This window comes from Arvicola amphibius, chromosome 1 (assembly GCF_903992535.2).
Source record: "Arvicola amphibius chromosome 1, mArvAmp1.2, whole genome shotgun sequence".
Lineage (NCBI taxonomy): Eukaryota > Metazoa > Chordata > Mammalia > Rodentia > Cricetidae > Arvicola > Arvicola amphibius.
The window spans coordinates 185,066,829-185,271,670 of NC_052047.1; the positions used below are offsets into that span (position 1 = coordinate 185,066,829).

Below are 204,842 nucleotides of genomic sequence, written 5' to 3' on the forward strand. Positions count from 1 at the left end.
TACACAGACCAAGCTGACCTCAAATTCACCGAGATCTCTCTGCCTCTGCATTAAATTTAATCTCTGGATTAAAGGCAGGGTACCTGGGATGGAACCCAGAACATGGTCTATGTTAGATAAGTGCTGTATCATGGCTTAGCAGATTTTATCTTAGGAAGGTTTTGGTTTTGTTTCAGAATTATTTGAGGAGTGTTTATCTTTTTTTTAATCCACTGTGTATTCCACACAAAGGAGATATACAAGTCTATTACTTTTATTTAGTTAATGTTTGGGGGGCGGGGATATATGCATGCTAGGGTATCCTGTGGTGCTCAGAGGACAACTTTGGGAAGTCAGTTCTCTCCTTCTACCATTTGGGTCTCTGGGATGGAACTCTGGGTCATCAGACTTAGGGGGAAGTGTCTTTATCACTGAGCCATCTTGCTGACCTTGGGCCTTTCTCTCTATCTCTCTCCCTCCCTCTGTCTCTTTCTCTTTTGTGGCTAAAAGTTTGGGGTTTCTTCTGGCTCCTGTTTTTGAGCCTTTGTTTGCACAGTCTTCCCTATCCAACTACCAGACCTTATCTACACTCAAACCAGTGACCTATAGAAATTCCCCTTTTGAGGCTCAGTGGTTAAGAGTACTGGCTACTCTTCCAGAGGTTATGAGTTCAATTCCCAGCACCCACATGATGGCTTCCAACCATCTATAATGAGATCTGATGCCCTCTTCTGGCATGTAGACACACATGCAGGCAGGACTCTATTATTTATAATATACAAACACACAAATAAATAAGAAACCTCCCCTTTGCCCTTTAGAATGCATTCCCCATGGTCTCCCACCCCTCTTTGGACCTTGAAGCCAGATGGATGGTACCAAAAGCTTTCTCTGGTCCTCTGCTTTTCATTTGTGTTTGACCAACAAAAAAAATGAGATTAAAACACAAGAGACGCAGGGCAGTGGTGGTGCATGCCTTTGATTCCAGCACTGGGGAGGGAGAGGCAAGTGGGTCTGTGAGTTCAAGGCCACCCTGGTCTACAGAGTGAATTCCAAGACAGCCAAGGTTACACAGAGAAACCCTGTCTTGAAAAACAATAAATAAATAAACTGGAGAAAGATGCTGAGATATGACTCCTCCAGATATTTCCCAACTGGGTTGCCCATCCTTCCATTTGGAAGGCTGTGGCTTGTCAAGGTGTCTTGTTCTTTCACCTGCTTTCTTAGAGTCTTCATAACTAATCATTCTCTCCCATCCCTTGACTTTTTGAGCAAGTTGCTAGCGGTATTCTTTGATGACATTCCTAAATCCTGCCCAGACCTTTAAAATATGATTCATTTATATTTGTTTGTTTGAGACACGGTCTCATGTAGTCTAGGCTGGCCTCAAATCCACTATACAGCTGAGGATACTCTTGGACTCCCTTGCTGCTACCTACAGAGTGTTGGAATTACAAGTATGCGCCATCATGGTCACTCCCAGTTTATACATTGCTGTGCAAGCTGGGCAAGCAGTCTACCCACTGAGCTACATTTCCAGCCTAGGCTCTTAATCTGCAAATGAATCAAGTCTACATGTGCCAGTACTGAGAGGGATATAGGCCCCACTGATGCCAGAAAGCCCCGTTAGTATATATCTTATGTTGTTCTTGCTCTAATGCCGTTCCTCATGTTGTGGCGACCCCAACCATAAAATTATTTCATTGCTGCTTCATAAATGTAATTTGGCTACCGTTATGAACCATAATATAAATGATTTTGGAATCAGAGGTTTGACAAAGGGGTTCCAACGCACAGGTTGAGAACCGCTGCTCTAGAAAATGAAAGACTCCTTGAAAGGATAGTTTGTTTTCTTTGTCGTTGTTTTGTTTTGGTGGTTGTTGTTGAGACAGGATTTCTCTGGGGTGGCCAGGCTGGCCTTGAATTCAGAGATCTGCCTGCCCCTGCCTCCTAGTGCTGGGGTTAAAGGAGTGCATCAGCACCAGCTGGCTCAGACAGTTTGTTTCCTATCCATCTACAGACTGATAGACACTAAGTGAAAGTTTAATACCTCTAATAGAACTAATCCTAGCCTCGATCACCTCCTTCTCAAATAGCACTTTGGGGAGGCAGAAGGGATGAAAGATAGAAAGAAAGAAAGAAAGAAAGAAAGAAAGAAAGAAAGAAAGAAAGAAAGCAAGCTTCCAACAATATAAATGTCTGAGAACGATAGCAGTCAGATAAAGAGAATCATGACCATGAAGGTATAGAAGTGCTGAGGTCTGACATAGTCCAGATAAACGGAAAACAGCCAGCACAAACAGAGCTAAGTCTGCAGACTAAGCTGTGATGGATACTGTTTGTCAAACAGTCAAACGGATTGAGGCACAGAAATCTGGAGAAAGATAGCTATGTCAGCACAAACAGCTGAGTGCTGGTTAATCTTTCAAGCCAGGAAAAACATAGCAAATAAAGTGTATGAACATGTTTGTATGTATGTATATATATATATATATATGTATATATATATACACACACGCATATATATATACGTATACACACACACACAATATTTTTATAACAGAAGTGAGCACTTTTCGTTTGTTTCGGCTTTGGATACTACTGTTAATAAATAAGAGGCACTGTCACTGCAGTTAAGCTCTGGGGTTAGGCTAATTGTAATGTCTGGTTCCATAAGAGTCAGGAGGCCTGGGAAGATGGTAAAGAACTTGCTTTATAAGCATGGGGCCTGAGTTCAGATCCCCAGCACCCATGTACAAAGCCAGATATGGTGGCATGGTACTTCCAGTCCCAGTTTGGGGACAGAGTTACATGAGGATCTCTGAGGCTCGCTGACCTCACAGCCAGCATCCCCTAATCTGTGCGCTCCAGGCCAATCACTGAGAGACTCTGTGTCTCAGATAAACAAGGTGGGCAACTGGAGCCCTGCAGAAATTCACAAGGCAAGGAATTTACAGATGCTTCCTACCAAGACGTCAAATTGAAAGGTATGAGACTGAGTTATCTTTTTCTGTTTGTTTGCTTTTTTAAACAAAATTAATTTTTTTTGAAAATTTTATACACGTAAACAATGGGTTACGATCCTATTCACCTTTCCTGAGGGTCTCTTATCCTCCGCCCCCATACCCCCATTCCTGCCGGTTCCCTTACCCTTCCAACTAGTCCCCTTCTCCTCTCTCTTTTTGTGCAGGTCTTAAGCAGGTAGTCACAGATGCTGTTTATTTGATTGTCAAGGTCGTGTTACTTTTCAGCTTTTTGAGACAGGATCTCATTCTGCAGTCTAGGCTGGCCTCAAAAGCAATCCTTCTGCTTCAGGCTTCCAAGTGCTGAGATGACAAGTACCAGACAGGGCTCACCACACCTAGCTAGCCTAGCTAGGTTTTTTGTTTTGTTTTGTTTGTCTGTTTCTTTTGGGTTTTGGTCTTTGAAGACAGGGTTTCTCTGTGTAGCCTTGGAGCCTGTCCTGGAACTAATTCACTCTGTAGAGCCTGTCCTCTAACTCACGGAAATCTGCCTGCTTGCCTGGGCCTCCTGAGCACTGGAATTAAAGGTCTGAGCCACCACAGCCAGGCACTAGTTTGTTTTTGAGACCTGTTTGCACCGTAAATTGAAAACTGACCTTGAAGCGGGGCAGTGGTTCTGTACACCTTTAATCCTAGTAGGCAGAGGCAGAGGCAGAGGCAGGATCTCTGTGAGTTTGAGGCCATTCCGGTTTACGGGGTGAGTTCCAGGACAGCCAGAGCTACAGAGAGGAACCCTATCTCTGGAGAAGAAAGGAAAAATGAAAGGGGAGGGCAGAAAGAGAGAGGGAGAGAGAGAGAGAGAGAGAGAGAGACAGAGACAGAGAGACAGAGACAGACAGACGGAGGGAGGGAGGGAGGGAGGGAGGAAAGAAGGAAAGAAGGAAGGGAAAAAAGAGAAAGAAAGACAGAGACAGACAGACAGACAGACAGAGAGACAGACAGACAGACAATCAGAAAGCTGACCTTGAATTCTCTGTGTCCCAGCTTTCTAAATGCCGGGATGTGAACCAGAGCTGCCACTACTATCAACTGAGCACTGAGAAAGCAAGCCCAGTCAAGCCTTCAGACTATTCAGCTCCAATTTAACATTGACTACAAACCTCAGCAAAGCTGGCTTTGAATTTCTGACACAGATGAGATGAACGTTTATTATTGTTTTAAGCAGTTGTTTGGGGTGGTGCGCGCTCGCACACACACACACACACACACACACACACACACACATATGGGCAAATATGTGTGTTCCAGGATCTAACCAGGATTCACTCATTTAATTTAGGTGTCACGCCTTTTAAGTTCCTCTGCACTGAAGACTTTCCTTTTTCAGATCTGAGTGTTCTGAGTTCTCCACCCAACTTCCCCCTCCAGTCACTATGCTGGGTTTTCTTCCCTTTGAGCCACAGATCTTGTAAGAGACTGAACATTCTCCATTTCCTTCCCTTCCCTCTTCCATGCACTGTCTCAGGGCACTTGCCACCTGCCCAGACCTGCCATCAGAAAAAAGAAGAAAAAAAAAAAAAGAAAAAAGAAGAAAGCGGTCTCCTTTCTTCTCGGTTCCTGTAGCTTCCTCCTCCCCTGCTTGTTCTGAGAATGTATGGTTCTCCTGGACTCCATCCTGCTGTTCTTTTCACCATTTGGACTTTCTCTGGGCCATTTCTTCCTTTCAGTTGCCACCTTCCTGTCTACGAACAGAAACTTTCTCTTGCTTCAGTTCCAAAATGCCAAGGACCTCCCCACCGTCTAAATCCACGGAAGCCTCACAGGCACCTTGAAGCAATATGTCCAGAAAAGAACTGATTATCCTCCCACCGCCTACTCCTTCTATTGTGCTCCCTGTCTCAAAAAGTGGCACTCCTCATTCATCCTGTTTCCTGAGCCGGATACCTAGGAGTCATCTTTGACACATTCCTTTGACATCGTTCATGACACATCTAATCAATCACCGAGTCTCACTGACTCTTTCTCTGAAGTGTCTCTGGAATCCATCCGTCCTTTTGGTTCTTACCACCTCCCTTGTTCGGGCTGCCACCACCTCTCCCAGGAAGATTTCTGCAAACTCATAATCCTTTTCCCAGCCTCCAGCTGTGCTCCATTCTAATCTATTCTCCACCCTGGGCTCTGAGTGATTTTCTGAAAATACAAATCTGACCATGCTGCAGCCCTGTTTAACATTTTTCAGCACTTTCCCACAGCCCCAGGATAAAGTATGAATGCCTGAACTTGGCCTGTGAGCTGGGGTAGAAGGCAAGATATTTATAGTCCATGAAGTATGGGCACAGACCCCAGACAGAAAGGATGTAAGCCGGCTCACCTGACCAGCTTGTGCCAGCTGAACAATGGCTTTTTATAAGAGCCTTACTGCTGTCCTCTGCATCTGGTCTTGGGCCACCTACTTTTCCCCTAAAGTCATACTGACCTTTTTTGTTCCCAGACTACAATCAAATGCACAGCTACCTTTGTCTGTGTTATTTTTTTCTGGTGGCCCTATCTTCATGCCACCCATCTGAACCCCACAGAGCGGTTCTGTAGGGACCGGGCTCTTCTAGCCAGACAAGGTGGCTTTGTGGTCTGTGATAACGAAAACCCCCATTGAAGGAACCTCTCTGGATGATAGTTTTGAGTTAATAATGTCTCCTTCTGAGTGAATACAGATGGAATCAGCATTTTGTTTTGGTTTTTGTTTTTTTGAAACAGGGTTTCTCTGTATAGCCCTTGTTGTCCTAGACCACACTGGTCTCAAACTCAGAGATCCATCTGACTCTGCCTCCCGAATGCTGGGCTTAAAGGTGTGAGCTACCACGGCTTTTCTTTCTTTCTTTTGAGACAGAGTCTCACTGCATATGCTCGGTTTGGCCTGGAGCTCATATTTTCCTACCTCTGCTCCTGGGTGCTGGGATTAAAGGTGTGAGCCACTGACATCCACTTTTGTACTTTATTAGAATTAGGATGGGAAGGGAAAATGATTCTCTCTTTAGCACTCAACTAAATCACTATCATTCCTGCCAAATCAAATACAAAAACAAAAAAACAAACAAACCAAAAGCTCCAAAACTTTCAAAGACTACAGAATATGGCATTTAAAATGTTTTAAGAATTTAGGACTGAGCCGGGCGGTGGTGGCGCATGCCTTTAATCCCAGCACTCGGGAGGCAGAGGCAGGCGGATCTCTGTGAGTTCGAGACCAGCCTGGTCTACAAGAGCTAGCTCCAGGACTGGCTCTAAAAAAGCTGCAGAGAAACCCTGTCTCGAAAAACCAAAAAAAGAAAAAAAAAAAGAATTTAGGACTTTTCAGCCAGGCAGTGGTGGGGCATACCTTTAATCCCAACACTCGGGAGTCAGAGGAAGTTAGATCTCTGTGAGTTCAAGGCCAGCCTGGTCTACAAGAGCTAGTTCCAGGATAGGCTCCAAAGCTACAGAGAAACCCTGTCTTGAAAAACTAAAAAAAAAGACAGACAGAGAGAGAAAAAGAGAGAGAGAGAGAGAGAGAGAGAGAGAGAGAGAGAGAGAGAGAGAGAGAATTTAGGACTTTTTATGACAATAAGAAACAGCTGCTCCTGGCAGCACCAATCTACTTCAAGAGGATGATAGGCAATTGAAGAGGCTCCTTATGGAGTTTGCTGTCCATTTGGACAAGAAACTGCTCTTGCCTAGACTGCTTAACTGAAGAAAGTGACTGACAAACTGCCAATATAGGCAGAACTGTCTTTGAAATTTCCTGCTTCATGGAAAAGTCTGCTGGATACTATGGGCCTTAGGCTGAAGATGGATGCCCCAATGATACAGAAGAACTTTGGGTGACTGTCCAGGTAGCAAGATGTCTCTGTCAATTCTAGAGTTTTAGACGTTGCTTACAATGTACTTCCTGTTTATTTAGGTAATATTATATCCTTCTGGAGTCTTTGATGGAGTTGAAAAATTTGTAGTTATAGTTTTCCTTAGTTATGATAAAAAATAAAGTAGATATAAATATTGTAACTATAATTCTTACATGATACCTGTTTTCTTATATGTAATTTTACTGTTAAAGTTAAGACCTTCCTTTTTTATTTAAACAGAAAAGAGGAGGTGATGTGGGATTCTCTTCTATATGCTGTGAATACCATTGGTGAATAAAGAAACTGCCTTGACCTGTTGATAGGGCAGAACTTAGGTAGGCAGGAAAAACTAAACTGAATGCTGGGAGAAAGGAGACAGAGACAGAGAGGAGCCATGATGAAACTTTAGCCAGTAAGCCATAGCTGCGTGGTAATACACAGAATAATAGAAATGGGTTAAATAAGAAGCTACAGCTAATGGGTCAAGTAGTGATTTAATTAATACAGTTTCTGTGTTCTTATTTCAGTTCTGGGCAGCCAGGATAAACAAGCGGCCTCCTACAACAATCCTGTCCCTACGAATCCTCAGGTTGCATCTCAGACTGAATTCTCAGACTGCATCTGTCTCTATGAATTCTCAGACTGTATTGAGTTCCTACCTCTTCCCGCCTTATGGTCCTCTCTCTGCCCAGCCATATTGCTCAAGTCTCCACGTCTCCAGTGCTGGATTTAAGGTGTGTGATCCCAAGTGCTACAATATTACTACAGCTTGGGCTACATAGAAATACCCTGCTTCAGCAACAACCGAGAGATATGGAAGATGGCTCAGTGGGTGAAGCACTTGCTCTGCAAGAATTTAAGGTCTGAGTTCAGACCCCTTGAACTTACACTAAAAAATAATAAAAGAAAATAGAGACTGGTCTGCATGATAGCATTATGTGTAATGCAATTCTGATGTTTATTAGGTAGAAACAGGTGATATGGTATTCCCCTCTGTATGCTGTGAAAATGTTTTATTACCATTGGTTAGTAAAGAAGATACTTTGGCCTATGGCAGGACAGAATAGAGCTAGGTGGGAAAACTAAACTGAATACTGGGAGAAAGAAGGTGGAGTTAGAGAGATGCCACGTAGCTGCCAAAGGAGACAGACACCAGAACTTTACCAGTAAACCACAGCCTCGTGGTGATACAGAAACGAATAGAAATAGGTTAATTTAAAATATAAGAGCTAGGTAGTAATATGCTTAAGCCATTGGCCAAGCACTGTTATAATTAATACAGTTCTGTGTTTATTATTCGGGTCTGGGTGGCTAGAAACCAAAAAGCAGTCTCCACTTACAAACAGGGAATTCCAGGTTAAGCTTGGTAGCTAGACAAGAACCATTGAGTTCCAAGTTCAGCAAGATACCCTGCCTCAGTGGAGAGCCAATGGAGGAAGACTCCACCTGATGTTGCTCTCTGGACACTCACACACTTGTATGCCCCCATATATGGTGAGGAGGGGCTTGGAGAGACAACTCAGTTGATAAAATGCTTGCTGTGCAAACATGAGGAGGACCTGGATTTGAGCCCCAGTGGCCACATGAAAAAGCCAGGCATGAAGCCGGGTGGTGGTGGCGCATGCCTTTAATCCCAGCACTTGGGAGGCAGAGGCAGGCGGATCTCTGTGAGTTCGAGACCAGCCTGGTCTACAAGAGCTAGCTCCAGGACTGGCTCTAAAGCTGCAGAGAAACCCTGTCTTGAAAAACCAAAAAAAAAAAAAAAAAAAAAAAAAAAAAAGAAAAGAAAAAGCCAGGCATGGTGTACATGCCAATATTTCCAGTGCTGGGGAAGTAGAGACTGAGAGATTCCTAGAGCTTGTTGGCTCGCGAGGCTAGCCTACTCAATGAGGTCCAAGTCAATGAAAGCACCTGTGTCACAAATCAGGATAGACAATGCCTGAGGATTCACACTGGATATTAATCGCATCTCCTCATACATATATGCACACATGCAAGTGCCAAAATGAATACATATAAGCAATACAACAAAAGGACTAAAGATGTAGCTCAGCTGACAGAGTGCTTGCTTAGTGTGCATGAAGCCCTGGGTTCTTTCTCCAGCAGCACATGTAAAGGGTATAGTGGCAAATATCTGTAATCTCAACACTTGGTAGGTAGAAGTTCAAGGTTGTTGGGGGAGGCCGTTCGTTCATTTCCTGGCCACCCAGACTCCCAAAATAATCACACAGAAACTTTATCCTAAACTAATCCATCTCCGCTAATCTGTGCATCACCACTAGGTTGTAGCCTACCGGCAAAGTTTCGGTGAGCTCCAGTAGAGTTGTCTGTCCCCAGCAGTGGCTACATGGCTTTTCCTTGACTCTGCCTACTCTTTCTATATATCTCTTTCAGCCTGGCTTTACTCTGCTTAAGCCATTGGCAGACAGCACCTTTATTCATTAACCAATAAAAGCAACACATATACAGAAGGACTTCCCATACCACCAGGTTATTTTGGGTACATAGCAAGTTGAAGATTAGCCTGAGTTATATGAGATTCTGTATCATGAAGAAAAAAAAGTTCAGAGATGCACTGCCCACATCACTAACCTGCCCCACGAAGTGACTATAACATTAAAATCAGAAACTACCTCATTGCAAAAGGCACAGTCACAATAACACCATTGACATCTGTGACAGAAAATGACAAAATTCCCCAAGACAGTGTTATTTAACCTTGGTCACTTTCTCTGCATGAGAGTGGCAGTTCTAAGAGATGCCATGCCTTTCTACACAGGAAAACGGATGTGTGTGGGAGAGAGCTTGGCTTGTGGGAAGCCGTTTTTGTTCCTGATTACCATTTTGTAGAACTTTAATCTAGACTCTCTGATTGTCTCAAAGGACATGGCATCCCCCCGAGTGGCCCGTGTGCTACTATATGCCAGGTCTTCATCACTCCTGCCTGAAGAAGGCCGGAATGTGTGACTGCTTTGATGCCATCGTCTGTGCTGCCTTTTTCTTGGGGCGTGATCCACTCCTTCCCTATTAGACACGCCTTCTCTGGCCTCTCCTCTCTGCTTCCTCATTCCCTCCCGATCCAAAGACTGACTTCTTTCTGCAGTTCCCACTGCCATGCTTGTGCCCTTAATCTCAGGTCTTGGGAAGCTGGACACAGGATTGCTTTGAGTTTGAGGCCTGCCTGGATTTTATAGCAAGTTCCTTGTTAGTCTGGACTACAGAGTGAAATTATGTCTCAAGAATACAACTATTTCTGTATACCAGGAATCTCCCTTTACTTCACAAGAGGACATCTAGTTCCAGATCGATCGGAACAGCTTGTATCAACTCAGAGTCCCCTCCCTGCTGAGTATCATCTAAAACACTCTTGTTTATTGCCCCTAACCCCCAAACCTGCCTCCAGTCTTGGCAGTTTGATCCCAAATTAACCTTTTTACCTATGGAGAGGTTAGGTTGTCTCACTTCATCTTCAATTACAGAAGCCATATTGGGCTACAAGATATTCTGTCTAAAAACACAATGATAGTAAGCAAACATTTTTGAAAGAAGATGGGAGCTAGGTAGCTGTGTTGACATATGTCTTTGATCCCGACACTTGGGAGGCAAAGGTAGACAGATCTCTGAGTTCGAGGCCAGCCTTGTCTATTGAGTTTAAGGCCAGCCTGGTCTACAGAGTGAGTCCCAGGACAGGCAGGATTACAAAAAGAAACTCTGTCTTGAGGCGGGCGGGGGAGAAAGAGGATCAGAAAGGTTCAACTAAATACAACACATTGCCAATAAAAGTATGAACTGGAAATAAATCTCTTGTTCTTTTCTCCAGTTGGAGGGAGTGAATTTAGGGACTGATAGAGACTAAGAATTTGTGTCTTCAGATCTCTTACCTCCAATTCAAAGAGTTTGCCTAAACTGAATGTATGTGAGGGGCAACATCAATTCAAATGTCTAACCTGGCTTTGCATTTTAATACCTGTGATCATGGCATTTATGAGGCGAGCAGGAAGATTTTGAGTTTTGTCAGGATGGGGTTAAATAGCAAGAATCTTCTTCAAACAAGGAAGGAAGGAAGAAAGGAAGGAGGGAGGGAGGGAGGGAGGGAAGGAGGGAAGAAAGGAAGAAAGGAAGGAAGAGCTAATCCCTAAAATGTAAGGGGAAAGACCTCTGACCTAAATTAGCATAGCCAAATTAATTAAAGCAAGCTTTTTTATTCTTGTACATGGGCTGCCTCCACCTAAGATGGGGTTCAAGAGGTCAGCATTGGACTTGGGGAAGATAAGACTTTTGTAGTTCAGGGGTTGGGACCGTCCAAAAGGTGGGATCTGGCAGGCAAATAGGCAGTTACAGTAATAGAACATAACAAGGTGGTCATAACAAGGTAGTCGTAACAACAGGAGGTTATAATAACCTTTTGAAATAAAGGTAGGGTTGCAAGATGGTCCTAACAACTTTTTGAAGTAAAGACAAGGTTGCTGTTTCCTGGAACAGACAGTACAGAACCATTTGTAGTTAAGGTTACAGGTGGCATATAGTCCAGTCCTTGAGAAACAGAGGTTTAATCATAAACAGGAATGAGCCAAGTTTATCTTTACTATAAAATAGCTTTTAAGTCTAAGACGGAGGCAGGATGGTTCATCAAAAGGTTTTTAATTTGGATTTCTCAATTCAACCATGAGAGGTGATTTTTGATTTTGTTAGTTTTTTAGACAATGCCATGTAGTTCAAGCTGCTCTCAAATGCCTCGTCTTCTTGCTTCTGCCTCCGGGGTGCTGGGATTAAAAGTGTGCACCTACAAACCTAGCTGTAAGTAGCCAATTTTAACAAAGATTAGCCTTTCTGTGGCCAGCCCCTGACAGTTTCCTTTGGATCCATATCCATATGAGTACTTTAGCAAGAGGAGCTCTAAATGCAAAAAAAAAAAAAAACTCTTTCTTTTACCAACCCTTCCCTCTGCCTGGACAGAGAGAGCTGTAGGCGTGTGTCACAATGTCTGGTTGATGAGAAATTGTCAATGTAAAATTTCTAGTGCCTGGCGTAATATCTCATAAAGTGATGGTGGCAGCAACTGCTGCTGATGTTACTACTTTTGTTTTTATTTTTCAAGACAGGGTTTCTCTGTTTAGTCCTGTGATGGAGGATTCTCATTGGCTAATAAACAAACTGCCTTGGCTTTTTGATAGGGCAAGATTTAGATAAGTGGAGTAGACAGAACAGGAAAAAGGAAGTGTGGTAGATGGCTCAGACAGATGCCACGCCTCTCCTAAGTTAGGCAGACTGCCGTGCCTCTCCTCAGGGAGAGAGATGCAACGAAGCTCCAGCCCAAGATGGACGTACACTAGAATCCTTCCCCGGTAAGACACCACTTTGTGGTGCTACACAGATTGTTAGATATGGGTTAGTCAAGATGTGAGTAAGAGGCTGAAAATAATGGGCCAGGCAGTGTTTAAAAGAATACAGTTTCCGTGTAATTATTTCGGGTGTAAAGCTAACCATGCGGGAGCCGGGCGGGACGAAAAGCAAGCCTGCCCGCAGGCCATCACTACAGTCCTGGCTATCCTGGAACTCACTCTGAGTTCGAACTCAGAGATTTGGCTGTCTCTGACTCCTCAGTGCTGTGATTAAAGGTGTGCTCCACCACCGCCCGGCAATGTTACTGATGTGGGATTCCCCTCTGTGTGCTATGAATATGTTTTATTAACATTGGTTATTAAAGAAGCTGTTTCAACCAATGGCTTAGTAGAGTAAAGCCAGGTGGGAAATCTGAACAGAGATAAAGAGAGAAAGTAGGTGGAATCAGGGAGAAGCCAGATGCCAGCCAGAACCTTACCTGTAGGCCACAGCCTCGTTGCAATACACAGAATAATAGGAATAGGTTAATTTAAGATATAAGAGTTAGCTAAAAATATGCTTAAGCTATTGGCCAAATAGTGTTGTATTTAATATAGTTTCTGTATTATTATTTGAGTCTGGGTGACTGGGAAATAAGTGAGCAGTCTCCACCTGCATGTTTACTACCTTTTAAAAGACAGATTCTCATTCAGTAGCCTTGGTGGGCCTGGAACTCAGCTCTTCAGATCAGGCTGATTGTGAACTCTGCATCACCACTGTGGGCTGAATGGTCTTAGTTAAACCTATAGAGTTATGTATTTTTGATGTCTGTCAAAACTAAGTTGGCCTAGAGAGATGACTCAGTGGGTAAAGGCATTTGCCACCAGGCCTGATTATCTAACTTTGGTCCCCAAACTCACACTGTGGAAGAAGAGAACTTGTTAGTTTTTTGAGACAAGGTCTCATTATATAGCTCTGGCTGTCCTGAAACTCCTTAGGTAGATCAGCTTGCCCTCGAACTCACAGAGATCTGGCTGCAACTTCTGCAAGCCATCTCCTGATCTCTGTAAGTATGGCCATGTGTACCCACATCTACACATACACAATAAATAAAAGGTAAGCAAAACAAAGCAAAAGAAAAAACAAAACAGTCAGCCAGCCAAACAATAACCCAGGTTGGTGGTTGTGTTGTTCCTACATGTTCTTCTCTCTTGACTTTCCTTTTCGGGCCTCTGCTCCCGCCTATGATGTTTATAGAAGGTGCTGGTAGCTGAAGGTCTGCTCCCGGTGGGGCACAGCGGGTACAAAACAAAGCAAGACCCCAGCCTCTCCACCCCTCACTCTAGTCCCTTTAAACCGTCATGGGTTCTTCACCTTGAAACCTTCCAGAAAAATTTTAATTTATTAAATTAAAAAAAATTATGCATCTGACTGTGGGCATATACACAAGAGTACTGCCTCCCACAGAGGGTGTCAGATCTCCTGGAGCTGGAGTTACAGGCAATTGTAAGCCCTTTGACTGGCGCTGAGAACTGAACTCATATCCTCTGGAAGAATAGTAAATGTTCTTAACCTCCAACCCATCTCTCCAACCCCTTTGGAAATTTTCCTAACAAACAAGTTCTAATTCTCCATTTTGCCACTCTTGTTTTTGTTTTTTGAGACAGGATTTTTTTCTGGGTAGTTCTGGCTGTCTTAGAACTCACTTTGTAGACCAGGTTGGCCTCAAACTCACAGAAATATACTCACCTTTGTCTCCTGAGTGCTGGAATTAAAGGCAAGAGCTTCCATGCCTGGCCTCATTTTGCACTTCTGTAATTATTAAAAATTTTTAGTGTTAATTTTTTAAAATCCAAGAGTAACTTTTTATTAGCAGCATGCCTCTTATTTGTTAGGTATTATGTCGAGTTCTGTAGGCACACAGACCATTAGGACATTCGTCCTTTTCTTTCTTAAAGGGTAGGGAGGGAACTCAAGTTTCCGGAGGTTCTGAGTCACGTGGGTGCTGAGACCTGAATCCACTTTCTCTGAAAGAGTAGCAAGTGCCGTCCGGGTCAGGCGGTGGCGGTCCACGCCTTTAATCCCTGCACTCTGTCTGGGAGCAGAGGCTGGCAGACCTTTGTGAGTTCAAGGCCAGCCTAGTCAACAGTGTGAGTTCCAGGAGAGGCTCCAAAGCTACCCAGAGAAAAAGAAAGAAAGAAAAAGGTAGCAAGTATGCTTAACCACTGAGCCCCCATGCCCAGCTTTTTATGTGGGTGCTGAGATTTGATCTTTGATCGGCAAACACTCTTACCCGTTGAGACGTCTCCCTAGCTCATTTTGTCATTTTCAAGGCCAAAGAAGCTATAGGTTGCATTTGCTTGATGGGGTCAGTGTATTTCATTGACTCAATACAGGATTTAGATTTCAGGGTTAGCAATGACAGCCCATATTTTCTGAGTGCTGAACTCAAGAATTTCCTGTACTGAGTTCTATCTGCCTCTGACTTGCTCTAGGGGAGAAAAGACTTCAGAAATGAGAGGCAATAGCTTAGGAAGACTTTGAAATCTTGCATTGGTGTCTAGGCTACTTCCACATGCACACTGGGCTCTGAGTCCCTAGGTTTCAGACTTTCTGTTGAAGCCCGATGTATATAAAATTTAGGAGGGTCCAGTTCTCCTAAATCAATTAGGGAGGCCCAAGGATCCCGAGTTCTCTCAGTTTTCCTCGTGTTTGGAATACAGATGAAGCACTAGTCGCCATCTTGCTATCAAATGCTAGGCAAGCAGCCACTGGCGTCGTTCGGTAACCACGGTGACACCCTGGCTTTCCCCCCCCTCTTAAGGCTGGAAACTACAAATCCCGTCAGCCGACTTCCCCTCCTGGCTCTCGAGGTCTCCAGATTTGGCTTGCACACAGTCGCGACTCTACGCAGGGACCCACGGGAGTTGCTGTTCGCCGCGTGTTCTCGCCTTGCAACGCACGAGCCTCCAGAACTACAAGTCCCGTGAGGAAGCGGAGCGCGCACGCTCTGTGCCACGCGTCCGCCTCAGCACCCCCTGCCCCCCCCCCCCGCCCGTGCCAGGAGGTGAGAGAGGGCGGGGGAAGGAAGAGGAGGCGGGATCCGGGTGCTGCGTTGGCTTTGGCCTGGCACGAAAGGGGCGGCCCCGGCGGAGAGCAGACCCAGTAGCCCGAGCGATTATGGACCCGGCAGAGGCGGTGCTGCAGGAGAAAGCGCTCAAGTTTATGGTGAGGAGATGGTGCGGGCTGGGGAATGGTGGAGGAGGCGGCGTTGGCGCATCTCCGAGCTCAGGCCTGGGTCGCCCGCTCACCGCGGGAGGGGGCAGTGGGACCTGGGGCCAAGGCCGGTGGTGGAGAGGCGGAGGGAGGGACCGGACTGGAGCTCGGGGGAGGGAGCAGGAGGGTGCAAGAAGGGACCCTGGGGTGGGGGCAGCAGCTCCGCCATCTTGTGGAAGAGAGGCCAAGTGACAGTGGGAGCGCATTCGAGGTGGGGGCTCCTGGCGGCGCGCGGGGCCCTGAAGGGAAAGGGGCGTGGGGACAGTTACTGAAGAGCGGAGGAACCAGGGTGGAGAGACGCCTGTGGACGCTGGCAGGGGCCTTCCCGGTGTCAGGGTTACGGGTAAGGCCTGGGAGAGGAGGTGCATTCAGGAGTGGGGAATAGTGGGGAGCTCAGGATAAAGGCAAGACAGACACTGGGGGCAGGGGAAAACTGGGCAGGGCTGGATACTGATGGGTTTAACGGTGAAGGTGGAAAAGCCCAGGCTGGGAGAGGCAAGTAGTTTTGTAGAATGAGCTGGGAGGATAGCTTTTTGGCTAAGGGCGGAATCCCAGTTGGCCAAACTAATGTTGCCAAACTCTGGAAGAGAAGAGGCCTTATGTAGAAGATAAGGACTCAGACCTAGAGCTATGGTGACAGTCCCTGGGAGAGAAAGGCACTGTTGACTTTGAGCCAGAGTTACAAATATCAAAAAGGAGATAGATACACACACGCTTTGCTTTGCAGAGGAGGCAAGATTATAAGAAATGCAGGTACAGGCAAATGGGAACAAATTTAATAACCAATAGGAGAGAAGGCAAAACAAAACTTAGGCTTTAAGTGGTAAGGCAGTAAAATGTGGAGGCCAGGTGCTGTTTCACATTCTGGGAGAAGAAAGGCCTTGGGGAAATGCTAAGAGCTGTTAGAAATTTAGAGAGGATGAGGAAAGAGGTAGAAAATATGCCAGGGTTAGTGGTTGCCCATGAGCTAGAGGTTTAAGCACAGTGTAGGCACTGCATTTCGAGGGTATGTTTAGACCTCTAGACCCTGTTTCTTTAACTTTGTATGGGGCTTTTCCTTTGCTGTGCTTGTGTTTAGCAACCTGGGTAGGTTGATATTTGAGGCTTTTAATCTGATGCTTCTTGGATATCCTAGGTGTAAACCAGTCTCTGGTTACATCTAAAGACGATGGGATGCATAGATTTTTTTTTTTTTTTAAAGCTTAACAGGTGGTCCTAGGGACTTTGGTATTATTTGCAATATGTCTTTGTTTTTCAGAAGTAATTGTAACTCATCATTCCAAATAGCATTCTTTTATTGAATAGTTGTTTTTCATCTTTGCCTAAAATGCCATAACAAATTAGATAAATATAGACACCGACTCAGTTTAAAATTAGGTTTTAAATTGCCCCATTCATATTTATAGAAGCTGGTCAAATTTAAGTTTTTATTTTGGGGGCTGGAGCAATGGCTCAGCATTGCTGCTCTCCTGGAGGATGAAGGCTGAGTCCCTACACCCACGTGGTGGCTCACAATGGTTTGTAACTCCAGTCCCAGGGGACCCGCCACCCTCCTGGCCTCCTTAAGCTAAAGGCTCACAAGTGGTGCACAGACATTCATGCAGACAAAACATCCACACACTTAAATGAATAAATACATTAAAAAGTTTTTGTGTTAATATTTTCAAAAACACCTAACTAAAGTTTGTCATTAACAAAATTCTATTGAGCCTAAAGGTATTTCTTGTAGTTCTGTCTTGTGTTGACATTCTAAAATATTAAGAGACCCCCCTTCAGCCTGGCATGGTGGCTTACACTTTATAATCCAGCATTAAGAAGCTGAGGCAAGTCGGTCAAGGTGGCCCATGTCTTTAATCCCATCATTTGGAAGGCAGAGGCAGGTGGATCTCAGTTTAAGGCCTACCTGATCTGCAGACTGAGTTCCAGGACAGCCAGAGTTACATAGTGAGTCCCTGTCTCAAAAATACAAATACAAAACAAAAAAAAAAACAGAAGAAGAAGAAGAAAAGAAGAAGAAGAAGAAGAAGAAGAAGAAGAAGAAGAAGAAGAAGAAGAAGAAGAAGAAACAACTGAGGCAGGAGTATTACCATGAGTTTAAGGCCAGTTTGGGCTATAGAATTAGACCCTGTTTCTAAAGACTATAAACAAACAAGCTGAGTGTGGTGGTGCATGTCTTTAATCCTAGCATTTGAGAGACTGAGGCAGAAGGATCTGGAATTTGAAACTAGCAAGTTAAGGCAGCCTGGGCTACTATCAGCAAAGAGACCTTGAAATTTGGGGACAGGGAATGGAAGTAAGTCAAAGTTGCTTTTATTTCTTCAGTCAGTTCAATATGGATTTATAAAGCGCTCAGTTTTGTTTTCCACTTCAGAGGGTTGGCTTTCAGTACAATCTTGATAGTCAGATTTATGGAACAATATATGGAATAATGAGACTTGGAGATCATAAAGGGACATTATGAGATCACCCCTTTTTACTCCTGTAAGTCTCAGCCTAGGAAGGTTCTGAACTCCTTCAGCTGTGCTTTGTGCCAGTGAGTTAGGTGTTGAGAATGGCCTCCTGATTGAGTTAAGAACACTTGGAGATGGCTAAGTAATAGCTTGTAGCTTCGAGGGTACCACACATTATTGAGTGTGGAGCCAGTCACCAGAGAAGCCAATTTTTCTTTAATTTTTAGTTACTTTTTGACCTTGATATTGTGGTTGCTTTTTGAAGCAACTTGAAGAGAGTTGCTAAGAGTGACATCCCTATAGAGCACAGAGATTTACTATCCTCGTTTGGCTCAGCCACAGCCCTATTATGAATCCAAGTAAGTCTCAACTTTCCCTTGGTGGCATTTACCCTACTATAACATGTCTGCCTGTTCAGACTCAATTTTAAGATAAAGAAGGCATTGTATTTGATTGTATCAAATAATTAATCCATAGTGCAAAGTGGAAGGGTTATTTGTTTAGTCAATTCTTTTAGTGAAATTTTTGGTGTTTTTCCTTAGTTGTTAATAACTTTGGTACAGAGTTTTTTTTTTTTGTTTTGTTTTGTTTTGTTTGTTTTTTTGACAAGGTCTCTCTGTAGCTTTGGCTGTCCTGGAACTCTCTGTGGAGACCAGGCTGGTCTTGAACTCACAGAGAACTGCCTGCTTCTGCCTCCTGAGTGCAGGAATTAAAGGCGTGCACCACCACATCCAATTCAGTTGAGAAAATTTAAGTTTAATTTGTTGAGAATGTCAATATGGAATCGTATGTTGTTATGAATTTACTCAATATCACATTAATGTAGCACTTTGCTTACAATAGTTATTAATGCTACTACTAATTTCAAATAGATTATTCACACATGTTTTAAACTTAAAGCTTGTCCTACAGTACTTATGAAAAGTGGTGTAAGCTAATTAACTTCTGAAAGCAGATAAGTAAGAAGAAAGCAGTAGTTTGCATAAAACAGTCTGTGTGCTGATGTCTCTCAGCTTTAGCAAGTCCTTAGGGCCTTTCTTCAGCCAATAAAAGTATAAAGCCCCAGAAGAGATAAGGACTGGAAGAGAGCCTGAGCTGCAAAATGAGAAGGATGGAGAGGAGCTAGAGCACATGGATATTTAGGATTGTATAGGGGAATAAAAAGATATACTAAGGGATAAATTGGTTTTGTTCCAAAAAGTAGGATAAATGTATTCTTTTCCAGCAGTCCCAAGATCAAGTGGGGAAAATAATTTTAAGACATTTTGTTTCAAATAATGATCCAATAAGCAAGATATCATAAAGAGGTGAACATTGCTGATATGACACAATCCTATATTCCTTACACGTAGGAGGCAGGGACAGGAAGATGATGAGGTTGAGGCCAGACTTTGAGTTCAGATAGGGTCCAAAGCCTGCTTTTCCCTGTGCAAACCTTTGAGTTTAGTGGCTTGTGCTCCAGGGAGGAGTAGTGCAGGAAATAGGAGGTCCTTTTGTGCTAGATTTGAAGTTCAAGATAGGAAAACGTAAAGAGAAAGCCTAATTGTGTAGTTATGGTTGAGTCCAGTCAAGACTAATCTAAAATCAGCTGGTGGGGATGGAGAGGAACTTCTACCTATTGTAGTGAAGACTAGCATTAGGGAACAGGAAGAAAAGAATTCCTGGGGGCTATCTTTTGCCATCTGCTGCCATAAATGCTACTCTAGTTGGGTGTTCAGGCCACATGTACAAACGGAGATCAGTTGAGTTTGTGAGTAATAATACAGAATGCTTGGGAGGTGTCTTTGTTTGAAATGAACTTCTCAAGAAATTAGGAGTCTCTCCTACATCAGTTGCTTCAAAGATAATGCAGTAGGAATGATACTAGGTATGTTTTAGTAGCCTCATTTTGTGTGTGTGCCCGAGGTCAGCCCCAGGTGTCATTCCTCAGGAGCCATCCATCTTGGTTTTTGAGTCAAGAGTCTCTCTCTGGAGTATGGGGTTCACCTAGCCTAATAGTGAGGATGAGTGGCTGTGGGGTGGTGGTACCATGGAATCTTTTGTTACCATCTCTCAGTGCTGGGATTCCAAGCTTGAATCACCATATCGTCTTTAGGCTTACAGCAACTACTGTCCCACTGAGCTGTCTTCTTAACCTTAGCCTTTCTTTACTTACTTGGGAAACTTAGGGTTGTCATTGCTGTGAAGAGACACCATGACCATGGCAACTCTCATAAAGGAAACATTTAATTGGGGTGGCTCGCTTACAGTTTCAGAGGTTCAGTCCATTATAATCATGGCAGGGAACATGATGGTGTGCAGGCAGACTCGGTGATAGAGCCAACAGTCCTGACATCTTGACTTGACTGAGGCAACAGGAAGTCCATGGACTGTCACATGGAGGGAAATCTTGAGCAAAAGAGACCTTCCCCCACAGTGACACACTTCCTCCAATAAGGCCATGCTTTCTCAATAGTTACTCTCTCTTGGGGGCCATTTTCTGTCAAATCACCACAGAAACATAGATTTTTAAAGTGTCTAAAGACAAATTGTATTTGTTTTTTTGTTTTGTTTGAGACAGGTGCTTTCTGTCTTTTTTAAAAAAATAATTTATTTTTATTTTATGTACATGGTGCACTGCCTGCATGTATGTCTGTGTGAGGGTGTTGAATCCCCTGGAACGGAGTTTATAGACAGCTGTGAGCTACTATGTGGGTGCTGGGAATTGAACCTCTGTCCTCTGGAAGAGCAACCAGTGTTCTAAAACACTGAGCCATCTCTTCAGCCCCAGATGCTTTCTGTCTTGCACAGGTGTTCTGGAACTCACAATATAGCTCAGGCTGGCCTTAAGCCCAAGTGATCTTCCTTGCCTCCGCTTTCTGAGTGTTGATATTACATTGTGTGCTACCATGCATGCTAAATAAATCTCCAGATTTTATTCACCTCCCTGGCTTGCTTTCTTTCTCTCTCTCTCTCTCTCTCTCTCTCTCTCTCTCCTCTCTCTCTCTCTCTCTCCTCCCTCCCTCCCTCCCTCCCTCTTTCCTTTCTTTCTTTTTTTTTTTTTTTTGAGATAGGGTTTCTCTTTGGAGCCTTGGCTGTCTTGGAACTCAGAGATTCACCTGCCTCTGCCTCCCAAATGCTGGGTTTAAAGGTGTGCGCCACCACCATCCATCAAATCTCCAGAATTTTACAATGGATTTCTTTAAATTAATGAGTTCCATTGCAAGTTGCATGGGCTACATTTGAAACCAACTCTATTTGTCAGTTTCTCTTTATCCCGTTTCCTGTTACTTGTTTGTTTACTAAGACAGGATCTCCATGTGTTGTTCAGAATGCTCTCAAGTTCTTGGTCTCAAGTGATCCTGCTTTAGTGTCTTGGAGCTCTCAACAGTGGGTACCACGCCTTTCCAATTTAAATTAGTGTTCAGAAAGTTTCTTTTCTGCATCCTTTTACATAAATATCAGGATACAAAATTATAACAATTTTTAAAATTTCTTTGATAGAATCTCTTATAATCTAGGTTTTGAGCTGTCTTTGTAGATCAGAATGACCTTGAATTGTCTTTTTGCCTGCCTACACTTTTCAAGTGCTGGATTACATGTGATCACATGTGGTGCTTAATGATAATTCTTTGTACCAATTTCCTAACTTTGTATTTGTAAAAGATGTTTATAATAAATTAGTGAAAGTGAACTATTAAGTCACACTTGGTGGTTCGGGCTGGAAAGCTGAGGCAGGAGAATCTTAGATTTGAGGACAGTTTGGGTTACAGAGTGAGTTCAAGGCCAGTTTGGGTGACTTAGAGAGATTTTGTCTCAAAAACTAAAAAGTGTTTCATGGAGCACTTGTCTAACATGTCAGGCCCTGAGTTTAATCCCTGGTGTCAGAAGACAGTGACTAGAAAGAAGTGAGTTATTAAATATAAAGGAAAGATGTTATTTTAAAAGATGCTATGTTATTTGTTGCTAGGAATTTTTTTTATTGCCTAATTATTGAACTTTCAGAAGAGACCACTTGTTAGTTCTGTGTTTAACTGAAGGAAAGGAAGCAGGTAAAGAGTCTTTCTCTGCTAAAGGATGTTGAAGGAGGCCGCTTTCATTCCTGGCTGCTCAGCCCCTAAATAATCACACAGAAACAAAATTAAATCACTGCTTGGTCTATTAGCTCTAGCTTCTTATTGGCTAGCTCTTACGTATTAATTTAACCCATATCCATTATCTGTGTATTGCCACATGGTAGTGGCTTACCTGCTAAAGTTCAGGTGTCTGTCTCCGGCGGTGCTATATGGCTTCTCTCTGACTCTGCCTTCTTCCTCCCAGCATTCAGTTTAGTTTTCCCTGCCTACCTCTATTCCCTGTGCAGGCCCAAGATAATTTCTTTATTAACCAATGGTATTCATAACATACAGTGGGGAATCCCATATCAAAAGGGAGACAGGACATTATGCAAAATCTTGATCATATATAGATAAAACCTTTTTTGTCTTTAGTATGTACTCCAATAAAAATAGGAGTATTAGGAAAGAAATATCTGTGGTTTGAGTTGTAGCTCCAGGCAGATAACTGCTTAGCATGTAGAGAGCTCTGGAGTGGATGCCCAGCTCTGTAAAAGCAACTACAACGATTCCCCCATAGTCTTAGTTATAGCCAGATACTTTCCAATCTTATTCTAGGGATACTGTATTTAGCACAGAAGTCCTTTTGACATATGAGAATCTGTTGAAGGTAAAATAGAAAATGTTTACCGAAGTTTAACAATTTAATAATAACTCAGTCAATGAAAAGAAGTGTAAAAACTAGAGTTTAGGCCCCAGCACCCAAACAACATTTTCCTCATCCTTAACAGGTCAGTTTTGGCATCCTAAAACAGGCAATGGAGGCTCCAAAGTCTATGAGAAAGGTATCAGCCGGTTTTTTCTACTGGCCACCTTGTACTTAGGGGGTCTCTGGATAGATCTCTGACTAGAGCCTGATGCATATTCCTTTTAATTTCACAAAACCCAAAAGAGAACATCTTTACACATGGCTCAGATAACAAAATAACCTGGGTAGATTGAATTAATGTTGAACTAAGAATATGTTGATCTCCAAGGCACTATCACCTTAGTGTATTATTTTACTTTATTCTCTCAATAACCCAGTGATGCAGATTCAATACTATTATTTCTGTCATTTTTCATCCAATAACTTGTTCAAAGTTACTCAGATAACAAAGAGTCTGAGATCAAACCCAGACAGCCTGATTCAGAGACTCCCATAGTGTACTTGTGTGTGTGTGTGTGTGTGTGTGTGTGTGTGTGTGTGCAGAAGCCAGATGGGGATTATTTACCTTCTCCCTGTTAAACAGGGTCTCTCAGAATTTAGAGCTTGCTATTTTTCATCTAGACTGTCATTCCAAGTCCGAACAGTTCTCTTACCTCTGTCCTACCCCAGAACTGAAATTCTGAGGTGATACAGGCATGCCTGACTTGAGTTACAGGCAATTGTGAGCTGTCCAGTGTCTGGGAACAAAACTCTTGTCCTCTACAAGAGCAGTACCCCCCCCCCCCATTGGTTGAACCTTGATGTATATTACTTTAAAAAGCTTCATATTTATTTCCCTTTCTGACTCTGCTTGTACCTTCAATGCTTTCACAGTAATTTTCTGCTCCTCAGTAAGGTAACCCTTGATCCTGTCATGGACATAGCACACATAGGTCCTGCTGATGTGCTTCTTTGTTTTAAACAATCTCATAAAAACTTTAGGTCTTATGTAAGAATTGTAGACAGAGACTGCTCGTTCCTTTCTCGGCTAGCCAGACGCAAATAATAATACAGAAACTATATTAATTACAACAGTGTTTAGCCAATAGTTTAGTCATATTTTTAGCTAACTCTTACATCTTAAATTAACTCATTTTTATTAATCGATGTATTGCCACGAAGCTGTGGCCTTTCAGTAAGATTCTGGCTGGTGGCTGGTGCCTTCCTCCTTTGGCAGCTATATGGCATCTCTCTGACTCCGCCTACTTTCTATATTTCTGTTCAGATTTCCTGCTTGTCTTTACTAAGCCATGGGCTGAAACAGCTTCTTTAATAACCAATGTTAGTAAAGCATATTCATAACATACAGAGGGGAATCCCACATTAAAGAACCCCCAGAAGTCTGCCTGGGCACAGACTGTATGCATATTTTGGTGCTTTCTCAACCTTCTTTGTATAAAGGTAAAAAATCCTATTGTCAAGGGTTCAAGACAGTCTAGTTTTGTTAGAGGCCTTATTATTATAGGAAAGCCTTCGACAGACCACTCTGAGTGCCTCTAAGAACCTTCCCCAGAAGAGCACAGTACATGCTCTTAACCACTGAGCCATCTTTCTAGCCCACATTGCATTATTTTCTTGTTAGTTAGCTGGTAACCTTAGTGGAATAGTTACTGTCTGAACTTACAGGTGTGCTTTCTGATCATTTGAATTATCCATGGGAATTTGAGATGTTGCAGTTGACATGTAATAGCACATGCTATGATATATTTTTCTTCGAAACAGTCTCATGTATCTCGGGATAGCTTTAGACTTGCTGCTGAGGATGCCCTTACAGTTCTGATTTCACTGTCTCCCTTCTGAGTGATGGAGTCATAGGCGTGTGCCACCATGCACCCTTTACAGAGTACTGAGATCAAACCCAGGGTTCTATTGCCCTAGGCAAACACTCTAATAACTGCTACAGCCTCAGCTCTAGTTATTTCTACTTAATAGAGAACTATAAAATATGTTTAGCATGCAATAGATGTTATCATAAACTTGTGAGCTTTGGGGGGGTTATTTAATCTAGATGGGCTTCATTGGGTAACTTTTTTAACATGCTTGGAATTCAGAAGGAAAAGTCAGTGACTTCCTAGAGAAAGCCCTTCTCAGTCATAAGAATGACAATGAACTTAGTTGATCAAGTGTCTTTCAATCATTGCTTGTGTATAATAACTGCTAAATATCATTGACCAAAGCCAGGCACATGATCAAGATGTAAATAAAGTGGAGGAAGGAATAATTTGCATGTAATCTAATACATTAATAATATATTTCTTCTCCCAGCACTTGGGAGGCAGAGGCAGGTGGGTCTTTGTGAGTTCGAGGCCAGCCTGGTGTACAAGAGCTAGTTCCAGGACAGGCTCCAAAGCTACAGTGAAACCCTGTCTCGTAAAACAAAACAGAACAAAAAAAATTAATTAGAATCCCAGCATTTTAAAAGAGGTATTCATTTTGTGTGTATGTGCACCACTTATTTGCAGTTCTTGTGGAGACCAGATTTTTGTACTACCTACAGAGTTCACAGGGTTAGCAGTTTTTTCTTTCCACACACTAATATGTAAAAAGAATGAATAATGGAGAATACAGCTTTGCAGTAGAATACTTGCCTTAAATGATACTGTAGGTTCTGTCCCTGCATAGCAAAATAAATAACCAAAAGTAAAAGAATGACCACCATTAGCTCTATTATTTTTAAAAATAAAATGCTTTAATGGCCATTTCCCCAAATATGAAGGATATAACCACAGAATAGAAAAAAGTGTAAACATTTTTAAATTAGGTAGCTTAATGTCCATCTTTGCACATTAAAGCAGGCAAGGATATCCAATTCTTTTCTTCCTGTTTAAAATTTTATTTAGGTTACTAATCATTTGACTTTTAGGTAGGAGATTTGTCCTAGACTCTCTTAGACTCTTTCATTCATTCACAAGGGTCCCCAGATAGATACAAGGGAGCCTCAGTGAGTAAAAAGCACTTTATATACAAGTAGGATGACCTGAGTTCAGTCTCCCATACCTGGAACCCATGTTAAAAACCTGGATGTGGTGGCCCCATTGTAATCCCAGCACTCATGGTGAAATGGGAGTACTGAGCTTGGCAAATATGAAAGACCCTGTCTTAGCAAGACGGAAGGAGAGAACGACTTCTGACCTCCACATGTGCACCAGGTCATGAATGTCTGTAGGCAGAGTCTGCTTGTTTATTCCTGGCCATCTAGACCCAAAATAATCACACAGAAACTATATTAATTTCAATACTATTTGGCCAATAGCTTAAGCGTATTTCTGTCTAGCCTTTACATCTTAAATTAGCCCATTTCTATTATATTTTACCACAAGGCTCGTGGTTTACTGGTACCAGCGTGGGCGTGTTTCTCCTCTGGAGGCTAGTGGCTTCTTGTTGACTCTGCCTACTTTCTCCTTTCTCTTTCTTCTTGGAATTTCTTACTTGCTTTATTTTGTTAAGCCATTGGCTGAAAACAGCTTCATTATTAACTAGTGGTAATAAAAAATATTCACAGCATACAGAGGGGAATCCTACATTACTTCCCCTTTTTTGTCTAAGTGAAAAGGAAGGTTTTAACTTTAACATAGCAATATTACATACAACAAAACAGTTATCTAGCAAGAATTATAGTTACAATATTTATATATATTTTATCTTTTATCATAACTAAGAAAAACTATAACTTTATTCTTCAACTCCATCAAAGACTCCAGAAGGATATAATATCTAAGAAAATAGGAAGTGCATTATAAGCAACTTCCAAAACTCTAGAATTAATAGAGACATATCGCTGCCTGGACCGTCACCCAAAATTCTTCTGTAATATTGGGGCACCCATCTTCAGCCTACAGACCCATAGTGTCTGGCAGACTTTTCCATGAAGCAGGAAATTTCAAAGACAGTTGCACCTATATTGGCTGTTTGTCAGTCACTTTCTTTTGTGTTCTGCAGAATGTCTGGCAGATTCTTTCATGAAGCAGGAACCCTGTAGGACTGTCTCGCCTTTAGGCAAGTTCAGCAGTCATTTTTCTGTGGGTCCTGCATGTTCAGTCATACAGTATAACATCAGGCTGTCCAGGAAAGACAAATGGCTAGCAAACTCCATAAGGAGCCTCTTCTATGCCCATCATCCTCTAATAATCCAAGTATATTGGTGCTTCCAGGAGCAGATATGCCTCCATGAAAATTCCTAAATTCTTAAAACATTTTAAATGCCATATTCTGTTAGTCTTTGAAAGGTTTGAAGAAAAACCATCCATCTGAAATATATCTCTGTACATCTAGAAAAGCTAGCTAACATGACTAAACCTTGAGTATTATAGATGACTATTAACCTGTATTTCTTAATTATGCATTACATTTTTAAATGAGCTGCACAAATACAATACCTTACTCAGGAGCAGAAATATACATATAACAAAATTGACCTTAAATTTGTATCAATAGACCAAGATCCATTCCAGTGCAAAGTGTTCATCTCTATACCATATCCCCTTTAAACGTAAACAAGCATTTATAAACAGTTTTTGGGAATTTTGACATAGTTCTACTTCCTGCTTTTTGTTGGATAAGTAGTTTTGGAGTTCACAAAGACTTTTTAGGGGATCTTGGCCCATCAAACCACATTAGTCTGGAAGGAATCCACAGTTTCTCATCTTCTGTGGAAACAAAAGCAGAACCTCTTTTCCAAAGCAACATATTCTTAGACCCAAATTTTGAAATCAAGATACCTTTAAAATATATATGTTGATTTAGCTTAGCAACCCGTACAAGAAATGTCTCTCTGTACTTACCTCCTTCACAGTCAAAAAATTCAAAGAAAACACAATAATACAGACTCTCTGTGTATATTGCATCTTTATATGGTTTTTTCTTTATTCCTTTAATCTATGACTGACTGTACTCTGTCTCTTTAAAGACTTTGTTTTTTTAAATTATTTATATCTTTTTATAACTGTCTACAATCTTTTCCTTCTCTCTCTCAGGCCCACGTACATTTATCCAACACTGTGACCTATTTAGAGGTCTTTTCCATCTGTATTTATCTTTATTGTGTATCTGTAATAATTTTTTGACCAGCTGGACGGTGGTGCGCACTCCTTTAATCCCAGCACTCGGGAGGCAGAGGCAGGCGGATCTCTGAGTTCGAGGCCAGCCTGGTCTACAAGAGCTAGTTCCAGGACAGGCTCTATAAACTACAGGGAAACCCTGTCTCGAAAAACCAAAAAAAACCCAATAATAATAATTTTTGACCAGGAGAGCTTTTTTTTTTAAATGCTAAGTGGCCATGGCTAGGACCAACTCCGTGGTCTTGCCTGTTGGCTCCTCTGCCTACAATTGCCCACACAAAAACATGCACAGACACAGACACTAATCTAAAAAAGAATTAGAAAATGTGTGTGTGGGGGGGGGCTGAGAGATGGTTCAGAGGTTAAGAGCATTGACTGTTCTTCCAAAGGTCCTGAGTTCAATCCCCAGCAACCACATGGTGGCTCACAACCATCTATAATGAGATCTGGTGCCCTCTTCTGGCCTGCAGGGATACTTGCAGACAGATGCTATATATATAATTAATAAATAAATCTTTTTAAAAAAAGAAAATGTGTGAGGGAGGCAGACGAGGTTAAGATGGTGCTTTGTGAACATTCCACCAGCTCTTGTTGACTTATAAGATGATAATATGAGATTTAGAAGCTGGAATCCTGGCAAGAGAAGGCTTCTGGGATGGAATTGGATATGGCTCCAGGAATGCCTTTCAGGCTGGTCAAACCCATTTCAGATGTCTACCTACAGATGTAAACTACTAAACTGTGTTATTTGTAAGTATGTGCCATAGAAAGCTAATGCAGTCTTCCAACGGAAGATACTTTAATTGGTATGCATGTGTGTGCATGTGTGATTGTGTGCACATGTGCATGTGTGTGCTTTGTTGCCCAGGGTGGCCTGGAACTCACTTCCTACCTTAGCCTTTTAAGTAGTTGGAATTACAGGTGTACAGCACTGCACCTACCTTCCATTAACATTTTTTTTTTAAAGACAGGGTTTCTCTGTAGCTTTGGTGCCCATCCTGGAACTAGCTTTTGTAGACCAGGCTGGCCTCAAACTCACGGAGCTCTGCCTGTCTCTGCCTCCTGAGTGCTGGGATTAAAGGTGTGCATCACCACTGCCCAGCTCCATTAACACTTTGAGTCCGTCTCAGATACATGTCATTTCTTCCTGAAACATGAAGACTAAATTGTTTCCTTATGATCACTACATACTGTAATATGCATTTTATACAAGCAAAAACACTGTATAACTCTAAACATCAAAATTTGGAAATCAGGCTGGGGAGATAGTTCAGTGGATAAAATGTTAGCCAGACAAGCCTGACTATTTGACTTTGGGTCTCCAGAACACACATAAAAGCCAGATTCAATAGCATGAATGTGTGTAATCCCAAGATGCCTGTTTAGGGAGATGGTAGGTAGAGATGGAATTGCCAGCCTGGTTATGGTGCTTTGAAAGAAAATGACTCCCAAAGGTAGTGGTAACTGTTAGGTATGGCTTTGTTGGAGTAGGTATGGCCTTGTTGGCAGAAGTGTGTCTTTGTGGAGGAGGGCTTTCAGGATTCATAATATGCTCAAGCTATGCCCAGTGTCTCAGACCACTTCCTGTTGCCTGAATGTCAAGATGTAGGCTTCTCAGTCCTGTTCCAACATGGTGATAATGGACTAAACCTTTGAAACTGTAAGACACCCAGTTAAATGTTCTCCTTTATAAGAGCTGCCATGATCATTGTGTCTTTTCACAGCAGTAGAAACCCTGACTAAGACACTGGTGTTCCCAACAAAAGAGACCCTGTTTTGAGCAAGATGGAGGGTGAGGACTAGCATCCAGAATTGTGCTCTGAACCCCACAGAAGCCATGACACACATATACTTACATTCATACATACTCACACATATGGAAACACATGCACAGATATATATCATACACATTTAAGAAGTTGAAAATGAACATGTTGCCGTACAGATACAGATTTGGTCTTCAGATCTTATTCAGAGTCTGCTCATTCCAGTAATGGGCTTTGTAACAAAAAATTCCAGTTCAACCAGGTATGATAGTACACAACTTTTGTTTCTTAAGCCAGAGTTTCTCTGTGTAGCCCTGGCTACTCACCCTGTAGACCAAGACTGACATCAAACTCAGAATCCTCCTGCCTCTGCCACTTTAATCATGAGTGCTGGCTACTTTAATCATGAGTGCTGGGACATTTGACTTAATGGGAAACACCTTTTAATCTAGCCCTCAGGAGACTAAAGCAGAAGGACTGCAAGTTTGAGGTCCGAGATCATCATGGGCTATATTTGTGGGGTTGAGACCATTCTGAGCTACAAAGTGGGATCCATTCTCCCCCCTCTAAACAAAGAAAGATCGACTCTACACATTGAATAAAATCGTTCTGATTTTATTCTTTAGTCTCTTTCAGTCTGGAAATGTTCTTATCTGTTCTCTGACATGGCTATGGTACTCTTGAGAGTGATGGGCTAAGCTGGCTCTGATGGTTTATACCTATCATCCTAGCATTCAAGATTCTCAGACAGGTGAATTGTTGCAAATTTAAGACCAGTGTGTGTGATACATGATTAAATCTAGCCTAGCCTAGGCTAACACACACATGCCCCATTGTATAGAAATGTGGATGGGTGGGCATACACATAACGGTTTGAGGAGGGTGTTAGTTATTCTCTATCTCTGTTATTCTTTTGAGGTAGAATCTCTTTGAATTTGAACCTCACTTTTTTTTTTTTTTACCTATGCTTCAGCTCTAGCAATCCTGTATGCACACCCTACATAGCACTAGGGCTATAGACTCTTGAGACCACTTCCAGCTTGTTACATGGTTGTAGTGCTCACAACCCAGTTTTTTTTAGGTTGTTCAGCAAGTGCTCATAAATACTGAGCCATCTCTTCTGAAAACTTTTATCTTTAAAAACAAAGAGCCAGGTGTAGTGGTATATGCCTGTAGTCCCAGCACTTGACTATCTGCATTTGTCAGGAGGACCAAGAGTTCAAGGCTAACCTTGGCTACATAGTGATTTCACTATGCCGGCCTATGCTATACAAGACAGATTTCAAAGTACAACCCTAACCAAAACTAACAAACACCTTCCAAAGACAACAAGGAAACTGAACAAGGAAAAACTTGGTTTCAGTTACATGATCAGTGTGCTGATGTTTCAAACATCCTGGTGTTGTTACAGAAGAACATTAGCTTACTGTTCCAGCCCATTGGTGTATTTTTCACTAGACAATACAAAGCCTAGAAGTTAGGCTGGCAGAGTAACACACTCCTAATCTCATGCTAATGTCTACATTTGTCTTTTTGAGAAGATGAGAAAACAGTTCTTAGTCCCCAAGATTACTTATTGTCAGACCACAACTGCCATAACCCAGTCTCCTGAGATCTCTTATTCCCCATCAGCAGCTCTAGCTTCCTTAGGCCCCAACCCTTACATGCTTCATCTCTTGCCTAGAACTGAGATTTGTTTTTCTATTTATTTGTTTCTTTTGTTTTTGAGATAGCATCTCCTGTAGCTCAAAGTGGCTTTAAACTTGCAGTGTAGCCAAACTTGATAAGTAGCTGAGGATGACATTGAACCCCTGGTCTGTCCTGCCTCTCCCTTCCAAATATTGAGGTTATACGTATGTACAACCACACTGGGTTTAGAACAGAGATCTTAACACTGTTGAGTTTTATAATCCATGAATAGTAATTTTATTTATTTATATATTTATTTTTTGAGACAAGGTCTCTGTAGCCTTGGCTGGCCTGGCACTCCCTATGTAGACTAGGGTGACTTAAAATTCACAGAGACTTCCCTGCTCTTGCTTGGAGTGCTAGGTTCAAAGTAGGAAGGTGTGCACCACTGTACCTATAGACTTTATGCAATTTTCTTATTGTAATTTGAGACATGGTAGTAGCTCAGGTTGGCCTCGCTCACTGTCCTCCACTTTAGCCTCCCAGATGTTGGGATTACAGGTGTGTGTCACCACATCTGGCATGCAAATATTTTTAAAGAGTTTGTTATTGAATGTCCATGATCTTTCAAGGTTGTGTAAGGTAAACTTGAGACTTGTATATGAAGTTTCAGTACAGAAAGCCATATCGAGGTACATATCGAGGATGAGAAAGAGCCATTTAAAAATTTCCACCTCCTCCCATCCTCCCATCCTCCCATTTCTCTTCCCTTCTCCCCACTCCCCCTCCCCCTCCCTCTCCAGTCCTAAGAGAAGTCAGGGTGCCCTGCCCTGTGGGAAGTCCAAGGCCCTCCCCCCCTCCATCCAGGTCTAGGAAGGTGTGCATCCAAACAGACTAGGTTCCCAAAAAGCCAGTACATGCAGTAGAATCAAAATCCAGTGTCATTATCATTGGCTTCTCAGTCCACCCTCATTGTCAGCCACATTCAGAGAGTCCGGTTTGATCACATGCTTGTTCAGTCCCAGTCCAGCTGGCCTTGGTGAGCTTTCATTAGATCAGTCCCACCGTCTCCGTGGGTGGACGCACCCCTCGCGGACCTGACTTTCTTAGTCATGTTCTCCCTCCTCCTGCTCTTTATCTGGGCCTTGGGAGCTCAGTCCAGTGCTCCAATGTGGCTCTCTGTCTCTATCTCCATCCATCGCCCTATGAACGTTCTATGGTGATATGCAAGATATTTATCAGTGTGGCTATGGGAGAAGGCCAGTTCAGGCACCCTCTCCTCTGCTGCCCAAGGACCTAGCTGGGGAAATCCCCTTGGACACCTGGGAACCCCTCTAGAGCCAAGACTCTTGCCAACCCTAAAATGGCTCCCTTAGTTAAGATATCTTCTTCCCTGCTCCCATATCCACCCTTCCTCTATCTCAACCATCCCATTTCCCCAAGCTATCCCCAATCCTCCCCTTCTCCCTTCTCTCTCCCCTTCTCTCCTTCCCCCACCCCACCCCACCCCCATGCTTCCAACTTTTGCCCAGTGATCTTGTCTACTTCCAATATCCAGGAGGACAAATATATGTTTTTCTTTGGGTTCACCTTCTTATTTAGCTTCTCTAGGATCACGAATTATAGGCTCAATGTCCTTTGTTTATGGCTAGAATCCACTTATGAGTGTGTACATACCATATTCCTCTTTTTGGGTCTGGGTTATCTCACTCAGTAAAGTGTTTTCTATTTCCATCCATTTGCATGCAAAATTCAGGATGTCATTTTTTTTTTACCACTGAGTAGAACTCTAAAGTGTATATGTGCCATACCTTCTTTATCCATTCTTCTATTGAGGGGCACCTAGGTTGTTTCCAGGTTCTGGCTATTAAAAATAGTGCTGCTATGAACATAGTTGAACAAATGCTTTTGTAGTATGATTGGGCATCTCTTGGGTATATTCCCAAAAGTGGAATTGTGGGATCCTGAGGTTAGTTGACTCCCAGTTTCCTGAGAAACCGCCAAACTGATCCACTTAAGTTTGTTGGTTTTTTTTTTCCTGGCTCTATAAGTATTTATTTTAAGAGTTTCCATAGATGGTCAGGATGACTTTGAGCTCATAGCAGTCCTCCTGCCTCATTGTTGAGTGTTGAGATCAGGTATATATTCCCATTCCCATTTTACAATGATCTTGAACAAGATGGCCAATATCTCCTTATCTCCTGTTTCTGGTCGTGCAGGGCAGTGCACGACCTTGAAAAACTTGCTTATTTTTGGGAACTAATTCAGAACGTCAAGGTAACCTTTCTCTTGAGTTATATACTTGCTTGGCATCTACTGCATCTCCCATGATAGCAAAAGTAAGTGATTGGTAATTAAATGTTTAGTGTTTATTTAGTTGGTATTAGCTTAAGGTTAAGCTTGCTTGATTAGTGAATATGGAAGAATTATGCTTTGTACAGTCTGAGTGCATGCTTGTTGATGGTTGGTATGTTACTCCCATTTTATGAGACTGGAGCATAATTTCCTTTTTTAATGATTGCAGAGTTTTACAGTTACTGAATCTGTTTTGATGGTGTTCCTTATGCCAGTCCTTTCTTTGCTACCAAGTCTCAGTTAGGAAATAGCCTCCTCATTATAACTTGTTTGCATGGGAGAATATAAACCACTTGGAAGCAGTTTTCGGTAATTTATTGCTGTAGAAATAGATTGTCAGGTGGTGGTATTCTGGCTTAGTTTTTGTGTAATTTAGAAAAGGTGACTTAAGTAGAACATTTGGTGTATCTTTTTCAAATTGGAGTTAATTATAATGACAGTTAATTATGAGCTCCTTTTTATTCTCAGAATGTTGCCCAACTGTAACAAATTTGGCACGATTTGAGTTAAAAACAGACAATTTAAAAGTCAAATGAATCAGTTGAAAAGAATCCTGCCTCTTCAAATTCAGTCTCTAAGAGCTTTTTTCTTTTTCTTTTCATTTCTCTCTCTCTTTCTCTTTCTGTCTCTTTAACCTGCAGTCATTTCCAGGCATGGGATTTAGAAAACCACAATGCACAGGGTGTGATGATGCATACTTAATCCCAGTGCCCAGGAGACAGAAGCCTCTATGTAGCAAATTCTAGGCCATCCAGAGCTACAAAGTTAGATTGTGTCTCAACAATATGAACAATGGGCGTGGAGGTGGAGCAAGGAGGGGGAGAAAGGAACTGCAATGGATGATTTCTTTTTTTTTTTTTCTTTTTTTTTTTTTTTTTTTTTTTTTTTTGGTTTTTCGAGACAGGGTTTCTCTGTGGCTTTGGAGCCTGTCCTGGAACTAGCTCTTGTAGACCAGGCTGGTCTTGATCTCACAGAGAGCCGCCTGCCTCTGCCTCCCGAGTGCTGGGATTAAAGGCGTGCGCCACCACCACCCGGCTGGATGATTTCTTTTATTGGAGTTCAGAGTACAAACTTTTTTTATTGATATTTATTGAGCTCTACATTTTTCTCTGCTCCCCTCCCTGCCTCTCCCTTCCCCCTTCAGCTCTCCCTCAAGGTCCCCATGCTCCCAATTTACTCAGGAGATCTTTTCTACTTTCTACTTCCCATGTATATTAGATCTATGTAAGTCTCTCTTAGTGTCCGTAGTGGTCTAAGTTCTCTGGGATTGTGGTTTGTAGGCTGGCTTTCTTTGCTTTATGTTTAAAAACCACCTATGAGTGAGTACATGTGATAATTGTCTTTCTGTGTCTGGGTTACCTCACTCAATAATATTTTCTAGCTCCATCCATTTTCCTGCAAACTTTAAGCTGTTGTTATTTTTTTCTGCTGTGTAGTACTCCATTGTGTAAATGTACCACACTTTCCTTATCCATTCTTCGATCGAGGGGCATTTAGGTTGTTTCCAGGTTCTGGCTATGACAAACAAAGCTGCTGTGAACATAGTTGAGCACATGTCCTTGTGGCACGGTTGAGCATCCTTTGTATATATACAAGTTGAGGTTTACCTCACTTGGACACCCTTTCTTCTTTGGTATTGGGCTGAGAACCCAGAGCTGTGCTCATTAGGCATGTGCTCTAGTACTGAGCTAAATCTCTAGCCTTTAGCCCTGTTCTCCTTCAGTGTGTCTTAAACTGTAGTTCAGAGCACAAGGATTCTGTCACGTCAGCTGAAACATGGATCCAGATATCTTAGAGATTATACGACGGAAGCCTGAAGAAGACACGTATTTTTTTCCTCGAAGAAGCTTCTTTAAATGGTTTTGTTAAGTGTAGGAATGTTCTGATGATTATCTTTTTAATTAAAATGAGAAATCTTTGTTTAAAGTGGCATTCTTTTTTTTTTTTTTTACGGCCTGTTACAGTCTCTGTAACAATCATTTCTTAAGTCTGAACGTTTTATTTCCAGGAATCCATTTATATAAAACTATGTTTAGACTTAATTAAGGAATGATTCTTTCAAAGCTTGTAAATAGCCAGGAAAAAAGGGACCGGAAATCAAACTGACATTCACATTTAACAAAATGACTGTTACAAGGTATGTAATAAGCCATAAAAATACAATAAAGCCCTTTTTATAAGAGTTCATATTTTTTGATCCTTGTTTTCAAAGGTATTTAAGAAAAATATCAAGGCTTCACACAGTGACATCCATGTTGAGTGGACCAGTCAGTGGTAACTTCTTTGGCTGAATGATGCAACTAACTGATGATGCAAAAGTCCTACCTGTCTTGTTCATGCTTTCTTTGAAATACCTGTGACTGGGCTAGAATTATAAAGCAAGACCTGGTTCCCAGGTTTTACTTTCTAGACTTCAACAGACATTGAATAACTTGCTTAACTGCTTTGAGTTTCATTCCCTTGTCTGGAAAGCACTGATACCATCACCTACTTTTTGTTTCAAAGAGCTGTTATGAGGATAAAGGGAAATTTTAAGTATGAAGGTATTTTGTAAATTATAAAGGGCTATCAGTATCTAAAATAATGTTTCCCATAAAGAAGGACTCTATATAATACTCCTCACTCTCACCGCCCCAGCGTTCATGTAGGCTGGTTGTAGACTCGTGTGGTGAAGCTGGTCTTGAACTTCTGCTCTTCCTGTCTCTGCCTCCCAAGTACTGAAGCTATAAGTATGTGTTTCCGTGCCTGCCTTTTACATTCACTTTCGACTTAGCAGCATTTACAGTTTATATTCGAATTAGCTCCACTGAAGCTTCCGAGAGAATCTGTACTGCTGTTTCTTTTTCATCCTTTTGTTTTTAGAAACAGCTTGGACTGGCTTAGAACTCAGATGTGTGTGTGTAGTAAGTTGCGTTTCCTGGGATAGACGATCATATGCTTGAAAACAATGAACACACAAAAAACAAACACAGGAGTAAATCACATCGTGTGTCATGTCTCTTTAGTTTCTGTCCGTTTACAGTAGCCCCTCAGCATGGTTTACTTACAAAATTAACATTTTTTCTTTACTTTTTTTTGGAGCTAGTCTCTGTAACATATTCTGGCTGATCCTGGCCTTGGCCTTGGTCTTTCTGAGTGAGTGCCAGGATTACAGGTGTTGACCATCACCCTTTGCGTCTGAAATTCCAACTTTTCTTGTGAGTCAGGAGTAGTTTTACAGAATGATCCATAATCTGGATTGTCTGGTTCTTCATGATAGATTTTGTTTAAGAATTTTTAGCAGAAATGTTTATTGTAGTTTCTTAGTGTACTGTATATGAAGTTGGGATGGTGTCACCTGTATCTGGTGACTCACAAATGCGTGTAACTACAGCTCCATGGGGAATCCAAGACCTTTGACAGCGGCTATTGGCTGTAGGAGCGGAAGGAGCTCCCGCAACAGACTTCAGGTGTCTTTGCTCATATTTACCCCCAGATAGACATGTAAACATAACAAAAAATAAATCTTACTTACATTTATGTGTGTGTTATTATGAGAGTGTGTGCCATGTGTGTGAAGTGGTTGTGGAGGCTAAAGATGGTGTTGGAATTAGAGCTGGTTGTGAGTTGCTGCACATGGGTGCTGGGGACCAAACTCAGGTCCTCTGGAAGAACAAAAGTATTTTGAATAATTGAGCCATCTCTCTGGCTCTAACTTAAAAACCTTAATTGACTTTCGTTTGTGATTCTGGAATTGGGCACCAGTATTCTATAAAAAGAGACTGAGTGTTCTGATGAGCTGAGTAAGGAAGCCTGATTTTTATAGGGGAAAAAAAGGCTGAAGGGAGCAGAAACATAGTAGAGAAATGATTTTTTGTTTCAAAGTTACTTTCCTTATAGGGTTAAAATGGACTTTCTTATCTTGTTGGCCCTGTGAGCTGAATCTCTTGGTCTTTTGTTGTTGTCAGTCTGTCTCTGTCTCTCAGCTAAAAGGCCTGAGTTTTCCTGTGAATAGAACTCCTGTTCCTCCTACCTCTACCTTCTCAGTCCTGGGATTACAAGTAGGTGCTGCTGACCTTTCTTAATTAAAAAAACGTGTATATGTACATATGCACGTATATGTGTGTGTGATGTATGTCTTCGAGTCGTGTTTCATGTGACTACTTGTGGGAGTCCCTTCATTGTCTCCTGCCACGTTAGGGCAGTCTCTTTTGTTCCTCTGCTGTGCTTCCCTGCTCCAGGCTGGCTGTTATATCACGTTTTTTATGTGGGTGAATTCAGGTTGGTTTATCAAGTGCTTTTACCCACGGATCCACCTCACAGGCTACCCTTTGCTTAGCTGGTACCTAACGTGAATGATACAGTCTAGTGTCTAGTGCACTGGTCTCAATAAATAAATGAATAAATGATGTGCTGGTCTCATCTACTTGACAGTATAACTAGTAAGTGTTCAACACATTGAACTTGGAGACAGTGTAAATATCTTGTTTTCCAAATTTCTATCACTCAGTAGTCTTAGCTTCCATTAATGAGTCTTCTGTTATTAACCAGTTCATTTTTAAGTAGCTCTAAATCTTTTGTTTTTTAATCCTTGACTTTGAAGTAGTGGCTTCCTTTTTTTGGGAAGACATTGTGTAGACTTTATAATCTTCATATTTTTGTTTGTTTTTGGGACTCAGACCAATTAAGATTTAATTTAAATGTTTTCTGTTATTATTTTCCTAACTTAAAAATATGTATGACCGTTTTGCTTGCGTGTGTGTACATGTTGTACAGTGCCTTCAGAGACTAAAAGAGGGAGGGCAACTGGACTTAAAGTTGTGAGCTGCCACATGGTGATGGGATGAAACCTGCGTCCTTTGGAAGAGCAATTGGTGTTTTTAACCACTGAGTCTTCTCTCCAGCCCACATTTATTAGGGGCTGGTGTATGGGTGCCACGGTGTATGTATGACTGTCAGGGGATTATCTTGTATAGTTTGTTCTCTTTCCATCTTAATGTGGGTTCCAGGGATGGAACCCAGGTGGTCAGGCTTGCTTAGCAGGTACTTGTGCCTCCAGAGCCAGTTTGGCAGCCTTGAAATTTAATTTTGCATCATTCTTGACATGTTACATGCCTTTTTTTTTTTTTTTAAGATAGAGTTGCACTCTATATTCCAAGCTGCCCTGGAACCCACTTTGTAGTCCAGGTTGACCCTGAACTCAAACTGTTCTCTTGCCTCAGCTAGAATTATAGACATGAATTACTATGCCCTGCAAATGCTTGGTAATTGTTTATTATCATGCATTTAAGAGAGAGGGAGAGTTGCTATACAGTGCTGACTGCTCTGGAACATGTAGGGGACATTTCTGCCTCTGCTTTCTCAGTCCTGGGATTGCAGGTATGAGCCACTACTCCCAACAAGTTTTTTAAATTACATTTAATGTGTGTATATGTGTGTGTGCATACGTGTGCCGTGGCTCTTTCTACCATGTGGAACCCTGAGATCAGACTCGGGTGGTTAGGCTTAGTGGCAAGCATCTTTACCTGTTGAGGCATCTCATCACCTTTAGATCTTCATCTTTAATGATGACATTAATAAGGTGGGCGTGGTGGTGTGCTTATAATCACAACACTCTGGAAACTAAGGCAGGAGGATTGCAAATTCAAGACCAGTTGGGGCTTCAGTCCTAGTAAGAACCTGTCTCATAAACAGTAACAAAAACAAAAAACAAAGCATTACTTAGGCTCCTTTAAAGAAGACTAAATTTTAAGGAATGAATTACTGTTGCCTGGAGATCTGTGGGTGTCTTCTGGACTTGTCCATTCTGTGAGTCTGCCTATCTCACTTTCCTGGTGCTGCTGCTGGCCAGGGACTACACTTTAAGAACCTCTGTGGCATCTATAGCTCTGTTAAGTCAATGCTTTGCTTATAGTATATGATTTTGGGATTTTTTTCCCCCTCCCTAACTCTACCAGAGTAGTGGGACTATAGTATGTTAGATTAAGTTGAAGTTTGTATTATTAGATTTTGGCAAAATTCTGGGAAATTTTTAACAGCTGGCTAAATTAACTGAATTAGGATCTCATTAGTCCCAGGTAACCCAAAATGAGCTGTGTTATAATAATAATGGCAATAGGTTATTTTAAAACTTCACATAGCACATAGTCTTTGTTGGATTCTTTGTACTGTGAGCCCTATTTTGACTGATTTGGCTAGGCATCCACAGTTGTCAGTTTGGACTTTCCAAGTATGTAAGTGATCTCTGCACTCTGTAGCAGCTTGGTTTGGTTACATCTGTGCGATTAATCAAGTGGAAAATTTGTCATGTCACTGGGATATTTTCGCTTTATAGAAGTCAGCCGATTGGCCCTTCTCTGCTTCCTCTATTAGAAATGCTATAAACATCAGAGAGAAGAGGATGACCTTAATATTTGCTTCCCTGACTAAATCACAACCTTGAAGCAGGTATTTCTTTTCAAATAAGAAGTTTAATTTCACGCCCTGATTAGTGCTAGTACTGCAGATGGATATTTCTTTAATGTAGCTAAACTGATCTGCCCTTACAAATTACTTGCCAGTCAGCAGAACTGGAGTTTCTTATATGTAGTTGTTGGTGAATTACAATTCTCATTAGTAAGTTTTGTGTCTTTTTTTTAATTACAGATTTATGAGGTAGGGGTGTGAATCAGTCACTAAATTTTTGCCAAACTGTATTTTTTTCTCAAAAGCTCCAGGATTGATGAGCTTAAATTAACAGCCCAAATTAATTAGCAGTAGGAGTCAGATCTTGCCTCCAGTTGATTAGAAAATGTACTCAGGATCTAGTAAAAGTGATTTCTTTTTTTTTGGTTTTTCGAGACAGGGTTTCCTTGTAGTTTCTAGAGCCTGTCCTGGAGCTAGCTCTTGTAGACCAGGCTGGCCTCGAACTCAGAGATCCGCCTGCCTCTGCCTCCCGAGTGCTGGGATTAAAGGCGTGCGCCACCACCGCCCGGCCTAAAAGTGATTTCTTGTAGGGAAGACCTAAAAAGAAATTATCTGACCAAGGAATAAAGTACTGTAGAGTCAAAATTTGAGTGTACAGAGAAGCTTAAAGAGCGGGAAGATAAGCTGAGGAAAGGTAGAGCAGATTTGAAGTGCAAGGATGGTATTGAAATAGTACTTTTATTCTTTTCAGACAGTCTCATTATATCGCTCTGGCTACACAGCGGTTGACCAGGCATGCTTTGGAACTCAGAGATACATCTGCATCTGTTGTAGTTAAATGCATGGGTTGCCACATGTGGCTATTACTGCATTTTTAAGATTCATTTTTATTTATAAGTATGTGTGTTTGTTTCTCTGTGTGAGTATACCATATGTGTGCAAGTACCTACAGAGACCAGAAGAGGTCAAATCCCTAAGAGCTTGTGTCGCAGGTGGTTGTGAGCCATCCACATGAGTGCTTGTAACTGAATTCAGCTCAAGTGCTCTTAATTGTTGAGCTATCTCTTGCTCCTTGGTATTAATTTTTTTCTTTAGACAGACTCTCACTTCACTGCCCTGTAACTTGCTAAGTAGACCAGGCTGGCCTTTAACTCACAGAGATCTTCCTGCCTCTATCTCCAGAGTTCTAGATTAAAGGCGTTGTTACCATGCCTGACTGGTATTGAATATTTAGTTACTTAAATGCCGCGGAATGGAAAGAATGCTGAGGATTGAACCCAAGGTCTTTCGCATGCTAGGTGCATGCTAACTCACAGAACTATACCCTCATTCCCTAAGCATTTTTATTTTAAAGTAAGATTAACTTTTATTGATTTTGAATCAAGAATACTTTCAGTTAATTAGAAGGATGCATAGTCTAGTTTTGGTGTGCCTGCTTTAGATAATCTTTTCTAAAATGAAACCAAATTTTCATGGGTCATAAATTTGAGGTATCTGGAGGATCATCTAATTCAGGGCTTCTTAAACTTTTGTAGTCATGGATTACCCTGAAAATCTTTTATATGCTGCAAGAGCCTCTACATAGGCACCACTCTTTGTACACTATTTCTGGAGATTCAGCAATCCCTGAGTCCTAGCTGCGAACCTAGGTTAATATCTCCTGCACTAATCTTTTTATTACTGTTTGATGTATTTTTATCAAGCCTTTGTTGATGATAATTATCATTTCAGTACGACTAGTTATATCTATTTTAATAAGGGTTTGACTATAAGGTCTGAGCGTCATCATAAAAATGTCATTTTGAGAAGCTAATGAAATGTCGAGTATGTTGTTTGGTAGTGTTATGGAAAATGGTACAGAGATAACTTGGCTTGTGGTTATAAAAAATGTCTTACTGGAACATCCTGTTCTTAATATTCTCATTCCCCTAGCTACTCAGGCAAGCAGCCACAATTTATTCCTGTCTGCTATGATGGAATTTTACCTGTCAGGAACATGTTGGATAGATACACTTAAATCCTTTGATTCTTGTCATACTGATATTTCCAGGATATGTCTGCTTTTATCAGTTTTATTAAAGAAATGGCTTGACCAAGCAGATGCCCAGCAAGGTCAGTGTACCCCAGTGAGTGCACTTTACTTCTAGGAGTGTTTGAAATAAACTCCTCTATCAAGGTCAGCCTTAAACACTGTCAGCATGTTCTGTTATTTATACTCTGCAGTCTGGAGACTGGAAAACATTTATCTTCTTCTCCTTTTCTACATCCTCTTAGGTATCAGCACTGGGAATGCTGTCCACCCACTTAGCTCATTCAGCAAAGGCAGTTTGTAATGATTTTTGTATCAGCAGCACACCCTGCCCAAAAGACCTAGTTAGAATTCCATCTTACAGATCATACATGCTGCTTGGAAAACAGTTTTACATTGTTATCAGTAAACAATATCATGGAATAATACCTTTTTGTGGAAAAAGGTAAGTGAAGATGGGAAAACTTTCAAGGTCACAGATGATGACAGAGTACATTAGAGCATATTTCCCAAGTGTAAGGCTGGCTGGAAGTCTTTCAACTTAGTGTTTAGCTTGCAATGAGACTTAAAGTCTTCCCTACCAGAACCTTATAAATATAGCCTCCTTTATCCTACTAGATGTTTCTAGATGTTTTATAGCTCTGCCCTTTACATTTCCAATTTTAATCTTTGTAGCATTTGTGTGTATTTGATGCTAGGAAGGGATTCCAATTATATGGCTTTCAGTGACCTCCAGGATCTAGCTATCTTTCTGTCTTTTTTTTTTTTTTTTTTTTTTAAGAAGAATCATTCTGCCGATCTGAAGTGTTCTCTTCATCATAAGTCATGTCTTTATGTGTATTGGTTTGTCCTGGATCTCACACCTGGCTGGTCTCAAACTCACAGAGATCTGTCTGTTTCTGCCCCCTCAAGTGCTTGGATTAAAGGTGTACAATACCGTGTCTGGCTTTTTTTCTTTCTTTTTTTTCTCTCTACGAATTAAAAATAACTGGTTAGTGGTGATGCACGCCTTTAATTCCAGCACTCAGGAAGCAGAGACTGGCAGGTCTCTGTGAGTTCGAGGCCAGCCTGGTCTACAGAGTGAATTTTAAAACAGCCAGAGCTGTTACATGGAGAAACTCTGTCTCAAAATAAATAAATAAATAAAAACAAAATAAATAGATAAAAAATTTATTTGTTTATTGTGCACATGGAGGTATAGCAGTCATAAGACAACTTACCCTAGTTGGTTCTCTCCTACTATGTGGGTCTTAGAGATCAAACCCAGCTTTTTTGGAGTAGCTGAAAACATCCTTACCTATTGAGCCATCTCACTGGCCTCTGTCCTTATCAACAGCATACTGCCTTAGTCACATAGCTTTTGCATGCTATACTCTCTCTCAGCTACTTGTGGATTTTTATACTTACAGGAATTTTAATTTTTTCTTTCAAGACAAGGTTTCTTTTGTAGCCCTAGCTGTCCTGGGCTCTGTAAACCAGGCTGACTTTGCATTCAGAGATATGCCTGCCTCTGCTTCCTTAGTTTTGGGATTAAAGGTGTGCACCACCACCACTGGCTTCTTCATAGGAATTTTAGAGATGGTTTGTCAAAAAAGAAAAGTGCCTAAAAGCAAACAGTAATGAAGACTTGTTAATTATTCATTGAAACCAAAATAGAAGTTAATTTCAAAAATGAAATCTTGGGTTCAGTGGTTGAGCTTTTGCTTAACATGTATGAGGCCCTTACTTGAACCCCTAGCATTGAGACAAAATGATGAGCGAGTGTGTGTGTGTGTGTGTGTGTGTCTGTCTGTCTGTGTCTGTCTGTCTGTCTGTATCTGTATCTGTATCATCTGTATCTGTATCTGTATCATCTGTATCTGTATCTATATATGCCAAAGACTGGTCTCTGGTGTCTTTCCTCTTGTCACTTTCTACTTTATTTTTTAACATAAGCTCTTGCTGAACTCAGACTGATCCAAACTCAGTGCTGAGGATTAAGCCTAGGCCTCAGTGCATGCTTGCCAAATACTTTACTACTGAACTGCATCTCTACCTCTGAGGCATATCACTTTAAAGAACATTTGACCCTTAGACAGTGTGTGTGTGTGTGTGTGTGTGTGTGTGTGTATGTATGTGTGTAATTTCTTAGCTTCCTCTTTTTCCTGTATATATTTTGTCCTGCATGATGACTTTTGTTTGTTTGTTTTGGGGCTTTGGCTTTGGAATATTGTCTGTTTTGATGACTCCTAATGTGTTGATGATCTCTATCTCTAGCCCATGTATTCTGATCTGTAGCTATCACCTCATACTTGAATATTGCCAAGTCTTCCCCCTGGCCATCTGGTCTTCTGATACTCAAAACAATATCTCCATTTGTTCACCTACTACAGCCTCAAGCCTGGGCACATCCCTAACTCCTCACTCACATCTAGTCCATTCTCTTGTTGTTTTCCAAGAGCTGTCTCATATTCAGCCATTGCTGATTCCACCACTCTCGACTTTCTTTGGATTGTTATAATTAACTTTTGTGGGGAAATACAACTTTTATTTTATTGTGCTTAATAAGTCTTAAGAATTTTTTTGTGGTTTCGCTTTTTAAAATATTTATTCTTTTGGTTTTTAGTGTTTCAAGACAGGGTTTCTCTGTGTAGGTCTGGCTGTCCTGGAATTTGCTCTATACATCAGGCTGGCCTCAAACTCACAGAGATCCACCTGCCTCTATCTAAGTGCATGCACTACCACCACTTGGCAATTTTTGCTTTCGAATCTAATCTCAATAAGATTGTCAAAGTGATCTATCAAAAATCTGAATATTCCAGCACCTTCCTTTTGCACTGAGACAGTCATCATAGTCACATTGATTTTTTGCTAAACAAATGGGTCTTTTCTTGCCTATCTTAGGCCTGTATTTTCATTCTCCAAGACAAGTGAGACTGGCCTTTTGTAGAGGTCCTTTTAAAAAAAAATAATTATTTTATTTTATGTGTATGAGTATTTTGGCTGCATGTGTGTATATGTACTACATGTATGCCTGGTGCTTGCAGAGGTCACAACAGGACATCCAATCCTTGGGAACTGGAGCTATAGCTGTAAGCCGCCATGTGGGTGCTAGGGTGGAATCTAAGTCTCTTAACTGCTGAACCAACAACCACATATTGTAGAACTCTTAGAAGACCCCTAGATGGCCCTTTTATTTGCTTTTTTGTTGTTTCTTGAGACAAAGTCTTACCATGTAGCCCAGGCTGACTTTAAGCTTGGAATTTTCCTTGCCCAGATTATAGGTATTAGAGGCCACCAAGCCAGATGTTCTCCCTTCCAGCCTTTTTAAGTGTTTAGCACTTGCTTGTTTCTGAGTTTTTTTGTTCCATCCAAACAGCTTTCAAACTTTTTAAAAAATTGCTCCAAGCTTAAGATCTTGTTGAAGCTCCTGTATGCTGGCAGTAAAGACTTGTTCACAGTTTCTAGTTTCACATACTTTATAGGAGGTCACATTAGTTAGAACAAAGCAAGTTTTATATCTTTAAGTCTTGTGGGCAGTTTAGAAATATAATTTCATAATTCGTGTAAAAAGGAATAAATATAAATGATTATCATACTTATAATTTTACTGTTTGTATTTAATGTTTTTACCTTAGAAGTTTTTCCTGAAATAGTATGTATATAAATGGGTTTCTTGAGACAGCATTTAATTCAAATTCTTGTCTTTCAGCCAGGTTGATAGTGTATGCCTTTAATTTCAACACTCAGTAAGCAGAGGCAGTGGGCTCTCTGAATTTCAGGCCAGTCTGAAATTCATAGACCCTGCCTCAGAAACAGGAACTAACAAGGCAAACACTTGTGCAGACTAATTCCTGTCTGTGTGGGCACTGGAGCTGCTGCTGGGGTCAGTTGACAGCCTGTGAGGACGGGTGTGACTCTGAGGGCTGAGGCCACTTGGAAAGCAGCAGCATTTGAAGCTCTGCAAGAGGTTTGAGTTAGAAAAGTAGTGATTCTCAAATATTTTCAAGTGTGAGAACTACTTTTGGGAAATTGATTACTTTGGAATGTATATAAGGTTTGGTCATCTTTGTAACAAGACACCTAATACTACCAAAATGTAGTGCTCTTAGTTTTTTTGTTTGTTTTTTAAACTTAGGTTAATAAATTATCCAAGTCAACTGGTATGATAGATACAAAATAAAAGCTTGCCTTTGTTTTTTAGCATGGTTTCAGCTTTCACAGATCAGGCTTCATAAAACACTCCTTATTCATCAGGGACTAGTTGGAGTTGATTCAAAGTGCAGAAAAATGGAGAAATTGACATGTTCCTTGATTTACTAATTCTACAAAAAAAGGAAACTAAGAAATTTGCTATCTAAATAAATAAGCTTCTGACCCATCTGAAAATTATTTTGAGCACTTATCCTAAGTAGTACATTTGTGTTTGTGTGTGTGTGTGAGTGTGTGTGTGTGTGTATTTGTGCATGATCTATTTGAATCCGTGTGGAGACCAGAGGTTGACTTTGAATATTTTCCTCTGTTGATATCCATTATATTTTTTCACACTTACTAATTTATTTGGCAGTCTGACTATGTAGCTTTACTTTGTAGACCAAACTCAGATCTCCTGAGTACTGGGATTAAAGACATGCTCCCCCATTCCTGGCCTGCCACTTTATTTTTTTTTTGAGACATGGTCTTCAGTGAACCTGAAGTTAGACTGATTGGTCATTGGGTCCCAAGGATCTACCTGCCCATTTCCCACCCCTTGTGGTGCTTGCATATGAGCCATTATTCCTCCCTGTATTTTTGTTAATTTTAACAAATTATAATTGCATTTATGCTGTAGCTCAGCTAATATATAAAGACATCATATAAAAGAGGCATGATATATGCAATGTTATCGAATATGTACAATTTGGAGGGCAAGAATAAACACTATATCTCTCAATTGTTTTATAGATACTTTGCTTCATTTGGTTGTTGAGACAGGGTCTCACTGTGTAGCCACATGACCTGAAATTTGCTATGCACAAGATTGGCCTAGAACTCAGATACCCCCTGCCTCTGGCTCCCAAGTGCTGGGATTAAGAGTGCCCACAACACCTAGCCCACCCAGCCTTACTTGTCTTGAGAAAGCTTCTCTCACTAGACTCGAATCTTTCTGCCTTGCCTATTCTAACAAATCAGTGAACACTGATTCCCTGTGAATACCCCTCCCAACAGCTGTGCACAGCTTTTATGTGAGGGCTGGGTATTCAAATCCAGGTTATCATGTTTACAGGGAAAGGTTGTACCCACTAAGCCATCTCCCCAACCCACAATAGAGGCGGTTTGTTTGTTTTCAACATACTAAAAGAATGGATAACAGAAGGATCTACTTGTCACCCATTTATGTTGTGGAACTCTGTGTATTCTATCTATATGCCTTTTATTGATAAGTGATACTTGACCATCTAAAGTCAGATCAAGGGAACCATTGTCAATCTGTAGCATAAAAGATAGAAAGGATTATCACTATCACCCCTTGTGTGCTTGTGCCACATAGTGGTTAGTTTGGGATACAGAATGAGACCTTGTCTCAAAGTCAAACCAGGCTGGAGAGATGGCTCCACCTTTAAGAGTACTTGCCGTTCCTTTTTCTTGTTTGTTTGTTTTTTTGAGACAGGGTTTCTTTGTGTAACAGTCCTGGCTGTCCTGTAACTAACTAGCTCTTGTAGACTTGTAGACCAGGCTGGCCTTGAACTCAGATCAGAGATCCTTCTGCTTCTGTTTCCCAAGTGCTGGGATTAAAGGCATGAGCCACCACCACTCAAGTACTTGCTGTTCTTTCAGTGGATTCCCAGCATTCATGAAGTGGGCTCAAAACCACCTCTAGTACCCTCTTTTGGCCACCAAGGGTACCTGCATGCATGTGCAGACACACACACACACACACACACACACACACACACACAAAGTCTTAAAAAAAAAAAAACCAAAAAATACAACCAAACCAAGCAAATAAACAATAACAAATGAACTTGATGAAATGATTGCTATGAAAAACCTTAAATTTGTTCTTCATTTTCAGGTTTGGTTAAGTAAATTATGATTTTCAGTTCATTGCATTCTACAAACTTTATTAAATTATATAAGCTGTGATTAAAATTAAAATGTGTCTTGTTAATATGTGAAAATTGTCTTCAGCAAAATAGTACAATATTATAAATAATCTTTTCAATGCCTGCAGGGAACTAATGGGAAATTTAGTAGCATTTGAATATTTTTTCCTTAAGTAGGAGTACTATTTCTGTTTTGTCTGTAAACAGTAACTGTGTATATTCATGGCTTTTTACAGGACTGATGAGGGGCTTCGTCTCTGTAAGTTGATAAAGGATCTGAATTTAGTGATTGAAGACACTCATGATAAACCTTTTAAAAAAGATTTCCTTTGCTCTCTTATCCCCCTTTCTTCCTCTCTCATCCCCCTCCTTCCTTCATTTTTTTCTTCTGTGTGTGCTCACATGCGTGTGCATGTGGAGGCCAGAAGAGAACTGGAAGGGTTGGTTCTCTCCGGCCACCATGTGAGAATTGGGGATCAAATTCAGTTTACATGCTTGGCAGCGAGCATCTTTACTTTCTGAGCCATCTTGTCAGCCCCAAAATACTTTTATAATTTTATGTTGCCAATTTTGAACAATAATTGCCTTTTCTTTGACCTTTTGCTGAGTTTTTCTCGTGAGTTTTTGTAAACACTTTGTGCTGTTAAAGTATTTAAACTGAATTTCTGTAGGGTGGCTCTACCGTAGGAGAACTTGAATGTGGCATTAAGTGGTGGTTAGCAAGGAAAAGGCCACTGCTGTACCCGTGTCACTTAGAGCAGGTGAGGTTGGACTAACTCAGCAAAGGGTTTGGAGCTGTGTTTATTTTTAGTGCTTTTAGCCTTTTTAAAAAATGGGTGTAAGTGTTTTATTTGCATGTATATATCTGCAGCTTGTGCGTTCATTCCTGTTGCCTTAAGAAGTCAGAAGAAAGCTGTCAGCTTCCCTGGAACTCTGTCACTCCCCCACCCCATTTTGGTTTTTCCAGACAGGGTGTCTCTGTGTAACCTTGGCTGTCCTGGAATTCACTCTGTAGATCAGGCTGGGTTTGGACTCAGAAGTGCTGGGATTAAAGTTGTACACCACCCTGCTTGGCTTTCCTTTGGCTTGTAACTGCAGAACCAACTCTCCAGCCCCTTAACTGTCTTTATTCATAATTCTTTTACTTGGGACAGGTATTGGACACTTGCTCACAGCTCTTAATTGTAATGGTGTTGGCTATGTTTTGGTTGGAGAACTATGTACCAAAATTAGTCACTGTTAACTGTAGCCAGGTTTAATAAGATAGTTGTTAATGCTCCTTATTTAGTTTTAACTTAAAGATATTTTATTTAAACTTTGTTTTTAAAAATTAGATTTATTTCATCTGTGTGTGTGTTTAGCCTGAATGTATGTCATTGTACCATATGCATGCGATGTCCATAGAGGCCAAAAGAGGGTGTTGGATCCCACAGAACTAGTTACAGAAAGTTAATTTCCATGTGTGCTGGAAGAACAGCCAGTGCTCTTAACTACTGAGCTATCTCTCCAGCCTCGAGATGATTTGTTTCTTGAGGCAGGGTTTCTCTGTGTAGCCCTAGCTGTCCTGGAACTCTCTCTGTGGACCAGGCTGGCCTTGAACTTAGAGACCCTTCCGCCTCTGCCTCCCAAGTGCTGAGTTTAAAGGTATACACCACCACCACCTAGCTTGATGTTTTTTATTTTGGTATAATGAAAGTACTTATGAAAGTAACTCATCCACCAAGATTTTGAAATTTAGTGCTATTATTTAATAAAATTTTTTTTTTTTTTTGGTTTTTCGAGACAGGATATAAATTCCATTATTTGCTTTCTTTATAGGGAAATCCAATGTCCTTAAGACCTCAATCCTAAAACAAAGTTGTCACATATTGGAGAAAAGCAGAATGATTGTGTTAAGACAACTCAAATAGGGAAAATGAAAACAGCACAGATAAGTTGCATCCTGTTGTCATAGTAACTAGTTGTGAAAATGATTAAGGCTGGTTGAGAAAGGATATATCTCAGCTTTAGTCTGTTAAAAATAAGTCATGAAAGAAAAGATGGGGAAATTGTTTTAGACACAAGTTAAATCAGGTGCCCCAAGTTGCTAGTACCATTGTATACAGACTGCTCTTGGTTCCTTTTGATTATATTTCAACGGTGTTGTCTGAGATCATAAAAATGGCACGAGGGAAAGCTGCATGTAATAAATGGTATGAAAAGACTGTGAATAAGTCATTGTTTTTTCTTGTTGGTAAATTTAAAAGGAAATCAGGGTTAGAAATTTTTGTTCCTAAAATGATTTTAAAATATTTTTCTCCAGTTCTTTCCCATTTTCTTCATTTCTCAGCTAGTGCTTAATTTTCATTCTTTTCCATACTTTCTTGCTGTAACATTTTAGTCATAAATGGTGAACTGTAACATGAACATCTAAGGCCATGGCAGTTTATTAAACATTAGGTACAGCATTTGCATATGAATAGATGGATAAGCATCTTGTGAGTGTAAAAAAATTAGTTTTAGCTCTGTCTTTCAGTGTAACCAAAGTTTAAGTGTTATTTTAAATGCCATTATTTCTTTCACATCTTCTGTTTATGCATCAAAGCAAAATGCTTAATCCACCAGAGTGGAGACGTGTTAGGAATAAACCTGATGAAAAGCTGGGTTCTTTGTTCGGCAGCTGACTGCTTGCACAGGTTTCTGTGGTAATGGAATTGGCATCTCTGTATTAGAGTATTGATCGCTGCTTCAAAGGTACTATATACAAAGTCTCCCCGTTACAGTGTATTAAAGTGCTTTAGTAGCAGTTTATAATACAAATGATGGAGGAAGATGGAGTTCTGCAAGACTAGGTATGGACACATACTGTAAATATCCATAAAACTGCAGATTATTTTTCTAAAAATTCACATCTAAATGCTCGTATTTTCATCCACATTTCATTACAAATAACTGGATATTACCTGAGCTGGAGCTGCATACTCTACTATTGTTCCTTTTACCCCGAGTACAGGGTTACGTCTATACTCTTTGTGGTTGTGAGTTTTTAAATAGAGATAAAGGATCGTGCATGCTTCATATTTAAGAGCAGGTGATTGTGTGCATGCTCTCTCTTCTCTCTCTTTCTCTCTATTCCCTCTTTCCCTCTCCTCTCTTCTTCTCTGAAAAAGGATAATACATTTGCAAAACATGGGTACAGGCTTCCCAAGAGAAAGAAATATTTATATCCTGTGTGCGTGTGATGTTTCTGATGTTGTTGGTTTTATTTTTTAATTAATTAATCACTCAAGAAAGACTACATAGCTCTGGCTCACCTGGAATTTTCTGTGTAGACCAAACTAGCCTTGGGCTTGCACTTATCCTTCTGCTTGTGTTCCGTAAGTACACCAACACTTATTTACTTACTTATTTAGACAGTCTCACATAGCCTAGGTTGTTCTTGAATCCACTGTTTAACTGAGGCTGACCTTTTCTCTCCTCTCTCCCAGTCCTGGCTGGCCTGGAGCTTAGTATGGCTCTAACTCACTCACAGATCTGCCTGCTTTTGCCTCCTGATTCCTGTGTTGTTAATAAAGGCTTGCACCTGACAACTTTGAAATCCATGGCCTTTTAAAAAAAGTCGTTACATGTGTGTATGACTGGGTTTGTGTGTGTGTATATTCCTAAATACATAAATATATCTTGTTCATGTATGTTTTCTTTTAAATTGTTTTTATTGAGCTATATATTTTTCTCTACTCCCTTCATCTCCCCACCCCCTCAACCCTCTGCCATGGTTCCTATGCTCCCAATTTACTCAGGAGATGTTGTCTTTTTCTATTTCTCATGTAGATTAGATCCATGTATGTCTCTCTTAGGGTCCTCTTTGTTATCTAGGTTCTCTGAGATTGTAAATTGTGGGCTGGTTTTTCTTTGCTTTATGACTAAAAGCCACTTATGAGTGAGTACATATGATATTTGTCTTTCTGGGTCTGGGTTACCTCGTCCAATATGATGTTTTCTAGATTCATCCATTTGCCCGCAGATTTCAATATGACTTTATTTTATTCTGCTGTGTAATACTCTATTGTGTAAATGTACCACATTTTTCTTATCCATTCTTCGGTAAAGGGACATTTAGGTTGTTTCCAAGTTCTGGCTATGACAAACAATGCTGCTATGAACACAGTTGAGCACATGTCCTTGTGGTATGATTGAGCATCCTTTGGGTATATACCCAAAAGTGGTATTGCTGGATCTTGAGGTAGGCTGTTTCCTAATTTTCTGAGAAATCACTTGAATGATATCCAAAAGGGGCTGTACCAGTTTGCACTCCCACCAGCAGTGGAGGAGTATTCCCTTTATCCCACATTCTCTCCAACATAAGCTATCATCAGTGTTTTTGATCTTGGCCATTCTTAAAGTTGTAAGATGGAATCTTAGTGATGTTTTCATTTGCATTTCTCTGATGGCTAAGGATGTTGAGCATTTCCTTAAGTGTCTTTCAGCCATTTTATATTCCTCTGTTAAGAGTTCTCAGTTTAGTTTTGTACCCATTTTTTAAATTGAATTATTTGATGGCCAATTTCTTAGAGTTCTTTGTATATTTTGGAGATCAGCTCTCTGTCTGATGGGGGGTTAAAGATTTTTTTCCATTCTGTAGGCTGTCGTTTTGTCTTGTTGACTGTGTCCTTTGCTTTAAAGAAGTTTCTCAGTTTCAGGAGGTCTCATTCATTAATTGTTTCAGTGTTTGTGCTACTTGGGTTATATTTAGGAAGTGGTCTCCTGTGCCAATGTGTTCAAGGTACTTCCCACTTTCTATGAGTTTCAGTGTGGTTGGTTTTATATTGAGGTCTTTGATCCATTTGAACTTGAGTTTTGTGCATGGTGATAGATAATGGGTCCATTTTAATTCTTCTACATGTTGATGCCCAGTTATGCCAGCACCATTTGTTGAATATGCTTTCTTTTTTTCACTTCATATTTTTTTGCGTCTTTGTAAAAAATCAGGTGTTTGTAGGTGTGTGGATTGATTGATACCCGGGTCTTCAGTTCGGTTCCATTAGTCTTCCTGTCTGTTCTTATGCCAATAAGGCTGTTTTCAGTATTGTAGCTCTGTAGTAGAGTTTGAAGTCAGGGATTTTGATGCCTCCAAAAGTTTCTTTATTGCACAGGATTGTTTCGGCTATCCTGGGTTTTTTGCTTTTCCTTGTAAAGTTGAGTACCGTTCTTTCGAGGTCTGTGAAGAATTTTGCTGGGATTTTAATGGGCATTGCATTGAATCTGTAGCTTTTGGTAAGATTGCCATGTTTTACTATCCAAGAGCATGGGATATCTTTCCATTTTCTGGTGTCTTCAGCTTCTTTCTTCAAAGATTTAAAGTTCTTTTCATACAGGTCTACCACTTGTTTGGTTAGAATTACTTCAAGATAATTTGTTATTTGTGGCTATTGTAAAGGGTGATGTTTCTCCGATTTCTTTATCAGCCCATTTATCATCTTTGTAAAGGAGGGCTACTGATTTTTTTTTTTTGAGTTAATCTTGTATTCTGCTACATTACTGAAGGTGTGTATGAGTTGTAGAAGTTCCTTGGTAGAATTTTTGGGATCACTTAATGTAAACTATCATATCATCAGCAAATAGAGTTTGTCTTCTTTTCCGATTTGTATCCCTTTGATCTCCTTTGGTTGTCTTATTGTTCTAGCTAGAACAACCTTGTCTTGTTCCTGATTTCAGTGGGATCGCTTTGAGGTTTCTCTCCATTTAGTTTGATGTTGGCTGTTGGCTTGCTGTATATTGCTTTATAGTGTTTATTTTATCCCTGCTTTCTCCAAGACCTTTATCATGAAGGAATGTTGTATTTTGTTGAAGGTTTTTACAGCATCTAATAGCTCATGTGCTTTTTTTTTTCATTCAGTTTGTTTATATGGTGAGTTACATTGTCAAATTTTCATATGTTGAACCATCCCTGCATCTCTGGGATGAAGCCGACTTGATCATGGTGGATGATTTTTCTCATGTGTTTTGGGATTCAGTTTGACAGTACTTTATTAAGTATTTTTGCATCAATGTTCATGAGTGATAATGGTCTGTAATTCTCTTTCTTAGTAATGTCTTTGTGTGGTTTGGGTATCAGGGTAATTGTAGCTTCATAAAAAGTTTGACAGTGTTTCTTCTGTTTCTATTGTGTGAAACAATTTGAGGACTATTGGTATTAGTTCTTATTTGAAAATCTTGTAGAATTCTGTGTTGAAACCATCTGGCTCTGGGCTGTTTTTTTGGTTGGGAGACTTTTGATGACTGTTTCTATTTCTTTAGCAGTTATAGGTCTATTTAATTTGCTTATCTGATCTTGATTTAAATTTGGTAAGTGATATTTATCCAGAAAATTGTCCATTTCCTTTAAGTTTTCCAATTTTGTGGAGTACAGGTTTTTGAAGTATGATCTGATGATTCTCTGGATTTCCTGTGTCAGTTGTTATGTCTCTTTTCATTTCTGATTTTGTTAATTTGGATATTCTCTTTCTGCCTTATGGTTAGTTTGGATAAAGGTTTGTCTATTTTGTTGATTTTCTCAAAGGACCAACTCTTTGTCTCATTGATTCTTTGTATATTATTATTTTTTGTTTCTATTTTGTTGATTTCAGCTCTCAATTTGATTATTTCCTGCCATCTAGTCTTCCTGGGTGAATCTGCTTCTTTTTGTTCTAAAGTTTTCAGGTGTTCTGTTAACTCACTAGTGTGGAATTTTTCCAGCTTCTTTATTTAGGCACTTAGTGCTATGAACTTTCCTCTTAACACTGCTTTCATTGTGTCCCATAAATTTGGGTATGTTAGCTATGTAGTCATTTTCATTGAATTTTAGGAAGTCTTTAAGTTCTTCCTTTTTTTCTTCCTTGACCCATTGATGATTCAGGTGACTATAGTTTAATTTCTATGTGTTTGTGGGCTTTCTGAAATTAGTATTGCTGTTGAATTCTAATTTTAAGCCATGGAGATCTGATAAGATGCATGGGGTTATTCTATTTTTTTTTTTTTGTATCTTTAGAGGTTTGCTTTGTTACCCAGTATGTAGTTGGTTTTCAGGAAGGTTCCATGAGGTGCTGAAAAGAAGGTATATTTTTTCATGTTTGAATGGAATGTTCTATAGATGTCTATTAAGTCCATTTGAGTCATAACATGTTAGTTTCCTTATTTCTCTTGTTAATTTTCTGTCTGGCAGACCTGTCCAGTGGTGAGAATGGGTTTTGAAGTCTTCCACTATTAGTGTGTGGGGTTTAATGTATGATTTAAGCTTTAGAAATGTTTCTTTTATGCATGAGGGTGCCCCTGTATTTGGGGCATAGACGTTCAGTATTGGAATTTCCTCCTGATGAATTTTTCCTGTGACTAGTTTAAAATGTCCTTCTTTGTTTCTTTGGATTGATTTTAGTTTGAAGACTATTTTGTTAGATGTTAGGATAGCTACCCCAGCTTGTTTCTTAGGCTCATTTCATTGGAAAAAAATTTCCCAACCCTTTACTCGGAGGCCATGTCTGTCTTTGAGGTTGAAGTTTGTTTCTTGTATGCAGCAGAAGAATGGATTTTGTCATCGTATCCAGTCTGTTAGCCTGTGCCTTTTATTTTTTTTCCTCATTTTTTTTTTATTAAAAATTTCCACCTCCCCTCCTCCTTCCCCTTCCCTCCCCTCCCTTCCACCCATACCCCCACTCTGTCCCTCTCCAAGCCAAAGAGCCATCAGGGTTCCCTTCACTATGTTAAGTCCAAGGTCTTCCCAGCTCCCCCTAAGTCCAGGAAGGTGAGCAACCAAACTGACAAGGCTCACAGTGAGCCCGTCCATGCTGTAGAGTTCAAGCCCATCGCCGTTGTCCTTGGTTTCTCAGTCCTCCTCCACGGTCAGCCACATTCAGAGAGTCCGGTTTGGTCCCCTGTTCCATCAGTCCCATTCCAACTGGACTTGGTGGTCTCCCGTTAGATCTGTCCCACCGTCTCAATGGGTGAACGCACTCCTCACGGTCCTGACTTCCTTGCTCATGATCTCCCTCCTTTTGCTCCTCATCAGGACCTTGGGAGCTCAGTCCAGTGCTCCTATGTAGGGCTCTGTCATTTTCTCCATCCAACGCCAGGTGAAGGTTCTATGGTGATATGCAAGATATTCATGAGTATGGCAGTAGGATCTGGACATTTCTGGCACCCTCTCCTCAGCTGCCCAAGGAACTAGCTGGGGGCGTCTTCCTGGACACCTGGGAACCCCTCTAGAGTCAAGTCTCTGCCAACCCTAGAATGGCTCCCTTAATTAAGATATATAATTCCTTTTTCCCATATCCACCCTTCCTATATCCCAACCATCCTATTCCCCCAAGCTCTTCCCATCCTCCACTTCACACTTTTCTAGCCTTTGCTGGAGAGGATGTGGAGTAAGGGGTACACTCATCCATTGCTGGTGGGAATGCAAACTTGTGCAACCGCTTTGGAAAGCAGTGTGGAGGTTTCTCAGGAAATTTGGGATCAACCTACCCCAGGACCCAGCAATCCCACTGTTGGGAATTTACCCAAGAGATGCCCAATCATATTACAAAAGCATTTGTTCAACTATGTTTATAGCAGCATTATTTGTAATAGCCAGAACCTGGAAACAACCTAGATGCCCTTCAGTGGAAGAATGGATGAAGAAACTGTAGAATATATACATGTTAGAATACTACTCGGCGGTAAAAAACAATGACATCTTGAATTTTGCATGCAAGTGGATGGAAATAGAAAACACCATCCTGAGTGAGGTAACCCAGGCCCAAAAAGATGAACATGGGATGTACTCACTCATAATTGGTTTCTAGCCATAAATAAAGGACATCGAGCCTATAATTCGTAAAATATCCTAGAGAAGCTATATAAGAAGGTGAATCCAAAAAAAAAACATATAGTTATCCTCCTGGATATTGGAAGTAGACAAGATTGCGGACAAAAAATGGGAGCTTGGGGGTGGGGTAGGATGGGGGTATGGGGAGAGAAAACCTGTGCCTTTTTATAGGTGACTTGAGTCCATTTATATTAAGGGATATTAATAACCAGTGATTGCTAGTTCCTGTCATTTTTGTTTTTATTGTTGGTGATGTTATTGCTGCCGTTGGGATTTGCTGCTATGTGATCATCTATTGTCTGTGTTTTTGTGGATGTAACCAACGTCCTTGGGTTGGAGTTTTGGTTCGTGGCTAGGTATTAGTTGTCTGATTCTGTCATGGAATATCTTGTTTGTTCCATCTCTGGTGATTGAAAGTTTTTCTGGGAATAGTAGTCTGGGCTGTCATCCGTGGCTCCTAATGTCTGCATAATGCTTGACCAGGACTTTTCTGGCTTTCATTGTTTCCATTGAGAATCCAGGTGTTATTCTGATAGCTCTGCCTTTATATGTTACTTGGCCTTTTTCCTTTGCAGCTCTTAATATTCTTTCTTTATTCTGTGGTGAAGAGATTTTTTTTTTTTGATCCAATCTATTTGGTGTTCTGTAAGCTTCTTGTATCTTCATATGCTTGTCTTTCTTTAGGTTGGGAAAGTTTTCTTCTGTGATTTTATTGAATATATTTTCTGTGCTTTTGAGTTGGACTTCTTCTATCCCTATTATTTTTAGGTTTAGTCTTTTCATTGTGTCCCATATTTCCTGGCTATTTTGTGTTAAGCTTTTGTTAGATTTAATGTTTTCTTTGACCAATGAGTGTTTCCTCTATTGTATCTTCAGCACTTGAGATTCTCTCTTCCATCTCTTGTATTCTGCTGCTTATGCTTGCATTTGTGGGTTTTGGTCGTTTTCTCATAATTACCATTTCCAAAATTCCCTCAGTTTGTGTTTTTTTAATTGTCTCTGTTTTGGTTTTCAAATCTAGAATTGTGTCCTTCATCTGTTTGATTGCTTTTTCTTTAAGGGATTTCTTGATTTCTTCCAATTTTTATTCGTCTTTTCCTCCATTTCTTTGAGGAAGTTTTTCATTTCTTCTTTAAGGGCTTCAAACATTCTCCTAAAGTTATTTTTAAGTCATTTTCTTCTGCTTCATCTATATTGTAGTGTTCAGGTCTTGCTGTTTTAGAGCCACTAGTTTTTGTTGGTGTCATGTGCTCTTTGTGGTGTTGGGTATGTTCTTATGCTGTTAACCCATCTTTTTCTCTGATTGGTGTGGTTGGGGCTCTGGTGATCAGTCTTCCAGGTGCCAGTGGGCTCAGATGGTTGCTCCTTGTGGTGCAGTCGGGGCCACAATTCCAGTCACTCTGTTGGTCACTAGGTATTCCTGGAGGTTGCTCATTGCTTGGCACTCCCAGAGATCGCTCTGCAATCCTGGAGAGGTCGTTGGGGCCTGCTCCCACAGAGGTAGCTGGCTCAGCCTGTTTTTACTGAGGTCCCTACTGGGACCAGGTCCTACAGAAGTCTTTGACTCAGGCCTGCTCCCTCGATGGTTGCTCCCTTGTACCTGCTCCTGTGGAGGTCACTGCCTCAAGCATGCTCCAGCAGAGGTTGCTGGCTCAGGCCTCCTTCGGCAGAGGTGGCTGGCTTGGGCCTGTTCCCACAGTGGTCCCTGCCTTGGATCAGGTCCTACAGAGGTCTCTGGTTCAGGCCTGCTCTCTTGGTGGTCATTCCCTCATACCTGTTCCTGCGGAGGTTGCTTACAAGGGCCTGCTCCGGCAGAGGCCATTGGCTCCGGCCTGCTCCCTCAGAGGGCCCTGACTCTGGCCTGCTCCTGCAGAGGTCTCTGGCTCAGGCCTGTTCCCTTGGCGATTTCTCCCTCTTACCTGCTTCTGCTTATGGAGTTCCCCTGTGACTCTTGTCTCCAGGTGATCTTCCTCACATTCCTGTTCTCACTGAAAGTGAACCAGGTGCAGTGGCTCAGGGATTCCAATTTACTCAGAGGTCATGTCACTTGACTGATCTCTGCCCAGGAGCCCAGTCCTGTTCATGTATGTTTTCAAGGCTGACCGTTTGGTATGGGATAATCAATTGCTGTTCTCTTGCCTGGGAAAGACTGTCCTGATCTCAACACTCCTTTTTTCCCTGTAAGTTCTTTGTGAAGGGTTGAGGCCTTTTGAGCTTTCCCCATCTGTGTTAACATGTCTGTTGGCTGTATTCCTTGTTCAGGTTATATATGCACAGCCATTTTGGCGAGACTTCATGGCTATAGCTTCAGAAATGACTAGGATTCACAACCTTTCAGCAAACTCCTCTTCCTTGGCTCTTTAGTCTTTTTGCCAGCTCTTAGTGACACCTGAGCCTAAGTTGCAGGAGCTCCATTGTAGATGTTTCAGTTGAGATTGGACTCTACAACTCTGCATTTCATTGTAGTTTTCTGTTAATGGTCTCCATCTGTTGCATAGAGAAGTTTCCTTGGTGAGGGGTGAAGACTAGACTTCCGTGGGTATAAAGACAAGTATTTAGAATGTAGTTAGGGGATTATACTGGTTTAGTAAAGTGGCAGTTGTTAATACTCCTCCAAGATTCAAAGCTTCACTCGTGTTGGGGAATTGGCTAGGTTTCTAGAACTGAGGTCTGATTTCTCTCTTTTGGGCAAGTCTAAGCTTTTAAAGCTGATTTATAAACCTATAAAAAGATTTCATATTGCTGGGCAGTGGTGACACACACCTTTAATCCCAGCCCTTGGGAGGTAGAGGCAGGCAGATTTCAGTGAGTTCAAGGCTAGCCTGGTCTACAAAGCAGGTTTCAGGACAGCCAGGATTGTTACACAGAGAAATGCTGTCTCAGGGGGAGGGTGTAAAAAAGATTTCATATTAGCATCAGATGCAGGTTAAGTTGGTTTTCTGAAAGTGGGTGATACCAGGGTGTGCATTTGAGATGTACTGGTTTGCATCTTGGCTTATGATAAGCTGAGTTGGAAGATCATGTTCTTTGTTTTCCTTGAAGGAAGATTTCAGGTGTACTCGTCACTCTCCAGTTCTCTGTTGTCACATCTCACTTGCTTCAGAAATACTCATTTTGTCTCCTTCTTGTGAATATATAACTTTGAATACTAGAGTCCTGAGAGAGGGGAGATTTTCTTATCTAACCTCAGTAATAACCACAGCATTACAGAAAACATTCTCACAACACATCAAGCAATCAGATAGCCAATAAATCTATTCTCCTGCTAAATTCCACACCCTGGGTGGGGAGGGTAGGTAATGCTCATATTTGTTACTTACCGGGGAACATGACACTTGGTCTTTGAAGTGCTTATTTATTTCATATATTGTAGCTGCCAGTCAGTTTGCTATTTGCAAATAGTGGAATAAACACTGCTGAGAATGAGTTACTTTTCTCTCTGGTACCCAGGAAATCAGGTGCAGTATGGTTGTCTTTATTTATGTAGCCATTTATTTTCTTTCTAATGATGAGATAATTTTCTTTATCTCTTCCACAAAAGTTAAGGAGTACCCGAGAGAGGTGGGAGACTTGGTTTGCAGTCATTGAAATCCTGTTTGGTACCAGGTGATCCTTTCATGAGCAGCTGTCCTCCTTAGAGGAAACTCACAGACCGTGCTGTTTGAGCTTCCCCAGCTCATCTGTGGAGGAGTTGCTCCTAAGTGTCACTCAAGGATTTAACCTTTTCTCCAAAAGGGATCTTACTGTGGTTCTTTTTGCTGCCTTTCCCTGGTGGGGGGAGATAAAGAGTCTGATATGGTAGATAGCCAGGCCTCAGTATTTGCTTTATTAACATGGTGTCCCTTTGTGGGGTAATGGCAACAACTCTGCATCAATATATAAGCCCATCATAGGAAAGTGGCAAAGCCGTTCACCACAATGGAAGACAGCTACCTCTTCTGTTTCTTCCCAGTGCTCTCTTCTGTTTTCAGCCTTTCCATCTTCCATCTCTCAGAAATACATATAGCCTAATCTTCCCAGTGAGCACTGGCCATTGGAAGCATGCAGATAGGCCAATTCTACATTACTAAAAGCTTCAACTGGTGGCCCAGTTATTAAAAATAATATTTAATGTAGTAAAGTCTAAGGTAATAAAGGAATCTGGACAGTTCATTGGAGCTTATTATAATAGGATTGTACCCAAATCACACTGACTTCCTAGTCTTCCCAGGTCTGCCCCACACCCTTGTGAACTACTCCCGTCAAAAGAAAGAGGAGAAAAAGAGGAAAAGGAGCGGGGAGGGGAGAGTCCAATTTGTGTTGCCCAAATACTGGAGTATGGTCAAACTCCCAGTAGCTAGCCCACTAAAGAAAACTGAGTCTTTCCCCACTCGCACCTCCCCCCCGAAGCCCTCCGCTGTGGAGAGCTACACGGCAGCATTATTATGGCAGTTTGTAAGCGTTGTCTTCAATGGCTTTCTGTCTAGGCTGGTACTTTTTTGGGTTGGGGTTGTCATAGAAGCCTTCTATGACCCTCTTTCTCAAGTCTGAGTCTGCAGTCATCGATACCACTACAAAAGTACCTTTCTTGCCCTTTACTTGACGTGTGTGTGTGTGTGTGTTTGTGTGTGTTTCAAGGCAGGGTTTCTCTGTAGCTTTGGAGCCTGTCCTGGAACTCACTCTACAGACCAGGCTGGCCTCGAATTCACAGAGATCTGCCTGCCTCTGCCTCCCGAGTGCTGGGATTAAAGGCATGTGCCGCCACCACCACCTGGCTACTTGACTTTTTAAACTTTAATTTAATACAGTGTAATTCCAATGTGGTTATTAAACAAAAACTTAGTACAGGTATAGGTGACTGAGTTTGTAAAACCTAATCTGAGGTAATTGCAGGTTTTCTATGAACAAGAAAATGATCACTTAAAAAAACAGAGGAATTCAAAGCAGGCATGACAAAGAGAGTAAAGACTTTTTGTTCTCTTAAGAGAAGTAAGACACTGCCTGCCTCTGTCTGTAATGCTCACCAGGCTTGCTTCTCTGTACATGTTTATTAGAAAGTGTGTGTGTGCGTGCGCCTGCGTGCGCAAGCGTGCATGCATGTGCAAGTGCACTGGGGGGTGGATTTCACTATGTAACTTTGACCTGGAACTCTCTATGTAGTCTGTGCTAGCCTCAAATTCACAGAAATATGCCCATCTGTCTCTTCCTCCTGAGTGCTGGGACTAAAGGGCTGGCCACAACCAGCACAATGACTTAAAAAAAAAAAAAAGTCCTCATATCCTAGGCTGTCCTGAAACTTGTCATGTAACAGAAGAAGAGGACCTTGGACTTCTGATCCTTCTTCCACCGTTCCTGTTCTTTTGGATTACAGGTGTGGGCCACTGCAGTTTATGTGGTGCTGGAAATCGAACCTAGGCTTCAGATGCGCTAGGCAAAACTCTTTCAACTGACCCACATCCCCAGCCCCAAAATGCTTTTTTTCTTTTTTTTTTTTTTGTATAAGAAACATTCAGTCTCTAGATAGTGCTATGATGCCCTGTTACCTGCCGATGTTTACTGTTTTATCTAATTTTTAAAAAGTTATTTTATTCTTTGAAATTCAACAGTCTTAATTTGTGTGCTCCCAGCTTCTTCACTGTTAAAATGTTCCTAACAGTTCCTTACAGATAAAGTTCTGCATCTGTAATTGAAGTCAATATTCTAATACAGATGTTTAGAATCCTAGTTGTTAATTTCACCACAAAGCTTGGCAGGTAGAAAGGAAGGGAGAGCCTTTAACAGGAGGGAGGGCAGCAGCCCCCAAGATTCCTTTAACATCACAGTTCAAGCCTGGCTACCTCCTAAAACATTGCTCATTATTTTTGATTAAGGACACATTTAGTCAAATATAACTGTCTGATAAACTAGAATTTTGAACAAAAAAATGCTTTAAAATTCTAATAACTGTGCATACCCGGTAAATTATTCTTACTTGAATTTCCACGGCTGTGTAGGGGAGGGTTCCTAAGTACATAATTGCATAAGAGAGCCACTCAGCTTCCAGAGGAGCCATTCCAGTGAATTGTGTAAATAATATATTTTAAAAACACAGCCTCTTCACATAGGAATTTAGATTTTCCAGATATGGAGGAGCTTTGTACCTATGAGACTAGAATCAACCCTAAAAAGGCCTTCCTAATTATGACTTTACCAGAGAGACTAGAACGACCCAAAGCAAATTAATACATAGTTTTTTCCAGCTTTCTATAAAAACATTTTCACTGTTCTGCTTTAGTACAGAAAACAAAAGATTTTAAAAGCCACTGGCAAGACATAAGAATGAAATAAGAAAACAATTTTGTTATCAGCATTCTAATTTTCCTAATTGCCAAATACTTGTGTTTTAGTTTTCATTTGTATTAACATAAGTTAGATCTGGCACTTGGTTAAGTTTGCTGTAAGATTTTCCTAAACTGGGGAGGTGTGGGCAGGATAGAAGTTCAAGGTCTTCATTGGCTGTATAGTGAGTTCCAACCCAACCCCGGGTACATGAGAACCTGTCCAAAAAAAAAAGTTTCCTGTCAGTTGTACAATAACCCATGTGTACTAGAGTAGTGAGCAAGGCTTCCCAAGGTTATAATAAGAGCAGGTGAATTTTATGGCCATATATATATATATATATATATATATATATATATATATATATATATATATATTCTTGTTTTGAGACAGGTTTCTCTGTAGCTTTGGAGCCTGACCTGGAACTAGCTCTTGTAGACCAGGCTGGCCTTGAACTCACAGAGATCCGCCTGCCTCTGTCTCCTGAGTGCTGGGATTAAAGGTGTGCGCCACCGCCACCCGGCAATATTTTAATCTTAATTTGCGCATCACTGTCTTTCTCCTCACCTTTTCTCTGTAGCCTATACTGGCCTCGAATCCAGAGTACTGTAGTCAGGTGGGCGCCACCCACATGGTGTTGTCCAGTGATTTGTAAGAGTTTATAAATGTTAAGATGGGGCTGGCCGGGTGTGGGGGTACACACCCTAAATACGAGCATTCTGGAAGCAGATGCAAGTGGTCTCTTAGAGTTCAAGGCCAGCTTGGTTGAGATAGCAAGTTACAGGATAGCCAGAACAGCATCATAGAGAAACTGTTTGAAAGAACAAACAAACAGAATGATGTGGAAGTAGAGAGATGGCTCAGAGGTTGAGAGCACTCCCTGGCTGCTCTTGCAGAGGACCTTGGCTTAGTTCCCAGCACCGACACTGTTGCTCACAACCATCTGCAACTCTAGTTCCAGGGGTCCAGTGCCCTCTCGTGCCCTACTTACACACCAAGCACTCATCTGGTGCACAGACATACATGCAGGCAAAATACCCATACTCAGAAGAATAAATAAATCATTAAAAAACACTTATAAAAAGAATACTTTTAAAATGTTAAACTTTTAAATTTAATGTTTTTTACTAAATTATAAACTCTTTGGAATTATGTGTCATTATCAATTGCTTCTGATTTCAAATGTCAAGTTGCCTAATTCCCCCTTTAAGGATGGGCAACTCTTAAAAGATACAGAGATTGTTCATGGAACTAAAGGGAAGATGTACAGTAAGACCCCATGAGGAGTAGAGCCAGCTATCAATTATCTTTAGATCCCAAGACAATGATTTTTTCCCCATATGTAGGATAGATCTCACTTGGGAATGGTTTATAGTCCTGCCAGTATGTTGCTGGATTTTGTCAGAATTTTGTTGTTGAGAATGCTGCTTGTATGTTCATATGAGATATTGGTTTGTAATCTTTATTCTGCAGCTATTGAGTTCATTCAATGAGCTTTAAAGTTCTACTTATTTTCAATTCTAACACTTCTATTTGCTTCTTTGCTAGTACTTTTTATTTTAAGAGTGTTTACCCTTAGTTATTGGAGCATTTTCATTCTAGCTATATTAAGGTTTTCACAGTTCCAGCATTTCTGTCATTTCGGTTTTGGCTGACAGAAGTATGCATATTTGGGTTGTCATTTGTTTTTTGAGACAGGTTTACTCTGTATCACCCTGGCTGTCCTGGAATTCGATTTGTAGGTCTTGAACTCGAGATCACCTGCCTTTGCCCCAAGTGCTGGGATTAAAGGTGTGCACTGCTACCACCACTTACAAGGATCTACATTTTATTCTAATTTCATAAAATGGTTCTATTTTCTGATGCCCATAGTGTATCACCTACAGATGCACACCTGTAATCTCAGCGCTTAAGGGAGGCTATGAGAAGAGAACTGTGAATTTGTGGGTCCCCCATCTTATCCCAGCTTTAAGCAAGCCTCTGCAGTCAGCATTGAGGTCTGTGTCTGTTGCTAATACTCATGGCTGCTGTGGGATCTGGTTGGTGGACTGTGTTATAGTTCAGTTCTGAGAGTCTAGCTTGCTTGCTTGTTATATCCACCCATACGCAGCGTGGGGTAAACAATGAAGTTTAGTAACCCTTCACAGGATTGCTTTCCTGGACTCTTCCCCTCAGTCTGAGTATCGATACTGTCTAGTTTCTTAGGGTTACTTATTTCAGTCCTGTATCTAGAAAGGCAGGGCTTTATTTAAGTCTGAAAAATGTGAATAATTCATGTGGGAGTAAATGATGAAAGGGATAAGGGGCGGGGGTTGGGGTGGTGGGAAGCAGTGAAGCTTTGCCTCTCCCTTCTGGTCAAAGGAGTGGGCCTCTTTATTTCAGAGTTCTGGGTTTCTGTGGGTCACTGTTTCTTTGGTGACTTTTATCATGGGATTGCTTAGAGATATGCAGAGAATTTAAAGAGAAATGTGAGGTTTTTAATTCTCTCAGGTTACACTACAGAACTTGAACTAGAATTAGGCTTTTTCTGGAGCCCTGTACCTACACTGATGCTCACTTTTGGGTTTCAGGCTGCAGTTCCGGCTGGTGGATATTGGAGGAATAATAAAAAGGTAAATTCATTGTTGGTTCAGTACTATGTTAAGGTCCTCTTCCCTACCCACTTGCTACTTTTAACTTTTCAAAGGCCTCTAATAGCTGCTCCATGTGTTCTGGTCATTTTTGTTAGCTGAATTCAGTGGCAGATACAGGAGGCTTGTGCTTACTGTGTCATGCATGGAACTAGGACCCTCTTTAGTCACCTTCTCATGATAGTTATGCTGGTCAGCAGTACATTCTGCAGCTTCAGTCTCTTCAGCTACAACCATGCGCCACCACACACTCTGTCCTGATAACAAGAGTACTTAAAAAGAGTATGTGCACTGTACTCGATGGGTATGGTTCCTAAGGCTAAGTCATCAGGCCAGCTTCATTTACTGCATTCTCCATTTCCTTGTGCTGATTTTTCTCAAGTACCTGAAGGATATGTGTTAAAGTCTCAAACTGTGGTTACAGAACTGTATGTTCTCCCTCCCTCCCTTTCTTTTGTGCATGTTACTGATTTCTGGGCCTCACACATGGTAGATAAGTACTGAGCTATAACCCCTATTTTGCTTATCAGTTGGAAGTTCTGTTATTAGGGAGATTGAAATACTTTAAATTTTGAAGCATTTTCAAAGATGTGAAAAAAGCAGTTCACATTTTATAATGTATTTTGGTCCAGTATTCTTCATCATTTCAGCATGCATTCAGTGTAAAGTTATTGATGGTTTGTTTTACATTTTTAGAAAATTCAGTGGATATTTCAACAGCTATGTTCAGAATATACCATCATTTATGTGCACAGTAGCCACAGGTGACTAGTGTATTGTATAGTGTGTATGCACACACACGCTCACACACACACACATACGCATACGCATGCTCACACATACAGATATTTATATGATTAAGTTTAAAGAATCCACTTTGCTATTTGTCTCATCTGTTTTTAAACTTGGATTAATTAATTTTTGTTATTCTATTTCTTCTGTTGGCATAGCAGGAACTTTTTAAAATATTTATTTATTTATTTATTTATTTATTTATTATGTATACAATATTCTGTCTGTGTATATGCCTACAGGCCAGAAGAGGGCACCAGACCCATTACAGATGGTTGTGAGCCACCATGTGGTTGCTGGGAATTGAACTCAGGACCTTTGGAAGAATAGGCAATGCTCTTAACCTCTGAGCCATCTCTCCAGCCCTAGCAGGAACTTTTTTAATGCTTCCTTTAGAGATTAAAATATACTTCTTTTAGACAAGCTCTTGTTATATAGCCCAGGCTAGCTTTCTATCCTTCTTCCTCAGCTTCCTGAATGTGTGAACTGTAAGTGTCCACTTTCATGTTTTATAATATGCATTTAAAATGCATAAAATATTAATTATGTAGTTAAGATTATACATCCACAATCTTTAATTCCAGAATATTTCTATTATGCTATGTTGTTGGAGGTAGTTAGTTAGTTCCTGGCTGCTGAGCCCCAAAATAATCACACAGAAACCATATTATTTGCAGTATTGTTTGGCCAATATCTTAAGTGTATTTCTGGCTAACTCATATCTTAAATTAACCCATTTCCATTAATCTGTGTTTTGCCACAAGGGTGTGGCTTACCTGGTAAAGTTCTGGTGTCTGTCTCCAGCAGAGCTACATGGTTTCTCCCTGACCCCGCCTTCTTTCTCCCAGCATTCAGTTTTCCCCGCCTACCTCTGTTCTGCCCTGCTCTGCTATAGGCTCAAAGCAATTTCTTTATTAACCAATGATATTCACAGCGTACAGAGGGGAATCCCACATCTGTGCCATGTAAAATTTATATCTGTTATACAGTCTGTTTCCTCCTTAAGCAATTGCCAATCTATATTCTGTCTATATGTGTTTCCTGTTCTGGATATTTCATATTTTCTTTCTTCCTTCCTTCCTTTCTTCCTTCCTTCCTTTCTTTCTTTCTTTCTTTCTTTCTTTCTTTCTTTCTTTTTCTTTCTTACTTAGCACAATATTTTTTAGTTTCATCCATGTTACAGCATGTTTCATTTTGTTTTTGTGACTAAATAATGTCCTGTTTAACATGTAGAACAATTTTTTTCACTCAGTTATTGGTAAATATTTAGGCCATTTGCACATTTTTGACTATTTTGAATTATACTGCTATGAACATATGTGTACATGTATTTGATGGAATGCTTATTTTCAATTCTTTATATATATGTGTAAGCAGAGTTGCTAAGATGGTCATCTGTTTACCTTTTTGAGATTTGTCAAACTTTTCCCACAATTTCTGAACTATTTTCTGTCTCCACCAGCAGCATGTTGTAGGTTCCTGTTTTATTTTCCATCCTTCCTAGCATTAGTTCCTCTCCCGGGATTGTTTTGTACTTTGACATCAAGGCCCCAGCACAGCTGGGTGTCTTGGCATGCCCTGTCCTGAAGTATCTGATTGACCCCAGTATTTTTTGAATTGCCATCCTACTTGGATGTGAAGTGTATGTTCTGATTTTTATTTCCGTAATGTTGAACAATCTTCACCTGTTTGTTATCATTTGCATATTCTTCTAGAGCAATGGTTCTCACCCTTCCTAATGCTGTGACCCTTTAATACAGTTCCTCATGCTGTGCTGATCCCCAGCCATAACATTACTTTTGTTGCTACTTCATAACTGTAATTTTGCTACTGTTTTGAATCGCAATGTAAATATCTGATATGCAGGAAGGAGTCGTTTGACCCCCAATGGGGTCATGACCCACAGGTTGAGAATTGCTATATAGAAATTCCATAGGGCTTTTTGGTTTTTGGCCATTTGTTTTTTGGTTTATTTATTTATTTTTGTTGTTGTTGTTGTTTTTTAGGGATTTTTTGGATTTTTTGCCTATTTTAAAATTGGGTTACTTGGCTTTTGTTGTTATTGTTGTTATATAAGCTATCAAGTTTCTGGACTCAGGCAGTCCTCCTGTCTCAGCCTCCAGAGTGCATGTCCTAAGCACTCTGTTGTTTTTCTTCCTCCTCCTGTTCTTCTTTTCATTCTTCTACTCAGGGATTTATACACACGAGACAAGCTTTTTATTTTGCTACATCTCCAGCACAAAACTTATTTGTGTATCTGTCACATGCATATGTACGTACATGTGTGTAGAGTCTAGAGGTCAACCTCATATTTCATTCTCAAGAGCCATTCACCTAATTCTTTGAGACAAAACCTCTCATTTGTTAGCCAGGAGCACACTATGACTGGCTGCCCAGGGAACCCCAGGTTCTGCCTGTCTTTAGCTGTGGTATTGAAGCACACACCACGTTTTGCTTTTTACGTGGATGTTGAGGCTCAAGTTCAGACCCTCATGCTTGCACAAGCACTTTACTTACTGAGTCATCCGTCTCCTGAAAAGTTCTTTATAAATTTTGGGTAATAGATCCTTATTAAATACATACTTTTAAAATGTTTGCTTTGTAAAACAATATGTGCCTGGATTTACATAGTCTCTCTTAAATAACTTCTTTTCATACTTGGTCTTCCTATCATCTACTCTGTATTTTTTGTCATGTTTTCTATGTGTGTTGTGAACACTGCACTTCATTACTTTTGCTTAAGCTGCTTATTTTATGCAAATGCATGTTTTGTGTATTGTTTTGTACATGGATGTATACACATGTGTATGTTTGTAAATATGCATGCTTGCGCATGTGCTTGAGCGTGCATGTCAATGTATAGATGTCAGTGTCAGGTGCCTTCCTTTTTTGCTCTGTATCTTAATTATTTACTTTTGTAATATTATTATTTCCTTCCTTCCTCCCTCTCCCCCCACCTTTTTCCTTTCTTTCAACACAGGGTTTTTCTCTGTAGCCCTGGCTGTCCTAGAACTCTATGTAGACCAGGCTGGCCTCAAACTCACAGATCTGCCTGCCTCTGCCTCCCAAGTGATGGGATTAAAATGTGTACTACCACCCTCAGGCTGTTTGTATTATTTTAAGTTGTGTGTGTGTGAGTGCATCTATGCACCTCATTTTTTAATCATTCATTCATTCACATAGGTGTTTTGTCTGTACTGGAGTTACAGATGATTGGAAGCCACCATGTGGGTGTTGGGAATTGAACCCAGGTCCTCTGGAAGAACTCTTATTTGGGATGTCACCTTTCTAGCCTCCACTTGTTTTTGTTGTTTTGACAGGACCTCTCAGTGACTCTGGAGCACACCATTTTGGCTAGGCTGCAAGCCCTGGGATCATATATCTCTACTCACCATCCCCATTTCCCCAGTGATGGGTTACAAGTGAGTTCCCCCACACCTGGCTGGTATGTGGGTGCTGGGAATCTGAACCAGATTCTCAGACTTGCACAGCAAACCCTTTACCCACTGAGCCATCTCTCGAACCTGCTTATTTTTTTTCAAAGAAGTTTTTGGATGAATATGTTTTAAAACATGGAGTGTTTTAAAATATATATATATATTACACCATAATATAGTTTTCACAGGTCAGCGAGGTTTTGTTGCCTTTTTGCATTTTTCTTTTTAAATGATTTATTGATTTATTTTTGTTTTAGGTGTATTGGTGTTTTACATTCATGTATATTTGTGTGAGGGTGTCAGATTCCTTGGAACTACTGGAGTTATAGACAGTTGTGAGCTGCCATGTGGTTCTGGGAATTGAATCTGGATCCTCTGGATGAGCAGCCAGTGCTATTGACCCCGGAGCCAACTCTCCAAACTGTTTTTATTTTCTTAGTCTTTTTCTCTTGGTGCGTCATAGTATGTATTGCTTTTTTCATATTTTTATATTTTTACTTTTTTCCGACAAGGTTTAATCTGTAGGAAAAAGTCTTATCTTGTGAAATTACCTTTTCAGATATTGTATTTTTTCTTTTTAGAAAATCTCATTTTGTTTTGAGACAGAATGGGTCTTGGTCTTGCTGTATTCCAAATTATTCTAGACTTTGGGTGTTGGGCTTGCAGCTTTGTGCTGTGTCCATCTTAAATTTAGTTTTAGACACTGAATGTTACATTATTGAACATTTGTGGTTTTTTTTTTTTCTTTTTAGAGATTGTTGAGCTCAGCTGGGCAGTGGTGGCACATGTCTTTAATTTCCTCACTGGCGAGGTAGAGGCAGGCAGATCTCTGAGTTGGAGGACAGACAGCCTGATCTCCAGTGTGAGTTCCAGGATTGCTAGGGCTACACAGAGTAATCCTATCTTAGAGGGTGGTAGAGAAGAGAGGGAGAAACTGTTGAGCTCATTTTGGTTGGTTTTGTAGATCAGCTTTATGCTGTTTTCATGGATTCTTAAGGTTTTTTTTTTTTTTTGTTGTTGTTGGTTTTTTTTTGTTTTTTTTTAGAACAGATTTCAAGTGCCCTTTATTCTGGTAGAGTTTATCAGTATAAATGACTTAGGTTTCTGGATCTGTCACATTTTAGTGTCTTAGGTTTTTTGAGTGTCTCATTTAGGTTTCTGCAGTCTGACTGGTCAGAACAGAAAACACACTCCCCTGGGTTTTTGTGATTTCTAGTTGTGGTGCTTATAGCTCTGTCATGGTCATTTGCCTAGTCTTGCGGAGTTTCACCGCGTACAGAAAGAGCTTCATACTCAAGAACAGATTTAAAGAGGAAGTGATTTCCAGGTTGAGTTATCTGAAGGCTTTTCCTTTAAGACACACTTTCCTTAATTCTAATCTAATCTCTTTATCTTCTATAAATTCTACTCTGGGTTGCAAGTATGTAATCCCATTATGCTCTGGGTTCCCCTTTTTCATGTTTCTGATGGAAGCAACCCCCTCCCTCTGTAGAAAATTAGTACAGTTTTGTGGGCTACCTCATTCATCTGTCATTATGCATTATCTTCAAATATTTTCCTCACATATCGCACCCAGTTTTCGTGGCTGTGGAGGTTTTACCATGGTAAAAGCTGAAGTCCTGTTGCCTGTCTTTTACACGGAATAGCCATGTGAGAAGGCTCTTAGCTGTAATTCCAACATTTGAGGTGGGACAGTCTTCTGTCTTAGGAAGTTCCAGGCCAGCCTGGGGTACATAATGGGACACTGTCTCAACAAAACAGAAAAATCCCAAAGTAAAAAGTAACTTTAAATGTTTTGTAAGTTCTCATTTTGCACAGTTCCAATATACAGAAATTTCATTTACAATTTAGTTAAGTAATACCAGTCCTCCCAATAGCATGGTTTGAATTTCATTTAGCTTGGTATGTTAACTATAATTACACAGTATACAAATGTCTTTTTACCAATTCTCTAGTCCATGGTAACTAAAAAAAAAAACATATGTTTTGGTCAATCATGTCTTCAAAATCTGCTAGTGAGTAGTGGCTGCTTGCTTGTTACTAAGTTTATATACAAAGTATTTAGTTGTGTTGGTCTCTTCCCACTGTGATATTTTGTAAATACTGATAATTAGAATTGAAAATTGGGCAACAAAGGTAAAACAGAGTAACAAAAATAGTAACGGAAGTTTGAGTGAAAGGTAAAGATGGTAAAGAAGAAATAGCAGGCAATAATGATATCACGGTTTGTATGATATCATGATATTAAAGTGTCTAGATGGGTAGCCACAGGAAGTTAGGGAAGGTGAATTTTATTAACATAAATGAAGGAAATGATCGTGACATTTGAAAAGATGAAGATGTTCCTGAGAAAACATTTTCACATTAAAGGAAAAGCTTTCATATTCTAAATTTTCATGTAATACTGGACAGGGTAGTACATGCCTTTAATTCCAGCACTTGAGAGGCAGGTCTTTGTAGGTTGGAGGCCATTCTGGTCTACATATTGTGTTTAGGGCAACTAGAGCTGCAAAACAAAAAAACTTACAAATAAATAGTTCTTATTTAGATATTTCACAACACAGGATAAATGGTAGGAACTGAACTGAATTTAGAACAGCAGTTTGTGAAGGCAGAAAAAGTGATTGCTGTGTATGGAATTCTTTTTATTCTTGTTTTATTTTGCCTTTTTGTTTTTCAAGACAGAGTTTTCTCTGTGTAGCCCTGGCTGTCCTGGAATTAACTCCGTAGACCAAGCTGGCCTCGAACTCACAGAGATCCACATGCCTCTGTCTCCCAAGTGCTGGGATTAAAGGTGTGTGCCTCCACTGCCTAGCTGTTTGTTTGAATACATATGTGTGCGTGTGCGTGTGTGTGTGTGTGCGTGTATGTATGTATGTATGTGTGTGTATGTGTTTTTAATGTACATGGAAATCAAAGGACAATTTTTGGAAGTCAGTTCTCTCTTCTGTGTGGCTCTTGGGTTATCAGGATATAACTCAGGTTACCAGGCTCAATGGCAGGCACCTTTACTTGTTGATCCTCTCACTGGGCCCTTAGTTTTTTGGTTTTTCGAGACAGGGTTTCTCTGTGGCTTTGGAGCCTGTCCTGGAACTAGCTCTTGTAGACCAGGCTGGTCTCGAACTCACAGAGATCCGCCTGCCTCTGCCTCCCGAGTGCTGGGATTAAAGGCGTGCGCCACCGCTGCCCGGCTGGTTCTCTGCTTCTAAAGTTCTCACAGGGACAAAAGTGTTGGTTTGGTTGTTGTCTTATTTGAAGTCTTGATGAGGAAGACTAATTTCCAAGCTTTCAAGGTGTAGTTGGCAGAATTCCTCAAGAGCTAGCGGATTGGGGGTCTCAATTCTTATCTGATTGTTGTTTGAAGGCCATCCTTCATTCTTTGCCATGTGGTCCTCTTCAGTCTGACTGCTTGCTTCACTAAATTATGCAAGCCAAGACACTTCAGTCTTTAGCAAGATGGCAGTTAACTTTATGTAACCTAATCATGGATAATGGCATCTGATTACCTTTGGCATACTCCCTTAGAAGCGAGGTTCTAGGACCTACCTACACAAGGGAATGAGGCTAAACAGGGACATGGATACCAGGAGGTAGAAGCCATTAGGGGAGCATGTTACAGTTTGCTTGCCGCAATTATAATCTGTTAACACTATTTAACTTTTTTTCAGATTGTTATGCGTTTACCCTGTTTTTTTCTGCAATATTCTAAGACTCTGATTTAGTGAATAATGGTATATAAGACAATCAACTGTGTTTATTGCTACTAGGGCTTTAGTAAGCCTAGGCATTCTTAGATGGTGTGTGTGTGTGTGTGTGTGTGTGTGTGTGTGTGTGTGTGTATACTTCTTTTCTCAAGATATATTTGTGTCACAATGGTATCTTCAGTTATAACTCAGCAATGCAGCATTCATTTTGCTTTCCCCTCTGAGAAGCCTAACTCTTATACTATTTAACCCGTCAGTTCGCCTTTATAACCCATCTTGTGTTGCTCACATATTATTTTCTCACTTTTCTACTCCATACATCACATGGAAGAATTCTTTACTGTTTTGGGGTCATTTGTCAACTTGTACAATCTGCTTTCTACCTTTAAAACCTGGATCTGAAACTGAGTTCTAGACCACTGTCTCTCCACCTCCAGCAATGCCTGTGCCTCCTGATGGACCTTTGCTGCTCCTGCCCCTTGCCCTGCCCGGTGAGGGTGTGAACACTCAGATCATCCTGTTCACTGCTTTCTAGTCAGGCCCATCCACTCTCAGAGATATCATTCTCATGCTATTTGGACTCCAAAAACCTGTCTTGGGCCACTGCAGTCACTCAGCATAATGCATGCTTAGCCCATGCCTACCTCGCTGTTTAATGGAACTGTTTACATGGGGAGGAGACGATGGGGAGTTAGCACTTACATTTTTTAAAAAGCTTCAGTCTGTTTGTTTGTTTGTTTGAGACAGGGTTTCTCTATGTAGCCCTGGCTGTCCTGGAACTCACTCTGAAGAACAGGCTGGCCTCAAACTCAGAGATCTGCCTGCTGCCTCTCCCTCTGCTTCTGAGTGCTGAGATTAAAGGTATGTTCCACCACCATACCTTTAGTGTGATTGGGGTGTGTGTATAAAACTTTATTGAAAGACCTTATGTTTAAAATTACTGACATTAACCTGGGGGAAGTAAAATGAAAATGAATTAGTATATTGTTATTTATAGTAATGAGGGGTGGTGGGCTGCGTGTCCCATCTAACCCCCCCCCCCCCGCCGCCGCCTGGCTAGTGTGTGCCCTGAAATAACAACACACAAACTGTATTCATTTAAAGACTGCTTGGCTCATTAGCTTCAGCCTCTTACTGGCTAACTCTCACATTTTGATTAACCCATATTTAGTAATGTGTGTAGCACCACGAGGGGTGGCTTACCGAGAAGATTCTAGCCTATGTCCATCTTGGGTCAGAGCGTCATTGCATCTGACTCACTTCCCTTCTTCCCAGCATTCTGTTCTGTCTACTCCACCCACCTATGTTCTAACCTATTAGGCCAAGCAGTTTTCTTTATTAATTAACCAATGAAATCAACAGATTGATAGAAGACCCTCCTCCATCAGTTATTACTATTATTGGGTTTTTTTTTTGAGACAGGATTTTATTGTGTAATCCTGATTATTCTGGAATTCAAGTCTGTAAACCAGACTAGCCTTGAACTCAGAGATCTTCCTGCCTCTGCCTCCTGAGTGCTGGGATTAAAGGCATTTGCCACCACAGCTCAGCAGTACATATTTTTTTTTTTTTGGTTTTTCGAGACAGGGTTTCCCTGTAGTTTCTAGAGCCTGTCCTGGAACTAGCTCTTGTAGACCAGGCTGGCCTCGAACTCAGAGATCCACCTGCCTCTGCCTCCCGAGTGCTGGGATTAAAGGCGTGCGCCACCACCGCCCGGCAGTACATATTATTTTTAAAAGCACTTTTAACCAAATGTGTCTGCACTTCTCTAGAGGTAAATCACACACACACACACACATACACACACACACACACACAACTCATACATACACATGTCTATATGTATGTATGCATTCATTACAGTGGGGTGTGTGTGTGTGTACGCGTGCTCGTGCATGCGTTCGTTGTGTGCATGTGTGTGCTTGTTGGGTTTTTATGAGCCAAGATAGGCTCATGCCAAGGCAGATGTATGGAAGCCAGAGAACAGCCTCAGGTGTTGGACATGGTTGTCCACCTATTTGAGACAGACTTAATTTGCAGTTGGGCATGCCAGGCCAGTAGACCGATGACCTTTGGGAATTCTCCTGTTTCTGCCTTCTGTCTTGCTATATAGACCACTGGAATCACAGACCATGTGCTATCATTTCCATCTTTTTGTGGGTTGTGTGAATTCGGGTCTTGAAATTTGCACAGCAAGTGCTTAGCTCCTCACTCTTTTCCTGGCTCCTGTTAAAGGTTTTTACTCAAGCCTTCATGCAGTATCTTTCTACTCATACTAGAGATCTACTTTCACATCCTTCTCATGATTCCAGACTGCTCTCCCACCTAGAATCAGAGTCCACCTCTGCCATTCTAGTCACTTAGGGTTTGTTTGTTTTAAAAAAAAAAAAACATATCTTATTTGTATTATTTATGTATGTGGGTCAGTATGTTTCTGTGCATGTATGTGCCCATGGACACCAGAAGATCCCTTGGAACTGGAGATGTAGGTGGTTATGAGCCCCCTTGTGGGTTCTGGAGACTGACCCCAGGTCCTCAGGAAGAGCAGCAAATGTTCTTGTATTAGTCAAGGTTCTCTAGAAGAGCAGAACTTATAGAATGAATGTGTGTGTATGTGTGTGTTTGTGTGTGTGTGTCTGTCTGTCTGTGTCTGTGTATGTGTGTATATATGTATGAATATATATGTGTGTGTGTGTATATATATACATATGTGTGTACATATATATATATATATATATGGGACTTACTAGAATGACTTACAAGTTGTGGTTCAGCTAGTCCAACAATGGCTGTCTACCAACGGAAGGTCCAAGAATCCAGTAGTTGTTAAGTCCATGGGACTGAATGACTCAGCTTGTCTTCAGTGTGTACTGGAATCCTAAAGAAGTAGCCTTTAATGCCAGTAAGTGAATGAATTTGCTAGGGCAATTGAGAGCCAGAACAAGCAGACAAAGAGAGCAATAGCAATCTTCCTCCTTCCGTGGCCTTTACATAGGCTGCTAGCAGAAGGCGTGTTCCAGATTCCCACCTCAAAGATCCAGGTTAGAGGGCTGGAGAGATGGCTCAGTGGTTAAGAGCACTGACTGCTCTTCCAGAGGTTCTGAGTTCAATTCCCAGCAACCACATGGTGGCTCACAACCATCTATAATGAGACCTGGCATGGAAGGAATGCTGTACACATAATAAATAAGTTTTTTTTTTTTAAAAAAAAAGATCCACTTTAGAAATGGGTCTTCTCACTTCAAATGATTTAATTAAGAAAAAAACATCCCTCACAGGTGTGTGTAGTCAGCTGGGTTTTAGTTAATTCCAGGTGTAGTCAAGTTGACAGCCAAGAATAACCACCATGGTTCTTAATCTCTGAGCCATCTCTCTAGCCTGTCACTCAGGTTTTAAATATTGGAGTTATTTCTGATTTGTCCCTCTTCCTTTTTTATAATTTGCCATTGAGTCTTCTCTTCCCCACCTTTTCATGACCATTAGTTTGGTGGTTACAAAAGTCTTATGAGTGGGCCTTACTTCTCTAGGGTCTGTAAGTACTGGATCCCTTAACTATCTTTGGCTCCCTATGTCTTAATAAATTATGCAATTCTATGTGTGACTTTCAAAATGCCTCCCCTGCTTTCTTTTCTTTCTCTTTCTTTCTTTCTTTCTTTCTTTCTTTCTTTCTTTCTTTCTTTTTTGGCTCAATGTCCTTTATTTATTGCTAGAATCCACTTATGAGTGAGTACATACCATATTCCTCTCTTTGGGTCTGGGTTATCTCACTCAGTAAAATGTTTTCTATTTCCATCCATTTGCATGCAAAATTCAAGATGTCATTGCTTTTTTACCGCTGAGTAGTACTCTAATTTGTAGATGTGCCACATCTTCCTTATTCATTCATCTATTGAGGGGCACCTAGGTTGTTTCCAGGTTCTGGCTATTACAAATAGTGCTGCTATGAACATAGATTAGCAAATGCTTTTGTAGTATAATTGGGCATCTCTTAGGTATATTCCCAGGAATGGAATTGCTGGGTCCTGAGATAGGTTGACTCCCAGTTTCCTGAGAAACCGCCACACTGATTTCCAAAGTGGTTGCAGAAGTTTGCATTCCCACCAGCAATGGATGAGTGAAAAATATGGAACACTCCATGCATTTGCATGTCATCCTTGCGCAGGCGCCATGCTAATCTTCTCTGTATCGTTCCAATTTTAGTATATGTGCTGCCGAAGTGAGCACCCCTGCTTTCTTTTTGAAACAAGTCCTTATCCCAGACTAACTTACCTCAGACTTACAGCATTAAAAGGCTATTTTTATGTACAGTTTACTAGATAGAATATTGTAGTTTAGAACCTCTTAACCACTTGCTAGAGCAGTGGTTTCTTCTCTCTGGTGTGTGCTTTGCCCTGTTATCTAATGATTAAGGACACTTTTTTTTTTGAACATTTACCATGGCAAGATTAAAAAATAATACCAAGATTTTATTTAGGTCCATGATGATGACGCATAGGCAGCAAGGTCAGGCAACTAGGGCAGAACTGAAAGCTTACATCTTGAACTGCAAGTAAGAGGCAGAGAGCATATTGGGAATTTTAAAGATGTGAATCGTATCACCGAGGAACAATCTAAGCAATCAAAGAGAGGCGGCAAATACGTGATTAACTTACAGTGATATTGCTGCAATAGAACTAAGGCCTGTGTTTGAACTTTTTAAAAATAATTTAATGATTTTTTATTTCTTGTGCATTCATTTTTTTTGTTTTTGGTTTTTTGAGACAGGGTTTCCCTGTAGTTTCTAGAGCCTGTCTTGGAACTAGCTCTTGTAGATCAGGCTGGCCTCGAACTCAGAGATCCTCCTGCCTCTGCCTCCCGAGTGCTGGGATTAAAGGCGTGCGCCACCACCGCCCGGCTTGTGCATTCATATTTTGCCTGCATGTATGTCTGTGTGAAGATGTCAGATTTCCTAAAACTGGAGTTACAGACAGTTGTGAGCTGCCATGTGGGTGCTGGGCATTGAACCTGGGTCCTCAGGAAGAGGAGTCAGTGCTCTTAACTGCTGAGCCATCTCTCCAGCACATATGTCTGAACTTTTCTAAATATTGAAAAAAGCAAAACATTAATAGCACCCATTGCCTAACACAGTGTTATTTTTATGCCTTCTTGTGGTGACTGTTAATTTATCTCCTAAAATAAAGTATATATTAGGGTGTAGCTTAGAATGTTTGCTTATCATACTCAAGGCTCTGGTTTCAGTTCCCAGCACTGTGCTCACACTGCACATGTGTGCATGTGTGTGTGTGCGTGCATATGTATGAACACAGAGGAGTATAAATTACATGAGAGTAGGTGTTTGAACCTCGACCTCATTTCTGCCATTACCATTTAGTCACTGTAATGTCTCTGAGTTCCCTTTTCTGTAGAAATAACAATACTAACAACTCTTTAAATGAAATAATTAAAGGAAGCAAAATTTTTTAGTAAGCAATTTCCATCTGATAAACTTTAAATCTCTCTTTATATACAGCTGTGTTCACTCTGGTCATGAGGAATAAATATTTGATTGGTGGATGAATTTACCGTTGTTATGGACTTTAGTTCATTCTGTCTTCCCAGAACATTTCGAAATTGAATTGGCATTTTTGGGAGCCTATTATTAATTATAATGGATTTTGCAAATTAATTTTGTTTCTTTTTTTTCTTTTCTTTTTGAGACAGGGTTTCTCTGTAGCTTTGGAGCCTGCCCTTGAACTAGCTCTTGTAGACCAGGCTGGCCTTGAACTCACAGAGATCTGCCTGCCTCTGCCTCCCAGGTGCTGGGATTAAAGGCATGCACCACCAGCGACCGGCACATTTTGCGAATTTTATAACCCTTATTTAGTTTTTCTACAACTTTGTGTTATAAGCTAATTTGATTTGATCATCTTTCATTGTACAGGGAGATAGTTTCATTTTTGGAATGAATTAATAAATAGGACTCCTTAAAAGGTGATCATTGATGGATTGGCCAGCAAGATGGTTCAGCAGGCAAAGACCCCTTCTATGAAGCCTGACAACCTGATCCAAGACCGCCTAGTAGAAGGAAAGATTTGCTTCTCTCTAAGTTGTCCTGTTCCCTCCACATGTGCACCATGGCATGTACACCTCCTCTTTCTCTCTCATAATAAATAAGTAAATAAACATAATTTTTAAAAGGTGATCATTGACTTGGTAAGTTAAGAGTCTGAATGCCTTGTAAGGTATATGGAATACTACTTTTCTCTTGGCCTGAATTTTTTTAGTCGATAAAGTAGTGGAAAGGGAATTTTTTGCCATGGCTTAAGGATACATAAACTCTCAGTGCAGCAATCTTTTTGTTGTTGATTATTATAGCTTCTATTACTCCCAGAAGTTAACCAACAGGGACCTGAGTTTAGGAGATTTTGTCATTCAGTTTTCATATAGTAAATGCTGAGGCCAGCCCGTTGCCTGGAGGGCCCTCCATCAGTGAAGAGTATCTGTGGCATTACTTTAGGCAGTCAAGTGTGGGGGAGGAGTGCAGGCTTTCAGGATTCTCAGGGAGGATTTGAACCTTTGAACATGACAGGCATGTGATGCTGTGCTCTTGAAGCACTATACACCTTTTGTTGCAACATTTCAGTCTTCCCTCTTAATCTTGGATTTACTAGAAACTCGTTTAGCACCCCTTCTATTTTGCATAGCCTTTTTATTTTTATTTTTAAAAAAGATTTTAAATTATGTATATGTGGGAGGGGTGTGGGTATGTGCATTTGAGTGTTGTTGGAGGTGCATGACTAGGGTGAAGGCCAAAAGAGGTAGTTGGATCTTCTGGAGCTGATGATTATGAGCTGCCTAATGTGTGTGCTGGGAAATAAACTCCAGTCTACTGCAAGAGCAGCAAGTACTCCTAAATGCTGAGCCACATCTCCAGCTCGTGTGTGTGTGTGTGTGTGTGTGTATATATATATATATAAATAATTTATATACATAGTATTTTTTAAGTTATTATATATTTTTAAGTGTATGGGCATTTTGCCTACTTGTGTGCCTCGTGTCAACAGAGGCCAGAAGAGGGTATTGTGTCCCCTGGACCTAGAGTTAAGTGCAGGTTAGAGCCACTATCCATGGTGCTGGGAACCCAGCCTTGGTCCTCTGCAAAAGTAGTAAGTGTTCTTAACCACTAAAGCATCTCTCCAACCTCCATATATGTGTTTTAAAAGCTGATGAACTTACATAGTTGGAGAAATTAAGCAGTTTAAACAAAGTATTGTAATCTTTAACTTTCTACAGTTTTTAAGAATGTTTTTACTTTGAATTTTATTTTTACTTACTGTGTTTTGTGCATGTGTGCATGTGCCATGGTCTCTGGGGATGGGACTCAGATCTTAAGACTTTTAAGGCTTGCTCATCAAGCACTTTTACTTGCTGAGCCATCTCCTCAGTCTGGCTTTCTGCAGTTTTGCCAAGGAGAGTCATCTGGGGTGAGATTAGAGAGAAAATGAGCTGCAGAAACAAGTGTGTGCTGTGCAGAACTGTATTTACACAGAATAAGATGTTGTCTGTTACCTGACTTTCTAGTTCTTGAGATGAATGATTAGTAAAAGTTAAATATTTAGATGTGGGAATATAGCTGTAGTTGCTGAATTGACACCCCCCCTACTTCTTTTTGGTTTATTTTAAAAATTAAGGGTTTGGTGTATGACTCAGTGGCAAAGTGTTATCTTAGCATGGCCCTGGGTTTGCTCCCCCTGCAAAGGAGTTGAGAGGATGGGGGTTTAGAAATTTAAATATAATTTGCAAAGAGAAAAGGCAAGGCCAGCCCAAACCTTAGTTAGAAAGCTATGTGCTTCTTAAATATTTATTAGCCTGACATGGCCTTGCTATAGAGCCCAGTATGGTTTCAACCTCAATATTCTTGCTTTAGCTTTCCATGAATTGGGATTACTGGCATGTGCCATCATACCTGGATTTTCAAACATTTTTTTTCAGTCCTGGGGATAGAACCTACACACACTAGGGAAGCACTCTACCACTGATCTGTATCTCCAGCCCCTTTTAACCTTTTTTCTTTTAAGTACAGTATTGCCAAGTTGCCCAGACTAGCCTTAAACTCACTCCATAGATCAGGCAGGTCTTGAATGTGTGATCTTCCAGCATTAGTCTCTAGTAGTTGGGATCACAGGTCTGACTGTTCCATCAAAGGAAATATTTATTAAATGGACAGAATATGTATATCTTTGTTTAAAATTGATCCATAAAATTGGCCTGAAAAGCACAGAATGCATATGATCATAGCAGCCAAAATGACAGTGTTTTCTACTTTCATTGCCTAAGTTTCCTTTGCCTTTTCTCTCCCTTCATTTAAAAAATGTTCTTAAATCTGAAGAAAGAAAGGAAACTGGCAAAGTTAGAGCCTATTCCATTTATTTTGTGATGATCTGTTTTTCTCAAAGATTTAAGCAGCATTTACCAGTATGAATAAGATTAATTATTACAATACAAACCAATTTGAAAATTGGTTTTTAAATTGAGCCATAATATGTAAAATCTTATGGTAATGTGCAAATCTGACTATATTCAAGTGCAGTTTTCATACCCATACCAATTGTCTTGTAATAATCAAGAATGTATCCTCTGTGTGGTATTTGAAAGTTAATACTATTTTAGAAATCACACTGGTATATATAGTGGCTTCCCTGGGTGTATGTGGCTCATTATTGATCATAATTTTACTTTGAAATTTTAGTTTAAGCAGATAGGGTAAGCCCCTTTCAGATTTTTAGTGGTTAGAGGAGTTTTGATGGAGGATTGGGATAGATGAATGAGGAGGACAGTTAGAATGAACAACATTGAAAGAAGCTCAGATAACAGTTCATCAGGTGCTAATAAAGCTAGCGCGGATTCACATGGAGAACAGGAGACAAATAATTCCTGGGAGAAATGCTTTCAAAACTTCACCATGAAACTCTCACAAATACAAATAAATATGTGCATTGTAATGAGAAGGAAGAGTCCCAGGTCTGTGGATGAAGGGGTTTCGGTTGCGTTCTAGACCCAGTGGTGCCTACTGTGCATTGTGCTTAGCATGTGTGAGTTCTGCCTCCTGATAGCTGTCTTCCAGGCTTACTCTGTTTCCCTCCATCACATTCTTTTTTTAATGTCCTTTCACCTTTTCTGCCTCTCATATCTCACATTGAAATCTCCTTCAGAATGCACTGCTTTTTACTCATCAGCTTTAACCAAACACTTCATAAACGCGCCATAGCTCTAAAGAAAAGCACAATAGTTAGGAAATCTTAACAGCAAGTTTCTTTATATTAGGATTCTTTTTAGGTTTTTTTTTTTTTTTTTGTTATTCGAGAGGGTTTCTCAGTATCTATGGAGCTAGTCTTAGAACTCGCTCTATACACCTGCCTGGCCTTGAACTCACACAGATCCGCCCATCTCTGCCTCCTGAGTGCTGGGATTAAAGGCATGCGCCACCACTGCCCATCTTACATTAGAAAATTTTAATGTATAGGGATTTAATGCTGATGGAATGTTGATAGACTATAAGTTCCATGAAGGAAAGGGTTTTTTTGGTTTTTGATACCAGTTTGCTAATAGCTTTGGCTATCATGGTATTCACTGTGTAAACTTAAACTGATCATGAACTATAGGCAATCATCCTACCTCGGTCTCTCAAGATCTGGGATTATTGTTGTGAGCCACCATACCCAGATAAGAAAGGAAATTTTTTTAAAGGCTAGAAATATAACTCAGTGGTCGATTGCTTGTCCATTATGCATGAAGTTCTGGCTCCATCGCAAGTGGCACCAAAAAGCAGTTTTCCTTTTGTCCATTGTTGTATCTGGTGTCCATAAGAAAAACATTCAACAAATACTTACCAAATAAATTGTAAGAACATTTGCCCTAAGAAAAATTTAATGTAACTAACTTATGAAAATTATTTCATTGAAGCATGTTTCTGGTTTTTTGTTTTGTTTTGTTTGAGACAGGGTCTCACTATGTAGTCTTGGCTGGCTTGGGGCTCAGTATGTGAGACAAGCTGACTGGGAGGAAAGGCCGTGAACAATACTTTTTTTTTTCAATTAAAATTTTCTTTGAGATTTTATTTTTATTTTGTGCTTATGGATGTTTTGCCTGTATGCATGTCTGTGCACCCTGTGTATGCAGTGGTTGTAGAGGCCAGAAGAAGGCATCAGATTCTGTGGGACTGGAGTTACAGTCATGTGGGTTCTGGGGATTGTACTCCCAGTCTTCTGGAAGAGCAGCCAGTACTCTCAACAGCTGAGCCATCTTTCCTGCCCAAGAAAAACATTCTTGGTTCCTCGGTATAGGGCAGGGATTCTCAAGAGATAGAATCTTTAAATCCTCCTGACTGCCCCCCTTGTTCTCCCTTCCCAATGAGTATTTCAAGTGCCGGGATCATCTGGACAGGATTGACATTAGTAAATAGAGTGCCAGGGAGACACAGACTTAAATAATAGCTGTAGATGGCAGAAGTAAAGAGCACGGGAATTACAAATTTAAATATGTTAGGGCTCAGATAAGCATTTGAGTAGAATATCAAAGTAGTTAGCTGAAGTGGCAGAGCCGGCTAAAGGATAGAGAGGTGAGTAGATAAAGGCAGTGAGAGCAGATCCGGTTGATAATGTGCTTGGTTTCATACAGCCAATCTAGGGAGCCATTGTCAAGTGCATAATAAATCACTGCAGACAACTATTCATTTAGCTGCTGTTTGTAAAATAAGTTGTAGCTTGAGGTAAAGAAATTGTAAGTAATTGGAGTAAATAGAATTCGCTGCTGTAGCAGTTCAGGGTAATGTCACCGTTTGACTTGTGTTTTCTTTTTTTTTCCCTCATTTTTTTAATTAAAAATTTCCATCTCCTCCCCTCCTCCTCCCTCTTCCCTCCCCTCCCTTCAAACCATACCCCCACCCCACCCCTCTCCAAGACAAAGAGCCATCAGGGTTCCCTTCACTATGTTAAGTCCAAGGTCCTCCCAGCTCCCCCTAAGTCCAGGAAGGTGAGCAACCAAACTGACAAGGCTCACAGTGAGCCCGTCCATGCTGTAGAGTTCATGCTCATCGCCATTGTCCTTGGTTTCTCAGTCCTCCTCCACCGTCAGCCACATTCAGAGAGTCCGGTTTGGTCCCCTGTTCCATCAGTCCCATTCCAACTGGACTTGGTGGTCTCCCGTTAGATCTGTCCCACCGTCTCAATGGGTGAACGCACTCCTCACGGTCCTGACTTCCTTGCTCATGATCTCCCTCCTTTTGCTCCTCATCAGGACCTTGGGAGCTCAGTCCAGTGCTCCTATGTGGGGCTCTGTCATTTTCTCCATCCAACGCCAGGTGAAGGTTCTATGGTGATATGCAAGATATTCATGAGTATGGCAATAGGATCTGGACATTTCTGGCACCCTCTCCTCAGCTGCCCAAGGAACTAGCTGGGCGCGTCTTCCTGGACACCTGGGAACCCCTCTAGAGTCATGACTTGTGTTTTCTAGTGATGCTTTTAGCAGATCTTTGAAGTTCTCCATCCCCACTTTATGAAATAGGGATGATGAAGGCAGGAGGAGAGTTCTAGGAAGCAGTAGGTATGGATTCTAGTCTCTACTTTCTGTGCTATTTTCTACATTCATGAGCATGAATAGACAAGTACTGAACTGTAAAATGAGGAAAATGACCTGTAAGCAGGAGTCTAGATTGGATCATTTTTGGAGCTTAGCAACTGTTATTATATAGGCAGTTTGAGTAGGGAATACTGTATCTTGCATCCTGTTGCTAATTTCTGCTAATTATTTAAAGAAGTAAAAGAACCAGCCGGGCGGTGGTGGCGCACGCCTTTGATCCCAGCACTCGGAGGCAGAAGCAGGCAGATCTCTGTGAGTTTGAGGCCAGCCTGGTCTACAAGTGCTAGCTCTAGGACAGGCCCTAAAGCTACAGAGAAACCTTGTCTCGAACTCCCCACCCCACCCCCGAATAAAAAGAAGTAAAAGAACCAGAACATTGTCTCACATGCTGTGAATAAATGACTTCTCTATTTAAATATATCTTCATTGAGTGTGGTTGGGTACTATCATAGTGTTCATGCTAATGGACAAAACTTCACCCCTGGGTACTTTTAGAGAAACATGAAGGATGTAGGCTCCATTCTGACATACATAGTATCTTATAAAACTAAACAGAGCTCAGGGAGATGGTTTAGTCAGTAAAGTGCTCACCAGGCAAACGTGAGGACCTGAGTTCCAGCTCTTGCATCCATGTTAAAAAAATCAAACAACTTGAGCATGTGCTCTTATAAGGCAGAGAGAGACAGGAGGATCCCTTGCTCCTGCTGGTCAGCCAGCCTAGTCTAATCAGCAAGTCCCAGGTTGTAGTGAGAGACTTCATCTCAGGGAAGAAGGTGGATGACTCCTGAGGAACAACACCTGAGGTTGACCCCTGATTGCTACACACACACACACACACACACACACTTCATCTCAGGGAAGAAGGTGGATGACTCCTGAGGAACAACACCTGAGGTTGACCCCTGATTGCTACACACACACACACACACACACACACACACACACACACACACGCACGCACGCATGCACGCACGCACAAACATATACCTGCAAACTAGCCACAAAGCACAATAATACTAACAATGTTTAGTGTCATTAGAACTGGTAGTTTTTTGCCTACTGAATACACTATTCTCCCCCATAATTTCTTTTTGAAGGTTTTAGTATCTCAGCTTTTAGAGTCCCTTCTCTTCTTCCCATTATTTTGTTTCTGTTTGAACTGCTTCTTGCCCTGCCTCCTTTAATCCATCTGGAAAGATGAAGAGGCAGCTGCTATGGTTAACTGCATTTTGGTTAATGAATAACAGACTTAACCAGCTACGTAAAGCATATGCAAACTATGCAGAGTTAGCTGCTGTTGGGGCCCTATGGATACAGTAAAAGTTCTCCCCTGTCTCGAAAAAAAAAGTTTTCATGTGGTATTTTGTTTTTTATTTTACCATTCTTCATATTGTAATGCTACCACAAAGTTCTCTTTTTTTCTGCTTAGTCTGTATTATTTATGATGAATTTATAGAAGGTGGGTAAGGTCAAAAAAGAAAATGGATTAGTCAATTCTGTTTAAGAAGTAAGTTTCCTAGTTCGGGTGTAATCGTAGAAAATAGGGACAGCTTTTATGGCATACTTGGTTTTTGGAACTCTAACTTGTTTTCTCTTTCTTGCCTTTTGGCTACTAGTGCTCCTTTTGAGTTTATCTGGGGTTAGAACCACTATATATTATGTTTCTTGAACATGTTTCTTTCATAGCTGGGCGTAGTGACACTTGGGAAGCAGAGGCAGGCAGAGTGCTGCTTCTACACAGCGAGCCCTAGGCCAGCTAAGGCTACACAGTGTTTCTATCATAAAAGCCAGCTACAACTTGACTATTGCATTCAACCAACCCTTGAAAAGTCCTGTAATCTGCCATCCTGTCCCATACTGTCCCATCTCATAGTTGTCCTCTCTCTGCAGTGCTCTATGCCCAGGTCTCTGTGGCTGGGCTGCTCCAGCCTGGCGGACAGCATGCCTTCGCTGCGATGCCTGTATAACCCAGGGACTGGCGCACTCACAGCTTTCCAGGTACTTTCTCTGTCTCTGTGGGTTGTTGGTGGGGTATGTGTGTCTAATTCATTAGTATGTCTTTCTTTCTTTCCAATGCTTTACTTACATCCACCTCTTTTCCATTATAGCCCGTATTTCACATCACTCAATATTTCTTTAATGACTTACTTCTAATGTAGACCCAAACTTAATCTATTTTTAAAACATCTTTATCATAATTGGCTTGTCAAAATGGACATAGCACAGCTTGATGGTGGGTTTCAGATGTTAAAGAAGTATTATACTAATTTTTAAAATAATCTAGCAATTCATATTGTACTGTTTACTCTGGACCTTCATAAGGTCAAATTATGTGATTAGGTGATTGAAATTAGATGCACACACATTTTATGTTTTTCATATGATAACTGCTATGTTGAGAATGCTTGAGTTACTATGTTACAATCCATGTGTGTATAATTTATCATAACTATTTGTTACTTGTATCTTAAAGATGATTTCTAGTTTCAGAGTGGGAAAGCTATAGATACTTTGTTCATTTTGAGACAGTTCAGTTGTCTTACATGATTGATGGGCTCTAGCTCCTCTCAGTCTTTCTTAGAGGTCAAGAGGTCAGTTCCACAATGTAAGAGAAGCTATAGAAAAAGAGAATGGAACGTTGGAGAGGAAAATGAAGGAACCTGGTGCTCAGAGCTTGTGGACTAGGGTATCGTGCACGGTTGTTTTCTTAATAGAAGTGTTGTCTATTCACTTTAGGTACTTGGAATTTGTGTTTAACATTTTATAATAATATTAAAAATAGTCCTTTTTTAAGGTATATTTTAGTTTTATTTATGTGTATGCAAGTGCCTAAGGAGGTCAGAAGGGAGGGTCGGATTTCCTGAAGCTGTGGTGTCTGACAGGCAATTGTAAACCACCAGACATGGGTTCTGAGACCCAAACTCAGGTCATCTGGAAAGAGCATTAATCTATCCAGCTCCCTAAGTTGTTTTTTTTTAAATGTGTGTGTGTGTGTGTGTGTGTGTGTGTGTGTGTGTGTGTGTGTTGTGTGACAGGACTAAGCTCTGTAGAACAGGCTTACCTCAAAGCTGAAATTATAGGAGCGGGCCACATGCCCAGCTATTTACCTAGTTGTTTTTGTTTTTTTTGTTTGATACAGGGTCTCATGTAGACTGGGCTAGCCACAAACTTACTAGTAGCCAAGGGATGACCTTGAATTTCTGACTTTGCCCCCACCTCCCAAGTGATGGGATTATAAGTGGTTACCACCTCACATCATAAAACCTGTTTTAAATAAGTTTTTAGGGACTGGAGAGATGACTCAGATTAAAAGCACTTGCTATCTCTGTGAGTTCGAGACCAGCCTGGTCTACAAGAGCTAGCTCCAGGACAGGCTCCAAAGCCGCAGAGAAACCCTGTCTCAAAAAACCAAAAAAAAAAAAAAAAAAAAAAAAAAGCACTTGCTACTCTCAGAGAGGACCCAGTTTTTGTTTTTGTTTTTTACAGACTTGTTTAATATGTACACAGTGTTCTGCCTGCACAGCAGAAGAGGGCACTAGGTGTCATGATAGTTATTTATTATGAATAATATTCTATCTGTATGGTTGCCTGCACGCCAAAATAAGGCATCAGATCTCATTATAGATGGTTGTGAGCCACCATGTAGTTGCTGGGAATTGAACTCAGGACCTTTGGAAGAGCAGTCAATGCTCTTAACCTCTGATTTATCTCTCCAGCTCTGACCACAGCAATTCTTATAAAGAAAAATATTTAATTGAGGCTGTTATTTAGTCTATTATTGTCATGGTGGGAAGCATGGTGGCACACAGGCAGATGTGTTCTACATCCGGGTCAGCAGATAGCAGGGTGAGAGTGACACTGAGCCTGGCTTGAATATTTGGAACCTCAAATCCCACCCCCAGTGACACACTTCCTCTAACAAAGCCACACCTCCTATAGTGCCACATTCCCTATGGGCCTGTGGAGGTAATTTTCATTCAAACCAGAGTCACTCACTAGTAGTATGATCTTGAATAAATTGTTTTACTCTGATGCTCTTTTTTAAAATCTGTTAAGTGGTGACTGTGGACATGAGTGAACACATGGTAATAGTTGTTGCTTTTTTCATCATCGTCATCATCATCATATACATTGTTGCTTTGTTAGAGAGTATATATAATAATCTGAGAGTGTTAGTTCATCTCAGAATGAATTGTCTTATTAAGTTTGTTTTGTGTTCATTTCTTTTAACGGTGTGTCCTGCTGAGGAAAGTACTGACCTAAGAGGATCTGAGTCCAACCTATTGCTGATTTTGAGTTTTCTGGTTTTGTTTTGTTATTGTTTTGTTTGAGACAGAATATCGTTTTATAGCCCAGGTTGACATGGAACTCTAGTGCATCCTGCCTCAGCCTTCTGAACCCTGGAGTTATACGTGTGTATCACCAAGCCCTGCTTAATCCTTTTGGTTTTTAGATGGTTTCAATGAGTTTGACTAGCCTGCAAAGTCTCAGGGAATAGGCTCTTCAAGATTGGCCTCGCTTTAGATGCATTTAGGGGTTCCACAGTCACTCTCAGGTTTGATAGTTTGTTTGAAAGTATCTTTCTGAAAACAGTGATGCAGTTTATTAACAGGAAAAGGATGCAGGTTAAACTTATCCAAAGAGACAGTCAAGGGCCAGAGAGATGGTTCAGTGGGTAAGGATTAGTAACTTGAATTCAATTCTTGGCTCTTTCAAGGTAGCAGAAGAGAACTTACTCCCCGAGTCCTTGGATGTGTACACACGCACGCACCCACACATGCATATGCACATGCACAAATACAGACTCACAAATAATTTATTTTATTTTATGTGTATGGGTGTATGTCTGTGTACCACATGCATACAGTGCTTGTAGAGGCCAGAAGAGATTATTGGTTCCCCTTGGACAGGAGTTACAGATAGTTGTGGGTCATCATGTGGGTGCTGGGAATGAAGCCCAATGCTCTTAACCACTGAACCATCTTTCCAGCCCTAAATAAATAATTTTTAAATAGTACTTAATTAAAAAACAAACAAACAAAAGCCCAGAAGAGACATATAGGAAAGGATCTTGGAGGAATTGCAATGTAGAATTTTTAATCACTATTTGTGGAAACATGGATGGTATTACAGTCTCCCAGTCACAGTGTATGGTCATATTTATTGTGACTTATTCACTTACTACCTGCATGGCTAGCTTTTAGTCTCCAGCCCATCCCTGTAGGCCACATCATCTCAAAGGCATAATCTCCCCAAACTGGTTGATTCTATAAGAGCTATGAGGATTGGCATAGGTCAAGGACAGCATGGGCTACATAAGACCTTACCTCAAAACAAACAAAAAACCAAGCAACAAGGGCTGGAGAGATGGCTCAGAGGTTAAGAGCATTGCCTGCTCTTCCAAAGGTCCTGAGTTCAATTCCCAGCAACCACATGGTGGCTCACAACCATCTGTAATGGGGTCTGGTGCCCTCTTCTGGCCTGCAGGCATACACGCAGACAGAATAATGTATACATGATAAACAATAAATAAATAAATAAAAACCAAGCAACAAAAATGATAAGTTACTGAAACAATCTTTCTATAGCCACAGTGTCACACATCCAGACAGGTCAAATTTGTGCTCAAATCCTTCTAGCACCTTTGTCCATGATGCCGAGTCTTAAGTGATTAGGTGATCAGCAGCTTCCTTAGGCCTTTCTCAGTAAGTTTCTCCTGTTTCCTCTTGTAGTCTCTAAAATAGCTGTGTCGTGTGTGTATGTGTGTGTGTGTGTGTGTGTGTGTGTGTGTGGCGGGGGGTGTTAATGTACAGAGCCCTACCTGTCCTCAGTCTAACTCTCTGTTTAAATGATTTCCACTTGTTTTAGATTCTCAACACAGGTTACCTGATCCTTCTTACCCCAACTCTGAAGTTAGACCATGATTACCTTGTTTTGTTTATGGTGCTACATATAGAATGTAGGGCCCTATGCACAACAAGCAGATGCCCTTACCACTTAGCTCTAACTCTAGGCAGGTCCTTCTCGTAAACAATCAACAATTTCTCTACACATTCTTTATAGAGAGCTTCTCATTGATTGGGTGAATGTGGGCTTTTTTCTTCTTCTTTTTTTTTTTTTTTTTTTGGTTTTTCGAGACAGGGTTTCTCTGCAGCTTTTTTAGAGCCTGTCCTGGACCTAGCTCTTGTAGACCAGGCTGGCCTCAAACTCACAGAGATCCGCCTGCCTCTGCCTCCCGAGTGCTGGGATTAAAGGCGTGCGCCACCACCGCCCGGCTGCTTTTTGTAGTTTTAATTTAAAAAGTCAGCAGTTATTTTTAAAAGCTTAACACATTCTCTATATGTAACTACATTTGGAATTTATTAGTAGAACACTTATTTAGAGTTTTTTTTTAAGTGTGTATGAGTGTTGCCTGCATATATGTATGTGCCTGGTCCCATGGAGGTCAGAAAAGGGCATTGGATCTGCCACCATGTGGGTGCTGGAAACCAAACCCGGGTCCTCTTCAAGAACAGTAAGTGCTAAGTGCTTCTAATTTCTAAGCCATCTCTCCAGTCCTCAATAGAGATTTTATTGGAAAACCAAAGAGTATATTGAAGCAGGTTAGCTGTTGATTGATTATATCACAGGAGTCAAAAATTTTAATATAAGAAGAAAGAGAGCTGCTTATAAGACCAGAAGGAAAGGAAGGCCAGAGGTTGGCATGTAGGAAAGGGACTAGGGCCCTAGTGCAGGATTACCTGCAGTCTGAGCCTGGTTCTGTTCTTAACCACTGAGCAATCTCTCCAGCCCCAGGCTTTCTCTTTGAAAGTGATCATTATTGGGCTGGAGATGTAGCTCAATTTGTATAATGCTTTCCTATTATGCATGAGGTTTTGTTTTTGATCCCCAGCATTTCATAAACCAGATGCGATGGCACATGTCTGTGATTCCAGAAGGACTAGAAGTTTAAAGTCATCCTTAGCTACATAGGATGCATGAGACCCTGTTTCCAATAATGGTTTTTAATAATAATAATTTATAACATCATATTTTATATAATACAGTATTATATGACAGAATTATAAAAAAATAGTAAATATATAATTTTATTGTATTATACTATATTATAATTTTAATTATTATCGCTAATTTACATACCTGTTTTCATCAGTCTGGGGTGACTTAATTATGCATCCATGTATGCATAGGCATGTATAGACAAATAATAGTTTTGTTTTTGAATGTTCTTATTGTTTGTATTAATTATAAATCAAACATTTATTACTATCTGTAGAAAATACAAAGAAGCAGGAAGAAGCCAATAGTGATGTTCTCTCAGATATTATCATTTTATTATGTTAGCTAGTGCTTCAGTATTTCACATAAATTATGTGCTTGCTCATGCTGCATTTACCAGCTGATATTGACCACTCTTTATTTTGTGGATGGTTCCTTACATGTTTATAGGTTGAATGAAGTTTGAGCCTGGCTTCTACCCCACAACTGTTTTCCTTTCGTATGATTCTCAGTTGTTGCAACATTTACAGTTCCCTGCAATGCAAAATGAGTACAGGATTCCAACTTTTTGAAAATAGCAGCATTTGACCAAACTCTGATGCATCTCTGTCTTGTGTCATCTAATCGCTCCACCTAGGACCCTGCCCTTCTGCCTGTGTGTGTTTACCTATCGAGATAACTCTTGGTCTTTAAGAGACTGAGCTTAAGTTGAGGGGGGTAACCCTGCGATCTTACTCTTTTCCCTCCGCTAGGCACACTGTGCCCAGATTATGCACAGCGATGCTGTGTTGCCACAGGATGACTGTTCTGCTCTGCTTGTCTGTATCTTCTTTAGACTGAATTCTTTAAAGGTTGGACTACGTTTTGTTCACTTATTTTTCCATTGTCAAAAGTAATATTTCATACTTTTGCTGAATTAATGAATGAACAAACAGACTTAGATAATTTGAAGAAAGCTATCCATTAACAAATACAGGGTGAGAAAAGAAGAAGCATTATATTGCTGGTAGTCCCTTAACATACATACATACAGATGTTCTGTATTCAGAAAGAAATCATGATAATTAAACAGTCATTCCAATCATCACACATTTGCACAGAGAAAAGAAAAACATGCTGGATCTGATTTATGGGAAGTCCTCAAATTTTATATATTTGGCTTTCTTACAACTCACTGTGATGATCCCCTCTGAGTTGGATTCTGTATTCTGAATTTGGACTCTTGCTCATGAACGAATGCACATTTCAAGCTATTAAAGATTGGCACTGCCATCCAACTAATAGTTCAGTTTCAATGATGTCAACATATTTATCTTCAGAGCAGTGTGTATTTGGCCAGTTATTTGACTGTTTCGTTGCCATTTACTCCTTTGTAAAAGAAAGGAGTAAAATCAAAATGCTGAATATACTGAGCACTGGGCTAGAGAAAGGTTGAGATCATCATAGTGACTAGACATGATCCTTTTAGTCTTAAGTTCAGTTTTGAAGCATACATGGGAAATGTTGGAAATATATTTTTTCTGAATAGCATGTCTTTAAAGTGAGGGGTTGGGGAGATGGCTTAGAGGGCAAGAGTGCTTGGTGTGCAAGCATGGGGACTTGGGTTCAAATCCCAGCATCCACAAAATAGCCAAGTGTGCCTGTGTGTAGCCTGTTGTAACTCAAGCAGTGTGGAGAGGTTGGAGGCAGGGGCATGGCTGAAGCTTCCTGGTCACCAGTGTGCTTCCAGATTCTGTGAGAGGTAAGAAGAAAGACTGACACACCAGACAACTCTAACTCTGTGTGTGTGTGTGTGTGTGTGTATAGATCTGCGTGTGTTCGTGTGTGTGTGCTTTTGTGTGTGTGAAACACAAAATTATTAAAAAAATATAGTGGTTATGTTTAAAATATTATCTGTAACATTGAAATCTAGTATTAAGCGTATGTATTTTCATCTTCTTTGTATACTGTCAAGTGTAAAAAGTAGAAATGACCTGAGTTGGCTACAGTTATCTTGGGAAAAATCTATATTAAAGAAGTGACTTCTAGGACTGGTTATCTTTCCAGCAGCTTGCATGGTTGTCGAATTATTTTGTTTCAAGTTTGTTAATAACACATTCCTCTGTTGCTGAGTATTTTAACATGTCCAGGTGTAGCTAATGTTCTTTTATGGGGTAATGTATGACTTTATCTAATGTTTAGAATGCCAAAATCATCATCTTGTGAGACAAATCAGATTTTCTTGAGACATTTTTTCTTTATAATGTATATAAAAAATAAAAATCATCACAAAGTATTTATTTCTTAATTTAGATATATTGAATAAGAGTGAATTTTCCTTCAACTGCTTTAAGTCCATCAGATAGATAGTAAAGTCAGGTACTGCCAGAAATGAAAGAAAACCACAGGAATGGACCCAAACTGAAGGGAGGAGGCGATGGTAGCCTTTGGAGGCACTCTGCCTAAGAGATGATTCTTGCTGTGGGCACTAGAATCTCCTATACTCTCTGAAGAGGGGTACATGTTACTTCTTTATATTCTAAGATTTCTTGTTATGTCCATGTTTGTTTGTGCTGGGTAGAGGCCATAGTTCCATATGTGTTCATTCGGGGTCCTTCTGTGATGGCCACGGCCATTGACACCTCCTTCACTGGTGTTCTGCTTTATGTGGTGGGGTTTTATTGTTTTGCTTTCCTTTTTTGTGTTAGCTTCTAGACTTGATGTGTGGACTGTTAAGAGAAAGAATCTCGGGAGGTAAGCAGTATTCAGGAAACTCTTTTTTTGTCATATATTTAAGCCAGGTTTGGTTGGTTTGGTTTGGTTTGGTTTGGTTTGGTTTTTCAAGGCAGGGTTCCTCTGTGTAGCCTTGGCTGTCCTGGAATTCGCTCTGTAGACCAGACTGGCCTTGAACTCAGAGATCTGCCTGCCTCTGCCTCCTGAATGCTGGTGTGCGCCACCACCACCCAGTTTAAGCCTGGGTGTTTTAAGACTGCTTTATTTAAAACTAATAGGAAGCATGTGAGCAAATCAAAAGCATACACACTTGACTGTAGCTTCAAAGAACCCTAAGAACTGTACTTCTTTACTATTAGGAGCTGGTGTACATGGGCTTTGTTTTTCTCTGAATATGGTATTGAATAGATCTGAGCTTTTCTACATTCTCACATGCAGTCCCCTGGAGACTAGATTTGTTATATTTTGAAATAGTTATTTGGAACTGGCATGTGGCAGCAGAATTTTGCAGTGTATCTTTTCATGCTGGGTTATCTGTCACCTTCCACATAAGTGCATAGATGTACAGCAAAAAGCTGGTGTCAGTTTTTTGGTATGAGTTAAGTTGCATTTCTGTGCTCTGTAAAATTTGCATGAAGAAAGCAAGAACTCCTTTTCATACATCAACCTTAAGTAGCAAGTTAAAGTCTTAGCCTGATTGGGTCTAACTTCTTTGCATGTGTTGGGCCATATAGTCATACATAAGAGAAATCATGAAGGGTTATAGTAAATCTCCTTTCATTTTCATGTTTTACGTAAACCTACTCACCACTTCTAGCTTGTAAATATAAAGCTATTTATAAGCATCAAAAGCTTTATATTTGAATGAACATTCTTCATTAGCTTCATTAAAATGACGCTGCGGCTCTTCATGTAGTTTCTACCTATTGTATTAGTCACTGTTTTGTATCAGTTTCTTTGCTGATAGTAAAACATAAGGGACATTTCTGCTTTAATATTAATGTATTTCCCCTAGATTTTTTCAAGTGGCAGGTTGTTAATTTTTTAAGCATATCAACTGTAGCATAGTGTAGTCCTTTGAGAGAAATTAGTAAAATGAGGATAAGATGGATACAGGATTCTAACAGCTTGAAAATAAAGAGTATTTGACCAAAATCTCTTTTGTGCTCCCTCCTCTGGTTCTGTTCAGTAGTCCTGGAGCTGTGCCTGTGCACTGTTTGCAGTGAGGTTATAAAACTGAAGCATGGTTTTGGTGGTGGAAGCCAGAGCGGGTGGTTCCAGCACCCCAGCTGGCAGTAAGCTCTCCCTAGGTTTATGAATGTAGTTAGATGGCCCCCAACTGTTTACAAGACAGCAGAGGTGAGATCTTTGATTGACAAGTCAGAAATGCATTAGATCATTCTCTCTGCCATTCTCTGGTTCATGCTGTTAGAAATGTCAGCCTCCAAGTTTGAATGGCAGCCTGAGGGCCTTAGAAGCTTTTTGTTTTCTGAGATGGAAACACAAATTGGATGTGTGCCTGAGCGCTTCATCCTGGGCTGTAATTTCATCTTTTAGCTAAGAACCACAAGGTACACGAGCAAAGCACCCTGTAAACAATAATACTGTGGAAAAAAAATAAACAAGGTCGTGTTTCTGGTACGTTGATCCGATGGTGTCCTGACCTCTATCACGTTGAACATCTCCACTCTGATTGCTGTTCCCTTTGGCATTACAATGAGAGAAAGAGACTGGCGTAGAGGGAAAGATTTAAAGTTGCAGTGTCGTTGCGCGTTCCTTGTATTGGTCATGAAATATTGAACTGTCAGAATGTGACACTGAGTTTTTAAGCAACCTTTCTTGTTTGAGGTGTTCACAGTTCATTCCTTTCTCCCCTGTTTGTCCGCTTTCATTCATAGGGTTGGAAGTAGTTGCCTTAACCACATAAAAAGGGACAATGTTAAAGAGATCTGGCACTAGTAGAGCCAAATGAACCTAACACTTGAACAAAAATGCAAGCTATGAGGTTAAAGTTGAGTTAGCACATAAATATCAGGGTTTATGAAGAGTCCCATCATAAGGAAGAATCACATTAGGTCTCACCTCTGTGTCTGAGGCTGAAGTTAAGAAAGCTCTGGTAGACAGGAGCAAACAGTGTGCCGACTATATCACAATGCTGCTGGTCAAATAGAAGTTCACCTGCTATTTTTTATTTATTTATTTAGATCTTTAAAACTTTTGAATTGCATTTACTTGTGTGTGGGGTGTATGTGTAGAGGTCAGAGGACAGCTTGCCAGAGTCAGTCCTCGCCTTCCCTCTGGGATAGAAGTCAGGCTTCATGGGAAGCACCCTTCCCTGCTGAGCCATCTCGCCAGCCCTAATCCCACTATTTCAGTATTAAATCAAATGATGAATTTATCAAAGATTGAAATTGTAGTAAGAAAAAATAATGTTTTAATGTGCAAAATTTATATTTTATAGTAATATTTAAGAAGAATCATTTAAGCCAGGTGGTGGTGGCACATACCTTTAATTCCAGGACTCAGGAGACAGAGGCAGGTGGATCTCTGTGAGTTCGAGGCCAGCCTGATCTACAGAGTTGGGTTTCAAGACAGTGCTATTCAGAAAAACCCTGTCTCAAAAAAAAAAAAAAAACCAAAAAAAAAAAAGGAGAGAGAGAGAGAGAGAGAGAGAGAGAGAGAGAGAGAGAGAGAGAGAGAGAGCGCAAAAGAACCACTTTGCTTATCTGTCGTCTTCCCCCTCCCATGTTTTGTCTGCATGTATGTGTGTGCAACACCCATGGAGGCCAGGAAATAGTGTTAGATCCTCTAGAACTGAAGTTACAGATAGTTCAGAGCCACCATGTAGGTGCTGGGAACTGAATCTGGGTCCTCTGCAAGAGCAGCTAGTTCTCTGGACCATGGAGTCATCCATCTCTCCTGCTCCAGAACTAAGTGAGGTTCTAGGACTGGAACCCAGGGCACATGCATGCTTGTGTGCTCCACCAGAGAGCTGCCTGTATTCTCCCAATAGCTCTTAAGTCCTGTTCTGAGGTCATGATAGGACACAGGCAGTAGACTTTGTAAAATAAAGCCCTGCTCCATTGTATCCAGAGATATACTCCTTATTTTTAGAAGTAGAGTGCTCAGAAAGTAAGACCCAAGCCTCTAAAAAACCAAAAAAAAAAAAAAAAAAAAAAAAAAAAAAAAACCTGGAATGTAGGGAATAAGACCAGGAATGTGTGCATTTACAGTCTCCTGAATTTAATACAAGGAAGTTTTAAAATTTCTTCCCATGGTATATTATTAATGCTTTAGTTAAAACCCGCTCGCATGCTATGTACTTTTACACCATTGCACCGTGTGAGAATTAGCTTTGTGACTTTATTCCAGGCTTAGCTCATGAAAAAAAAAATCAGTATATCTACAAAACTGTGGAATTTCAGTATTGGAAAGGACACCAGAGGACAATATGTCACTTGTTTCATAATACAGGTGTCCTTTATGTGTTTGGCAGGGGGTCATCTAATCTGTGTTTGATCTCTATCTGTATGGGAGAAGTGAACTCAGCAAGGTTTCTTGTTTTTGTTTTTTCCTCTTTGTTTGGTGTTATGAGGAAGATTTCCTGCAAGGAGTCAAATTTTTGTTCGCTTATTGTTCCTGACTCTGTGCTTTGTGGTAAATACAGAGTGGTTGTTCGTTTTTCATACCCAGTTGTCCCCACCCCTATATCCTTGGTTTTGCATTTGCAGAGTCAGCCAGTCTGGATCAGAAAATGTAGTTAGGCCTGTGATGTATACTGAACAGACTTTTTTCTTGCATTTATTCCTTAAACATTATTGAATGACCGTTGCATGCGTAATAGTTACATTTTACTAGATTTAAAGAAATCTAATGAGAAACATTTGGGCAGATATGTCCATGCCACATGCGAATCCTGTGCCCTATATTTTTATATATTGCTCTTGAATTACTAGGGATGAGTGGGGTTTGGGGGAGGGCTGAAACTGACCTTTTTGGATTAGGAATAACAACTTTATATGTTAAGGAGACCTGTCGTTTTGCTTTATCTTCTGTTTAACATGTTGGATTTGTGATTCTGCAGTTTCTTTGGAAGATACAACCATCATTTCTGTCCTTTTAGTACCCTTATTTGGGGTTACCATTTCTGATTGTCCTTCCTTGTGAATACATCCCCATCTTGACATTGTCCTCATTGCAATTCAGAATCCATAACTAGGTACACTGCTGCAAACCAGTAGACCATAATAGGCCTGGGAGTGTGACTTAGTGACAGTACACATGCTGGGCATGTGTGACAGCCTCAGCTTGTGGCCCTAGCCCTGCAAAACATCCCGGAAGTCCTCTGCAGTTTTAGTATGTAGAGCACATGTGGGTAGTTGGGCTTTGGGGAGAGGGGTTTCCTTTGTTTGTTTGTTTGTTTGTTTGTTTGTTTGAGACAGGATCTGACGTAGTAGTTCGTCCTGCCCTCATACTTGAGATCTTTTCTTTTAAGGGCTAGGGTGCATTTGTTTTTAAATATAATTTAGAAAATGTAACTTAATTATGGCAGCCTAAAATTAGAAACCTTTCTAGGAGGTTAGCCTAGGTTGTTTCCTCACCTTTTGTTTGAAGTCAGAAAAGCATATGTAAGCACTTTGACAAATGATATAGCATAGTGGTGTATCGAAGTCATACAGGTATTTGAATCCTAGCTCCAGTTCCCGAAGATGGTGAACATCTGCTGAGAGGTATTGTAGAGCTCCACAATGCACTAATTGAATTACTCTTTTCTGAAGTTGCCGACTGCACTAATTGAATTAGAGAGAGGGAGAGGGAGAGAGAGGGGGGGAAAGAGGAGAGAGAGAGAGGAGAGAGAGAGGGGGGGGGGAGAGGAGAGAGAGGAGAAACTGAGATAATTCCAGCCTTTGTGGGAGAGGTTTTAAGAGATATGACTGATGGTGTGTACTGTGCTGCTCTCTAATGGCAGCCTCTGGAACTACTCCATGGTCTCCAGGGAAGAGAAGGTAATCATCTGATCTGCTGTGACCTCAGTCTAACCCCATCCTGGTTAGTTCAAAAGGTCCTAGCATGTATTTTATAATTATGAATTGAGGAAGAAAGAATCTGATTAATTTCTTAAAATTAAGATGTCTTTTACTAGACAAAAGATTTTTATGAAGAAAAGTAATTATTCAACTGAATTAAAATTTTCTAACCTTTAATCAGTAAAACTGATTATGATATGCTTTTTCTCTTTTTGCCTTGTATGTGTCAAACATTTAAAAGGAATTGCATGCATAAATTGTCATAGAGGAATAGGCAGAATGAGTAATAACAGATTGTATTCCTAAATAGGACTTCTTTCTGGTGGTCAGAAATACTTTCTGGCAGTCAGTAGATTTAAAGGTGCTATGAGCTAGGCATAGCACATACCTGTAATTCCAGTACTCGGGAAATTGAGATGGGAGTATTTGAGACTAGCCTGGGCTATGAGGCCTTGTCTCAAGATAAGAACAAAACACAAAAGAGGTTATGAAATCTTGCAGGTGTATGATTCTGCTTATATAAAATGAAATTTTACTAAATAAAAATTAATTATGGCAGAACCCTCAGAGCAAGCTGTAAGTAATGCATTGGTCTACTGGATGGCTTAAATATAGTTTTAACATAAATTTGGGTGTGTCTGAAACCCTCCATAGTGAAGTAGGTAGCTTTTTCTTTTTTTAAAGAATGTGTTGGTCACAACTTAGTGCTTTTTATTTGTGTATTTGGGTGTTTGTTTGTTTGGGACAGGATCTCATCATCTCAGCCTAGGCTGATTTGAACTTACTATTGTGAATGAGGCTGTCCTTAAATGTCTGGGGGTTTTTTTTGATTTTTTTTTTGTTTCCATCTCATAAATGCTAAGGTTGAAGGCATTTACCGCCACATCTAGCACAATTTAATAATTCCTAAAGACATCGTGCAATGTAATTCTGTACAGCACTAAAAACAATAGAAGACCAATCAAGTGTGGAGTGTTGATGCCTGCGGAAGAGGAAGAGCCAGATAAGTCTCTGTGAGTTCAAGGCCAGCCTGATATACATAGAAAGTTCTAGGTCAGCCAGGCTGCATAGAGAGATTCTACGTCATGAACAACAAATCATGAACCATATTTTGGTTTCTTTTAACTCTGTGTATTCTACCTTTCAAAATAGCCCTTAACAGAAGCATGCATATATTAATATGTACCATATATTCATATGTATTACTCACTGGATTCATGGAATATGTATGTACTGGCACTTCATTAATCAGTATGGTCAGGTGCCTTTTTGTGTGCATGTACATGAAGAGATTGACAGATATCTTTCTCTATTGCTCTCTGCTTTTTTAAATTTTTTTAAATTTTTATATGTATTTGTGTTTTGCCTGCATGTATAGCTATATGAGGGTGCCAGATCCCTGGAACTGGACTTACAGACAGTTGTGAGCTGCCATGTGGGTGCTGGTACTTGAACCCAGGTTCTCTGGATAAGCAACCAATGCTCTTAACCCGTGAACCATCTCTCCAGCCCTTTATTTTCAACTCTTTACTTAGATTGAATCTCACCAGTCCTGCAAGTCTAGCTAGCCAACTTGCCCTGGGATTTCCTGTCTTCACCTTCTTCTAGGATTGGTTATCCATTATGCCTGTACCATCTCCTTAGCTCCATGAACATGTCAGTATTTTATGCCCTTGTTTTTACTTGTGAAGCTGGGTTACTTGGGTTTGATGTACTAATTACTTTCATTAAAATGACAGAAATAAGATATGCAGTTTGTTTGCTTGCTTGCTTGAGGCACAGTAACCTGTAGCCCTAACTGGCCTGGAACTTGCTATATAGACTAGGCTGGCCTCAAATCTTCCGTGATCCTTCTGCCTTTGCCTCCATAGTGCTAGGATTATAGGCTTGAAAAACCATGCCTGGCATTGACACATACTTTTTATAGTGATTTTAAGGAAATTTTACTGAATTATAAAATACCATTGACATCATAGACATCTAAATCCTGCAAATAACAGGATCGTAGCTCCATTCTACTCATCGGTATGTACCAGGTGCTTTAGAAAGTATTGAGCATAAATTAAGATTCAGACTGGGACCTCAAGGAGCTTTTAGTTATTCACTAGACATTTATTGAGAACCTGTGTACAAGCTCCTGTGCATATGGGAGGATATTACTGTTAACTTACATTCCCTTTCCCCATTCATTGAATTAAATATTTGGTTTAATAGCAGTCCAAGGAAAGTCATGTATTTATTGTCATATCCAGTATAACTCATTTCAGCAGAAAAGAGCAATACATGTCCCACTTAGAATGCCTCATGAAAGGTTTGCCTTTTTACTTTACACACCCTTTCAGGGATCACTGGTGACCTGGGCAGCTCTACAGGTAGTTTAAAGCGAGATGATATTTGCCACAGTGCCTCCTGCTGGTAGACGATTCTCCTTCCTTCTCTACCTTAGATAGTGCCCACTTGGGGTTTGGTCGTTACTTCAAGTCTTCTGCTATCAATGAGTTTATTCCATTTAAGGTAGAAAGTATTTTTTAAACAGTATTTCTAAAGCTTAAATTGTCCTGGGACCAGCTCTTGATATAAAAATTCATAGAAACCTGTTTTTCACAGAGAGTGGTAACTCCTTGCCATAGTGCTAGAATGTTAAAATTCACATTGGCCAGGTTGTTCTGTAAATTAAACACTGACAGCTACCCTCAGGGGAACAGCCAATGTATTTATGATGATGTGCTGATTACACAAAATACACTGCAAGCAGAAAACAGCTGCAGAGAACAAACCTCTTAAAAAGAATACACTTACAAATAGCACCCTCCGTGTTTCTAGTGGTGAGTGTAGAATACAGCATGCTAATGCAGTTTTCTTACTTAGTCTTCCTGAAAACAAAACAATCTGAAGGAGATAAGTTCATTTCTGGTTGAATGCACAAGCGGCACCAACATAGCAATGCACATATTTCCCTTCTGAAGAGCATGGCTAGTACACAGATTTCAGGTGTGGGGTAGCCCAAGCCCTCCCCCGCCCCCCACTCCCGTTTTTGTTACTAGGTTTTATTAGTGCTTTTCTCATATACAGAAGGACATGGCCTTGAGTTGCTAAAGGTTCTGAACACTTGAAGGAAAATACACAATGAATTGGGCAAGAGGACATCTAAATCGTGGTTAAATTTTTCTGGTAGAAGTTCAGTGTTAGGGTTTAGTTATCAACATTTTATTTGAAGACACAGCTCAATGTTTGCAGCACTATTAATAGTATTGAAGATGTTTGCCCTTGGAATTAATAAAAGAAGTCATGACTCTTTGTGGTAAGGGCTTTGTGATGTCTTAGAATCTGGGGTTTTTGTTGTTTTGTTTTGTTTGTCTTTTCAGAAATACGGAGTTTTCAGACTGGAATGGCTGGGTTTTCTCAGGAGAATTTTAGAAGAAATGGGTCTCAAGTATGTACCTTTTAGCCGTGCATGTTACTGGCCATGTATACATAGGAAAGGAAATTAGAAAGTTTTTTAGTTTTCTCTGCTTGAGCTTTTTTCTTTTAGAGTTAGGGTCCAGTATCTATAAATATATCTCAGCTGCAGAGAGTGCTAGCTTCTGCTTAAATCAGAGGAATATATGTTGATCTTCACAACATAAATCCGCTGGAGCCAACTGTAAGGGATGTCAGTGGGACGTAGTGATTGGAAACAGTTCACTTCACCGCCTGAAACTAAGAATCAACTCTTCAGTGTATGGATCACTGCTATGTAATAATCGACTATTATTGGTCTGTCTGTAGGTCGCTTTTTAAATCAGTTTGGAGCCTCCTGGAGTTATTTTCTTGCTCTGCTGACATCAATCCCATGTGGCAGAGGAGTTCTGTATAATCGCTTTGGTTTAATCAATAGAATAATTGATAAACCAGATAAGATTTAAACTGATTATAGCTTCAACAGAATTCCCTGGCGGCCTTGGACTCTCTTAATTTTGACATGTGTGTTGTGTGCCCTGAGGATGAAGTGCAGTTTGAATTATCTGTTTTTATTTGCTTAATGACGGGGAGGGTGTTAAAGTCAAATGTTTAATTAACCCAGCAATGGGCTGCGTTGTCACTTACACACAGCTGATTGAGATATCTCATGGAGAATACTGAATAGGAATGATAATGTGGCACCGGGACGGAAGATTGCTTTTGCAATCCATTTGCTGGGTCACTGCTTTGAATGTCTTATTGGATGAAAGGCATTCAGCCTGGAGAAAAAATTCAGCATTTAAGTACATTTTGTTCTCTCCTCCCCCCTTGCCCCCTCCCTACCCTGAAGTTAACTAAAACAGATATGTTCTAGGTTTAATAAGCCATCCATGTACTAGTAAGAGATCAGGGTAGCTGGTAGCCTCAAGCTACATAATTTCCTGTGGAAACGGAAAAACTCTACTAGCCTCTAGGGCATTCTAACTGTTAGCTCTTTTGTCTGTCCCTCACGTCTCTATCCCTTGCTGTTATTGTAGGATTGTCTTTGATTCCTTGTCTCTTGCCTCTTTTGTAGTGTTTGCTAGTGCAGTTACCTCCAGGGCCACAGGCAGACACCTTTTCTCCTCCACAATTCTCAAGGATAGTTTTGGCATTCAACACAGCTGCCTTCTATTTGCTCGTATTTTCTTACTTGGTATTGTAGTGAGTTAAACTATTGAGAGATATGGGTAATATTTTTGCTACTTTTATTATGTGAACAATTGGTACCATATGTATTTGATTTTTGAGAGGCAGTTTACTTTCTGTATGAACCACGAAACTAGGTCAGTAAAGAGTCCAATAGCCTGCACTATAAAAAAAAATGCAGCCTAGGCAATTGGCATTTTAATGACTTGCTACCTACAAAACAAATATCTCAAACTTTGTAATCAAATGTAAAATAATTCTCAGGCATATGAGTAAAACTTTTTTTAAAAAGAAAAGAATTATTGTAACATTCTTTTTGTATGGTTCTTAGGTTTTTTTGGTTGTTTTTTTTCTTTCTATTCCTTCAAAGATCTAAGCCAAGGATTTACTAATTTTTTCCTTTGCTTTAGTCATTTGTATTCCAGAGAGCACAATAGGGAGACGGATACAAGATTGATTCTTTATGTGTGTCCTCCTGAAATCATAGTCTGGTGGGGTTTCAAAGCAATAGAAACATGCAGCTAGTTTCCAGGCGCAGGTTGGACTTCTGCGGGTCAAGGCAGACCAGACAAGTAGCTTATCTTGAGGGACGCAAGTAATAGACCAAATATAGAGCAGCTATTTCAGGAATCATGTAGGTCATTTAATTATCCATTATGATTGAGTGGCTAATGCTCTTTTGGCAATTACATGACCTCTGTTATTCTTGAAACCTTTCCAGGCCCTCGTGGGCCGAATGACCCTGCAGTCAGTGCTCTCAGACTTCATTCCACTCAGAAGGAAAGGAGATGTTGGGAAGCACTGGCATTTAGAAATGACTGCTTTCTTTACTGACCACTACCCAGAATACCCTTTGTACAGCAGTCAGTGAGAGGCAGCTGATTCTGGAGCCTTGTCTGTGGAAGAAAAGGATGTTCAAAAGGGTGGTTTCTCACAGAGGGATTTTGGCAGGATATACTGAAACGTGAATATTACAGATTTCAGAGGTTCCTCCTGTAGTATTAAAATCAGTGTTTGATATTTATCAGACTCTGAAATAGGCAAGGCAATTTTAATTCCATAAAATGACAAAATACTATTTGTGATAACTACTACCATATTTTACTGAAAGATCATTTATTAATGCCAAAAATGCCATTGAGTTGAAGGCCCACTTTAAAGAGCTATATATACTGGGCCAAGTTTTTCAGCCTTAGAAACCAAACATTTATTTTTAAAAAAAAAAAAACAGAGAAGAGATTGTAAGGACATGTGATTGATGGGAAAGTCCACAGGATAACAAGGATAGAATAATTTCTCAATAATATAGGAAGTAAGAGAATGATCAAATATTGGTAAGTTCATAATAAAATTATTAGAATTACCTACCTCTGTCTGGATTTTCGGCAACTACTTATTTAGTTGGCATGGTTTTTATTTATTTTATGATGGTGAGGATCAAAACTATAATAATCCAGGAATGTCTGAATTAATGTTTCTCACTTGTTTTTTAACCAACAAAGGATTGTTAATATTACCAAAGAAAATTCTTCATTTTAATTAATGACAGCGAATAATTTGGTAAAAATAAACAATGCAGGTTTCATATGATTCTCCATATAGAAGACAGACACTATGGAAAGTAGTAATAGTGTAACCAAGTTGTAGAATGCCAGAAATGTAAACAAAATGGTGTATCGTTAGCAGAATGGATGACTAGAGGTGTGTGGATATTCTCCAGTATTTTACAACAACTTAATACCCTAGCCTCGGGGATAAATTTTGTTACAACACACAAACGTATCCTTTTAAATTGTTGCTTTTAAATAGAAAGAATTTCTATTATTTTGTTGGAGAAAAATACTATTAAAATCTGGTATTTGTCAGAAAGCATTGTATTAAAGAACACAAACAAGATTATTTATTGCTGGGGAAGTAAAATTACTTCATCATCCCAAATAAATATATTAAACCACTCCTGATAGAACTCCAAGTTAATCTGTTTTGGTTTTATTTTCATTTTGCTATTTGATAATATTAGCATGAACATTAGAGGAAATGAACTATCGGTGTGTGACTTTGGCCCTTCCAGAAAAGAAGCATGCTTCTCTTACATTTAAATTCTTAGTCCAATTCTACCCCCTGTAAACCTACTTAGAGACCCGACGATCCAGTTGATATAAGTTCTGTTAGCTGCTCTCTTTTTAAAAACATAACCCTCTCCCCCTTCTTTCTATAATAGATATTATCAGAAAATGAGATGGCAAGACTTAAAGTAAAAGCAAGGATTAAAAGATCAAGTATTAGAATATAGCTAGCATTCTTAGCATTTTAAGAGAAAAGCAAGGAGTACAAAGCATGATACATGATCTTTTATTCTTAAATGTGCCTCTGTTCTTTAATACCCATTTAAGAGCTATGCAGGACCGAATTTTTCAGTCTTGGAAACCAAATATAAATTTAAGAAATATTTGTTAAGTGGGAATGGTCATAGGGTAGTAAGATTAGAATGATTTCTTTTTTTAAAGCGTTCTAGTTTATTAAAAAGTAAAAAATTGCAAATATTTTGTAAAAATAAAGGAAATAAGAGGATGATCAAATACAGGCAAGTTTATAATAAAAAATAAATATCAAAACCAGAACACAAAACAATCTGTGGTTTTGTTTTGTTTTTGCAACTATTTATTTAGTTGGGGTGCTTTTTATATTTGTTCCAAAATGGTGATCATTTGAAGGATATTACAGTTTATCAAGTTAAAGAAATCTTAAATTTCTTTGAAGATAGTGTTGCATTGTAAGAAACTGGTAATACTCAATCCAGGAAGATACCCAAGATGAGGAAAATAAGAATAAACCAAAGACCATGTGAGGAACAGGAATGCCAGAAGTCACAGTTCATTGGGGTATGGATCCACATCCCAAAAGCTCTATAGAATGCAGATGCCTTTGAGTTACAAAACTAACCGGACATTCTTAGGAGAAGCAAATGTTTGTTTGCCTCTTAACTTGTATACAACTGTATGAATAAGATAGTGTATAAAAAAGACAGCAAAGAAAATTGTGCTTTAAAAGACATTGTCCCAAACACATATTCAGGAAAGGTAATATTTTGAAGAGGGCAAAATATTCTTTGAGGTGCATTTAAACTTAGAAGTTTTGTGTTTGGGTCACGTGTTAGGTGTGCTTGGCTTCTTATTTCAGTCTTTGAATCTCAGATTCTAGCGAGCTTATGTTTATTTTACTATGCTCGTTTAGCCTTATGAATTGTTTTTGGTTTCTTTTTGTTTTTGTTTTGGTTTTTGGTTTTTTGAGACAAGATTTTTCTGTGTAACCCTGGCTGTTCTAAAACTTGCTCTGTAGACCAGGTTGGCCTTGAACTCACAAAGATCTTCCTGCTTCTGCCTCCTGAATACTGGGATTAAAGGTGCTAGCCACCACACCAGGCTGTTTTTGTTTTTTAAATCATGAAATATATGAATGAAAAAAAATTTTAAAAAGGAATAGTGGCCCTAATCCGACAAGAAAACCACCAACCTATGGGAACATATACAGGCCTACTTTGCTGTTCTATTTTCAATTTTGAAAATATTAAGCCATATTATTATAGTTTGGTGACTTCACTGTCATGTTCAACAGAAATAAAATATTTTAAAAATTCCACAGCCTACAGATTTGGGAGGGTAAGGAATAAAGTATGGTTGATTTTTCAGTTAAGTCTTTAGAGTCCCAAAACTTAGTTTAGTGTTTAAATGGACTATTATTCTGGTGTGGAACATTTTAACCTAATTACAGATTCTTATGTTTACTCAGAGTCATTGCTAAGTTGATGTTCAAATCTTTGATTAAGAAGTCACAAAGCTAAATATGTTCAGACAGCTGTCATCTCTCCTCTTCAGAAACTAGAGATAACTGTTTTAGTTATTTTGGGAAGAGGTCCCCATATTGATTACTGCAAATTTATTTTTCTCTCATATTTAGACTTTTAATGATACTGTTAAAACATTGTCTTGATTGGGATGTTTCCTGACTTGAAAGTTAGCAAAAGCAACATTGGCGCCCTTCCCTTGTAATCCCCTGGTGCAGTTCAGCCATGTCTTTATCTGAGCATCTCAGTGCACAGTTGAGCTTGTTTATCTCAGAAGAGCAGGAGTCAGGCTTTTAGGGAGTGAGCTACATGTTCCAGAATAACAGACACCAGTGCTGTTTGACTTGAAAAACATTTGATCTCTTACATTAACAGCCCATGTCACTGTAACAGCGACTACAGTCAGACTGTTCAGTTTTCTGTTATTTAGCTTTGAAATAACTGTTACTGCTGCTCTAAAATACCTGTGTATAAAATTGTACATTGGCTGTCCCCCCAGGACTCGTAAGTAAGCACGGTGATGTGTGTGGTCAGAGGGAGGATATTTTGTTGGCTTTGTTTTAAATAATAACTGTCCCTATCTAAAGATGTTCTTTCTGACCCAGTAGTGTGCTGTATAACTTGTGTACATTTGCAGATCTAGCAACATCTTAAGCAGATTTTTGTTTGTTGCTAATAATATATGTACTCATTGGCTATTAATTTGAACCTTTTTATTTTCTTCTCTTAATAATAAAGAGTTTAGGTTCTCTAGCACTTAACCTCAAAGATTGTTTTGTTTCTCCAAGTACAGTTTGCACAGCAGTTGTTGAACACAGGGAAGCAAGACTTTAAGGACTTTAAGTTTGTTAGAATCTAGTACTATTTTGCTTTATTTGGAATGTTCTGCTCATAATTTCTGTGTTAAATAGTTTGGCAGTTAGAATTAGGTTGTGGTATTCAAAGAAAAAAACAATTTGTGAAATCAGGTTGGTTTCCTTTTTCTTTGAGAAAAATCTCTTTTAATGATAGAATGCAGCCTATTTTATTCATGGTGGGACTTGCCCTGATTATTTAATCCCTTCCTTCTTTCCTCTATTTCCTAAAGTTTGTTTCCTCATTTTTATTTTTATTATATAATGAAATAACTACCAGGCCACCCCAGTACTTCTAATTTAACATATAAACACACACACACACACATACACACACACACACACACACACACACACACACACACACACACACACACACACACCCTAGCATAAGTGTAATTGGTTGAAAGGCAACCATCTATTTAGGGAATTGTTCTAAATACTAAATGTGTCCATGTGTTTTTGACGTGACATATTTGTAATATTTCTGAATACAGAAAGCATTTTCTGTGTTAGCTGTAGGTATCAAAGCAGTTTCTTTGAAGACTTTGTGCTGTGCAGATTCTGGCTTGTGAGGTAACGACAAGTGTTTGCCTGCATAGACAATATATTTTTCCCCCTGAGGTCCCCACACACCTAGTTTCCCTCAAGCTCATCATCTCTGTCAGGTTAATCAATAGGCACCGTATGGCAGAGGGTCAGTAATCAGTGTCATCGTGCCTTTAAATCGTGTTGAAAATTTGCTTAAAGCCTGGGCCAATTAACATCGAGATGATGAATGGATGGGAAGATGGGAAGAGCCTGCCGCTCAGGGGCTTTGTGAGGAGGAGATGCTCAGCTGTTGAGCAGCAGACACCAGCGAATAAAATCAGCCATTCATGTGAGCTCAGTCCACCCACTCTTAATGATAATGTCAATCTAGCAAAATATATACACATTGGAGTTGTCATGAGTTCATAAATCAAAGGAGTTTGTCAAAGGCATTCAGATTAACGAGGCAGCAGCAATAACAAGTCAAATTTGCATAGAGAATTGCTTGAATCTCAGTAAATTATGATCCTGTTTTTCATTTGATTATTTGCTAATGTCTCAAGAGGGAGAATGATTATATTAGCATGCAAAATCTCCTCCAGAAGTAGAAATCTGAGGTATAGAAGACCAGCACACTATGACAATTAATCAGTTTCTGCATACTAGCATAAATGCACAAGGCCCAGAAATGAACTTCTTTTTTATTATTATTTCTCCTTGCTACTGATCCAAATGGTTCAGCTTGACAGAGACTTTATATTGCTTTAACAGTGTTCTGAATTGTGCCTGCAGGCAAGACATAGTTATGCAGCTATAACCAACCTATCCATCTGCCAACCAGATTGGAATTCTCCTATCCAGGGCTTCCATTAACCCCCACTGACAGCTCCAAACAGGATTAAGAATTTGGAAGCATAAAAAATAGTTGTTCTTTGCAAATACATACAGTCCCTTTGCATTTTGAGAAAGGCTGCATTTGTAGTATTTTTATAATTAGTGTCAGACGATGTAGCAGGGGGAGAAACCTACTTGGCAGGTTTTTTGACTTCTGTCATAGGGAGTAAGGCAGTACTGATGGCCATTCTCTCCCAGTGTGTGCTTCCCATTCTATCTGGTTCCTACCACTGTTTTGGATCTGTACACTGTTGAAAAATAACACTCCTTGAAAACTTGGACTGGGGCGCTATAGAAGTTTAACGCTGTGTGCAGACTTTGTTTGATGTGGCTGTCGTTTAATAGAGTGTGCCAAATGGTAAAGTTGCCAGAGAAGCATTGTCTACGGAACCATGCCAGAGAGGATTATTTTATGAAGACACTTCAGGTCTTCCCTAAAATCAAATCCTTTAATAGGAATTTCCAATAAGCCTTCTAAGTCTATACTTCTTTCATTTATCCCAGGAAGATTAAGATTAATTAAATTTGCTCAAATACACACACAGAGTGCTGGTAAGGTTTTGTGGGGTTTTGTTTGTTTGCTTGGTTTTTGTTCGTTTTGTTTTGTCTTTGGTGATAGGGTCTTACTCTGTAGCACTGGCTGGCCTGGAACTCACTGTGTAGACTAGGCTGGCCTTGAACTTTCATTGATCTTCCTGTGTTTGCCTCCCAAGTATAAGGATTATAGGCATTATTAGGCTGGCTCTCTCTCTCTCCTTCCTCCTCCTCCCTCTCTCTCTTCTCTCTTTCTCTCTCTCTCTCTCTCTGTATGTATGTGTGTGTGATGTCACTTTTCACTAAAGAGTTTTTATTCTTTATGTAGCTAAATTACCTTTTAACCTTGTAAAAGAATAACTTCTGTTTTTATAAATGGGAAATCATGTGCATTTGGAGGTTAAAGTTACTGCCAAGACACAGAACAAGTTAATGGGAAAAAGTATTGCTCCAGTTGCTTGCAAAGCTCATTACATAATTTTGCAGCTAGTTATTAGAAATTAGTCTTAGGTTCTTTTTTTTTTTTCATGTGTATTTGCCATTCTACATGATAGTGAACAATAGGGTTTTGGCTTTAGGGTTTCTCTGTATAACAGCCCTACTTGTCCTGGAACTAGCTCTTGTAGACCAGGCTGGCCTCGAACTCACAGAGATCTGCCTGCCTCTGCCTCCTTAGTGCTGGGATTAAAGGCGTGCAACACCACCACCTGGCTCTGACTTTATTTTTTTAATTGCTTCTTTAGTGTTTGTGCATATGGGCAAACTTGTGCATGCCATGATGAATAAATATAGGTCAGAAGACAACTTTTGGGTGGTTCTTCCCTGCCGTCTTGTAGTGTCTGGGGATTGAACTCAGATCATCCATGTTCGAGTATCTCTACCTTATTAGCTATCTCTCTGGCCTAGATTCCACTTTTAAAGGGTTCAAACTCAGTGTTAACATCCACCGAAATCTACCTGCTTTTCTAAGACAATAACTATCTGAGTGGTAAAATCATCTTAATTATTCCAATGAAAACTTTAAAACATTGGGACTAGATATATGACAGTGGTTAAGAGCATTCTGGCTATTCTTTCAGAGGACCCGATTTTGATTCCCAGCACCCATACTGTGGCTTGTAGCCTTCTGTAATTCCAGTCCCACGAGATCCAACATCCTCTTCTGTCCTCCATGGGTACCAGGCATAAACATTGCAGAGGAAAAATACCCATACACGTTAAATAAATAATTATAAAAATAGAAAATAATTATAAAAAATTTTAAAAAGTGGAAAAACATTGCTTCTAGTTTTTAAACTTGTTTTACTTTAAGTGATGTCTATTCAAACTAGTTCAGGCTGTGCCTCACCATTCAATCTTGAAAAAGATGCTGGTCTTGCTTGTTTTTATTTTTTTGTTGTTGTTGTTGTTTGTTTGTTTGTTTTTTGAGACAGTTTCTCTGCATTGGACAGGAACTCACTTGTAAACCAGGCTGGCCTTGAACTCACATAGATCTGTCTCCCTCTGCCTCTGGAATGCTAGGATTAAAGTTGTGCATCACCATATGCCAATTGGGTCTTATTTATTTATTGAGCATCTAGCATCCCTGTTTTATGAAATATGAAGTACAAGACTTTACCAAGCATCCTTCCTTACTGATTAGTTGAGAGTAACAATGTATCTGAACACCAGATTATATGAATCAAGATAAAAATGGTAAGGAGTTTTCAGTAGAATAAGATGGAATGGTTATGTTGTTTCTTAGTGAAGATGACAGTTTAACCTCATCTTAAGGATATTGGAGCTTGAATAATTTTCTTGTGTTCATAATTGTCAGTCAAGCTAGAGTAGAATTGAGGAATCTTTCACTCGGATTCAATGTCATAAAACAAGTTTGTATGGCATATGAAGAGATTTGTTTGACAAAGGCAGAATATAATACAGTTGAGGGAAGTAACTGGATATATTATGTTTTAGAAGGACTCAAAAGTCAAACTGAAGGGTGTTTGGTTCTGGGAAAGTGTGTGTGTGTGTGTGTGTGTGTGTGTGTGTGTGTAGGTCAGTGAACAGCTTGAAGAGGCCAGTTCTCTTCCGTTAGAATGAGGAATTGGAAAAAATGGCCGGTCTTGGAGGAACGTCACAGCATAGGTTGAAGGCATATTCATACACAAATATGACATGGAGAACTGGAATGTGGCTCAGTGGTAGAGCACTTACCTAGCAACCTCCAGCACTAATAGAGGGTAGAGAGCTTCAACTCATGAGTGTAAGATATCAAATATGATATCAAGATATATAATATTGAAAAGTGCCAAATTGGAAATCAGTATTCAGAGACATTAATTCCACCAGGGAATGATAATCACCAACTTTTTGTAATGGTACTTTGGTTGATACTTGAATCAAGTTTTATTTTTTAATTGCATTTATTTCATTTTATTCTCTGTGTGTGGAGGCGGGGGGGTGGTGTTTAAAGTCTTATATACCATGATAGGCATATATCGAGGTCATAGGATAGCTTGCAAGAATTGATTATCATCCTACACCACATAGGTTTCAGGAATTGAATTCAGGTCATCAGTCTTGGTGACAAACATCTTTCACTGGGCCCTCTCATCAAACTTTGAATTGAGATTTTAATAGATCAAAAGATTAGGGGGAAAGGCTACTATTATATTGAGCAAATACAATTAGCAAAAGTGAACCAGGTGTGATGTTACACATTTGTAACTCAAGCACTTGGGAAATGAGAGGAATGAGATTTCAGGGTCATCATTGACTACATACTGAGTGTAGGGTCAGCCTGGACTATAGAACAAAGCTGTCTCAGAGAGAAAAAGAGCCAGGTATAGTGACATATACCTATAACCCTGGCAATTCAGGTTGAGGCAGGAGTATTGTCACACAAGATAGAGGCTGTTAAATAATGAGGCCCTGTCTGAGAGGAGGTAGGGGCATAGAGGAGGCGGAAGAGTGAAAGGGGGAGCAAAGAGAAAGAGAAGGTAGGGAGAGAAAAGAAAAGAAAGATGCGGGTAGGGAGAAGAAAAGGAATTCGCATTAGCAAAAACACAAGAATGAACAAGTACATTCTTATTTTGATGGGTGATAAATAATGCAATGCAAATGATGCAATGCTTTGTCAAGTTACACTGGCCAAATTACTAGCGTTGTAATGATTTAAGTTTGGGTCAATTATATAAGTACCAGGGAGCTATAAGAGGTTTGTTTTTATTTTTTGAAGCAGAATTTCTCTACTATATAGCTCTGGCTGTGCTGGAACTTGCTATGTAGATAAACTGGCCTGAGATCATAGATATCCACCTGCCTCTGCCACCCAAGTGCTGAGATCAAAGGTATGTGCCACCACGCCTGACTTAAAGGGTTTCTGAGTAGCAAAATAACCCTTTTAGCATGGCAGCTCTGACAGTAGTGTGTATGCTGTGTCAGGTACAGGCTGAAGCAAGGCTATCAGAGCTTGTCAAAAGTAAATATTGTTGGTCTGGACTAGAGGAGAGGCAGTTGGAATGCAGAAATAGTCTTGAGTATATTAAAATTGAATCAAAGGGGAAAAACTCTACTGGAAACTCAGATGTGCTGAAAACAAAAAAGTAATGGGTAAAATAATGAGTAATGGGAGCTTAAGTATGGGACCAAAAGGAAAGCTGGACCACCAGTGAGGAGCTGGTTATTTGCCAGATTTCTCCACTGTAGAGTTACTCTTTTTTTTTTCTTAAGTATCTTAGGGGGATACATTTGAAATTAATGTAACAGCCCTATTATTTATAAAAGGTTCACCTGCTACTTTAGTAGCCCCTAGGTAATTCTCTCCTGTGTCAACTAGTTACCTTGAGTTTATTGCCTGTAACTTAACTTACTGGAGCAGTTGGGTACTTTTCTTGTTGGGATTCCTTCTCATAAAAGTTCATAAGTAATTGAACTCTTCTGGGTGTTAGTGGCCAGGTTTCTGAGGACCACCAAGGTGACCTATTAGGCTCATGTGACAATTTCTTCATTCGTTGTTACTCTCATGTTGGAGTGATTATTCATCTCTAATTTACTGACACTCCACATTTCTCCTTCAATATTAGCAACAACCAGTTCCTTGCCTCTTATAGCCTAATTACTTAGCATTACTACCTCTGTTTTATGTAACTGTTGTCCTGGGTTTTTCATTCTGGTTGGCTTTCTTTTAATGGGTTGGCCAAAATAAGTGTTTGGTTAATCTATCAAAAAAGAACTAACTCTGAACAATGTTTACAGGTTTTTCTTCCTTTTTCTCTTCTTAACTGCCAGGTAGTGGTGGCACATGCATGCCTTTAATCCCAGTACCCAGGAGGCAGAGGCAGGCAGATCTCTGTGAGTTTGAGGCCAGCCTGGTCTACAGGAGCCAGTTCCAGGACAGGCTCCAAAACCACAGAGAAACCATCTTGAAAAACAAAAACAAACAAAAAATTGTTCTTAACGATAACACCTAGCTTTAATCACAACACTCTGGCAGAGACAGGCAGATCTTCACAAATCTTCTACATAGTGAGTTCTAGGCCAGCCAGTGCTGCAGAGTGAGACCCTGTCTCAAAAACAACAGTACCTGGTTTCCTCATTTGTAGTACTCTATAGTCATTAACTCAACTATTTCTCCCTACTCCTTGAGCAGTTTCATTCCTTTCTTTTCTCCCAAAACAGAATATATTTTATGTTGATTTACAGCACAGTGGCGATTAAATAATAATTTTATACATGTATGAAATTTTCCAGATAAATTCATATTTAGATTCAGGAAATATGTCCTAAATGTAAAAATAAAGTAACTCCAGTTAGAATGTGATGGTTTTATATAATGTAATAAATTTGTCAGCTGTGAACTGTAATCTATTACTGTTAATTGAGAATTGAAATAAATGTAATTGGGATTTTCTGTGTTTGTGTTGTAAATGGTTAACATTTGTTGTCCTTGTTTTGTTTGTTAGAGAGGGTCTCATTAGACAGATGAGGATGACCTCAAACTTGAAACTCCAGAGAATCTCCTGCCTGTCTCCCAAGTGCTGTGATTAAAGGCATAAGCTACCATACTCAACTGATTTTGAACACTTTTGAATTTGCTTTTAATTTAATTGTTTCTCCTTGGTATATAAAAATCCCATTGACGTTTTAGGATCTTGTAGCTACTATTTGAAGTAATAGTGACAAGTAAATGGACCCTGATCTTAAATCCTAGAGTAAATATTACTTGTGTTAATAAGAATTACACTGCTTTTGTGTAAAAAAGAAAATCAAATGTGAGGTGAGAACAAGAGATTGATCCTTCTAAGAGTTCAGACTAAGTATCAAACAGTCACAGTAGTTGAAGATTGATTACATAAAAGAGAAAATAATAATCATGGCTTAAATTGTCATCAGCTAAATGTGACCTAGGACTTCCTTATCAGCCCAGTGTCAAAGTCTGATAAACTAGACTTCTAGTCAATGTGATTCTTCTGGGTAGTGCTTAAACAGACAGAATACCTCCACCCAGATCCCAACGTGAATTTATTTATATACATGGGCATATGGTTTCCTTTACATGTGTGTATGTCTGTATGTATATAAATCTTCAAATGCATAAATATACATGGTGTTCTCGCTTACAGAATTAGAAATGTAATTCAGTTTACTCCCACAGAATAAGACTGAAGATAATGAGAACTGAATTAAAGCTTACTTTCTTTCACAGAATTCCTCAGAGAGAGAAGACTGTAATAATGGCGAACCCCCTAGGAAGATAATACCAGAGAAGAATTCACTTAGACAGGTATGAAATTCAGTCTTACTTAAAATAAAAAGCTTCCAACAACAAAGCGAAAGACAGGAAACCCTGACTATGGTTCTTTACACAGTGGAGTTTAAATACGAGCCCGTGTTCTGAAGTTGGTCTGCCATAGCCATCAGTTTCAGTCAGGTAATATACTCCTCAGTCACTTAAATGTCCTGGGTGGAGCCGGGCGGCGGTGGCACACGCCTTTAATCCCAGCACTTGGAGGCAGAGGCAGGAGAATCTTTTTGAGTTTGTGGCTAGTCTGATCTACAGAGTGAGTTCCAGGACAGCCAGAACTACACAGAAAACCCTGTCTCCAAAAACAAAAGAAAACAAAACAACAACAACAAAAAATGATATTCTGGATGCAAAAGTACAAGGCAGTCTGTATATATAGTAAATATTTAAATTAAAGAGGTCTTGTTTCAGCAAGATGACCTTAAGTACCTTATGGAATGGTCATGGAATAGTTAACACTAATATTTCTCAGTAAAGATTATTTATACATTTTAGTTTTAAATTAAATAGCTCATTAAATAACCCAGGCTAGAAGGCTTGATGTTATAGGCCTCCCAACTCAGCATCCTGAGTCCTGGGATTATAAGCCTGTACCTCAAGCCTGGCCAACATTCATCATACATTTAAATAGTAGTAGTAGTAGTAGTAGTAGTAGTAGTAGTAGTAGTACCTCAAGCCTGGCCAACATTCATCATACATTTAAATAGTAGTAGTAGTAGTAGTAGTAGTAGTAGTAATAATAATAATAATAATAATAATACAGTTCTGTAACAAAGGTAGTTTCTTTTAGTTTGAATTTGTATTGTTTTGTTTTGTTTCTAGAAGTGAAGTCCACTATAGATGGTTACTTTAAAATCTTTTTTGTGGGGCTAGAGCTATGGCTCGGTGTTTAAAGTACTTGCTATGAAAACATGAGGACCAGAGTTCAGATCCCTATAACCCATGAGCGTGATAGGCCGCCTGTAATCCAGCACTGTGAAGGCAGAGAGACGGGATCCCAGGAGGGAATCTCAATGAATAAGGTGCAGAGTGATTGAGGACCACTGCATACATGCACACATGCTTGCATAATACACACACGGGGGAAAAAAGAGAAAACTTTAAACCCCTTTTCCTCAGGCTTCTATGCCCTGCTTCCCAGTGGTAATGTATTTTACTTGTGAAAGTTCAGTATTAACAACTTTTAAAAAGATGTATTTATTTGTTATACAGTATTCCACCTGAACTTATGCCTGCAGGCCAGAAGAGGGCACCAGATCTTGTTACAAGCCACCATGTGGTTGCTGAGAGTTGAACTCAGGACCTTTGGAAGAGCAGCCAGTGCTCTTAACCGCTGAGCCATCTCTCCAGCCCATGATTTTTTTTTTAATTAAAATATCCAAAATAGTGACTGAAAACAAGTCCTCACTACTGTAACCTGTTAATACTTCATTATTTACTAGAAACAGAATAAGTCATTAGATTATTTATTAATTATAGCTAGAAAATAAGTGTCACAGTCATTTTTAGTATCAAATTGTATAAAATTAGTACCAACAGTAATACAAATAATTTTAATTTGTTGTGTTTATGGCCTTGTTTTAGGACACGGGAGAGCAGTGATGTGGGTTTTTGATGGATACCCACAATGAACATATTTATTTCCTTTAATCCTGTGACAACCCTGCTGAGTTGGTAGATATATGACTTCCAATTTACTGATGAAACTAATGGAAGCTTGAAGAGCTTAGGCTTGATCAGAACTGCTCATTGATTTGGAACTTGGACCTTAATATTTCCAAAAAATTTCTACTTCTGCCTCCAGAGTCCAGTTTTCATAGCTTTAACCTGAAGGAAAGCGCTTCAAAGCGCCACAGTCATTTTCATGTAGTGCGTGTTAGCTCTTTTCTGGATAGGCACTTTCCCATTTTTTATAAAAATAATTGTTTTAAATAGAATTGAGTCAATATAGAAAACTTTCAAACAAACAAACAAATTGATGTTGAAATGATCAGTTTAATTATTTGGAGATAGATACCAGATCTGTATGCTGACTGATCAGAGCACTGTTGAGTAAGGTAAACTTGGAGATGGAGACCCTGCCCACTGTACAGACGCAGCTGTCAGAAGACAGTGATACGACAGAAAGTTTTGGCAACTTTATTTAAGCTAACAAACGAATTTTCACTCTGCAAAGTTATAAATTAATTTTAATAGGCTGATCCAGATGGTCCATTTGGAAAATGGATAGGCTGATCTGTTGAAAATTAAACTAAATTTATCTCTCTCATACTTCAAACTGAAGCAAGAGAGAGAATCGTGCCTATTAAGTCCAGCACATACAGATGGACCAGCAGGTCACACATGGGACTAATCTGATTCATTTTAAAAATAAATGCATACATTATTGAATCATTTTCTTCTTGCAAGATCTGTTGTGTGCAGTATTTGAAAGAGATTTAATTTTTTTCCCGATGCTCTTTTAGCAGGTTCTCTTCACTCCCTCCACTTTAACTCCCCCCCATTTCTTCAGAATGATTTTTCTAATATCTGCCATTCAGGGTTGAGAGCCAAGCTCTGGAGATTAATTAGGTCATGAGGCTTTCCCCCCTCCCTTCTTTATAAAGGGTTTTATCTCCATTTTCTTTGTGAAGAGCATGAACTCAGTGTTCTTGGAAAGAGAAATGGCCTTTAGAATTAGGGAAGTAGGAGATCCTCCTGGGGCCTTCGGAGCCTTTTAGCTTCTGGGTGTAAAAACAGCCCCATGAATGCAGATTTGTAAATTTATTGCAGTGCCATCTGGTTTTTTGCTTGAACCAGATTACTGTTGGCTTGTGTCTGTCTATTGTGGTGGTCACTCCCTAGGAGCTTGCCCTCTCAATCTTGGGAAAGAGTGATGAATAGCAGGGGTCAATAGAAGCGGGTCACAGGGCAGCTGTCCAGGACTGCCCTGAACTTGATTACCCCACTGCTGTTTTCCTCTTTCAATCTAGTGCATAATACACAAGCTGCTTAAACTCCTCTTTTTCTCTGTTGCATTTGACAATAAGGAAATGCCATTTGCTATTTTGTTTGCCTATTGTCATGATCTATAGATAAAAAGATGTCAAGGCCAGTCAATCTAAAGTGAGTGTTTGCTTCATGGGGGCCAGTCTCTTCAGTTGAAATTAATGCGATTTAAGAAACCTCTTACCCTTAAATATAAAAAAATTCATTTGTACTCTAACAACCTAATATAGTGATAACTAAATCTTATAGTTTATATCATTTATTCTCAGGCAAAGGCTTGCCACTGTTGATGGGACATGGCCACTAATATTAATTTGAAAAGCTGTTTTACTATTGGAGGAGCTGAAAAAAGGGTTATCACTATAACTGTTAGAGACATTAAAAGAATATTAGAATATTATAAATAACTTGGTGCCAAAAATTGACTAGATAAAATTGGCAGATTTTTTGAAAATACAGCTTACAAAGTTAGCACAGGTAAAAGAAAGTTATGTCTATTAAATATAATATCTTCGTTATCAAAATGTTCATGTGGTTTCACTGGTGAATTAAAAACCATTTAAAACAGAAATAATAGCAATCTTGTACTACAAACCCTCTCTTAAAACACAAAAGGAAAGACTCCTTGGGGCCTGTGCTTTAAGACTACCATAATAACACTTTGAAAACTTGACAGAGAAATTACCAGAAATAGTGAAGGAGAAAGTTGTGAAACAACTCCTTTTGTCATCATTTGGCATTAAGTATGAACTTTTAAAAAGTGCAACATAGATACAATTTTTTTCTGCTTTTACTCCTAAACTGTGAAGCTATAGAAACCATAACCACTGTTTTATATTTCGTGTGTGATGGGGGTGGCCAGAGAAGATAGTGAAAGTGTTCTTTACTTTTTGAAAATGTAGCATTACCACATGCATCTCTTGTTTGTTCACATTGGGGCTAATAGGGTCTGTCACTTCTCCTTTTCTCAGTAATTGAGTAAATTGACTGCTGCCTAATTCTTCTCCCGTCCTCCACCCCTTTTGTGTGTGTGTCCATCCTGAGAACTTGGGCAGTGATAAATAAAGCATTGAGTGGAGCGCTCTCAGCTCTTTGAAAGCAGCATGATGCCAGCCCTCTAGTTATATTTCTTTAAGTGTTTACATTTTCCTGTATTCTTTCTCTTGTGTAGCTGGAACCCTGGGGATGCAAAGCCATGAGAGAGGCCAAGAAGCTAACAAAGTAGCTGTCTCCCTTGTTAGCTTGTTCCTTTATTCTTTAAAAACAAGATAAAAACCATCTGGCTCAGGGCATTCCATTTTCCTCCCCTGTGCACCTCTATAGATGGCAACTTCACCTGCAGTGAGGGTTTACATTGATTAGGGAGGGAGCAGTAATTCAAGCTTCCATCGTCTTAGAGGATACTTTGCAGTCTGTAAAGGTGCTGACCCACTGAGTTAAGCTGTCAAGGGACGATAAAAAAGTACCTTCATCCCGGGAGGTAACAGCTGCCAGGTTTTCAACACCTTCAAGACTGCTGGAAAAAAAAATGTCAGCCAAAAGAAAAATGAATCTGTTATCATCTTCTGTTAATGACTGGGCCGTACAAAAGGAACGTGGATCTTTTGGAAAAATAAGTAACTGTTACCCTTGCCTGAGATTTTTCTTCTCCCTACATTGTTATAAACATCACCGTGGAGGAACGTAAAGTTAAAAGAGCCAATCGAAACATGGATGGGCTTGGCTCCTTTCTACAGTTGGGCAAGTAGGAAGAAGATACACCTCACAGACATAGAAAATGACATCAGAGTGTATATTAGCAAAACAGCAACAAAAAGTCATTCATAAACCAATAAGCTGAGAGAAGACATACGGTGTTCTGTTCTTTGGAGGACAGTTTGTTTTCAGGCAGCATCCAGATGGGGAAATACCACAACATTGCTTTTTAAAGAGTCACTTCTCCCTAAAAGAAAGGAATGAAGCCTCACAGAATTCACAGAGCCAGTGTTTGAGTATGATGGCATTCTCTTCTTTCTGATTTGATTAATGAGGGGAAAGGTTTAATGAAGTCCCTGCTATCAGGCAGGCAGTTTTTTCTTCTATTTGTTTTAGGTTAGTCATTTTAATTGTATTGAGTAATTAGAAGGTACACACAGCCAAGGGAGCTTTGTTCTGATAATTGCTCAAGAAAGCCCATTCCCTATCTGCTGTTGCTTTGTGTTAAGGCACTTCTCCCTCTAGTGGCAATAGTTAGCACTTTGGCTTGGCAGTAGGCAAGGTGTAATTGCAACATGACAAACTATGCTTAAGGGACTTTCTTGTAAATAGTTTAGGGTTCAGCATTATTTTATTATATATGTGTGTTTTACCCTTTAAAACTTCCTACCTCCTCTTTATTCCTGAAGTGCTTTGGGCTTTGAGTGGGGGGAAAAATTGCCTGAGATGTTTATTAAAAATAAAAAACAATGCATTCTGGGTAATGTTTTGCAGCTTGACTTAATTTTAGTCATCTGTTTTAATTACCTATTTATAAAAATGCTTTTGCATTTGTAGACATTATTTAATACTTTGGAAGAAGCACCTCATTTGAAATAAATAAATAAATTGTACATATTTTAAATAGTCTATGTAAAAGATCTTAAAGGTAATTAATGTAGGTCTCTTAAGTAAGACAAAAGTGATCTTTCTGAATCTCATGAAGTGATTTGTTTCTATAACTTCCCACTTGTGCTGAATTCTTCAGAGTCTAATAACATTTGGGGGGGGGCGGCGACAACAAAAACACCCCAGCATGGTTTGGCAATTTGTGCCTAGCTACAAAAATCCTTCTTCAAAAAGAAGCAATTTAATAACCAGCTTTCTTAAAATTACTTTGAGAAAAGAAGACCGTATAGGGTTAGTGCTTTGTTTCCTTTTATTTCAGTGTAATCATTCTTTGATAAATTGTGTAATCACTGACTTAGTAGAAAACATATTATTGAACTCCTGGGTTGTAATGACCATAAAAAGTGTATTTTCATATAGAGAGTTGAGATACTGTGAATAAATTATAAAGGAAATAGCTTATATGCTGGTCAAAGTCCATATGGGCCCAATTCATTTTGTTTTCAGTGCTTAATCTGAATGCATCATTTTTAAGAAGGAATAAAAGGGGAAAAGGAGGGGAGGATAGAAAGCCTATTGTGCCCAGCTGCACACATTCTAAGTCTCTTCTTAGGTCAACATGGAAGGAAAGCAGTTAGAGCAGAGGTTCTCAACCTGTGGCTCGTGACCCCTTTGAGGAATCAGTTGACCCTTTCACAGGGGTCACATGTCAGATTACGTTATAATTCATAACAGCAAAATTACAGTTATGAAGTAGCAACAAATAGAATGTTCTGGTTGAGGAACTGTAGTAAAGGGCGGCCACAGTCAGAAGGGTGAGAAGCACTGAGTTAGAGCTTTGTGTCTTCGGTTGGGATTCGGTAGAGTCTGGGTGGCGTTTGGGAGGCCCAGTCCCAGCTTCCCTGGAGTTGTTTTGTAATTTGATTTTTCTAGCCCATATTCTTGCCTGGGACATTATTTGATGTTACTATATATCTAAAGGTCCCTGTTTCCCCACCACACCCCCAGTCTCTAAGCATTTTCATTATACTTTATCTTGTTTTGCTATAGGGCTATGAACAGATTTCTTAAGCAGCCCTTTGCAAGGTTAAAGAATGCAGCCTGGTAACAAGTTTGTGTCCTTTTAAATATACGCCTTCCAGTGAATGAGGAGAAGCCTGGCAGTCAGTCCCTTTTAGTGTGCTATATGTCTCACCTGACAACTAAACCTTCTATTGATTAGCCATTACTTTGTTAGATAATCCTATGTCATTGAATCCATTGTAAAAAATTAAACTCTTTAAAATGTTTTACCCTAGCAGCAGTGTGAAAATTGAAAACTTGTTCAGAATTACAGCCTGCTTTCACAAAGAAGGTAGTTTTCAGCCAGGCATCTTACTGGTTTATGCTTATGTGCTTTATATGCAATATAAAAACGTATTAAAGTACTCCAACGCAAAACTCTCTGCCTCTGGTTCAGCAATGAAGCTACCTTTTCAAATGTTGCATGGGGACAAAGCCTAGCTTGCCTGCAGCTATTATATTCACTAGTTTGATTTCAAACTGGAAGGAATCTTATAGTAGTAAATAACATTTGAGACTTTTACTATGGAGTGGTCAAAGACTGGCAAGTTTTAGTCACTTATCTACATTATTATTTTTTTTTTTTGGAACATAACCATAAAATGGTTATGTACCCTTTTTACAGATGAATTGCCAAAAAGTAAAGTCTATATCCTAGCAAGTCTCTACTCTGGACATTTAGTGCTGGAGTAAGCTTCCTGGCTCTACCTAATGTTCCCCTAAGTGTATTAAAAGTCATTCATGAAGGAGAGGAAAGTTTGAATGAAGAATTATTCTAGCATTCAGAAATTTGTTTTGTTCTTTGAGACAGGGTCCTGGCTAGCCTGGCATTTACTTTGAAGCTCAGTCTGGCCTTGAACTTGAAACAATCTTTCCTCAGCTACTTAATTCGGTATTACAGCTATAAGCCACCATGACCATCTCCCCTCCATAAATTTTTTAAAAATTCTACATTTCTACCAGGAGGTGGTGGTGCACGCGTTTAATCCCAGCATTTGGGAGGCAGAGGCAGGCAGCTCTCTGTGAGTTCAAGGCCAACCTGGTCTACAAGAGCTAGTTCCAGGATAGGCTCCAAAGCTACCGAGAAACCCTGTCTCGAAAAAAAAAAAAATTCTGCGTTTTTTTATTTTGTGTATGCATACGTGTGTGTGCACCTGCTCCATACAGCACACATGTGAAGGTCATAGGACAGCCTGAAATCTGTTCTTTCCTTCTACCATTTGAGCTAGAACTCAGGTTATTAGGCTTGGTGGCAAGCACCTTTACCCACCAAGCCATCTTGCAGGTTCCCTTCATTTTTTTTTAAACTTTTACCCTTTTTTTTTAGCATGTGTTCAGCCACTAAGCTACATACCAGCCCTCATAATTTTGTTTTATTTTACTTTATTCTTATTTGTTTATTTGATTTTACTGAGACACTTTCTCTGTGTAACTCTGGCTGTTCTGGAAATTATTCTGTAGACCAGGATGGCCTCGAACTCACAGAAATCCACCAATCTCTGCCTCCTGAGTGCTGGGATTAAAGGCGTGTACTACAACTGCCCAACCATAATTTTATTTTTATGAATTCTTTTGTAACTCCATTGCTTTTTATCTCTTTTCCTTGCTTTATTTTAATTACTTTGACTTCCAAATTATGTTGAATTGATGTGATAAGAATATCTTTCCTTTGTTCCAGTTTGGGGAACAAAAACTTCTGTACCAGTAGAAACCATTTGGGTCTTAAGTTTTCTTTCTGGAATTTTTTTTTTTTTTTGATACAGGGTTTTACTGAAGTTTTGGAACCTATCCTGGAACTTGCTCTGTAGACCAGGCTGGCCTCAAACTCAACAGAAATCCGCCTTCCTCTGCCTCCTGAGTGCTGGGATTAAATGCATGCGCCACCACCACCTGGCTTCTCTCTGGAAATTTTTTTATAGTAGTTTCAATCTCTTTAATAAGTAGAAATTTTTAGCTCTGATTATGTGAATTTGGACAGTTTATATCTTTTGTGCCCTATTTTTTCAGTGGGTTGTATTGGCTTTTGTTTGCTTGGTTTTGGTTAGTTTTTTATATTTATTTTATTTATATTTTTAATTATGTGAATGTGTCTGGGTTTGTACATGTGCATACAGGGTGCCTTCAGAGGCCAGAAGAGAGCAATGGATTCCATGAACTGGGGTTACAGGCAGTGTGATTTACACGATGTGGTGCTGGGAACCCATCTTGGGCCCTGCATGAATAGAATGTGCTCTTAACCACTGAACCATTTCTCCAGCCACCTGGTGTTGGCTTTTCTTTTTCTTTCTTTCTTTTTTTTTTTTTTTTTCTTCATATATGGGCTGCCCCATACATTCAGCATTGCCAGGGCATAAATTTCTTTCTTTTTTTTTTTTAAGATTTACTTATTTATTAACTATACAGTGGTTTGCCTGCCTGTGGGCCAGTTAAGAGGGAACCAGATCTCATTACAGATGGTTGTGAGCCTCCATGTGGTTGCTGGTAATTGAACTCGGGACCTTTGGAAGAGCAAGTAGTGCTCTTAACCTCTGAGCCATCCCTCCAGCCCCAGGTGTTGGCTTTTCAAGACAGACTCTCAGACACTGAGCCCTGGATTCTTCAGCCTCTGCCTGGAATCACAGGCTCATGCTCGCCACATTTATTTTAAACGAGCATCTCACTGTAGATCCCAGACTGGCTTCAGTACAGCTCTCTTGGCTCCCTGCCTCTTCCCTTCTTTATTCCTTCCTTTGGGAGACGTTTTCCTCTGTACACTATGCTACGTAGAACACACTGTATAGTCAGTCAGTGGTGGCCTCCAACTCTCAGCAATCCTCCTGCCTCAGCCTCCTCACATATCTTTTTATTTTATTTTTTTTAATATTTATTTATTTATTTATTATGTATACAATATTCTGCCTGTGTGTATGCCTGCAGGCCAGAAGAGGGCACCAGACCCCATTACAGATGGTTGTGAGCCACCATGTGGTTGCTGGGAATTGAACTCAGGACCTTTGGAAGAGCAGGCAATGCTCTTAACCTCTGAGCCATCTCTCCAGCCCCCTCTTTTTATTTTAATAAGCAGTTTTTTTCCAGACTTGTCTTATATTTCCCTTTTAAAAAAATAAAGTGTGTGTGTGTGTGTGTGTGAGAGAGAGAGAGAGAGAGAGAGAGAGAGAGAGAGAGAGAGAGAGAGAGAGAGAGAGAGAGAGAGAGGTCTGTGTCTGTTTCCACAGGTATGCATGCCTGTGGATTTAATGTGTAGGCAAAGAGGGTGTCATATCTCTTGGAACTGAAGTTACAGACTTGAATTCCAGGTATATCCCACCATACTGTCTCTCTCTAGGTTTTCCTTTCTCTGGTGAAAGTTTCTCCATCTGTTTGCTCATTATGATCATTATCTTTCATTTAATCATTTCATTGAACAGATTTAAGACCTCTTTAGTGCTATTCAGGTAGGTCATTTTGTATATTCTTCTTGACTGCTCTACTTGTGTGGTGATTTTTATATTAGATATTAGATAGTGTAAATGATTCATTATAGAAACTCTGAATCTGTCTCTTCTTAAAATACTAACAGTTCAATATGGCCTTGTGGAGCCTTGGCCTTACATCTGAAAATGACGAGTGTGTTTGTTTTATCCATATGCCTAAAGCAGATCCCTTAGAACATTTTGTCATCTCAACTCCTGGTCCTTTTCAGTGTCACAGGGAAGCCTGAGATCCTTTCGGTATCCCTCTAACGAGGAAGGAATCAAATCTAAATTCTTACCTGATCTCATGGGCACAAGCTGGAGTCTTGGCTCAGTTCCTTCAGTCTTCCAGCTGCTCTTCCCATTGAAATTCTCAGTTTCCCTTAATGTATGTCGTTTGGGTGTTAAACATGGATTTGAGGAGAATTTAAATGTATTTTCTAATACCTCTTCCTTTCCCTGTGGTTCTCTCCTCTGTGGAATTTCTGTTCTCAGTTGCCAGCCACTGTGGCAGTTCTGAACTCCATGCTTTGATAGCTCAACCCGGTAGGCTGTGGCTTGCCCTACTGTTGTATTTACCATCACCTTGCGCTGACTGGACTGTTGAGTGCTTCCAGGAGAAAGAGACTCACATCTTACACAATGTAGCTCTTTTTCAGCGCTCCCCTCCCTTTTCCACCCATTTTCAGTGCCTCGCATAGTTTGAAATATATTTTGCCTTAGTTAAGCTGTTATCCAGAGCAAGGTTAACTCATTGTAACATTTCTGCCATTGTTGGAATCGGAATTCTTTTGTTGTGTTCCTTTATCCCCAACCTCTTCCCCACTTTTTGACATGGTTTATATAGCCCATGCTAATTCCAAAATCCTGGGATTATAAGCACAGACCACTAACCATCCTGGAAAAAAAAAATTCTTTGTCATAAGTTTTATTATTTTATTCAATGATATTAGTTCATGTGTATTTTTAAAAATATTTTATAAGAATATTTTTTAATTGATCTAATGAGCTCTACCTTTTTCTCTGTTCCCCTCCCTGCCTCTCCCCTCCCCTTCAACCCTCTCCCATGGTCCCCATGCTCCCAATTTACTCAGGAGATCTTGTCTTTTTCTACTTTCCATGTAGATTAGATCCATGTATGTCTCTCTTAGGGTCCTCATTGTTATCTAGGTTCTCTGGGATTGTGATTTGTAGGCTGGTTTTCTTTGCTTTATGTTTAAAAACCACTTATGAGTGAGTATATATAATAATTGCCCTTCTGGGTCTGGGTTACCTTACTCAATATGTTTTCTAGCTCCACCCACTTGCCTGCAAATTTCAAGATGTCATTATTTTTTTTCTGCTGTGTAGTGCTCCATTGTGTAAATGTACCACATTTTCCTTATAAGAATAATTTTAATGGGACCAGAGAGATGACTTAGGGGTTAAGATCGCCTGATACTTTTGGAGAAGACCTACATTCAGTTTCCAGCACCCACGTGGAAATTTACAGCTGTCCATAGCTCTAGTTCCAGGGGTTCTTGTGTATTCTGGCTTATTCAGGTACCAGTCACACATATTCCTGCTTTGTACATGTGTACATGCAAGCAAAACACTTATACACATAAAATAAGAAATTTTTTTAAAAAATACTTTTAATATGTTTTGAAATAATTTCAATTTAAGTGATAAATGAAACAAGAAAATGTTTCAACTTGTTTAAAAGAAGACTTATTTCATAATATTGTTAGTGAGAGCTAGGACTACAGATGAAAAAGGGTTTTTTTCTACCAATTTTTTGAAAAATAATAATTGGCCAAAAGCAAATTTTAGAATTCTGTTTATGCTTTTATAAGCTGACAAGTGAATGAATAAATAAATGTGAGAAGACATAGTTCTTCCCTACAGAAGGATTCCAATTTATAAAAATGTAGAAGGAAGAAGTAATTTAAGATTCATCATTAGAAAGTTACTATAGGCAAGATCCTTCAAAGGTTACTAGAATTAGTGGCAGAAATTTAAAGTAGAAACTATTTGCATACCCTCAAAATATTTTCTGTAATCTATTTAATAATTCCCAAAGGGGAAATTACACATTCCCAGCATGGCCGAGTGGTGGAGGCAAATATCAGCAGAACTGTTAGCACGTCTTTTGATTTGATGCCCTGAGACAGAAGGGCCTGTCATCTCACTTGTATCCTTCAAATAATGACCTCGTTCTGATCATGAGTTGAGGGAGATCCTATTGATTAACTGATTTAGAGGTGTCAGTCATGAAAGACAAGGAGACTGAGAAGTTGTGCCAGGTTATAGGAGACTGAGGAGGACGACAAACAAATGCAGACCAGTCCCTGACAGGAGGAGACTGCATGAGGCCTGCACTTCATGGACTGTCAAGTTACACACACCCCTTTGTGATTGAAGGTTTTACCAAGCACTTAACTACTCTAGCAGAGGATCCAAGTTCGGATCCCAGCTCCCACATTAGAGTGGCTCACAAATGCCTGCAGTTCCAAGGCAGTGGTTCTCAACTTCCTAATACCTTTTAGTACAGTTCCTCATGTTGTGGTAACCTCCAGCCATAAAGTTATTTTGTACTTCCTAACTGTAACTTCGCTACCTTTATGAATAGTAACGTAAATATCTGGGTTTTCCGATGGTCTTAGGCAGCACTTGTGAAAGGGCCATCCCAGCCCACAGGTTTAGAACCACTGTTTCAGTGGAGTCATGCATACCTTCCAACTTCTGAGACAGAAGCACACACACACACACACACACACACACACAATCTTTTAAAAAAAATCCTTCCCAAAAAGAGACTTTCTATGTAGCCCAGGTTGGCCTCAACTAGTCATCCTCTTACATCAGCACTGAAGTGCTGGATCTGTAGGTGTATGCCACCATGCTTGGCTCCAAGTTATCTTCCCTGAGTACTGTGGTGTGCTGCTGGGGGATTGAACCTAGAGTTTAATGCATGCTAGGCAAGTGTGTAGTCTACCACTGAGTTACATCTACAGCCCTAGTTCTTAGTTTTGATAAATGTTCTCGGAGATATCATATTGGAGGGAAGCTGAGTTAAGGAAGTACAAAACATCTTTGTAACTTCGGTAAATATGAAATTTCTCTTTATTCATAAAATAGGGTTTTTTTTAATCAATGTTAAGTGATTGTGGCTTAAATGTCATAACCTTGGTTCTCAAAGACCATTCCCAGGCCAACAGTGTCAGCATCTGCTGGAAATTGTGCTTCATCAAGCCCCCCAGGTGATTCTGATGGCACACCCAAGTGGAGAACAATGATCTGTGCTATAGATTCTATATTATCCACAACAACTTTAAATTGAAAGCACACTCAGGAGGCTGAGGTAGGAGGGATTGCCACAAGTTTAATCACAAACAGGACTGTATTGTGAGATTCTTTCTCAAAAAGGGGTAGCTGGGGTCTGGAGAGGGCTCAGGTTAAGTGCACTCACTGCAGTTGTGCAGTGGTAACGCACGTCTTTTATCTCAGCACTCAGGAGGCAGAGGCAGGTGGACATCTGTGAGTTTGAGGCCATCCTGGTCTAGAAAGTTCTTGGACAGCCAGGGCAGCACAGTGAAACCCTGTCTCGAAAAACCAAATTAATTAATTTACTAATTGATAAAATAATGTGTTTTGGCCATGTGTGGACACCTTTAATCCCAGCTCTTAAGAGGGAGAGGCAGGTAGATCTCTTGAGTTCCAGGACAGCCAGGGGTACACACAGAAACCCTGTCGGGGGGCAGGGAGATTAAAGCATTTTTTGCCATGAAGGAAAACTATACTGTAGTCAATATTTGTGTCCATTTCCTAGAGTTCTGATTTTAATCTTCTTCTGGTCAGGCTCCCAAGTGTACTTCGGACCTCTACTCTTTCTTTCATTCTTTTTTCTTCTGCTGTTGTGGTTGAAACAAGGTCCAGCTATGGATTCCAGGCTGGTCTGGAACTGGTCGTATAGCCTAGTCTGGCTTCAAGTTCACAGTCCTCCTCAGTGATAGTTTACACTGTGTGCCATCATGTCTGGCTTATAATTAATTACTATTTTAAACAGACCATGGGTTCTTAAATTTAACACTTATTTTTATTTCTTTTAGTTTCAGACACAGTATCACTGTGTTGCCCAGGCTAGTTTCAGACTAGTCTTCCCACATTGGCCTCTATAGTGCTGAGATTATACCATATAATCTGGCTGAAGTTTGCATTTTAAAAAATGTTGTGTATCCAATCCTCTATCTCCCATTCATACCATGAATCCCTACTCATTTGTTCATGTGGCTTCTATGGGCTCTATCCTTACCTCTTCTCTACTGTTCCTTCAGCAACCACAAATCTCAAATTTATAAATAGAATTGTATGTTGATTTAGAGAAATAGTCTGACAGCTATTGTCAGTATTTCAGTATCTAAAATAAAACAAAAAAAGTGATTTTTTTCCTTGAAAATTGTCTCTACAGACTTACAACAGCTGTGCCAGGCTCTGCATAAACCAAGAGACAGTATGTCTGACAAGCACTGCTATGAAGACTGAAAACTGTGTGGCCAAAGTGAGTAACAGCCTTCACCCCTTAACATTATACCGCATTGCAGCAGCGCTGCGCCTGTAGTTCTTTATTCGGTGTTGTTACCACAGACTGTCGTATGATCGTATACTTATGAAAAGACTGTAAGCAGGCATTACTTTATACAGAGTGAACTGAAAGCTGGGTTTTCTAGCTCTTCAGCTGCAACAGATTCTTTTGATTATCCAGTCATACTGATCAGTAAAATTTGTTAACAGTTTGTTTTATAACTTTCTTTGTGGCTTATTTTTGTTGTTGTTCATTGTTTTAGTTTTTGGTTTTTTGCAAGACAGCGCTTCTCTGTGTAGCCTTGGCTATCCTTAAACTCACGATGTAGACCAGGCTAGCCTCAAGATCTGCCTGCTTCTGCCTTCTGAGTGCTGGGATTAAAAGTGAGCACGGCTGTGCCTAACCTCCTTCAAATGTAGGTGTAGCGTCAGAAATACACTGATGGTGGCAGTGTGAGCAGCGTGGGATGGCTGCAGAGATCCCAGGTGTGTTGTGCCACTGCTACTTAAGAAATGTCATGTTTGGTGATTTTGAGTGGAAAAGTATGTTTAATTGACATAGGGGCCAAGTCTTTCATGTATAAATGTGTGTTGTATCTCTAGTTACAAAGATAATATTAAAAATTAGAAATCTTCGGGGCTAGAGAGATGGCTCAATGGTTAAGGACTGCTCTTGTATGGGGCCCAGGTTCCTTGTCAGCACCACATGATGGCTCACATCATCTGTAGCTCCAGTTCTGGGGACCCAATGTCTTTTCCTGGCCTCTGTGACCACTGCATGCACATGGTACACAGAAATACAGACAGGCAAAGCACCCATACATAGAAAAAAAATTTTTTTTTTAAATTAGAAACCTTAAAAATTTCTCTTTCAGTTTTCTAGATTGATTGGAGGAAGTTTTTGTTAGCTTTACTGTCTTGAGGATAATGTTCAATATGAGTTGTATTTCTAGAGTTTGTCTTCATTTTTATCAAAAATAATCTTTATTACCATTTAGGGGTTTTTTTGTTTTACAACCTTCTCAACTTTCAGCTTAATCTCTTGTGACATGTGCAGGCTATCATTTTTAGATATTATCATGTGTTAGAGATAGGACTTTGTCATGTGGACTTCATCTTTGTTATAAAATTTGTGAAGAGGGCTGGAGAGATGGCTCAGCGGTTAAGAGCATTGCCTGCTCTTCCAAAGGACCTGAGTTCAATTCCCAGCAACCACATGGTGGCTCACAACCATCTGTAATGAGGTCTGGTGCCCTCTTCTGGCCTGCAGGCATACACGCAGACAGAATATTGTATACATAATAAATAAATAAATAAAGGAAGAAAGAAAGAAAGAAAGAAAGAAAGAAAGAATATTTATGAAGAGCTGTCTTATTTCTTTTGTGTTATTATAACAAAAAATAAACAAGGTAGGCTGGAGCGATGGCTCAGAGGTTGAACATTGACTATTCTTCCAAAGGTCAAGAGTTCAATTCCCAGCAACCTTATGGAGGCTCACAACCATCTATAATGTGATCTAGTGCCCTCTTCTGGCTGCAGGCAGAACACTGTATACATAATAAATAAATTTTAAAAAAACAACAAAAACAAGGTAGCTTATAAATAATAACTTATTTTTCTGTAGTTCTACAAATGGGAAGATCATTGTGACAGTAGATTCACTGTCTAGTTGAAAGTTCACTCTTACCGGGCGGTGGTGGCACACACCTTTAATCCCAGCACTTGGAAGGCAGAGGCAGGCGGATCTCTTGTGAGTTCGAGGCCAGCCTGGTCTGCAAGAGCTAGTTCCAGGACAGGCTCCAAAAGCCACAGAGAAACCCTGTCTTGAAAAAAAAAATTCACTCTTCTTCATAGATGGAGCCTTTCTATAATCTCAGGATGGAAGGAATGACCAAGCCCTCTGGGATCTCTCACTAATCCATTCATAGATTTACTTAGGGTTCTAACTCTGTTCATGAAGACTCTGTTCACAATTAGGTAAGGTAGTTCAGGATATAGGAGCAACAATAATTTTTATTATATTTCCTAAATATAATAAAATCTCTGGTCTTGCTTAATTTGCTGAAAACATACAGCTTATAGCCATTGGAATTAGCCATATGAGAAATGTCAGAATTTATTTTAAATTATAACTACAAAAGGTAGGTTCATCAAATTGTGTCTTAAGGTCACATCTTAATTTTCTAAAAAAAAAAAAAAAGAGTAACATAATTTACACTTAATCTTCAGTTACTTAGTAATAATTTCTAAGTGCTACTTGGCCCTGTTTTATATTTAGCCTTGGTGTCTGGAGACAGGGATCCAAAAAAATATTCTTTCAATCCTTTTTTCAGACACGCTGCTCTCACTTCATCACAAGTGAGTTACTTCTGGCTAAACAAGGCAAAAACTTAGCCTGAGCAGCAATCCAAGGACAGGGTGACAGTTTTAATGAGTTTCATTGAGAGCTGGCCAACTGAGCATCTGTTCCTTTTGTCTTCATGTACTGGGAGCCAGTGTTCCTACACTCCTTGCCCATGTTGCTGTGTGTCTGTGCAGTGTGGTGTGGGTTTGCTCTTTGTTGTTGTTTTGTCTGTCTTTTTCCACCTTCTACTTCAGTGGCACACAGTTAGAAACCTTCTGGCATCTGGCATGATGGTGTCATTTCTTCCATGCTCTTGGGTGAGGAAATAAGTTTGCTCGGTGCTGCTCATCAGTCTCTTTCACTTGCTCCCACCCAGATGGTGACCTTCTCATCCCATTCTTGCTTGTTTTAACATTATTCTGACACCTATTTTCTTTCATTGTCCCCTTAACCACTCTAATTGAATAATGATTTCTATAATTTCCAGTTGGAACACAACCAACTTCCTGGTTCCTTTTATTGGCCCACATCCTGTCTTCTAGTTCATTGCTTCAAATTTGAGCCAAATCATCAAATAAAAATATGTAACTGCAAAAATGTTTACTGCAATAGCAGCCTCCACTAGCATGGCAACAGTGAGTTTTCCTTTCTTACTGCTAAACGTGTTCTATCTGTCTCACGATTTCACGCTGCCTCTCTTGGCCTCATTTACTGCTTGACCTTTGGAAAAATGACTCAAAGATATTTTTGTTGATCTGTGACCATTTCTCTATTTCTTGCTCTTCATCTTTAGTTCTTACAGTAGTTTTGTCTGCCAGTGACGTGACTCTGAGGCTTGCCTTCAGAATCTGGTACAAGTGTCTGATATTGAGTCAAACTGTGCTCCAGTGTCGCCTGCATGTCCTGCTATCTCCATGTGAGAGCCACTGTAATACAGTGAAGCTAGCCTTTTTTTTCCTTTTACAGTTCAAAGCAACTGAATTTCAGTCAGTAATTATGGGTTGGGTATAAATACTAATTGTAGTCGTAGACCTTTTTATTAAATATTACTTATTTACATTTTACAGAAGACATTGGTCCTTCTCAAAAGCAGGGATGAACCCTGTAGCATTTTATGTATAGCTTTCCTCTGCCAGTTACCCTGTAGCCTTGCAATTCCTGTATGGAAAGGACACTCCCTTTAATTCTCGATAAAGTGTAAGAAAGCACAGCTGCTTCGTAAGCTGCCTTAGGTTGACAGCAGTCTCCTGAATCTTCAGCTTGAAAGAAACACTTACAGATGAAAGTGGAGAGGGGTCCAGGTAATATTCGAAGCCATGAAGTGTCTTGCATATAGTTTGCCCTTTTTGTCTGTCTCTGTCAGTCTGATGTAGCTCTGGCTCTGTAGACCAGATTGCCCTTGAACTCATGGAAACCCACCTGCCTCTGTCTCCCAAGTGCTGGGATCAAAAGGTGTGTGCCACCACTCCTGGCTAGTTTGCTTTTTCAAGCATCTTATCTGCTCATAGCCCTAACGTTTATGAGATTTGTGTGGGAGCCATGCTGAGCTCTATATTTATTGTAGTTTTAAATGGGACAGTCATTATTGACTGTCAGCTCAGTCTTTAAAATCTATAATCACATTGTACCTAATTGTCAACCTTCATGTTTTTTAATTATGAAAGAAAACTGAGAACATTAATTTTTATGTTATCTTATTATTGACTTTATTGAAATACTACAGAAAATTTTAGTTCGAGGCCTTTTCATAACTTATGTTTATACCTCACACCCCTTCCATAAACATGTACAGTTAAAATTGAGTTGTTAGGATACCTCTACCTTGATTCCTGGCCTAGACTGGGAAAGTTCTGTCTTTGTTCAGAATAAGTCCATTCAGTGGTCTTGTGTTCATTCTGTATTTCTGTTGTTTGTTATTACTGTTTTTTACTTGAGACTAATAATCTGTTTGAATCTGACTGAGACAGAAAGATGTGATGTTCCTTCCCACTCACTCCGGATTTTGATAGAAGACTTGTTTTATTTATTTCCAAAATTATATCCGCAGGAAACAAGCTGTTTAAATTCAGATTATGCTGAAGCAAAATGGTCCTGGTATGAGAAGCAACGTGCTGTTTTACGAGCACAGAGTCCCTTTTCTCATAACTGATTGATAGTAAATATTTTCCTGAAGAATTATTGCCAGCCATGAACAGTACAACTGTTTCACTTTCTTTCCGTGCTCCTTGCTGTACCAGCCATTGTCGGTAATTAAGATCTACAATTCACAATGCAGACGTTTGCACTTCCTCTGGGTCTGCGCTATTTATAAGGCGTTTCAGCTGTTCAGAGTTTCTTCTGAGTTTTAAACTACATGTTAACAGGCTCCTCTAATATACTGTTCCACAAGTAGGAAGTCAGATGTCTGTTGTTCACACAGGCCCTTCTGACAGATCTGCAGTTAGCTTCGTGGTGAACACAGCAGGATGTAATTGTATCATCAAGGCCAATGATTGGGAAAGCGTGGAAGTTTAACACTGTTTTAAAGAGGGCAAGGATGAAATTCAGAATTAACATCTTTTCTTTCATCTTTAAATAGTCCGTGAATTTAATGTTAATGGTTACCAAGGTTTTAAGAAATACAGAATAAAGTGACTTACTGGTTAGAATTCATAATATTTGTCAAGAATGTGAAAATATATTCTGTCTAGTTGTGCATGACTTTTTGTCTCAGAAGACTTGGGACAGAATGAGTTAGCAGATTGATAACACACTTGTTGTGTAGCAGAAACCTGAACACACACATGGTGTGTATAAGGAAAGTGTCGCAGAGAGCTTAGCAAACTCTGTTAAAATTGGTCAAATCCAAACGGTTTTAAATCCAAAAGAGAATTGATTGTAAGAAGTCCAGACTCATCCAAGAATCTCCACGAATGATGTCCTAAACAGAGTTACTGTGCAGTCCTGTTGCCGCGGGCACTCATTGTCAAACATACAAGAAGAAACAAGAAACTGAAAGCTGTCAACAAAATGTGTTTAAAACTCTGCCCTGGGTGGATCTCACCCTGGTTGTTCTTGAGCCCAGACTCCAACTGCATTGATTGTGCATACTGGCCCCCAACATCTTCCAGCAGAGTAGATCTGTGCAGAAAGGCAGGCGCAGGTTTCATTGCTGCTTCTTGATGACCCTTGAGTAGAGGTGGAGTTTCTGACACAACCATCCCAAGGCAGTGTGATCAGAACCCAAAAACTTTCCGCAGTTTTTTTCAACTCCAGTGATTGTGTGAACTTTCTCAGTGAACTCCCTGTGAAGGTTTGTGTTTTTTGTTGTTTTGTTTTGTTTTTAAGACAGCATGTTTCAGCTGTTGGGAGCCACTGATCTATCTGGCTGAGGCTTTTCAAGATGCCAGAAGACCCTGTTCACATTTCTATCTAGCCAGGGAGCCAATAAGATTGAGTTTGTCTTTGTGGATTGATCTACATGAGCATGAGATGAGCCCAGTCAGTGTCTTCCTCAGTGAGAAAGGAAAGGTTATGAAGGAGGGGGATGAAAGAAGAAAGTTCTTCATCAAGAATTGACTGCAGTATTGCCTACTGATGCATGTCGGATCACCCGCACAGAGAGATCACATGGCTTCTCCAAAAGTCAAACGATCAATTCGCCTCGTTTTGGCTCTGTACTTAATGCACAAACAGTGCGATCTGCGGGGCTGTAATTGCATTGTTAGGGCCAAGGAACAAGCCTGTGCCTTTTCAGCAGACAGCTGGCAGGGAGAGAGGCATGTTGTTAGGAAAGAGAGAGGCAAGGCAAATAAAATTACTGCTAACGCTCAGAGATCGGCAGGAGTCCTACTTGCCTAATCTTACCGGTGGGAGCAAGCGGCTGTTGTAATCCAATTATAGCAGCATAAGCAATTTGTTAGACACTCCGCATAATGTAACAATTTCCCAATAAACTCTGACTTGTAATAACGTCGGCAAGAGTCCGCATAAATCTGCCCGAATGGTGGGGGCTGGAGCGTTCGGCTGGGGGCTTGTAATTGGCGCCATCAGCACGTTTTGCGGAGTGCAGTATGGTGCAGTCTTTTAGTGCAGGAATTTTAAGGAGAAAGGCATGGCACATGTTTCTTAGAAAAAGAAAAGTGGCCGTTAAAAGGGGAACAGCAAGAAGGGCACCCTCTTGCCTTCACATTACCTAGGAATCTCAGTGTAGAAAGAAAACAAGAGGAAGCCATGTTTCCTTCTATCTAGATCTAAAGAGAGATGAGGAGAAAGTATGGATTAGTTAGATCCTTTATTTAAAAGGCATCAGTTTCTATTATTTATACCGTCAATCTCCAACTCCCTAAAAATGCTATTTGGGTAGCATCTAGATAACCTTTCAACAAATGATCTTAGCTAGGTAAGCCTTGAAATGCCAAGTTTACCTATTTTCTTTAGAAGTTTAACATTTTCTTTATAACATATATATATATATATATATATATATATATATAGAGAGAGAGAGAGAGAGAGAGAGAGAGAGTATGTGTGTGCGTGTGTCTGTGTATGTGTGTGTGTGCTCGTGTGCTCGTTCATACGACCAGGACAAATCCCTTCAATGTTATCTCTGAATATCAAACCTTTCTGTAGACTCCTGCCTTCTACTTTACAGAACCATTGTTTACTAAAAGGGCTTTAAACCCTGCCAGGATGTTTGGCTTAATGTACTAGACTGCCCGCATAGCATCTTAATTTTAAAATGCATTACGAATAAATGTAATACTAGGATTGCCAATTAAGTTTGTTGAAAACTTGCATTGAGGCCAGGCGGTTATGGCGCACGCCTTTAATCCCAGCACTCGGGAGGCAGAGGCAGGCGGCTCTCTGTGAGTTTGAGGCCAGCCTGGTCTACAATAGCTAGTTCCAGGACAGGTTCCAAAGCTACAGAGAAACCCTGTCTCAAAAAGAAAAAAGAAAAGAAAACTTGCATTGAATAAAAGTACATTATTTAAAATATAGCTGTATGACTCTTATATAAATAGCTCTGGTTCCTAGGTAATAATATTTCTGTTTTATAAAAATATTATAGGGCGTATTTGGGCTACTCTTACTTATTGATTGGTGTATGTAGTCACAGACTGAGGTTTTTATTTATCAAGGTAAGGGAGATGAAGAATGCGTTACAGATGTCAGTTAATAGATGCATTTTCATGCTTCTGAATATATTAAACGTTCCCTACTTTCTTATGCCAGCTCAGCCCTTCATTGCTACATGATTTGTGTCAAAACCACACTTTCAAAATAGGCCCAGGATTCTCCAGAATACCCTGTTGCTGTGGGTATTATCACAATAAATATTTACTTTCTGTAGAAACATTTCCTTCTATTGAAGCAAATGCTGCCTTGTTTGACTGGAGCTACATCAATAAACTGCAGTGCCTCTAATAAAGCCACTCAGTGTCTGGGTTTAACTAATGGCTGATTTTCATGACTTTGACAGTGAGCTGTGTGCGTTATTTTCTCCTGATATTGTAAAAATAATGAGAGCAAATTAGAACAATCAGTTTACACAGATAGCTCCTGATTGGAGGCGATGGGCAATATGGCAGCATGTAATCCATCTTCGGGCTCCTGTCACATTAACTTCAGCAGTGTGAAAAGATCAGGTGGGGTAAGCAGGGATCCTGCCCAATCGGAACACCAAAATTAATGAGAAGAACATTGCTCTGTGATCAACCTTTTAATTAGCAAGACCAGGAACAGAGGGCATGAGAAAGCAGTACCTCAGCCGCACAGTGCCAGGCACAGTTCTGAAGGGGGGAGGAAGGAAGAAACCTGTGGTTCTTGCCTTTCCCCTGCTGTGTGTAGGCATTGATTCTGCTCCAGAGCTCATTTACAGACTGTAAGAAATAACCCCTCCTTTCCAAAGTCATGCCACAAATACAGTCCATGTATTAATAATCTATGAACTGTAATTCTATTAGGAATCATTTAGGATTTTGAGTGCCAGTACTTACTTTGGTGGTGTACTCTGGGTTTTACATTTTGATTAAAACAAAACCAAACAAACAAAATTAATAACCATAGGAATTAAATTCTGTACAGTTCTCCTGTCACCCCTACCTTATTCCTTTATTGTGGGGTTTTTCCTTCAAGTAACACAGGATTTTTTGGTTTGGAGTGTTCTGTCACTTTGAGTTATTTAAAAGAGGAGCAAACTCCAGGCAGCAAGCCGTGGTGTATTGAAATTGTGTTCCTTTCCAGGTTCTGTTTATTAGGGAATTTGCTGTTTTGTTTATATATTTCTTGTGCCATTGGCTTCTCAGTGTTGGCACTGTGTTATTTCAATTATGTAATTGAGAATTGAATATCAATCAAGTATGATGTTTATGGAAAGGAGGAAGGGGATATAAAAATCATGAACTTAAAGCCTGATGATTCATTCATTTAAAGCTCAGTTATACTAATGTTGCAACCTTGCTAATCATCCTTATAATAGAAAAGTTGTGTGGTACAATGGAAGGCATTAGTGAAAGTTTTAGCAAATGAGGTTTTTTAAATTTTGTTTTCCTGCATGTACATGTGTGCTTGGAGGTTAGAAGGGGGTGATGGATCCCCTGGAACTGGAGTTACGGGTGGTTGTGAGCCACCATGTGGGTGCTAGGAACCAAACCCAAGTCCTCTGAAAGAGCAGCAGTGTTCTTAGACCACTAAGCTGTCTCTCCAGCCTAAGCATGTGCTATTTATGTCTTTCTAGAAAGTTTTAACTTTGGAGAAGTATATGATAACATCACATTCACAGTGTTCTAGTCTTTGTCTCCATCCTTTAAACACAGTGACTTACTGTAAAGGGAAGCAATTTAGTACATGCTATTTGGTGGATTCAAATAGTAGAAAATAAGCTTTAGTTCTTGTTATGAGCAGTTCATTGGTTTAGACATTATTAAATGGATTAATACAATTTAGTTATCATGTACCTATCTGAGGTTAGAATTTGTGGGAAAATGTCTAAACTATATTATGAAATATTTATATTATGTAGAAAACAATCTTTTTCATCATAATTAATAGGGCTTATTTAATCATTTATAACTAATATTGATTATACTTAACATAATTTATTTGTATAACTCTCTAGGCCTGTTGCTGTAAAGTAAACTTTATACACTTAAGTCCCTAGTATTATGCTGTCTTGCAAAACACAAAAGTGATTTTTGTCTGATTTCCCTGTTTTCTTCAGAAAGCCTTGATACTGTCAGAGCAAAACTTTATCAGTGAGTCTTGCCTGAAATTTGTATAAATCAGTTTTCGGGTCTATGACATGATACCAGATAGTGTCCAGCAGTCCCCCAATATATACTTCAACATATTGATGCAATTGTTCATATTAGTATATTTTGAACAATATACTAATTCATATTAAAGCCCACTCTATTCCTGAATGTGGAAAAGATATTTATTCTTAAAACTATTATGGGTCCTGGTGGATGTTGGCAGGTGTAAACATTCTCTTTTCTGTGTGTTTGACAGTTTCAGAAGCCTGGGTTCGTAAGCTCTCCATGAATAAATATGTTCTTAGTCACAGGTGTAAAATTACCACTTACAAAGATTGTGGAACCTGAACCCTTCTTTTGAACCTTTTGGTACCCATGAGCTCAGGATCCATACATGTAAAATTTTATTCTTGTGATGTGACCTCAGCTTGCAAATGCTTGCCCAGTGTATGACAGGTTCACTAAGAATTTGATGATGTCCTTCCTTCCTAAGAGTCTGGGGTTCACCTGCCCTGTGACTGCCAGTGCTCCTGCTGTGGAGGCTCCTTTCCAGAGGGAACATCTTAGGATCAGGGCAGGGTTCTGTCTTGTGGGGTTTTATTGTTCAATGCTAGTAATTTCATAAGTGCTCAGCTCTAAGTAAGTAATTCCCTTTGCCTTCTAGAACCCAAAGTACCCCGTTACCTTAAACTCTGCTCACTTCAGCATAGGTCATGGGGCTTAGCTTTGAGAAAACTGCCATTAGGCCTTTGGAACTCAGCCAGTACATGCTTGTTTCAGGTTCCTACTTGTAAAATGTTTGAACCTGTGAGGCAATCATAATCCTAAATTCACACACACAAAGCAGATCCCTTCATTCCTATATTAAATTGGGATTTTGTTTTGATACAGTCTGTCTGTATGGCCCAGCCTAACCTGGAACTCAGAATCCTTCCTTCACTTTCTGAGTACAGATACCACATGTGCATCACACACCCAGCACCATGTAAAGATGGTAAATGTCCAGTTTATGCGCTTTCAGATGGAAGAACCCCATCCCCCACCCCCGGCACTAGAGATCTAACACAGAACTTAGTATATGCTAGGCAAATGTGCAGTCCCAAACATGCTTTCTTTTATATATATATATGGTTTATTTTTTTTTATATTTAAAAATTTCCATCTCGTTCCCTCCTCCTCCCCCTTCCCTCCCCTCCCCTCCACCCATACCCCCCCTCCTTTCCTCTCCAGGCCAAGGAGCCATCGGGGTTCCCTACTCTATGTTAAGACCAAGGTCCTCCCAACTCCCCCCAGGTCCAGGAAGGTGATCAACCAAGCTGAGAAGGCTCTCACTAATTCAAGTTTTCTACTCAAAAGTTGGAGAAAGAGCAAATACTACGTTAATCTGTTTGTACGTTAATCTACAAATGTACGTTAATCTACACTGGGGACTGTAGCACTAGCTGTGTGTTGCCAGTTTTAAATGCAATGTGGAGATGAATTGTTACCCCTTTTTAAACCCTGAAGCTCAGAGGAGTTGAAAACCCGCCCCCATCTTTAAGTTATGGAATCTAAGTTTGAATTTGAGAGCTCTCTGACCTCAAAATCCTTGCTCACCAGAATGCCTTTCAGTAATATTTTGAGGCCCTATGTGTTCTCCAATCACTCTGCTTCCCCTTCTTACAGTTTTTGTCCTTTTGACTTCTAGCCTTCCTGCCACCCCAACCAATTATTGCTTACTGTATATCTGTATTTAGAAAATTGAACACTTCCAGGTTACCCATTCAGTAATTCTCTGTAGTATTGGCTGCTTATTCAGTAATAATAATCATTTTCCTGACAAACGTAGGATGTGGGACTTTAAAGTTTAAAGGGTCTCAGGTGACTTCATCTCATGCTTTTCTACATAGAAAATGAGGAGGGGATATTGTAAACAAATGGTTCAAGTTGATGGCTCATATTTTAGTAATTGTTTTAAACGTTCTGGGGGCTAGAGAGATGGCACAGTGGTTAGAAGCACTTGTTCTTGCAGAGGACACAGGTTGAGTTCCCAGCATCCTCATGATGAATCATACTCCAGTTCCAAGGGATCTGATGCTCTCATCTGACCTCCAATGGCATCAGACATGCACGTGGTGCACAGACATACTTGAAAGCATCGCAGTACATAAACATAAAATCTGTTTTAAGTTGTCCTGGAATACAACTCTTTAAAGTATAAGCATCCATTGTCAATCTTTTAAAACCAAAAACTACTTCCCCACTTAAACTTAGTTACTAGTTTTGACAGTTAAAAGCATTGCCTCCTGGGCTGGCAAGATGGCTCACCAAGTAAAGGTGCTTGCTGCCAAACCTGACAACTTGAGCCAGGTATCTGTGACACACATGGGAAAGGGAGTACTGAGTCTTGTAAGCTGTCTTCTGACCTCACATGCAGGCTATGGCATATTCACACATGGATGTGTATGTACATGCTTATGTACACTAAATAAGTTCACTTTTTAAAAAGACCAAAGAACATTGCCCTTTAAGGCTTCAAAGCCCTGTTTTTTCTGTAGTCATTTTAGTAAATACTTGTGTTTCTATTCATGTTCTGGATTGTGAAGGTTGCTGAATATGTACTTGTGGTCAGGGTGTCAGAATTTAATTGGACTTTGAAATCCTCTACCTCAAAGAGAAGGATGGAATAAAGATAAATGGTCAAAGAGGCCATGAAAACCAAAATGTCAGTCTCTGGCTGTGACTGAGCATCCATTCTCTGGAACAGAATAGACATTTTCAATGGATAATTGTGACATGGATTTCCTGCACAGATTTAAAAAGCATGTAAGTAGTTCTTGCTCACAGAGAACTAAGATGATGAGCACAGGGGTGCTAAAGTATTTCTTGAAGATGAAACATAAATTAACCATGTTTTGTCCTTCAAATATCAATTCAGATGTAAGCCACATTTTCTAGAAATATCTATGACTGTAAGAAATTTAATGATACTTTTTTCTCTTAGACATACAAGGGAGCCAGAAGGGGAATATAGAGAGAGAGCCATGTTTAAGAAGTGACGGTTCCTACAGTGTTAACTGTGGAGTCTGTAGCGTGACTCTGTAATGGAGTATCATGGCAGGGGGCATAACACTGTAAATAAGATGGATGTGCCACTTGTGGGTTAGCGGGCAACCTAAGCAGTAGCTGTATTTACATCTGTGTGAGGTCATTTCGTTTTGTATTTGTTCTTACTCTTGTGTTTGGACTTATTATAAACCTGATAGTTTAATTACAGAACTTCAAAAAATATCAGTTTCCTTGCTCTTCTTGGCATTACCCATCATGCCCCTTCCTCCTCCACTTTTTGTTTTGTTTTTTTCTTATGCAAGGTCTCACTCTGTAACCCAGGCCAGCCTAGATCTCAGAAGTGCCTGACTCCACCTCTAGGGTGCAAGATTGCTTTACCATTCATCCTGTGACACTGGAGTGTTCTATTTTTTTGGGGGGGGGGGTGTCATTGGGTTGAGTTGGGCTAGGCTTTTGTTTTGTTTCTGGTGATTTTTTTTTTTTTTTGGCTGAGTTTTGTGACCCATCTTCACCAGGTGATAGCTTTTTCTTTTCTATCCATTAGTGCTTTCCCAGTTGTTTCTCAGTGACATGGCAGGTTGATAATAAAATTATTGCTGGCCGGTGGTGTTGCACATCTTTAATCTCAGCACTCACTCAGGAGGCAGAGGCAGGTGGATCACTGTAAGTTCAAGGCCAGCCTGGTCTACAAGAACTAGTTCCAGGACAGCCAGGGCTACACAGAGAAACTCTGTCTTGGAAAAAGAAAAGGGAGGGGAAGGGGGAAGGGGGAAAGAAGAGGGGAGGGGAGGGAAGAAGAAATTTTTGGTAGAAAAAATATGTTTTCTTTAATTTTGTGTTACCTTGTTTTTAAGGATTAATATAGTGTCATTTTATACTTTAAAACTGATAGATGAAATTTACTCTAACTTCTCTGGATAATAGCTTAGGGCAAAGAAATTATTTTTGAACTAAATTAATTCCATGAAATACAGCTTTTGTTTCACATTTTATTCTGATAAGTAAATTATTAGAATGATATGTATCAGATTACAATAGGTTCCACTTGCAGTGACATAGTTTTCTATAGTAAATCAGTCTTTATTACCACTTTTTTAGCTGACCATTTAGGTGATACATTTTTTCTGAAATACATGTTTAAAGAACTAAACCTGATAACCCTTTTGCACTGTTTACTGAACATATAATGGATCACACTCTTAGCTAAGACTTATATATACCACCTTTGTCCCCGTTGTACATCTTGGGTTAACTTTAACTCTAATCGGGCACATAAGGTACCACAAAACTTGGATTTGAATTCAGACAATCTAACTACGTGGCCCTGTGCTTTCACCCACTGTTTATACATTGTAATGCATAGAAAATTAGAGTAGATGCTGTCAATAAGAAGATTATCAAAACAGTTGCCTGTGGTACTGGTTAAATGCTCAGTAACTAGTAAAACAAACACTAAGCTTTGAAAACCACAGCAGTATGTGAACTGGTCTTATAAAATCACAGTACAGAAATACAGCTTAGGTTTCTTATTCTCTTGCACTCACTCAGTGTTTTCCTTTTCAGCATTCTGTATCGGATGATAAAAATTTTAAATCCCTCAATTAGCAACCACAAAAAACTACAAGTGTTTATTGAACCTTGTAATCTCCTCTTGTTGTCGGTTAGGATTTTCTTTCAGGCTTTGATTGTGTGTAATAAAACTGTTGCTTAATTAATGCCAGGGTTCTGAATCCTTTGGTTTCCACAAAAGAGAGTGGAATGGCTAAACCAAGAAGCAACATCCAATAGCTTTTCTGTCATGTTAATTTAGACCTGTCATTCTTGTTCTAGTTCATGATCTTCAGCTCCCAACAGATAGCAGGTATGTGTGAGGGCCACCTGTAGTGTTCTAGGAAACTGAGATGGAATATTGGAGCTAGCTAGCTTTACTAGCCAAATGGGTAAGCTCTGGGTTCAAATAAGAGAACCTGTAAAGTGATAAAGACACCCATCAACGTTCTGGTCTCCAGTTCCATGTCCTCGAGTCCTCACACTCATACACATGCAAGGAGGCTGGTGAGATGGTGCAGCAGGTCAAGGTATTAATACAACATCTAATGACCTAAGTCAGGTCCTCAGTTCCCACACTGCAAGAGAGATCTGGCTTCCACAGGTGGTTTTCTGACCTCCAAATATGCCCCCTAACAAGCGATAGGTAGGTAGGTAGGTAGGTAGGTAGGTAAGTAGGTAGGTAGGGAGGGAGGTAGGTAGGGAGGGAGGGAGGTAGGTAGGTTTATTTTTAAAATGTCTTAAACCTTGCTTCACATTATAATTTAAAAAAATACTTTCTTGCTGGGCAGTGGTAGCGCAAGCCTTTAATCCCAACACTTGGGAGGCAGAGGCCTCAAACTCTCTGAGACTGGTCTAGGAGCTAGTTCCAGGACAGGCTTCAAAGCTACAGAGAAACCCTTTCTCGGTGGTGGTGGGGTGGGGGGGTGTTGGGATTCAGAATGCAGATTATTGGATAATCCCCATTAGTCTTTCTTAAAATGAATTTACTTTTTAAAAAATGTGTTTTTCTTTTTCTTTCATTCTTCATGATTCAAGAAATGGTAGGGGTTTTGAAACAGGGTCTCACTGTAGCTATGAAACCTGTCCTGGAACTCGCTCTGTAGACCAAGCTGGCCTCGAACTCACAGAGATCTGCCTGTCTCTGCCTCCTGAGGAATACGGCTCTCAAGAAACATATTATTTGATTTCATATGTGTGTTGATTTTTAACAAGAATTTTGGTAAGCAGTTTTCATTCAGAATGTGTGTGTGGGAGTTGAAATCCAACAATGAAAAAAGGAAAACCCTTTACTTCTGGCCTCTTTCCCAAAATGGTTATATATGTATTACAATTGTTGAACTCTCATCACCTGCTCAATTTCTGTGTGTAGGATTGCAATATTGTATCTGAATTACACTTGTGCTGACACCCAAATGCAAAGTAGACATTGTTGGGCAGAGTCATCATTTTCAGTGGCTGAGATACCAGTGAAGAAAGAACTTTACAAAGACAGGAGAATCTTGACTTCAAGTTCAATAACCTCTGTTGTCCAGGGTATCACTAAGTGCTAGTAAATACTTGTCTTAGAATGGGTGGAATTGGGTTAATGTTTGCAGTCAAACCTTCTGATTGTCCTTCGCCAAAGAACAAGGTTCCCAGCACTGACCTGCTTCGCTCCTGCAGCACTGTGGGTGTGGTGGTTCTGCAGCCAGCAGAGAAAGGAGATGAGACAGGAAGATGTTTTCAGTAGGAAATGCTTTTAGTAGCATGTTTCTTTGTTGCTAGAACATAATGTTGCCACAAATCAGGAATAAATATTCCAAATTCTCTAATATTATAGCAGTTATAACCATTTTTAAGCCTCCTTTGTAAGTGGATATTTCTCTCCTGGCTTTCTGTACTGTGAACTTTACAAAACTGGCATAAGCAGCCTATTAATTATTCATATCATAGCAACAATTAAAGCAAATTAAAAATAAAAATCACCGTATTGCATTTAACCATGGGCAGCACTGAATTGTGTCAGCTCTGTCAGGGCCTGTGGTGTTTCCTTAGTTGGAAGTGCTAGAGGGAGCTCTAACCTTGCTCAGAGCAGTATCATGTGAAAGCAGCTGTCTCATGCGACCATGGGGTCACAATAGAGATAAAATCTCAGACTCTTTTGTAGCAAAATTTAATTTTTTTTTAAATTTAATGCCTGTTTCCTTTTTATCAGAAAACAAAGGTTAGGACAATCTGTCAATAAACAGACAGATTTTTCTCCCCATTCTCCCTTGTGTGAATATAATCTAGCAATTTTAAGAGTTTCTAGATTTGATAAATTTTCTCAAAGTGAACAGACCTTACTAACAGCAGTCTAACCATTTAGAAAAGAGAAAAGGAACATAACAGAACCCACTCCTGCTCCCAGTAAGCCAGTGCCCTCCCAGGGGCAACAGTTATCTTCTCTTCCAGCTCTCTATGGTAATTCTGCCTGGTTTTGAACACATGTAAATAGAACCATACAGCATGCATCCTTTTATTGTGTATGTCATTTGGGCAGAGTATATTTAAGAATCAGTCACATTGTTGCACATAGTTACAATCCGTATATCCTCATTGGTAGGTAATGTTTCAGAATAATACATGTTTAAATCTATACATTTCACTGTACGCAAACATTTGGACATTTTTCGGATTTTATTAACCACTGAATTTTTTTGATAAAAAATTTTTCACATATACATTTTCATGAATATGTAGATTAAATTAATTCAAATGTATATGAAACTAGGAAAAAACTAGAAACTGTTGGCCTCAGAGAATTAGAGACTCCTTTGTTCCTTTACCTTGCCAATCAGGGCTTGGTGTTGCCTGGCTTTTTTACTGTAGCATTCTGGTAGCGTATAGCAGTGTTGCATTACATATAGTGTGGGTGAGAGAGTTGAGTGTGTTTATGGTGGCCCCTCCATCTCATACACACCCCTACATCCTAACCCAGTGCTTGAGATTGAACCAGGACATTAAGAGCATTAGGTAAGCACCTACCACTGAGCTGTATGTCACTAGTCTAGTTGTCTTTATATCATGTCTCCCCAACATTCCCCCCAAAAAGGAAACCCACAGACTATACAACTAAGAGTACAGTTCAGTAACAGTAAGGACGTTAATATTGTTATTACATTTTGTATTGTTTTCTATTTCTGTCAGCAGCTAACTTTGTTGAAAACATACTTGCTGTACCCTGTTCTAAGTACTGTGTACATCATCTGTGGTTATAACAACCCTTGGGAACAAGCGGTGTAAGTCTTTGAGGTTAAAAAATGAGGAGGGGGCTTGAAAAGATGACTCAGCAGTTAAGAGCACTGACTGCTGTTCTAAAGGTCCTGGATTCAATTCCCAGCACCCACACAGCAGCTCACAACTGTCTGTAACTCCAGTTCCAGCGGTTCTGACACCCTCACACCAATGTACATAAAATAAAGTTGTTATTTTAAAAAAATGAAGGGGGGAATGCCTAAGGAGAGTGATGAGCTTGTTGATGCCACCCAGTTTATAGATGACACAAGACCTGATCCTGAGCTGGCTCTTTTCCCTTTCATTTCTGTCTTTAAAACAGTTCAGTCTTTTGCTTCCTGCATAGTGTGCCCTGGTTCCATGATGTTATTCTTAAGATTCTATCCAAAATGTCTTGGTCATTTTAATTTCCTTGCATTGTTTGTTTGTTTGAGCCAGTACCTCACTGCATAGCCCAGGCTGGCCTGGAATTTACAGCAATCCTCCTGCCTCAGTCTTCCAAGTGCTGAGATTACAGGCACGAGCCACCATGCATGTCTAAATCCTCTGTTCTTCACTAACCCCTGTTCTCACTGCTGCTGTCCTAATAAGCTCACTCTTCAGTCTTTCTTAGTTAAACTTTAGCACCCCCACCCCCAGATTGTTCACTGTCAAAAATGCTCTGTCAAGCTGGGTGGAGGTGGTGATGCACGCCTTTAATCCCAGCACTCAGGAGGCAGAGGCAGGTGGATCTCTCTGAATTCCAGGATAACCTGTTCTACAAAGTGAGTCCCAGGACAGCCAGGGCTACATACAGAGACCCTGTCTCAAAATAATAATAATAGTAATAATAATAATAATAATAATAATAAAGTTTTTAAACACTATTATCATAGAAGCAGGTGCCACACATTCTGCTTCTGATATCCAGTGAAACTTAGTTCTTTCAAGTGGAAACTCGTGCCGGGGCTTGTCCTTGTTTGTTTAGAGTGTCAGTAAGCCATTTCAACTGTGGGAACATTGTCAGCATTTGGAATCTGAAAGAAAAAATATATCTAATACAGCAAGCTCTTGAATGGACAGAGAACAGCTGCTGTCTGATCTTGACAATAGGGACCCCAGTCTAATCTCACAATCTGTAGGCTGTGTCATCCTACTGCTTGGATTTGGCCCTAAATAAAACCAGTTGGTATATAGCATTTCTTTTGCCTCTTTGTGTGATGTAAAGGAATTTTTAGTAGATAAAAACATTCATTTACTGATAGTTTTCTAGAAAACTTTTCTTAAATATTGGCAACCAGAGGGAGGGTGGTACAAAAATGTCAAGAATGTAAATGTAAAAGAAATGGTCGTAGTGAGGAGGCAGATTTCAAGTCGGTGTCATAAAGCAAAGCTCATTTCCCATAGCTCTGAGTTTCATGGAAATGTTAAGCTAGCATCAATCATCATTCGTTTTGGAGGTTTAGTTTTAATTCTTGACTTCAGGCATAATTTTTTTAAGTTTAAATTAATTGTGTCTTTTTTGAGGTGAGTTTTGCTATTTAGCCCAAGTAGATCTCAAACCAATTATGTAGCTTAGGCTGGTCTTGAACTCAAATCTTCCTGTATCCATTTCCCAATTGTTGGAATAAAAGGCCTTGAGCCATCATGCCCAGCTGCTAGTAATGTTTTAAACATGTTACATGCAAATGTTGAAGCCAGTCTTAGAACATAGGTTAAGACTGCCAGTTTTAGCCGGACAGTGCTTGCGCACATCTTTATTCCCAGCACTTGGGAGGCAGAAGCAGGCGGATCTCTGAGTTCGAGGCTAACATGGTCTATAAGAGCTAGTTCCAGGGCAGGCTCCAAAAGCTACAGAGAAACCCTGTCTCGAAAAAACAAACAAACAAACAAAGCACCAGGTTTTCCTATGGGCAAAGCATCAATACACTGAGAGTGGTAACATTGGTAGCCAGAGAAGGGGGTTTCAACTATCTCTGTATAGTTGAAATAACTACTCCTTGCATTAGTTTGAATTAAAAATTGAGTTTACAACTTCTTTTTGTGCTGCTACTACTATGTAAATTCAAATGATTTATCACTGCCCTCTAAGGCTTAAAAGTCTATTTTGAAAGTAAACGTTTCTGGATATAGTCGAAAAACCAAGAGATTCCATTTTAAAGTGGTAGGCTAATTATAACCAGCAGTGCATAAGTAGACTGTTACTGAGTTAAAACCATGATTGCCTTTGGTCTTTCCTAAGTTCTCTCTTTAAATGATTTTGTGTATGTTACCTCATTTCATCCTAACGTTAATACTTCCAACAGAGTACAGTGTCACCATTTGTAGATGAGGAATTTGAGACCCAGAAAGGTTAACTAATTTACCCGTTTTTTACACCAAATAAGTGTATAAGCAGTAGTGGCATCAGATCAAGACATAGTGGTTGTTTGGTTATATTTACAACATTCTGATACATTAACATAACTTATACAGAGGGCCACTGGGGCCGGCTTCAGTTGATGCCCATGGTCTTGGTGTGCATATAAACCTCTTGGCTGTCCAAAAGACATCTTCAGAGCAGTGTGGTCTCCAGCCCCTGTCCTGCCATTTACTCGAAAGTGACTTGATTATTGGAAGAAGGTGCTGGAGAGATAGCTCAGAGGTTAAGAGCACTGACTGCTCTTCTAGAGGATCCAGGTTCAATTCCCAGCACCTACATGGCATCTCACACCTGCCTGTAACTCCAGTTTCAAGGGGACCCAACACCCATGGCAAAACCAATGCACATAAAAATAAAATATCCTTAAAAAAAAAAGAACCAGAATTATGATCTAGAAAGACCATACAGCTTATATAACAACTGCATTTTGAAATTTAGTCTAAACTTTCTAATTTATGTGAGTCTGAGCAAGTTATTCTGATCACCTCTGCTTAAAAAAAAAAAAAACAGACGCTGCATCCAAACTAAGCCTCTCCTGGATAAATTAAGAAAACAATTACCGGAGTATTCCAGAGAGAAATGTCTTTAGTCCCTTGATTCTCCAAGGGTTATTAAAGTTTTACCTGCAGATAACCAAGACTTCAGAAGTTACAAGTCATTTACTTCATTCACTGCAGCTGAGAGAAGCCTGCACCCTGCCTCATAGGATTATTTCTTGCTGCATTTAACATGCATTAACAAGCATTTGGAAAGAGTTGAATTTCTTCTAGAAAGCTGAGTTGGCTTCTTGAGAGTCAGTCCCCCATCCACACCCCCAGAACCAGGCTTTAGGATTACACTTTCTTTAAGAGCAGGTTATACCAAGTCATTGATTTCATAGACAAAAACCCCAGGTATCACAACACAACAAGGAGGACAGTTTTTCTGCTTTATCTAAACTCACTGTGCTTCAGCCGTGTACTTTTTAGTTTGTTTTAGTCTCTGATTCTCATGACAGACCTGCCTCCCTCGTTCCCCATTACTGATAGCAGAACTTAACTTTCTGATGCTAAATAAGGCAAGGATATGAGGGGGCGATTGGAGAGAAGGCTCTTAGTTTAAACTTACAGTGTCACCAAAATTATATTTGATGTTATTAACATCATTTTACATCCAGAAGAGCAACCTGCACTTCAGGAAGTTACAAAGAAGAATCAACCAGATTCCAGATAATTAAACTTTATTACTCTTGTTGAGACATTAAATACTGGTTTTCATCTCTTCTCCCTCCTGATGTGAGAGGACTTGTTTGTCCATCAAGCATATTGCTTCTCTTGGAGCAGGAGTTGGTCATGCTCGATCCTTGTGCATTTCATTATACCCATTTTTTCTCCTCTTCTGCTTCTACCTCTCCTCTTCCCATTCCATCTTTCCCAAGCTGTTTGTCCTGTCCCCTGCTTATCATTTCTCTCCCCTTCCGGGTCTCTCCCCTAGCCCTAACGACTCCTCTTCACCATTCTCTGGCCTCTCCCACATGCACCCCCACCAATGTCGTTCATCTCTTTTCTCCCGGTCTCTTGTCGTCCTGACACACTCCCAGTTCTACACTCCTTTCTTAGCTCTCTCCCTTCCTGCTGCTTTCCTTCTCCTTCTCCTTCTCCTCCTCCTTTCTTCTCTGTCACCTGCTTCCCCTTCCTCTCTGCCTTTCCACAATTATCATTCTGTATATTCCAGGATCAGATCTTGAGTTCTAAGGTGTTCATCAAAGAAAGCTTTTCTTGTTCCAGTTAATTTACTGCTAAGGGAGAAGTATCCTGGATATCATAAAAATACTCCCCCTTCCCCACGTATATCAAATAATTTACTAATAGTTCTTTTACTTATTTTTTAAAGGTTTATTTTTCTCTTGCATTTGAGTGCTTTGCCTACATGTCTGTCTGTGCATCACATGTGTGTGTGAATGCCTGGTGCCTGCAGAAGTCAGAAGAGGGCCTCCCCTGGAACTGAAGTTACGGTGGTTGCAAGCTTCCGTGTAGGTGATGGGAAATGAATCGAGGTCCTCTGCAAGAGCACCAAGTGCTATTAAGTGCTGAGCCATTGCTCCAGCCCCTAACAACTCTTTTAAAAGAATAGAAAAATAATCTAGACATTGAAATAGAAACAATGTCTACTGATGTAAAAATTCTGGGCTTTTTAAAAACTGTGTATGCGCATCCTCTGGAGGTCTTTAAATGTAAGCCTCAAGAATGACATCCTTGTCCCTCATTGGTTTCAGTTTAACAAACTAGGCCGGACTGTCGGGCCAAGGAGACCTAGGAACTTTGCTTTTTTCTATACATTCTCCCCACCCCTATTGATTGAGATAATAAGCAAATAAAAGTGACTTTTTATTTTATTTGTGTGTGTGTGTGTGAGTTTGAATCCAGGTCCTTTTATTTGCACAGCAAGTTACTTCACTCATTGAGCCTTCTTCCCAGTCCTCTCTCTCCAGATAGATTATTTAATGAACAGATGATTCAGATTTGATCCTCTAGCAGCAAGGAATTTTGCTCGCTATTTTAATGTTTGTTTTTCTAGAGCCTGTCAACTTTCAAAATGGTGGGCTTTTGGATTGCAACATTAAGCCTCCAGAGTGCTGATCTGCTGTGGCACACAATTGGGAGCTTAGAACAATTGCGAACATGAGGTGAAGCCTCTGTAAGTCCTTGAAGACCATTCCTGATTATCTCCTCCCCAAATTTAGTTCACACTGTTTCCTTTATCAGCTCTGCGTTATGAGTGACCTTGACATTTTATATACAGATGTATTTTCATTCCTGTTATTAGGTGGCAGGAATAGACATTAATGAGTAGTGATTCTGTTATTTGATTGATTGATTTTTGGTTTTTGTTTTTGTTTTCTTGAGGTAGGGTCTCATTCACAAGCTGATCTCTATCTTGCCGTGATTCTCCAGTCTTTGTCTTAGCCTCTGCAGTGCTGGAATTGATAATAGGCCTGATCCACCACACCCAGTTGCCATATTCCTTTACCAGACCCCATTGTTCCTCCTTGTCTGTTGTCCTTAGTCTGCCACAGCCAAAAGGTAAAAATTCAGATTCAAGCTAATGTATAATGCTCATCAGAAAATGTCTGCCTGGATTGGTTTAGCTTTGGTGTGGATGGTGAATATAAGACTAGATGAAGGGCTCAGAGTATGTTTTTTCCTAGCTGTATCTCCCTCCGAGGTCACAAGGTTAACTGGTGTAGTTAGTAAGTGCTTTTCTAGCTGCAAGGCTTTTTGAAGTATGGAGGAATTCTGTGGTTAATTGAATTCTTCAGGCATGGACCCATGGTCATCAAAAAAAATCTGAGCGAGTAAAAATTCCCATACTTTGCTTCTATAGTTCCTATGGTCTTTCTTTCAGAAGGCCAGGATTATTTTTAAGAGGGTTACTCTCCCTTTTTCTGCCTCTTAAACATTTTATGTGATAAACATGACATTTTACACAATGTATTTGTTCCTTCATGTTGCCCTTCTCCCTGATTTTTATTCTTTCACTTCCCCAAGTCTGCAACTCTTGTGCTGTTTTCCCCTCTCATGAGCAAAGTTTTAACAATACGCAGAAAGTTAACTGCCTGGAGTCTTTTAAATATAAGTAACACGCAACCAGTAATAAGCTGTCGGTGGTTTTTTTGCTGCCTGCAAAGAAACATAAACACAGCGCTCATTTCTGGCAGGTTTTTACTGTCAGAGTTTTTCCTATTATATTTATCTTACAATTTGCCAGGGGGTGAAGTTATTAAGTTTTAGCAGCAGCCATCGATCAAGTTCACAAGTTAACACGATAAAGGCTCTGTGCCGCTCCGATCCGGGGAAATGATGATCCTCACTCGGTAATTAACTAAATGAGAAAGTTAAATCTTACTTGAGAGCTGGGAGAGATGAAAGAGAGGTGTTTGTCAGTTTCTCAGTGGAAATTAGAAGCAGTTTTCTGCAATTCCCTAGGCTGCTGCTCTGTCATATTTTACATAAGCACTGGGAAAACGCCTTGTAATTAGTGCTGTCATGGAGGATTTTTTTTTTGCTGAAGGATGTTGGAATAATTCATTAGATTATCAAGAAAGGCTTGTGTCCTGAAATGATTAGCACAGTGAAATTTAAACCATTAACGATAACAAGTTTAGAGCTTGCTGCAGTGCAGAGGCACCCGGGGTATGTCTGTGCCTATTTCAATCATTTCTTATAATTAAACATTATGTCCTTTTTTTTTTCTCCTCACTAGGACACATCCAGAAACCCCTTTAAGGTGGCACTGCCTACATCAGTGGGTTTACCAGCCTTGGAGGTGTGTGTCGTTAGCTGTAATAATAATGCAGCAGTAAATTAAGCTGCAGTGAGCCCTTGGTTTAGAACAAAAGAACCCCAGCACCCTGCAAAGCTATAAAGTCACATGCCAGAGCCCACCAAAGAAACAAGAGTCAGTTTTGAAATCTAAAAATGTTATGTGGCTATCTAGTCCCTTTAACTACAGTAAAGATCAAGAAACCATCAAAATTGCCTCCTTTTGACTTGGTTGAATGTCATGTGTGGCTTTTTCTATCATCAGTAAATAGAAGATTGGCAACTGTCTAGTCTTTAAATAATCATATATAATCATATGTACTGAGGTGCTTTGAGTTCATCTCCTAGTGAGTTGTATTTAAAAACGCTGAAATGATCGCAAGCTTTGTCTTGCTGGTTATTAGAAATCAGTCAGATTCATAATGTGAACTTCTCTCTGCTGACAAATCTGCCCCTTCCTGTCTTCCACATTCACTAATCAGATCTGACATATTTATGAGTTCACCTAATATGTAATCATATTTAGTAGGAGCTGTTAAAATATTAATACAATAACCCCACTGAGAAATGTGATGTTTACTTCTGTTGGAATGTATAACCAACCCCCCCCCATCCTGTACATTCAACTCTCTTTGCTTTCTCATTCCCAACCCCAGGAAAAGATAAAGGATTATAATTTGGTCACTGAAAATTGTAAAGTCTTTTTAAGAACTAAAAATCAGATTGCTGAAAGTTGTGGCTCTACTTTTGAGCATTTTACCTTTTCTCTCCTTGTTCACTTTGTGTCCAGCCACATCCAGCTTCTCATGAATCCCTTCCTAGAAACTTGTCCAGATGCTGTGGACTTCTTTCCCTTGTTCCCCATCCTTCTGGAGCTCCAGAGCTGCTTTGGACCTCTGTTTCACTGTCTCCTTCCCTAGGAGTGCTCACTTGTCCCCATCTTTCCAGCCTAATCAAGATGCAGACCACTCCATTTCCTCTCAATTCAACCAAGACAGCATTGACTCTTTTCTAGAAGGTGCCTTAGAAAGCAAGGGAGAGACATTGGGAGCGGAGAGAATCATTATTTTTAGATTCGTGTTTAACAAAAACCTGGCAGTAGTCTGTAGAGACTAAACTGTGGGCCTCTACAAAGCTTGACTTTCTTCCCAAAACTGTGGCAAGCCGTACGTGATGGCACGTCCTGTATTCCCAGTACTCTGGTGCCTGAGGCAGGAGGATCACAAGTTTAAGTCTAGGTTGGGCTGTATAACAAAAGCACAAAAACAAAATAAAGAATTCTCGCAAATTTTTTACTTGTTTCTCCTGGCCATGGAGCAAAACACCTGTAACTCTGGTTCTGCCCCCCTCTAGGCAAATGTATTCAGTTCTCCTTTCAGAGAAGAAGTAAGTGATTATTTTCAAAGAAATGTCTTATGCCCTGGAATGGTGGCACATGCCTTTAGTTCAAGCATTTGAGAGGCAGAGCAGGTGGATTTCTGTGAGTTTGAGGCTAGTCTGGTCTACATAGTGATTTCCAGGCAAGCCAGGGCTACTTAGTGAGACCTTGTCTCAAGTGAAGGAATGAATGAGTGAATGAATTAAGTTCTAACCCAGACTTCCTTTCCCCTCTCCCCTCTCCTTCTCTCCCTTTACCTTTTGTCTTTCTCCTTTTATTCTTCCTCCTGTTCCTCTTCTTTACCTCACCTCCTATCTCTCTTGACAAGACTTAACAACCTTGAAATTCTTGGTCCTTCTATGTCCACTTCCTAGTACTGGGACTACAGTCATTGGCCACCACACCCAATCTTCAGTCTGTAAATCTCCATTTGTTCTTTGTCTTTTCTAACACTGCCTAAAGAGCCTCTTCTACCCTAACCATAATCACCTCTTGCTTGGATTATTTGTCTTCCTCGTCCCATCACAGCTCCTGATCTGTACTCTGTAATGGAGCTAGTGTGTTTCCAAGGCCCATCAGAAGGCACCATTCATGTCTGACTACTTCAGAACTTCCACAAGTTCTCCTTTCTACTTTAATGGAAATCCAGACTGCTTCCCATTGGCCCAGGAAGCCTTGTAGCAGGCCATGTCATTGATCACTACATGCCCCTTTATTGGTAATTCTGCTCCTGCCCACATGGGATTTTACTCTTCCCACATCTACCTTTGCACCCATTCCTTCCTCCTTTTGTTTTAAGAGTCTTCCTTCAGTTCCTGGTAAGCCTTAGTCTTATGCCAGTCTCAGCTTAGGTGCCACCTCCTGCAGTGACTTCCTTACCTCGCCAGTAAAGGAAGCTTTACTCCTCACTCACTGCTTTACCTTGTTCTTATTTTTCTTTATTTACAGTCTGTATCAGTTTAAGTTAGTATATTTCTTTTGTGTTCTTCTCACTCTTTTCCAAAAAGGCAAGAAACTGCCTGTTCACTGTTTACCTAGCCTCTGCTAAACTGTCCTGGGCAGAGTAGCCAGTCTGGTACTGGACAACACTCAGGTTCCAGCCTTAGTCAGAATTCGTGTTGTGTCTCTCTCAGGTGCATTCTAATCCCCACCACAGTCATTGCTTTCTTTATCTTAACTCAGTACCTGTCGGAACCATTATTTCCTCCACATCCCCAGTCCCTAATGCTAGTGTCTCTCAAAGCCAGACAGAATCCTTTGATGTCTTTTAGCATTTGCTTCTCTACTCACCAACAATCTCTTCATTTTGTCCTTGTCCTTGCAACACTTCTTAATGGTGTCCTTTGTTTGAAATATTCTTTCTCTACTTAGCCTACTTTCTCTGTTGGCTGGTTACAGCAGGGTTTGCTGGAAACTGGAAATACGTGTCCTGTTCAGCTAGTCCATGTTGTTTTTAAACTCATACATGATACAGTTAGTAAAGCCAGCACATGTCATGTTATTGGCTAGGTTAGTTGATGTCTGTAAGAATATATTTTCCCTCTTGGCCTAGGCAGCAGCTGCAGAGAAATTCATGGTCATTTTGAAAATGGTACATGTAATATGTTTTCAGGGGTGAGGCCCTTAGCCTTTTAGGCCTAAACTGGAAGACAGTCCCACAAACACTTAACTCCTTTCATTTTGTGTGCTTGTCACCTGACAGCATCATTTGTACTTTGGAGACAATTGTTCATTGCAAACAGAAAGGCAGAGAGATGTGCGGGGCGGCAGGAAGTCAGTGTTGTCATTAAACTGAGGCTGTTTGTCAGCTGTCCTAGACATTTGAACAGGATGGTTGAGTCATCAGGCTTCTGCTGGGAAAGCTGAATCAATTCTCCGCCACCAGTAACCATTATCATCTCTCTCTTTCCCATACACTCCAATATACAACCTTCTGGTTGTTTTAATAATTGAACTTTTTCACTGTACCCTTGTGGATTTTTCAAGAGTTTCTCAACTTGAAATTTTACTTCATTTACTTTAGACGCTTGTAGAACAGTCTTTATGGGAGAATGGTCAGGGAAGAGACTCATCAGCAAAGACCTTCAGAGTTCTTTGTAAATGCAGTGTGTTAGTTGCAAATAAAATTAATATCGTGGTGGCATTAAGTATTATGGTTCAATAAATTTTGTCAGTCGTATGCTGTGTAACAAGATGAAGATTTCCATGGTCCAAGTGAGTCCCCTGTGCCTTTCCCCGGCTAGTTTCACTCCCATACCCTACTCAAACCTCTGATCTGGTTTTATAAATAAAATTTAGATTTGTTGTTCCTAGAATGGTACATAAGTGGACTCATGAACTGTGTGCTCTTATGCCTGGCTTCTTTAATCTGTGTGTTCTGGAATCCATCTTTGCCATTTTATGCGTTTCCCTCCCATTGTTGCTAAGTATTCCACTGTGTGCTTACATTACAATTTAATGTTTACCATTCTTCTCTGATGGACTTGTGTCTTATTACACTGAGGGCTTATTATGAAAACAGAAACCGTGAACATTGATGTGTAGAATTGTGTTTGGGAGGTAAATATCTACATCATAGCAAAATCTGTGTTTACCTCCATAAAACACTGTCAACTTGTTTTCCAAAGTAATTGTACCATTCAGCATTACAGCTGTGATGTATGAGAGGGCAGTTGTTCCGGGTAGTGTTTAGTCCGTGTGTAGTATGTCTCGTGGCTATAATTTACATTTCCGTAATGACTTGAAATGTTGAACATCTTTTTGTATGCTTACTGGCCTTCCAGAGGTTTGTTTGGGAGGGGGGGGTGTATCCCATCTTTTGCCAATTATAAAAACAAAGCAGGTATTTTCTTAAGAAACAACTAGCATTATTCATTTCCTCGCTATTGAGTCCTAAGAGTTATTCATATATTCTAAAGTCCTTGGTTAAATACACTCATCACAGACCTTTCTCCCAGCTTCTGAGCTGGTGAGATGGCTCAACACATAGAGGCACTCGCTGCCAAGCTGTTTCATCCCCAGGACTCATGCAGTAAAGAAAATAACCAACTCCCAAAAATTGTCTTCTGACCTCCATAAATAACCACGCCAAGTGCATGTGCACATGCGCGCGCACACACACAGATTTATTAAATTCCTTTTGTTAAGTTTATTGCTTTTGCAACCTCTCTAAAATGTTTGCCTAGCCCAAGGGTACCAAAAAAAAAAAAACCCTTCTACATTTTCTTCTAGAAGTTTTATAGTTTTAACTTGAACATATCCACGTTGATCTTGCATGTGGTATGTGTAAGGAACAAGGTTTGTTTGTTTACCAGTTATGGCTGTGCAGTTGCTTAACATCATTATTTTAAAAAGCTATCCTTGGGGCTGGAGAGATGGCTTTCAGTTAAGAGCACTTGCTGCTCTTACAGAGGACCTGGGTTTAGTTTCCAGCACCCACATCAGGAGTCTCAAAACCATCTATAACACTAGTTCCAGGGGTCTACTCCCATCTTCTGATCTCTGTAGATACCTGCAAGCACTAGGGGCACATACATGCAATCTAGAACACACATACATAAAATATGTAAATCTTTTTTCCCCTCATTTTTATTTATTATTCTCTCATACAGTACATCCAACTGCAACTTCCCTTACGTACTGGTTGGTTTTGTGTGCCAACTTGATACAAACTAGAATCATCAGAGAGGAAGGAGCCTCAGTTGAGGAAATGCCTCCACAAGACCCAGCTGTAAGGCATTTTCTCAATTAGTGATTAAAGAGGGAGGGCCCAGCCCATGGTGGGTGGTGCTATCCTTGGGCTCCTGGTCCTGAATTCTATGAGAAGGTGGACTGACTAATCCATGAGAAGCAAACCTAGAAACTGGGTGGTGCATGCCTGGTTTCTATGGCAACTAATGTGGCTACTGGGATTAAAGGTCCGAGTCATTGTGGATACTGGGATTAAAGGTGCATGCTACCATTACCTGGTCTATAAGGCTGACCAGTGGGACTGTTGTACTCTCAGATCTTTAGGCAGGTGTTATTTGTTAAAATACAATTGAAATGCTACTACACAAGCCAGTAAAAAAAACACCCCTTCATGGCCTCTACATCAGCTCCTGCCTCCTGGATCCTGCCCTGTTTGAGATCCTGCCCTTGACTTCCTTCAGTGATGAACGGCAATGCTGAAGTGTAAGCCAAATAAACCCTTTCCTCCTTGGCTTGCCTTGTGGTCATGGTGTTTCATCACAGCAAACCCTGAGACACCTTCCTTCCAGATACACCCTCCTCCCATCTCTCCCCAGAAAAAAAGCAGGCCTCCCAGGGATAGCAACAGAATATGGTACAACAAGGTATAATAAAGCCAGGCACACACTTTCCCCTCAAGGCTAGGTGAGGCAACCCCGTAGGAGAAGAAAGCAGGCAAAAGAGTCAAAGACATCCCCACTCCATTGTCAGGAGTTCCTCAAAAATGCCAAGCCAACAATCATAACATACATTCAAAGGACCTAGCACTGACCTATGCAGGTTCCAAGATTGCTGCTTCAGTCTGTGAGCCCCCATGAGCCCTACTTAGTTCATTCAGGTGGGGGTGGAGGGAGAGACAACCTGAGTTTGATCCTCAGAACCTACAGTGGAAGGAGAGAACCAGCTCTTGAAAATGTCCTCCACACTCACACCTGTGCATGCGCGCACACACACACACACACACACACACACACACACACACACACACGGGTTGTGGGTAATAAGTAAAATAAAATTCTGCAGTCTTGAGTCCTCCATCTTTAATTTAGGTCCCTTTGCATCTCTATACAAATTAGTAGAATCTTTATAATTTGCCTGCTGAGGTTTTGATTGATATATATTCACCCTATAGATCAATCTAAAAAGAATAAACAATATTGAGTCCGGTTTATGAGTGTAATATATCTCTATTTATATTAACAACGTTGCCACTGGGCATACTGGTGCACTCCCTTTAATCCCAGCACTCAGGAGGCAGGAGCAGGCAGATCTCTGTAAGTTAGAGGACAGCCTCGTCTTCATAGTGAATTTCAAGATAGCCAGGGCTGCATAGTAAAGCCCTGTTTATAAACAAGCAAACAAATAAGTAAATGAATATTCCCTCAGCAAGATTCTTAGTTTATGGGTATTAAATTTTTTATTAAATCATTTTTTTCCTAAATGTGTGGGACTTTCTCATTTTTTAAAATTTCTTTTTATGCTGTGATAAGTTACACAAGTAGATTATTTCCAAAAACGTATTTTAGCTAGGTATAGTGGCATACCTATAATCCTAACAGTCTGGAGGCTGAAGCAGAAGGCATGCCACAGATTTGAAACTAGCCTGGGCTTCATAATGAGACCCTGTCCCAACAGTGAAATGGAAGCAGTGGTTCCTCTTAGGACGGCTGTGGCTAAAATGGGACACGTGGAGCTGGAGATGCCGTGCCCCGTCCTCTTGTCTGTCTGCTGGCGTCTGTGACAGTCATGTTAACCTTGCTAAAACTAAACCAAGAAAAACTTTTGTGTATTTTCTAAAAGTAAACTAAGAAAGGAAAATGTATTTTCAAAAGTGGGGGGGGCGGCTCTAGCTGTGTTTTGTTACAAGATTTGATTTGGGGCTGAGCAAGTAGCCTCAGTAGTAGATTGCTCACCCAAGCTTGTGGGGGGGCACTTGGTTTGATCCTCAGCAAGGGGAGAGGGAGGGCTACTAAATAAATATTCCCTAAGTGTGATTCATAACTAGCTTGGTACAGCTTTTGCTCTTCACAGAATTCCAGTGAAGTTGTTTCTGTTACTAACATTTTACAAGAGAGGGGAACAGGCACAGAAGAGGAAGGTAGTAGGTCTTGTAATTCCAGGACCACAGTTCTAAAACAGTATAGTGTGTGGTTATGATTAGGATGGTACCATTTGAAGTGATGGTGGATCTTAGGTACATGTCTTTTTCTTAAGGAAACACCCTCGTGAAGGGTGACTACTACAAAGTGGAACTGCCCACGTCTCCCAGAGCAGGTGGTCAGTATGTGAGTGTTCGCCTCACTCCCCATTTCTAGTAACCAAATGTTTTAAGACCTACTTAGGGATCTGATCACTGAAAGCATAAGAAAGCCTTGACTCCAACAGGAAAGTTACCAGGTTCCCTCAGTCCTGATGGCTGCTGCAACATGCATGGCTCCCTGTGGTTCTAGATATGCCTGGTCTGTGCAGAGCAGAAACAGCCATTTCATCAGCTTGAATTTCTGAGCTTTAGCCAGAAGACAGCTCTAGCCCCCAACTCAGTTAATTCTTTTTTTTTGGGGGGGGGGTGGAGGAAGAGTTACTTTGGTTTGTTGATTTATTTGTTTTTTAAGATACAATCGCATGTAGTCCAGGTTGGCCTCAAAATTGCTATGCAAATGAGATGACCATAAATTTCTGGTCTCTTGAGCCACAGGACCTTGTTCATACAAAGAAAGCACTGTGCCCCAAGTGCTCTGGGCTACCTCCCCATGCCATTTCTACCTTTTATGACAAAGTTAATGATAGGGTGGACATTGGTTATTGAGATGAGAAGTGACTTTTTGGTTAAACTTGTAAGCCCACCTGTCTGCTAGCACTCTAAATCTTACCCTTCTTTTGGTGAGTTTCCCTTTGCTGAGTTGCAAACAGCCTACATGGAAAATAGCCTGAATTCCCCATGGTCAGTGCCCAGCAGGTTCTTCTTCATTGTTTCTACTCTGTGTGGGAGCAATGGCATTTATGCTAGAAAACCCCAGCTCTGCACACAGGCTTGCTGCTCATAGCTGCCAGCTCTTTTATGCCATTCCTGAAAATCCACTAATAGCAGCTGACCAGGTTCCATTTGTGAAGTGTTTGAGAAGATAAGACAGGCCCCTGCCTTAATGGCGGAAATAGAGTATTCAAGGGTGGAACAGTGTTATGCCACATTCAGCATCTATAAGCATGATGAATTCTATAGCAACATGGGTCTCCGTGCCTCATTAGGGTCACCTCAGGCAAATACGTCTATTGTCCATCAAATTTCTTTGAAAGGTATTCAGATGTACTCATTTGTATCATCCTATATAAAAACCACTTTTTTGAAAGCAGCTGTTTCTGTTGACTTCTGAATCTTTTCCCACTGTTCTGCAGCTTCAGACTTGGGTGTGAGCCTCATCTCGTTTTCTCCTGTCCACATCCAGGGTTAGTGCTCTGCCCTCAAAATACAATGAATACTAATTCTTTCTTTCCACTTCTACAGCCAACACTGTAGTCTAAAGATGCCTTCTCTTCCATGAATCATTAAAGTAGCTTCTAAGTTGGCCTACTGTTGTCCATTCTTTACCTCCTGTTGGAGGGAGGGTGCCGCTTGTTCTTCCCAGCCACCCAGCTAGCTTACACCCAAAATAATCACATAGAAACTGTGTTAATTAAATCACGGCTTGGCTCATTAGCTCTAGCTTTTTATTGGCTAACTCTTACATATTAATTTAACCTATCTCCATTAATCTGTGTATCACCACAAGGTCATGGCCTACCAGCAAAGTTTCAGCAGGTCTATCTCCGGGTGGCAGGTCCATGGCGTCTCTGACTCTGCCCTTCTTTCTCCCAACAATTCAGTTCCATCTTCCCCACCTACCTAAGTTCTGCCCTATCAACAAGCCAAGGCAGTTTCTTTATTCATTAATGGTAATCACAGCACACAGAGGAGACTCCCACATCAACCTTCTAGGACATGCTTCACCCAGTCAGGATCCTTGTATGTGTGTCACCCTCATACCTCGTAGTGCTTGTCCCTGTGCTCTTTCATCCTCCATTTCTGTCTAAGCATGGTGGCTCAGGCTCTAGGGAGTGAGTGGAAGTTCCCTGGGCTAGCACCTTGGATAGTGACTCCACACCCTGTTATCAGAGACTCAGTTGGTGGGAAGAGCCACCTTCATGTAAGAGAGAGGGTGGAGTTGGTAAGAACACATGTGGAGGTCAGTGATCAGACTGCTTCCCCAACGATCCCAGACCCTGTGCTCTCAAAATTTCCACCACCTAGGCTGCTCTTTCCCCATGTGACAGGATGTTAAATTCAGCTCTCACCCCATCAGGAAAGCTGTCTGTGACCAGGTAGAGTAAGTAATTACATTTTTTTAGTTGCTACATAACATCATGGACTTGGCAAGTTCCGATGCACCTCTCTGTTAGCTCCTAGTTCTAGAGCTTGGAAGTCTGATTCATCATGGTTGTATTCTCTGTTCAAGGCTGAAATCATTGTGTTGACCAAGTTCCTATCTAGAAGCTCCTGGGGAAATCCTCACACCTTATTCCCAGTGACAGACCAGTCCTTGCTGTCACAGTGAAGCTAGAGTCATGGTTAGCACTTTGTTTCTGAGCACATTCTCCATACCTGTCCACCTTCTGGGGCAGGAAGACCTCGTGTAATTAGGTAGTATTTATTAGGAAAAAATATATAATTTTTATGTGGCCAACTTGAGGCTTGTTAAGTAACACGAGCTGACCTTGAACTTGCAATCCTGCCTGAGATTCCTGAATGTTTTCCATTTAGTAATTAATCTCTTTTAAGTTCAGTGATTGTGTTCTTATTTTAGGCATAACAGCACCTATAATAGTGTTTGATCTAAGGGAAGGTATGTGTATAATTCTTTTTTAAAGACCAGGTCTGAGCCGAGCAGTGGTGGCACACGCCTTTAATCCCAGCACTCAGGAGGCAGAGACAGGCGGATCTCTGTGAGTTCGAGGCCAGCCTGGTCTACAGAGTGAGTTCCAGGATAGGCTCCACAGCTACAGAGAAACCCTGTCTTGAAAGTGTGAACCTGACTGGCCTAGAACTCATCACTATGTAGACAGTATGGTCTCAAACGCACAGAGATCTGCAGCATATGCATCCCTGTGATGGGAATCTTCATGGAGCAGTCAGAGAAATCTGACTGCCATGATAACATACTCCCCCTTCTTGCTCTTTTTTACAATTTTATTTTTGCATTTATTTATATGTGTGCACATGCACAGACATTCCACAGAGTATGTTTGGAGGTCAAGACAGCTTGTAGTAGTTGGTTCACTCCCTCCACCATGTGGGTTACAGGGATCAACTCAGGTCATCAGCCATGATGGCAAGTACCTTTTTAACTACTAAGCCATTTCTCCATTATTTTATTATTTTATTAAAATTATTTTATTCTGCTTTTTTTGGCAGCATTACTTACATCATAAGTGGTATGTGCCTCTTACACTAGAATATACGTTTCTGATGATTCTCTGCTGGTTTTGTTCATTATTGTATTCCTAGCATCTAGAACAGTGTTAGATTCATTGTAGATACTCAGTACATACTTAATAAATGATTTAGTTATTAAAATGATAGCATTTAATGCCAGGCGGTGTTGGCCCACACCTTTAATCCCAGCACTTGGGAGGCAGAGGCAGGCCAATCTCTGTGAGTTCGAGGTCAGCCTGGTTTTAGGACAGGTCCCAAAGCTACAGAGAAACCCTGTCTCAAAAAAAAAAAAAAAACTATAGTGTTGATTTTTTTGATAGCCATGAAGATGGAATTTTTGGAAAGAAAAGGTTAACTTTAACATATGAATTATTAGACTTTATCTGCAAAGATACTATGAGAACTGTAAGTATTCATTGGTCTTTTCTTTGCATGGAAGGTTTCTTATTTGACTATTAAAAAGTAAGTGTGAAGAAGTAATTATCTAAATGTCCAGTAACGGCTACATACAAGAAAAAGCAAATTAACTTCTTTGCTTGCTAGTAATAATTATGTACTTCTGACTTTCACTTCCATCTGTGAATTACCATAGATTGAGAATGTCTGTGAACTTTTAGAAATGAATACTTAGCCTTCCTGCAATATGCCCGATATTCCACCTTACTCTGGTATTTGTAAGGCTTTCCACATAATTATTGTTCACAAATATCAATTACTGTAAATCCAACAAGAATAAGTCACTTGTAAAGATACAAGTTAGCATACCAGACTAGAAAATTAGACTGTTGCCTTCATTTTCAATGCTTACTGTTAAATGTTTCTTTTACTCCCTTCCTTTCTACAGACAAAACTTGCCAATGGCACTTCCAGTATGATTGTGCCCAAGCAGCGGAAGCTCTCAGCAAGCTATGAGAAGGAAAAGGAACTGTGTGTCAAGTATTTTGAGCAGTGGTCAGAGTCTGATCAAGTGGAATTTGTAGAGCACCTTATATCCCAAATGTGTCATTACCAGCATGGGCACATCAACTCCTATCTAAAACCTATGCTGCAGAGGGATTTCATAACTGCTCTGCCAGGTATGTGTGTGTTTCCTTGTAAAGTCTTAGTTGATTTGCTACAGTAGTAATGGAACTGGATCTTCCAGCCTTACCCCACCTCCCTCTTTGAGAGAGAGGGAGAGAGAAAGGGTTTCACTCCATAACCCCAAGCTAGCCTCAGATTCACTGTGTAGCCAAAATATACTTCAAACTCACTGCACTTCTTCTGTCTCAGCGTTGAACGTTCTGGGATTTCAAGTCTTTTAACACTCCTGGCTACATTTCTCTTTTTAAAATTTTATTTGGTTTTATAGTTACATGCCAAGTCACTAATTACACCTTCTTCATCTAATACAAGAAAAAAACACTGGGCATGGTAGCACTTGGGAGGCAGAGGCAGGCAAATCTATGTGAGCCTGAGGCCAGACTGGTCTATAGAGTGAGTTTCAGGACGGCCAGGACTACATAGAGAAATCCTGTCTCAGAAAAAAAAAAAAAAGAAAAATAAAAAAGAAAACCCAAAGTACAAAAATTAAATTCCATTTTACTTTGTTTTGTGTCCTTCTGTTCAGCCGTTTTTAATTGTTGGTTTAATCTATATGCAGTTCCAAATCTGGTCTTTTACCCTTGAGTATTACCTGAGGTATGACTTTTATAATGTGTTTTATTTTCAGTTTCTTTCACATTCTTAGAACTTAATTTATGGGAATTTTAGCAACAAAGATGCATGTTTGCTGGTTTGCTTGTTTACTTGAGAACAGAGTATCTCTACCTAGTTCAAGCTGGCTAAAAACCTGCAATCCTCCTGCATCAGCTTCTACTACAACCCATGACAGAATAATGAAGTTATAGGAATTATTTTTATTTATTTATTTATTTTAGTATTTTTGAAAGAATGATAAATCAGTTATTTGATGTGTGTCACACATGGAGAGAGAGATACTTGAGAGGATGCCATGATTTTTCTGCAGATCAAACCAGGATCTTGTTCATAGAGGGCAAACACATTGCTACTGACTTGCACCCCCAGTGGGGCGGGGAGGGGGTGTTGATGGGAATGAACCCTGAATCTTGTGCAAATTAGGTAAGTACTCTATCACTAAGTAACATCTCCTAGAGTATCCCAACCCCATCTTGAATGGTGATCTAAAACACTGCAAAGCATGGGAATAGGAAGTTATTATATGGGCTACAAATTTATTAGGGAAGTAGTTTCATGCTTAGTGTTAACCAAACTGTCAGGTCTTGTTTGGGGGTGCTTTTTTATTTTGACTGCATTTGATGGTTATGAAATAGAGAAAATACAAAGAAAAAAGACTGGAAAGATAGCTTGCCTAGTAAAGTATGTGCAGGCATGAGGGCATGGAAGGAGTGCATCTGTATTCCCAGCTCTGGGGAGGCAGATGTAGGCAGATCCCTGAGGCTCACTGGCCTCCATGCACACATATGTGAACACATATACATGCAAAGTAAAAAATATAATTACCCAGAACTCTACCACACAGAGAGCCCTTTGTTTGTTTGTAAATTACATACATATTATAAAATTCTGATCATGTGTTTATTTCCCAATAGAACTGGGGGGGGGGAGATGAGTCTGTCTTTCAAAGCTTAATATATTCTCCTAGTATACTTTTATTAAATATGTTAAGGTATTTCTTTTTCTTTTCTTTCTTTTTTTTTTTTTTTTTTCTGAAGCAGGGTTTCTCTGAGTAGTTGTGGAGCCTGTCCTGGAACTCGTTCTGTAGACCAGGCTGGCCTTAAACTCACCAAGATCCACCTGCCTCTGCCTCCTGAGTGCTGGGGTTAAAGATGGACTGTAGTGAGAAGCGGAGGGCTGCGTTCCCAGCGCCCTAGCTCCCGGCTACCTGGCTAGCTTATGCCCCGAAATAACAACACACAAATTGTATTCTTTTAAACACTGCTTGGTCCATTAGCTTCAGCCTCTTACTGCCTAACTCTCACATTTTGATTAACCCATATTTAGTAATGTGTGTAGCAGGACGAGGGGAGGCTTACCGGGAAGATTCTAGCCTACGTCCATCTTGGGTCGGAGCTTCATTACATCTGCCCGAGGCATCTGCCTCACTCCCAGCATCCTGTTCTGTCTACTCCACCCACCTATGTTCTGACCTATCAGGCCAAGCAGTTTCTTTATTAATTAACCAATGAGATAATCAGATAGATAGAAGACACACCTACATCAATGGACACTACCACCACCCGGCTCTATAGTACTTTTTGCAGTGGTCTGACATACTATTTAATCCCTTCATTAGTCATTTTTCCCATATAAATTATACCATGGTGGACATTCTTATGTACCCAAAGTAGAATTGCTGTATTAAAGAATATGAGGTGTTTCAGTGTGGTTTGATTTTTTGTTTATTTGTTTTGGCTTGTTTGTTTGGGTTTTTTGTTGTTGCTGTTTGTTTTATGGGTGTGTTGGAAATTGAATCCAATGCCTCACACATGCCAACAAACACTCGGCCACTAACCTTTACCTGCTGCCTTGAAACATGAACTTTTTGAAGACTTTCTCCTCCTCCTCCTTTGAGGCAAGCTCTTACTATGTAATTCAGACTGGCCTTGAACTTTCACCATTCCTCCTGCCTCACTCTCCTGGGAGTTTTTAAAAGGCTTTTGGTATATGTTGGCAAGTCCTCCTCTAAGAATAATATACTATTTAGTAGCCTTTTCAGGACTGCATACTATTACCTTGCTTAATCCTTGCCATCTGTTTTTAAAATTTTGTTTTTATAAACCAAAATTACCTTTTAAAATTAAATACTTATTTGTATATTATATGTAGCCACTTTAAAACAAATTGTATCTCTATCCTTTGCTAAATAAAATAGATGTTTGCCCCCTTATAACATCTGGATTTTTTTTCTAGCCATAGGCAAACAGTTTTCTTTGTAAAAACAATCCGAGTGTACTTACTGCTGTGTTCTTTCCAATCATTGAGACATGCTACTGTCTTAAGCTTAGACACTAAGAATTGAACTGGAGTCGATTGGACTAGTGTATTATGCCTCATACTGATCCCTAGTGTGTATCTGCTGACCAGGCTATCCGGTATTAAATCATGTCCAGTGCTTAACAGCCATTTAAATTTCTAAACCTACACCATCTGGCTGCATTTAGTAAACCAAACTACTTCAAAAATTGCCTATAATCCATTAATGTAATGGTTTTGTTTGGAGTGTTAGGTGAAATTACTTTCAACGACTTATTACTCTGGTACATTGTAAAAGATCAGGAGCAATCTGATGGCAGCCATTAAAAATGTAAGAATGCCTTTTGGAAACTTGTGATGTTGTAGAAACTTTGAATATAAAGATCCAGGAAACATATCATCATTGTATTTTGTATAAAAAACTATTTATTATATCTTTAATTGGCTTATAGTCATATTCCTTTAATAAGAATTAGGTGATGGATGGCTCCATCTGCTTATGCTTAAATATGAGCGTGTGATGCAGCAAACAAGATCCATCTAAAGCTTTCTCCCCAAGTCTGCTGGGAACGTGACGGATATCCATACAGTTTTTATAATTAGAATAATGTTTAATAAGCATATTTGGATTGTTGCTAATGGCATCCAAGTGTGTCTCCATATGATTCAAGGGAAATACACATGCATGCTGTCAGTCCTTCTCAGTTCATGCCTGCAGAAGACAGACTGTATGATTCCTTCCCACCTTTTGAGCCTTCAGAAAACCTCAAAGATTAATAATGTTTTTGTCTGACCTGTGAGCTTAGAACAGCTATGACAGGAAGTGTTATTAGGGTGGTCATCCTGTTTGACAGGCTCTTTTCCGCTGAGACTTTGATACATATTTGGGTGGTAGAAAGCTTTAATTGGGGAGCACACTATTTTCCACCAATCAGTTTGCCATGATTTCTTCTGAATGCTACCCAAGTTATCTATTGGTAAGATTTTTTTTTTGATTTTTGGTCAACTGTCACTTAGGCTTTATAGCAATAAAATAGTTGGGTTTTTTTTTTTTTCCGCATGCAGTGTAGCTCCTCTTCGAACTTTAATATCCCTGTGTGTCCTCTCAGGATGTTCCTGTGGCCGTGTCTACCTCCCTCATTCCCTGCCCCAGCACAGTCCGGTGTGCTGCCTCTCCCCAGTATAAATGAGGGCATTTCTTTCATTGGATAGCTTTGGAACTGCAGCAGTAATAGAAGCAGAATGAGGAATGGACCTAATATCAAGATTTCGGGGGGCCTGAATCACAGAGTTTGAGATGCCATCCGTAGAACATCCCCTAGTGTTGAAATCCATATAGATAGATGTGAACAGTTTTCTGGACTCCTTTTTATTTTTAATGTCTTGGGGATTTTGCTGGTTGTTAGCTTTAACTTCCTTATCTAACAGAAGATGGAAAATACTGTTCATTTCTGTAACCTTATGGAAAAATTATTGACACTCATTTTACCCAAGTCTCTACTTGAGAAAGAAACTGGCCCACACTAGGGACAGTGGCATGCCTTCCTCACACAGCATGTGCTGTTCTTCTAAAGGGCTTTCTGTGAAAAATTGCTCAGCACCCCCTCTGTTCTTTTTCTGTGCTTCCTTCCCCCCCTCACCAAAGCACGGGGTCTGGACCATATTGCTGAGAACATTCTGTCATACTTGGACGCCAAATCACTGTGTGCTGCTGAGCTTGTGTGCAAGGAGTGGTACCGCGTGACGTCAGACGGCATGCTGTGGAAGAAGCTCATCGAGAGAATGGTCAGGACAGACTCTCTGTGGAGAGGCCTGGCAGAGCGCAGAGGGTGGTGAGCCTTTACCTTCCTCCTACCACAGCGTTCCCACTCAAGAGTGTTGGAAGTCAGTGAGGCCACTTCGCATCATTGATAGTTATTGTGCCGATTTATAGCTAAAAATATGAGAGAATTGTTGTTCGTGTACTCAGCAGTTTTTCTCTGACCATCATTAAATGACATATTTTGTTAATACTGCTTTGCAAAAGAAAACTGGCCACCTCCTGATTAAATAAAACATTCTGCTCTCTGGTCTGAAATTGGGACTCTGCGGAAAGGCCAAGGGGCAATTGTTAAGGCAGATAGGATAGCTTTGAATCAGGTAGAAAGTATCCACTCCTGCTTCTTCCTCTTCTGGGGAAAACAGAATTATTCTCCCTCAGTAGGCTTCCTCTATTTAGTCCCCACTTCCAGTGTCTCGTTACCTTTATAATCAAAAATTAATTTTTATGCCCAAGTAAAATAAAACTATAGCTACCAGGAAGAAAAAAATAGAATTTAGTATAAATCATTGTTTCTTCTTAAAACTTGTATATTTCTTTAAATTTGTGTGTTTAATTGTGACTTCCCTAAGGCCTCACGTAGTCAGCAGCCTGAATGACTTCCCCAGTGATGGTGTTCTCTGTGGCACTATTTCATTAACACTTCTTGAAGATATTTTCCTTTTTAGAGTTTTGCCTCAGAGTGTGTCCCTAGAATGTCACTATAAGACTGTCAGGTATGAATAAATCATTAAGTAAGTTATTAAGTATAAATGATAATAGATATGTGTGTCCCATGATTGTCTTTGAAATTAATTTGGGGGGGTCTTTTTTTTGCCTATAGTCATATACAACCTCCAATAGTTAGGACTACTAAAGGAAAGAAGGAGGCTGGCAAGTGTGGGACCCCTAACTCTGTAGCAAGACCCTGTGTCAAACAAGTTTAAAACCGGTCAAGGGCCTCAGGTTCCCACATTGTATATACAAGGCTTTTGAGTTCAGTCCTCAGCACTACAAACAAAAAGCAAATCTTCATGTAGCTGGGTGGGCATGGTGGTCCATACCTATAATCCCAGCAAGGAATGCAGTTGAGGCAGGAAAGAGACAGATAAATAATCACAGATCAACTTTCCTTAGAATTTTCATAAAATTACACTGGACTCTCTTGCTTTTGTATCCTTGAAATCCATGGGCTCATGAATAACCTCTGAGTGGTATGGCAAGAGTTCCAGGGGTTTCTGTCATTTGAGCTATTAGGAAAACTTAAAACCTTTACTCTTAAATCCCAGGTCAGGGATCCAGATGCTATCAGTCTTCTCGCTATATGATTGTAAACCAGAACTTGTTGGGGTTTTTTTTCCTCTTGTTTTCCTCTCAGGTGTTTTTCCTATCCTTCCTTATAATGTAGAAAAGTAGAGATTGCCTTTACTTACTGACTGCATGGTGTTCAGAGTCCATCAGCTTTAGAAATGGAGCACACAGTTGCTTACTTGTGGGAATTTTAGGGTGTCTGAGAAGATTTCTATCCCTCAGGAAAGCAAAGAAACTCTCCTCCAGATTCAGGCCTTAAATAACAGTTTTAAAAACTCACTTCTTAGCTAAAAAGATTTCATGCGCCATTAAAATACACTTGTTTGTTTCCATCTGTACTGTAAATGACAGTAGCCTTCCTCATAAACAGTAGCGTGTTTTGAAGGCAGGGAGAACAAGGAGTGGGGCTTTCATAAATGCAAACGCAAAAGCAGACTTCTGTTTAGGGTTAATCCTAAACAGTGGGATCTTTTATGTTGGTTATAAAGACAAAAACCATCATTGAAAAGACAGGATTTTAGCCTTTATTTTTTTATTAAATAGTTTTTGTGTCAATCAAACTGAGGATTTTATACATGTTAGGCAAATATTCTACCCCTAAGTTAAATCCCACTCCACTTTTTAGCCTTTTAAAGCAGCCCTTGAAGAGCAATGTCTTCATGCAGTTAGAGCCACTATTTCCCTCTCTTCGACCTCAGAACCTTACACACACACACACACACACACACACACTCTTTGCAAGTCGTTCAGCTTTATGACAGATTCCCTTGTCTTTGATCACATGGATAGAATTTGACTTCTATAGTCCCATGAAGTGGCAAACACAACTACTTGTGTGATCTGTGAATGCCTGTTTAGTGTCTTTGGGTGACAGTTATGATGTCTCCCTTTTTGTTTATTGTCTTTGTGTTTGGTGGTCGTGGTGTTGAGGCCTCAGCCTTCTGAGTGCCGGGATTACAAGGCTATGCCAAATTCTCCCTTCTTCAGAAGAAATAATTTATGAACAATTTCTCATTTCCTTCCTTCCGTTCTTTCCTTTTTTTATTATTTTTTTATTATGTACACAATATTCTGTCTGTGTGTATGCCTGAAGGCCAGAAGAGGGCACCAAACCCCATTACAGATGGTTGTGAGCCACTATTGTGGTTGCTGGGAATTAAACTCAGGACCTTTGGAAGAGCAGGCAATGTTCTTAACCTCTGAGTCATCTCTCCAGCCCCCCGTTCTTTCCTTTTTAAAAGACATTTCTTTATAGCCCTGGCTGTCCTGGAACTCACTCTGTAGACCAGGCTGACCTCAAACTCACAAAGACCCTCTTGCCTCTGCCTCCTGAGTGCTGGGATTAAAGCCCAGCTCATTATCTGTTTTTGAAGATATTGTTACCAAGCCCTCTGTGTTAAAGCCTTTTCATGTTGTTCCTTTCCCCATACAAGTGTCTTTGAAAGTCCAATTTCTTTTCAAAAGTATACAAATAAATATGGTCTTCCTAGAATGATTGAATCACCAAGATTTAACTTCCACTCTGCTGTTATATTTCATCCTAGATAGATCTGACAGTTTGCCCCTCGGACAGGAACTTCGCAGTTTTCTCTCTTAAATAACACTAAGTAATGCTCTCTGCTCAGTAATGGTAACTCTTAAAAGTATGATAAAGGACCACTGGGGAAAAGTCCATTTTCTTAATCAGGAGATCACATTTTATGATAACATTCTAAATTTAATATTCACATTTATCATGCATTCACATTCTCACAGGTACCAGACAGTTTGCATAGAAGTGGTCCCTGTTGTCGAAGAACATACACCTTAAAAGATTTTGACTTAAAATAGATACAGACTGGAAGCCAGTTCTCAATATCTAGCTACTTCTTTGTAGCATCTTTGATTGGAGAAATTAATATACGTTTATAAAGGCATGGTAAAGACAGTGGGATAGAAAACGAGATTAGAGATTCATTTAAATCCAATTTCCTGAGGATATAGAGAAAATACATTGAATGTGATGAAAATCCTGGAATACCTTACAGAAAACAACAAAGACTCAAAGGAAGACAAGAATCTCAGGAATGGTGGGCACTGAAAAACAACAGTTAAAAATCTCATCTGCATCCAAGTGTTTACATAACCAAACTGTTCAGAGAAGGATGCCACTAATCCAGAATTATTTCTCAAAGTAGCTTACTCACCCTTTATGTTGGTGTATCAGATTTCATAGTCGTCCTTTTTAAAAAAAAAAACTGTTCTTTTCACTTCTTTGCAGATTTTCTTTTCTGTATTAAGATAGACAGCAGACCCAGCTGCCTTCCTAATAGGAGATTTCCTCAACTAATTTTCAAGGTGTCTAATAGGGAGAGGGCAGGGGAGAAGCTCTCCTGAAGACATGAAACAATTAATTATATTGTAATGGTGCTATAGAGGCAAAAGTGGATGACTGGCCCAGAGAAAACATGATTTCTCTGGTGCCAGGATTACACTCAGAGGCATTTCTGCCTATCTCCACTTTGCAAGGCACGGTGCCAGTGAGAACAGCAGTTAGCACACCCATAGTGGGCTTTACTAGCTTACACACCGTGTTTGGTGGGTTCTTAACTTCAGGATGAGGAATTAAATTTTTTGCCCAGCAGGAAGTGATTGCCATTTACCTTTTTTTGGGGGGGTAAGGGGGTAGGGAGCACTCTAACTTGCGATGTGAGTGTTTGGAGATACGCTGTTAAAAGGAAAGAGATGCTAGCAAATGTTGCTTGCTGGAGTCGAAGATATCAGGAACTGCGTGTACGTGTGCACACAGAAACACATCTGTGAAAGCTAGCCTCCTACCTCACACATGATAGCATGGCATGCTGAGCATGTCTCCTCACCTCTTTCCTGCCTGCTGCTGGGCACTCGTGCAGTCCCTTTGTTTGTCCTCTGAACTGAGGACTGCCCCATGGTCAGGAATAGCCCCAGTGACTGGGCTAGCATACCTGCCCCATGTGATAAATAACTAGAGGCTTGAGCTCCATCGCAGAAGCACAGGTGTTACCCAGCATGCTAGGCTTCCTCTGACACTGGCACAACTTGGCTCAGGGTCTTGTGGTAGAGTAGCAAACGACTTACCTAGCAATGTGCACACAGCTCAGGGCTCCAGCCCCAGAGCCAAGGGAGAAAAATAATAGTTATGATTATTAACCAGAGGAATTACCATTATTATCAAATGATAAAATCACTAAATGTACAGAAGCCTAATCAACCAGTAGATGAGTATACGTTTATCTGAGTATATGTTTATCAGCATCCCAAAGGGGTTGGTGCTCTGATGTTCTGTACTGGAGTTAATATTGATCAGGCTCCTTAGATACCAGGAGGTTAACACTTTTTACATGGGACTCCTAAAATCGCCTTACCGTCATGCCTTGCAGGCTAGTCAATGGCTATTATGTGGAATAGCAACTGAAACACTTTGAAGAACTACAAACTTCTTCTATATGGATTTATGATCTTCATTGGTAAATATTTGTTTTTTAGGGGACAGTACCTATTCAAAAACAAACCTCCTGATGAGAATGCTCCTCCCAACTCCTTTTATAGAGCACTTTATCCTAAAATTATACAAGATATTGAGGTAAGAATTGATGTATTTCTGGATATATGATGTATTTCTGGATATATACTGAGTGCTGGGGATCATTAGTATGCTTAGCTTACAAGTATTATTACAGAAAACCCATTAAGGTATTCAGTGTGGGTTAAAAATCAGTGTCTTTTCCTAATGAATAAGGTTGGTAAAGGACAGAAGACTCCCAGTCGATTTTTGTGTAGCTTTAAAACCTTTGTTTACCGACAGATGAGAGAGCAAGAGGGGATTACCACCTTCCTAAAACACCAGGGAGACCTAGAACTCGTAAGCTGACAAGCTTCCTTGAAAAGTTATCAGTAGGCATTGATGCTGCATATCTAAGAGAAGCACTGAGCATGCAACTTTACATAGCTTTTATACGTTTGTATCCCTTAGAGCTGTGGCTCTCGCCCCTCCTCATGCTGTGACCCTTTAAAACAGTTTCTTATGCTGTGTGACCCCCAAACACAAAATTATTCTCATTGTTATTTTACAACTGTAATTTTGCTATTGTTATGAGTTGTAGTGTAAATACTCGTGTCTTAGGCAACCCCTATGAAATGGTAGTGTGAGTCACACCCCACATGTTGAGGCCCGCTGCCATAGAGCCATTGGTTTGAGTTCTTTCCTAATTAACTGCTTCTTCAAATTCTCCTTTTCAGACAATAGAATCAAACTGGAGATGTGGACGACACAGTTTACAGAGAATCCACTGCCGCAGTGAAACAAGCAAAGGGGTGTACTGTCTACAATATGATGACCAGAAAATAGTAAGCGGCCTTCGAGACAACACGATCAAGGTGAGGCCTCTTCAGCTGAGGAGCACAGCTGTGGGAGTGAGGGTGACTGTGTTCATAAAGCAGCCTAAAGCATAAGTCCTAAGTGTTGTTTCTAGGAAGTGATAATTTTAGATTGGTTCTAGTACCAAAACCAATTTCCTTAAAGGGCAAGTGTCTGCTTCTCCCCAGAGAATCATACAAATGGATAGTTCCAGGGTTGAACTCCCTTCTAGAAGTGTGCTGATGGAAGCTGTTGTTATTTTGGCCTTCCTAATTATAGGCTACTCTTCCACCTTAATGAAAGGATAAAGTTAGCATTAGACTGAAGTCAGCACATCCAGGTGTCGGCTCTACCTGGAGGAAAGAATGCAGTCTCACCCCCTCCGCCTTGCCGTTTGGGGGTCATACATGTACAGAGCAACAAGTCTCCACAGCACCCCACTGTGACAGTGATCCTTTGCCCTCCTAGATCTGGGATAAAAGCACATTGGAATGCAAGCGAATCCTCACAGGCCACACAGGCTCTGTCCTGTGTCTCCAGTATGATGAGAGAGTGATCATAACTGGATCATCGGATTCCACTGTCAGGTAGGAAATCTCAGGCTCTGAAACACTCTTTCTGTCACAGTAATTCTCTTTTCTTTAAAAGTTTTTATTTAATGTGAATAAATATGTGTGTCTGTGTAAAGGTGTCAGATCTTAGAGTTAGCTTCTGGTTGGTCACTTGTCACTATAGAGCCAGACCCTTGATTTTGGAGCTATTGGGTAGATTTCTACTTTGGCATGTTTAAGAAGCTACACACAGGTTTTAATTTAGAGAAGCACCTGGCATAGGAGCTTTCCCTCTCTTTATGGGAAAGCACCTCACGGGAGTGCAGGAAGGGAGCGAAGCCTCCTTTCGGGTGATTGTAACTGCAGTGCAGGCGTGCATGAGCCCTTCAAGTGTGTACAGGTAAACAGGGCTCGTTCCTTGCCAGCCCCTCCCCTGCCGTCCCCACAGTGTTTAATTGCAAGTTCCACTCAGGGAGGGGTTCTCAATTTCCAGAGGCACTGGTGATTTGATGGCACAGCCATTATGCTGCTGGAGTCCAGTGTAGCTTGAGTTCAGGGTACCAGCCTCACTGCTGAAAACCTGCTAGGAATTTCACCTGAAGCTAAAGAATTTAGCAAACATGATACATCAAAAGTAACTTTTAAAAAGCTAGAATAAAAGGCAGTTAACTACATTGTTAAATTCTCTAAAGTTATTCCCTGCAAGTAGGAAAGGCTGCTCCTTTGACTGCTAGGCATAGCAGGCCGGTCCTTGCAGTTGTTGGCAATTAACTTCATCCATGCTGTGGACGCCTTACAGTGGCTGGAGCACAGCGGAGATGTTTTGTTTGCTAGTTTTGGCGATGTTGGGATTGAACCCAGGGCTTAGCGTGCTAAGCAGCACTCCACCTCTCAGCAACACTGCAGAACAGCATGGCTTTCCAAAAGGAGGGCTCAGCTTAAAAGGGCAATAAAATGTTTTAAAAACCAAAATTGATGTGCAAAAGTAGAGTAGTCAAGGTAATTTCCATCATGACACTGTTTTCAAGCTATCCAAGGGTCCCCACTGCTATGAAAAACGTACTTGGAGTAGGAGGGAGGACTCTTGTTGACCCCTTGCCCTGAAAAGCACAGAAATGGAACCTTGAACTTAGAATATACATAATTCTGACCCTTGATCCAGGTGGAAAACTTAACATTCAGGGAAGTCAAACTCAAGTCTACATTACTAAGTCTGTGGCAAAACATCGTGGCCATTGTTTCTGTGGGCAGTCACTGGCACAGGTCCTACTGCTATTCTTTTTTTTTTTAATCATTTTGTTGATTATTTGGGAATCTCACATCATATGCACCAATCATGCTTACCTCCCTGTGATGTGGAATTCCCCTCTGTATGCTGTGAATACAATTGGTGAATAAAGAAACTTCTTTGAGCCAATAGCAGAGCAGGGCAGAACAGAGGTAGGCGGGGGAAACTAAACTGAATGCTGGGAGGAAGAAGGCTGTGAAATGAATAGAAGCCATGTAGCCCTACCAGAGACAGATGCCAGAACTTTACCCAGTAAGCCACAGCCACGTGGCAATACACAGATTAATAGAAATGGGTTAAATTAATATGTAAGAGTTAGCCACTAAGAAGCTAGAGCTAATGGGCCAAGCAATGATTTAATTCAGTTTCTGTGTGATTATTTTGGGAGTCCAGGCAGCCTGGAAACGAACAAGCAGCCTCCTATAACATCCCTGTCTTCCCATGCCTCCCCATGACCCCCACCCTTAAAAAAATTCCGTTTTGTGTTGTCCACATATTTAGTGGAGCATAGGCAAATACCTAGTGGCCAACTGTCTAGGGAGATGCATCTGCCAGAAGCCATCAGCTGAGGAGAGCATGCAGTGGCCAGAGCAGGACGGAGCTAGCTCTTCCATGATGCCAACTTGGCACAGGAGCAAGGGGCAGGGCCAGCTTTCCCATGCCCACAAATATTTACATGGCTTCAGGTGGCAGCCCCAACCACAGGCACAGACCCGCTCTTGGTTCTCCCTATTGCTATTCTTTTTCCTGGTTTACATGTGTGTTCTTAATAGAATAATATTAGGATAGTAATCCGAAAACCTGTGACAAATTATCAGGGGATAATGACTACTTCCTCATCCTTGAGCACTATAGCTTGGCCAGATTTCCCATCTTAAGGTTTTACCCAGGAAACACCTACTTCATGTCTTTTCTCTTTGTCTATGCTGCTTCCTCATGGTTCATTCATACCCTGCCTTGGGGCTACAAAGGAAGAGCACAACAGTTGCCATATAAGTGGGGGGTGAGGGGCTGGAGAGATGACTCAGAGGTTAAGAGCACTGGCTGCTCTTCCAGAGGTTCTGATTTGGGGCTCACAACCGTCTATAATGAGATGTGGTGCCTCCTTCTGGCAGAACACTATATACATAATAAATTAATTTTTAAAAAAGTAGGGGTGACTGTCTCTATCTCCATCCATCACCAGATGAAGGTTCTATGGTGGTATACAAGATATTCATCAGAGTGGCTATAGTATAGGGCCAGTTCAGGTGCCCTCTCCTCAGCTGCTCAAGGAATGGAGGGCTGACTGAGAAGCCAAGGACAATGGCACTGGGTTTTGATTCTACTGCATGTACTGGCTTTGTGGGAACCTAGTCTGTTTGGATGCTCACCTTCCTAGACCTGGATGGAGGGGGGAGGACCTTGGACTTCCCACAGGGCAGGGAACTCTGACTGCTCTTTGGACTGGAAAGGGAGGGCAAGGGGAAATCGGGGGAAGGGGAGGGAAATGGGAGGAGGGGAGGAGGTGAAAAAAAATAATAATGATGATAATAATAATAATAATAAAAGTGGGGGTGAGCCGAGCATTATGGTCTCTTAGTCTCTTGTTAGGAGGCAGGTGGATCTTTGAATCCAAGGCCAACCTGGTCTACAGAGTAACTTTCAGGACAGCCAGAACTACAGAGAAACCCTATTTCAAAAAGAAAGTTGGTGTTTGAGGGAAGAGGCATTGACGGTGAGCTCCATAGTCAAGAAAAGGCAGCGCACTGAAGCCTAAGTTCCATCTAATTCTCTGCTATCCTTTTCAGAGTGTGGGACGTAAATGCAGGTGAGATGCTAAACACATTGATTCACCACTGTGAGGCAGTTCTGCACTTGCGCTTCAATAATGGCATGATGGTAACATGCTCCAAAGATCGTTCCATTGCTGTATGGGATATGGCCTCCCCAACTGACATCACCCTAAGGAGGGTGCTGGTGGGACACCGAGCTGCGGTCAATGTTGTAGACTTTGATGACAAGTACATCGTTTCCGCATCTGGGGATAGAACCATAAAGGTAATGGGCCACTTTTCAGTGTGTTCACAAGGTGTAATAAGGAGTTGGTGTAAAAGTGTGATTGAGGACAACTGTATACATAAGCATTATGGTACAATAATGTAATGTTTAATTCATTTTTTATTTCTATAAATAACAGTAATGGACTGGAGATGTAACTTAGTGGTAGCTTGACTGGTATGCCCAAGACCCAGCTTAGAAAGATAGTAATAGTTATTCCAAGTGTGAGAAGAGCAGGTGTAAGTTTAAGATCAAGAAAATAAACATACTGGAGCTGAGAAAATGGCTGGGCTGATGAAGTTCTTGTCGCACAAACATTAAGGACTGAGTTCAGATTCCTAGCAGCCATGTAAATGCCAGATGTGGCAGCCTAAGTTTATGATCTCAGTGATGGGTACGAGGGCAAAGATGGTAGATCCCTGGTGCTGGCTGTCCAGCCATTCTCCAAAGCAGGAAACTTCGTGTTTAAAGACCTGTCTCGGAGAGTGAGTTGGAGGAGCTGAAGAGGTGACTCGGTGTGTTGAGACAGAGGACTGCCTGCTTTCACAAAGGACTCAGGTTTAGTTGTCAGCATGCAAATAGTGGCATAAAACCACCTGGAACTGCAGTTCCTGGGGCCCTGACACCCTCTTCAGGCATCTGTGGGCTCCTGCACACACATGGTACACACAAACCCAAGTAGACACACATACGCATAAAAATAATAAATATATCTCTAAAAAACTGGGTGGAAAGGAACTAAGGAGGACATTGAGTATGCACACGCAGCATGGAGAGAAGGCCAGTTCTGTAAGAGGAAGAAGTAAGAAGCAGCCAGCTTCACATTAGTCCCGTGTTACCACGAACTAAACTCAACTCTGATTTACATCGCTGTTCTTTGAGACATTGGCATTCTCTGGTGACTCACTTCTGTTTTCTGCTTACCCAGTACTCCATTTTTACTGGCAGATGTGTACCGATCAGCTGCTCAGTTGTCATTTTTCTCTCTCAGGTATGGAACACAAGTACTTGTGAATTTGTAAGGACCCTGAATGGACACAAACGCGGAATCGCCTGTTTGCAGTACAGAGACAGGCTGGTGGTGAGTGGCTCATCCGACAACACCATCAGGTGAGCAGCAGGTGCCCTTTTCCAGAAGTCACCATTTGTGCACAGAACTCATGGTCTTTAACTGTCTGTTTGTTGTTGTTGTCTGGGTTTCGAGACAGTTTCTCTGTGTAGTCTGGCTTCCCGGAACTGACCTCTAGTTCACAGTGTCCACCTATCCTGCTTCCTGAGTGCTGGGATTATAGGTGTGGAACACCACTACCTAACTTTGTTTGGTTTGGTTTTGATTTTGATTTTTTTTATTCTATTTTCATATATCCCTTCACTCCTCCCAGTTCCCCCCCCACACACACACACACCTCTCCTCTCCTCTAGGTCCAATCAAATATGTTTCCTCTGAGTAGCTTCTTACATGTCTAAAGTGTGCCCTCCCGGCGAGGCAGCACAGAAAAGCTTTTTGTTGGTGTGTTTCCTTCACCAAATAGACCTATTTCAGGGGAACTGCTTAAATAAGAAACTTAAGACAGCTAATGAAGGTTAAGGGCCCTTCTTTTAAATTTCTTTCCTGTAGGGCTGGGCAGTGGTGGCATACGCCTTTAATCCCAGCACTTGGAAGGGAGAGGCAGGCAGAACTCTTTGAGTTCAAGGCCAGTCTGGTCTACAGAGCTAGTTCTAGGCCAGGCTCCAAAGCTACAGAGAAGCCCTGTCTCAAAAAAACAAACAAACAAAATTCTTTCCTGTAGCTGAAAAATGCTAATAAATAAAGGCCATTTCTCCATGTCACTGTTGTTGAAAGCATAAAGAAAAAGGAGGGAAAAAAGATTGTTTCTCTGCTAGAAATCATGACTTTTCACTTCAGTACAATAGTTGGCCAGAGAGCCGATTGTCTTTAAATTTGAAGATTCTACAAATCTGTACTTTTTGTATTTTTGTCCTTACAAAGATGAATGACAGAGAGGTGATAATAATTTGGAAATTTTATCTGTCATCTCCTTTCCTTCAGTGCCTGAGGGAAGAAAGAGGTAGGCCTGATGAATATCAAACCTGCCACTCCTGGAAATCAATGGAATTGGGTTGAAAGCATTAAAACTACTGCCGCCCACTGACTTGTCGAGGTGGGGCTTTGCTCCCCTGCCGCTGGTGACTGTGCTGCACAGCGCTGAGGGCAGTGTCCTCCGCAGAGAGGGGGCGACTTTGTGCAAGTGGGGCTCAGTGACAAGTGTTCCTCACTCTTAGGGGGACTCCAGGAAGAATTACTCTCCCTTCCTAGGGACTGCACGTTGAATCCCCGCTGGAAGAACCTGGTTTCAGAGTTGTGTAAAGCATTGCGTTTTGAAAATATTTACAGCATTTGGACTCAAATCACACTTTTTCTGCCCAAATTACATGACAGGAAATGTTATATTGAAAGTAATATACTTTTATATGAGTGACTGATATTTGTGAAATTTTCAAATATATTTTTATTTTATGTGTCTGACTGTTGCCTGTGAATAGTATTCACACCCATGTGTGACTCACACCCAAGTTGGTCAGAAGAGTGCTGGGTCCTCTGGGACTAGAGCTATGGAAGGTGATGAACCACATGTAGGTGCTGGGAACCAGAGCTCCTAACCGCTCAGCATCCTTCCAGCCCCCTCTGTGAATGCTCAACGGATGTGTGAAATATATTGTAATATTCAAGACTTAGGAGTGAATCCATGTAGTTACTTGACTCAGTCTTCCTTCCAGATTGTGGGACATAGAGTGCGGTGCGTGCCTGCGCGTGTTAGAAGGCCATGAGGAGCTGGTGCGCTGCATTCGATTCGATAACAAAAGGATAGTGAGCGGGGCATATGATGGGTGAGTTCACTAACAATGTGACAAGACAAATAAATGTAAGAGCTCAGGCTGTAGCAGTAGCAGAGCATGTGCTTAGCCTGTGCAGGACTGGGCTCAATCCCTAACACCTCCCTTCCCCAAAGTCTGTGTCTTCGTCCTCCCCAGTTTATGATGTTGACTCTAAAGTTAAAATACACCATTAATTGGTATTCACCTCTCTCTCTCTCTTGCTTACTCCTTCCTAAAACATTCTTTTTAGTCATTAATTGTATTTGTATTGATCATTATTTTGGCTATTAGATTCTGTATTTGTCTGATTTGCCCTATAAGCCAGACAAATCCAGCATCGCAGGCCAGGCATGTAGAGTGGATATTCTAAGAGAGGATGTGAGAGCACAGCCCCAGACCCAGACGTCCTCGATTCCTGGGAGCTACATTTGCTACCCATTCTTATTGCCCTGGTTTTGTTCTGTTCTTCCTTGTGTTCCCTTACGTTTGCTTTTAACTAAGACTTTTGTCCCCCTTTTGATCTTCAGAAAAATTAAAGTATGGGATCTTATGGCTGCTTTGGACCCCCGTGCTCCTGCAGGGACTCTTTGTCTACGGACGCTTGTGGTAAGAGTCTTATTGTTAAAGGGGGTTGAAGAGCAGGTAGGGGAAGAAATTAAATGTTAATGTGCTGTAGAATATAGATCTGGATTTTATAGTTAGATTCTCACAAAACCTACAAAGTGGAAAAGCAACCAATACATGACAATAAAATATGTTTAGATAGTGCCTTTCATCCAAAAGTGCTTTAGAGACTGTATATGGAGAGGACTGTGGCAGCTGCTTAACAGCTGCATGGTACCTCTCCCACATGTAGTGCAGGAAGTGAATAAGAATTCTGTATCCACCAGAAGCAGCAGGCGGTACTGAGGGAGAGAGAATATAATTACGCAAATTGGAACTTGTCCAGAATCTAAGGACCTGAACACCTGTACTTGAAAAAAAAAAGTACTCTGGGACTCACTGGGCCCTGGTCAGCTCCTTAGCTCTGCGTCTCATTCCCTGAGCAGTGCCTCCAGCTCCTCAAGTCCTGTCACCCTTGACCCCTGTCCACCCCATGCTTGAGCATCTTGACACTTGGCAAGAGAAGTAAGTCAGGAAGAGAAATAACACCTTCAAATGCTTTGTAGCGGGGCCTCATGTGGCCCTGGCTGGACTGCATTGTGCTCCTTCTGCTCCCATTTCCCTAGTGCTGGGACCACAGGCCTGTGTCCACCGCAGCATGAAGTTCTTTGTCACATTATAAGCCACAGGCTCAGACTGACAAATGTTGCTTTAGCTAGATGTGTGTGGATCCAGAGTAAAAGAAGGAAAACTTTGTCTTTCTCGGTTTTAAAGCACTTTCTTAAATTGTGTATGGTGGCATACACATGTAGCTCAGCATTTAGAGGCTGAGACAGGAGAATTGCCATGTGTTCCTGAAAGGCCTAAACTACAAACTGAGACCCTGTCCCTTAGACCCAAAAACCTAAGATTGGATGCATTCTTTCAGTACCACATGAGCTTCGCCTGCTCTCTTCATACATGCCTTCAAGTGGGTACTCTATGCACATGTCTGTAATCACAGACCTTAAAAAGGAGGCAAGAGGAGCGGTGGTGCACACCTTTTACTCCCAGCACTCGGGAGGCAAAGGCAGGCGGATCTCTGTGAGTTTGAGACCAGCCTGGTCTACAGAGTGAGTTCCAGGACTTCCAGGGCTACATAGAGAAACCCTGTCTCAAAAAAATTAAATAAATGGATGGATAGATAGATAAATGAGGCAAAGAGATTGTGAGTTTCTGACCACCTGACTATATATAGAGATCATGTCTTTAAAAAGAAAAATCGAACTTTACAAATAGAGAATGGTGGTGAGTGCTTATAACCAGAACTCAGGCCTAAGGAAGAAGGATCTTGAATTCAAGACAGGCTAGGACTGTATAGCAAGACTTGTTCCCCAAAACAAAACAAATAACAGTAACAACATAAGAGTATTCAGCTCGAGGGCTGGAGAGATGGCTTAGCAACAAGAGCGCTGACTGCTCTTCCAAAGGACCTAGGTTCAATTCCCAGCACCCATATGGCAACTCACAACTGTCTATAGCTCCAGTTCCAGGAGGGCTGACACCTCACACAGACATATGCAAGCAAAACACCAATACATGTAAAATAAAAATAAATGAATCATTAAAAAGAAAGAAAGAAAGAAAGAAAAATAGGTATTTAAAAAAAAGAACATAACCGGGCGGTGATGGCACACACCTTTAATTCCAACACTGGGAAGCAGAGGCAAGCAGATCTCTGTGAGTTCAAGGCCAGCCAGGTCAATTACACAGAGAAAACCTGTCTTGAGAGTCAAACCAACAAACAAAGAATGTTGACTAAAATAAGCTAGGCACAAAAAAATTAATAAATAAACAAATAAATAAATAAATAAATAAATAAATAAATGTGTGTGTGTGTTTGATATGAAATTTAAGAATAAGTAAAAATCAGTAATAGCACTAGAGTGCAGATGAGACTGACTAGTAACAATGTCAAAAGCACTTTCCAGGAAGAGTAGCCATGCCTGATCTAGGCAGTACTTACTACCCTGATGCGCCAGACTAGGCTCCTGACCTCACGAAAGCCAGCCATTAGAATTTTGCAAGTTGTGGATCCACCAAATGTGGATAGCTTCAAATTGGTCATTGTAGGACTTGGTGCATCATGAAAATCTGTAAATGGTTTATGTTTTTATTTTATGTCCATGGATATTTTGCCTGCATGTGTATCTGTACAGTGCAATGCCCTCAGAGACCAGAGGATGTCAAATCCCTCTAGAATTGTAGTTATAGATGATTGTTATCTCCATGTGGGTGTTGGGAATTGAACCTGGGCCCTTTGGAAGAGCAACCAGCATTCTTAACTGTTGAGCCATGTCTCCAGTCTCAAGAAGTTTAGTTGGCACACATTTACCAGCACCTGCTGTCCACCCCTTGACATCTGATGGTCAAAGGAGCTTGCAGGAGATGATAGGCCAGGGAGGTACCAAGAGTACTCTCCTCTCCTCTTGCCTAACCCCAGTTGATAGTGACAAGCCAGTATCTTCTTTGCCATTTTGCCTACGTAATACTGCTTGTTTACTGTGTTCCTGAGACCAGTTATTGCCAGGTATTTGAGTATTCCATCCTAACGTTAGTGAAACTGCTTCCTGTCTGTGTTTGAAACAATGACTGAGGGGGCTGGAGAGATGGCTCAGCGGTTAAGAGCATTGCCTGCTCTTCCAAAGGTCCTGAGTTCAATTCCCAGCAACCACATGGTGGCTCACAACCATCTGTAATGAGATCTGGAGCCCTCTCTGGCCTTCAGGCATACACACAGACAGAATATTGCAAAATAAATAAATAAATAAATAAATAAATAAATAAATAAATAAATAAATAGAAACAATGACTGAGCACACCGTAGCCTTTATAGGCTCCTTTAGACATGATGTTTTTGATTTTGGGTCAAAATCATACTTTTGTTTCTGCTTCCTTAGGAGCATTCTGGAAGAGTTTTCCGACTCCAGTTTGATGAATTCCAGATTGTCAGTAGTTCGCATGATGACACAATCCTCATCTGGGACTTCCTAAATGATCCAGCTGCTCATGCTGAACCACCCCGCTCCCCTTCTCGGACATACACCTACATCTCCAGATAAATAACCCAACACTGACCTCATACTTGCCCGGGTATGAAAAGAGCTTGTATGTGTGGCCCTGTGGTAGGAGGTGGAGTGTTGGCTATGAGGTGCTGCTATGTAGTGATTAGCTGCGGGCAGGCCTGCTTTTCATCCTGCCCAGCTCTCGGCTGCTGGCTAGCTTATGCCCAAAAATAATTACACAGAAACTGTATTCTTTTAAACACTGCCTGGCCCATTATTTTCAGCCTCTTATTCACATCTTGACTAACCCATATCTAATAATATTTGTAACACCACGAATGGTGTCTTACCGGGAAAGATTCAGCATGTCTGAACAGCTGGCTCCATCACATCTCTCTCCCTGAGCAGAGGCATGGCAGTCTGTCTAACTTAGGAGAGGCGTAGCATCTGACTGAGACATCTACCTCACTTCCTTCTTCCTGTTCTGTCTACTCCGCCCACCTAAGGGCTGGCCAGTCAAATGGGCCAGGCAGTTTCTTTATTAGCCAATGAGAGTCCTCCATCACTGCTACCTCCTGGGAGTTCTCCCTTTCAGTCCCTTGCTCACCAAGCCCTAGACAGCAAGAGGCATGGACTGAAGCAGGGACTTCCATGGTAGAAGCTAGCCAGTTTCAGTTCTAGAGGACTCTAGAATTCTTGTATAGGAGTACCAGTAGTTCCTTCAGTACAGTTTTATGAAAGTACACATTCCCACCTTTTTTATCTCCAGTCTCTACTCCATCCACAGGAGATTCCCTATGGTTGGTTGGTTTGTTCATTTCCAGCAGTAACATGAAGTTGGTATCCTTCCCAAATCTCTAGCAGCTGTCTAAGGCAGGGCGAAACCTAAAATGCCCGGGTATTGTCTATGAGCGCATTTGCAGTTGGCTTCTGGTGCCATCACTGGGTCAGATGTGTTGAGTTATTGAGTCCTAGGAAGAGCGCCAGCTTTGGGAGTGTTGCCTCTGTGCCTTTCTGTTTGTCACACTCGCCTTGGTTGTTGCAGCAGACATGCCTCTCACTGCACTCCTGCGCCTCTGTCAGTCTTCCTGAGGGAGGGAGTGTGTCTCTGGGGGCTCCCCTCAGTGTCTCTGCTGTTGGAGGAGCATACTTGGTTCATGATTCTTCAGCTAAGTCACACTGGCTGTGTGCTCGTGGGTGTAAATTCACAGACTGTCGTATCCTGATGAGTGAAATGAGTGCAGAATCTGCTCATAGGTCCGCATGGAGGTAACCATGGCTACAGTGGGCCTTGTCTGCCCTTTCGCCAGTGTTTAGTGTTTTCCAGTGTAATAGTATTTTGTTATTGGGTGGGGGCTCCTGGGTATTGAGTACCTGGCCTGCCTTGTGTTAAGTGTTTAACCATGGAAATGTGCGCCTAACCCTCGCTGTTCGTATTCTCCCTCACTTTGCTTACATCTCTCTCCTCACACTGATGAAGCAGACATCCCCTGAGAATCTGGTTCTGTCTTTGTGACTCATCTAAGGTCTCTTCTTGGACGATCTTACCTTTTCCCATGACTTTAGCTCTCACTTCAACATAGATGACTAGCAAATTTGTATCTCCAGTGTCACTCCTGCCTTTATCTCCAGACCTACACATCAGTCCTTAAAGAGACCAGGAGCACTTTTAGTATCTCCATACCCAAGCCAGCTTCCCGCCATACATACTTCTTAGAGAGATAGCACTGTGCTCCAGGATGGTGAGGCAGAGCCTACAGAGCCGTCCCTGCCTGCTCTGTTGTTGCAGGGAGCAGGGGAAAGCATGCACCATCCCACCATTGTTCACTCTTATCTTAGGATATCAGAGCGCCTCTGCTCAGAGGCGCTGTCTCCTGAGCACACAGCTAACCCTGTCCTTTGTGTAAGTCCCCAAGGAGACTGTGACAGAAGCACTTTGTGGGCAGGGAGCAGCCCTTGGGATGGATCCCCAAGTCTTTCTCATTGCCAGCCACATGAACATTCTTTTTGTCTTATAGCAAGTGGAAAGTACAAGAGAAGGGCTAATGACTGTTGGCTGTGTTTCCACACAGGACTCGTTAATGTCGCAGTATTTAACATACCTGCCAAGACCAGGGTGAACAACAATCACACTCCTACCCGGATTCCCCGGATAGATCAGCGAGGAGCAGGGCTTTGAGACTCCTGTTGGGACACAGTCGGTCAGCAGCTGACCAGGATGGTCTGCTCGGCACACCCGGCTGCTTCAGTGCTGCTATCAGAAGATGTCTTTATCTTGTGTGAATGATTGGAACTTTTAAGCCTCCCTTCCTGTTCCCTCCCCTTCCCCTCTGCACCTGTTTCTCTCCCATTGGGTTCCAGACAAAGATGACTTATAAATATATTTAGTGTTTTGCCAGAATCTCTCTTCCTTTGCCATTAAGCAGAAGAACTAGTTTCCCCATATGGCCTACTTCTAGGGGACGGGGGCTGCAGCTTCCAGGCAAAGAATGCCTGGCCTCTCCCTGTTAATGCAGGAGTGTTCAGCACCTGGCCGGAGCAGTCCAGGCCACTGCGTGGGAGGAGACAGCTGCCTGCACATCCTTAGAGGAGAGAGAGGGACATACACACTGGAAGATCTGCACCTGCTGCTTCCTCCCCCACCTGGGCTCTGTCCCCCTTCCTCCTCTCCATCTTCAACCTGAGAAGGCATGTGCCGTGTCCTCATCTAGCACGAGGCGGATCACCCAGAAAGTGCGACACTTGGAAGAGTTTGAGTATCCTAACTTCCAGGCTTTTGCTGCACATGACCCCGGGCAGCGGTGGATTCGTGAACATGACACTCGCCATGTTTGCAGCTTTCTCTCTGCCCAGGGGGGGACAGCAGTGTCCTGGCGCCGGCAGTGGTTGTGTTTGCTCTGGACTCAGCAGTCTCCTCGGTTCCATGTAGAGTGGAAAGGAGCTGCTGATTGCATTTCCTCTCATTAACAATTAGATGTGTAATAAAAAGCATTGTGCTTCATCTTAAATCACTGGCAAGGCTTGGCCTGCAGAAAGGCTTGGAGTGGCCAGCGCCAGGCACCACTGCACTCTGTACCGTGGCTCACATCTGTTTCCTTGACTGAGCCGGAAAGCACCCAGGCACCCGTAACTGCCCAGACTGTGAGCACAGCAGCTTAAGAGATGGTCAGGAGAAAGCTGGTTCTCCATTTAGGCCAGTAAATATCTGTCAGTCTAACTGTCTTAACCTTGCACGGCAGATCCTTCTTTCTGCTTCCCCCAAACCCAGTATTTGCAGAAAGGCAAGGCTGCCAGAGGGGATCAGGGTGAAGCTTGGCACACAGGGTTACTAGTAAGCAGGAGCCTTCTCTTCCTTTCCCTCTCCCTGCCTTATTTTGCTGTCCACTTTCCCCAGCCAGTAAACTCTGGCAGTCAGTAAAAACATAAGTGACTGAACTTCCTCGAGGGCTAACCTGGCCACATGGAAGACAGCACTGGGCCTACACCAGCAGACTCCAGACACAGAGGTTAATGGGTAAGCCTGGGAGAACTTGAACTGAGAGCCAACTCACTTTCCCCCAGCATGCATTACCTGCTAAGGGATGGTTAAGGCATACCGTTGGGCCTGAGGCCACAGTACAGCCTTGCTTTTCCCTTGAAAACCAAGCAGTCAGGCTCTCATCACTGTTCCTAACCATGCATTTGAATTTAAGAAAGCCAACTGAACCAGCTGCTATAAAAATAGAAATGGGGGCCAGGCCACCTTCACTTAAGCAAGAGAGAGAGATCTTCATTCTGATTTGCAGCTCGTCCCTTACCCAAAGTGTCCCCGAGTGAATGCCATTACATGCTGAGTCAGGTCACATGTGTGCCATTTACCTTTTCTTGTGTAACTGTAATCTCAAGTTACATTTAAGAAATATCTCTCCATATTTGTTTCTCTTTTCCCGACCACCCACATGCTGCAGAGAGTCGTCTGATTAGCTGCGCTGAGCTCACTGACTATTGTGAAGGACTTTGCTGAAAAACAGGTCAGACATTAAGAGACCTAAGCTGCTTCAAGAAATGGTCTAGTGGCCATAACTTGACTAGCCCTTCAGTTATATGCTGCTTTGAAAGGTAGGAGTAGGAGAACATCTGCCCAGCGTCTGGAGGCCCGGGGCTGGATGCCAGGCTCTGAGGGAGATGTGGGTACTCCTGCACACTTGTCAGGCCAGCACTGCGCTCTCCTTCCGAGGTCTAGCTGAAGGTGTGCTGCTCTGACACCCTTGAGAAGTGTGGCCACCCATTGTACTTAGGCCTGGGTGGACGCTGCGCGTTGAAGCTGTTAGTTCGGTTAAGCTCTTTCTCCAGGTTGTCCTCTCTGCTGCTGGTGGAAATGGGAATGAAGTTAAGTGGTCTGAGAAACTTGAATCACTCACATTCTCAGCTCTGGGGTCATTTACCAGTTCATTGTAGAAGAAACAATCAGGTAAGTAGAAGTTCATTTCCAGAGAAGGTAAACCCCACTTACCATCTCTGCATGATTTCAGTGGGAATTGATTATCACCAATCCCCAACTGGGCGAGAATAAATGTAAAGTTTGACCTTTTTAAAAGAAAAGAGAAACAAAGAACATGTCAACACATTTAAAGGAATAGTAGACAAGAAGCTGCAAGTGTCCTGTGGCTCTGAGATGACTGTCCCCATGGTCAGTCTCTCTTTTTACTAAAATCTACCTTCCAGTGTACGGCTTGAAGACCTCTTCTACAGACAGCTGAAAGCCTTCTTAGGCGGAGGAGCATGTACGTAGGGTACCCTGCTGGAGGCTGGGCCACTGTGTCACTAGTGATGTCTGGACAAGGCCAATATGCCTTGATGCTTGTGTGTGTGTGTGTGTGTGTGTGTGTGTGTGTGTGTGTGTGTGTGTGTGCGCGCGCGCGTGTGTACACTCTGGGTACACCCCTTCCCTTGAAGTGCAGTCAGAAAGTGGATGTGAATTATGGATGGGGAGCCTTTTACACTTGTCCCTTGGCTAAATTCTTTCAGATTTGTCGTAACTTTAGAGACAGAAACTATTTGGAACTTCGTTGACGAGTAATAAAGTCTGGCCCCCATAGCTTGTTTTGGAACTGGAAATGACACTGAGACTCCTAAATCCTTCTGTAAGAAAAAAATTATTTTTAGCACTGTAAAGCCGGGGAGAAGGCTGTCCTCACTCATTCGCTCTCCTTCTCTTGCTGGCCTCTATCTGAGAGGCTGCACTTGACCTACGTGGTTGGCATTTGACTAGACGGAGAAAGCTGGAAATGATTAGGCCCATGGTGATGTTCATTGTCTTAGCATCTCCCTTTTGCGGTAGATGGTGATACCCTCTGGTCCTGAATCTGAGGCAGGTCCACCTAGATTAGTGCAGTACTGGGTAGAATGAGTCATGCTGGTGCCCAGTCCCTGTGACTGCAGTCCGTGCGGTGGTGATCATTTTACAGTGTAACTTTGGACCACACGAATCTCCATCCCTATTTGGTTAAACTCAGCAGTTTGAAGTGCAGTCAGAGACTCCCAGTGGGGCCAGTCGCAGGACTCACAGGGATGACCTCTGGCAGTGCAGAGCCCTTTTCACCACAGTGAGTACGGCCGGCACCACTGAGGCAGCCATCTCAGGGGAGTAAAGCTGAGCTTTGCTCCTGGCTATCTTGAAGTTATAATTTATATATGATGTCAGTCTCCTTAAAGTTAAGAAGAGAAACCAAAGCAGCAGGTGGCTGCCCACTTGCAGGTAGAATCTACTGCATTGCTGTCCAGAAACCCCTAATGCTGGCAGCCGTGTTTTAACAAAATAGCCCAATGCCTGTGATCTGACATTTCCTGGAGGCAGTTGGCTTCCCAAATATGTACTTCTCAACAAACTCAGTTATCTGACTCAGTTTCTGAGTGTGTGTAGGGACAGAGACTGTGTGTTATCTCCCCTACCAAACCTTCCCCTTGGATGCTGAAGAAAAAGCACAACAGGTTAGGCCTCTGGGTACCAAGGAAGCTGATACTTCCCCAAAGCAGTGACCCTTGAGCCCTGGCAGACTCCCTGAGGGTTCTCTTTGGACACCAGTGGGAGCAAGCCTGGCAGCAAGTGTGAGCCAGGGTGCTTTTGGTGGTTCACGCTTCGTCTCCTAGATTCTCCAGTGCTGACTGCTTTCGTTTTTGTGATTATGTTACAGTGATGTGTAGTCAATATGCCAATATGTTCACAAGCTAGGACCATGGTAATAGAGTGTGTTTGGTTTTTTAACTGTTTGGGGGGAAAAAAAGTAAATTACAAGTACAAGATTAAAGTGAATTTTCTAAGTGTCTTTTCTCTTTGATCCAGCATCTTAAGGATGGTTGAGTTTTCAGAATACAGTCAAAGAACTGTACAGTAGATTATTTCTTTTATGAGAAAACCAGATCAGGAGCCAGTTTTGGTGGCACACGCCCGCCATTGATCCCAGCACTGGGGACACAGAGGCAGGCGGATCTCTGAGTTCAAGGCCAGCCCAGCCTATGTAAAGAGACTCTGCATCAAAAACAAGACCAAGGTCCAGCCAGTTGTGTGTGCTGTACTTGGGAGGCCGAGACAGGAGATTCTTGAGTTCAAGGCTACGTGGAAAGATGATCTACCTCAAAAGTAAGGGAAGAAAAAACCAGGACTGAATGTTGTAAAGAAACAGTTCGGGCATCCAAGTCATTCCTGTGGGGTCATGTTGAGCCACAGTGAGGCCTGTCTTGTCAGTTGCTCATTGCTGTGGTGACAGCTGGCCCTTGATCTGAGCTCTCCTCTGCTCTTGGATGGAGGCCGCTCCGCTCCACCTTTTGTTCACTCAGAGGTTCCCCAGCCTTGGGAGCATTGCCATTTGGGAATAACGGTGCTGCTCCCAAGTGAGCCTCTCTCTCTGTTCTCCCCCAGAACCAGTATACAGAAATAAGCACAAGATGAAGGCCCTGACAGGAAAGGACTGCTTCCTCCTACCCTTCTCTGTGGTGACCCCAGTAGGGCTCTAGTCAGAACTGATTCATCTTTGGGTTCAAAGACCTGTAAACCCATAAGCTTATAGTGTAAGCTTCCCTCAGCTGTGGCCTTGTTGTCTTACCTGGGTAGTCACTGTGCTCTCTTAAGGTAGACTTGGGCTGTGGTCAGTGTCACCAGCCTCCACTAAGAGCTTACAGAATGGGTAGTGTAAAGTCACCTGATCTTACGCGTGTTAAATGCCCACAACCACATCTGTTCACTTAATAGGCAGCACCCCAGAGAGTTGCAAGGAGGGGGTGTCAGCAAAGATCTCCTGGTAGCTGCTAGCAGCTACTAGATAAAGTCTTGACCAGCCTGACTCCTAAGCCCAGGACACAGCCTGAGGCCATGGGCCTAGGCTTCAAGTCTAGTGCCATACCCTGTCCCCAGGTGAAGGTCCAGGGCCTGTTCCAGGGACAGCCCGTTGGCTGCCGTTCCTAAGGCTAGGCTGGGGTCCCTCTTCCCTTTAAACCTTAGGGCTGGGTAGCCAGCAATGACTAAAAAGAGATTTTGCTTCTTCCTGATTGGCTCTTGCCAATTAAGAGCATTTTATTAGGCTGCTAATTAAAGGCACTTGGTTAGCAGCAGGAGAGGCCGGGTGGGTGCCTGGTGAGATGGAGCTGAAGCCAGGAGAAATTGTTTTCCTCCCCCATGGAAGCAGATTCTCAGTCCCGAACCTTTCCTGCTGAGCCTACCACGCCCCTTGCTTTCAATTAGTGACTCTGAGGGGAGTGAGGTCATTACTGAGCCCAGGTCCAGATCCCCCACCACCACCTCAGGCCACAGGAGGCCCTAGGAGCTGTCCAGGTCCCCAAGCACCACCTCCAGGGAAGGAGAGGCCAAGCCCAAGTGAAGGTGACAAGATGACAATCCGTCACATCACTTTCCTCACCAAAAGGCTCATGTTGCATATGGCATGATTTCTGTCAGGAGGAGACTGTCTCTCCCCCCCCCCACTCACTTTCTAAGAGGAGAGCCCCCTTACGCCCTGAATGGGTCCAGGTTGGGGACTGGTGGCTGTGGGAATTCTGTAGCGCTGAGCCACGAGCATACCCCTGCTTCTTGCTCGGATAGCCCTGGGCTTATTTCACCCTTTAGGTCCATCACCTTGGATGTCCCAGCGAGGCCTCACTCAGGCAAGCCTTTCCTTCCTGCCAGAGAGGAGGACTTGGCTGTGACCTGGCACATGGGGGCTGGCACACCCGGTCATCAAGGACATCCCCTCTTCAGAACTCCCCTCAGCTCTTCACTTAGCTGTAGAATTAGCACCAGTCCAGGCTGGGAAAGCAGATTTATGGCTGGGCCCGCCTCCCTCCATTTAACCCGAGGCTGGCCCAGGCTCCAGATACTAAATTAGATTTTTGACAATTAGAGACTAATGGGTACAGAGCCATCCCCAGAGCCAGATATCTATCCACCACTGGCTAGTCCCCCTCCCCCACCATCCCTCTGGTCTCCCATGGGTGGCCTCTCCCCCCTCCAAGCTCTGCACTCTGGTGGGTCACCTACTGCCCCCTCTTAGCCCCTGGCCCCATGCTGGTTGGCTCTGGTCATTTACTGTCCTCCTTGTCCTTCAGTCTTCTCATTGCCTTCAGGTTGCCTCCCTCCATCCCCCCCTTTTCCCAAGCCCATCCATCTGCAGTCTGTGCCACCACCAAGGACAGACTGCAAGCCCCTTGAGGGCAGGACTTGCGCCCTGTCTCGATCCTAAATTTAGTTTAGCACCCCACGGTGCTTGCTAAGTATCACCCAGCCTCTCGTGTCCTTTCCCTCCCTCCTCTTGAACCCCTGGATCTCCATGACTCCCATGACCTCACCCTGGGGACCTTGGGCTGGGCCCTCTTTCCTGCTGGGCCCTCCACTCTGGCCAGCCTTAAGCTGGGTGGTAATGAGATTGCAGTAAGTGGCGCTGGGGGGAGCTGCTCACACTCACTCAGGCAGACTCATAGCTCTGTCAGGCTGATTGGTCCTGAGTGGAGGCACAAACGGCCCCCCATGGACACGCTGAGATTGGTTATAAAATTACAAGCATTTGTTCAGCTGTCAGTGGCTCCCCTCCCTCCCCTCTGCCTGCCTGCCAGTTCCTGCCTCCCCACCCATCCTCTCTCCCCTGGGGCCAGTCCCAACACCCTGAAGAACTGGCCAGGGGCCACCACAGCATATAGGTCGGAGAGGCTCAGGCCACCAACTCTCCATCAGGACAATCACAGCTCTGACTGGTCTCAGATGACCTACCTCATCCTGTGCTCAGGCTTTCTAGTCTCTGAGTGGGGGGGTGGGGGAGGGTGCAGACAAAAAGGCCTTAGAACCCTCAAGAGAACAAATGGTCTCAGTACACCTCCGTGGGACAACTGGTGTCCTGTGCAAAAGGGAGGAGTGATGGGTAGCAAGGGCCCACTGTACCAAAGGAGGAAGCAACAGTAGCCAGCCTGGTCAGTGGAGTCCAGCTTTCCTCCATTCAGGTGGCCAGTCACCTGCCTAGTTATCAGAGATCCCCAACCCCCTCCCACACCTTGCCATGGTCTCAATGGAGCCTTGCTGTGCTTTCTCACAAGCAGGCTTAGCCCCTAGCCTGGTCTCTGCATACACCCCACTGAGCCTTGGCAGGAGTCTAGATAACCCCATCATGTGTTACTGGAAATTCCAAACAGCCCTTAGGGTATCCTGTAGCCCCAGGTATCCCTGGGGGGCTCTCAGTTGGGCTTGCAATGATCAGACTCCCCGTCTTCTAACTGCAAGGACCCTTGTCGCTGGGGCCGTGGCCTCAAGATCTATTGACCAACCTTGATACTCTGATCCAGACGTTGGTCCTTGCCTGTACCCCCAGCTGCAGCCTTAGTTCCTATCTGGATGTCCCAGGAGCTCTGTAGTCAGCCTGGTTCCTTGGCTCTAAGAGGAGCTTATGGGAGCAGCTGTTGGCTGCTGGCCACAAGGTATGTTCCTGCCGCTCTTCATCCATTCTCAGCCTAGGATTCTATTGCTGTAATTACATCTTTAATTAGGGTGGTGATGGCTCATTGTCCACCAACAATGTGAAGCAGGGCTTCCTGTTTACTATCACCCCTGTCCAGACCCCCAAGTCAACTCTCCTCCTGCTTTGAGGATAAGAAGAGGACCAGACAACCGATTCTCTGTCCTCTGAGTCCCAGGCCCCAGAGTAGGCTCAAGGTCTGATGCCCTCCTGAATCCCTAAGAGTTCCCAAAGTACTTGAGAGACCCTGTACCTCCACCCAGGGCACCTATAAAGAGGCTGCAGGTCTCCCACTGGCCACCAGATGTCTCCTTGGTCCAAACTGACCAGGCATTGCCTTCTTCAGAGTGACCACCCACATCCCAACCCAAGTGCCACACTATGGTCCCCAGACAGGGCACATTAGCCTCAAGATTCCCCACTCAGTGGCTGGAACTCAGATATCCCATGTGATTCCTGGCCTCTGCTTAAGGTGGGGCCCCCACTGCCCTTAGACACACACTTATGGCCACCCAGTCGAGTGGTAGATGTGTATACTCCTCATAGAGGCCACTGGGAGGGGGTGGCCTGCTGGCCATGGGCTGAAGGTTCTATAAGGCCCCCAAACCCCTAGGAAACTGTAAACCCACACCTTGGCAGTCACTGGCTGAGTTCCCTGACCTCAGTTTCCCACTTACAAAGTGGGGATAAGAAGAGCATGCTACCACATACAGTAGCTGTCCAGATCCAACCATGAAAATAAAAAAAAAAATAAAAAAATCACCCAGAGGCTGGAAATGGTGGAGCACACCTTTAATCCCAGCACTTGGGAGACAGGCAAGTGGATCTCTGAAAGTTTGAGCCAGCCTGGGCTACATAGTAAGACCTGTCTCAAAAACAAAAATATTATAGTAATATAATGCACCCAGGCTTGTGGCAGGGCAAGATAAGGGTTACAACTTTGTGGGGAGCCATCCCAAGTACAGCCAGGCTGATGGGAACCGGGAGTGGATCCCTTCAACTCCAGGAACTGGGGAATGCGGAAGCCTGGGACAGGATGGAATACCAAACCGACTGCAGAGGCACTGCTCCAGAGGCCTGGCCACAGCCCTACCCCGTGTGTGTGGAGCTAGGACAGGCCATGGGGAGAAAGCAGCACTGCTCTGGCCTGATACAGAGGGTGGGGCCTTGGCAGAAGAGCAAGAGAGCTGGGCTCTGAGATAGGACTGTTGAGGAGGGTGGGGCACTGAGCTGGGTGCGCCTCTGCCTCCCACTTCCAGTTTAAGTTCCAGATTGTTCTGTCTTTCCCCACAGAGCCTCTCTCTTGCCAGGGGTGGGGCCACCAGAGTCCCTCTTCTCCAGTGACCCTCTGCTCCCTCCAGAGACCCTCTCAGGTTGACTAGGAGGCCCAGACTTCAGGGAAGAACTACCTAGCGTTAAGTATGCGCAACATTACGTATGTATATTGGAGAGTAAATAACCCCAAAAAGCGCCTTGTAAATAGACTCCGAGTTTATCCTTTATTAATGAGGCACCGAGTGCCCCGCTGTTTTAGAGCAGCGAGACTTTCATAATATCAAAACCTAAATTACACTTGCGTCTCTCATCCCAGGAACGGGATGAGCAGAGCTGTGGCTGCTGGGCTCTGCTTGCAGAGTGAGTAAGCAGGAATCCCACCCTTCTCCGGGACTGCGTGGTACCTTTGGCTGGAGAGAGGACAGGAGTACATGTGCACACGCGCACACACACACACACACACACACACACACACACACACACCCCAGTCCAGAGAACTCCATCCTCTGGCCTCAGGATAGAGGAATGTGTAGTTCCACTGGCCCTTGTGCCTGGTTTGGAGTTTGTAGGTCACTCCGAGGCTCAGGGGCTTGAGGGACAAGATTGGGCCGGAGATACAAGATACAAGCCCTGGGACCACATCACTTCCCACCTCTCGGATTGGGCTTTACATAGGAATAAACCATCGTGCCACCCTTCCCTGTCCCCACCAGCAAGGCGTTCGTGGATCAGAGGCGAGGTGCAAGGGATTAGCACAAGGATGCACGCAAAGTTGATGAGAATGACCCTGTTGATGACAATGACAGCTAATTCCTCTGTGGCGGCGGCTCTCAACCTGTGGGTCATGACCCCTTTGGGGCTCAGACAACCCTTTCATGGGGGTCAGATATCAGATATTCTGTATGTCAGGTGTTTACATTATGATTCATAACAGTAGCAAAACTATGTTATGAAGTAGCAACGAAAATAATTGTATGGTTGGGGTTGCCACAGCATGAGGAACTGTATTAAAGGGTCACAGCGTTAGGAAGGTTGAGACCCACTGTTCAGTAGACATGACACCTTATCTTCTGCCCACTCAGTCCTCAGAACTCCAGCCCCTTCTGGCCAGTGAGTGACACCAACCCATCATTCACCCATGTTTCTAGCACCCAACTTGAGCAATAAGCACCAGGACCTAGGCTCTCTGGATCACCCTATTCCTGAGGCCCTGAGGGCTGTTGTCTCTTCTATCCCGGGGCAGGCCAGCGAGGCCAAGGTGGGCCAGAGGTGGGAAGGCGGGTGCGGTGTGGCAGGATTTACAACCCGGCTGGCCAGGCTTCTGGTGCTCTGGTGGGCGTCTTGTCGAATCTGTCCCATTATATGGACAGTTGGGTTTAATAGTCATTGTGTGATCGCTCCAAGCCCAGCAAACATGGCGGGGCAACACCCCCTCCACGCGAGCCGCCCGCTCCCCAGCCACACGGCCCATCCGTACAGTAAATTAAAAATATGAATCACTTCTCCCCACTGCCTCCCCAAACGCTCATCTTGTCAGCCTCTCTGTTGCCTTCATTTGTATTACCTTAATTTAATGTTAATTATGGTCTTCATTTACAAGGAACAAGCCAGCCCTGCTCTGCCAAGGGACCTTCCCCCTCCCCCTCTGCCCAGGAGGGAGAGGCCTAGGGAGAAGGGGAATTTGGGGGGCTGCATAAGAAATCAGGAGGGGAGTCAAAGGGAGGATATGAGCGGAGATCTGGGCCATTGATGCCTGGTGACCTTGCTGGGAGGGACTTGGGGGGACCCAACCTCCCATATGCCCTGTGTTCAATCATTTATCCATTCAATAGCTATGTATTGAGCACCTAATATGTGCCAGGCAACCAGAGACCAGTGAAGTGGGGGAGGCTTCTGGCTAATAAGGGCTAAAGGGGTCCCCTCTGCCACCCTGAGGCAGCATCAGGATGACAGACGTAGTCCTGCAGGGAGTGGACTGGCACCTGGCCCACCCCGCGGGCACAGAACACAACAGTTTCTCCTTTCCTCCTGGCTACCAGTGGCATCCTTCACCAGTCAGCCTTGTACCCGTTCCAAATGGGAAGTTCTTTCAGCAGTCTTGACTGAGTCTCTCCTGCTACAGAGCAGTCTAGGCTCAAACCTTGAGTGGAGCCAAGAGGGGAAGTGACTCTGGGGCCACATATACTGTTTCTGTTGGGCTTAGAAGGGACCCATTGTCCTGGCAACCACAGTTAGGCTGTTCTGTCCTGTGACCGCTCCCGAAGTCCGTGGGTCTGAGAATCCCAGGAGGACTGAATGTGACCTTTTGGTCATTGCTGGGCTGCTGGTGGGACACAGCCACTTGCAGGTCTGTAAAGCCCGTGTGGGTGTCACACAAGTGCACAAAGGGAGCTGGCAGAAGGCCACCTGCACTCAGCCCACCCCCCCCACACACACACCAAGGCTGCAGAAGAAGATCTGCAGCTGGGAACATCTGCCTGACAAGGCCCTTCTGCGCAGGCTGTTACGAGTCCATCTCTAAGGAGTTCTGATCCACATACAGACAGATACATGTGCCCCCCCAGGACCCATGTGCCCTCCCCAGGTTTCATGTGCTAGTGTGTATATGCAGGAGCGCGTGTCCAGCAGGCCCATGCGCGTGTGCCCCCCTTCCGCTGTCAGCCGCGCTGATGACATTGGCAGAGGAAAGTGATGACAAATGCCGGTTATCAGCGAACGAGGCCGATGACAAATGGGCGGGCGCCCGAGCAGCCCCATTACGCTGTAATAACAGAAGATGGATGGCCTGGCGCCCCCCACCCCACCCCCACCCACCCGCGCCGGTAACGGGAGCCGATCCGGCTCCGCCCGCCGGGGAGGGAGTCGCGCTGCGGCCGCCCGCTGCCAATCCCGGCCGGCCGGCGGAGACGCCCGAGCCCGGAGCCGGGAGACCACGCGGCCGCCCGCGGCGGAGGAACAAAGCAGCGCGCTCAGCGGGCGCAGGGGGCGCACGGGGTGTCCCGCCTGCCAGGACACGCAGCTGTGCACACACATGGCCGGCACACGCGCCAGCCGCCTGTGTCCTTGCACGGTGCACCTGCGACTCTTGTCCAGGCACAACCCCAACCTCCGCTGGGCCAGGCACACAGGCGTCCTTTACTGCCTTGCACAGGCTTATGTCTGCCACATGGATCTGGGTATACAGTTACCAACATAATTTCACTCATAGAGCCACGTATACCACCTAGGATTCATGCACCTTCCTGCAGAGACCGTCTACAAACTGGCAGAGCTGGTACACACCTGTATTACCAGCACTGGAGAAGCTGAGGCAGGAGAATAGAGAGTTCCAGGCAGCCTGGGCTGTAACCAGACCCAGTCTAAACAAACAAAACAGGAAAGGGTGTGGGGAATATAATTCCGTTGGTCCAGTGAGTGTTTGCCCAGCATCCAGGAAGCTCTGGGTTTGAGTTCAGAGCTGCAGCAACCAGGGGTGCTAGCATTTGGAAAGTAAAGAAGGGATGTCAGAAGTTCAAGGTCACTCTCAGTTAAATATCAAGCTCAGGGCCAGCTGAAAATACATGAGACCCTATCTTAAAAATGGGGGTGGGAGGTAGAAGGGAAGAAAGAAGGAAGCACTTGCATTGTTGTGCGTGTGTGCTTCTAGTGCAACTGCACATGACACGCACGGTATGGAAATCTGAGTGTGTGTGCATGTACACAGGCTGGCACACTGCTCACCATACAGGAGTCCTAATGGCCAGCCCTGAACACACGGGCAGAAGATGTCCACAGCTGTGTCAACAAATATTAACTGAGCCCCTGCCATGCAGGTGTCAGCTGGCACTGGGGGAGTGCTAATGATAAATAGGACACCATCCCTGCCGTCTAAAACGCTCGGTTTGCTGGAGGGGCCAGACAAACGGCTATGAGTGAAGGTGGAAGTGATTTCTGCTTTGACCCAATGCGTCATTTATTATATGGAAAATCCGGGGCCTTCCTGGAGGAGACGGCCAAAGGAAGAGTGGATTTTCCAGAGGAATGGAATTCTGAGCAAAATATATAGAGGGAAAACGAGGGAGCAGCAGGAGCTCAGAGTCCAGAGTTCAGGTGAGTGGGAAGGCTTTACAGTCTCAGCGGCAAGAGGCAGGCAGTTCGGGGGTGGGGTGGGGAGGTAGGGAGGCGTCAGGTGACAGACCCAGGAGGACAGACAGCACACCAGCCAGTCACTGGATGGGGAAGTGAGCTTGCTGGTGGTGGCAGGCAGGGCAAGGCTGACTTTATTGACGTGTGGCCTGTGCAGTCCCACAGGGTTTTGCAGTCCTATCACCCCCGTGCTTTCTCAATGAGTTCTACTCCCTCCATTTCGAAACTCCTCAACTTTCACACAGGGAATCCCGTGGTTTTATGGACTCTGAGAAGTATGCAGCCAGACCCAGAGCTGGAACCCCTTGGGTTTTCAGGCTGAGGTGGCAGGAGGTTTGGAGGAGAAAGTGGTGCCTGTGGCTCAGAACAGGGTATGCAAAAAGCTAGAGGTGGAATAAGGGATGGGGGAGATTTAAGGTCTCTACCCCAAACTGCTGCCTGGGTGTCCCTGCCGATTCTACTCTGCTCCCTTACATGCTCCTTAGTGTGGTTCCTGCACCCCCGCACATGGCATCCACATGGTCCTGGTCCCCCGAATGAATACACAGATAGATGCTCTCGGAGGAGTGGCATGTCAGAGAGACTATCAGGCACCCTGGTACCCTCGGGCACGAGGCCACTCCCTCCGACCCTATACTTCCAAGGCAGTTCTGCCACTTGGGTTCAATCTATAAGCAGAGAACTCTTGCCTCTGTGGCCTTCTGGGTGTCTTCTTTGGACTCAGAGCTGACAATAGTTGAGGAGCCAACAGAGGAAGAACCAGGAGCCTGGGGTGGAGGATTGGTGAGAGAATCTGATAAAGCATTAGATCAGGCTGCAGCTCTTAGCGCCTCCCTCTGCCGACTGCTCAGCAAGGGGCTAGATGTCAGCTTGCCTGCACACAGAATGGGTCAGAAGGTGGGAAAGCCCACGCTGGTTCCCAGGTGCTAACCTGGACTGCTGGGCAAGAGGCAGGAACTAGGCAGGAACCAGGCGTCCGAGGCTGCTTAGCTCTCCACGGGGCTCTAAAATAGATCGGGAATCAGAGCACCGCAAACAGGGACCAGGAAGTTGGCAGACCCTGGTCCATTCTCAGAAGTCCCTAGATGACATAGGCAGGAGTGGGGATGCCTCCCACCCCGTGCAAGTAGGACGCCTGGGCAAATGAGGTGTCTGGAAAACGGAAGCAAACAACTGTCCTCCTGGTAGCT

The 204,842-nt window shown here is 41.2% G+C and overlaps 1 protein-coding gene and 1 non-coding gene across 11 annotated transcripts; one reads left to right on the forward strand and one right to left on the reverse strand.

Moving 5' to 3' along the window:
* Positions 1–15,242: 15,242 nt before the first annotated feature.
* Positions 15,243–190,682, forward strand: Btrc (beta-transducin repeat containing E3 ubiquitin protein ligase). Of its 10 annotated transcripts, none has more exons than XM_038347901.1 (16): positions 15,243–15,367; positions 65,618–65,659; positions 87,120–87,227; positions 116,943–117,020; positions 131,577–131,666; positions 167,243–167,474; positions 172,040–172,226; positions 177,008–177,104; positions 177,761–177,898; positions 178,347–178,465; positions 181,508–181,757; positions 182,749–182,867; positions 184,536–184,646; positions 185,162–185,240; positions 188,177–188,369; positions 190,354–190,682. In XM_038347901.1, exons 1-15 carry the CDS (start codon positions 15,320–15,322, stop codon positions 188,336–188,338), a joined length of 1,860 nt encoding a protein of 619 aa, XP_038203829.1. In that variant the 5' UTR covers positions 15,243–15,319; the 3' UTR covers positions 188,339–188,369; positions 190,354–190,682. The 10 variants fall into 10 exon arrangements, with proteins under 10 accessions (XP_038203829.1, XP_038203838.1, XP_038203855.1 ...); XM_038347910.1 differs by having other exon boundaries at positions 172,040–172,223; XM_038347935.1 differs by lacking the exon at positions 15,243–15,367 and adding an exon at positions 15,712–15,758.
* LOC119806003 lies at positions 77,728–77,834 on the reverse strand. Its single transcript, XR_005284060.1, has one exon. It is a non-coding gene; the product is annotated as a U6 spliceosomal RNA (small nuclear RNA).
* Positions 190,683–204,842: the final 14,160 nt, after the last annotated feature.

What these genes read in the sequence shown, in the direction of transcription:
- Btrc (XM_038347901.1), top strand. Translation starts at nt 15,320, where the DNA reads ATGGACCCGGCAGAGGCGGTGCTGCAGGAGAAAGCGCTCAAGTTTATG. An exon ending in GCGCACTCACAGCTTTCCAG is followed by an intron (nt 87,228 to 116,942) that starts GTACTTTCTCTG and finishes TTTCTTTCACAG; the next exon opens with AATTCCTCAGAGAGAGAAGA. An exon ending in GTGAGCGGGGCATATGATGG is followed by an intron (nt 184,647 to 185,161) that starts GTGAGTTCACTA and finishes TTTGATCTTCAG; the next exon opens with AAAAATTAAAGTATGGGATC.